This window comes from Aptenodytes patagonicus, chromosome 6 (genome assembly GCF_965638725.1).
Source record: "Aptenodytes patagonicus chromosome 6, bAptPat1.pri.cur, whole genome shotgun sequence".
Lineage (NCBI taxonomy): Eukaryota > Metazoa > Chordata > Aves > Sphenisciformes > Spheniscidae > Aptenodytes > Aptenodytes patagonicus.
Window position 1 is genome coordinate 26,250,596 of NC_134954.1, and position 288,358 is coordinate 26,538,953.

At 42.1% G+C, this 288,358-nt stretch overlaps 3 protein-coding genes across 7 annotated transcripts; 2 read left to right on the forward strand and 1 right to left on the reverse strand.

The window, feature by feature from the left end:
* The first annotated feature begins 7,270 nt into the window (after nt 1-7,270).
* ARHGEF4 (Rho guanine nucleotide exchange factor 4) lies at nt 7,271-186,124 on the forward strand. Of its 2 annotated transcripts, XM_076341624.1 has the most exons (14): nt 7,271-7,352; nt 57,203-61,636; nt 65,459-65,785; nt 71,726-71,855; nt 140,565-140,704; nt 173,412-173,591; nt 176,286-176,480; nt 177,514-177,693; nt 178,312-178,544; nt 179,926-180,055; nt 180,889-181,020; nt 182,100-182,343; nt 183,050-183,127; nt 184,465-186,124. In XM_076341624.1, exons 1-14 carry the CDS (start codon nt 7,314-7,316, stop codon nt 184,620-184,622), a joined length of 6,600 nt encoding a protein of 2,199 aa, XP_076197739.1. In that variant the 5' UTR covers nt 7,271-7,313; the 3' UTR covers nt 184,623-186,124. The 2 variants fall into 2 exon arrangements, with proteins under 2 accessions (XP_076197739.1, XP_076197740.1); XM_076341625.1 differs by lacking the exons at nt 7,271-7,352; nt 57,203-61,636; nt 65,459-65,785; nt 71,726-71,855; nt 140,565-140,704 and adding an exon at nt 156,629-156,691.
* An 8,472-nt stretch (nt 186,125-194,596) lies between these two features.
* Nucleotides 194,597-218,838, reverse strand: FAM168B (family with sequence similarity 168 member B). The gene is made up of 7 exons (XM_076341626.1): nt 218,746-218,838; nt 211,724-211,804; nt 208,029-208,112; nt 203,662-203,804; nt 202,516-202,693; nt 201,035-201,164; nt 194,597-199,778 (listed from the first exon to the last, which is right to left on the reverse strand). Exons 2-6 carry the CDS (start codon nt 211,791-211,793, stop codon nt 201,052-201,054), a joined length of 588 nt encoding a protein of 195 aa, XP_076197741.1. The 5' UTR covers nt 211,794-211,804; nt 218,746-218,838; the 3' UTR covers nt 194,597-199,778; nt 201,035-201,051.
* A 23,914-nt stretch (nt 218,839-242,752) lies between these two features.
* On the forward strand, nt 242,753-259,135 carry PLEKHB2 (pleckstrin homology domain containing B2). Of its 4 annotated transcripts, none has more exons than XM_076341629.1 (9): nt 242,768-242,810; nt 245,302-245,405; nt 246,382-246,429; nt 247,040-247,192; nt 247,972-248,074; nt 248,945-248,984; nt 251,472-251,561; nt 252,705-252,819; nt 254,906-259,135. In XM_076341629.1, the coding sequence occupies exons 3-9, from the start codon at nt 246,393-246,395 to the stop codon at nt 255,040-255,042; spliced, it is 675 nt and encodes a 224-aa protein (XP_076197744.1). In that variant the 5' UTR covers nt 242,768-242,810; nt 245,302-245,405; nt 246,382-246,392; the 3' UTR covers nt 255,043-259,135. The 4 variants fall into 4 exon arrangements, with proteins under 4 accessions (XP_076197743.1, XP_076197744.1, XP_076197745.1 ...); XM_076341630.1 differs by lacking the exon at nt 242,768-242,810 and adding an exon at nt 242,938-243,039; XM_076341628.1 differs by lacking the exon at nt 245,302-245,405 and having other exon boundaries at nt 242,753-242,810.
* The last annotated feature ends 29,223 nt before the right edge of the window (nt 259,136-288,358 follow it).

The following is a 288,358-nucleotide window of genomic DNA, read 5'->3' on the forward strand; positions in this document are numbered from 1 at the left end:
ATGTATGCCATGATTTCCTGGAAGAAGGAGTGCTGCCAGATCAACAAGGCAGGAAGCAAGAAAGCAAGTTCGTCATAATTCTGTATTAAAAATGCAGAGGAATATTGTTTCTTATGCCTGTATACACAACACTTGGGACTGTGTGCTTACAGGTGCAAAGGCTTGATCTACATTTAATATTTTCCACTGTAAAGTGTAGCAATATATGACAATAGTGGCATACTTTGTCCATGGCTGTACAATCTATTGTGTATTGTGTAGCTATTGTCTATGTATGCACAATCTAATTACTTATGCTACAAGTAAAAGCATACTATTGCTAACAACACCTTGACTGAAAACATGTTGGTTAACAAGAACAGCATTTATATGTTAATCTAAGGAATAATTGTACCAAGAGTACAAGTACTTTGTTTTTTTCTCAATTTTGAAGTAGTTCTTGACTGAAGAACTAGTCCCATCTCAAATAACTAACCTTGTGATGTCACCTGCTCGTGAAGAAAGCTCTAGACTTTCTTGCTCCCCAGTGATCAGCTGTGGGATCTCATCAGAGAGGGAGACAGCAGTTTGTGGGAATTTCTCTGTTGTGTGTGACAGTGTGCACCGTCTATTTGTGGAATGGTTTCCAAAGAGCTTTTCCTACAGACAAACCTCTCCATAAAGTACTCTGCCTCTGCCACACACATTAAACTTTCTGGATTAGAAATCTGAATGTCATGAGCCCTTGAACTAGTATCCTTGTCATAACCAGCATCTATCACCTAATTAAGGAGTATTGTCTTATTTTCTGTCCTATCAGATCTCCCCAGAGGCCTGCTTTGATAGGTTCCAGTAGAGTCAGGCCCTAAAAGTGGGACAAGGACTCTGACCTGAAAGCAATCTTTTCATAGCCTTGATATTGGCTGTTTTAATTTTCAGTCTTCCATCAGATTGATAATACGTAGTGCTGGTTTATGTCTCTTTCTGTCCATGCACCTAATGGCTTGACATTGTAGCATTAGCACTCCTGCTGGTATCACTGTGTCTCACCTTACTGTGGGTGCCAGAATTTTCTGTGTATCTGGGGCTGATGCAAAGACATGAAAGTGGATTTTATGTCCAATGTAGGGTACCTTGAGAGTGATGGCTTGGATTCTCATTTGCACCACAGTAATATTTCCAACTGGGCAGAGGAGGTTTTAACGGCAGACTTGAATCTGAGATAATGGTTATAACTATGAGACAGTTGTCATCAGTTTCTGAATAACCTTAAGAATGAAAATAGCAGAACTCTACTTCATTATACCCTGCCATTTTCATCATCTGCATGTGATAGCACCCCTCTGCCATCCACCTGGCCTGGAAATTGCAGAGAATAGTAGGTGGAGAAGCCAGTCATGCTGCTTCTAACTAGCTTACTACCAGCAGGACTTCTCTCCAGGCACAGGAAAAAATCACAGAAGCCTACTTCTGCACTGCATTCAAATTTCCATTTGTTTGAGTTGTACTGAGCATATTTGAGGGCAGAACTGTAATTTGGGACCTCAGTACTCCCACTCTGGACTTTCCCTGGACCCAGTAAATTCTTTCTAGAAATTCTGTTTGGAATTCATTTCACTGGCTTTATTAGGGTCAACAGGAACTATTACCCCGTTGTTTTTTAGCTCTTTACTGCAGGGGATTTTTAAATGAACATGAATAAGATTTTCTAAACCCATAGCAAGAGCTCCTTATTGGACTAGGCTACCAGGCATCTAATTCTGTGTTACCTATGCCTCTAGCTTAGAAGAGAACTTTGGAGATCTAACCAGCTCTGAATTAACCTTGCAAGACTCATGGCAAGGCTGCTGTGTCTCACAGTGGGCTCAGTCTTGAATGGAGCTGTCAAACTGGAGTAAAAATATCTTCATCTACCTCTGGGTAGGGGACTGAGCATGTGGTGACAGCAGTGACATTTCTTCTCCTTGTGGCAGCACCAGCAACTCCCCATAAACGCTTTGGCAGAAATCAATGCTGGTGCCATTACTGACCAAATTCCTCTCAGGGTTTGATCCATGGCTTTTACTGCTCAGATTTTCTTTATTATTTTTCTTTAGAAGCTCGTAATTAAAATGAGCTCTTAAACTGTCCTGTCATGTAAAGCATAGTCCGAGAAGTTCTAACTTAGCTGCTGTTTGCTGATGTCTGGAAGTAAGGGGATTTTGTTGGGGAATGGTGGCCAGTGTTGGTGCACAGAGATTTCTGGCTTAACAGCACAAATGTTTACCCAGCTGAGAGCTGAGGCTGTGGTAAAGCACAGAAATACCTGTCTCAGCTCCCAAAGGTGCAGTTTTGCATTATAAGCCCAGAATCTCCTACCTTCTATGAAAACAGAAAACTTAAATGCTTTGATTACAGGAGGGAAATTCAGACGGATTTGAAGAGTACTTGAACCAACATGTTAGGCTGCATCAAGAGGTATATTTTTATGATAATGGGAGTCAAATGAACTGCCTAAGGGCAAATAAACAATTACACCAGAGATGAAAGTGTCTGACATGATCATTCAGAAATTAGACCCGTTTGGTCACTTAAGTTATCTTGCTCAGGCAGTTAGTGATGGCTGCCTGCAGCATGTCCCTTACTGCCCAGGTCAGGGTGACAGCTTAAAGTCTTCATTGCTGGATCTTTTTGTTTCAAATTGCAATATTTCAAAATATAGAGTCTAGGGATATAAATTAAGGTTCCACTGAGCCATATTCAATGCCTTTTTTAATAGAGGATGGTTAAGTCTTTACTGATATGAAAACAATGAAAGCTCTAGGCTTTGTACTCTAAGGGGAAGACAACATAGGGCAAAAATTGTTCCTTGGAGGAATCTTACAGAAACATATGATGCTCTCAGAAGAGGCAAGGCGGCAGGTCCAGTCCCCATCCTCACTTTAAACTATGCAGTATGCACACAAGACCTCTCTTGTTTGACCTTTGCAGCCATAAAGCTGGAATGACATCAGCATACTTTCTAACGTTTAGTTGGTTGGGAAACCAACATGATACAATCTACATAATATCCAGCAATGTTAAACTAACCCTAGTGAATGGTACATGAAGTAGTCAAATAGCTGAATTCATGGGAAGAAAAACATTCCACTAGTACAGTAGTGGAGTTTCAGTGCCGCTTGTCTGCCTTTAGGGAATCCTAGTCTCAATGCTCTGCAAGGTTTTGGTAGCTAACTTTAGACATGTGTTTTTGGTTCAAGCACGCCATAGTGCCTGGTCTGCTGAAGGCAGTGTCAGTTTAAAAAGTAATTTTTGACTGTGGTGGCAAAAGGCAAAATGGATTTTTTGTTATATGATTCAGTGACAGTTTTCAGCTGCCGTTTCTAAAAAGCAGAAAAGGCATGTAGATTTAGGTAGTGTATCAGTAAGAAAAATGTAAACAGTGGCTGGCTTGGGCACTTGAGGATTAATAGTTCTATGCCTGTACCAAAGAGAATAAATCCTCATTGACCAAATGAAACCTCAGAATCATACACTGAAAAAATTATCACTACAGTTTTGCAAGTGAAGTTTATGTTAAGTGATAAACTCCTCACTCTGAAAACAGACTTGGTAGTAGTGAACCCCTGGGAACCCATTGTTTGCTTTTAAGGGGAGGGGGGAAAACTGTGAAAGGTTAGCTATGAAAAAAAACAGTCTATTGGCAGTAGGCTGATCTTCTAGAAAATGCAAAATTTTGGGCATCAGAAAGCTTTTTCTAGATTAACAAATCAAAGTTACTGTTAGGGACTTCTTCATTAGACATAGGATAAAGGGGGGAGATCTTTTAGATGTTTGCACATATCGTAACGCAAATTAATTCAGGTTGCAGATTCTCTTTAATGCTGTTAGGTTTGTTTGTAGTCATAGTGCACCTGTGTGGTGGGTTGACGTTGGACAGCTGCCAGATGCCCACCCCACCGCTCTCTCACTCCCCCTCCTTGACAGGGGGAGAAAATAAGATGAAAAAGCTCGTGGGTTGAGATAAAGACACTTACCAATTACTGTCATGGGCAAAACAGACTCAACTTTAGCAAAATTAATTTAATCTATTGCCAGTTAAAATAGAGTTGGATGGTGAGAAACAAAAACAAAAGCTGAAATGCCTTCCCCCCACCCCTCCTCTTTTCCCCCCAAGGTTGAAGTTCACTCCTTCATTCCTGACTCCTCCACGTCTCCCCTCACTGGTGGAAGGGGATTAGGAATGGGGAGCTGTGGTCAGCCGGTAACAGTCCCTCTCTGCCGTTCCTTCCTCCTCACACTCCTTCTCCCTGCTCCAGTGTGGGTCCTTCCCATGGGCTGCGGTTCCTTCAGGATAAACCTGCTCCAGCATGGGCTCTCCAGGGGCTGCAGTTCCTTCCAGGCGTATCCACCTGCTCCGGTGTGAGGTCCTCCACGGGCCACAGTGTGGATACCTGCTCCAGCGTGGGCTCCCCAGGCGCTGCTGGGAGTCTCTGCCCAGGTGCTGGCAGCACCTCCTGCTCCCACCCTGCTGCCCCCAGGGCTGGTTCTCACGCCTTGTCCCTCACCCCTCGCTGCCGGGCGGCGTTTGGCCCTTTCTTTAACACGCTGTCACCGGGGCGCCGCCGGCTCCTCTGATTGGCCCAGCTGTGCCCTGCCCTGGGGTGGCTGGAACCGGCTGGAACCGGCTGTGTCTGGCACGGGGCAGCCCTGGCCTCTCCTCACAGAGACGCCACAGCCCCGCTGCCACCACCTGGGCACGGGCACCCGATATGACGTGCATTTTTCAGGAATGTAAAAGGACTTATGTAGCTCTATAATGATATGTTAAGATGCAGGTTCACAACGGTCTGATTTCTAGAAAGTTTCTTGCAATTTTTCTGAAGTTTTGGACAGCAGAGTTCCACTAATAGTAGTGTTGTCTTTAAGGAATTGCAGGATTGAGGGAATACTGTGCAATTTGCACATCCTATGTGGTAAAGTAAACCAGTCCAAGAAACGTACCAGTCTGAGGGAACGATCTCAGCTAATTTACAGAAAAGGAACATCCTTATTTCCAGCCCACGAACAAGTAAAGTGTGGAAGAATAGAGTGAATGATGGGCAGTTGGTCTTTAATCTTAATTTCAGAAAAGATAAGCAACTGAAAGGAGAATCAAGTTGTTGGGGCAACCCCCCTGGCCAGTGGCAATGACCTGCTTCTGGCATCTTGTTTGCAACATGGGCAGTTCTGTAGAAAGTAGAAATACTTGTAGATAAAAATCAGGCAGCAAAAAACTGGCTTTTCACATGCATAGGTTGATTCTTATTAAAACCCCCTTAATTCATACGTGAATAAAGCTTTATTTTCCTTTTCATTTGTGAAAACTAAATGCCAAGGCACTGCAGAGCTGGACTCATCTTAGTGGGCATTTCCTTCTGCTCAAAGAGTCTGACGTCAGGGCTCCGGGCAAAGAATGCTTCAGCTGAGCCTTATGAGCATAGCCCATTTGAGGCAATACCGGGAGAGGGATGCAGGAAATATAAGTCTGCCTGCAATTTCTTTAATAAGCAGGGTGTAAAAGAATGACAGTAACTTCAGAATGAATCATGAAAAGTAATCCTTCAAAATAATTTAAACTTCAGAATTAACAAATAAAAGCATAGAAAACTCATGAGCCAGGCCCATTTCCCTCCAAGGAGATTTGTTTAAAGCTAACATTGGATTTGTAACTGTTTTGAGACATTATAGAATTTTTATCTGCAGTTTTCCTCCCAAGTTGTGGGCCAAAATTTTACTTAAAAAGATTGCTGTATGTATATAATATTGGCATATGTATGTCTTTTAGAACCAAGATTTAAGGGAAAACACTCTTTTTATCCATGAAATCGTAAGAAATGGCAGGACTGAACTTCATTGAAGCAGTATTGTCATTTGGCAAATCAAACGACAGACTATATTGCATTTGTGTCTTATGTCGCAATTTAGAAATTATTGGCCTGGTTTCTAACAAGTTAGGTGTGCCCTTCCTTATGACTGTGTATACTTAATTTATGCAGTTCCCACAATGGCAGAAAAATTGTGTACATGGTAAAAGATGGCTTCCTGCTGTAAAGTATTTGATTTATGCATAATGATTTATTTACATGTACTACCAAAACAATAATATTTCTATTTGAAATACACTAACAAGAAGAATGGCTGCTGGAAGCTAGAGAGAGGTTTGCAGTATTGCAAATCCAAGGCAAGTGGGGGATGTGCTTACTCGGGGGGTGATGACACAGAGATCCCCTATTGCACAGAGCGACTCAAAAAGTATGTTTCATGTCAGAGCTGGTGTTAGTCTTGGGCGAGTGCTGGGGCATCAGCCACGGTGAGGGATTATGTCCCTCCTCCCACGTTGCTGGGCTGGGTGCGCTGCACATCTGTCAGTTTTTCTCCCCTGTGGCCAGCAGCATGGAGCATCAGAAGCTACTCTGGAGCACCTCCCTAAAAGACCTCTTCCTGGTGTAAAGGTTTTAATAGCGGGTGGTTTGAATAGTTCAAATATAAGCCATAGTTAGATTAAAAAATAAATGAAAGCATGCAGTATCAGGCTGTGCCTGACAGTTGCTGTAATGCAGAGTGATCCCTCTCTGAGAATTTGCTTGCACTCTGTAGTTGTTGTCTTTAATTCTAAGTGCACTGTGAGCAGACTACCTGTAATTCTCAGTCCTGGCCACTAAATGTTGATAGATTCTTTACTATGTGACATAGGTTGCACCTCTGTGTTGCTGAATGTTACTGAAGCACATAATCTTTGCGGGACTTTAATGTTAAGTAAGAAAAAAGAAGAAACTGAATTTGCATTTACTCTTCTACACTTCAAAAGACTTGTTCTGCAATTTTTCCTTACCTTTAAAGATAGTAACTAGAAAGCTCATAGTGTGGGAGCCTTTGCTTTTAAATGCTGCAGCAAGCGTAATACTGATTGAACTTGCAGTTGGCAAAAGCAAAAGCTGGGGGGGATGTAAGGGAACATGTGCTGTCCTTTGTAGTTCCAGTTCTTTTAGAAGCACTCACAAATAGCTCTAGTTTCTTTAGCAAATACAATGGCATCATTCTGGGCATGCCTAGTAGAAGTGTTCTGGGGCTAGTAAACTGTGAACAAACCTGTTTGCATTGCTGTACTGTACAGCACAGCACAGATAAGCCCTAATTGTTATGCAACTCCTTAGCATAAGCTCCTGGCATGGCTCATATGCTTCCCTTGTACTAAGATCGTCCAAAATAGCAACAAGAAAGCATGTAACTAAAGACACAGCAGGAGTGTAGGAATTCACCCAGGCCTTGGATGTTCTAAAGACTGAACAATTCCTCATTTTAAACCTTCCAAAATGCTAAGCATAATGTATTTTCTTCGGAGCTTCTTCAAGGTAAGCAATTTCAAACTTTTCCTGAGTGTGGGAGTTTGTTTGGTTTAGTTTTGTTTTGACAAGAGAGGAACTTAGATTTGAAGTCTTTGTACAGGAATGTAGAAAGTAGTTTTCTTGAGAACTGATGCCCAGTAAGTGCACTCACCAGGTCTGCAATTTGTTTTGCTACGTTAACATTTGATTTGTAGAAAGTGGTTATTTTCTGCTACAATAAAAAGGAAACACTTGTTGTGGATTTCCGTTGAGACACCCTTATACGATGAAAACCATAGAATTTATGGTGTAAGCCACATCCATCAACAAGGAGTTGTTAGCAGTGAAAGATGCATTTTATGAGGAAAAAACAAATTATAACTCATTTTTATTATGTTTTCCTGAAGTGTTTGTTGTATTTTAAACATGCCAAATTGAGCAATTGAACACTACCATCATTGAAATGTTTTAGATATGAAATAAACTATAAAACGTTGCCAATAAGTATAAGTTTGTATTTCATATTATTAAAACAACCAGGCCAAAAATCTAATCTTCAGTGATTGGTATGTAACTCTCTGGGGACAGTTTCATTTTCTGTGAATCTAATAAATTCTACAGTTTTATGACTGAGCTCCTGCTACTGTCTGCTGTTGGACTGAAATAGTTGTTTAAGATCTGAGTTCCAGCTGTGGCTTTCACCCTGCTCAGAATTACGGCACAGTAGTGTTGCAGCTGGAGCGTGTGCTGCAGGTTTCATTAGAAGCGTGCACTGTCAAATGTGTAGATGATTTGGAGAAGTGTGGGTCAAAGGAAATGAAAGTTTAATCGGATTAGCGAATATTGGATTATTCCGTGATCTAAAATGTTAGAATTTGAAGTGCAATAGAGAATTATGCTAACTTAGAAGAAAAATACTTAAGGAATAGAATAACTGTAATCAGCTGAATTCCAGCTTCCCATTATGTGGTCACTTACTCACACATTTTCATGCCAAACTACTTCTTGGTAAAGTATGCTGCCGGATTGCAGCTGTAGTGTAAAGTCAGCAGTAAATCTGAACCCAGAGTTGCTCTGTGGAGACCAACTGCTGTTTGAAATAAGTGTGAGAAAAGGTTTACTTTTGGTCCTAAAACATGTAGCTACAATTAGCACCTGCAACCACCTGATGGTTCAGAGAAAACCAGCAGCACTTCTAAGTAGAAGGTGGGCCTCATTTTTGGCAGCCTTCCTTAGGGAGATTGTGTGGAGCTGGTCTTAAAAATTGCCTACATTTGGGTTGAAATATCTACTTAGCTTTTTCTGAATTACTTTGTTACTCTAAACACTGCATTCTTTGGGAGGTAAAAGCGAGGGACAGGAAAAATACAATAGGAAGGTTTTTCTCCGTTACTGGGATATGGCTGTTGACTCGTCATACATTCATTGCTGTTTTATCACAAGACAAGCTTTGAAATTTGAAAAATCTTAGCGTAAAACATGCTGCTAAAGTGTATGTTGGGAGAGTATATACTTCTCAGTACCTAAAAGAGTATTTTTTTTACATAAGGATCAGACCTCTAAAATAGTGTTAAGACACTAGCATTTGAGAAAAACAGGACTGAAAAACTGGTAGCTGTCATCTGTATTATGGTGATCACTGGATCCATTCTAAAGATGATCATTTTAGTTTTTAACAGCCTTGTGCCATCTCTGTTGGTTTCAGTTTGAGAGAGTGACAACGGTCAATTTATGGCTACAGGTTTCATTTGGCATTAATTGACTAAGTCTAACAGTCAGCTAAGTCAGTCAGACTTTGTCCAAAACGGAGGTAAAATTAAGACTGTTTTAATTACAGTTTCTTCATTGTTTTCTATGAAGTTTTCTTGAAATAGAAAGCTCTTAATTGAAAGCTGGCCAAAACACAGTATATCTAGAGCTGTATTTTACAGGTCCTGCGCACATGCTGCACTCTGACATTCTTGTGATTTGGGTTATGCTAGAATGACCCAAATAGCTTGAAATGCAGTCTGAGGTCTTAGCCATGTTTCTCAATAGGATTTTAGCTCCTAAGATCTCCATATCCACGGCTGGGAACTTTAAAAGTATCGCCCTCACCTGACTGGAAAGAAAAAGTAACCTGGGCCAAACAGCTAATAAACCTGCCCTCGGCTTTGGGATAAATGCTGCTAACCCTATGGGAGAGTTACTGTGGTGCCTCTTGTCCTCCTCTGGAAGTTGTAGCTGCTACTGCTGGTGGGAGAAGCAGGAGGAAGAAGGAGGAATAACATAAACCTGTCCCTGCATCTCTAGGAGGGAGCTAGAGCTGGGTGCAGGGCCGTGGGGCAGGATCGGTAGGGAAGAGCTCAGGACCCCCCGCCTGCCCTCATTTGTTTCTGGCTGGAAGGCTTTTGTAGCAGAGCGCTATGAGTTTGCCATGCATAACTGTGCAATGATATTATGATTTCTTTCACTGCCTGTTCAAAATAGACACAAAATTGCATGCACATCTGATCTTGTGAAGATGTGTCAGCAGAGATATCCTGTTATATCTTGGCTGATCAAAATTTTTATCTTCCGTAAGAATCCATTTAAAGGCTTAATATGTTTATCTTTGGTTCTGCCAAGAGAAATGGGAAGAGATATTGAGGTTGTTATAGATGCACTACTGAATTGGTTTTAGCTGCTGGTTTTTCTCACTAATTTAAATAATTCTCTAACTAAAATATTCTATATATCTGTTCACTTGACTTGTGTGAAAATACTTGGTTTTCACAGAAAATGTGCAGAAATCAGTGTAATTTTTCATTTATTAAATGAAAAATCATATAAATGGCTCAGATGAGCCATAGTTAGTCAGTTTTTGAGAAGTGCAACAGCGAGGTTTATGGAAGAATATTATTGTTTTCTTTATTTTCAAAACCAGAAAATGCTGATTAATAATGCTGTCTTTTATAATGATGGCCACAATAAGAATCACGTTTTCACTTATGGCATGGAGCATTTCAAAACAAGCAGCCTGTTGCAGTAATTTTCAATTTCTGTCTAATACCACTGGTACAGCAGTAAACAAGGCAGGATGCAGATTTGCCACTAATACCTTTAATGCCTCTAAAATAGTATGCCTATTGTTCTCTCTGAACCAAAGCTCCAGGCCACTAATACCAGCTAAACAATTCCTGGCCACTTTAAAAGGCCAGTGTACGCCTGAGCAGTGATTGCTGCAGTCACCAGTTGCAGGCAGAGCTTTTGGGAGCCCTGCTGCTGCTGTCATAGGAAACAATATTGCACAGCTGTAGAACATCCTAAATTTGTATCAGATTCAGTGTTCAGAGTGTCGTACATTTCTCTCTCTCATTGGCCACAACTGCTCAGAAATCTGTGTCATCTGCTTGGTTTTTGCAGCCCATCCAGTTTAGGCTTTGGATCTGAACCTAACTTTGCTGGTTTTCTCTTTGAACAATACGCCAAGCTTGCATTTATATGAATTGGACTGAAGAGTTTGTTCACAATGTTGTGTTTCTCTAAAGGATTTTTGTTCTGATTTGAGAAATCAAACACCACATTTGTAGTAGTTTTAGGTCTTGCATCTGTTTCACTAGATATTCACCTGTCCTGAAAGGTTAGGTTCCCCCCCAAACTGTGGTTTAGTTCCTTTTTTATCACCATCAGTCTTTTAGCTGGGCTAATCTTTGTTAGTCTCAGTCTTGGCACCTCTAAGATACCTGTGAAATGAGCACTAAAATAACATCTGGTTATTCTGCTCTGAGGGTCAGCTCCTTTTTCCCTTCTAGTGAAACTATAGCAGAGGTTTCTAAACAAAGTTCTGATTTCAGGTGGACCTGTGCCAGACATTTACATAGAGGCAGGGACACTGCTGAGTGGACATTCCCTTGGAAAGTCAGAATGTTGTCTCATTGAAAATGTACCTTGTTATCTGCAGAAGCATTGGTTCTGTTGCATGCAGCTGTAACATTGCTGTTGCATGGGGCCATGTCTTGAATGTACCGTGTTTAGCTAAATAATGACTGTGGATATTGCAGGTTTTGCCTAAAACTAAGGAATGACTGTAACATGCAGCTGTTTTAAAAATGTGTTTATCGGTTGTTCATCATCTAATCTAGATGATGTGATATACTAATGTGATCTTTAAGCACGCTCAACTGTCAGGCAAGCAGATACGATGCAGGTATCTTAACAGCGTATTGACCTTTGGCACCCTGTGAGTGTGTGGAATCTCGGGTTTCAATCTTCTAGATATCAAGGTCATCCTGTACAGTGGGATTTCTGTGCACTGATGCAGCAGCTTTCTAAATAGCAACAAAAGGTATAAAGAACAGTCAAACAGAACATTTCAGTGTTGGGTGGGAACTGCTTTCTTGCAAAACTGGCTGAAGACGACTGTCAGTGTTTAGCTAATGAACTTCTTGTAGCATGAATTAAACCAAGCCAATATTGAGCTGGAGCTAAAATGACAATCCTACAATGTCAGCTTAGATATTATAGTAACATCTATAGCAACTCATACTACCTGAGTAACAACTCTGCAAGTAATAGTAGAATACACACCTCTTCATTAAAAACTTAAAAAGGGCTGCTAGTGTCTCATTTAATATGCAAAACAACAAATTTGTATGATTGCACATATGGTTGCAAGAACCCCTGGGTTTTATATACATGTAGAATGGGTATTGTAGTCAATGCTGTGAATATTTGTTCTTGCAAAAATATAAAAAAAAATTTACTTGAGTTTTTAAATGGCTTTAAAAACACAGCTCTCTTAGGAGCATAAATTCACATAAAACACCTCTGTGAAGGTCTTGCTTTCAGGGGAACTGAAGTAGCTGTACACGAACACTTTTCAACTGAGGTAACCACGAACTCTTAAAGTAAAATGCTTTGTCTGAAGTGTGTTTTCCACTGAGACAGGGAGTACGATGGCCAGAGTTAAATATTCTAATAATAGCTTTGATACTAAGAAGAATGGAAATTCATATATTTTATTCCTGCAATGGCTTCCATCTAAAAAACATTAAATTGTTTCCTGATACTGAATTAAGCTGCAGAGTGTACGGCAAATCATCAGGATTGGGAATTTCTTATCCCAGACAATTACCTTGTAACTTCTTAAACCAAAAATGCCACATAGTGCATGGCAATGGGCAGTCTTCATGGAGAAAAAAGTGCTGCAATATGGGAAAGAACGTGATACCAGATGAAGGTACAGGAGCTATCCATTTCTGTATCAAAAGCAAGTAAGTTGGTGAGATTAAACTAAGAGCTAGTTCACATATCAGAAGATTAAAGAATTACCCTGAAAACACTATTAAATGAAAAATGGAATGAGGTTTGGACCATTCATAGCTATTGTGTCAGTGAAGATATGCTAATAAAGAAACAAAGCATCAGATGAACTCTCGCTGTTTTTAAGGAGGGAATGCATTTTGTCTGGAAGAGGCTTAAGGAGATATAAAGGGAAAGGTAGAACTGCTTAGTATGCAAAGTATCTGAATAATTAAAAGACATAGTCTCTGAAGCGTTAATGAGTCTTTGACAGTAAGGGAAACTGGAATTAATGGCAGCCAGATAATTCCTGATTAACCTGCCTGTATGTATGTAAATTAAAAGGGGCAATGCACACACACACAAACACACTCTCCATCTGAAATACTGCTGCGGGAGTTAAGTTGTCTCGTCTTCAATACAAGAGTGCTATTATCAGTCTAGGAGGATGGAAGCAAATTCTGCATCCAAATCATTAACATTTGTGATTAATACTTACTTCAGTATATAGTAATGCCTGTCACTTTTAAGGCAGGACAGACTGAACCGTGACTTACATTGCAGAGGATGTCCACTAAAATACAAGTGTAACAACAGGTACAATTATAATGCATCCACTGACAGGAATTAACAAATATATCCATTTGCTCAGACCTTTACCTGAGAGGAGATACTAAGTGAGACTACATTTGATGGAATCACTTTGACTTCTTGTCCACTAGGATTATTTACAAATAGCATCTCAATATGTGACAACATAAATTGTTTGTAGGCTCTAGATGTTCCAATAAAAGTAGTATCTTATGTTTCAGAAAAGAAAACTTGGCCCATTAAGAGAATACATGTGAAAAGTGACATCCAAGAGTGAAGAGTGGTTTGCTTACAGGTAAAAGTGTGGGAAAAGTCCTGAAGGTATTAGTCAGCTTTTGTGTAATCAAAGCTCATGTTATGTTGAGATCAAGATTTCCTGCAAAGTGGCCATTGGTACCTAGTCAACAGTTTCCCAAATCACCAGAATTGTGACATTGTTGGCTGTGCTCCAAAGAATTCAAGCTACTTAGGAGCCACAATTTTCTTTTGCCTTCAGAGATGGAATCCTGCACAGCTAGAATAGGGCTTGCTGCTGAGAAACTTCCAGTAACATTATTGAGGTCATACAGATGAGTATATAATTACTTAGATAAGCAGAGTTTCAATTCACATGATTGCAATCTAGTAGCACGTAAACAGTGTTCCTTAAGAAAAGGATTTCACCCTGTACACAACCTATAAATGAAGAATGAAAATCTGTATCATTAAACCACACCACAAAGTTAAAAATTACCAGGACCTATACATAGCCTCAGGTTCAACTTTTGACCCCACAAGAATTATTGCCTGAATAAAAATCCCAGGAGACAAGACAAAAATTTGCATCAGATTAATTGCCAATGACAATGTTTGTGTGGTTTTATGCAAAATGCAAGAAGATTAAAATAATGAACAGTTCCATATATGCAAGCACTCCTTCAATAGGACAGCCTTATTCCAGGCACCTCAACCAACCGGGGCTGGAGCCTATGGAGGCATTTTAAACAATTAGCTGAAATGCTTCAAAGCTGAAACAGCATCTTTCAAATCACACACATAAAAATAAAGGTGAAATACTGATATGCTCTTCAGAGGACAGGTCTTGCCAAGATTAAAGGTGGAAATTCAGGCAACGCTTGCTCCAGCAATGTATGACTCCTCCTCCTTCTGATTATAACACTTCTCTATCTCAAACGCCCTCTACTGAGCCAATTTTCTACAATGACGCTAAATAGGTGGGGGCTAATGAGCAATCTGTTACTCTTGGAAATCTCCCATGGTAGGCTTGCCACAGACATTCACTCAGTGCCCGCATGTGGCAAGTTGAGGACAGCGTTTAAATTTGAGTGAAATGCGACCTGATCATATATGTGACCTTTCTGAAAAAAACCAAGGCAAGGCTTTTCCTCTTCACTGGGGTCTCATAAGCATCTTTGCTTCTCTGGTACTAAAAAATTCTCCTTTTAAAAACAGTATTGTGGTCATGGAGGGTCTCGGCTAAACCTTGTTTGCAGAGCCTGGCTCTCTCTACTGGCTGAGATTTAACATTTCCAGGTAGACAACTTTCTGATCAAGCTTACAATATGACCTTTCCAGTTTTAAGTACAACTTCAATGAAGCTGTTTATAGCAGGTGAGCATTAAGCCCTGTGTATTCCCTGTGCTTATTAAAGAGGTCAAGTATAATAATTTAAGAAGAAAATAACCAGTTCTATGAAGAAACCAAAGTTTTAATAAACATCCTTTGAAAAGCAACAGCAACAACAATTTGGTGCATTATCAGGTGAGCATTCAAAAATTAGCAAATTGAGATTGGGTTAAAAAAGGGTATTTCTGCAGTTCTGAGAAGGGAATAAAGTCTTTCAGTTCACAGTATGTCCCTATTAATGGAGGTAAGCTTCTGTAGTTTACATAAGGAGTGAATTCTTGTCTGCTGTCTCAAATTCTAGCTTATATATATTCCAGTTTTTACTTTGACATTTAAATGGCAAATATATGTCATTAAATGGTATTTGGGATATTCTTTATATATTTTTCATGGGAATTAAGTTCCATGAGTTAAAAGTCTTAGGGACCTCTGTAATAGAAATTGTATAAAATGATGGAAAGGCAATTCATCATTAGAATAGTTTGAATCAAGTGTAAGGGAAATCATATCTTTTGAAAGTCAACCTTAACGCTGTCTAAAAAATGTGATCCTTCTGTCTTCAGTTGACACTCTCCCTTCTGTAGATTTATCTCAGAGCTTGTCTGCTAGATTGATTGCTCTGGGTGATTAGGTATAACGCAGACATATAGTGTGCAGGTAACTTTCAAGCAGCGAAAAGAACTGGAATGCAGTTGAAATCACCAGCAGGCTGAAATAATCATGACCAAATGGATAAGATGGGTATTTTTCATACTGTTCTTTCATCAGGCACAAAGTTATTCTGGAGTAATCATGGTTACTACAGGGTTTCAGCTGGTATCATATACCATATCGCTATTAATTATAACATTTTGTTATCACACAAAGTTTGTCTGTAGTGCATACTGGTAGGTGATCGCAGTTCCTGTAAGTGTGCATGAAGGTAATGTGTAAGTTCATTCAGCTCCATACACAACCCTCCCTATCAACGCCAATACATTTTTGTTTATTCTAGATTTCAGTTAAACAAGTGCCATAATGCCCTGGCAATTGAATCTTAACAGAAAATCCCATTCATGGAAAAAGATTCATTCCAGCTTCAGGAGACTGTTTTGAAACAGATGGCTTTAAATATTTCTCACCAATTACAATGAAGACCATTATTTCTTCAGAGGCAATGTCTATTCAGAAGTTGCAGATCATGCAGTAACACCTCAGCTAGCTTGCTTGCTGACAGTGAAGTAACATGGGACAACATGGGGATTGATGTCACAGCAAAATCTGTTTCAGTGTCTGGGTAAACAAGTGAACCGTCAGCTTGCATGGAGTCACTGCTGCCATGCCTGCGCTCTCACGCTGCTGCCAACTCCTGTTTTGGCTCGTGTCTGCAACTGTTGCAATAAAAGTTGGTCTGAATTTTGAAATTAACATCTCCCAAGTCAGCTGTAGGGGTGTTAGTTTATTTCATTTTATTTTATTTTATTTTGGAACAGCTAGCTGATTTATTTGAGGAGACATGTAAATGCTACCTTATTCTGATTTTGACCATCTTCAGAAGAATCAAACTATTTGATTACCCTTCATTTATTTATAAAATTAAATAGTTTTCTGATCCAGAATAAAACACTTAATAATCCTACAGGTAAAGTCATGTGCTTCCTGAATGAAAATGGAAATCACCTGTAAAATTCCCTTTAAAAATTCATAGCAAAGCTAGCCATTCTGCACTGCTGTAACAATATACATATAATAATATATGTATATATGTAATATACATAATGTACATCCTGCATTGCTGTAATCCACCATTTCAACAAAGAAAGTTCAAAGGACAAATTATATCTGTAAGTGGGAAAGCCAGAGATGTGGTGTTGCAGTACCGGAACAGAAGACTGTTAACCGCCAAGGTGTGCAGTTATAGTCACAGTGTACTCCACAGTTTTGGTTTGGTTTTTTTTTCTGAATTTACTCCCAGTGTAACATAGCTGATATCACCTAAAAATTTTTGTGCTTCTCCCTCTTCTCCTTTTTCCTTCGCTCAGTCCCCAAATGCAACAGAAAACAGACAAACCAGCTCCATGTAGAAATAAGATGATCTGCTTCCTCAGCTTTTTTTTATCTTGCTGGTGAGAGCTCAGCTCTGCCCATTGCATTCTGCCTGCTCGGCAGGTTCAGCTGGATACTGCAGTCTCTGTGCTGTCGCTCTGTTTTGTTCAGCTTTATTCTGCTGATGAGGTGTTGTGTCTCAGTGCTGGGGGAGATCAGTCTTGTGTCTTTTTTTTTCTCTTGGGTGTGAGGTTTAAACTCCTGGAAAAGTATGCTCTACACAGACAGTTCTGAAAAGAGGGAAAGAAGCAAAAGTGAGCTTGAATAATGTACTCCCAGAAGTCTTATTTTCTGTGAAGAAATAATTTAAGACTCTTGCTAAGATCCTTGGCCTTCTACCATCGCATTTCTGTTAAATGCATCATCCAGCAGACGGTAAGAGCATGGGCCTTCACACCCTGGTTTTGGAGTGCTGTTTCATACTTGCTATTGCTGGTTTGATATTTTCAGTTGTTCATCATTCAGGCACCATAAGCTAATATCACAGGTCTTTGCCAGAAAGCCTGCAAGAACTGGAATAATTGTTATTTTTAATATCTTAGACTTTTTCTAACTAATTTCTTTTATTTTTTTTCTTTTTGAACACCTGTGGCATTTGTTTCTCTGCAAGACTTCTGAAATAGGCCAACTTTTGCCTTGCTTACTGTTTGTTTATCCAAATCATGATGAAGGCATTTATTAAAAGCAATTTGTATGTGATCTTGGTGCACCATTCATAGCCATCCCAAGGCCAAGAGTTTCCATGACAACTAATTAATAAAGATTAGCTTTTCTTATGGAGCATAAGACTCTCAAGTACATCTTGTTTTGTGATGTAGATAATCTCTCGATCTGGTTTTGGAGACTGGGTCTTGTCAAAGAGATGCCACAGGCAATCTGTTCTGATTTATAGGCAGACTTGGAAGACCATTAGAGGTGAAATCTTTTGATAGCTTTTATTTTCCCAGTTCTTACATTTGTCCAATTGCTCGTTTGTTTACCTGTCCTTAGTAGGTGAGCATTTCTCAGCCACTTTTGGTTTGAAGGACATAGGAGGAAACCACACTCCTTTAAAATTAGCTGAAGAACAACCTAGGTCTACAGACAGCTAAATTGTGTTAAAACAAAGGTATTTAGGTGAAATGCATGATGTTATATTGCTAATAATATAAGAGGTATCATAACACAATATAACGTAATTCTTATATTTTCTTAACATCATTCTTATATTATATAACATACCTCTTATATTATTAAGAGGTACCACTGGAACTTACAAAACAAGCTGGATTTTGCCTGCCAAGTTACTTTCTGCACTAAGAAACAAATATTTGATTTCATACTTAACCTTTTATCAACTGTGAAGTTGCTAACAATGCTGTTATTTTCTATGCATGGGAAAAGGGAAGACAAGTAACAAAGCTCCCTTATTTTTAAGGACTTTTATGATCAGCTGTACTTGGGCAACATCTGCTGTATGTTTCAAACACACTGGGTGATACTTGCCTGAATGGGAGCCTATTTGTTTTTGTGTAAGGGTGAGCCAGGGACAATGTGATGGTTTACACTTGATTTTACTTGGATATCTGACCAACCTGAAACTAATTTTGTTTGCTAAAACAAAGGGTTTTAGAAGAGAAGGGGTTTAGATTGAATCAGAGATGGTGGCTTTCTATAACCTGAGAATATAAGCTTTACATCCATGCATTTCTTGTCTTTCTGTATCAAAAACCAGAAAAAATAAGAATGGTAGTCTGTCTTAAGTTTTGTTTTTGATCTCCCTTTCTATCTGTGCCTTACCTTTTTGAATCAGTGAAGTACTACTCGGCAGTTCTCGAGGTTACGTCAGTCCCATGTTAAGCTATGAGAAAATTCTCCCAGTAATAACAGTGTAGAGCTGTGTAAGAGTGGTAGCACTCTAGTGACTTCTCAAGAATTACAATTCAGCAAAATGCTTTGTTTTGCCTTGACTTTTGTACCTTCTTATTGTGCAAAGCATTTTTGCAAGTGAAATCCTTTTTACTGCTGACATTTAGTTATAGACTTCTTGGTTTAGGGGCATCTTTCAGCTAACCATCAGGTACCAGATGCTTTCTGATATGCTGTCAATAGATTGAGCTCCATTTTGTCCATCGTAAACCCTTTGACAAAAAGCTAGTCTTAATAAGATCTGAAAAAATATCTCCTGAATAGATTTATTTTAGCCTTCCTTTAGTACAGCAGTTCTCTCACTAGGCTTACATGCAATAAGCAAGGCTTAACTGACAGAACAATTTTCTACAAGGTGTCTCTGTAGCCATTCAGTGCTGCATCCCATTTGCATGACCTGTGCCAAGTGCTTTTGGTGCCCTGGGAATGAGGACCATGCTCTTGAAAGTTGAGACATAAGCCAAGATCACCCACATTTAGGAGGAAACATGCACTTGCAAACTGAAAATTAACTGATGCAGCATATAGCATCATGGCACAGTACATTGGGCAGAATGGCGGTAATGTGGAAGCTGGCCTGAAAGGCAATAAGGAATCGGACTGTCAGAAATCTGTCGAGAATCACGCCATTTACTGTAGCACAAAGGTCTGACTCTTGCCAAATTCTCAGCATCTGTTTTTCAATACATGAAATTTAGTCACTACTTTTTTGCATCAGTATTTAGAGTCAACCAGAGAGCAACTGAGTTGCCTTTCTGCAGATGTGCACAGCTGGATTGTGCCCTACAGGGCCATAAGTGGAGAAGCTTCCCTCTAGGAACTGTTCTGGCCCTGGGCTTTATTCTCTGTGCCAGCCACAGAGAGGGGGCTGATTCTAGTGGGATGTCATCTTGGTGTCTCTGAGCCAGCAGGGAGGATGCCGTGAAGAATAGCTGTGATACTAGTGAGAGAGCAGGGCGAATTTATGCCCCAACCTGTACCAACCCCAGGGCAGGGTAACAACAAAGGAGCTTTCACTTCCCAACTGCAACTTGGATGAGCTGTGGTCCAGCCTGTCTCATTCCTTGTTGTGCTCTTGTTGCCTGAGCAATACCTTTAAAATCCCTAACTAGCATGCTAAATTTTTATGTGTATTGCCAGGAGAATTAGATGTCAGTGTAGAACACAATTATCCTAGTGTCCCTAAACCCCTTATTTATCTTAAACCACACTTGTGGAACTCCACTGCAATTAGTGGCATATGGGTCTATGTCAATGAATCGTATTTGTTATGGGTTTATGGCACTAGATCTGGACTGATACTTTGTAAGGTGTCACTTGAAAATATATGAATTCTGCTTTTGCTTCACACTGCATGTGACTGTCATCCTCCTGTTCCTCCCTCTCATATTTTCTGTTTCTATTTTGACACATCTCTGCTGTTTTAAGAGCAAACTTTCCACATGTTTTTAACTCCAGGGGTTTGTTGTTTCAAAGGAAATGACACCGCTGCTTCATGCAAAGAACTGTGTGAGCTGGGATCTCTGTGCAAACGCAGAGATTAATGTAAATGCAGCTGACTTTCCAAGTAAGAAGCATATGCAGGAAATGTTTCTGTTGACAAGATTATTTCCACTACTGGACTGTAGAGATCATCCCCAATATTTTGTACTGAAAATTTTACAGGGTTAGAAGTTCTGTGTCAGATTATTTGGAAAAGAGGCTTTTCCTCATTTTGTAGATGGGTGAGAATACTTATTCTGCTTTTTCTTATGATGGGAGATAGATAACTGCCCCACCTTTAAGAATTTTTAGCCTGTTGGAATGTGTCCTGCTTCTTTTTACAGGGGTCTTTTTTCAATCAGATCAGTTTCTCAAACAAGAGTAAAGACATAGATTTGGGTATGAGGGGCTAATGCTAGGTTGAAGTAAATAAAGCATTTGTAGGCACGAGTCATTTTCTGGAGAGATTAATATGCTGGTATGAAATTTGGCCCAAAGCGTGTTAAGAAGGAACAATTTCTCCTGCTGATGTGTTTAGGCAATTTACATATGATTTTCAAAAGAGACTATATTCAGCAGTGGGGGGTTAATAGGCTTCATTTCTATGCTCAGTTCATTCTCAGCTTGAATTTATGGACGGTCTGGAAATTATTTAAACATGAAAAACTATGGCATTAACCATGACACAATAGAAAATATAAAAAAATCTGAACGTTAAGTATCAGCATGAATTATTATCATGTGTACGTCTGGCACCTCAGATACTATCTCAGCCTTCAGAATAACTTGTGCTTGAAAACAAGTCCTCAGGTAACCTGAATCGTCAGGTGATACCCTCCTCCCCTGAGGACACGGAGGACTTCGAGGCAGGGGCCTTTGGCAGTAGGCGGTGGTGTTCTGGGCACAGGGAGCAACTAAGGTCTGGGAGCAGAGAATGTGGGGATGTGGAACAGGGACTATTGGGCAAAAGTTCTTTGGAGTAAATCCTCTTCTTATTACCCACGCTTGCACAGCACTGCTAAATCTAGGCAATGTTTTTATCAACGTTTAAATATGTATTTATCATCTTCAAAATGACAAGATGTTTGCAGGTTTTCACAGGTAATATCTGTGGAAAAGTTTGACACAGACAACAAAATGTCTCACTGTTTTTTCTGAAAGAAACCTTTAATTGTGGAAGTAGAATAACCTTTGCTCTCTGAGAACAGTATTCATTCTATTCCAGTCATTCTCATAAATGAGGCTTTCAAGAAAGAAGAAATAAGACTTTTACTTCTGAATCAATAGGGACCTTTTTTGCCCCAAAAGTAAGGGGAACAGAACACAAGGCTGTATTCTTGCAAGCGGGATGTTATTAAACCCCACTGAAGCAAGAATTCAGTCTTGGAAATAAGTGAACCTTTTCAGATCTTGCTCTTAGTCAATCTCAGTCTTTGATACAGAGGTATAACATTATTTTTAAATTATTCCTAAATGTTTAGGGCTTGTTGTACAACTTACACATTGTACAACGTGTACATTGTCAATTTAAGCTGATGCCAGGGGAGCTATTTTTACCGTGATCTTGGAGAACAAGTCCCCAGACCCTGGGAAGGAAAAACTCAAAGCTGTAATAGTCTACAGGAAGAATTTGAAAATTGCATTTAACTGCTTAAAATTAGACAGAACTGTGTGTTTCCCTGTGCCGGGTTATGTGTGTATGTTGTACCGCTTTGTTATCAGTTTTATTGGTGTCTGTCTTTCCCTAAGGCAGAAGTCGCTCTGATAGAGAAAGTAAACTGTGATGTTGGTACTTTGCCCCTTTGGGATTTTCAGTTTATGCTTGCAAACATGAACTGAATGAGTTCACCCTCCTTGAACAGCTCTATCTCCTTGGCAACTCCAAAGGGAGAAAAGATGTTGGGAATGCCTTTACAAACAGAGAGCTACTCTACCTCTGCGCATACTCCTGCCAGTGAAGACTTTGGAGTGAGTCTGCCCCCTCTGTTCTTGCTGAATAATGGCACAGGCCTTGATACTTCAGCCAGCTTTTTCAGGCATGGATAGAAACCATTGTGCCAGTTTTGACTCTTGGCGATTACTGAAATGATTCTAAATAGTATAAATGTGAAATAGCCTCTCACATTTTGAGCAGCAGGGGACACTGAATCTACTTGTTGTCTCTGGAGAATATGAAGAAGGCTCTGACTACAGATGTTTCATAAACTGGATGTTTCAATAGCAGATCATGCTCTTCAGGTGCCTGGTTTTTAGATATTCCTTCTCTTCTCACTGCATAGCCAAACACAGATTTATATCAAAGATGTCTTTTGCATTCTGCTTGTTATTAAGCATATCCCTGCAGGTGATGCCAGTAAAGCATTTCATCTATGTGAAGTCCCTGTGGCTTAAAACATAGCAGGGCTGCTAAAAGGTTTCTGCTTGAAATGCAATAGTTGTATTTGTTTTATGTCTAGATCATTGCCCAAAGTGAGAAGATCCAATATGCTCCAATATGCCTTTTATTCTCTTGAAAAAATGTGTTGGGTTCCTCCCCTGACTTTCTGAGCCTCAGTTACTTCTTCCAAGAACAGTGTATTAAATTGAGGGCTCCTTATCCAAATAACTTAGAGACAGGTCCTTAGAGGACACAGTGCACATGTGCTGGAGTTTGATATGCCAGTTTGGATGTCTTGATTATGCTTTTCAGAGTTGTACAGACAAACTTGTGCTCAGTTTTCTGGATCTCTGAGCTGGAAGCATGTGACCCATTTCCATCAGAGAATCTTCACAACCCATTGCCTTGGTTTCTGCTGGGATAGAGTTAATTTTCTTCCTAGTAGCTGGTACAGTGCTGTGTTTTGGATTTAGTATGAGAATAATGTTGATAACACAATGTTTTACTTGTTGCTAAGTAGTGCTTACACTAGTCAAGGACTTTTCAGCCTCTTATGCCCTGCCAGTGAGAAGCTGGGAGGGGGCACAGCCAGGACAGCTGACCCAAACTGGCCAAAGGGATGTTCCATACCATATGACATCATGCTCAGTATATAAACTGGGGGGAGTTAGCCAGGAGAGGGGTGACCACTGCTCAGGAACTGGCTGGGCATTGGTTGGTGGGTGGTGAGCAATTGCATTGTGCATCACTTATTTTATATATTCTTTTATCATTATTACTATTATTATTTTTCCTTCCTTTTCTGTCCTATTAAACTGTCTGTATCTCAACCCACGAATTTTACTTTTTTTTCCCTGATTCTCGCCCCTATCCCACTGGGGGGACGGGGGGGAGTGAGCGAATGGCTCTGTGGTGTTTAGCTGCCTGCCGGGTTAAACCACAACACCCATAAAGCTGAGTCTGAACTAGTATGTCCTGACTCGTAATACAGATGAATGATGCACAACTATTGGCACCCACCCATATGGATATGAACTAATTTTCCTACAAAGTTGGTACCAGAAATGTAAGCTAACTAACAGGAAGCACTGATAAGACTTGTATCTGAAATCCCTCTTCCCTCCACTTTGAAGTTGAAGACAACAGTGGAATAATGTGATGTTTGGATTTTCGTTTTTGGATAACTTCTTGAACCATTTGGATTTTACAGTGAAAAACAAGACAGTAGCAGCCTGGCTGCCAGACGGAAACCTTCAGTGGGAGGTGGTAAACCATGTATAAGTGTATCAGCTGGATGTGTCCTTTGGGTAGAATTGTTAGTTTTACCCTTTTGCAGTCATCTTCCTTGCTCTATTCTTATTGTCAGGGATATTGTGGAGGTCTTTTAGCACAGGATATGGGAGCTTCACAGCAAGGTGTTCTCAGTGTGGCCCCTGCTGTTACGGACAGCTCCATATGTCTATTCTGTGTACTTTGTGAAGTGGGGGGGTAGGAGGGGGTGAGGTGGGCCCATGACCAGGTATAATGGAGTTTTAGCTGGTGGTGAATTGATTGGTCACAACAAAATTTAGCAATTTCAGTATTGGCATAGTAGTAAATATTGGATGGGGAGTGATTCTTGACGTTGCTCTGAAGAGCTGCTCCCATGACTCTTTGATTGATAAAAGTTGCAGGGTTATATTGGTATATTAAAGTGGCAGAGGCATATTGGAGTAATCTACAGACCGCAACAATTGAAACGTAATGGTCCCTGCTTGGAAAAGGAGCAGTCTGCCACTGAAACCGTATCTCAGATGTATGCAGGAAAATAGAAATGTTTATAGGGTTGTGGAAGTGTCTGACCTTTTGAGGAAGGACAGACTGGAGTCCAAATATAATCCTATGGGGTGTTTTTGTTTAGGCTATTCTTTTAAAAACACAATAGAGAAGACAGGCAGATACTGCCTTTCTACTTGGGTAAATATGGTAAAAACAGATACAGCAGGACCAGTGCAATAATAACAGGCTGGCATAGCTGTACTTCTAGGTCTCATTTCTGCATAGCAAAGCCACCAGCTGATAAACTTCATGGACATGCCCATTTCTGTTGGTCAACGCAATAGGCAGAAATCCTGCCTGAAATCCTCATGGAATAGTGTCCCACATGGCAGCTGTCCAGACACGGTTAATCAAATAGCTAAGTAGCACCATGATGGTGACCAAGCAGCTGATTTGAAGCAGAGCAATAGGCTTTTTTGGAGCAACAGGCTAAAACTTTGGGTTTGGTCTTGGAGCTTAGGGAAGCTGTGAAAAAGGAAAAAGGAGAATAGTTTAGAGGTGACCCAGGGGAGCAGCAATAGACATGAAGCATTGGCTTTAGCTGCTCTGGGTTGAATCCAGAGGAAGAGGTACTGTTACAGTGCCTCCCTTGTGAAAGAGGTAGCAGTGGTTTTAGAAGTGCTTGTGAGCCCATTTCTGAGAAAAGGGCTTGAGAGTTGTGTTTGAACTTTTCATTACTTGTGCAAGAAAAATGATGACTGACAAAAAAAGTTGGAGTGGCAAAAGTGGTGCTGAGCTGGCTTTGACTGCAGAGTTGTTCCTTGGGTTGTTATGGAGCCCTGCAACCCCAGCCACTGAGTGTGTGGTTTGCCTTGGAGCTCCTAAATCCCTCAGGATGCCCGAGGAAGTGTTTCTGTTACTTTATGACTTACTCCTGCCACCCACAGCCACACAGCTGGTAAAACGGGCCTAGTGCAAGAAAAGAACAAGGCTGCATTTGCCCATGAACATACTTTTGTTTTGTTTTTTTCTCTAATTATAGGGAAAGATATTCCTTCTGTTGATAAATGTCTGGAAACTAAGGACTATGTGGACTCCTCTTATTTGGGAGACCCACAAAAGAACTGAAACTATCAGGGAAATTGAGGAAGTGTTTTCTAGAGTACCGTTGCATAATATTGCATGTTTTTACATGCTGTATTTTGACTTACACTGTGCTTTAGAGGATTATTACCCCGTGTTGAATTTCAACTTCATGCCCAATGCACTTCACCTGGAGCTGAATGTTTGAGCAAGTGAAATATTGCCAAACCACTTGTGACTTGCACAGATCCAGTCCAAAGCTGTTTCCCTCCTGCCAAGCCCCATCCTATGCCTTCTAATATGTCAGAAAACCTGATATTTTTACTTTTGCCATGAGCCAAGGTTCAGAGGGAGAGTTATTTCATTAAAACAGCTGGTGTATTTGGGGAGAAAAACAGATACCCAACCCCTCTGTCAGCTCTGACTGAGGAACTCTGGCTGCCTGCCTTCCTTTGGCATCTGTCTGTTCCCCAAGATGCAATAATATGCATCGGGATTTGAGAGCAGTGGGACGCTGAAGATATGCCTCTGCCCTGAAAGGAAAGCTGTGCAGCGGCTGTTCTGGACAAGCTGGCTTCTGAAGCTGTACATGCTCATCACCTCTGCTAGGAGGCAGCTCTAATGTGGTGTAGCTTGGAGCTAATACACTTCTTGGGGACTGAGTTAGTATCTCCATGTTACAGTGCAGGTACAGTAGCCTGCTCAGGGCTTTCTAATCTGATGTCACACCATATGGGTCAGACATTCCCTGTGAAGAGCCCGACTAGGGACCTTTTTTGACTCTTCTTTCCCAGGACTGGAGGGTATTGGAGTCCTGTTTCATAAGGTTTGTAGATTTGTCAGCAGATATGTGAAATACTATGAGGTTACTGACTTCCTTCTTTACTATGAGGGTGGTGAGACACTGGAACAGGTTGCCCAGAGAAGCTGTGGATGGCCCATCCCTGGAAGTGTACAAGGTCTGGTTGGATGGGGCTTTGAGCAACCTAATCTAGTGGAAGATGTCCCTGCCCACAGCAGGGGTGTTGGAACTAGATGATCTTTAAAGGTCCCTTCCAAGCCAAACCATTCTGTGATTCTGTGATTCCTCCATCTAGTCTCCTTGGCCACCTGAACTGAGAGAATTTTGCCATTTGGGACAATCGTTCCCTTTCCCCACCGGGCTGATCTCATCCCACACTTACAGTGTGAGCCTTTCTGTGCATACTGGAAGATCCTACCTGCCCAGGTAGTGGGGGAACTATGCTTCTGTCTTTGCCCTCTGGAATCTATTGTGGGCTTCTCAAAAACAACTTGCTATGGCCAGGATTTTCACATTAGTTTGTCCTGTGGCTGTGTATGGATATGCGCTTGTACTGCTGATTGGTACTATTCTAACACTGACAAAACCTGTATCTAAATAGATGAAGCAAAATGTAGAACACAGTAAGTTCAAGTACCTAACTTCCCTGCAGGCCAGGAGCCCTAATGTCTCTGTAAGAGCCTTCCGGGGCTTCCAATTGTGATGAAAAGCTGACATTCCTCCTCAATGTGAAGAAAACTGGGAGAATACTAACCTGGAAAGGAAGCTCTTGTTCCTAGGAAAGGCAGCTGAGCATGGACTGAAAAGAAATTTGCTTCTCTGCAGAAGGGGAGCAAAGAGGCCTGAGATGGCCTAGTGTGAGACAGGCCAGGGATAAAGAAAATAGGGGTATTTGGGGATGGACAGGTGAGGCTAGGTCCAGAGAGCCTAGAGCAGCTACAAGGCTAAAAGGAAGCTGTATGGAGAGGAGGATAAAGAAAGGGTTGAGTGCTTGATGTGCCAGAAGGCGCCCTTTTCCTTCTGAGTATCTTCTCATACTCTGAAGATCTGTTCTGTCTCTGTGGGTGGAGGACATGTTTTAGAAAGCTTGTTCTTTCCCCTGAAAGGGAGAAAATATCAGGTTGAATAACACTTAATAGCCTAAGAAAACAGGCTTTCCACTCCGGAGGTTGAAGCTCAGCTTCACCTGGAGCAAGTCAGGGTAGGCTAAGGTAAGGCTGGCTCTTGAGCTTTTCCATGTGTCAGCATGCTTTGTCAGGTGAAAGAGCCGTCCAGTGCTGCAGCTTCTGTAGACACCCCAGCCTGGGCACATCTGGCTTCTTGGGTAGAGGGGGACACTCACTGGAGGCACCCAAGAGACCTGCCTGATCTAACTGAACTCTTGTTCAGCTGCTCAGTTTTTTTGCACTTTGGATTACAATTTTAATCTCCAGCATGATGGATGAAGCTCCAGAACAAGAGTCATCATCTCTCTGACAGACAAGCGAAGAGTCAGTGTACTCAGCTGTGCAGTATTGGAGGAAAACAAGGAGGCAGCAACATCAAACCCCTGATGAGCCCCAGTAATTTAACAGCTGAAACAGAATTGGACTCCTTAGTATTGCTCTTCATGCTCCAGACAATGCTTACTCATCAGTTTGCCTTCATCAGTTTGGCAAACTTTCTGGACAGACAGTGCTAGTAAAGGAAGGACTATCATCTTCACTGGAGGTATTCTCAAATAACAGGAGACTTTCAGGTGTAAAGGTCAGGCTTGGGCTGAGCTGTGCATGAGAGGTACAAGCCCTTTTCATATTAAATGTTGGCTTCCTTTTCCTCTTTTGTTGTAGAGCTCAGGTAGGGATGAGGAAGTGTCTCAGGAGGGAAATGCAGCGTGCATGATGTTAGGCCTGAAAGGTTCTCCAGAGATTTAGATTCTGGTCCTATAAATTCCAAATGTATATCTAGATGCTGGGAATTGCTTATCCAAGCAGTCTGAACCTCTTATGTCTAAATTTTTGGGCTGGAGTCCTTGCAAAATTGTTGAACATGGGAGTGAGATTTCTGGTATGTCTTTGGCTAGCTATACCAAAGTGGGGAGCCACATATCTCTGAAAACTGCAGTCGGTACATACTTCTCTGGTTTCCTTCAGGTCATCTGGGAAAGGAGTTTAGGAGTTTTGAAAACATTATGAATGTAGATGCTTTAAAAATGGCGGGGGGGGGGAGGATATTTTTTCTCTGTACTACACAGTTCTAGGACAAGTAAGTATAATTTTACTGTGTCAGAATAATCCAATTCTCAACTTCTGCTTGTCAAAGTCAGCTACAAGAACCATCAGGGAGTGCAGATGATGGAGAATAATTCCCTGAACTGAAGAGTATTGTGGCCGGGCTCCACCTGCTGCTGACTGGGACTCTCTGCACTGGGCTGCTGCCGCCATCCACAGCCATTGCTAGAGCTTGTGCAGAAACGCCAGCAGTCGGTGATCACACCCTTGTTTGTACCTGCTCTCTTGTGCAAAAATTAAAAATAATGGCAGAAAGGAAAATTGTGTCCTTCCTGTCCCCAAGCTGTAAATTTAACTTGTTTTAGGGTTCTTTCTTGTGTAGTTGATGTAAATGTGCAGCAGTTTCTACAGATCAGTTGTGACCTGTATGTATTAGTAAGATTTGTACATAGTACAGTATCTGCTCCTGGAAAATGCCTGAGCTTTCGTTGTTAACAGTCAGTCATCTGAATGAAATCTTGGGGTTTCTCCCACTGAGCATGGAAAGATTAACAAAGCTGAGTTCTGTATATTTTGCAGCATCAGTCAGTGCCTTTCATTAGTGCTGTTAAATAACTTTGGTCTTAATACTGCTGTAGTTAAATACATGTTTTCTTCAGAAGTGCTCATAGCGTACTTGGTGCTGCATAAGAAACACAGCAAAGGAGGAGAACAAGGAAAAATTCATAATTCTTGTGCTAGCATGATTTTGCCAAAAAGGAAAACTGTCCTTAAATGTTCACTAGTACTGTCATGTTGAATACATTCTTAGGAAACTTGATGAGCTGGCATTTGCTGCTTGCACTACCGTTCAGGCTTTGTGCCTTTTCACATGTGATGGAGTTTCCATTTTTGTTTCTTATTGATTCTTTCTTTTTCTGCTATCTCTGAATAGGGTGTCAGGACTCAGGCTGGATTATGAGAGTCTGGAGGCTGTGTAAACTAGATTGATGCACTGAGCAATAAATGCTGTTTCAAACCACAACGTGGCAGCATAAGCAGCTTAGTTCTCCCCCTCCCTCATTCAGTTTTCTTTATTATGCTACATTTTGCTTTTAATCATAAGCAGAGCACTTAATGGTAGCAGACTGTGCTGTATACATCACAGTCAGGTGCTGGCTGGACTGCCCACATACTGCTCAGGACTGAAACATTTTCAAAGCACCCATACTTGTTCTTCTAGTTCTAGGACTTGTTTGGGCAGAAATTTCTGCTTCAGTGCAGTTCTGGGTTGCTTTTTTGATGGCTACTAGTGAACAGGATGAAATGCCCACACTTACTTTTCTTTGAGATGGTCTTGGGCTTTGAATCCAGCTCTTAACAAAGGAAAAGCTAATACATTAAACTCTGAAGTACACAACATCCTCGAATATTGTTTTCAAAGAGGATCCCCCCCGAAACAGAGTAAATAGAGGAAATATAAAGAGGGAAAGGACAGACATGTCTGTCAATGGAGTTGACTTATGATCATTAAGAAGAGTGAGTGTCCTTTTTCCCTGGTCTTTTGTACCAGCCAAATAACACATACCAATGTTGAGAATTAGGATTTGAGAGGTATAATGGGAAACCATAAATGTTCTTGTTCTCTTACTACTGTCTGCTCCCAGTCCCTTTTTATGTTTTCTGCTTTCTAAAGTGTGAGCTACTTGTTCCTAGTTAAAGGACTTCATCTGTCACCTATGCTGTCACAGTGCTTTCCAGAGCCTGTCTCTGCAGTGGCCAGGTGCCACAGTGGAAGCTTCCACTGGAGGTGATGAGAATCTCAGGATGAATGAGTGTGAAGCTGATCACTCCCACCCCTAAGCTTTAGTCTTTATACTGTGTTAAGAATTTTCCTTTCTCTCTTTTCTCTTCTGATGGTTCAGCATATCCTCTTTAGACCTTCTCATCATCTCCTTAAGTCTTTCTGCATTGAGATAGATAATCTTATCCCTTGTCCCCCTTCGCAAATGAAAAGGATACTCTGGCCCAGCCCGAACACCACAGTACCCTGCTGGGAATGGTGGTGCAGCTCATCAAACAATTGCACAACAAAAATAATTCAGCTTTCTTTCCTGCTGCACTTATTTTGCATTTCCATTTCTTAACTTTGACCAATACCATTCATTTTATACTCTCCAGACTGATCAAATATTTCAAATTCAAGTGGCTTGACAATTTGTTTTTGTTCCCTCAATAAATGACTATGGGCAATTCATTATTATTATTTTTAAACAAACCATAGCTGGGGCTGGGATTGCTTTTTGTCCTTTTGACCAGCAAAGCTGTATTTCTACTAATTTTGAGCCCTTGCCAGTGTCATTCTGTCACCTAAGGAAACCTAACTTTTGGAAGCCTGGCTTTGCACAGAGAAGTTATGCAAACAGCAGCTTTGCAAAAAAACATGTTGGGAGTTTATTAACTGCAGGAATGATGAGCTATTGTTGTATTGGCATATAATCTTAAGCTTTTGAGGTTTCCAAAGAACTAGACAAATGTCTTTGGATACATACCTTCACCTCAGCTCAAAAGTAAAACCACAATTGCAGTGCCTCAGAGGAAGCCGAACATCTCTCAGGGGCTGGACGATGAGAGCTGAAGGATGGCTTCCAGATACCAGGCAGCTGCGCTTTGCTTTTGTTCAGTTTCTAACTCTGAACACAAAGGTGGCCAAAATAAAAGAGTAACAAGCAGAGTAGTCCTCTTAAATGTGGAGAGGACAGTGCCCTTCTTTTCACTAGCCTTGAGAACTTGCAAAAGCCCCATTTGGAGACAAGCTTTCCATGGAAACTGCTATTTTAAATAAAGCAGATTACTCTTCTGTTTCTTGAGGATGTGTATTTGCATTAAGCGTGCGTAAATCAAACTGTGCATGAATGTTAGCCTTACTTATTGAGTTGGATTAACGTAGATCTGGTCTGTGGGTACGGTTCTCCAGGGCAGTGAATAGTTCCTGGCAGGCCTCATTCCGTAGTGATGGGGAGTGGGAAGATCCCATGTGCAGTCGCTAAGGGTGTCAGCACACTGACAGGCCCTGCAGTGCAAACTAGGGGTGAGTTCAGAGCATGTCACCTCCTTCGCAGTGCCAAGTGATGAGTGTCTGTCTAAGTAGTTTCCTCTGATTCATCACTGCTTTTTGTTATAGGCTAAAGATAGTCCTTCCTATAGAAAGCTCAATTTGAAGAGTAAAAAGTTGTTTTTCTTTCTCCCTGGTTGCTTTTGAACTGCTGCTGTTCATCTTCTAGCAATCTTCACTAGCTGCTAGTTTCTCTCCTTTACCCACCCTTATCACTTTCCTCCTTGCCTTCTCTGAAGGGTTCACTTGTGAGGGACTCCCTTAATTTCCAAGTGCTGATTACACAGTGTTGCTCACTGAAAAACTGCGCCCAGTGAATCTTGTATGAGGTTTAAGATTACTATGGGGCAACCCCCCTGCATGTAAACATGAGGTATGTATGTAGGATTTTCTCTTTTAGCATAAAATCTTCCATTAATCACAAGTCCTCCTATGATGAATCCCTGGTTCAGAGGCTCTGTAGTTTTAGACTGAAAATTGCACACTGAAACTCCTGAAAGGCACTTCCCATGATTCAGGGCTACTTGCATGAGTGATTTAGAGGCAGAGCTTTGGGGAAAGAGTTTGTGGGCACCATGCATTTGTGTGTTGTTTGTAAGAAATGGGTGGGTTTGCATATGCAGTGTGGATAAAACTGCTTAAAGGCAATGGGCAGGGCACACTCCAGCTTTAGATGTTCAGAATTTCAGAGAAGCTGTGGTAATTTGTAGCAGCAAAAAATACAGCCTAGTGTGCCTTTATTTGAAGCAGTGGCAGCAAGAATGTAGAGGCACTTTTAAGAGTAGTATTGTCTGCCAGACAGATGCACTGCAAGTCTTCCACATTTGTGCTAAGGATCAAATTTTGTATCTGACATTTCTGGAAAGATATTTCTGTCTGACAACTTGATATTGTGTCTGAAGGGCCTTAAAAAACTGGTGTCTTATGCAGTAAGGGTAAGTCACTATTCTAGTAGAAGAGAAACCAAGATGTAATAAATGCACTCAGTGCTCATTGTTTGGTGATGCTATCAAGATAGGAAGCTGCATTCTGCATCACAGACATCATCCTGAAAAGGCTGAAATACAAGGACTTTACACAGAAAATCCAAGGAGAGCTAACAGAGTCTCATCAAGTGTCCTTTGAAAAGGAAAAAGTATTTCTGTTTCCTTCTTTGACAGGGATTTAAATGTTAGCATCCACCTTGGGATACAATGCTTTTGAGAGAGACTGAGGAATAACTGTGCAGTGCCAAAAAATTCATATTCCTGTAAACTAATTCTTAAGTAAATATATACATTGATTTAAGTAAATTTATGCAAGGGTATATGTCTAAATGTATAGTGTGGCATGATTTATAAAGTTCATGTTGTATTTGGTTAGTGTTGTGGATTCAGTATGGTAACTCATGTTGGATTATTATACAAGGGTTCCATAAATAAGACGTGCTTCCCTCAGTGAGCTGTCCTGATTAATTATTATGAGGGCACTAACTGATTTGGCAATGTTCCCTGTTATTGCTAAGTAGTATCCAAATTTTTCCTGTGTTTGCATTGTTGTGGCTTAAAATTTGTATGACACAACTAGATGCCAATTCAGCACATGTTTTCAGTCTATCTTTATAATGTGGTGCCAGGCTTTTTCTTCTTTTATAGGAGGCAAAAGAAATAATAGTTACACAGTTACTCACAGGGGTGGGAAGGCTTTCACATTCTTGATTCTCAAGGGCTTTTTTCCCAAGGAGTCACAGCTTAAAGCTCAGTGCTGTCTCACAATACTTAATTTGGTGGAGCTTTCAAGACTGCTTGAGAAAGGTAACTTCCTTCTGCTCACATAGTGTGAGGGTCAAATTCTCTCCTCTTCCTGAACCATGCCCTCCCCAGCAGCAGCAAACGTTCAGGCACTTACCAGTGGATTCACTAAAGTTTTCTGCAAAACACAATCTTGACCTTAGGCTTCTAAATACTCTGGAAATAGAGATGTTCTTGAAGCCTTTCTAGTCTTGCCCCAGCCAAAGAACTTAACTAGCTCCTCACATGTGGTTGTTGAAAGAGTGAGCCTTGCTCCCTGGGCTTATCACTACTGCACAATGGTACTGTTTGTCATGAAGATGGAAAGGAAAGGTATTGGTCTCTGATCACTTTGGAGACACAAATCCCCATGTACACATCAGTCATCAGCCTTTTCCAAGCCTGATGATTGCCTTTGGCCTCCGACTTCTGCTGTATTGGGAATAAAAGGAATGTACTTGGATTTGGTGCACTACAGGAAATGTGTTTCATCTCTCCAACCATTGGCTTGCTGCACAGTTAAGATTTTTTTCTCAAATGAAAAGAATAAACCCATACATTCAGTTATGTGAAACTTCTGATACTAGAGCTTTGAAATGAACTGTTGCAGGATACATTCCACATATCTTGTCATCTTCTTGGAGCTCTAGCAAGAATGTTATGGCCGCAGCCTTGTTCAAAAATACAACATCTGTGGAAATTAACACTTTCAAACTTTTAGTTTTATCTTAATTCCCCATACTTGTTTTACACCATAGCAGATAAAGTTGAAAGCACAAATTCTGCACCTGTATCTTAGTCTTCAGGTGGGAGCTAAATGTACACGTGATCACACTGATATCAGAACTGGTCCTGCACTAGTGGCCAACTGTGGTCAGGTGCATTAATCTTGGTATTGAAGGTGCGTTAATCTTGGTATTGATCTTGATAATCTTGGTATTAATCTTGAAATGAATAACATTATTTTTGAGTTTAACTGCTGTCTCTCACACTGTAACCTAGAGAATATCACATAGCTATCTACCTTTCCCTCTCCCTCCCTCCCTCCCTCCCTCCCTCCCTTCCTTCCTTCCTTCCTTCCTTCTTTCCTTCCTTCTTTCCTTCCTTCTTTCTTTCTTTCTCTTTTGATGCTGCAGTTTTTTTCCTGGGAAAACCTGAAGTAAATTGTTGGACTGCAGAGTGTGAAAGAAATATTAGTTTCTCTGTCTTTGCTTTTCTATAATGGAATCCCCATTAAGGATGAGAAATGAAGTTGTTCTATCTTTATTTTACCTCATGAAAATAACCAGGAAGAACTTCAGGTTTACGCCCAAACAATTGTCATTCATCAAAATACCAGCACAAGCACATCTTAGATGTTTCCCTCTATCAGCAGCTTTTGACAGTTGAATGTTAAAACATTATCCCTTAATATTTCAATATTACAGTCTCATTGCAGCTGCTATGAGGGTAGCACTACCATTGCTTCATGGTCAGATTTTTTTCTCAGCTTTTCAATACTTAAAGAGATATGGGAGAACCAATTACATACGTACAATGAAAAAAAGAGGCAAGGATACCCAGGAAATCCTGGGAACACATCCAGCAATGGTTAGGTCTTTTAAAAAAAACTTCTATCATCTCTTTTATCCTGTTCTATCAGATGACAGTGAATACCAGTGGATTCACACTCACCCTGTGTTCGTGTTACAGATAGAAGCATTATGGCATAACATGTAGCAAGCCAAGTTAATGCTGGAAATCTGGCCAAGTGCAACTGAATTCGAGTTCTTTAAATTGTCTTGAGTCCCAGAGGAGAGGTTAAATCAGAACATTTTTTATCTCAACTTGGTACACAGAGTTAAGCAGTGAAGCAGACAGAGCATTCTGCTTTGGAAAGAAGCCATATATTCCAGTGACTAATGAAAAGAAAAGAGGGTGGGGGTAAAAGGGGCAATTAAGACATGGGAAAATGTGCATCTCATTTCAGAGTGCAAGGCTTCACTCAACTGCACCTAGTTCAGTGCTGCAAACGGTGCAAATGCCACTGTATGGTAACAAATCTGAACATTTGCCTCACCTGAAGTTAAGTGATCCTATTCCTAACACCATATACATTTCAATTGGACATCTCCATAAAATTGTGCAAGGTTCACTGGTAAAAAGCGGCCCCAAGCAATTACCTCATCATTCTTTTTTCATTTTAAAGAAGTAAAAGAAGGGGCTTCTCCCAACCCAGGAGGTCTTTCAGCTATTCCAGGTACTGCTGATTCACACTTTTTGTAAGAAGTACTCACTTCAGAAACTGAAGTGCCTGATGAGTAATGAACAGGATTTTCTAAAAGCTTCTAGGTAAGACTGTTGGAGCCACAATCTGCCTGCCTCATCAGAGAGCCTTTCTAGTGAGCAGCGTGTTTATTGTGATAGCTCAGTGAAACACAGCTGGTGAAAAGAGTACTGTTTTGCTAGGGTAGTCATTTGCATCAAGCTTGCCATACTGTCTCTCTCTCTGAGGTGTTTAATGATCACTTGGCACACTGGGTCCAGCAGCCGCTGAAGAACTGGAACAATAATCTTCTTTATCTACAGAGATAGGTAGGAATTGGATTAATACAACTCTTTCTCAGCAGCAGTTACTGGCATGAGCTCTTATACTCCCTGGGCCTGACCCATTAATTGCTTACTCTTTATTAAGGGACAAGAGAAAGGTGGATTCCATGTGAAGGGTTGTTCCTGCCACCTTTGTTTGATGCAGTGATACCATACTGAGTAACTTCATTAAGTAGATAAGCTATTTAGCAGATACAGGTTTTTCATGGCAATATAACACTCCTGGGAGCCAGCCCCATGTATTTACAGTCTTGAAACTGATGGAATCCTTGCAATTGTAAAATAGTTGATACAGGTTTTCAGTTCAGACTGTTGAACTGATATGGTTATGTAACAGCTTGTGGATTTATAGTAATGCAGGAGTTTCTGGACTATAACCAACAGAACTGACCTCCTGTTATGCTGTCAGTGTGGGAATTGTTGTTTCCAGGAAGTTTAGGTCATTTATATTAAAGGCTTTGACATCTTATGTGACAAGCTTTGTGGGACTGCAGAAATGCATCATACTGTGGTGTCATGTTCTTCTTAGTGTTACTGCTTCTTTAGTGAATATCACAATCATCCTGTCTGTCCTGTAACCCTAGGGTTCATAGCTTTGTTAAGATGCACAACTTATGTTTTTAAATCATTTAAACTTACATTTTTAAACCCTAACCCTAACCCTATATATAATATATATATTACTCTCTATATGTATATGTATATCACTGTAGATCCTGCCAGTACCTTCTTCTTTAAATACCACTGCTTTCAGTAGGAGCTGATCATTGCCCCTAGTGAGCTGTAGTCACCACTACAAGGGATTTGTGAAATGCAAACTGGAGAGTCAGTCTCTATGAGCTTGACAGGTACTATTGCAGCTCCCAGTGTTTACCGAGATCCAGGTACAATGCCAGCCTTCTCCAAATCTGCTCTTGTTAATTTTATACAAACCTAAATTTATTTTTAATCTCATTGTCTTTATTTTATACACCAATATTGACATGTGGTTCTGCAGTGGAAGCTTTAATAGTATGTTTGCCTGTGCTGTAGATAATGCCATGTGCAATTTTCCCCCCTTTCCTAATGTTGGTGCTGAGTGAGGTATGTGATTAGAAAAAGTCCTTTTCAGTTGGTCCTACAGGACCTGTTTCAATGCTGTAGGGTGTCAACCACATCATCTTCCTTCACTTGAATGCACAGTGTATGTGCTGAGAGGGCAAATCAAGCTGCTTTGTGATATCTCACTTTCGATACACCACTCTGAAAGGCAAAGTTTAGGCTTTCTGGCCAAGCTAGACAATTCCCATTGGGGGAATTCTGTGAAGAAATTCTTGAAGCACCTGGTTCCTTTTATTTACTGAATACTTGCAGATACTCATTTCCTGCTCCATAGGGCCCCAGATGTCTTCCTTTTCTGTTTAATCCAGACATCCCCTCCTTTCTGCAAAATCTCAGTGTTGTTTCTTTAGGGAGACAGGCATCTCAGCTGTAGTAGAGATAGTGCTGTGGCAGAAGCAGCCTCCCTGCTCCAGTGTGTTCTTTCTATGCCTGGACACATTTTTGCCATGTGAAATTGAGGGTCCTGTTTTGGAGACCTTTCATGTAAGTACTCCTCCTAAACTTGCAGATACTTCCATGCTATAAGGCAAATCTGGGAAAGGGGAGCAGTTTTTTGTCTCCTAATGTCTTTAAATTCTATTCTGGATCAAGAAGTACATTGCTGAGCTCAGCAGGGTATATGGCAGAGTCGCACTCTTATCTCAAATTCTGATTTCTGGCCATGAGGCCTCCTTCCTTGCATGTGATGGAAAGGTAGGATGTCATAATGATGTGCTATGATATGTTCACTTCATGTTTTCCAATGTCTGTGTCTGGCTAGATTCAACCAAGGTGTTGTTAGCATGTGAACTGAGGGTTGCAACAACCTTCTGTTTAGTTTACTGTTTAGTTTACTCTCTGACAGCTGGTTTATTCATTTGTTTGTTTGTAGTGTGTTGTATGTCCTCCTCTCTTCCATGAAAAGGCTGTGGCTGAGCAGCAGGAGAGGAGCTCTACATTTTGGGTTAGGTAGACAGCTGGAGCAAAGAGTGTAGGAAAGTAACTGCATGTGTACAGCTGAGTGGAAGGATGGAGAATGCGAAGACAGAGATACAGGTAGTAGAAGTCTGTGGCATGGCAGGGACTGGGAGAGCAACTAGCAGACAAACTACTGTACCTAAGAGATGACAGAAAATACATAGTGGTTCCTAGAAAAACTTTGCATGAGTTTACTATAACCCTGGCAGCTGTTGCAGGTTGCTGGACTGAGAAGAAGCCCTAAAGAAAGGACTTGTCCTTCAAGGACACTGGGCATGGGAAACTTCATCTACAACCCCTTTGGTTTTGTCCATTTTGTCTGGCTGATCTGAGTTTTCTCTGCTTCTAAGTCATTGGTTTTTCTGGTTTATACTCCAATACCACTGACGTTTCACAGTTCACAGCCACTTGGGTGTCTGTCTGTCCTAAGGAAACCTGCAGGTAGATCTGTGTCATGGCTGGCTCAGGTAACCCAGATACCTCTGCGCCTGATTAAACCTGAAGGGACTGGATAAATGTTGCATTCTCAAAATACAGCAAGTACTTCACTCCTTGGCTGTTGAGTTCAGCCAAGCAATGAATGGGAAAAGCATCCATTGAAAACTTAGTCTATGCCATGAACAGAGGAATTACATATCTCAGAGATCTTTTTGGGTCAATTTTCTATTTAAAATGAGGAAAGCCTTGATATTAGTCTGTAGATACTGTATAATTGTTTCACCATAGAGATCGCAGCGCTTCTCAGAGAATTACGTACTTTGGAAGGACACATCTGCTTGCTGAGAACCTTGAAATGAGCATCTCTGAAAACCCACAGCTCTGTTTCTGAAGGCTTAAATCTGGGACGGGAATATTTGTAATAGTTTTGGTATGACATCCAAGAGAAGCCTCATGCATTTTTCTACATTCCACGAATAGAAGGGAGATGTTTGTCAAGCTTTGAAAGTAATCAATACAGAAACAAACTTTTGGCTGTACAGAACTTTTTGTTTGGTACTCACAAAGTATAACTGACCTCGAAGTTGCACTGATAGAAAAAGTTTGTCTAATTGTAGATCCTGGTATAAACTGATACAACAGGCTGCCCAGCTCTTTGCCATCTGGAACATTACCGGAAGCCACAATAAACTGCACGGTGGTAATTCTTTCAGCTAATGTCCAATAGAGGGGGAATTTGGCCTCACAGCAAATCAGACTCTTAATTATTACTGTCTAAGACTTCTTGACTGGGAAACATCTGTTGCTATTACAAGTCACATGGAATCCTGACACTATTTACAGTGATGATCTTTTTAATGCCTGAGCAGGGATACATAACATTAACAGTGTTGATTGGGAATGGATCCTAAAGGCAATGATCTCGCAAATACTACTCATGCACTGTGCCCTGGAACAAAAACTGACAGGAAAGAATGATCTTGTTCTCCATTGCTCTGAAACATATATGAGTGCTGGCTAGATGTGATGGCATTTGGTACTGAATCTGTCTTCCCTGAGGCTACCCAACACTGAGTGCAGAGGTGCAGAGACATTTGTTTTAAAATAGCAGGCTTAGCTGATGTGAAACCCATATACTGGCTTCTATAATTATTGAGTAGTTAATGCAGCAAGCTAAGATGGGCAATGTCTCAGAAAATTTGACGCCTCAGTGCTGTCCTGCAGAAGACAAAAGGCCAGGAGATGTGGTCAGGATTATTTCAGTGGTGTATTGCTAAGCCATTGAGATCCAAATGTCCTTCAATAGTTGTCAAAGTGAAGAGCATGCTCCACAGCCAACCTGCTTGAAGCAGACTTCTGTAGCAGTGAGGCTGCATAATATACCTAGGAGTACTGGGGCAGAACTGGAGAAATGCTGCTCACACTAAGGCCAGCCTGTGGAAATGTGCAGTTTACAAACACAGGGACTGAGGATACAATCTGTGACAAACTCCAAATGGCATTTAAATCCACCTCCCAAAATTAATTTGCTGAAATGAGGAAGGCAGGTGAAATAAAGAGGAGGATGAAAGAGGAGAGATGACATGAGTTTAAAAAGAAGTGCAGATTTCTTAGTGAAATATGCAGTGATAAACATATCCATGTGAAAATTTCCACGTCCATAAAGTCCTGTAGATGTACAAGCTAGTATGTGGTTTTCAGCCAATAGGACATCCAGAGACAATCTATATCACTTGCCCTTGCCTAATCATGTTATACTCATGAGCCTTGTTTAATATGGTCTGACACCATAGAATTTGAAATCTTTTAAAGAAAAGGTTTTGTTCTTCAATGTTCTATCACAAACTTATAGAATCCTAGCGCCTTATTTACAGGGAGGGCAAGAAACAGCAGTGTTCTTAGTTTTAATCAGTGACAGCAAGTATTAGAAGTAATGCACTTTTGTGTCTTTCTGGTATTTCTAGTTCAAGTGTGATGTCTCCTGGTACGTGAGCAAGTGTGCAGTCACTCCTCTGAACAGTAACACAGGCAGTCACTGAGAAGTGGGTGGGCAATGACAGAGAAAATGCCTCTTATGCATGGCAGCTGTAATTAGTGTTGAAAACTCATGTTCAGTCACACCAATGCAGAGCAAAGTAATAGTTACAGAAAGGAAGGACTTGACTAAAACGTCATGTTTGCCATTCAATCTGGGGTTTTTTTTCTTTGCAGTATAATAGGGTTGTTTATATTCCCAAGTCAGCGGAGTTTGGAGTGTTATGGAAAGCAGGAACATCTGATCTGCCTGCTCGGGTTTGTAGATGAGAAGTTTCAGAATGGTATTTGTGCATCATTTTTAATCTTACCCAAAGTTTTTTTCACATATTTCTGTCCCACCAGGGTTCTTATCATGATGGGGCATGATGTTGTTTAGTCATGTCTTAACAGTGCTGCACCTATGAAGGCAAACATAGGTCAGCCTTGACTTTCAGCACTATCTCATTGTCGCTGTGGTCCTCCTCACTTTCTACATATGCCTTGGTGGCATGCGGGGATTGTTTTGCTGGTGAAGATTGTGCTGTTAATTATTGTGAGCAATGTGTGTAAAACCATTAAACCTTTATTTTGCATTTGATTCCCGTTAAACATTTGACAAGCTTTACTTTAGGGTGTTAGGGCATGCAACAAAAACTTCCTAGCAGGGGAGACAGTCTTTCCATCTCATCTTCTTGTTTCCTTCCCATTCCATTTTCTCCTCTCATGCTCACATGCCCCCACCCTCACTGCCTGCATGGGAGGAGCACTGTATTTCCTGCCCAACCAGACAACCAGGGCTGGAAGGCAGGAGCCTTTTGGGTGACAAGAAATTGCTTCCTGTGACAAGAGGCAAAGCATTTGTGATGTGCCTCTATGCAGTGGCAGTGAAGACTGGGAAGTTCCAGTTGCATCTTGCTGCTGGTTTATGTCCTACGTATTGCTGGAACTGTGAAATCTCTCAGGCCCCTGGTGTCAGTGGCTGATTGTGAGATTTGGCTGATATAGATGAGTGAAACCTGAAGACTCCCTGAGGACTGTTCTCCAGTCTTTGGATGTGAAAGATCAGAGGACTTTTACAACCCTGGTTTCAGCTGCCTCCTTTGAAGAAACAATGAAGAAGCTTTCAGGGCACATTAAGCCCAGACAGAGCGTGGCATTACAGAGGTTCCAGTTCAGGCAGCAGGCACAACTGCCAGGTGAAACTTTTACAGACTTTGCTTTGGCACTACAAGAATTGGCATCAGCCTGTGCTTTTGGCTGTTGGCAGGAAGAGCTGATGCTGGATCAGCTAATTGACAAAGCAGCAGACTGGCGAATTCGGGAGAAGCTCTTGATGGAACTTGATACTTTGACTCTGGCCCAGGCAGTGGAGCTGGGATTGCAGATGGAGAGAGTGTTGCAGAAAACTTGCCCCGAGTTTATTTCAGTTCTGACAAAGCAGTGGGAGAACTGGAGCAACAGTAGTAAAATCTGGAAGATAAGAAATGATAATTGCTGTAATCAATGGTACTGCTGGAGACAGAAAAAGTCCCCTGCCCTCACAACAAAATATGACCAAAAGAAGCAAAATCAATTCATCCCATCTTGTCACAGCCCAGTGTCATCCATACCAGTTATGGTGAGGTAACACTTGGGCTGGCAACTGAGATGTCCTGCCACTTCAAATACAAAACATGGGAGAGTCAGGAACTTCCAGGTAGGCTGTTGATTGCAAAGTGACTGGGAAAGAGTGACAGAAAACTAAACAAGGGCACCTGGGACCAGACCATACAAACTGTGGGTCTGTTGCTTATACAGAATCCTAACTCTAGACTAAGTTGCAGTCCTCCAGGTTATACTGCAGTACTTGAACACTTAAACAAAAACCTTTTCTCTCTGGAATGAAGGTATTGGCTGCATGGTGTTACGTACTATGACTTTTGCTTTGTCTTTTGCAAGACTTAAATCTTGCATGAAGGCTTTTGGTGAGGTCTTAACGATTGTGAAAGCAGTGTCTGCACTGGTTCTGGTGTATTGATGTGTTGGCTGGAGGCTTCTACTGAAAAAGCTGGCAGAGAAATAATATTATTAATGGAGTTTTGAACTTGGTACTAAAGGAGGCTGTCTACTGCCTGAAAAAAATCTTCTTAACCCTTTATAACACATAGGAACAGAACTCATTTCTGTAAGAGCTAAGATTTGTGGAAACCTCCATCACTCCATAGCCATTGTGCTTTGGAATATAATGGTTGTGTGATGAAGCATCAGATTTATATAGATATCTGTAAATAAAGATCATAAATAATAATATATAAGGAGGGGACAGGCCAAAGGGATCATAGATTTGAGTCCATATCTGAGGTACCTGTGAAACAAGATTGAGTCATAGAAGTTCTGCTGTAATATATGTCTGTCCACAGTATTCTGTTCTATTTTAGTCTAAACTTCCTACTTCTATATAGTGGCAGAAGAAAGGAGGATCAGTTCCTCTCTTCTTTTTTCTTTCTTTTTTTTTGTGTGTTTTGTTTGGTTGGTTGGTTTTATTTCTTTCTTTTTCATTAAAAGACATATGATTTCAACAACATCTTTGATTCTGACAATCACCCTCTACTTGATTTCTGTCTGGCAGATCAGTGAAACTAGCCATTTGTGTAAGATAATAACAGGGTTGGGAAGAAAGGAAACAATGATAAGGAAACTTGATGGAGCCAGATCCAAGAAAAGGACAATTCTTAGCAGAAGTGATAGTAAAATAAGAGAACCTAAAGCACAATCTATGTGGAATCGGGCTCTTTTCAAACAAGGTGATCATCATGGGGCTGCACAGAAGCAAGCTGAAGTAGTCTCTCTCTAAAAGACTAAGAGGAAATAGGGTTTGTGAGTGGTTTTAAGATGTTTCTCCCTGTGTTGTTTGCTTTGTCCTTGCTGAATTCTGTGCCATGAGCTGAACAGGCAAGCTGCATCCCCTTGCAGCTGCCCTGTCTTCCCTAAGGCAATTATTTGTGGTTAGCTACCATAATGTAATTAAATGTTTAGGCTGTCCTGAACAATTGAATATTGTATCTCTAATGCCTGTTATTAGTGCTATTCCTGACAGGTAATGAAAAAAATTATTGAGGTTAAAAATGTCTGGTGCTCTTTGCTTATTCAGCATTGAAGCAAGTGAAAAGGCTGACTGAAGAGAAATGAACTGTGTTGAGAAGTACTCTGACCTGGAGCAATGCCAGCAGGATCTTCAAAGACTTGAAAATGTATGATTTGCATCTTTTTGTTTCCTTTTTAATGTCACTTGATCTTTATGGTTAAGAACAAAGTTGAGGTCTGTTTTATTAACTAAAGTTTACAGCTTTTTGGATGTTCATGCAGGTCTGTGTGCCATTTTTCTTGAACTGACCTTAAGATGGTATCAAATGAGACACAACTTTTGCAAGATTTTTTTTGACCTGGTGATGGTTCTAAGTTAGTGCTGTGCCAAGCAAAATCACTAGGTAGGAGGCTATAGTTACTGTATTCCTGATTCTACAGTGCTGAAAGCTGGATTTTGACTTAAAATGCACATCTCTGTTTGAACTGATAAGCTTCCAAATCTTTCTGTGTATTCAAGTTAGCACTGGCTAGGTGAGGAATTGTGGTATGGATCGAGTGACTGGATCTTGCTCACCTCTGACTCTGTATTCCCTACCACATGGAGTAATTTGCTAATACCTAGGTAGATACACAGGGCAGTTTGGAAGCCTGGGAACAGTTGAGGAATGAATGACTTGATATAACCACACCCACTCCTGCCTCCCTCTCACAATCCTGCTGCCCTGGATTTTCTTCTGCAAGACCTTTTCCTCCTTTCTGCACATTGCCAAGTTGGAGAAAATATGTGTGATGATTTATGGCAGCGTCTCTCACCTCCTCCAGTCCTCTCTCTAACCTTACAATATGGAAAGCCAGATCCTTCCCACTGCACTAATGAGGGACATGCTCTTGAAGTTAACACTTTTTTTGGGCAGCAGTTTCTTCTCCTGTTTTAAAAAAAATAATTACTGCTTCATTGCTAAAGTTTAGGGAAGCCAAAATGAACACTTCAGCTGCAATCCTAGAATCTCCCTTGGTATTAAATAGGTATGACAGACCAAGGAGCACTTCCTCCATCTGAAGAACTAAATGGATATAATTTGTGATCCTAGTTAGGGATATATAATGCTCTCTGCCAGTGAAGAATCTTCACTATGCTATCCATTTTACCATGAGATAGAGGCACATCTCAGATTGTAGGGCAGATGTGCCTAGATGGATTATGCCAAAGGACCTAGGATATGGACAATTTCTCTCCCTTTTGCTGTCTTCTTTATCATATTGCAGTTTTGAGACTTGAAATAAAAAACTTAAATTATAAGGACTGGGTGGTACCTGCCATTTTGCAGTGTGAGGTCTTTTCTAGGCTAAGCAATGTGTCTGGTTCTTCCAGTCTTTTCTTGTATGTCATGCTTTCTAGACCTCTCATCTCTAAAGTGGACATTCTTGGGCCCTTTCTGAGCTCTGCACCTAATATATGGTTGCCTGTAGTTGCAGAGAGCAACGTAGGTTGCTTGTAGATCTGGATTGCTACAGGAGTTCTTTGCTTATGACTGCCCTTCTGTGTCACCTCTGTTATAATGGCGTATCCCCCGGGTCTGTGTATCACAGTAAAATAACTGAGTGAACATCTACAAGTTAATAATTACTGAATTAGAGGGCTACAAGGAGCCAAAAAAGGTCTCATCTGTCCTTCCACTGGAGATCAGCTCTACCTGTGTCATTCCTGTCAGATGTGTATCTAATCTGTACTTAAAGACAGAAAGTGATGGTGACTCCATGCTATCCCCTAGGCAATCCGTCCCAGTTTTTCATTATCCATACTGTTGGTGGTTTATTGATTTTCTCTAACTTCAGTCTTCTCTGCTTCAATTTAAAGTGCTGAAGTCTTGTTTTATCTGTCATATATTTGGAGAGAAGACTACTACCTTGTATCAGTAGTTAAAGACTGTTTTCACATTGTATTCTCTCTCTGGACAACACACTGTACTTTCAATCTTTCCCTATAGCTTATTCATCCTAGATCATTCTTGTTCTTCTTTTGATTATTGCCACTTGCTCCATGTATCCCAATGTAGGGTGCACATCAAGCTTTCTTGAAGGTTCCAGCTGAGGCCTTACCTGTGCCAAGCTCAGGTTCCCCATGCCACTGTAACTGTACTGTATCTATTGTTTTAGACATGTGTAACGTTGGGAGTGTCAGAAAATCCCCAGAAGCCATTTACATGAATGAGGCAGGAGCCTTGTGGCAAAAGCACAGTTGGTAGTTATACTAACTCACCCATGTAGTGAGTTAGTATATCTAATCTAAATCAAATCAAGTGACATCAAATGAAGTCATCACTGGGATAAAAGGTTCCTGAGAATGGGCAGGATCTCAGAGAGAGAAGAGGGCATTTTGGTCACAGATTCATATGACCCTTGTGGATCTTGAAATATAAGGCAGGGATTATGTGACCTCAATTCATCTCATGAGTCGGGACTTTTCATTCCCCTGTGTCTAGAAACTTAATCTTGTATTTACAGTGCAGCTCTCAGGTTGGGAGGTGTTACCATTGTTTTACAGAGGAGGAACATTGGTGAAATCAGGTATCCAAGGTCAAAGGAGAAGTAGGGCATTAAGCTGGATACTGAGTAGCTACACCAAAAAAGGCACCTGAGTCACTTCCTAAGCCCCAGCAGCTGAATGGCTTGCACCCACATGTAATAGTATGCAGTACACTTCAGCTTCAGTCCAGATCTGAAACCCTGGGAGACACTCAACAAGAAAGGCTTGCTCTCCCTTGCAGTGTGCCATGTGGATATAGAAAGGGTTTGAGCTTTAGTAGGAGCAGCGCACCCTGATCACCCATGTTTCAGCTGCAGATCAGGCCTAGCGCTGATGCAGTTCTTATGCCTGTAGTGAAGGCATTAAAATACCTGTAAATAGCCCTTCTACTTTATGTTATGTGGGAAGAGAAGTGGAAACAGTGAGCAAAAAAGGTCTTTGTGAATGACACAACTTCAAGCAGCTGAATCCATGCTCTGCAACAGCGTTGCTAGCTAAGTTTTTCTTGAAAGTTGTTATTTTATACAAATTGGCATGTTATCTGATCTCTTCTGCTTTTAAAAGCTCATTGAGAAGATTTCTCTACCACTGCGGAGAGAGGAGGAAGGGAGTGAGCAGATTGTTGGCACTGGAATATCTCATGTCACCCAGCTAGGCTAAACTCAAATAAGGTGTGAGGATGCAAAGTTGTGTTGGATTCGATTAACTTCCTGAACTCGTGAGCAAGACCTAGCCTGTCCTTGTCCCATGTCTGAAAATCATCCTTCCCATGTCCCTCACTTTACTGCTGACTCCGGATCTGATGCAGTCTGCTTGTAAGAGCTGCCTTTGGCTGCAAAGCCTGTCAACTGTGTTTCTGTTTGTGTAACATTAGCAGGAGTTCAGAGGCCAGGTTACACCCTTCAGGGCAACTGTGTAAGAAACATATACTAAAGGTCAGTAGGGGCAGTTGGGGAGGGGAAGTCCTCATGTATTTTATGCATATGGAGTGATACGGACCAGGAGTTAACCTGAAGATGAAGGGCAATGACAAGAAAAGGAGGAAAAAAACTTGTCTGGCTATCAAAAGCCAGGCTGACTTTGTTAGCAAAGTTCTTACTTAAAGCTATCAGGAACATGCAGTTAGTAATGGCAAGTCAGACTGAGACATATGAAAGAATAATGCTTTTATTATTCATATCTCGTGATAGGGGTGCATGTTTAACTGAGTGTCTCATGGAGCCCCATTAAACTCGTCCCAGCGATGCAAAATAAAGTACTATACTTTTCCTCCATATTTGTTCTTTCTTCCTACTTATTTTCTTCCACTTGATGCCCATCTCACTTCTGCCTTCTCCTTGAGGCCATTCCTCCTTCAAATGCAGTAAGAAAGAGCCTACAAATGTGTTAGGTGCATTTCTGTTCTGTCAGCCCTGTGAGTCCCCAGCTGATGTATATACATACCTTTTAGTGATGTCTCTTTCCTTACTGCCATTGAGGTTTTCTCGTCTGTTTACACAGTAGTCTCTGTGAGGAGACCTCAAGAGAGGCATTAGACTCAATAGAGAAATGAAAAGATAAAAATAATGAGCAGGGGCTGAGATGGTTGAATTCCTGGCTCCGCTGCAGATGCACTGGTATGACTTGAGCGAGTAATTTACTGTGAATCTGTAAAATGAAGATAGTACTTCCTCCCTCTCCGATTCCCTCCCTTTATCTTACATAATTAGACTATAAACACTATGGGGCAGACACTCTCACCATGTTTATCCAGCACATAGCACAATTAGGTCATGGGCTTTGTAGCATCTAGGAACTCAGCAGTACGATGTGCCAGAGGGAGGGTGTTTGGAGTAATAATATTGCAACAGGGCTGATAAAAAGGAGCAGCATTACCACAGAAATATTAGTTCAAAAGCAAACAACATAATCAAGAGGGAGATGCAGTGGCTGAGTGTATTGGGCAATTTGTGATGATGTTTCCACCAAAGGTAGGAGGAGGTCAGGAAAGGCAGGATTTTGTATCAGTCACTGCCTTGTGTCTCCCAGGCTTCATATAGGCCCTTTCCTTCAAAGTGCTTTTTAATTAACAGTCTGAATTATAACTGTCTGCAGACTGATTTTCTTGATTAAACAAAGAAAGCCTATGGTTCTAAAAATGGGCTAAGTGATTAGATTGTAAGAAAAACAAGCCATATATCTCATGACTTTGCACTTGACTTCGAACTTCATTGCAGTCTCATACGTGAACACTGAATTGCTGATCACTAGGGGGAACATCAGTGGATGTCTTGTGGCTACATGTGCACACATACACTTAGGATTTCTTGGACCACTCTCTGTCTTTAATGGAGTCTTTTTTCCAATAGCTTTCTTCTTCAGAGGAGTTTGCCCCGTCTAAAGTATTTGCTGTCTTTCTACTCCTCCGATTCAGCATTCCTTCTCTAATTTCTCAATGGCACTCAAAAAAACAGAATGGCTTCTGAAAAAAAGAATTGAATTTAAAAAAGGTAAATATGTCTGTGCCAAAGTGTACTCAAAAAATGTGATTGCAGCAAGTTTACAGTGGAAGGACAAACCACCACAGCACTCTGCCTGGTCTTCTAGAGCGGAAGTCTCCACTTCTTTCACCAGGAATCCTAAAGGTTCCCACTCAGCAAAGTATTCAAGCATGTCCTTAAACACTCTGAAGGGAAACTAACTGTGAGTGCTGTGTTCATTTAGCAGAGAGCAGCAGGCCAAAATGATCTTTTAAAGAGTATACAAACTTCCACTGGTAGAAGGATGTTAGTACTTGAAGCCCCCTAGCTGCATAGCACAAGAGTTCAGCATGGGCCCTGCCTTTGGAGGAGGATTCACATAGTTTCTGGGTAGGATTTTTGGTGTGTGCAGAGCTGAGTGTTGCTTCTGCCAGACAGCTTGAACCTCATGTAAGTGGATCTTCCTTAGAGAAAGATTAATGGTAAAATTTAGACAGAGGCAGATGTACATTTGCCTCCATGACTCTGAGGCAAGAGCTTCCCTGTGGCCAAGCAAGTTGAATTTTCAGTTTAGAACAAAAAGTGTTTTCACTAAGGCTTAGTCACCTGTTTCATGAAGATACACTGTATCTTCAACATGAACATAGTAACTTCTGATTTTTTTTCTTCTGGGGCAGTCCTGAGCTTTTCTGTGTGAAAAAACATAGAGGAAAGGTGTGAGGGAAGGAGGAAGAGTATTGACTTGGTATTATTAGGCAAGCAAAATATATCCCTGTTTTCATGAAAAGATAATCAGAAATCTAACAATGTAAGCTTTCCATGTGTTGAAGGCAGAAGTACAATGAAGCAATATATTCCCTTTGAAATTTGCCAGCAGAGGGAGTATTGCAATGCAATGAACACAGATAGTTTCGAAGAGCAGGGAAATTGCTTGAGTCTGAATTTTAGCTTCGTGTTCCAAATTTTATTTGACATATTATACCGTTGTGTTTGCCAAAAAATTACCTTTTTCTATTTCAGAACAGTAACAATATTAATTATTGGATCAGTTTAAACTTTACATTTCAAGAGTGAACCTACATAGTTATAGCCTTGGCTAAAATGTAGGATTTCTTTTGGTACAAATAAGCTGTCAGTTTTTAATGTACTTGTGAGAATAAATCTACAAATATTTTCATAATAGTTGTGTCTGATATTGCTGTCTTAATAAAAATGTATTTCTGATGCAAACTGCAGTTTGTAAAGCTTAATGGAAGAAATAAACCACAAATACAAGATACAGGGAGCCATGAACTTTTCGGTTTTGTGCAATCATATTGTACAAATGACATATCTTGCGTATTTATCTTCTACTTAACACAATAAATCTTTATGCCTCTTCACTGCCTTGCCTCTTCATCTGCTGGGCAGTCCTTATCTGGCTAGAGCTAAGGCAGTACTGAGGAATTTGTTGGTGAGACGCTTGACCTGCAGCACAGTAAGAGACTGGAATGCAGCTTGTATTTATTAAAGGGAGTATGTATTTCTCTGTGCAAGCTGAGTCTGACCAGGCACCTCATCACAACCTCTAGATGGCACCCAGATTACGCATTGTTACTAGAAACTACTACACCTTGGCCAACACATTTTATCTTGGCCAACATTTCTGCTAAGCTGTATGTGCTGGTAGGAGTGTTAATGTCAAAGGAGGGAGACAATGTTTTGGCTTTGGGCTATAAAAGTGTTTTCATGTTGGAATTGACTTGTTGAAAGGAATCAGAGAAGCTGTGTGGAGTGCAGCAGGCCCTCTGCTTGTGGCATTTTTCTGCTGATGCAGTCCTGTACTTACCAAGTGTCATGAGACAACATCATGGTGGAGGCTCAGATTTACCTCTGGGGACAGGTTATTGGGCTGTCATGTCGAAGCGTTCACTGAACAGAAACAGAGCACGGTCACTCAAGCTCGCAGGAGGGGGAAACGCACTGAGGTTTTGGCGGTTATGATGCTGTTATGATGTTTAGATATTTCACTGATTCTGTGCATTGTTTTGCCATTGGTTCCAACCCCTTCTCCCTCTTGCCTTCATCTGGCACTACCACCTCAAGTGATGGTAGCTGCCATAGCCTTATGCAATTGCTCATGTAGTCCTGCTGATTTTGGAATTGCTTAACCATTTGGAGGCTTTCCAGTGAAGACACTAAATAGAACTAGAGCAAGACACTTATGCAGATTATGTCTGCATGTTGTTTCCTCATGCCACTAATTGTTAGTGTAGTGCAAGTTCTCACAAATCAACAGAACTGGCTTTGAGATCTTTTTCAGCAAAAAGTAACTAACTGCACTGTTTGGGAACAATAAAAAGCTCATCCATCTCTTGAGGAAAAGGGAGATATGTTGTTTTAGTGACTTTATATATGAATGGTTCTGTATATAAAAATGTTACAGCTTAAGGATGGACTGCCCTGCAAATAGTGCTATTGTTGTGTATAGACGATTAATGAAACAACTGTGTCCCCAAACTGCTAAAGGACTTAGTGCCAAAGTTGCTTTTGGGTGCCTGTACATATCTGCACTGACTGAAGCAAGAACCTCCTGGGAAAGTTCTGCTTTTCTCATCCATCTGTGAATTTTGTTTCCTCTTGTGCAGTTAAGATGCAAATGTTTGTGTCCTGCATCAAAAACTGAATATGTTTTGCAAGTAAAATGTCATCATTCAGTGACTATAGAGCACTTTCCTCACTATCTGCAGAGGGTTTCATTTCTAGTGTCTTTCAGAGTGCCTGTCAAACTGCATTTGTGCACAGAGCAGAATCAGTCTGAAGGTTCAGAACCACTGCTGACAACAGCGTCACTTCTCAGCAATCCTTATCAAGGTGCAGTGCTGCATCTGCTCTTATTCATACTGTTTTGCTCTTTATAAACATCTGTAACACCTATAATATCCACTGCAATGACAGCCATTCAGAAAAAAAGTGTTTTTCTGCTGACTGAGAAACCGAAGTTCTGTCTGAAGTTAATGTCTTTAAATCTACTTCTTACTCATTAAGTGTAACAAGGTTTGTTTTTACAAGGAAGTAGTAGAAAATGAAGGCTTTGCCAGTGTGCCCTCTTTTCCTTTTTCATTCCCTCCTTTCCATGACGAAGACAAGTTAAGAAAAGGGCTTGGATAGCTGGATTTGATCTAGAAGATAATTTGAGGCCTTGGGGACATTATGTGGCTATCTTACGTAATGTTTTCTTTATAGTTTCTGATCTGAATCTCTGCTGGGTTATTTTTCAAGCCCCAGTAGGTCAGTGCATAGGGATTCTGGGTAGGTTGCTGCTACTGCTCTGTACCCTACACTGTCACCTCCTGTCTGAAGTCCTTTCTCAATGGCAGCTTTTTTAAGGGTGGTTGTATCACCATTAATTTAAGAGCCTTTCCCAAGCTCTGGGCTTCTGTATTATGCGAACCCTGAAAAACACAACTCTGGGCATGTGGGAGGGCTCTCCCAAAGAATTTTATGTTTTCCCTTCAGAGAATAAGACTTTACATGCGAATTCATTTGCCACACAAAGTTCCCCTGAGCTAGGCCTCTGACTCTTTATGCCATGTATAATCCAACCTCTGACTGGCATCCAATTTGCTTTAAGGATTTCTGGACATGCTTTGCATTTATTTAAGTATGGAAGAGAGTAGGTAAGTTGAAACCATTAATTCTGAGTCTGTATCTTTTCCACAAATGTGTTTGAAGGGCTTTTTCTTTATAGCTCTGTGGTGACTGAGGTAGTGTGACTGGTTCCCCAGGATGGCAGCTGTGCTCCATCATTGCCATGAACCACTTTTGAACTCTGTGACAGAACTTTTTGTGAAGGGAACACTTTTTGTGTTGTGTTTGCCTTAAATCCAAGAGCATAATTTAGTTCATGAAAAGCCATTTCTATGACTGTTCTTCTGGAAAGAGTTGGTGGTCTTAGATTTTCCCAGGCATTTCCAACCTCGCAAACATCCAAGTTTCTAGAAGTACCATTACCTTAGGCAACCTTTGCCAGCCCAATTGGAGAGACCAAGGCTTAGTAGGACCTTGAGGCTGGACTCCTCTCTCTCGCTCCAAGACTGTCCCTTTCAGAGCAGCGGTGTATCAAAGGCGCAGAAGGAGAAGCTGGGTGTTTCAAATGCTGTTTCTGTCCTGTGACTGAACATACCTTTGGTTTTTACTCTGTGCCTTCAGTTCAGGATATCCATAATCACTATAACAGTTCTATGACCAGCATTTTTCAAACCTGTGTAGGCCACCTAAGTCCCTACTTGGATGTAGAAAAAGCTCAGCTTTTCACAGCTCTCATTACACAGAGGATGGATGAGTTTCATGCTACCGTGTTAGAGTGCCTCAAATATTTACTGTTTAGCTATCATGAAGATTTAAGACTTTCATACCCAGTCACTATCACTGGGAAGCCAAGGAGAATTGGCTGAAAGTACTGTGAGCCAGAGACTCACAGTCTTTTCAGTAATTCCATTCAGCTTATTATTGAAATATATAGGACACAAGTTAAACCAATACAAGTAACCCTAAATGACATTAGATGACATTACAGCTGAAGTCTGAAGCAGCAGTATTAACAATCCTATATTGCCAGTAAAATGGCCAGTTTCATCCACTAGTTTTGTCTATCTTTCTCTCTCCTCCCCCTTTTTAAAAGACTGTATTAGTGTTGCCCTTCTCAAAGACGGTAATGGAGAGAGAGAGCATGTAGATAATCCCAACACAGAGTACTGAAGTAGGCACAGCCGAATCCCGAGTGCCCTGAGCTCACCTATACTTGCATCAGCAGGAGTTGAAAGCATACAGCACTCTGCAGGATGAGACCTTTTGTAAATGATGCCCTTATGCCTACCCAGGGAATTGCACATTTCCTTTACCTGATAAGCAGGGCTGAGGCCCACTGAGCAGGGAGGACAGCTGGCTCGCTCTCACCTGTGTTAATGGAAGCTGCATTTTAGTCTCATCACATTGCGAGTCAAAGACACTGGCCTGTGCCTTTCAGTCAAACAAGGTGTAAAGGGAGATTTAGGAAATGTATATTAATAACAACTCAAGAGTTGTTGTTACCATCACCTATGGAGAAAACAGTTGTCTGAATCCTTTGAAATATCAATTGATAATGCTTTCACATTGTCTTGAGTTCAGGGAAAAACTGTGTTGATATTCCTTGAGCTGACAATGAGGTAGTAACTATGGTCAGGTGCAAGTTAGTGGGAATGCAAGTCAGGCTTGCTTAAAGAACTTGCATTCACAGTAAAGGCAAAGACCATATAAATGGTCAGATTCTTTTTTGTGGTTGTGAGATTTAAGAATAAATTCCTTCATTAAAAGACTAGTTGAAGTAATACGAATGTCTGTTTAACCTATCCTACCAATTGTTAGGCAGAGAAAATTAGGGAAATACAATATCTGAGAGGCTCACAATTGTTGCAATATAATATTGTAAGTGTGAGAAAATTATGCAAATATAGAATCTGATCTAGAGAAAAAATGACATGTGACTTCCCCACCAAATAAAAAATTTTCACAAGACAAGAGTGGCTGGGCAGATGTCACATATGAGCATTGTCAGTCCTCAGTCAGAGGGCAACTTGGATGGAAGGTATCTTATGTTATAGAGATAGAGGTCTTCACACATCAAAGTCACAAGTTTTGCTTTTCTGGTGACTTTAGGTTGACATGATTATTTATGACTGCATCCAATGATAGCAGGACAGATCATTAACTTCAATTTCATCCTATTTTCTTGGCACATTTCAGAGACAGTGAAAGAGACACAAGAGAAAAGCAGGCAGGGGGAGCTTTGCTTTGATTTGTCTATTGTCTGTGAAGTGCAAAAGCCTTATTTCAGAAGTAGTTTCTTTCATATTTATTCCAGGCTCTTGTCTTCCAACTGTTTATCTGCTTTGAGATTGAAGAGATGTATAAACACACTACTCTGTCCATGGGTGCCGAGGGTTTTCTCAAGAAACCTTCCCAGGAAAGGGCCATAATTTGACTTTTGAAATTCTCAGTGTAATCTCATGGAAATTAAAGACATGAGGACTGTTGTCTAATCAGCAGCCTAGCTGAGGATCAGTGCCACATGTCTACTCAGTTCTCAAGCCCATGACTGTCTGTGTTGGGAAGACAGGACTATATCAAAGGATCTGCCCATTGTAAATTTACCCCCTTCTGCTCCGACTGAGTCCTTTAGACTCAATTTTTACAAAAAAAAGCAGTAAAACACAAAGAGAAGTAGTCCCACAAATCCTAACAAAATACACACACTACAGGTTGGGAGGAAATTAAACTACATATGACAGGTGGTCAGAGCAAAGGCCTGGCCTCCCAGAGGCGCCGAGAAGTCAAAGGCCCATAGAAGAAGGTAAAAATGGCACCATCTGCATGTTGTTTGCTCTGCTAGGACTTCTTCCCTAGTTACCATGGGAAGTTCAGCGAGCTCATGAATTTCAGGTTTACTAGAGGTCAGCTCTAGGCCTCCCTTGTCTGTTAGGCACAGGGCTTTGATAGACATAGCAGGAACTGAAGCTTCTGTGTCCTCTCCCTCCTCAGGGGAACTCCACCCAGGGTACATCTGGTAGAGCAGGCCCCACCAGGCTGATTCTGATGCTGGCTCTTCCCCTTAGCAGCACTGGGGGCATGTGTTCAGTCCTGGGCCCGGTCCAGGAATGCTGGTTGACATTAATTGGTGCCCTTCATACCTAGAATTTGTTTCCTCATTTCCCAGAAGGTATGGAGGCAATTGTGGGGCCTCTGCTTCTGCCTTAATTGCATAATTTTGTATAATACCCATTAAAAACAAATAATGAATTTGGGAGGGGTCACAGTACAAATATCCTGACATAGCTATGTTTGGAATGATGGATGGACTGTAAGGGATCTCTGCCCTAATTTTTTTATAATTTAATTCATAATTATCCTTGGGGACAGTTGGGCATCTTCATTACTTTGTTCCTACTTGCCTGAACAGTTTTTATCTTAGTTTATTGCCATCTGTAAATTTGTGTTCAAAACAGTGTTGAAGAGGCAGTGCTGTCACTGCTGAACAGCTGCTGCTGTACTCACTGCTGTGTAAGCCAAATGCTCACAGTTTATGCTGCTCGATCACTATGTGAAATGCTAGTCTGTGCTGCTTTAATGCTGGTCATTTCTGTCCTGGTAATAGTGAGATTTGACATTATTAAAGGACCTCAATTACATGTGTCACTGATTGCACACAGTAAAGGACACGTTGCTCTGCTGGTTACGTGACTCATGTTGCCATTATAGTGCAATTTGGTCAGGTTTAATGGTGTGAAAGTGATTTTTGGACTTGGATTGAAGTCCACTGAATCCTCCCCCTCCCTCCTCCATTCAATTTTCCTTCTTCTGTCAAGAGAAAATACCAGTCTTCTTATTGAGACTCCCTTTTGGAAATAACCCTAGTGCCTTCCTTTTTTCAATTTACCCTCTATGTTTTGGAGTCTAGAATCAGAAACTCTGTGACATATCCTTTGATGTGATTTGGAATTTGGCTTTCTGATTGAGGACTCACACTGCCTCTGTAACAAAGCACCCTGGTGAAGGTGACATGCAACTCAGGCCGAGGGACCTCGTGTTCTAGTTTGATGGCTGCCATTCACTTGTGGGTCTTTTTTTAAGAAATGTCTTTCATTGTTTGTTATCTCAGTTTCAGATTTTGAAATGTGCTGATCATTCTTGTGATGACTGTTATCAAAACCTGGTTAAAGAGGCATGCAGCATTAGGGTTAAAGGCTGCCATTTATATTTATCTGGCTTCTCATTCTAGATATTAATGGACTGAGGCTGGAGTCAGCTAAATATCTTTGTTTGGTACATTTGTAGAACTTCTGACAATAGCTGTACCTGAAGCTGACAGACAGCAAGTACTATTTTTACCACAAGAAAGCTTGCTGTGATTTCATTTTCTACTTTAGACTGGAGAGACATCCAGACTTCTGTCTGATGGTTAAAGAAAAGAAGACTGAGACTCTCCCAGGGTAGCTGTCTGGGACAAAGACATTTCCTAATATTGACAGCGTGGTTTTGATCTTTCTGCTCTCAGCCACTGATTTGGATGTGCTCTGATAACTGATACATAACTGGTATAAGCCTTCTGGAAAATGAGATCAAAGACTTCTTCCACCTTTGGTTCACGCTTTGGTATGGGTAGTATCCAGTTATTCAGGTGCAAAACTGTTCTGCATATATTTATGTCACATTTCTGTAATTTGGACAGTAACAATTACTTCTCAGGTTTATCACATAAACCTCCTCCTCAGATTTGAAGATGGATTCATTACAGTTTTTAGATCTACCAGCAAGGGATGATTTCCATTTGACTTATTTGAATGTGAAATGTGTCTTGGTATTGGGCTATGAAAGATATGGCCAAAAGTAAAATTTTGGCCTCTGCATAATTACATATTAAAATGAAAAAAATATTAATTAAGAAACATTAAGAAACAAAAAGTAAGAAATAGAAAGACCTCAGGTCCACCAATAAGTATAATATCAAGTATAACTTCCAAAGACATCAGTTAAATACACATTTAATCAGTGTGTATTAAATTAATTGTGTTCCTAAGTGCATTTTCTAATAATAATTCATGCTACCCTGCTGCTGTGGGAAGTCATTGGTAAATCATTCTTTTCTGTTTATTCATAGACTCCAGAGCCAGTTGAAAACTACATCAGTGAAGGAGAGTTTGAAGATGATCTGAGTTCTTCTACCCCGAGCACGATAGAGCTGGAGATACGTGGATCCAGCCAAGAAACAGATGAAGATTATTTTGAGACCCTGTCACATCAGAGTGGATCTTTGTCAGATGTAAAAACTGAGCCTTATGAAAGTGCATCAGACACAGCATCTGTTTCCAGTGATGTAACTGGGGAAACTTGCTTGGATTCAAACTGCCTTTTTACTGAAAAAAAAAATCTGTGCTGTAGTCTTCCTAAAGCAAAGGCAGAAAGAACCCTCCATGAACTTAAGTGCTCAAGGCAACCAGAATTTACCCAGCAGGTATGGTTAGAAGTGTCTTCCAAAACAAAAGCAGCACCAAGCAAAACTGAATTTTGCATACAATCTGCGAAGTCAGAAGGTGAAGAATTGGGTGATGAAGAGTTAACATTAACTAATGATATTTCCAACACAGAGAACCAAGTCAGTGAAGAGGGCATTATATCACAGACAAATAGAAAGTTTGTAACGGTACTGCAAAATAAAGCAGAGTTTGAAAGCAGTAAAGTGCAGTCCTGTACGAACTCAGTACCTACGGAAGATTATGTTACAAGGCAGAAGGAACATCCTGCAGTATTAAGTGTTGCTTGTTTCAAAGCAAACTCAGAAAGTTGTTTGATTTTTCCTGAGGTACAGCAATTTTCCTTCCGGTCAGATGCAGCATCAAGCTGTAGTTTGCCTAATCTTCATTTTGAAACAAATGGACCTAGCTGTAAAAGTTACACTGAAACATCTGACTATAAGTGTGAATTAGATTTTATGTCCAGTATAAAATGCAGCAGGAGGAACTCAGCTGACAGTGAGGAAACTACAGGTAAAAGGATAAAACATGGTAGTACAGAGACCATGTTGACATCAGATTCATTCTTTTACCAGAGTTGCTTCAAACCAAAATCTCAGCCACCACTCACAAGGTCAGAGATTACAGAAAGTAAAACATGGCACAGTGTACCTGAAAATATCAGTGCTCAAAGCAAGCCGGAATATGTGGGGAACTGTATTCATCTGACAGACAAATTTAGATGGTCATGTTCCAGAATACATCTTCAAGGGCTGGATTTTGAATACACTTGGAAAAACTTAGGAAGAATACCTGTAAGCCCTGAAAAGGCAATAAAAATAGAGGGCAAATTTGGCATAAAAAGATCTCCTCTTAATACTGACATAGACTCAAGTGAGTGTCAGCTTTCTCAACCAGCAGGCTCTCCCCAGCGTGTTGATTATTATTTGCCCTCTAAATCAGAGACGTGTGGCCTTAGCCCAGAAGCAGTAGGTACATGTGCTGATAGCTTATCTTCTACACAGATTGATGCTTGTGAGTGTAATCTGAAACAAAAGGAGACTTCATCTGCCCTGGACTGTGAGGCAGTGATCATAAATGCTGAAGAACTTATAAAAAGTGACCAGTACAAAGCTGAAAGAGATCTGGAAGCAGGCAGATTCCCTAGTGATATTGATGTTGAATCTGGCATTGGTGACACTGAGAACCTAGCAGCTTGTCATGTAGGTTTTCCTGCTGTTGTGGAAAACAGAGATTGTGGTTGTTCTGTAAATTGTGTTTCCACTGGTAGAATAGAGCAGAAAAGTTTGAAGGAGAATGGTGTTGAACCTGAACTGTCAAGTATGAAGATTGTGGTAGGGGAAAGATGGGTAGATGATTCTTCTAACCTTGACTTCAGTTGGAAAGTCCTGGAAACCACATTGCAACCAGGTGGCAGTAACACTGGGGCAGAACACAAAGAGTTGATACAGCAAAATACAAGTTGCAAAACTGGTGCCTTAAGGAGTCACTCTGAGCTAGTAACAAATGAACATCCTACTCTTAAAGTAAAGGATGAAGACAGTGTCTTTGCTGTTGAAATGACTCCCAGATCAGATTATATAAGCCAGAGAAGGCATTTAATGACTCTTCCAGAGTTAAAGTCTGCCCTACTTATAGTATCTGTAGAGCAGAAAGGATTACAGTCCAAGACGCTGAATGATAACCTACCTATTGAAGTGGTAACTGGAACATTGAGAAATGTAGTGAGCAAGGATTTGATGTCTCCTCATACTGTCAGCAAAGCTCATGACGAGCCAGAGAGAGTTCTGAGTGAAAGCTGTAGCTATGAAGAACAAATCCTGGCCACCCACCTCATTCCTGGTAGTGCAGAGGTACTCCCTGGTAGGGATACAGCCGAATTTAAACCAGAAGTTTCACAAAAGAAAAGAGAGAAAACAGATGCAGTTTCATCCTTAGGGTTCACCTGTAGTAATTCCACAGTAACAAGTGCAAAAGTGGAATTCAGGAGTGTCACTGTACCACTGGGCAATGATATACTTATTGCAGAAAGTCAGGCAGATCAACGTGAAGAAGTGCTCTTAAAATCACATAGCAGAAGTGGTGTTATGATCTCTCAGAAAGAGCCTTGCAGAACAAAGACTGGTTTTGAATTAGAGACAGAACAGTTCGGAAAGTCACAAGCTGAAACAAGAGATGACCAGGTGTCTAAGGAAGAGGAATTCAAAGCACATCAAGGCAGAGAGGAAGGCTTATATATAACTAGTGCAGTAACACTGGAAACATGCAATGTAAGCAATTTGTGTCAGGAAGATGGTGCTGATGTTGACCTTCAAGGACCCAGCATCATCCCTGAACAAGCAGTAGGCAGGCAAGGAACTGAAGGCTGTAATGGTTCAAAGGAACAAACAGGTATTTGCGAAGAACCTTCTCCTAGCGAAGGAAAGGAGGGCTCTCCTGCAGAAGACACAGCTAGCCCTAGCAGAGACAATAGACTGAATCTCGATGTGTCTGATGTCTTTAACTATTCTGTGAAAAGGGAGACCCATAATGCTTGCATGCTGGGCCTAGATAATATAAGTACCTGCAGCGCTAACAGTGAGGAATTGGATGAGAACTCATTCCACATCCTGGGAAGTAACAGCAGTCTCTATAAAGCTGTGCAAAAGCCAACAAAGAATGGGAATAGTGGGAAAGCTTCCAGGTTTTTAGTATTCTCAAAAATGACATCTTTCAGGAAAACTAAGCCTGCCACAGCAGAAAATCAGGGAAGTAGTAGCTTCTTTGGCAGCAAGGCAAAGATGGAAGAACTGGATGCTGGGAAAGAGGATGAAGACACTGAAAGTTTACAGTCTTTCAAAAGTTGTTCGTCTGGTTCAGCCTTCCACAGAAAGGAAAGCTACGCCTCTGAGTACTCTGACGATGATGATTTATTCTATGAGAGACCTGCAGGACTATTCAACAGAATGAGCCTGAGGAAGGCTTCTGGCTCTGGTCGGATACTGATGGAAGATGTAGATACAAATTCAGCTTCTCCCACACTGGCTGCTGTCAAATATGCTGATCGACAGGTTTCAGGTTCATCTGAAAACAATGACAGTGAACCTGTGGAATACTCTGGGATTAGAAAATCATTCCCTGAAAATGAATACAAAAGAAACAAAAACCCCGAGGGTAAGAAGTTCAAGACAAGGTTGGCCTTGGCACACAAATCCCTCTCAAGCTTATTTGAATCCAAATCTCCAGAAAAGGAAAATAGTGAGCAAAGCTCAAGAGTATCACTGAAAAATGAAAAGGAAAAAGCCAAACTTCGCCAGAGCACCTGGAAAGCTTTTCTAAAAAGCAAGGAGGCAGATGGACTGAAAAGGCCTGTCTTAGCAAGTTTATCACCAACACAGGAGACTCTTAATGCAACTAGAGGCCATGTAATGAGAACAATGTCAGCAGAGCGACAGGATAGTTCCAACGGACACGCATTTTTTAGAACAGAAACACCTAATGGCTCCTCAACAGACACCAACTATTTTGACACCTTTGTGGAGCCTGTTGATGTCTCTTCACTTGCAGGTACGTGGAGAAAACGAATACAGTCCCATGACCTGGGCATCAGATACTCACAGACTTCAGACTGTGATGAACAACAGGAGGCTCTGAGCAACAGTTTAAATACTTCTCTAGAGGAATGCTGGATGAAATCTACATTTAGCCCCACTGATTTGCAGTTGCCATTTAGTCAGTCAAGTCCATCATGTCCCCAGCTCTCAAATTCTGATGGTAAAGACATGCCTTGTAGGCCCATGAGTCCTAAACCACAGAGTCCACGATCGACTTCTCAACACAAGAGCTTCCGTTATCCCGGAAGAATATGTGCCACTTCAATGATCTCTCTTGGGAACAGCTCTGTAGTTGAAAGCAATTTGGAGGCTCCTGAGAGACCAAAGACACTGAAACCCAGAGGTAGTCTCTTGCTTTCTGTACACTCGTTGGACAACGAATACCAGAGGGATGACAGTGGCATAAGCAGTCAATCCCAGATCAGCTTAAACACAGCTTCTTCCATTAGTGACATGCTCCGAGATGAGGTGAGTTGTTGTCTGGCAATGATCAGGTTGTGATTTGGTTTGCAGAGTCTTTTGTTTTAATATGGTTTAGGAATTCCAGTGAAACTCTTTAATGGCTTAGTGAACACATTGGTTAGATGGGTGCATAAATATTTCTCTTTGTCTAAGATAGGTAGCACTACTTAATCTTTCTGTTTCTGTTCAAGACTGTATGAATTGATGCACTCTTTAAGGGAGGATTTACCACAAAAATCTAAAGGAATGGAGTCATCACAACAGTGCTAATGCATAATATGCCTCAGACAGATTACACAGACACCACCCTGTGTTCAACTCCAGCTTTTACTGGGTCTTACGCCTCTTAAGATAAGGCAGAATTAAGCCTTGTAACTGGTGTATAGTAAATATGTTTCTTGAAGTGAAAGGCAACATAGAAATCAATTCCCACTGCTAGAAGTAATTTTTTAACAAGTAAAATCTTTTTCTTTAGACAATGAGTAGCTGTCTTTCAAAGTACCATGAGTATTTTGCAGTCACCATAACTACCCTTTGATTGCCACCGGGAGTCCTTTTCTGCATTTTCTACAGCAAACAGAAAAAAACCCATGGACTCAGGGTCTCCTTTTGATGTTGCACAAACCACCAGAGTGACTGAGACTGATCTGTTAGCTGAGATCCTAGAACCTGGCTTGATCATGCTACTTTTTCAGTATTGCTGCTGATGAATTTTGACATTAAGAAATAGGCACAATGGTTTTTGTTGAGCAGATTTTCAAAAATGGCCCTTGAGAGAGGGTATGAGATTCTGCATATCCCAAGCAGACATTTTTCAGAGTTCATGAATCTGGAACTGCTTGATCAATTCTGCAGCTGAGGGCTGGTTGTGTTCAACTCAAATGAGCCCTTACATAGCTTTTGCTGCTGCTGCTGCCACCTTTTGTCTCTCACATCCCAGGTTATATTAAAGTTTTAAGATACCCTCCAAAATGGTTTTAGCTTACCCTTTCTCCCTATTTTTTTAATAGAAACTCCCTATTTTTTGTATAGAAACAAAAAAAGGTTGGTTGGAACAGACCTTGGGAGGTCATCTAATCCCACCTCCTTCTTCAGACAGGACTAGTGGCAACACCAGATAGACAAAACCATGACTTTGTCTAACCAAGTCTTGAAAACCTCCATTGCTGGAGATTTTACCACCTCTCTGGGAAACATGTTCCTGAGGAAAATTTTTTTTCCTAATGCCGAACCAGAACTTTACAAGCTACGATTGTCTCGTGCCATTGTCTGGCACTACTGAGAAGAGTTTGGATCCATCATCCATGTAACTACAAAACTGTTGCAGAGTGCTCTTATATTGCCTTTAGTGCCCTCTTATCAGCTTGAATAAACCCAGTTCGCTCAACCTCTCCTCACATATTCCCAATGAAGTTTTTTCGGTTGATTGGTTTGGGGTTTTTTTAGCTAATGCTGTCTGGAATCTAAAGAAGCATGTGGGTTGCAGTTTGAGAAGTGAGGGATGTAGAACTGGAATTGCTGTGGGCCGAAGGGGAAGAGAATTTGCTTTATTCTCTTCTGTCCTCTGCTTTACTTAAAAATCTTTTGTTTTCATGGTCATCAACTTAACTTACAAACTTAATACTGGACACCACATTCCAAACAAGAGACTGCAGTGTTACACCAGCCTAGGAAAATGCAAGATACTTGGACTATACACACTGTCAACAGATGAAGTCTCTCAGAGGATGAATAAAATCATTGACCTGTAAATGATAACCCAAAAGAGCATCTAGAAAAGAGTGGAGAGATGAGGCATGTGTAAAGCCTTGAATAGGCAAGCCCACATCCTGTAACGTAACCATTAGGAGTAAATAAATAATTACTTAAATTGATTGCTAGATTAAATAATGTAAAGAAAACCATGAAAAACTTAAATGGTATCTAACCATATAAAAAGAGTTTAATTTTCCTGATTCTTCTGGAGGCTGCAGAATATGATATCTGAAATTGGATAAATGCAGCTGGAGCCTGGAAATTAGTGTAAATGTCCCAGCTTTCAGGACACAACATCTAATCTATTAAAGCAGATAGGGCTTTTATTTATTTCCATTTTCATGACATTGTGAAATGAAGTAGAACTCCTCCCTGGATTTTGTAAGTGAAGTTGTTTTTTCAGGAATCTCTGAAAATACAGCAGAGACATTGGGCAAAGTATATTTGCAGTGTTAAGTCTTTCCAACATGATTGTCATCTAAACACTAAGAATGGTCTTCCTTATATACGTTGCTAAGTAAAAAGGTCATAAAATTAAGTTTAACAGTGGATTTGAAGAAAAGCCCTTTTCTGTTCCACATCAATAAAGACATTATTGCAAAACAAATGCATAATGGTGAAGTTCCTTGAGCTCACTTCCCAGAGTGCCCTCCACTATGGGGATATGTATACATTCCCCAAGCCCCCAGCCAGGTATTTTTTCAGTGGTATCAGCTTAATCTGTGTTACAGTGCTGTACCAAACTGCAATGGATCAGCTTGCTGACACCTCTGGCTACCACACTGGTAAGTAACCCTTCTTAGCCTGATGGAGCACAGACTGGCCCCTCTCTCATTACCTGCTAATGGTTAACATTCTTCAGGTTATATCCGTGACAAAGATTTTATGCTGAAAACAGCAAGACAGAACAATTACTAGTTTGCCGATGTGGCAGGGCCCTCATTACGTATTTAATTAATCTGTTTGTGGCATGATTTTACTTACAGAATTGTGTTACCCAGCAGGCAAGAGCGAACTGTCCTAATATGTCCCATGTTTGGAATCTGCACAAGTTCTCCTTGGTCCTCTCCAATATGATGGGGTTAGGCACAGAATACCAGTAGAATACACTTTCCTTTTTCCATAGCATCTAGTAGATAAGGAGTGTTTCTAGACTGTAGAATCTCTTGCCAGTGGCAAAGAATTGATCTGGGATTGTTGGTTAATTGAGAGTAGATAGGAAGTGCCTCCAGCAGTTTAAGGGTTGTTGTGTTTGGGTTCTTCAAATTAACTGTGAGAAACTGGAGAGATACTATTGTCAGGACACAACATTTTCTTGGCATGAAAAGAGACTCCTGAGATCATTCATTCCTCGATGCTGTTATCTCCCACCTTAAATATTATTGATTCTAACACTGATGCTACCTGGAGTGGTAGTTAGATGCCTCAGGGCACGTTTAATTTCAAGTTGTTCCAGTATAAAAGCTGTAATTTTGTGCAACCACTCGTTAAAAGCAAATGAGAGTGAAGTGCAAAGCTGTGCAATTCCTCGCTCTCAGTCCAACATCAAGCAAATAAAATGGACAGCACAAAGAACACACCAGGAAGCACAGGGCTTAAATATATCAGACCTGCAGGCATCTAGGAAGCGTTTTCACATTGTATAACTGAAGTACAGTTGGAAAAGCACAGACAGACAAGACTGGCCATTATTCTATTTTCAGAGATGCTGTCTGTCTTTGTAAATAATATTATACAGACAGAGTGACCTAAATCCCAGTAGTAATGTTATTGTAATATGCCATCTAGAATGAGGGTGAAAAGGGCATTGTCCTGTGCAGAGGGAGTGTATATTACACTCTCAAAGGATAGCAGAGCTGCTGCTTCAGGGTGGAGTACCCCTAAGCCTATGGAGAAGGCTGAGTGAGTAGACAGGCTGGTTTCAGCCAGCCAGTACTCTTGGGAAAGCATTTTTTTCTGAATAGTTCTGGGGCTAGATAACTGAGCTTTACCATCTTCTGTTCAACCTGGTTTGAAGCAAACAAAATTTCCAGCCACCAAACCCTGTGTTTTCACCTGCTGTTTGTAAAACAGGAGTCTAAACAGCAATGTCAAACACCACCTGAAAAGAGGCCAAATGAGAAATGGGTTCCCCATCGCAAAAGAAGGCCCCCCCAGGTTCCACCATCCCCACGCCCTATCTCCACCCTTGAGAGCAAAGCCTGGAGGCTTTCCTTCCTTGCTCCAGATGAAAAAGCCAAGGAGATTCCAGAGAGGAGGAAGAAGAGACCTAAACCCCTCTATAAGTGCTTCAGCTTCGATGATGTTTGGATGGAGAGGAACCAAAAAAGGAAGCTAGAGAAGGAGACACAGCCAGAGAGAGGGATTCAATTGCGACACCTCCCAGAGGACCCATTAAAAGTAAGAAACTGTACACCGTCCTCCTCATTCTCTGGCACTGTCTTCCTCTCTGCTCCGGCTGCTTCTTTCTACTGTCATCATATTCCTGTTCTTGCACTTTGTCTGGTACCAGCTCTATCTGCTTTTCTTTGGGCCCGGTAGTCTGTGGAGACTGATTAAACACTAAACTGGTCCATAAGTGATGATCTCTAAAGGTAGTGAGTTTTTTAGTTGCTGTAAGTGAGCAGTTCCTGCCCCGTGCCATGTTGGACAATAGGATGCGAGAGCATCAGATTGCTCTGTAAGCTGAAAGATAGGGAGGGCAGGGAGCAAATCAAAGTTGCCTTAAATCAGTATAAATTAAACTGATGAAATCTCATTCTGTGCCCTGTGGTATTGCTGTATAACTTTAAAAACGGACTTCTAAATTAGATTTACCTTGTATCTGAGGCCAACTCCACACTTCCTACTGAGGCAAATTCCTGCTGTGAAGTGCTCAAGAGAACATTGCCATTGGAATTTTAGCTATTAGTATTCTCCTTTCCACCAGGGGAGACTTTTAGATCCATGTTATGATTGCTTGTGGCAAACTTTGTGGCTGTTGTGACTCACACCGATGGCATCTGTTACTCTTGGATCCAGAGTTAAGGTCTGTTCCCTTCAGGGAGAGCCGTGAATCTGTATCCAAGAGCCAAATTTAGCCTTCATACATAAAAAAGAACTTCTGAGGAAAAAGGACATGAGATAGAGGGACACTCCATGCAGCGTCTGATGATAATATGGAGGAAGCTTCTGAGCAAGCTTGAAATCAAGTAGCAGATACTCAAATAAAAGCTTTCCTCAGGGTTTTCTGTTTTGGTCTGTTATCTGCATTTGTCTCCCTTTCTCTCTGTTGTCCTGGTTGCCTGTTTCTGGTTGCTCTTGCATCAAAATGACAATGTTTGAGGGGAGCTGAGGCCCCAGTCCTGTCACCACTTCAGCACGTGCTTGAGCTTATGCGCATAAATAGTTCTGTGGATGGCGAGGTGGAAACTTTCACCTGACACAGGTCAGCTTGTCCACTATGGCTTCCCAGGAGTAAACCTGCTGCCTCATACCTGTCTGCCTGACAGAGCCTCCCATCGAAGCCGATGGACACCTGGTACAGAAAGCCAAGCCAACTCCAGAAAGAGTGTTTCTGAAAATCTGCCCACTCCTGTTCTCCTCTCCTCAAGAAAAGGGGCTAAAAATCTGTGGTATTTCGTATTTGTAGGGTTCTGAAACAAAATGTTGTCAATTGATGCTTGGATGAGTTCTGAGTATGGTTCTGTGATGCGTTGCCTACTCTCAGTTCAGTGAGGATGCTTCCCTGGCTCAGACCCACTACCACCTATGTGTTGAATACAATGAGTAATGCTCCTGAGGCATGTGTATACTAAATTAAAAAAAAAAAAAAAAAAAAAAGAAATTAATTGTGTTACTTTTTTACCTTGTTCACAGTTCTGAGTGTTTAGTGCTGTACGAGCATGAAACAAGCTAGGGAAAATGAATCCCTGGCTTGCATAGGCTCAGTGATAAACAGAAGCCAGTAAAACATGCTAAAAATATTTCTTACAATTCCTTGACAAGCATGGATAGTGATGGAAATCTAGCCCATGCTGCAGGGTATGTTGGCCAGCACTGAGACCGTTAGTGCTTCTAAGAGGAGCAACCCATCACCTCAATAGCTGCCCCTAGAGCCATCAGATTACACAGCTTGAATGCTGTCTGTTTTGCTGATTGACTACACATTTTGATGCTGCCAGAAAACAGCTTTTCCTTTAAGCATTTCCACAATTATTTTCTGGTGCAAACTTACCTCTAAATTGTGATCAGCTGTGTAATGATTTGCAGCTGCCCCTGTGCCCATTGAGGTACCCTCACTTAACATCACCTGCCTGTGGGGTTTATGGGCCTGAGGTAGTTTTCTTGTTCATTCTTCTTTGGGTAGTACAGGTGAGTAGAAGATATTTAGTAGCATGTAGGTAGATTTGTTTTTTACTGTTTCTGTTGATTTAAGTGTGTTATGCAGGTTATTGACACTTTTTGTCTTTGTGGGCAGGCTAGGAGGATGTAATGCTAAGTTTTATTGAGAGAACTGTTGGGATTCAAAGGCTGTTTCCTATATGCCCGTATAACTGCATTTCTTGGCCTGTATTTTTTTATTTGCAATAGCCATCACATAGTTTCTTTTTCCTATGGTGTTTTATTCTGTCTTTGCAATGCTCTATTCCTGTAATAATGCTGGCTTATTCATACTCCTAAGTTTGGTGGGAGTGTTGTCACAAGCTGCAGTGTTTGAGGGCAGTTTTAGAAGGATGCTAAATCCCTTTCTATAAGGAGAAATAAATTATCACAAAAGAAGCTTTGTAAGACGTTCATTGTCTGTTTTGGTTTTGTGACTGGAACGAGGCAACTGTATGGGGCTTTGGAGATCTGAAATTGCAAGTCTGATGTTTTCTGACACATGGCTGAGTTGGGATGTGTGGCTTCAGTTATGACAAGTCGTATTGTGTTAAGTCAAGATCAGGTCAGCATACAAGGTGATGTAATGCTGCAATACTGTGGCAACAACTTAATAGGTCAGATGAGGGAGGAATTCTTGAGGTTTTTTTTTTTTTCAAGTGCTGATTTCTGATACTACTCTATCATTCAGATCAACATACACAAATTAGTATAGTGGTAATAAGAAGCTATTCTGAAGGCTGGCAGTTGGGATTCAGAGGGAGATGGACAAACAGTCAAGAAACTACCTTTAAACTAAAAAAATAACCACTTGAAATACCAGTCCTAAACAGTTCTGTACACTGGTCTTTGTTTTGCTTAGGTCCAGTAAGCTGCTCATCTGCTTTAAATGGGAACAGTGTGTCTAAATCCCTAGAGTCAAACTCAAAGCTTGACCCAGCTGTCCCTTATAATGAAATGCTACCAGTAACAAGCTGAGCAGCTTCTGATCTTGTACCCTAAAATGTTAACATTTAAGTGGTCATGGCAAGCCTTTGAAAGTAGCACCCCCCCGAAGTGGAAGAAGAGAAAATGACATGGCTGTGGAGGAGTCTACTTTCTTTTGCTTGGCCATAGGATTTGCCCTTCACATGGTGATGGGTTTCACAGTGTAGCCTGGGGTCCTCTTGCTTATTTTTAATGCAGTATAAATTCCCTAGCTGGAGCAGAGACAATGCCCCAAACCACTGATACATGTAATGCTGTAACGGCAATAGGCTCTGTTTTGGGAATTATTTTTGCAAATACTGTTTTAGTGATGTCTCTGAACTGCCTGTCTGCTCTCATCCCACTCTTTCCTATTTTGACAAAAAGTTAAAACCCGACTGTTAAGCTTGATGCCTCTCCAGTGCACAGCAATAGAAGCACAGACATGGCTCCTACATGCATTTGTTACAGCACAGTTTCTGCACTGCCCGATTAGAGAGATTCCTAAAAGGCCCATCAGGGGACTATACCCAGAGGGGGTATAGTGCAGAAAAAGCTCTCTCTCTTATTTTGAAAGAGAAATGAGAAGCAGTGAAAAATAGATCTTCAGCTTATTGTCCTGAATATGACTCCTGGAAATCTGATTTTACCCCATCTGAAATAAGAGAAAATTAAGTTTTGCTGTGTGCTACCATGGTTATAAGCACTGTGGGCACCTCAGATACGCTTCAAGAGGGTAATGAACACACTTTGGAGAGGGGATTGAATGAGATAAGTCTCCCCCTGTTGTGCACCTGACAAGGCACAGACACACGACAGGGGTAAATGCCTCTCCCAGGAACTGAACTGCTGTGTGTAAGAGCATAGAAATAACCCCCTTAAACCTATAGCAGGAAATGTAGAAGAGAAGGTCTTTGCTATGCTCTGGTCCCTCGTTTCCCCTCCCCTCCCTTGTAGGTTGGGGAAAACCCTGCCCACATATTACTAATGTCTCTGAAAATGCTGCTGCTCCTGCCTTTGGGTTGTACAGGCCTGGCTTCTCTGCTATAGAAATCAAATGATGCCTGTACCTGAAATTTGCTCTGATGTCCTGGAGATAAATAAGAATGAATCCTGCAATTTTTACTGTAACAGCCCTAAGGCAGTAGTCTCCTTGCTAGTCTTAAACAGAACAATAATGCTTTCTATCACCTTTCATGTAAATAACCTAGACTTTACCCTTGGCATTTTCAGAGCTGTAGCTCAGTAAGTTGCCTGTTTTGCTTGATTTCATTGTCACTGGAAAAGCATGTGCTCCCACTGCGGTTTTGCTATGACTTTTCTAGACAAACAGGCACTGCTCAGGTTAATTTAAAGAGGGTTCATGCTATCCTGCAGGAGATGGTGATTTGTGCCAAAGTATTGGCTGTGTTCTCTTTGTTTTAGGAAAGTAAGTCCAGGAAGAATAAAGCAAACCAGGCACAGAGCAGCAGCACTCTCAGCTGCTTGGGCAATTTGTGTCTATTCAGTGGGCTCAGTTTGCCGTTTAGTTTTAGAAGGATGTTTTGACTAATTGCCATCTTCTAAGGAAGAGGCTTCAGCATCAAGGCTAGTCAGCAGCCTTTAGGCTCATGGGACATAGTGTGGGCTGGTAGGGAGAAGGAAAGATCCTAGATAAACTACTGGACCTCAATATCCCAAATTCTTGGTTGAGTGAAAGATGGATACATTGTAACTGAATGTCACAGCAGCAAAAGGAAGGGGCAGTAGTGATACAGAGATGAAAAATGGCTACGTTCATGGGACCAGTGCTCACTGACGGGTTGATCTCCCAGTTATCTGAAGTCACTGATGTTTTCTGTGTGTGCCAGCCATAGGAGGTATGGGATGGAGAAAAGAGAGAGAAGGAAAAAGGAATAAAAGCATATCTGCGCTATGCCTTAAGTACTACAAGTTTCAGTGACTTTGACAACAATCTGTATTGCTCATTGTCAGATGATCTATATTCTTGTGGTATCTTGCCCAGTATCTTGTGATTCCCTGATGAAGGTTTCATTTCCCTATATCAAGCAGACTTTATTTCTGTTTCAGGGTGGATGAGAGGAGACAGAAAACATTGAAAGTTTCTTGGTGTGGCAAGATTGGCAGAAAATATTAGTTTTGACACAGAAAAGTAGAACAACCTTGTTTACATTTTGGATTTTGTTGATAGGTGTTTTTTTTTAATTTAAGTGAATGTCTGCATGAGAGTGGGTTAGTCTGTGGGTGCAGGGAGTATCTGTATGACAGTGGTTTGTGTGATTTCTTAAACAAACAAAAAACCCCATGTATTTTTGTTTAAGTCTGACTTACTGAGGCATTAGAGGTCATGAGCTATGTGTATGTATCTATATGTTTTCCCCCTTAAACCAGCAAAACTTATTAATTCAATGAGATCTGGCAATGGTATAGAGTTTTCAAAGTTTCATAAAGTTCTGTAAATTTTGTAAAATCAAGCAGCCAGGTGGAGGAGAGAGCAAGAGATCCTATTTGTACCTTTAACTGAAGAGAATAATGTTGTGTTATCCATGTCCTATATGGTTGGGGACGGGTACCAATAAATCTCTGAAGGGAAAAGCTTTATTTACATGTTAAATACCAGAACAGGAATTATTAGTCATAAAGTTGTAGGAAACAGTTCTGTAGCTGAGGGAATGACTTGTTGGGATGATATGCTTCCCCCTCCCACTAGATACACTTCATAGGAAGGAGTGAAACTTTCTGTGAATGTAGGTATGTGTGGTAGTATGTGAAGTATGAGTCCAGTACCTGGTTATCCACTTCTGTTCTTATTACCCTGCAGTTTTCCCCACCTTCTCACTCTTTTCTAACCTCTCTAGCCATAATCATCCACATGTGTCTGCTAACGTACTACTTACTTACATGAGCAGGCATCAGAGGTAGAAAGAGGTGCTCTGTGATGAATGCTGTATTTTGTCCTCCAGGGCATCTAAGTTTAATGTTTGTTGTCTTTGTTTTCCCTCTCTTTTGCAGGCTGGAATAAGTCCATTCATCACATCTGCTGTTGCCTTTGACATCCTACCGCTGAAACTGCATCCATTTTCCCAGAGCACTCCGACAGGCTTAGACTGCGTGGGCTGGAAACGACGTGTCTCCTCTTCTGGTGTGTACACTAGTCTTAGCTGGACATGAAATATGAGAGAATTAAGCTCTGGTTTATTGAGTATATGGAAACCATGTGATAAGCATTCTAACCTGTTTATGTGGAATGCTGCAGCCACACCTGAGCAGAAATCTGCTTTAGAGTTAATTCCTTCATGTGCTTTTCGTATTCTGGTTTGTTTTCTCCCTGAGCGAATAACCAGGGTGCTGTTTAAAGGCAGTGGTCAGCTTTTTAGTGAAGAAAAGATCACTAATGGCAACGATAGCGTGCTTGGTGTAGAAACATTGTATTGTCTCATGAGAACTCTTTCCCACCTAGGATGATGTCATATATATCACACTCTTGATTTAGGTTTCTGCAGATGAAACAGATGCTCTGCCTTGTGTTTGCTGGAGAGCACTACGGTAGGTATGGTGGGGTTCCTCTCAAGTTGCTAATTAGGCACTAAAGCAACTAAATGAGCTCTAGAGGTAGAAGTTTCCTGTACTTTAAATAAATCATCTTAAAGAACAAGTGTGCTGTATTTTCATGAGGAATGTGCATGAAGTTTTGTGTCTGCTTCATTTCCAATGACTGACACTTTCTCAGAATTAACATGTAAGTCACATAGATTATTAAACAGTGAAATGTATCTTTGCCAGGTTTTTAAATTCTCCATCTGACACTGCCTGCCCGAACATTGCAGATATCTCTATCATAGCACTTTGGGGTGGGACAAGAAAAGCAGACTGCAGAGGAGTTGTTTGGTGGTTAGGAATCTAGCCAGGAAAAGCCAACCACGGTTGGGTGTCAAGCTGCCATTTCTGCCTCAGAAAGTCTCTTTATACCATCAGTTAAACACTGCTGGAATTACCTAATTAAGGGACCATAAGACTGTGCTAATTACATCAGAGTTGAGTTGTCAAGCAAAACTAGTTTGCTTTCTGACACTTTGTACAACTCATGCACAGAGTCATGAGGCTTCATCTGGAAACAAGAAAACAAACTACTTATTATCATGGTGTCAAGAGCCCATCCTCTGCTCTCTTAGCACTGAGGGCTTTGATCACTTGCTGTCACAAGCATCTGGTGTTGCCCTAATGCTTAGGACCAGCTCCCTGGCTGAATTAAAAAAGCTGCAGCTTTACTCCTTGGAAATCCCAGATGGAAACCCACCATTGTCAAGTTGTCTGTGCATCTCTGACATTAGCTGAAATCCCTAAGCACCACTGTCATAGAAGTAAATCCTGAGTCACAGCTGATACAAATTTCATGTTAGTTCCCAATTGGGACCTGAGGGAGTTAAAAAATATTTATGAATTTTGGAGGGTAAATAAGGGGGAGTAAATGTAGATTGACCAGTTGGTAGTGCTGTAGGTGTTTATATGCTATCTGGAAATGGGGCATGAAACCTGAATCATCTATGATTCACACAATATTCCTGAGGTAGGTACAAGTGAATTTCATACTATGACCTAAGCCTGGACCTCAGGAATTTTTGTGTAAATGTAGCAAAACAAATGAAATGCAGCAGAACCCTTTTTCCACCACCAAAAACTTGCTAGTGGGGGAGAAAACTGATGAACAGAGGAAGCGCTGTAATGTTTCTACCACAGCCATCTCTATTACCTGCTGCTTGTAGGCTTCATGTGAAGCATTTTGGGGGTGATGAGTATGTGCACGTGTCCTTCCTGTGGTAGGATGTGGCTGGGAAGAAAACTGCTAATTACTGAAGCAATACGCTTAAGTTGTTAGATCAGTTTTAGGATTGGGAATGTCCTTGAGGCAGCAGTAGTGCAGCAGAATGCTCTCTTTGATTCTTGCACAGCTTTGTTGTGATACCTGTTGCTTTTGACAGAGCTGTAGGTCATTTAAAATAAATATAAAATTAAATGATGAATCCATTTAATCTAATTTTAAGGTTCCTAACTCTGAAGTTGCAACTACCTGTATTAATTATCCTAGCATATGCTTTAGTCATAAAAGACACTGGATATGAAAGTACTGTGCAATATGCAGTGGTACTATATGCTTCCATGTTGAAAATATGGATAAAATTCTCACTCCCAAAGTCTGCACCTGGCCACCTTGTGCAGAGAATGCTGCAGCGACTGTGGGGGATGGGGTATTTTGGAGCCCTCTTTAGTTCTTCAGGTATGAAAAGATGGCTGTCATGGTCCCAGCCCAAAATGTGCCATGCACAGCTATGAGGCTTCTGTTGTGCACCTACCCATTACCTGAGGACAAAAGCTTAGCTGGGCACAAACTTACTATTTTAGGTGAGGCTGCCTGTTCCCAACTAGAACATACCACGAGTGCTGGGAGAAGAGCTTAATTTTAATGCTGTATCTGCTGTGCTTGATAGCTTCCTCTGACCAGTCACTGGCACTAGAGCACTGAGACATTGTTCTCTCCGCCTTTATGTCATGCGGGTCGGTCTTCACCGGCAAGTGCTTGAGCCTCACCGCCCAAGCCACAGAAGGCAAAGGCGGGGACTGGGAGAATGAAGAGCCGCCCACTGTGGGAGAACATCAGGTTCGAGACCATCTAAGGCACCTGAAGGTGCACAAGTCCATGGGACCCGATGAGATCCATCCGCAGGTCCTGAAGGAACTGGCGGATGAAGTTGCTAAGCCACTATCCATCATATTTGAGAAGTCGTGGCAGTCCGGTGAAGTTCCCACTGACTGGAAAAGGGGAAACATAACCCCCATTTTTAAAAAGGGAAAGAAGGAAGACCCGGGGAACTACAGGCCAGTCAGTCTCACCTCTGTGCCTGGGAACATCATGGAACAGATCCTCCTGGAAGCTATGCTAAGGTACGTGGAGGACAGGGAGGAGATTTGAGACAGCCAGCATGGCTTCACCAAGGGCAAGTCCTGCCTGACTAACCTAGTGGCCTTCTATGATGGAGTGACTACATCAGTGGACACGGGAAGGGCTACGGATGTCATCTATCTGGACCTCTGTAAGGCCTTTGACACGGTCCCCCACAACATCCTTTTCTCTCAACTGGAGAGGTATGGATTTGATGGGTGGACTGTCTGGTGGGTGAGGAATTGGTTAGATGGTCACATCCAGAGGGTAGTGGTCAACGGCTCAATGTCCAGATGGAGATTGGTGACAAGGGGTGTCCCCGAGGGGTCCATATTGGGACCAGGACTGTTTAATATCTTCATCAATGACATACACAGTGGGATCGAGTGCACCCCCAGCAAGTTTGCAGATGACACCAAGCTGAGTGGTGCGGTTGACATGCCAGAGGGACAGGATGCCATCCAGAGGGACCTGGACAAGCTTGAGAAGTGGGCCCGTGTGAACCTCATGAGGTTTAACAAGGCCAAGTGCAAGGTCCTGCACCTGGGTCAGGGCAACCCCCAGTATCAATACAGGCTGGGGGATGAAGGGATTGAGAGCAGCCCTGCCGAGAAGGACTTGGGGGTACTGGTGGATGAAAAGCTGCACATGAGCCAGCAATGTGCGCTCGCAGCCCAGAAGGCCAATCGTATCCTGGGCTGCATCAAAAGAAGCGTGGCCAGCAGGTCGAGGGAGGTGATTCTGCCCCTCTGCTCTGCTCTGGTGAGACCCCACCTGGAGTACTCCAGTCCAGCTCTGGAGCCCTCAGCATCAGAAAGGCACGGACCTGTTGGAGCGGGTCCAGAAGAGGGCCACGAAAATGATCAGGGGGATGGAACACCTCTGCTATGAAGAAAGGCTGAGAGAGTTGGGGTTGTTCAGCCTCGAGAAGAGAAGGCTTCGGGGAGACCTTATTGCAGCCTATTGGTACTTAAAGGGGGCTTATAAGAAAGATGGTGGCAAACTTTTTAGCAGGGCCTGTTGAAACAGGACAAGGGGGAATGGCTTTAAGCTAGAGGGGGCTATATTTAGACTAGATATAAGGAAGACATTTTTTGTTCTGAGGGTGGTGAAACACTGGCACAGGTTGCCCAGAGAGGTGGTGGATGCCCCATCCCTGGAAACATTCAAGGTCAGGCTGGACGGGGCTCTGAGCAACCTGATCTAGTTGAAGATGTCCCTGCCCATGGCAGGCGGGTTGGATTAGATGACCTTTAGAGGTCCCTTCCAACCCAAACTATTCTATGATTCTAAATGGGGCAGGCTCAAACCTGTCATTTGGATATCCCAGCAGTTGGGATCAGGCATACTGTAGTGCTCTTGGTCACTGATCAAGTTTTGCAGACTGCCTTCCTATCACCTCTTGTGTCCAGACCAACCACTTGAGAAAATTGTAAGGAACCAGTAGATGGCTCTAACATCTGTGAAATAAAAAGCAGCTGAGGTGGTGCTAATCTATATTCAGCAAAGATTGAATGAGTCTTGAGCCTCCTCCAGAGAAGTATAGAGCACCTGGACACTTGCGCACACACACAATCACACGCACCCCTGAGGTTAGCAAAGTTAACTGTCCAGTTCAAACATCAGGAATGTTTGAACACTTTGGAAGGACCTTCTTGGCTGCACCACACACTTTGGCAGGTAGTATTGATGAATATCAAGTGTCTTTCCCCTTTAGTTGTCTGGTTATGCCCATGTCTTCATTTGTACCTTGCAGTATGTATCTGTTGCTTACTGCCTGGTTTACTGCAGTGTTTGAATAGGCTGAGCTAGAGTGAAAGACCAGCGTAGGAACCAAGCCACTTCCTAATGTAGATATGGGAATGCTTTTCTGCTTTTTGGCAGCCTCTGAAGATCTTGAGAGATCATGTGACCCAGGAATCACCCAGGAAAGGGGTGAGAGGGACAGGCCCAAAACGTACTGGAGAGAGCAGTGGTAGGATAACAAGGTTTTGGGTTAAAGCAGTGGACCAGCATGTTTGTCTTTAGGCTATCTTACTTATCCTCTCCTTCCTTTTCTCTCTCCTGAGTCTGATATCTCTTTATTTGTAACCTGAAGACGTTGCTTAAAATTGGGGATGTTGCTGGGAAGCTGTTTGATGGACAGTGGATGCAGCTGTGAGAATGTAGCTATGACTGGGCTGAAGCTAGGAGATGAGCAGTTCTGGGCATGGGAACTACTAGCCCACAAATCTAGAGCAGAGGGAACTTTCTGGGGAGGTGCTGCCATCTCTGAGCTTTTCCGTAGGGACTTTTCAGCAGGAGACAATCACAAGGTAACACAGTGACAGACAGACACGGGTAATTGAGAGTTGGAGGTGTAGTTCCTTGAAGTCCCTGCTCTCGGTGCTTTCTGTGCTTCTCAGCTGTAGACTTTTCTCCTCTTATGCCTGCTCTCATTACCTTCTCCCAGATGTTTCCCCCATGCTACCTTTCAGAGAATCTGTAAACTTTTGGATAGGGTCACACATATGACTGTAAACCTCCAGGGTTTGTCATATCCTCATAGAGGGAGAAACTTGTAACTAGTGTATTACAAGATCAGGTCTGTAGCTGTGCTATAACAAATCTTAAACCTGTATTATTTAAAATCATTATTTAAATGCAGACTGAATCTTTTTGGCAATTTTCCCTGTGTTTTGTCAGATTTTAAACAGCCTAAGATTTTTACATTTCCTGCTGTCAGATATCTACAAGAGATGCCCAGGAGTTCCACCACAGTGCTGGTGTTGGTTATGCCAACCAAAGAGGCATGAATTCATTCTGACTGATGTGTACTGACGGTGAACATACTGGTGGCCTTGGAAATCTTGCATAAGCAATAAGAATAGGCAAGCCAAATTCTCAAAGTCTGAATCTTTTGTGGATAGTCTGGAAAACAGTGACCACTTAGTGATACTGAGCTATCCTCTGGCCTCACTGGTATAGCGGAAAGTATTTCTCAGAAGCAAAGGGACTGTTTGTTTACTCAACATCATGTGGCCAACTTTCATCTTCTTTTCCCAGCTATAGATGGGCTGTTAAGCTCACACTTGGCAACAGTTAATGTGAAGATGTTTGACAGCCACTGGAGAAATCTATTCAAGAGAGAAAATATTAGCTTAATAACAGGACTTCATTATGTCTTATAAATATTTAGCAGTCCTGTAGTTCAGCAAAATAACAAGCTGAGCTATTTATTCCATTTTTGTCATTTTAGTTCTTGAAGGGATACAGAAAAAAGCGGTATGCGAGTCCTCAGAAGTGTATCATTGTAGCTGTAGCATGAAATGTCCATTCCATCCTCATTAAACCATGGAAGTACCATTGAATTTAAATGGCTAAAAAGCAATCATGTTGCCTACTGTATTTTTCACTTTGTCTCTGAATCACAGAAAGATTAGACCTGCTATGTCAATCTTGATTCTGTTTAACCACAGCCACAAATGTTTGCGCTCTGTGAGGTCTCTGATAACATGTGATCACTCAAAGATTTTCATCCATCCTTAGAAGCTGGGCCAAGTGATGGCTGAGTTCCTGAAAAATTGCCTTAGCAGGTTGAGTGGGATTGTATATTAGCTACTGAGGTGAAAGATTTAGCATACCAATAAAAACTTTCCATGGGGCAAAGAGTGAAAAAGAAGATCCTAACAAATCCTGAATGATTCTGGCAATCACTGTTCAAAGCTACGAGACTACAGGAGAACCCAATAGAGACTAAAAAATCCAGTGGATATTTAGGATCAGGCTGTCCAAGGCTTAGGTTAACTTGACTACCTTGATCAGGCTGTGCAGTGAGATCCTTAATCTGTAGTTGGAGTCAGTTACCGCTATAGCAACTAATTTCTCTCTCTAGTGTCACAGAAGAAAATCGCTATGTAGATTTAACAAAGAAAAAAGAAGAAAAAAAAATCTGTAGTCAGGTGGAATCCCTATGTGATGGGTTGCAGTTTTGAACTCTGATATAATATTGTGCTTTCCACAACCTGGCTTTGTAGTATTTTTCCTCTCTTTCCATTCTATTCGAAAATGCCTATCCAGTACATACATATAATATGCATACCTCTGTAGCACCTTTAGCTAGGATTACAGCACTGTTGTCTCTGGCACTGAATAAACATCTTTTGGTATTTGCCAAGAGTATTCAGTCCAGAGAGCAGGAGGGTTAGCAGAGGAACAGATGGAGTGATTTAAGCAGGTTGAGGGCAGAGATCTCCCAAGCAAGGGCAGTTGCTACAGAGCTTCTGTAAATAATGTCGGGTTTAGTAGTTCAGTCAAGGAGAGATACAGGTACATGGAGTTTCCTCACTTCTCATGTACCAAGCATGGATTTCAAGAAGCAGGGGTAGGTTAATTAGGACTGAATTGTAGCCTCTCCTTAGCACCTTTCGTGTCTGAAGAGCTACACTGTCCCTTCCTCTTCTCAGTGCCCTGTGCTCCATATCCACAGAACAGCTGCATTCATCTTTGTTGTTAATGCTTAACTTGCCTTCTCCCCCATTATTATGATCAAGAAGTGTTTCTCTCCATTTGTACTTTAATGCAGGCAGTTCTAGGAGGTCCTGGAAGGACCAGATCAATGCAGAAGAGTGGTTCTGCTGCAGTCAAATCGAGAATACATTCCCATTTCTGTACTGGGAGGCATTAGAGGAAGATATTTTGGTCTAAGTAGCTACATTCAGAAGATAATTGAAGGATTTTTTTTTGTTATGGGCCACTGTAGAAATGTTATTTTTGCTACTACTGCAGAGACCTTTCTTGTAAAGAATAGCTGAAATATTTAAGGACTCAAAAGTTGGTTCAGCATTGTTGGATGCTTTGTAGTAGCCTGCAGCAATGGAGGGCAAAGGTTTTTTCTTTTAGGAAATACTCAGAAAAATAGAAGTCTTACTGAAATAAAATAACCCTGCTACTGCACAGATAGTGAGGCAAAGCCAAAGGGGTCTCTCTGTCAGGGCAGGCTGTGATGGCCATATAATAACATGGCTTTATTTACTTTGGACAGAATTACCTTACACAGAAATAGTAAAACAAGCATTTTCAATTCTTGTGTGAAATTAGGCTCCTAGTTTTGGGTTTGGGTGTCTAGACACACTTTCATTTTGTAAATGGTAGGAGCAGGTTGATATTTCCCAGCATGCTCCTTTGTGTCCCACCTGTGGGCGGCTGTCACCCTCCCACCTGTGCTAGTGGAGCTGAACTCCTCATTTACTTCAGTCCAAACCCCTAGCTACAGAGTCTCACCTGGCTAACTTTGAGCTGACCTGGATAATCTCACACTGAGGCAATCTAGTTCTGGTCTTACACTTATTCTGGTAACTAGCATAAGAAGTTTTATAATGTTTTCTGCTGCACACGGTACAAACCATGTGGCTACTCTTAAATTATTTTGATAATTTGACAATCTGCCATTGTAAGGCAGGTGTGTTAGCAGAGTGGCAGTCTGGAAACGTCCTTTATCATAAAACCTCTGTGGTGTCTCAAAGCTGCTGTTAAACAGTACAGGAATTCCTGCGTTTTCAGGAAACTAGTATTCTTTTAGAATTCTTTTTATAGGGGCACAATGAATCGCATGTTAGGTAATGAGAATATAAAACTTTTAAATTAGAAAGTAGTTAGTGATGCTGTTTCACTTGGGACTGAGGTCTCTTGCAAAGGTCACACACTGAAATAGGGACCATCCCAGGTCTACAGTCTGGGAATGGATGCTAAATGATTTTTCAAAGCTCCCAGCTGCAACCTCCCCAAATCTCAATCCATGTTTTTCTGGCTTTGATTTCATTTTGAATTCTTTTTCTGACGACTTACAAAAATAGTTTTTAATAGCAGCAGCCACAGCCAGTTCTAAACATGATTAGTTTATATGTTAAGTCCTTTCTGAGTTCTCTGGGGAAGCAGATAACACAAGGTCTTTCTCACTTGGGCATTTTTAAAATGCATGAAATTCTACTATTCCCACTTACTTATTTTTTAATCTAACAGTTCTGCTAAATTAGGAGGGAAGATCTCTGTCCCACCCTTGCTTTTTTAATGCCTTGAAATCAGCTTTAATAAAAATCAGCTGCTAGAAGCTGCAGCTGAGAGCAATTGAGCTGCCACAGAGGGAGCCTCCTTAGTGGACCCCTATGATGTCAGGATGCATCGAGACAAGCAGAGAGGAGGACAGGAATCCAGCTCAGTCCTCAGACAGCACTGCCAGGTACCACTACCCTGGGAGCAGCTACAGAGCGCTTTGCCCATTTCCTCCCGCAGCAGAGCAGAGCCCCTGGCTCTCCCTCTTACCTGCCTGCATGAGGACCCAGCAGTGCCCCAGTGAGTCCAGTGGGGCACACAGTGGAGAAAACTGCAGTAGCAGTGGAAGCTCCGGGCTCTCACCGGGTTCGGATTCAGACAGCAGTGGGGTGGTGTGTGGTGGTGGTGGGATGAGAGGCGTCCTGTCCAGATACTGGAGCTTGGAGAGTCTTCACTCTGCCACAGGTAAGGGACTTGTTGGGGGTGGTGGGGGGGTGGGGGGTGTTAGGTGTGGGGTTTTTTTCTTTTTTTTAATTTAAACTGCTCTGTGATATTGCACTGACCTTCAGAAACCAAATCAAACCTTCTGGAAAAAGTATATAATTTGGAAATGCAGTCTCTTGATCATGAGAAATAACCAAAATATTCAGTGTTTGCTAGTTGTCCCCCCTGCAGACTTACAGCTAAAACAAAACAGCATAGACCCTTAATATACTACTTAAGTCAGAAGGCAAGAAATATGTTCTTAATGGCTTTGGAAACAGTGCTTAGGCTTCTACCTGATTAACACTGTCCTATCCTTTTGGAACACTGTTTCTTATATCAGCTTTATTATATAGAGCCCAACGTTAGAGCTGGCATTTCTCTGTGTAAATGCCAGCGTAGAGTATTGCTGCCTTTAGAAAATGTCCAAGTGAGGTGCTGTGCAGCAGATGAGGGCTAGGTAGGTTTGCACTGCTGTGTACTGAAAGAGGGAAAGGCAGTTCCCTGAGCCAGCTGCTCAAGTTCGGTTTCTGTTTTCCCATCCTTCATTTAATTCCTTTTTGAACCAGAGATTTTGGAGGCATGTTCACATAGTCTGGATCTGTTCTCACTCAGCCTGCCTGGATCTGGCATTCTAGTTTTTAATCACTGATGTGCCTATTTAGGCTTTGGATGTTTGAACTGCAAGCATAGGAAGGAAGCTTTCTTATTCGCAATTGGTACTAGCAAAGGAACCTGGCAATGATTTTAATGGCCAGCGATTGCTGAGCTGTTCAGTTTGTTTCTTGACTGTTGCTGTTTAGAGAGATTTTTAGTAGATCTGCAGCAAATTAGTTCCTTTCTTAGATTCAAACAAGTGCCTTCAGGGCCACCAGTGACTGCCATTTCCTTAGCAAAAATACTCAGTGCTACCAGCTAACGGCAAGACTTGGGAAGAATTTTAGGTGTAGTTCTGTGTAATCTGCTTTAGTTGCTTATACTTTTAATTATTGAAAGGTCTTGTAATTCCATCTACTACTGTAGATTTGGGACTGTCTAATAAAATCTCCATTGCTGCTCTGGAGTCTTCTGCTGAAGTGAGAGTAACTGTGCTATCATATGGGGAAGGACTACAGCAGGGTGGCCAGCCTATCTGACTTTCCAACACACACACCAGATCTTCTAGGTGGCCAAGAAACACTGAACACCTACAGTGTGTCCTGAGAGTCCAGGGGCAGGAAAAAAGGCTCAGGGTGAGATCAGGCCATTTGTGCTCTGTTTTGGGGAAAGATCTGGGCTGCAAATGCAAGGGGATTGAATTCTGCATCTCAGTAGGATCTGCTGGTTCATTTTCCCCTGTAACTGGGAATGCAAATAATCCCCAGCATAGCTCTGACATTGGCATAAAGTAACCCTGGCACAGGATCCTTTCTCAAACTACTACTCAGAGAGTCGCACATGGGGCAGTAGCGGTAGCTCGGTCCCCTCTGTCTTAGAGGATTTGCTGTCAGCTGTCCTCCATGGATGCATTCTTGGGCTCAATCAGGTCAGTTGATACAAATGATGTACAGTGATTTAAAAGAAGTAAGGCTGATAGCAAAAGCAAACTTAGAAGCTAAGTCTCTTTTTCTAAATGCTCTTTCATTTCCACAATATTCTTGTTCCAAAGGCTGTGAGGCATGGTGTCATTTTGTGGAGGCTGCATGCATTTAACAGGAAATGCAGAGATGAGAGGAAATAGAATAGAATAGAAAATGGTATGGAGACAGACTGAGGACAGGGAGAAACCAAATTAAGTTTCATAATTACAGTATTGATATATCAATACAATAATAAAAGCAGATCACTGCACTTCAGGCTCCTTGCTGCCTCAAAATACTATGGTTTGTAAGTGTCTTCTCATGTGCAAAAGATGTCTGAGCAGTTTGCCTCCAACTACTAACAAAATGCAGGTCAGAACTGGGATTAAACCTTGAGAGCAATGCACCTCCCAAAAGAATTTATTTTGCTTTGATTCTGCACTATCGGTATTCTTCTCTGGATTAAACTAAGGCAGCTGTGGTAGGAGAACTGCTCCTTGCCATCAACACCAATTGGCTGTCAGAGGAGTGAGGCAGGATTTCTTTAAAGCATGTGCTAAATAATATTTTTGAATGGTAAAATTTAATTAAAACAAACAAAAAAACCCAGCAGGAGCAACAGCAGCTGGCAGTGCATGAGAGTAGTGGTAACTAGAATGCATGGAGATGTCCTCACCTCAGAGGAGCAGGGAGTCCCCAGCATCTTGGCATGTGTCCCATCAAGAAGCTGGGGGAAAAAAAAGCATGAACTGTGTGGAAACACTATGAACTGCCCGATGGCGCATTAAAAAAGGGCTGGAAGATGAGTCAGTCTCTTTCTCTGGTTTAAAGGGATTCTGCATGTCCAGTAGTGGCTTTAAAGCTGGATAGGTGGACTTGGCAGACAGGGTTTTGCTTTTCTTCTCTCAGTGCGTGCATAAACTTGTCTATAGGGATCTATAGGGATCTTCATACTGAGTCTGTTGCTGTCTAAGACTTCAGAGAAGATTAGAAAGAAATCAGATTTAAGTGACTGAAAAGTGGAGGTGAAAGGAAGGTGAGAGGTCTTCAGTACAATTGGAATGCAGCCATTTGAGTTTCTCTTTTACATAATTTAGATTTCAAGAGAGTGAAAAGACAGATGTGTATGTATGTTTACACATGTATATATTTGACAACGTATGATTTCAGAAATACAAATTGATATTCCCTATGTAGAAAAGACAGGTAGCGTTTTCCCAGGTTCACAAGGGGAAAAAGCTATCTTTGGTTAATAATCTTTCTCTGCAATCAGTAATGAAGTATAATTCCATTTGTTTTGGAGTTGACTTTCTTGTAATACATTGATCAAGAGGGGAAGTTAAATGTGGTACAGAACTGAAAGAGAAAAGACCCGTTGTTACAGCACAAAGTTCTGTGCAAATGCCATTTGAAAACATTATGCAAAAAACATATTTCAGACTTGTATGAAGTGAAAAATTCTACTGTTTTTTAATATCGGTCCATGGCATTTTTGGTCTAAATGTCAATATACATTACATTACATGAGGAGGCCCTTCTCCCTGAGGCTAAATATAAACATGAAAAGAGGGAATGTTTTGCAGTTCTACCAGGCTCTCCATTTGAGGATGCCAGAGGACTTCATAAGCATCAATAATCCTCAAAAAGGGCCCGAGAGGCTTTCTAAGTTTGATTTAGGATAGAAAAAGAGGTACATGTAGTTTGATACTTGGATAGTAGCCTTGCTATTTTTAAATACTTACGAGCAATTTCCAAATGTTTGGTCAGTGCAGTATTCCAGTGAGAAAATGACTGGGAACTGGGGTTGCTCAGCAGTTCTGAAAATTAGGCCTTAAGTATCTCAGCTGGACAAAAAGACGTGAGGCATCCAAATTAAAGGTCAGTTGTGACAGTGCTCCAGCAAATGATTCAATGGCACTGTGGGCACTCTAACCCCGGTTTCCTAGGCAAGACTTCGTATCCCGGGCTCATGCTGCCTATATCCCATTCATCACTGTTATACAGCTCTACTGAAAAGTTTATTTCCTTTAGAATATTTCCAGATTCAAGCTTGTGAGTAGGTCTCTTTGCTTTTCCAGCTTCTTTGTTGCACATCCAATCCCGACCTCATTAATACTTCTGTTTATTCTTTTGCTTGTCCAAGCCGGGAAGGACTAGAAGAGCAAAGAAAGGTAGGGACAAAGGGGGAATTGCAACTTGGTGGACTAGTGGTTGCCATAGTTTCCCAAAGAGGTCCTCTGTGTATTTGTGCATATGTAGCAATTCCAATTGTACAGACTACATTTCAGTGCGCCTCTGCACAGTTTTGTGGCTCCTGATATGCAGATATGCTCATCTACAAACCTTGGGAATATGGCCTTTAAACAAACAAGAAAACATAAAGTACAGGTGGGGAGTTTATTTTTTTTTTCATTCAGAGCTTAAAAAAAAAAAGGGGGTATTTTAGAAAGGTTTTTCAAGTCATTCATTTCATTATTGTGGCTGATGAGGGAGGCAGTAATAGAGCTGTAGCAAATGCTTTGCATCTTTCTTGTTTGGCAAGAGATTTTTTTTTGAGCTCTTTCTTTTTCCTCCCCCCCCCCCCCCCCCGCCCTGCCTTTTTGGTACTGATGTCTACAGCTGTGTTCATGGACTGCAGTGCATAATTCCACTGACCCTTCTTTCTCTAGGGTCAGGTAGTCAGCAGGAGTTAAAGAGGTCACACAATGGGAGTTTGATTTAAGGTTCAAAGTGTTTCAGAATGCTTCCAAAGGAGAGCGGGGGGGGGGGGAGAAGTTAGTGCCTCAAAGCATACACTACAGCATGTTGATGTTATGTTTTGCCCTTGACTTGGCAAATTGTGAGCTAGGATGTTTCAGCTGGATTCATGATTGCATTGTGGCATGTCCTATGTGTTTTCCCTCCCCCCCCCCCCCCATATTTGCTGTGTCACCTGCCAGAATAACTTCCACTCATCTTCTGAACAATTAATCAATGAATTAAAAAAAAAAAAAAGAGATACAACAACCCATGCTAAATTAACTTGGATTTTTCTCTTTATGTGGATTCATTTGTAATGGTGACTGTTACAGTTGGGTAAACCTAAGGGAGATCCTGAACTTTTGAGGAAGAATTACAAGATTAACATTTCTTGGCTGAACTAATGAGCTGCCCTAACGCTTAAGCAAAGATTTCTTATTTGAAAATACATCTTCCAAATAATGTGTTGAGTGTTGCTGAACTGTGACTTGGCATCATACTCAAATAATGAGGGCATCTACATTAATAGTGGTTGAGTTCATTCTAGTAAATGCTAAGTGTATGTAAACTTGGCCACCTAACACATTTAGTACATTTAAAGAAATGTGTTTTCAGTGCAAAATGTCCTCTAGTATTATGCTTTTCCATAAAAAGGAATAGAAAATAGTGTTAATGTAGGTAGAAAAGTCTAATCATGTTTCTGTACCTCTGTTTGCAGCAGAACCAGTTTTTGTAAGTTCAGCTAGTTTGTAGTTCTAATTACATTTTAATGTATTGGGGGGGCTGTGTTAGTTGACTTTCCCCTGAGACTTTTTCGTTTTGTTTTAAAAGGAGTAAATGCTTATTCTCATCATGTCCCCATGAGGCACAGATTACCATCTGTGCCTGCCAAGAGATAAACATTCCCATCTTTGCTGATGCTGTGTTTGCAGGGGGGAAAAGGTAAATTTTTGGGAGCATTGCCTGTGACACTTCCCCAGGTGTACACCCTGTTCAGGTATACCATCTTCATTCTTTTCCTTCTCTGCTTTCAAAACAACTCCAATGAAGAACATTTAGGTTGTGATTACTATTCCCTTTGCTGAGGAAGATGACATCTTCTAAGGCTATATTTCCTCAAAGATTCAGTTACCTTTAAAATAGCCTTTCAGACCAACACTTCTTTTGTGTATATCCATGCTTCAGTTGCTGTTATTTTTCTAGATGGAAGTGAAACAGCTTTAAGCCACCTGATTTGGATACTACCAGCATCACAGCTCTTGCAGCAGGAAACTTGCATGGTCCAAGCAAGTAAACGGAAGGGGGAATGAGGTGGTACCATGAAGCCTACCTGACCCTTCCTTTCTCTACCTTTGGGTAGCCATGCAAAGGCTTAGAGTAACTGTTGAATGTGCCTGTTCATTTGGGTTATCTGGACCTACTTCATGTAGGTAAAAAAAGCAGTGAAAAAATAGGTTATGACATGTGCTGGCCAATAGTGTGTATGCCCAATGGTCATGAAGAATGTGTATAATTGTTGCCTACACATGATGAATCTTCACTATTACTGCTTAGCAGTTAGTTAGTTTAAACAGTATAGGTAACAATCATGCCTTTTCTTTGCAATGGGGATGTATTCTTTAACTTGCTAAGCTTGTCTGTAACTAAGCTTATTCCCTATTAAGATCTTGTTCTCCAATTCATCTGAACCATGAGAAGTATCTTTGAAGGATTAGAGAAATACAGCCCTCTTCTGAGGGTCAGTAATTATCTGTGGAGGTTTCTAATTTAATTAGAATCCTGCCTCATCTCAAAATCCTTCGTAGTCTGAGGTTTGTTTAAACCAACTAACTAGTTCAGTAGTTTGCTTAAAAGTGCTAGGGACAAGCTGGGCGCACTAGACTGCGCAGGGTACTGTTCTGAGCAAGCCCAAAGTCCGAAGGTGAGCTGTCTTCCCAAGTACTGAATGCCTTCAGTAGCTGTGCCATTCAAACAAAGCTCTTGTTAAAAGTGGTGTGTCTGCACATGAAAGCAAGACATTAGCTTGGGTGTAAGCTGATAGGACCATAGTTTGCACCTGGCTAACTATCTTGGATTACAGTGTGTGAACATACAAGTGTTGGCAGCTGTCGCTACAAATATACCTCAAGGTATATTTGCCTAAACAGGTATAGAGCTTTGTTTGTTATTATTATCAATCCCTTCTAATCAAGGAGCAAGAGATTCCCTGGACTATGGTGTTGGCTCATAAGAGGTCAAGTAACTTTGGTTTTGCCATGGAGTACAGACAAAGAGTAAGTAATTGCTTTGCTAGAGTAATTGAGCCATTTCCAAGTTGTGCTGTATCCCAAGGAGTGCTTATGGAAGCTCTGGTGCATCAGTCCCACGTGCAGGCGGATTTCTGTATTCTGTGGCCTCCCAGCGTGATGTAGGCTGGCAGTGGTAGTGGAACAGGAAGCAATTCATGTGTCAAAGGCAACTGAGTACGCAAAGAAATAAAATCCATATCAGTTGTTTTGAACATCCAGTTCTCTTTTTATCTCATATTTGAGTGTGTGTGTATACATACAGTTGTTCACTGGTTAAGCTTAGAATATTCCACGTACTTATTATCAAAACTGACTGTGAGGTTTCTCAAAAACAAGCATTTCTAGATTTGGGCTCTAAATTTGTTTATCTACCGATGGATACTGATAAGGTTTCTTTCAAATCCATTCTTAAGGGATCTAATAAATGCCTAAATAATAATTTGAAATCCATTTCACATGTACTGTTAAGATATTTGGTACCATCCTGTTGTACTGGAAGGTAAATTACATGTGAGTATTTATAAAATAACTTGAAAAAGAAGGTTTTGTTTCAGGAACATCAGGAAAACGCAGAGCTTTGATTTTAATTTTTTTTTTAAATCAAAAAACATTATAACATCACTGTAATGTTTCATGTTGAGAATAAATATAGGTAAGACTGGCTATATTTTCATAATAGCTGGCAGAGATGTATTTCTACATGGGATTGAAACAGTGAGAAGTTTCCCTTTTGGCTAACGGAAATAGTTTCCATGAGGTAGTTTTGAATTAGCCTCTTGTATTATTGAAGTCTGTCCTTAAAAAGGTAGGTAAAAAGATGATGTGCTAGGAGGCCCAATATTAACACCAAATGATCTGTTTTAATGGGTAGGATTAAGCTATCTGTGTTCTCCCTCTGCCAATGAAATCTTTCCATGCCAGGTGTTAAAAGCCCTCAGCTAAGCATGAACCAAGATGACTACTCAAATGCACATGCAAAAAGACATACTTGGCATTTAGAAACTGCAGTTCATAGATTCTTTTAAGAAGCAAAGGAAGACTACAAACAGCGCGTATGCACTAATTGGACATGGCTCCCTATTCTTGGAGCTGTCACTGAGGTTATTCCTTGCAGTGAACTTTAGAAAAATCAAGGCATATACAAGTTTGGAGGAGGAAAAGCTGTCTACATAATTATTGAATCAAAAAAAAAATTGCTGTGTGGAAACTAAAGGTTCAGCTGTAGCAATAAGGCGCAGCATGCAGTAAGAATCAGTCTCATCGGCTGAAAAGGTGCACCCCAAGGGCTGCTGGAGCTTCTTCTGCCGTGTGACTTCCGTTGCTGTCTCTCGGGTAATGCACCATTCTATTCGGTTGTATAGTCTGGGACACAGTGTGGCTGTAAGGCTTAAGAGAATCACACAAGTCAGCAACCCTGTTCAGCGCTGTGTGCTGAAGCGGTCAATTCGGAGTTCATCTGAAAAATATACGCCTGCAGTGTTCAGACCTGACCTTGGTTTCGGTTGTGAAGTATCTGCAATTGGAAGATTACAGCAGGATGCTGAAGGCAGGAGTATGGTCCAAGAGTAAGGCACTCTGAGCTCCAGGCCTGGGTTGTTTTGTTTGTTTGCCTGCCTACAGCAGGCAAAACTGCTCATGTGGTTATTGTGCAGATTTTTTTGTATGGATATGTTCAAAGTGTCTCAATTTCTGATGATACAAAGCGACCTGGAAAAGAAAATAATAGCATGAATTCTGGAGCTTTTGTTTGAAGCACTAAGTAGCTTCTCAGTTGGCTCAGCTCGTGCTGACTCGACTGGTGCTCTGGCAGGAGGGCACTCTCCCTGAGCAGAGCTGCATGTCAGCTTGAGGTCACTGATGGTACATCCTGCTCAAGGCAAAAACCTACCCTGCGTGCCTGAAAGAAGCTTTGACAATAAGCCTTTTAAGAGAGTTTATTATGAAAACACAGCATTACTAATACCCTGAAATAGTGGATTTGGATCAATTTGAAATGTGGCATTCTTATCAGCCTTAAAAGCCTGAATAAATTAAAAATATGCAAAAACCATCTGTACTGAAACTTGTTGATTGAATCTGTCAGCTTTCTTTAGAAAAAGCAAAATAAATTATTTCGAGCTATTTCTGGTCCCAATTCTAAGCTTCACCAGAATTGCTATACTGCTGTAAATGTAGGGCCTGGCAGACCTATTTCAAGCTAGCTTAATGCCAGTACTCTCCATAGGCGGAATTCTGGGTGTTCGGTCAAGCCTTCTCCTGTGCATCTATGGTCACAGTTGGTGGTATAATGCTCACCTGTAAAGCATTATAATGTTTCATGCGGCTTTTTCTGGCTCACGTGAGAGCATGCACTAGGCAGCTGGGACTTCCACTTGGCCCCCAGGTACCACTCGACCATCATCTCTAAGCCACTGGAGGAAGTCTCCGAAGTGATTGTATGTAGGACAGCTTACGCATCTTTTAGGCATCCGCTTGTGATGGTCTGCTCTAGATAACTCCTCTGATCTGGAGAACTTGGCTTTCTGAAGAAAAACAATGTACTTCCAAGGGTAAGATAAAGAAATGTCACAGCTTTTCAACCCTGTGACTTGATACTTGAACAGAATTATATAAAATTCCACTGAATTAATAATAGCCAGATCATTAGTTTTGACTTATCTAAATCATTCTTGATGTCTCTGGAATCATAAATGTAGATGAGTGTGAGCACTGCTGGGTCAATTCCTGAAAGACTGTGTGGCCAAATACAAGGTTTTTTCTGAATAAAGATGGGGACTGCAGCCTGGCATTCTGCCTTCCTCTCAGGCGCTGCCTTTCCTTTTCTCAGCTTTCATTTTTGAGAAAGGCATCTTGATTGCAAAGATTTTTCCAGTTGTAATAAAAATAAAAGATGAGGATGACTTCTGTTTTTTACGGGAATATAGTGCCAATACAGGGAAGAGTAGGATCATTCTGTCCACTTCTCAGAGAATTTGTCACCTATTATTATGCTTAACACTTCTATTAGGGCATTCACTGATGTGCAGTGGCACCAGTGCTTTAACTTTGCAGCTGACTGTGACCCAATTCCTTTATCATACTGAGCAAAGAAGAGGCAGTTCAGCGAGTTCTTAGTGCTAAGAGGAAAATGAGTCTTGGCTAAGTGCAAACTGTATGCAGATAAGGGCAGAAGTAATTTCTTCCAGTTACTTCCCAGCCTTTACATATGACAAAGGTTTTTAATGGCACCTTGACTTGTGTGGTTCACTCTGCTGGCTGGAGTATTGATCCTCTTCTCTGATAAGGCAGCAGTGGGGGATGGAAGCTTCCCCCTGCACCACTGTATTTGGCAAGGAGGCTAACTTGTGTTATTGATACCAATTTTCATTAATCATGCTCATGTTTCCAGAGTCCTGGAGAACTGAAGCATCCTCTTCAGTGGGCTGCTCCTGAAAGCTTTGCCTACTGTAGAAGTTCTAGTTTTGCTTCAGGGCTTCTAAAGCAGGTCTTCCTCCTAACCTGAATCTCAGAATGGTTTAGGCACTTCTGGAGACCCTCTTGTCCAAACCCCTGCTTAAAACAGGGTTACCTAGAGCAGGTGGCCAGCTGAGTTTTGAATATCTCCAGGAATGGAGACTCCATAACTTCTCTGGGCAACCCCTTCCAGGCTGTGACCACCCTTACAGTAAAAAAAAATTTTAGGTTTTAATAGAATTTACTGTATTTCAGTTTGTGTCCATTTTTTCTTGTCCTTTTATCAGCCACCACTGAGCAGAGTCCGGCTCTGTCTTCTGCGTGCGCCCCCGCCCCAATCAGGTATGTATGCACATTGTTAAGATCCCCCTGAGCCTTCTCTTCTCCAGGCTGAACAATCCCAGCTTGCTCAGCCTCTCCATGTATGTCAGGTGCTCCAATGCCTTAATCATGTGTGGCCTTCTGCTAGACCCACTCCAGTACATCCATATTTTCCTTGCAGTCTCATTTGCACTGGTTGTCAGCTGAGTCCTGACTGAGTTTAGTATGCTGGTTTTTTTGAGTCCTAACCACCTTAATGATCATCCCTCTCCCTGTGGGTAGCAGAGCAACTGGTATCACATCTGAAGCTTTATCTGGCAAGTGCTTTCTTTGGCAAAGGAAGTCAGCAGATGAAATGTTCTGAAAACAGAAGCAAATCTTTCCTGCCTTGGTCCTGAGGGCCAGGGTTTGCTGACTGTTGGATCGCTGTGGGCCTCATAAGTTGCTTCCTATTGATCAGGTGAGCGCATAGTTGGAGAGAGAGCTTTGTGGAAACAAGACAGGATGGAGTTGCTTAATTGCAGCAGATCTTGTAGTTGATGGTTCATTGGTGACATGTGCCTGTACAGACAGTGTTTGATGCCTAAAGCTCTGAAATAGCGTTTGGTGTTTTGTTTTGCTTTGGTTTTTTTTTTCCTAGGCTATGAATTGCATGGTGTGAGGTATTTTGTTTGTGGTTTTTTTCGTGGGGTTTTTCCGTGGCCTTTTGCTGCACGTTTCTGCACTTGCTAAGCATGCCAGTGGGAAGTGGGAGAGTTAACATCTGGTCAGTGCTGGTTTTGCTTTTCTGAGAGTAATGTCTGATATTAGCTGTATCATGGCCTCAGATATATGCCAGACCAGACCTTGGTGTGTATGTGAAAGGGATCTCTGGTTGCACAAATAGTTTATGCAAAGGTGAAGACTTGTCTGATGTATCTCTCGAAAGCACTGAGGCTATGTGCTCTTCAATCAAGCCTTATGCGTGGTTTCTGTACTATATATACTGACTCATTCAGCCTCTCTATTTATAGCACTTAATAAGTAACAAGTTGTGGCACAGAAGGGACCTATGATATTGGACACAACAGCCTACTGTTTCACTGCTGCAATACTGTAATTATTAATCCCAGAAACCTATGTGAGAGGCCAGTGTGCTTGTTAGAATGAGCACTTGTGAGTAAATTCCATGGACCACCCAGTTTAAACACAGCATCCCTTGACTGTGAATGTATTCCCTTGTCGGCCAGCCTGTGGTGCACAAAGGGTGTCGATCTAGCAATTGTTCTTACGCAGTTTGAAGCATTACAGTTAAAACAGGGCTTTCTCCTGTGAACACTGATCCAGGCTACCTGCTTCTTGTCAAAGCACCTGAGGTAGCAAGACTTTGGGAAGTTCTTGGGAGAGACTCTGGACGTAGACAGGAATGCTGGGGGAAAAGGCGTTTTGGCGATTACTAACTCTGTGTGCTCTTGGTGGCAGGCAGGCACATTAGCTTCATTCCTGCTCTGTTTGCCTCTTCTACAAAGCCTAAATACAAGGGACAAGCTTGTGTGGGTTGCTAAGCACTGTCTGTAAGATAATCAAAAGGAAAACAGAGCTGGGCCATAGACCAAAAACATTGCTTCAAGTACCCTACAAGGGCCTTAGAAAGAGCTCTGACTCTGCTGCAGGTTGGAATTTCCTGGCTCCCTGCATAGCACTGATCCTCAGAGCCACATGAGTGGGAGTGTCTTAGTGGATTTTCAGAGTTTAACAGTAGCTGTATGTACCCATTCACTATTTTAAATGGATTGATGTTAAAAGCCCAAGCAATTCACACATTGTGGAGCTCTGGTTGTGCCGGAATGATATTTACTACTTAGGAGCCTGCAGTACGGCAAGAGCAGCAAGGCACTTATGTTTTGCCTTATAACATGCGATGTATTATGCTAAGGCGGCAGCTGGCAATAAGGGCCTCGGGTCAGGTCCTGCACTGTAATGGGGTGATACTGTTTGCGGTACTCTGCAGGAGGCCTTACTGCTGGGTGCACCTCACTTGGCTATGAGAAGGAGGAAAATGCTGGCAAGTCCTTCTGATGTGACTTAAGAAGCTGTCTGTTCTTTGTTTCTGCCAGTCTTCTACCTTCAAAGCAGAGCTGGTGAAATGAAATGAGTGTATAAGCCTTAGCTCTTTCAAAATAAGGGTGGGAAAATAAATTTAAACCTTCTTTCATCAGCAGTTAATGCTCAGCTGTTTGACTCTGTACTGGAGAACTTTGGGTGAAGCTAGGCAGCTGGTTCCCTCCCCTCTGCAGCAGGAGAGAGCACGGGTGGCAGAAATGTGGTGATCAACAACTGACAGCACTAGTATCTCAAAGGGCCACCATTAATTCTTCTCCGAGTGTTTGCCCGTGGCCATAAGGAAGGAACTGGGTTTAAATGCAGTGCAGCAGAACGCCCTCTAGTCATGTGTCTCTTCCTTCTCTGTTTGTTGAAGTCAAATGTCTATATCTGGCACCTCCTAGACTGTTGTCATGGAAATGGTTGTATTGACACATCCATAGCAGAGCAGCTTTGTTCTGTACAGAAGGATCAGAAAGATGATGGGTGAGAAGGGAAGAGGCCTGTTCTCAGCATTCAGGCATTCATATTTGTTCTTCAGCTTCTTAGCTCCAGTTGGAAGGCATACAGCTGTTGGATTAGTTGTGTTGAGCCAGTATTGAAAGAATTATGTAGAACAATACCCAACATTTGAATTTAACACAGAACATTACTGAACATCACACAAGATAGGATCCCCAGTTACAATAGCTGCCTCCTACACAACTAGTATGCTACTGATTAGCACCATTGCAGAGCAGGAACATCTCTGCTCAGTCCCTTTTACCCTGTATTTCTATTTCATGTGAGATCTTGCATGTTCCTACAAAGTGAAAATGCACCTACTATTCTGAAAATGGTAGGAAAAAACACTTACCCTTTGTGCTCTCCATTTGAACATTGTAGCTGGAAACATCAGGGACTGTAGCCAGATATTTCCTCCTGAACACATGGAAAAGAGTAATATTGAAGAGTTAATGAAGGTGAACTTAGAGGGTAGAAGTTAGTAATTTTGGCAGATTTCATGCCTAGTGTGCTTTCTGCTGCTGCCAGGCCACCCTGCACTTCCCCCAAGACAGGTCATCAGCTGTGAGAATGGGAAGGAATAGAAGAATGAAAGTTGAATCTATTTGCCTCATGTCAGAGTATTTTCACAGCCTGTTGCTACAGGGAGCTTCTCAGCTTCACGCCAAGAAGAGTCAGAAGATAAGAAACTTCAGAAGCAGTGAGGGAAGCCTCATCCTGCAACTCAAAACTGAGCTCTGCAGGGTTCTTTCCTCTAGCGCCTGGATCTGTGGGAGAAGTTCCTCCCCCTTCCTGTGCATCCTGAACATGGTGGGAGCATGTTTCAATGCTTTTAATTAGATATTTGTTGTTTGGTTGGGTTTTTTTCCTCTGTTAAACATGTAAACAGAGGCTGGTACATGCTTCGTACAAGTCATGCTGCTTCTAATGCAGTTTGGTTATGTATCCATCATGATCCAAAAATAATCATACCTAGACTGCAGATAAGGATGGCCTTTTCTGGTTCCGTGTCAAAAATCTTCACTCATCATGATGGCCCCTGCAGATTGGACAGAATGCAAGTAAAGCTAGTTCCTGTCCCTGCATGACAACTGTCCCATGCACTCCAGATCCCCCTGTAAGAAGGAAGGGCAGGACTTATACAGAATCCACCTCTGCTGTGCTCCCAACCACTTTTAAGTGCTTTAATGGATTTTGTCTTTTCAGATTTCAGGAATGTTTATTCGTTAATCAACTTTCCAGATTCTGTCATATATGAGCAATCCATTATTAGGGTGGTAAAAGGTATTTGTAATTAGAGCTTCCCAAAACCTAAGTTTTCAAATTTTGCATTGCATATTTGATTTAAAAAAAAAAAAAGCTTTATTGTTTTGATGCAATAGTCTGTTTCCTGGTGCTTTTATCGTGTATGTATATGAAGGGAACCAGATTTGAAGGATTTTCAGTTTGTGTAGAAATTTGCAAGATTAAGAACATCATCTCAATTTTTTAGCTGCCTATCTGTTCCTCCTGTTCTGCCTGAGAAAGCTTCTGCTTGCTTCAGGGTTCTGTGGTCCTAGCACAAACTGGTCACCCTATAAATGGTGGTGAAACACTGGAACAGGTTGCCAAGAGAGGTGGTGGATGCCCCATCCCTGGAAAACATTCAAGGTCAGGTTGGACGGGGCTCTGAGAAACCTGATTTGGTTGAGGATGTCCCTGCCCACGGCAGGGGGGTTGGACTAGATGACCTTTAAAGGTCCCTTCCAACCCAAACTGTTCTGATTCTATGATTCTATAAATACTGGCAGATTAGGGTTACAGAACCAATACTATTGCTGTTCAAAAAAGAAGCATCAATAGCTGCAACCTGGAACTTACTGTTTATCTTTTGATAAAGCCAAATACTGAAAAATATTCTGTAAACTTGGCCCTTAATTTTCATGACAAGTGAAATGAAAGATGGTCAATACTTATTATTAGATGCCATTATCTATTTATTATTAGATACCATTTATTAAAGTGCATCTTTATTTCTCCTCCTCCTTTCTAGGAAGATGGTTCTCTTGATTAGTGATAGCACATCTACATTGCTGCCCTGGGCACAGATGATGACTGCCTTGTGTGGTTGAATAATGGAATGAACAAAATATGAAGTATAATCAGAACAAGTTCCCAGGTAGTTTTTCATGTTAGAAATTGGGGAAGACCTTAAGAAGAAATATTTTCCTTTAGAAAGTCATTTTTATATACATTTTCTTGGAGCAAAGGGTCTTTCGCAGATATTCTGAACCTTATGAAGTAATCTTTCCAGATCAAGGAACCTCACCCAGGGAAGGAGGGCTGGTTGGCTGCTTTCAGTTCATCTCTCTGGTGAACTCTTTCTTTTTGTATCTCACAAGGGCAGCATAGAACACTTTTTTTTGTTTTCTTTTTTTGACGGGGACCACCTCTGAGGCAAATGTCAAGCAACTATTGTAAGTATGCTCACTGTTTTGGTAGTATAGTGGAAAAGGTGAAGAAATCGCTGGGAACTTGGATATAGGTTCTGTTGAGCTGTACATTGGCTTTGCTGGAACATGAAGACCGTTTGCAAACTAACCTTTATAAAAAGATAACACAGGCATAGAACTGCTGTCCTTATCTGGCTTCTTTAAGCGGAAGTAGGTAGAAATCTCTCCTGACGCTGCAGTGGAAAATTTTATATAGTGCAGAAGCAGAAAATGCCAAATGCAAAAATGTCATCATCCTTATTGTAGGATGCCAACTTTGCTTATACAGAAGGTCCAACTCTATTATATAACAGCATGAGGCATTTGACACACAAGCTACTTTGCCCGGCCAAAGCCCGCTCATTTACACATTGCAACTCTCGCCAGTTTCACACAGACAGTGTTTTCATCCAGTTATCTGGTGTATCCAGTTTGTGTGTGTTTGATGGCTGCAGTTATGGCAGGCATCTTGAGTTGTCCAGAAACACTTAGCAATCAGAATTTAAGGGTTGGGAGGCCTATTCACAAGGACCAATATAAAGCTTTGTAATCAGATTCACATAGGCAACTAGTTATGGTTAAAAGAGCCAAGTGTTTTACTGTCTTGTTTTGTTGTCACATCCCTGCACCTGGCTTCTGAGTAATTAATTGATATATTCTGTGAAGCCTGTGACTTTTGTGACATCAGTGAGGAAATGGGATTTGGTGGCTGCTTAGGAACTTCTGATTGAGAAGTTAAATGTGCAGAAGATGGTAATAGAAACACTGAATATATTGATGTTTTCAGGCGGATGACCTCTTGGCTGTCCTTAGCATTTCTGAGTAACGTGCCCTGGATCTCTGTCAGTGTCATGTTCTCCCCTATACCTTTTCTGCTTGCACAGTCACACACCAGTCTGCCTACTGTGGATTCACAGGCTCCTACAGTTTCTGGGGATCCATCTTCAGTTCTTCTCAGACGTGCTGATTTCCTCTTCCTGTCATCCATATATGACCAGCTTCAATAAGCTCTCTTCACCTCCCAAACTTTCTCTGTTATCATTTTCCCACTGTGAAACACCAATGTCATGTGCTCCTAATACAACCTGTCAATTTGATTAGTTAACAGTATGTGGGAAGAGACTGTTGAATTTTACTTGTGCTCCATGAAAGCTTTTGACATACATATCTATTCTCTCTGTTCTCCAGACACCTCCACCTCTGTTGGAGGCACCTTAAACTCTTTATAGGTCATCCTGTAATAAACCTATGGCTTTACTGCAGGAGTTTGACTCGGGTCACCTTCCAACACTGTGCCACTGGCCTCTAGTGCTGTAAACAGCACTAGGTTGTATCCTCTGCTGTCACATGGGTGTAGCTTCTTCAGTTTCAGGTCTAGATAAACTATCAAGAGGGTAGAATTGAGCTTTGCTGTCTGGAGGGCATCAGACCTTTGTCAGTATAGAGCTGTTGTGTGCTCAAAGTGGATCCAATCCTTGTGTCTTACAACTTTCAGAGTAACCTGTAGCTATTGCCAGCTGACTTCAATTAGCTTTTACTTTTCCAAAAGTAAATCTTAGAAGTGTGCCTGGAATTAAAATTTAGGCTTTCCAGTGGGTCTTATTCTGCTTGTATTGCCATGAACTGAAATAACTTCCTGCAAGAAAGAATAGTATGCAGGTGAGAAGATGCTATCTTAGGGAAAGTTTCCAAAACAGTTGCATAATATAAAGTGACATGGAAAATTAAAAGCTAATTTACCTGAGAAGTTAGCTCTGACTCACTAAATCTTGCTCTGCTCAACTCTTAAAACTATCTAAAATAGTGATTTTCATATCAGGTGTCTCACTTGCATTCTGAGATCCTCATGCTCTGGAAGGTGATTCTGATTAGCTCTCCTTATGACTGATTAAATTAGTTTTCCTCCTTCAGCAGCTGAATACAGTTGTAGATAAGTAGCAATTATGATACATACATTGGGAGTGTCTGTTTTACCTGTACTTGCTTTCTTCTCTATGCAGTAGTACTTTGCATAAAACTATTCGTGCTAGTCTTTGACGTTCCACTTTGAATCTAATTTTAATGGCTTTTCCTTTATATAGACTTATGTAGACTTATATAGACGTATAACTACATGAAGTAAAATCCATTTAGCTGTTTAATTAGAAAGCCAGCTCCTATTGCTGGCCTTCAAGGAAATGCATTTATAATTGGTGACTTGCTCTGTAAACAAGTAATTAGCATGAGGTATCAGAAAAATTAATTTGCTGCATTTGAGCACACAAAAGTGAAGACTTTCTGTGGCATCAACAGGAAATACCAATGGTTTACAGTGGGAAAATTCTCACTGTTATTATAATGCAAATACGCATGAGTTAATTGGTTAGGAGTAGAGAAAGCTCTTTAATTGGAATGTAAAAAAAGAGGCAAACATGCAGAAAAGTTGCAGGTAGAGCACTTAGCGCTAGAGAGAAAAGTACTCTGCAGTATTAATTAGACTATGCCTGTAGCATAGTTTTGGTCTGCATCCAGTGAAGAATTTTGTAATACATAGACCTGATGGTCAGTCAGCTTATTTGCAGTCAATGCTAATTTATGACTTAAAATAATCTTACCTCTGCTTTGTGACAGTTGTTGCTTGGGAGACTGGATGAAGTAAGGACAAAACAAGACAAACGAGATTTGTGTCATACAGCATGGGTTTTGTGACTAAGATTGGAATATCTCTCTATCAGTGGACCTTTCTGGTGAATATCTTGTGCCTCAGGTTAAGAGTGGATATGCTCACTGTCAGGCTGGCGTAGCTGGTTGTATCCCCTCCCACAGACTCACAGGCAGAGGCACTTAACCTCTGGCATTGCTCATGCAGAAAGGAATTCAAGGACTGGTCGGCATCTATTTCAGACACATTTTCACACTTGATGAGGCAATAAATACAGAAGCTAGCATACAAAGCTGTAAGTTTCTGTGGAGGGAGGACTGTGCTTTATTTATATTGATGCTATTTTTTTGATGTCAGACAAAGACAGTAACTCATTTCTAAAATGAAGCATCCATTTATGGGTGGAATTATTGGAGGTTTATTAGTGATAGCAGGAGACAGATTGATGCCTCAGGAATTCAGTTCTGCCCAGATGTCTCATATTCCTGTGCTGGACTTCCAAATTTTGTGCATTCTCTCTCCGCAGCAGAGACTCTGAGGTAGTGAAAAATACTGGGTTTTGTTTTGGGGCTTTTCTGTGTCTGAAAAGTGAAGGCTTTTAATGTTGTGTTTAATGTAATTTCCTCAAGGTTTCCAACTAGCCCTTACAAATCAAGGAATTAGCTACTTGTTAGCTTTTCATGTTAGAACACTTGCCAGAGGAAGTATGTAGTTCAGCCCCTGGAGCGACAAGCCAGTGGGTGGATGTCTCGTGCACTTTAGCTAGATCACAAAGACCACCACTTACCATGGAAAATCCTCTGGTATTTCCTGGCAGCTGGCCATTCATGAAGGCCTTGAGCTAGATAGCTTAGAAACCCAGAGCATGGGAACTTGAGCGGAATTAAGTTGGATGAATCTGGGCCCTAATCCCCATTTACCTCAGTGTTCTCATCTGTGGTTTAGCAGTATTAGTTACTGTACATGCTAAGGCTGAGGTCTTGGTCATTAATGCTGAAAGAGATTGAAGACACTATTATTTTCCATGCATGGGCTTCCAGAAGTTCTGTGCTATCTGGAGACGTATAGCCAAAAGACTTTAAGTGCTCTTGGTAGGGTGGTGGATCTCTGTGTTGGGTTCAGTCTGAGCTGGAAGGAGGTTCTGTCACTCTTACTGGTTGTGTTGTGTGACCTTGGTTGGTGGGACATGTAAACCCACCTAAGTTTGTGTAACCTTTCCTGTGACACTTACCATGAACAAAAGTAGGACTGTAATTGCTTAGTGAAGCCCATATTCAGAGTGAAATCTATTTCATCTTTGACTAAGAACATATGGATTGCCTTGTCTTCTGAGTATACTCACCACATACAGACATCTTTTCTGGGAGACAAAGGAACACCTGTTTGTGTTCACACTCTTACTTTGTTTGACCTGATGGGCTGCCTAGGCTTAGCCCTGGGATGAGAGAGGGACAGACAGAAAGTCCCTGTAAAGGGCACTGTCATTTTTAAATGGGCATCAGAACTTTTGTTGCAAATGGGATTTTTGTCTAAAACTAACAATCTTTGGTGCCTCTTTTTACAGATGCCAGCTGAACTCTTGAATAATTCTGTGCAGTTTTGCTTTCAGAGGAATAGGAATGTTTAATGATAATAACTCTTACCTGAGGAACTGAACTTAGAGCATCTCTAAAATCTTAGCTTGACACCTAAAATGGAATATAGAAAAGGGCTATCATTCCTAAACCCACAGCAGAGATGAAAGAAGCTGAAAGCACTAGCCTCCTAAGCCAGTGTGACAGCTTTTTTTTCCTATTTTATTAATGTTTACTTTAGAAACAAAGATGTACTTGCTCAGTGTGTTCATTTTCTGAGACTAATTTATGTTCTGAGTTCAGCCACACTATTTTTCTTAGTGCTATGGAATTTGGTTATACTAACAATGAAAGAAAAATCCAGAGGGTTGATCTAGAGACAGGCATAATTTATTATGGAAGGAGGAAACCCAGTGGCATATCTTGTCGCTCCAGTTTTCAGTAATAGAAGGAAACTATTCAGCTCTTTTTGTCCAGATGTTATGGCAGACAGAACTCCAGAACTTTGGCTGCAACAGTTGCAGAAAACAGAGTTAATCACTTTGGCACCTGGGAAGCTAATTTACTACTTGGCTCTGAAAAATGAGGAGCCTGGGAATCTTTATGCAAAATATATTTGGGAAGAAATAACTATAATGAAGTAAAAATTAATCAGCTAGCCCAAAGCCTTAACTAAATGAATGCTTTTGAGAAAATACTACAGACCAAATGCATTGTTCAAAGATTTCAGGAGGTGTATTATAAATCCAAGGCTCTTACTCTGAGGAAATTTTATTACTGCGTACAAAACCCATGTAACCCAAGATGACAAATACCACTTTGGCTTTCCCCACTCCTTTGAAGAAACTATTCACTATGAAAGCACTAAATTTTTTGTTACATGTTGTACTGTGAGCTGTGAAGAGTAAGGGCACAAGAACATGAGAAGTTCAGGATCCAGTTTGTACATTGCAGAGGGAGTTGCTTTAAATTTAGAAACTGGACAAGCTGTGTAAACTTCTTCTGCATTTTTGGGTTTGGTTATTTGGTAGGTTTGCTTGGATTGCACAAAAACTATTCCAAGTTCTGTCCTGCTCCCAGCTGTTCTTGGCTCTGGTCAACTTCACTGGGAGCAGTGAAATGTGCAGTTAGATTTCACTTGTGCAGAACACATCACCACAGTAAGTTGAAGGTTGTTTCCAAATTCAAATGTCTTTTTATTAAAAGACAAGATTCTCCTGTTTTGTATTTTACCCAAGAATCTCTATCTTTATGCTTCCAGCACCTCTTAGTGCCATGTTTCAGGATAGAGGACAATGTCTTGCTGTCTTGGGTCAGTGACCATCTAGTTTTTATTCCTGACAAAGACAGCTAACTGGAAAAAGAAAGCACTACACTTGACTTTAGGTCAATATACTATCTTAGTTGATTGCATTTTACAATCACAGAGCATAACTGTATAACTTCTGATATATCAGGGCGTTATAATGTTATCGCTGACCAAAATTAACAGAAACCTGACCTGAATTAAGATTGGGGGAATTCAGAGCTTGTAACTGTGGTTTTACAGCAAGGTTTCAAAACATGATTGAAAAAAGATACCTCCAATGTTTGAGGTAGCAATAAAGATTTGGAATGTGATCGTCAGTTGAAGAGATTAGTGGATTTCTCGGTGTGTAATAAGTATTAATCAGCAACTTATCACCTTCCCATGGTTGTATTAGGTCTGTAAAATTAACAGTAAAGGAGAATATTATCTTTTAATTAAAATAGATAGGTCTGATCAAATGAGCTTACCAGACCTTTCAATAAGAATGATTCCTACTTTAAGATCATACTTCCACTCTTAATTTAAAAATGCAACTCAAGGTTTTAAATAATCGAGCTACAAGGATGCAGCTCTTACTCACAGGAAGAGCAAGAGCAGGTTTTTTTTGTTCTCTGTGACTACTGTAGCATCACAGAGTTAGGTCTGGTACCGTTTATGGAAGAGCTCAGTTGGGTCAGCTTTTCGGGTAGATAAGAAAACTTTATTTAGCCATGTTATGCAGAGCATGTTCTCTGTCTCAGCCCTATCCTCAGGAACAAGTGTCCACATCATGATAAACACAAATGGGGGTTTCTTGTTGTCAGGCTCTGGAGTAGGTTCATGAATTCATCCCAAGAGGTTCCTTCCTAAATAGTACTAAAGAACTGTGAGCTCCTGTGGACAGCTCAGACAGCCTCTGCCTTTGCTCCACCTGCTTTCCAAACAGATGATGAACACTTTAAAGGGTTTGGCAGCCTACTAATGCTTCTGAAGTGCTTACTTCCCATCAGAGCTGAAGGTGCTATTTGGGGACATGCCCTTGCTAACCTTGAAATGAAGTGATCACAGCAGGAACATGAACTAATTCCTTTTATTTCTTAGTGCTCTGTATAGCTTCCCTGTGCCCACAGCTAGGCAGCAGCTTGTTGGCTCTGTTTCCTGTCTTGTCATCTTCCTTTTAATCCAGATTCACCCTCTTTCATTTTTAGGTATTTAGGTTCTGATTTCTGAAAGAGAAAGAAAGGAACTTCTGATGAAAGAGGTAGGCATGACTCTTCTTTTAAGAAAGGAGAGAAAGAAAAAGTGAAGTATTGTGTAGTGTGTTTGCTGAAGAACAGACTATTCAGTGACACAGACTATTCATGGTTTTATTGTGAAGCAGAATGAAATTCCCAGTGGTCAGAGTTCAGACCCAGAGGAATTGGCTCTAGCAACAGGCAATAGCAGCCCTGCTAGGAAAGGTTTACCCCCCCGAGATTTTTCTACATGAATAAATTCAGTTTGCATAATGGAGTGAGGAATACCTCTTTTTTTAGCTGACCTCTTTTTGGCTTCTCAGCTTCTTTCACTGTCTAATAGCCAGAGACAATCTCTATCTGAAATTCCCACAGTTCTTTGCCCCTTTCATTCTCTGGCCACCTGGAAACCACTTTCTATTTCTGGATTAGTGCTGGGAAAAAGTTATCTGGGGAACTTGAGAGTAAGAGGGTGCATTTCAAACTAATCTCAGGATTACTGTAGCTGGATGATGAGGTATATCTGTGTATGGTCTGAAACTACCAAAATCTGTTCCCATATCCCAGGTAATATGCAGAGAGTGGAAGCAGCGTTGGTGATATAGTATAACCAAGATATTCTCAGACTTATGGCACTTCTACTGCAGTTCTGGGGTAGAATCAGAATTTTTATTTTACTATCTGTAGATGCAGTAGAATGTGTGTTTCAGAAAGAAAACAACCAGCCACTGTAAGCTGGATTCTGATTCCTGCACTAATTCCTGAAGCCTTCAAGAATCATACTCGATCTCTTTAAATGATGAGGGAGAAGAAAATGATAGAGCTATGTTGTGACCCCTTCTCTACTACTGTTTCTCCCCCCACCCCCCGCCTTGATTTTTGGTGAAGCAAAGAACAGGGAGGAGGGAGAATATGGTATTTGCAGCTATATCTTATTTTCTGAGCATTAAGCATAAATGCTTAATTATCTTGCTTTGTGCCATCAGAACAACTGGCTTTTTTCCTACAGAAAGCTGGTTAGTTGATCATGTTTGAGCCTGTTTGCCAAGACCAATTCTTTCGCACATTTCAGATGCACTGAAGAAAAAGACATTGTTTGATCAGTCTTTGCTTAGTAGGCATGTTATTTAATGGTGCCATTAAATCTGGGGAGCAGCCTTTTACTCTAGTATTTTCCACGAGATTATAATTTACCTCGAGTCATTTATTTTTTTTTAGAATGTATGCCTTGGGCTCTTTTCTTTGACAGTTTCAATCTACAATGTTGATCTGCAGCCAGAATGTTTTCATCCTGTTCTGGGTGACTGGTGGTTCTTCTAGAGAGTTTCTTGAGGGAAGTGCATTTGAACCCATGTCCAACACTGCATGTCTAAACCCAGGCACCTTCTGTGCCTTATGCTCCAAGCTGGTCAGCAAGTACAGTACAAATTTATACTGCTTCTTAGCATGTTTTCCTTTGGATTTGCCAGATGAGGTGACTCTGTAAGGTACAGAATTAGATCTCGGAAAGATTTATATTGAGGTTTTCAGGTATTTTTATTACTCTGGAAATTACACATAGAATATAGGTCATGATTTCACAGGGAAAAATGGGTCAAAAATCTTACTGAAACAGTGAGGGTCCCCTGATACTGTAGGTATGCAGAACTGATATATCCCGTACACATTTAGTATACCTGCCTATCATGGGATCTGCACCTGTCATCTGCAGAAAGTGTGAGTAGATCTGGGTTTACAATTGGAAGCCCTAACCCTGTGCTGTCCATATCCAACATATTTGATGGCCTTAGGGGAAGTCTGTGATGCACAAGGAATGTGGGTTTGCTGCCAAGTGTTATAAAATGTGGAGATAACTGCTCTGTTCCACAGAGCACAGTCTAGAAAGATGCACAGACATCTTTTACATGATGCTGGTGTCCTTCTTCTTTTGAGCAAAAAGACAACACAGACTAGGAAATCCAGTGGTAAAGGTGGCTGAAGGGTTTTATTGTCTTAAATATAAACTTGTATCTTGCCTAGAGAAAAAAAAAAGGTAATTTTGGAGGGTTTCTACAGTTTTTCTGATGGTTTGTTTCTGTCTTGGTGACTGAGACTTTTTGCTAAATGGCATTTTTGACTTTAATTTATCAAAAGCCTATTAACATGATGCATGAGTTTTATAGCTCCCATCCCTTACCTACGAGCACTCACTGTTTTTAGTCAGAAGTAATGTGTGCTTCTGAACGTAGATCTAGTCAAACTGATTAGGCTGTTAATCAGTGAAGTGGTTTTGAGTTGCAATAATTTAAACCAGTTTCACAGACATATTACTTTATCATCAAGTCTTGGCCAAATATCCATTAATATCATAGCCTCTGGTAAAGCAAGTACAATGTCCTTCCTTGCAAATTCTTTCTTACTAGAAAGAAAGAGAGCTTGATGCTCTCAACGATGGGTTGTCAGTGGTAAATAAAATAGTGAGAGGCATCTCACAAAACAGAGTGAGATTTCAGATGGCTGTTGTAGGCTGTTGAAACCAGTGCTGACTTTCAGCTGAAACACAGTTCTTGGAAACATTGGGGCTAAAGTCACTCTGGTTTGTCTTGGAAGAGAGGTTGCTGGGGAATAACTTTCAGGTCTGTCCAGATACTTGTGAACTTTGAGTACTGGATTTCTTAGTGACTACTGAAGCAGCATATACAGTTTTCCAGAGGGCCTACTCTGCAAAACCAAGCTTGGGTCTGGTATCCATCTTTTCAGCAAGGTCATCCTTCCAGTGGTGTAAGCACTTCCGCTCACAGTTGTCACGAACACCATGAGCAATTCCAGTTGGAGACTGGATTTTGAACAGGCAGATTTAGTGCTGCTTTTGGTAAAGTGTGTGTATGTATATACATATACATCCTTCTCTCCATCACCAGCAGAATCAGCCTAAGCCAGTATGTCAAGTGTTTTTCCTGCACACATCACTAACAATGCAGTTCCAGAAGCTGACTGCACATCCCTTGTTTGCCTGTCAGACGCTACAGGGAATTTGTGGAGTATGAGCTTCCTTTGGGACAGACCTTCAGGCAGAGCATGCTAATTAGTACTGCAGAAAAGGGAAGTCTGAAGGGAACTGCTCAGAAGGAGACTTTTGAACTAGGCTGGCTTTTTGTTTTGTTTCCCTGGGAAAGAACAGCTTTTCCATTTTGTAGTAGAGTTAGTAAAGAGAAGTCATGCTTGTGCAAACGGCTGCTGTGATGCTGTTAGCAATGATGCCTCTGCACTACTTCAAACAAATCCACTTTTTTGAAAGTGGTGTCTGACCCACTGCAGCACGCTAATAAGTCTGAAGATGGGAATGGGAAATGTTCTGTTGCCTATACAGGCTAAAATATGGGAAGGGTCTGAAGTCAAAACTGACCCTGTCTTTCCATTAGAGAATACACCAACTTCACTAGCTCATTCCCACACATTGGCCGTCATTCTGTAGTTTGCTGTGCTGACCTTAGTACAAAAAATCGGTTTGGGGCTGCCTTTGAAGTTAAAAGTTAATTTAAACTTTTTCAAGTAAGTATTCTTGTGGCTGCTCTCCCATACCTTTGCCTGCATCACAGCAACAGACCTCTTTAGTAATAGGTGAAATTCTTCACTTTTTGAAAGTGAAATGCTATTCCAGGTTGATCTCTTTTGCCAGGTGATGCATGTGTATGAATAACTGGCAATTAGAAAAAGTTCTGCATCATTGCTTTGCTGGCTTCATGACATTTCTTTGTGTCACTCCAGCAGTATACAATCCAGAATCTCTTTGAAAGACTATACAACAGTTGATGAGGTGGATGGGAGAAGTATCCCTCTTCTGTTTCAGAATACCTCTGTGCTGATTGTTTTATTTCAGGGAACTAACAGTTCTCCTGACATAAATCTGAAAACGTGTTAACAGCCTTTCAGCCAAATTTGAGCATCTGTTATCTTAAAAAAGAAAGGAAAAAAAAAAAAAGAGAAGGCATTAAAACAAGAGATGATGTCAAACTCTACAAGACAATGTCAAGTCTTGCCTCATGAAAACAGCTATGAAGATTGGGACTCTTAAGAGCTTTTTTCCTGTCTCTATTTGAACTTTAAAAAAAAAAAAGGAAACTTTATTTGAGGTATTAGTAGTTAGTAGTCGAGAAGCAAGTCATAATGTAAAGACAAGTCCTGTGCCAGACAGCTAAATTCAGGCTTTGTTCTTTTAACAAGTCACAGATACCTCACCCTGGTATTCATCATCTGAAAAGGGAAGCTGGACATGGTCTGGCACTGGACAGCTGAATTACTCTTCTTCCTCAACTAATCAAGGATCTTTATGCTATATAAGTCAGACCTTGGTTTACTGTTTTAATACTGGCATATCTTTGTTTCCTGAATTATGGATCCAACACAAAATATGTTGGTTTTGTCAAGAGTAGGATAGTACCCAACAGAGCATATCAGTGCAATAGCTAGTGGGGAGATAAATGCTTATCACTGTCAAACATTTGTGAATCAAACTTATTTCCTTTTCCCCTAGATGGTGGTATCCAAGATGTCCAGAGGGAACAATTTAGTAGTTCGTCTGTAATTGACATGAACATTTTGTGCAAATAAGATGCCTAATCTGATAGCAGGTTGGCAAACAAACTGAAAGCAGGTTGGTCGGCAGGCAGAAATGAATACTAAATATTTTCCTTGCTGCCTCCCGTACTTTTGGAAACTGTTTGGAAGCCAGAAATGTTCATTGGCAACGTTCATTAAAATGATCCCCAAAGTGGATTAGTCAGCTAGTTCTGGAAGAACACTGCAAATTCTTTTCTGTTGTGCTGTTGGCCTCCTTGCATCACTATTAATTATGAAACTTAGCTCTTTAGCAGACTGCTAATTAAATTGGGCTGCAGTGATATGGACAAGTAGAGTACCTCTTTCTATTCTCTGCCAAGATAGTCATATATCCTGGGGTTGTCATGAGGGAAAACCAGCCAAGCTGCCAGTTACCCTTCCTCTAGGGATGACGTGTCACGTTTCATTTGACTACTTGTCTGTTACAGTGAATCTCTCCTTTTCTTTTAATTTTAGAATTGTTTATCTCATCCTTTTTCAAGGCGAGAGTTCAGCCTGACAGTGCCTTTTTGACTTGGTTTGAGGGCTCTTAATCAGTCAACTATGTGATTCAATTCTGTCCTGAAGGCGGTGTTGGCCATAGTGTGGAAACTGAAGGCAAGGACAAGAAGTTACTAGTAGTAGCATCTCTATAATCATAAATACTGTCGCAGTTCTATAAATCTGCTGAACTCTGACGTTTTTCTCTTGTGAAACTTACTTAAGCTACAGGTGCCTTACAAACAGTGTTTCACTCTCCCTAGACACAGCCTGATTTCTCTGACTTCACTGGGGAGAGATGATGGTTTACTTCATCATATCACCTGATTTGTCGTCTGCTCTTAGCTAAAGTAACATGATGATGGAGACGGAGTTTTGTTCTGTAATTTCACTCTAATTTTTTTGATGACAAAAGGATGCTGAAGGAGAAGATAGTGCCAGAAGTAGAGTTTTGTGTCATCTCTGTAAAGTAAGCTACTAACTGCTGGCTGATGCCTAGTGGGCTAGGGCTTGCATCCTCTTGTACAGCTCTTTGTACCTTTCAGTTGGGAAGTCCCTTCCATATTCCTTGCTGACCTCTTGCTGGAAAGCTATAGCGTGATATTTGTATAGTACTGCTTTTTCAATCTATTCTGTGTATGAAAGAGACTGTTTGAACCAGACACACATCAATTTTTCTCAAAAAGAGTAAGGCTTTCGTTCTGTGATATGTGGCTGCTATACCCTTCTTCTGAGCACCAGTGGAAGACTGTTTTGGAGAAGTGAGAAGACAAATGCAATGCCATAGTAAGCAATGAGTTAACTTTAATTTCCCGCTTTCTGAGTGTTGAATTTCAAAGCCCTGTTGAACAGAAACTGCAACACCATTATATTTTTTACTAGCTATGCCATTCAGATATTGATCAAAATCTGCCTTTGCATTCACCATTTTACCTAAAAAGCTGATGTGTTATCTCCGAGATAGTAATCTTTTCTACCAAAAAAAAAAAAAAATCCCTTAACTTTTCACATTCTCTTGTTTTGATCTAAATATATTCTTCTTGGAAATTTAAAGCTCGTCTAGCAAGTTTTGTGGGTAGGATTTTACAGCTGAAGAATATCAGGGGCACTGTGTATGTGTAACCTCCTAGTCCAAATTACAATTTAAAGCAGATCAGAGGAATCTGGAATTTGCTTAGTATAAAAGGATTCTCATAGATTTGTAGCCTACACTGTTATCACCATTACATTTGCATCATATTTACCATCAGTATATGAGAAGCATATATATTGATATTGGGTTTTGTTAAAAATTAAGATTAAATATAATTCCATCTTTTCTGTCCCAAATTCCTTATTTGAGTTTTCTTGTAATATTTTTCTTTTAACTTGGGAAAACATTGGAGTTTTCTGTTGGATTTTCTTGTTTGGTTTTCAGTTTCTGAGACGTATTGGTATCTTTCCTTGCCAGACTGAAATACACAACTGAGATTTGTTATAAATAGCTAGTCAAACACTGGAATTCTTCATAGTATAAAAAGCCATGGTCACAACACTGGTTTGTGCATTCCTGTTACAAGATTTACTGTGATATGAAAATGCCTACAATGGGTTATTGAAACTAAAAGTAGTGTGGATTAAGAATAGTGTGAGTTAAAATCCCCTGTTAAGACCTTTTTCTTTTTTTTTAAATACTTAACCAAGAAAACTGCATAGTTGTGTTTACAGAAATGCATACCTTCAGTGAGTTTATTATACTGAAATCACAAGGTTAGCCAGTGTTGTACACATATGCACATATGAATAAAGAACAAGCTGACTGAAGAAAATTCAACATAGGGTTTGCAATTCAATAAACTCAAATTTGCCAGCTTAAAAAACTGTGAACTTTACTGCAAATTTGGGACAAAAAATTCCCTGCAAACAAGGGGACTGATTAATTGGGGCTATATAACATACCTAAAGAAGTAATGTGTAGTAATACTTTTTCCAAACAAGTTTCAAGTCTTTTCAGGCAAAACTTTATTGTCTTCCATTAACTGCTGTGGAGAATTCAGTAGATGCTCACCCTATTCAAATAGGGAAATCTCAGCTCCACTGAAAAATAGGTTAATGTTTCCAATCTAGTCTTTATCATGAAGCTATCACGGATGCTTTGTTCTAAAGAAAGGATTCTAGCCTCAAAAACCTCTTTACATTTCCTATGCATGAGACATTTTTGCAAAGCATCTTCTCACCAGCCTTGTTCCACACTATGAGTCCATTCATGAGTGTAACAGGATGATCCTGGCAAATAGGTAATGATTTTCCTGAGACAGGAAGGGAAGCAAGAAGCTGTTTCACAGGACTAACCTAAAGATGCTCAGAGGGATTTTTCTTCTGGTACCAGAGCTGGGCTGTTTATCATAATATTGATGGGGTAGAAAGAAGATCTCTTCACCTATGTTTCCTAACAATATCTGTGTAACTCTGTAGGTTCAATTGCAACAGGGGAAATTCTGAATAGAAATTAATTTTTTTCACAATTCAGTCATCTCGCTGCCTACTGCTTTCACACTAGTCGGGGGAGAAAGGTGACATTAGCCTTACAGACATTAAATCTGTAGTAGCCACTTTGTGTGTCTGGCCCTCCTGCTCACTTCTGTCACCTTGTTTGTTGTTGAAATGACAGAGTGGTGTCTACTGCCTACTGGCTGTAGTTGGCTGCTCTAAAGTCCTGGAGATCATGGTTTATTTAGCCTTGTGCACCTCCAAAGCTCAGTGTAACACAGGTTTCCTATTCAAGGTAGCATGGTGCATAGAAAGATAACACTGTACTCTTGGCCAAATGATGCATAGCGAAACCCTTCAGTTCAGTGGCCCAAATCTGTTTTGACTTTCTATTACATGTATATTGTCAGTTTCTTATCTAGTGTTTCTTTCTATTTCTTCCTATAACTATCACCTTCTGCTGTGCATTTCTGAACTGGTTATTTATGTATAGGTGAAGCTCCAGTCTATAGCTGTGACTGACTCTGTTCTGTCTGTGTTGTACATTTTTGAATACCACATTGGGATGCTTTTCAGCCTGCATGTATTATGTTGGGTGTATTTGGTATGGACCTTGGTTAGCTCTTTGACAGACTACAGATGGTCTGTTCATCAGTCTGTTATCTAGCTGCTTATCAGTCATGCTCTCAAACTCCAGTCCTTGTTTCAGTTGCACAGCTGCAGTAATTAAGACTCCATTGTTTCTATGCTTGCATAGCATTGCTTCAGCCCACAAGTGGGAGTCCTGCAGCAGCCCAAGTGTGCTTCTGTCTGCCAGTGCCTCCCACCCAGAGTTTGAAGAGGTGGCAAGGAAGCAAGTCATGCCTCTTCTGTAGTTTGGGAAAAGTCTCTTTTTCTGCTTTCTGCTCTGCTCACTAGGGTAAGCTCTGATCTTCAGCCAGGAGTCTTACAGTGAAAGACCACCTACCAGAAAGAGGAGTCCTCAACCAGTAGTATTCAGGGAGAGTTGGGAAAGCCTTGCATGAGGGACAAGGCAATGGGAGGAGGACAGAGAGAGATTAATAGAAGATGGGAACTCTTTCCCCTCCTGCCCTCATCCTTTACAAGGTGGAATTCATCAGTTTCTTTGAAGGAAGCAAGAAAGAACTCCTGGGTTTGAATCAAACCGGGAAATGGCTGCGGCAAAACCACCTTGAACAAAATTTTGTAGTGCAGGCAGTGCCTCACAGACTTACATGAAAAGCTGAAAAAGATTCCAGTCATATCCCCTAGTCAGCCAGAAATATTGCACCCTGAGGCGTGTTAAAGGATAGAGCTGTACAGGCAAGAGTTATAGCTCTTCCTGTAACTTCTCCTTGGATGGATGAAGAGGTCTACAGAAAGGAAATTTGATCAATTCAATTTAGACTAGAGAAATAAAATGACAAGAAGATCTTATTTCTTTCATCTTTATTAAATTCTAGGGTACATTTCCTTACAAGACTTATGTGATTGTAACATTTTATTGATTTAGCATGGTATGCAAAGTAGTTAAAAATACTAGTTTTAAAGAAGTTGGAGCCATACCCTGGCATATTGACATATCCAGATTCCCTTACAGTTTAATGAACCTTTCCTGTACACTGTCCAGTAACACTTGATTGATAAGGGACTTTATGTGCCTGTTATTTGAGGGTGCCAAGACAGGGATTTGAATGTCTTATATGCAGTCAGAAAGGTAGCCCAGGGTACAGCTGAGCACAAAGTGCTTGATAGAATACTCTATCGACTCCCCTGCCTATACACTTGGCTCCCCTACACTTCTTCCTACGCATGTGGAGTTACCATCCTGACAGGTATATGGAATGGTTTGTAACATGCAGCAAAGCAGAACCAATCTCCTTACAGGTAGTAGTGTTGGGCACAGGTATCTGACTTGGGTGCCTTGTTTATGAGATTTTTTTGGTTTTGTTCTGGTTTTTTTTTTCAGTGCTGACTGATCCTTAATTTGTCATCTTTAGCTTATTTTAAAAGAAAATACAGGACCATCAGGGACTTGCTGAGTCACTGTCTTACAATCTCAAATAAGAATAGTCCTTTTTCTCTTGCAGCCAACTCTGTTCTGGGATACCTGTGTAGCTTATTTTCCAGAATGTGTCTTTAAATCAACTAGATTGTCCTGCCCTCGTCACTGTTGTTTAGGAGGCTGTTCCATGACCTTACTGCTTGGAGAGTTACAAGCCCTCTGCAACTAAAATGTCTTCATAGTCTTAAATTTCCTTACAGCAAGTTTGTACACATTTGTCCTTGTGCCAGCGTTGTCCTTCCAGTTGAATAGCTTCTCCCCACCCTCAAGTTATGTAGGCATTTCTCTTCTGAGAAGCCCCTATTGCTCTGCTTGTCACAGGGGGCCTTCTCTGTGCCAGGAGAACTGGGCTTTGGCATTAAAGATTATTTTCTCAAACAAGGATACTTTGTGCTTTGTGAATTTTATGCCAACAGTTGAAAAGATCCTCAGCTTCCTCTGACCTGTGGGAGTTCTCCTCACAGAATATGCCCTTCTTAAATAAAAATCCCCCATGTGGGAATTTTCAGACTCCTGTTAGCTTTTGTGATCAAGTAGCAAAGAGAATCCTCAGGTAACCCGTGAGGAAGAAGTTTCTGAGCAAAAAAGGCTTGAGTGCCAGGGACTTGGGGATGTCAAAGTCAAGCAATAATTAAAACTACCATCATTTAGTGGTCCTTTTGCACTGAAGAGACTCTTACCATTGCACTCGCATCATAAGGGCAAATTTCTTCCAGAAATACTGAGCAAATAAGATGTTTGGGTTAAAGCATCTGGCAGCCTCTATCTTGCATGCTTCTCTGACAGTTATAGCTAATGTCAAATTGAAGATTTGGAGCTTTTAGGTCCTGTATTAATGGCCCTGTCTAATTCTTTACATTCCTTGAGATTTGTTTATGTCTATGGAGGCTAAACAGATTTGATGACGGAAGAGGCTGTATGTTACATTAAGCTGTGCAGGGAGAGAACTGAATTCCAGACTTCCTAGCATGTCTTTGGTTACTTGTGCTGAGATCAGCATGGGACTAACCTTGTCCAGGGAGTCAATTTAAAAAAAGTAATTCTTACTCAATGTTCAAGATTTTAGTTACTGGTCTGTCAGCCATCATGTTTAGGTGATTTCTTTGAACACTTGGATATAATTTTTGCTTTGATTTCCTAAAAAGAATAGAATTCATTTGTGTATTGTGGTTTAAGCAAGAAATCCCCAATAGCAAGAATGGGAGATTGGACTAATAGTTGGCTGATATGTTTGCATTCATATCCTATACCAGCCAGGTTACAAGGTCACAGATTCTGTGGACAGATTCCTCTCTGGTTGAGACACAAACTGTGACTTGCAGTTTACTAATCAACTTGAGTTTTTAGCAATAGTTCATGTTCAGCTGAAATTTAAAGCAAGTCTTCCATCTGCCAAGATAACATGACATTAACTGTGGCATAAATGTTATAGGCTCTATAATGTAATAGGGTTTGAGGTCCTTTTGCTTTGGATTTCCTTATTGTGTGTATGCTATTGAAGGAGACCTCTCTCTTTGTTCTCACTCCTGTGCTACTCCCAAGAGGAATGTTTTTATAGCCAGGATACTGAAAATCTGAAGCAATGTCAGAAAAACAGAAAGCACAGGCTAAGAATCATCTTCACCTCAGTAATGGCCTCAGCCTGGAGCTATCTGCCACTGCTTGTTCTCAAATGCTCTCTTCTGTTTCTGTTTTTAAGGCTTTTTCCTGGACCCTTGGTCTGTAGGAGAGGCGCTCATCCTTTCAGTAGCAAAGATAGGGTGGTGCCTCCTAATGTGTGCAATAGAGATATATATCCACAACAGGTATAAGGTTTGTTTTACATACACCACAGATTGCCACAGGAAAAATGTTTTGTTAAATTGCCTTGGAAACTTCAGTTGCGAGCCCAAATCTTTGCACATCTAGAGCAAGGCAGCTTTAAGACCAGGCTTTCTAAGATAGATTGTGGGTTTCTTTTGTTGCCCTCCCCTTCCCAAAAAGCCATAGATGAGACTTGCAATCTGTTTTAAACTATTTCTTCTGGGTGAGGATAATGAAGTCTTTTAAAGTAAAAGCTCCACGCTTTTCTCTTATTCCCAACTTGAATATTTCCACAGTCTCTTGATGCATTTACTGTAAGCCTAGAAAAAGCTTCTTCAGAACTATTTTTTCTCTTTTATGTTTTGTTTTCCTGATTCATCCAAAGTTGCCTAAATAGTGGGGAATGGGCACAGCAGAAACCCAGGGGCACTGAAAGCATTTTGAATTCCAACACAAGCAAGATGTAGCTAAGCACAGGATCACCAGGCCACAGAGTGCCATGTTGCAGTTTGTGCAAGTCTGATGCTTGTTCAGCATCTGTGATGTGTCTAGGATGGAGGGATCTGAAAACTGGGAAGTATGAGATTCTAACTCAGAGAGGTTTTTTTGTGGGTTTGGGTGGAGGGGGGACTTCTTGCCAGCATGAGTCCATGAGAACAATAACATCCTGGCCTGCTGCTAGTGAAACAGCATGCTTGTGTGCATTAGGAAGCTTGTGATACACATCCCAAATGTGACTGTTGGCAAGGTGCTCGTATTCCCAAGCAAAATCAGAGGAGTATCCTCATATGAGTATGGATAATGTGCAGACTGAATTACAGAAAGCTGATTCCATGGGTATTTTGAAGCACAAAAGTGTGCAGTTCTGGCATCCCACCACTTGATTCTGGGTATTGTCTTTTTCCCTGCTATTTTCTTTCTCCATTGTAATTACTTCTGGGTATGTGACCCAGCTTGCTGGCTTTGGTGTCATGCCTATTTTCTGTGCATATAGTGGAGTAGACAGGCATTTTGGGTGTCTGCTGCTGCCTAATAAGAAAGCAAAGCTGAGGTATGCACAGCAATGGAAGGACCACCAAATGCTGCAAACCCCAGCTTTTGCTTCCTTTTTTCAAAGCCTAAGTTCAGTGGTTTGCTGCACTTTTTCCTTCAGGCAAACCACATATTGGCCATTCCCCCGTCTGGGCTTCCTCCTGCAGCTTGAAAAAGTGCAGCCAAAATAGCAAATTTTAGTCCATCACAATTGTTGTATTGCAGTAGCAGTGGAGTCCTGCCAATCCACAGCCTCATTCCAGTCTATGCGGTACAAGCAGGCCGTGGAGGTGAGTCTGTCTTACGAGGGCAAATCTTCTCTAAATGGTTGGGCTGTATAGCATGAATGTGAGTCTTGCTGCTGACCTGATCAGACAATAACCAGATCAATAAAAATGTAATCTTTCTGGCCAGACTTCTTGCAAAGTTGCCTTTCATTTAATCTATACCAATAAAGTCAAGCCCTTGCTTAGGTATTTTTATTAATATTTTTACAAGTGGTAGAAGAGTAGCCTTAGGCAAGTCTTTCCTATCTGCATGTCTCAGGACATTATAATCTGAAAGGATGCTGTCATGGCTGATAGCAGTTATATAAGATGATTACAAAAACAAGTGAGCTTTCAGGCCTGTTTACAAAAGCCATGATATAGAATAGAATAGACTATTTCAGTTGGAAGGGACCTACAATGATCATCTAGTCCAACTGCCTGACCACTTCAGGGCTGACCAAGCTAAAGCATGTTATTAAGGGCATTGTCCAAATGCCTCTTAAACACTGACAGGCTTGGGGCATCAACTACCTCTCTAGGAAGCCTGTTCCAGTGTTCTGCGAGTCTTTCTCCCAATGGCAAGAGCTCCAGGAGCTATTTTACTCTGGAGTGCAGCAGGGGAATTGACAGAAATTAATATTTAGACCTGAGTGTGATTGCAGGTAATGACACACGTGAGTTAGTGGTGCAGGAAAACCTACAAAAGTAAGAATGAGGAGATCTTCCTTCAGTTTCAGTACTGTCACCAGCAAATTGCTTTGTCTGTCTCTGCTTTCTACTGTCAGCCTTGTATCACAGTTTGTCCCCTTTTGTAGTCCCACCTAGCAGAGGGTCTGTGTCCTTAAATTGCCTGGCAGAGTGGTGTTGTGATCCACTCTGAAGTCTCTTTGCATGCTAGTAACACAAGGAGCTATTCAAAGCTTTTTTTTGGAAAAAAACCTCCTGTTACAGTTTTAGAACTTGCTCATACTGAGCACCTTGTGCAGCAAAAGTAATTGTATTCTTGGAGTAAATGGGCAGCAAAATGGTTTCCAAGGGGAGATTATAGACCATGACTAAGATGTGACTTCTGCGGAGCTTTGTTTTAATGACAACATATTGCTGTATATAAAACACGTACATTGAGGTAAATTCATATTCTTTGGCACTGGCATCTGAGAGGTTATTGCATGTTCATTGTAACCAGGCAGGCACAACAACAATTTTATTTTGAGTTGGCCTGTAAGCAGCTTTAGGATATTGCAAAAAGCTCTGCAGTGCCTGGATTTTATGCATTTGCATTAAACCCCAACAATTCCAGGAAGCGTCTGAGTTCTTGTGCTGCTGATCACTTGTCTTTCTCCTCACTAAAGACTATGTGGAAGAGAGCAAGACTAAGGCTGCAGTTATGGCCTAAATCATATGAACAAATAGAGGAATGTCTTCCTCAATTATTTTTGAAATTAGTCTGCAGCTTGAGTTCCCTTTTCTGGCACATAACTCCCAGTTCTTTCAAAACCCTGCTTGCTTAAGCAAGATCAGAAAACTGTAAACTACCACATCTTCCGAGCTCACAGTCCCCGCTTGCTGTGCTTGATTACAAGGCTATACTGAAAGTGGGAGTAAGGTTCAAGACATAGGGCAAAAGAGGGCAGCTGAGGTCATGTTTCCAGGACCTGGGGCTGGGAGGCAGGCCAGATTCTGCTCCAGGCTGTGCTGTGGCACACTATGAATTGGGATCCACTTACTCAGACTGCTGAGCTCTTGCTCACTTATGACATGGCAGTGGTTTACAAGGCACAACTGCAGAGAGGATTTATATACTAAAGTGAGCAAAGGATTCACAGTTTAGCCTGTGACATTCAATTTTGGTTTGTTGTGTGCCCTGTTTTACCAGAACTTTAAATGGAATTCGGTATTTCTTTCCTGGCAAGATCTGTAGATAGAAAGCTTTAAAGTTAGCTTCCACCTCCAAAACAGAGCACTGTTAAAGACTTCCAAGGTAGTTATGCATGAGCAGATATGTCTGTGTGAGTTAGATCTTGGTAGCCAGGTTGTGACAGTGATTAACAGCCTGGTTAATCAACCTGGCTGAAACAGTGAACTGATGTATTCATGCTCCTTCTGGAGCCAGGTCATCGTGGGCTAACTTGGGTATTGATCCTTCCAGTCTTGAATTAAAACTTTAAAATCACCTTGCGCTTCCTGATGCGTGTGCTGTGACTGTAAGCTGAGATGCTCTCTTTAATTAATAGCTTCAGTCCCAACCCTGGCACAGCCTTGCTGTTCTGGTGGCCACAATATACTAGATGTGATACAACCCAAAAAGCTATTGTTTGCTGCCCTGGTGCACTGCCTGTCCTAGGATTGAGGAGAGCAGTAGAATTTTGGTGCAAGCCTAACTGAACTCTTAGCTGTCCTAACTATCAGCATGAGCTAAGTGGCCTGTACTGCAGAGTGGCTTCAGGCCCTTGGGTTCCCTGGTCTGCACACCACAGCGTAGGCATGGTGCTGCATCAGAGCAAAATCAACAGGCAGATTTATTAAGAGAATAGAATGCAAACTGCAACTTGGCCAGAGCAATTTCTTAATGGTGCTTGAAGTGAGGCTAGAAGTCATACTCCAACTGCAAACTGCTGTTCTCGGGACAGCAGAGAACTAGTGTTCTCACTAGTCGACTAGTGAGCAGCCATGAGCTAATTGGAGCAAGATAGCATTATCCAGTGCAGCTGTTCTGTCATTGTTTGCACAGGTGAATATCACTCAGAGCAAACCTTGCTGGCCAAAATCTTTCAAAATCCAGTGGGAGCTGTAGGCTGAGAGAGTTGTTCTGTCCCCTCTGACTGAGCTGCTCCCTGTTCCCCTTGGCTGGAGACGAGGCTGAGTGGGAGTATTCTGCTCAGCATGAATTCCTGCCCTAAGCATTCCTCCCTCCCCGCTGTGCCCCAGTGACTGCTTGATCTGCTGTGCTGCATTAGATTGTCCTAATCCCCTGCTTCCTATGTCCTCTTCCCTTTGGGAGCTGGGGAAGCCAGTGTGTACCAAGCCTTTGCTGTGAGTGCAGCCCAGCTAAGACCTGTGGACTGCTTGGGCAGCTCCCCCTGACCTCAGCCTCTGCTGTAGCAGGAGTCAAGTAGCAGCTTCTTAACCCAGTGCACTAGTGCTCCTGCAATGGCATTTGACAGGGCCCGTGTTTTATCTAGAGGGGGACCTTTAACCAACACAATAATATCTGAAAATTTTTTGCTGGTGACTGAGTGCAATTAAAAGCTAAATGTCACACAGCAGTGTCAGCTGCACTTTTCTAGTGAAAATGTTACATGGTGATTTGGTGGCAGCAGTTAATTAGTTTGGGCAAATGATCTCTTGCTGTGGGTGTTTATCAGTGCAGTAACATTTATAGTCAAGCTAACTGGGTAGAAAAAAAGGGAGGGGAATACTCTCTCTGACCTTTTGCATTAGGGAGGGCAGATCATCAAGCTATGTGACTCTTTGTAAGACAGGGACCTGGCTCTGTGCTTTTTTCCCCTCAGTTCTTTGCTAAACAAAATGCTCAGCGGCAAGAGTGTCTCCTGAAGGTCACTGAGCTGCACACAACAAGAACTGACAGGTCTCTTTCCAGGATCTGACTGAGCTGCAGTAAATAAGAGAAAATGAGAGACATCCAGGTTCAGCAGAGCTCTCTGAAGGAGTGTGTGGGAAGGTCAGGCCAAAGTGGGTACCAGTAACTGTGCTTTGTGTGCTCAGTGCAGATCAAGAGAGGCCCAGTGAGTAAGAGAACTTCCAAATTATAGAGCATGATTGTGCTAGAACATGTTGCACTGGGTTTATAGAGCAGGCGTGTGACTGTCTGGCACCTTTCCCAAGGAATAGTGCTGAACTTCCGTGAAGAGAGCAACGCCTATTGGTGCCCAGAAACATAGTGCCCTTAATTTAACTAAGTTTGAGTGAGTTCATGGCGAATACATCCTTGTTGACCAGTCTAGTCTAAAATGCACTACATAAATCTTCTCTATAATTTAAAATAAAGCTGACTTGAACTCATAACATTATAATTTGAATATGCTTAGCTTTAAGTGTGAAACAGTGTGTAGGCTGACTTGTTAAGTGTATGTATCGTTTAAAGGATATATAGTGCATATTTTTGGGCACCACAATAAGAATGCTGTGGGATGAGTTGGAGAGGATCCAGAAGAAAGTAATGAGAGTAATCTGGGGAATGTGATCTAGAGGAGAAGTTCGGATGATTTTAGGGGTATGCAGTAGAGGAGAATGGGGGAAGAAGACATCAATCTTGAAATACCTAAAAAAGCTGTTGTGAAGGGAATAATTTGTTTCTTGTTCATGGGATGGGGAGAGTTGGGGGGTACAGGGGGCAGGGAAATCTGTAGCAAAGACGACTCAGATTGGATGCTAGGTGAAGCACTGGGAAAAGATTATCTGGAGAGACTATGAAGTCTCAATCATTGAAGATCTTGAGAAGGAGGTTGGGGAAACCTCTTTCAAAAGCTACTATGGCTGTTGATTCAGCTTTGGATCAGATGGAATGGCAAGAAGACTTTGTGAGGTTCCGTTCCAGTCTTGCCTTTTGTAGACAAGGTCAGAATGAACACTGGGCCACTACCTATGCTTTGAGGTGCAATTCAAGCAAATGGTTTCATTGATCTTTTTTATTACTGCACAGTAAATAACTTTGGTTCCATTCCAATATTCTTTACTCTGGAAAAAGTTGGATTAAATCCTTTTTGCACAGTTAGGAGCACAGCTATGGCTTCAAGATATTTCCTGATAACTTGTTATGTTATTTAAAAGCATTTTATGTATTTGTAAAGGATGAAGATGACTTTACAGGCTCCCCTTTCCACTTTCAGTGACATGTGTAGATGTTTGAGTTGTGACTATTGTAGAAATCAGTAGGGTATTTGGATGGCCCCATAGATAATTCAAGCTGAGACATGTAGGGAGGAAGTACTAGATAAAGTTTGGGCTTCTAGATATCTTAGTACCCCATCTTGGAGAACTTATCTGTGGTGAGTCTCCATTCTGTTCAAAAAATGAACAAAAACATGTCTCGTGACTACTTTAGACAGGATAGCATTTAACCTTTTTATTGACATCATCAGTTCCTGGTGTGTCAGAGACAGAATCCAGATGCCAAATGTTATCAGGGAAAGTTTTCAGCAGCAAAGCGCTGCTCAGTAGTTAATAGTACATGCAATTTTTGGTGGTTTGTCTCGTGCACTGACCGTCTTCCAGCAGTGCTACGTCTGCATTTTCTTGCCTTCCTGACCCCATTCTTTCTCTAACATGGGTCAGCAACTACTAAAAATGGTATTGTATACCCACTGGGAGTGAGGGCTCCAGATTCTGCAGTGATGCCTGTGGGGCCATCTCTGTGTTGTTATTATCTATAAGTAGCTGCATTCAGCTGCAGACTTGGTCATCTTACAGCAGGGAGATAACTGGGGAAGGATTGAAGGAGATGTAAATCAACTGCTGGACCAAGAGAAAATTGAAGCAGGCTTTCAACATCTTTCTCATTAGAATCCACCATAAGTTGTTCATGGGGCCTGGGGAATACAATTTACAAGTTGTTCTCTTTAGCCAAAATTTGCCTGTTGCTTCTCACTGGATAAATGCAATCCTTAGTCAGAGACTGAAGGCGCTTGTTCCAGTAATTGAATTGTTTCAAACTGGTTTCTGGAACAAATTTATGTGGCTTCATATGTTGTTTCCAAGGCCCAAATCCTTTCTTCTTGCTACAGTGGAGATTGATAGTAGTCACGTTGAATGGTAGCAAGAGGGAATCTGCGCCTTCTACAGAATACTAATTGTGGCTATGAGGCTGGGGGACATGCTCTCCTTCCAGGGGTGAGGGTAGGAAAACAAGCAGAGTATCTTGCTGGCATCACCTTGTAAAAGCCTATGGATGATGCGAGGGTAAAGAGTATGTTGATTTAGTCAAAGATCCTCTGTTCCCTGCAGTGTTTACCTGGTGATTCCGAGAAAGCAAACTGGTGGATTAGGAGGAATTCTAGAACATCCCAAGTTCAGATATAGTGTTTGTAGTTTTAGGGGTTGGGGTTTTTTTCTTAATAAATTGAATAAATGCAATAGAAAACTGAGGAGTGGCATACTCTTATAGGTTTATGCTGTAGCTGCACAGCACTAATGATGTATTCAGAAAACATTCTGCCCTGATAGTATGTTGGGAAATGGATCCTTCCTCATCAGAGGAAAAAGAACTTTGAACCATGGGGGTATTAGGGAGAAGGGTATAGGCTGAGTACGAATTTTAAAGTTCCTTTCTTAAAAGCAGAAGAGAATTTTCTGTTTGTAGATGTGCCTTTAGTGTGGGAAAGGAAAATTATATAATTGTAGTGATTTGGAGTAAAACAGTACTGTGATGCTCAGGACTCTCTGGTTGCTTGTCCTCCTATTCAGCAGCATGCTTGGTCTTGCTCTGCTTTTTCCACATCACACAGAGGAAAGCGAGAATTTACTTGAGTATGGGTAATAATAGCCTCACTCACTGATGTTGGAAGTATAAAATAATAACCAGGGGAAAAATGTTTTGCATCATGGGTCCTTTTTGGGCAAGGTAGATCTGTTCACAGTATGATTGAGCCTGCACCCTTCCTCCCCTTTGTTTGCTAATACTAGATAAAGCTGCTGCTGCTGCTTGCTTTCTAATGGAAGACAAGGTGGTCAGCTGTGAGTCCACTGAGCAGTCCTGCATGCTTGCTTCTCTTGCTGCTAACTCCTGGTGTGATCTTGCCTTTAATAGTGGCTTGGGGATAGTGTCTGCTCTGGACTGTCTTTGCACATTGTATAATTTTGGGTTTTGTTGTCTTCTCAACTGTGGAAATATCTGGAATTTTAATGTGAGATTTTTCTGCCTGAAACTCCTATTTCCAGGTAATTAATTCTGTGACTGTGCTGCAGATGTTGCTTTCTGTGCCTAGGAAAATATTGACAGGAGGCTGAATTAGATGCAAGTGTAAAAAACAAACAAACAAACAAAAACCCCCCAAAACACCAACAAAAAAACAAACCAAAAAAACCCACAAAAACAAACAAAAAACCCTAAACAAAACCAACAAAACCAAAAAAACCCCACCACAATGCAAAACAAAACAAAACAAAAAAAAACCAAACCACAAACCATAGCAAACTTCTCTTTCTGCAGTTGTATTTCAATTTGTTTTTAAAAGGGAGATCTAATTGTGATTATTCTAAGGAACAAGGTGGATGCTCAGTTGAGGAAGTAGCATCAATTGTGGTGAGATGGGATTCACACTATTTCCATTCCCCAACAGGGAGAGCAAAATAGTAGTCAAGTCAGGAAGCCATCCTCACACAGACCAAACTCAGTTCTCGCTTGGGTTTGACTGATTTCACAGGTCAGGTTTTCACGTGTTCTAGCAATAGCTAGGGCCAGGAGAATCAAATGTATTTGTACAGTCATGCCCATAGCGTTGTCACTGGGAGCATAGAAGCCTTATCCTCAATTTCCAGGTCAGTTCTTCAGTTGTCATCATTTTGGAACTGAAAAAACCTACCGATTTCTTCATCAACCCCAATCTTTGTTATCAGTCCCAGAACCCATTGCTCAGAAGAGTAACATTCTGATAACAAGTGTATCTGCCTCCTAAAAGGCTGGATTAAACTGGAGTTGGCTAAAAAGTGAAGTTGTAAATTTAGTGGTGGAGTCATTGGAACTGTGGTGATCCATGACCATAGTATCTGAGTGCCAAACGTTCCTGGATTTCAGTTGTCAGTAGGCAAGCCCATTCCTAAGTGACAACTCATACCTTTGCTGATCCCAACCACTGCAGAATGTGGTACAAGTAAATGTACCACAATGTACAAATGATGGGTATAAGTAAAAAATTCATGTATTGTGCCTACAATATTGCTTTCACCTCAGCCAAAATCTGGGAAGGCTAACATCAAAGGACGCTATTTTGTTGCTTTGGACTGAGAGTACTAATTATAATGGGAGTACTGATTATAATCCTTTTCATAATCTCTTTGTTAATACCTTGTTTAGTTGTGAATTCATCTTTTCTTTTTGTCCTTCCCATCTAGTTTCTGTTCACCATTAAAAGAGATACGTGTACATGGAGAGTATTTTTCTTTCACCTCTGAGAGAGCTTTCTAACCTTTATCAGACTGGAAATGCCATGCTCTATTGAAACAAGGCAAGCACAGTTGTGCCTGTTTTGATTGTTTTGCTGTTGACATTTTTGAGATTATGCAACCAGGGATCTGTGCAGTTTGGTGAAGAGAATGAGCTCAAACCTCTAAGGTTACTGTGAGGTTAATAATGAAAACTCATACAGCTCGGAAAATGTGTCCTCGAATCGATTGGAGACAGTACTGGGTACAGAGCAATTATTCCCAAGAACAACAATTTCCAGTTCAAACAAGCTCAGATTGTATTTACAGCAAAGGGATACTGGGGTCAAGGGGATTGTTTAAGTTCTGATACGCTTTGATGACATCCGCTACATTTTCAGCAGAAAAGATAAGCAGACGCCAGGAACATAGTCTAGAAATGGTAGTTTCCTGCCTTCAGTAGAATTGCACCTGCTGAGTTCAGAAAGGGACTCAAGAGGGGAAAAAAGTCCCATTTTCAGAGCCTGTCCTTTGCATTTGTGTTTGAAAGAAAAGGCAGACAGAAATGTAATTAATCAAGGTGCGAGGAAACAGGATTGTAAAGAGATTTATGTACATCATCTGCATGTATAATGGCTCTGTCAGCTGCATGACAGCCGCTATGAAGGGGCTGCTGTCTAACATGGTGGAATTTAGAGCTCTGCAAGGCTGAGGCAGGTGAAGGTGGGGAGGTTGCTACCGGGTGATGTGGGTCCCTATTTTCCTCATCCTTTGGTTTTGTTCTGATCACCACAGAACTGGGACAAAGAAGGGGAGAACGGAGGGTCAACACAGTTTGTTGATATAAACAAAAAGCTAACTTGTAAAGATTTGGGAGTTTACTTTGGGCTACTTTGTGAGCAGAAGGGGCATACGTGAATGGCTAAAGAGTATTCTCTTTGCATTTGTCTGTCATTGTTCTCTATAGCACTGCAGTTGCTAGCAGTGCTGGCTATCTCCAGCAAGAGTAAGGGATGAGGTCTGTTAATCATTTTGCTTTTCTAGGCTATCACAAAGGCGCTGCATTGCGGCATCGCCCCCTAAGTCAGGCTGATACTGTGTGCTGCAGCTTAGCCATACGCTCTGAATGCAGTATGCCAAATACCAAATGTATGTGCATGGAATAGCTGTCATTGCTGCACCCACATGGCCTTGTGGACTTAAAAAGCATCCTGAATTTTTTTCATGAATTTTACAGCATGCTAAACTTCCATGATCCCCAGTACGTGCTACGTGCCTCACTCACTGATTTTAATCACTAGAATAATACTCTTTTAAAGATCCTTTAGAATATATCAGCAATATTCTCACTATTCTCTTCTGTTCCTGAACTCTGGATTTTGCAGAAACTGAAAAGCAGTAGACCAGTAGCTCCCACAATTGCTTCTGGGGAAAAATCTGGAGAAGTTAAGGAGAGCCACTTCAGACCTGCCATGGCGTGCATGGCAGTACAGCATGCAATATGCACCTTGCCCTGCTGTTTTTTTCCTCCTGTCGGTCTCTTCAGGTCACTCTTTACACACTCCATTCTTGTCAAATAAAGCAAATGTTTTTGGTGCTGGGAGCACTGGTCACTGTCAAAGCAAAGATAGATGGCTTTCCAGGCAGGAAGGACATCTTCTGGGAATTTGTTTTAGAGGGGTTTTTTTTTGTTTGTTTGTTTCATATTGGAGGAAGAAATTTATGTCTTTTGACAGTAGTGTCCTGGGGGAATCTTTTCTTTATTGATACTTCAGTGTTGTCCTTTGATGTAATAATCCTGCAATGCATAGTCTGTCACTCAGAAATGAAGAAGTTGGGCTTCTGGTGCAAGGGAATACCACCAAAGCTGAAAATAAAAATAATTATTTAAATCTACAAGACAGAGACAACAGTTATGCCTTAACTTAAAGGACGATACTACTGCACAGAACCATTCATGATGAATATGAAAATAAACCAGCAGCTTGATTTCATAGAAATATAATCTAAACTGACAGATTTTGTATTTGCACTTTGTCCAGGGTATGTCATCAGCCAACTTAAAATACACAGATACTTACAAGTAGCTCTTTCATTGCATAAACTTTTTAAATATACCTCAACCACGTCCTGCTCTGTAGCAGTTTTCTCTTTGGGGAAAATAATCTGTTTGTAAATATGGGGGATTGTTTTTGTTTTCCTCGGAACTCCATTTGAAAATGTAATAAGGTACTAAGACTACCAGTCCATAGGATTTGAGACTGAAGAATTTGTGTTGCTCTGTTCAAAAGATCAAATTTTGATATATGAGAGTAAAGCTCATAGGTAAAATATGGGCTGCAAAGATAGAGAAATCAGCTTGGTTAAATTGTCAGGGAAAGGAGAAACTGGACACTTAGATTCATCATCCTAAGTGAACGTGCATCAGGTATAAGACCTTTGGAAAATAAGGTTAATATAAATTTCACTTTTAAATTGGCAGGTTGTTACTGGAAGAATTCCCTCGCCATTTGCTTTAGTTCTGAGGAACTGATTTTTAGACACTGAAGGACCAAATCATTGTGTAACTAGTAAACTACAGCACATCCTTCAGTGTATTTGAGGATAAAGGTAACTTTATACATTGAGCACTTTTGAAAGCTAGGTGGCATGGGGCTTGGGTTAATTGTTTCTTTTCCCTGCCCCTCAGTCGGATACAGTGTAGCTGGAGAGATGTTTGGAAAACTAGAATGTGTTTCTGGAATTGCAAGCCTGGCATCTGGAGCAGAGTCTGGAGCAAGTTATTTGTATTTTTTTAGCTGCTTAGGAAAAGCTAAGGGTTGGGAAATAGTAAATGTACAGTTTCTTTTCAGAAACAAAGCATTTTCCTATTCTCATTGGTGGCGTATGGGGTCTAAATAAGAATCAATTCATAAATGGAAACAATAACAGTGGTACTGTGGGATTAAATGTTTCAAATTTTGGCTAATCACAGGAAAGGTCAAATTCGACATATCTGCCTTTCAGTGGAAGGATTATTATGTTTGTTTTATAAGTTCAAACAACTGATAAAGAATTGCAGGTTTGTTGACCAGTGCTGTGCACTAGAACACGCAGAGTTACTCTGGAAGCCACTGTCCTTGTTTTAGCCTGTTTTGATTTTGCAAGTTACACCACTAATGTCAAATTTGCAAAGATTATTTTGACTGCTTCATCTGTCTCTCTAGAAGAATGTCCCTTTTCTGACATGTGACTTAGGTAGAGCTGCATTTGACTGTACGCTGTAGGTACTGGACAAAAGAAGGATAGGCTTGCTTCAGGTAATGTGACTTCTGAAAAGGCTTCATCTTCTCTTACCTTTTTAAGAGACTTTGTTCAGTTTGGTCACTGCTAATCAGCAATGCTCTTTTACTAGTTAGTACTGAGATTACATTGCTGCCTGTGTTAATATACTTTTGCCACTTAATTTTACCATCTCCAGCTGGGGGTGGGTTCAACTTTTAAATCAGTCTCCAAAGCTTCCAAAATATTCTGGTTGCATCCAATGATCTGTAAGTGGTGATGTGTCATTTTGAATTCATAGTTCAAAATGCACACTTAGCATCTCAGGCTCATGATTTGCTGAAATGCTGGTCTTACCAATTCTGCTACTCTTATTTCCTTGTTGAAGCCCACAGTAAACATCCTAAGTAATGAATTTAACTATTAAAGGCACACTGACCAATGTGACCTTGCCAGAATGCTTCCTCCTGTTAAAGGGATGATTAATAATGGCTTTGAATTGAATACTTGATGTATTCCAAGAAGAATAATGTTTTCCTTGGAAGAGTTTTCTTGCTGTAGGGTGAGATTGCATCTGACACGTTCACCTATAATTCGGACCTAGAGCTGAATATTGTGAAAACACTCTGAAATAAGGTACCTTCTCACACCAGTGTCCTAGGAAACCTAAAATTATTGAATGCGAAGTCTCTTTTTCCTATGATACTTGAAAATTTATTGAGATGCATCAGTCAACAGGTTCAGTATCTTGAGCTTAATTCTTTAAATTTGATTTGCAGTAATATACCATATCTGCACCCTCAGATTTCCAGGAAGCAAATGCTTCACAGTCGGCAGCTCTTGTTCCTACTACAGTATGAACAGTATCGAATGGATAAGGCTGTAAGGCCTGTCCTTGAGTTCTTAAATATATTTCATAAGAATATTGCTGTCCATGTACAGTTTGAAATTATTTTGGTGCAGTCTCTTTCACTTTCATATAAGTCACTGGCAGGAAAGTCTGGAGGCCCTGGGGAGGAGAGGTAATGAGGGCTGACTGGTGTGGGGACTACTGTTGGAGCTGGCATGAAGCAGACTCCCAGCCATGCAGCGAGGGCAAGAGACTGCACCATCCTCTCATCCAGGTCACCTCTATGCTCCAACCTTCTTCTTCCATCGGTTTGTAGAGCTGGTCTTCAACACAGGTGACATAGCAGTACTGGATATTAAAACCAGTCAGTCCTAGACTCTGGCAGTGAAGTTTACGCTCACAGAACTGTAAATATGCAATGTCTGAGTGAGTTTGAAATTTCCACCTTGTCTCTGTCCATGAGGTCCCTCTAAACTAAGCTAATGTGGCACCCTCCTATTCTGCACTCATCTTCTAGTGGAGATGCTCTTGTGTCTTTTTCTACTCAGAATATAAAGACTGGATTACACTTGGCCATGTTTAGCATCTCTCCTATAGCTTGCTCAGAGCTGATCTCCCAAATCTGTTCTGAATAACACCAAAGAAGAATCACCCTGATTAACTCAGAGCCTGACTTTGCCTCCTTTGTTTGTGTAGTGTTATGTGATTCAAACATGTATGCTGCAAAGAGCCTGATCCCTTAGCTATCATGGCAGTTGTAGTTAAATAATATTAATCCTTGATTTCCTGTTTTCCCTTCAGAAATATTTGGTAGCTTGATCTCGGGGATTTTCTTAGAACTCAGATTAAAATATAAACAGGGACAGAGGGATTTCCTAAAGGTAAAGCAGTTTTACCAGTATTTTTAATGAAAAGACTGTAGCCCCAGTGTGAAACCAGATCATCTGTTGTGTGTTACATGAAGACTGGTCATTCAAAATAGTGTCAACAAAACAGTCTTGCTGCCCCTTGAGACTTATACTTGATAATGCACAAGAGCAATTGAAAGTCTTCTCATGGCATTCATTTTTAATTACTTCTGTGGTACAAGGTCATGAGCATAAGCCACTTGTCAGCCTGGACAGCTTCACAAAGATAAAGACTAGATTTATAGCATTATGCAGAATTCTGGGAAAAAACAAAGGTCACATTTTTCAAATTTAAGTGTTCAAAGTTAGCCTCTTAAATCTGTCTTCAGACACTTATATAAACAGCCTGCTTTTCAGAAGTGCCACGCAGTGGCTCTTTGTGCTGACTTTGCTGGAAACAGTATGTGCCCAGCACATCTATGTTATTCATTGTATTGGTTAGCTAGCTATAGGCTTGCAGGCCTCATTTCAGGTTCTGAAATGTCTTAACCAAAGGTGGCTGCATTGTCAAAGGTTTTAAATCATTATCAAGACAATTCTTCACTCTCAATCGTTCAAGTTATAATGAGGATTACTCCATTGTAAGAAGACCCCATATCTTTTTTTTTCTTTCTTTTTCTTTTCCTGCTCCAGGTTTGACTGTCATGAAAATAGCGTAAGGAAGTTGATGTTTCCATGCAAAGTTGGCATGACTGGGTGCAACATTTTAAAGACTTTTGTGATACGAATTGTTTTACTTCCTAGTGACAATTCTTCATAAAAATTACCTTAACCATTCTTTACAGTGTGGTCTTTTCCAGGCCAGTAGTTAAAGCTTAGTGTATAGTGGAATTTCCTTGTTTCTAGACTGTGACTTAAGACTAAAGAAGACTGTATGCTTTTTGGCAACAAAAACTTTAGCAAAGACTTAGCTTCCGAGCTTTTCATCTTCTGAGGGTGTACTTGATGTAAAGACCTAATAGAAGCGTGCAATCTTTGGAAATATAAATCAAAGGTATTTTCTACAGCATGTTTACATTCTTTCCTTTGTTTAATAAAGTAATAGGTACAAGAAAGGAGGCACTACGAGAGCCTGTGATAACTTGGGTTTCTAACACTCTCCTGTGAGTGCTCTTAAGAAGTTGTTTCAGAGGTGAAGCAAACATCACAGCTAAATCAATATAATTAAAACAGACAAGGGCAGCATGAGATTTGGGAGATAACAGCACTTGCATTAAGGAAAAAACTCCAATTAAGTCCCTGGGAAGTAGCTGCAGAGGTAGGAGGAATAACAATTCCTGAAAGAATATGGAGGAACATTTTTCAACTCAAGGTCTTCATTTGAGGACTGGTGATGACTAGAAGCATTATTTATGTCCAAATTGTTTGAGGCTTTTTTGTTTGCTTTCTGGAGGAGAAAAAAAAAAAGGTTAAAACACAGAGTTTGAGTATAAACCAGGGCTTAGATTCAGGTGAACTCAGATTAAATAATGGCAGAGCAGTAAGACTCGGTAGCAGTAAGATAGTGTGGCTCCTTTTGTTTGCATGTTCCCACAGGCAAGATTCATATACTTGTGCAAGCAAAAGATGAGAGAAGCCCAAAGGTGACCTTTAGGAGTGATGCCACATGTAACTCTGCACTGAAGTACTGGCAGGTGTTGAGATCGTATAGGGGAATCCATGGGAATAATCTTTTAAGAAAACAGTGTGTCTTTTTTTTGCCAGATTGCTGATCTTCCAACTTGTGGGATGTGCCTATAAGGTTTTGAAAATCTGGAGCAGATGCTCTCCTAAATAAACAAAACAAACAAAAAAAAGCCTGAAATCTTATTGACAAAGCCCTTTCAAATTCATGTTTGTCAGGCTTGTCAGCTGCACTAACACTCTTTGATGTTGCTTTTACCTCCTATGTTTGCTGAAGTAGGTGTTGTCCACTGTAAATAACTATTGTTCTGATTTCCTGGCTCATTTGCTCGAATTTCCTCAGTTGTTACACTTTTGGGTAAGAATGGGTGGATGTGGAGACACGGACATGGTGTTTTCATCTTTGCAGATGAGCTGAAAGCTCATCCGAGGTTACTGCTGATCTGAATTGACTCTGATCATGCTCTACTAGACAGTGTCAGATACGTTGTTTCCCAACCAGCAGCCTGTCAGTATTTTGGGAGGCAGTTGTCTGATGAAGGGGCAGCTTTGTGTTGTTGTTTTTCACTTCAAGGGAGGGGAGTGTGGTCTGGGTTTGATTTTTACTTCAAGGCATAGCAGGCACAGGGCTAAGCAGCAGAGTTAAATGGACAGGTAAAAATTCAGCATGAGTTTGGAATGTCAGTGTTTGTTTCCTGTTAGAAACAAGAAATGCAACCATTTTAGTCTTCCACAGAGGAAACTTTTGAAAAATTATAATGGATGGTTTCATCTACCACCCCCCCACCCCCCCAACTCCTTTAAATAGCAGCTATGTCAATGAATAAGACTTGTTGTTGGGGCAGTAAATGACATGTCAGATATTCCAACCAGTACATCCTACCGAGACTACGGTAAAGAATGTACCTGGATACTAGAAGGGATTTGTCTGCTAGTTTTGATTGCTACGATTGATTTAATGTTTAGATTGTGATAGGGCTTAAAGGACTGAACTAGAATTCGCCCCATCATGTTCAACATTGTCCAGACATAAAGTAAATATCACTTCCAAAAATGTTCATCTGAATAATGAAAACAAACGTGTCTGTATGGATGAGTAATCAGACCTGAGCAAATAAACAACAAATACGTAGAGTAGGAGGACATGCCTGCTTCTTTCCAAGTCAGTAGCTGTGACGGGAATGAGGCCAGTCAATTAATAGTTTGTTTGGAGTACAACAGAGGGGCTTTTCAACAAAAGATCAGGCTTTGGGTCAAGAAAGTACATTTATGTGATTTCCTATCTGTTTTTCCCATTGTTTCCACTCTTCTTCAAATCTAATTAAACTGCTCCCCCTCTTCTCTCCCACCCGTAACATCACTCAACAAGCAAGGAAGGTACTGGGGGGCAGTATGTCTTGGCATGTCTGCCAAGGCAAAATGGACCAAGTTGCAAGCGCGTAGCAAGTGGTAATGTGGGAGTCAGAGCTGCAGAGCCATTCATAATCCGCATCTCTCTTCCCCATAATTATCTCCGCTACCCGAGAGAGCTGAGAACTCCCTTAAGCCTCCCTGCAAGTCATTTAGATTCTAATTGGGATTTAAAAACTCTTGAAACCTGAGTGGGTGGCTCAGTGCATTATTGCTGATGAATGTTACCCTGGGTGATGTGCCCAGCAGACCCACAGAGGACCTGCGCTCAGCTTTCCATTGAAGAACTATGTCCTTTTTGTTTTTGAGCACAGATTTGCTCTTTGCCTCAGCTAATTAGGAACTGGTTTCATTCACAACAGCAATTCCATTTGTGGCATTATACCAAAATGTTAATTTAATTTTGTTATGTTGAATCCTTTCCCTTCTTAACATTCCTTTAAAATGGAGGTGATGAAACTTGCTTTTTTCACTTAAATATTTTCTGCCTCTCCTCCCCATTCTGTGTTCTTTTTTTTCCTCAATGATTCACTGAACACAGTTTCATTACCTGCTCAGAAATGTCATCATGAGGACCTTAGCTCTCTAAGGCTTGGCTTTGTAGGCCCATGTCCTTGGTTGGTTTGTTTTGTGGGTTTCCCCCCACCCCCCCGAAGCTCATACTAACTGGTCATTGTTCCGTTGTTGCTAATTCCCTGCCAGACTTCCCTCTTCCTGTTAAACTGTCCCACAACCATAAGCAGAATGATGTGAGAGGGTCCATCAGCACAGTAAAGAGCTGGAGAATTGCACTGCTGGGGCAGAAGGGGGATGACATCACTCTGATGGATTTTACTGTGGCAGCTGCATAGGGACCTCCATATATCAAGCAACTGATAAAAGAAGCCCGTAATTTAGAACAGGACTGATGGAGGCTGCAGCACTACTGTGGCAGTTATTTCTAAGGGAGATGAGGGTTTAGCAATTCAGAGTGGGTGAAGAGGAGGATGGAGGGGCTCTTTTCACCTGGGCAATCTAGTCTGGGTTTGGTTTCCCCACCCCACGCACCCCTTTCCTTTGTTTATCATCTTAAATCTCTAGAACTACTCTCTTCATCAGTTGCAGTGCACTTTCTTGTGGGCACTGCACACAACCACAGCAATCTCTGCTCAGTGAGGCAGAGGGAATGATGTTGTTAGCTCTGAATTAATTTGCTCTGAGTGTAAATCAGACTCCCACTGTATTTCAGTGAATTATTTTCAATGTAAATGCTACAGAGACAAATGTGTGGATGTGGTACTGAAAAAGCATACTTGAAAGAGAGATACTTCAAGTCCACAAAAGTTGTTCCCTTTGTCATTAATATAATGTGCTTTTAATAAACTATGGATGCTCTTGGCTTTCAAAGCTGTTTGTAGTCATCATGGATTCCTGTCCCAGCCTTACCCCTAAAAGCTGTAGGCTGTAAGTCAAGTGAAAACAGATAACCAAAATTTTTTAGGAAACTGCCTCTAGCCCATTTTCCTTCAGTCCTGGGTCATTGTTCAGGCTTCTGACCCAGGCACACATCTGAAGCTCCTCGCCAACAGGGAGCTACTGGGGTTTATTCCAGCTGAGACATAAACCTATGTGACTTTGAGAGATACCTGTTAAGAGGCTGTGCTAGATTTGGGGCTGCAGTACCCAGCTGCTCTGAGGAAACTGTTCTAGAAACTTATTCTGTGTTTCTCCAGTGAGAGGGTGGGTGGTTTGGGGGTTTTTTTTGGGTGGTTTTTTTTTTTTGGGTGGTGGTAGTATTTATTTTTGGCCAACAGCAACTTGTGTTCACTAATTCCTGGCACTTAGAATGTATGAAGCAGGTGCATCCTTTGAGAGAGGAGAGGAGCTCAGACATGGTGAACAGTGTCACCTGTACTAGGTGACACTAGTCTTAACTGAACTCTGGACTATGGTTAGTATTCGTTTTCAGTCTGTGACCTTCAGTAGATCATCTAATCCCAACTTCTTTTGGTTTCCCACCAGTTAGATGAACAACACAAGGCTTCTCTCATTTTTCCCTCCCCGCCATCTTCTGTTGGTTATTAAGATCAAGGCTGTCCCAGTGTAGCCCAGCTGTTTTGTTCTCCAGTGTCAGATAGGCTTGATCGTGGCTCCCAAGAGTAAACATCCTACCATAGAGGCAGCTGCCTGTATGCATTTCAAATTATCCAAACTTACCTATAAGTCGGATGCAGCTGGCAGGCCACTAGCTGGGGTGGCTAAGAGTTCTACAGCTGTGGTTTATACTGCGGCTATTGCATGGCTTGTCTCTCACTGCGAGCACAGAGTGCTCTTCTGTGTGAAACCACAGAGCTGATAACAGCTCCAATGGCTTTCTGATGAGATGGAGAGCTCTGTAACTGTGTAGGAGAAGTACCTCTCAGGGTTGCTTGGTGTCAACCTTTTACATGCTCCCCTTCAGCAAGGTGGGGGCACAAGCAGAGCCCAGCCAGGACCCTTCCCACTGTTGACTGCTTATGCCTGCATCCCAAAGACTGTAGGAAGGGGTAAAGGTGAACCCATGTACCTTCTTCCTCTGGACCATTTTGATCAAGCTTTATTTGATTTTTATAGAATTCTTCCCTTTTGTTTTTTTGACTGTTCTTGAATGTAGCCTGTCTCAGTGCTGTCTGCTCAAACACTTGAACGCAGACCACCTGTGCTGGTAGCCGTTTTCAGTGCCACTTTTTGTATAACTTTTGCTGTTCATGTCATCAAGATATTTCTTTGTGGAGTCAGGCTCTTGACACCTTATCCTCTATTCAGATGCATAAAAAAGGGTTTGTGCTGCATTCTTTCATGAGCTACTATTGCTAGAATTATCCATCTGCTTTTGTACTTTAATGGCGTAAAACCCGAGCTTGGGCTTGGACTAACAACAGTATAAAGCAGAGTTTTAATACTTGCACAGAAGGTTGTAGTACTAAATGTTGGCGACAACCTCTCCCTGTGTTCCTATGTATGGGATTTGTTGCCATATTTAGTGAAATTTATCAGGACAGCCATATAAAATATGGAGAAATCTGCTTGAGCTAATTAGATGCTTGGCGTTATTTTTTGACAGAACATTGTTCTTTAGTGTTGCCTGATTGCCAGGGACAGGTCAGATCAGTGGTTTGAGAGAGAGACAGAAAGGCCAGCTGTGACTGTACCAGTAGATTTCAGTGTTAAACAGAGATGAGCATTTGGGGGGGGGTGGGAATGAGGCATCCGAGTCAACTACCATGCAGCTTAATAGCTGCCTGTCCAACTAGTACTGTCCTGTTGAGGAAGCTGACAGACTATTTCAGCAATCTCTGCTAACTTGTCTTTAAAGATTTTTTTTATATAGTTCTTGCTTCTTTTCCTACTTGACCTAGTTTATGCTGTGCATGTTGAGTCACTATCTACATTAAAAATCTTCGTTCTTCTACTTCCTTGATGGATTTCTAGTGTGTTGGGTCACCATTCCAGACTACTGTTTTATTTATTTATTTTTAATCATGTCTCCCATGTAAGCTGCTTCAGAGCAAATTCTCATTTTTTCATTAGTTTTATTCTTCCCTGGAATATTAGCTAGTTTGGGAAAATGTATAATGGCTATCTTGGGCCACTCTTCCTCAAGGATTGAGAACTTTCGTATGACTGAGCTGCGTGTTTTGGTGAAATATGTCCATGAGGACTTTTCTGCCAGGAAAACTAATCCAAAATGCAGTAGCAGGTTTTGAGACTGCAGAAAATTGATGAGCTTGGTAAGATCAGAGAAGAAAAACAGATCTCTAGTAAAAGCAAACACAGCTTTCAAGGCACTTAGCAGAGGTATAGAGCATTTTAAGTAATACAGATAAATATCTCCCTGGAGCTTTTGCTTTTTCATCTAAGCACAGATCACAGAACAAATAGGAAAATGTGGGGGGGAAAACACAAAAGCTTTAAAGATGTCAATGAACATTTTTCAAGCTGAAAATTACTTTTAGCAGTGAAAATAGCAGATGTATAAGGCAAAAGCAATGAAGCCATGCATAAAATAAGGGAAAAGAATGAGATCAGAGGGATGCAAAGAAAGTTTTGAATTAAGTGACTGCTAACTCCCTTCTTATAAATGATTTATTTTTATTTGATCTTGAAAAAGATTTCTAATTTGTTTTTGTTGCTGTACTAATACACTGAAAGTTGTTCATTACTATCAGACAAATGTTTTTCAGACAGTGTATGAGCAAAAAGCGATACTTTAATGCTCTTTTAAAAAAATAAATTTAAGTGCAAACCATGGTAATTCTGCATAAAATGATATCATCAGTAACATTCCAGCTGTTTTTGAGTTTTATATTAATGGGCTAGGTCTTAGTCCCAGAACTGCTTTATATGCAATTTATACTACTAGCACGTATCCATAGAATCATAGAATAGTTTGGGTTGGAAGGGACCTCTAAAGGTCATCTAATCCAACCCGCCTGCCATGGGCAGGGACATCTTCAACTAGATCAGGTTGCTCAGAGCCCCGTCCAGCCTGACCTTGAATGTTTCCAGGGATGGAGCGTCCACCACCTCTCTGGGCAACCTCTTCCAGTGTTTCACCACCCTCAGAACAAAAAATTTCTTCCTTATATCTAGTCTAAATATAGCCCCCTCTAGCTTAAAGCCATTCCCCCTTGTCCTGTCGCAACAGGCCCTGCTAAAAAGTTTGCTGCCACCTTTTTTATAAGCCCCCTTTAAGTACTGATAGGCTGCAATAAGGTCTCCCGAAGCCTTCTCTTCTCGAGGCTGAACAACCCCAACTCTCTCAGCCTTTCTTCATAGCAGAGGTGTTCCATCCCCCTGATCATTTTCGTGGCCCTCTTCTGGACCCGCTCCAACAGGTCCGTGCCTTTCTGATGCTGAGGGCTCCAGAGCTGGACTGGAGTACTCCAGGTGGGGTCTCACCAGAGCAGAGCAGAGGGGCAGAATCACCTCCCTCGACCTGCTGGCCACGCTTCTTTTGATGCAGCCCAGGATACGATTGGCCTTCTGGGCTGCGAGCGCACATTGCTGGCTCATGTGCAGCTTTTCATCCACCAGTACCCCCAAGTGCTTCTCGGCAGGGCTGCTCTCAATCCCTTCATCCCCCAGCCTGTATTGATACTGGGGGTTGCCCTGACCCAGGTGCAGGACCTTGCACTTGGCCTTGTTAAACCTCATGAGGTTCACACGGGCCCACTTCTCAAGCTTGTCCAGGTCCCTCTGGATGGCATCCTGTCCCTCTGGCATGTCAACCGCACCACTCAGCTTGGTGTCATCTGCAAACTTGCTGGGGGTGCATTCGATCCCACTGTCTATGTCGTTGATGAAGATATTAAACAGTCCCGGTCCCAATATGGACCCCTGGGGGACACCCCTTGTCACCAATCTCCATCTGGACATTGAGCCGTTGACCACTACCCTCTGGATGCGACCATCTAACCAATTCCTCACCCACCAGACAGTCCACCCATCAAATCCATACCTCTCCAGTTGAGAGAGAAGGATGTTGTGGGGGACCGTGTCAAAGGCCTTACAGAGGTCCAGATAGACGACATCTGTTAGCCTTTCCCGTGTCCACTGATGTAGTCACTCCATCATAGAAGGCCACTAGGTTAGTCAGGCAGGACTTGCCCTTGGTGAAGCCATGCTGGCTGTCTCAAATCTCCTCCCTGTCCTCCACGTGCCTTAGCATAGCTTCCAGGAGGATCTGTTCCATGATGTTCCCAGGCACAGAGGTGAGACTGACTGGCCTGTAGTTCCCCGGGTCTTCCTTTTTTCCCTTTTTAAAAATGGGGGTTATGTTTCCCCTTTTCCAGTCAGTGGGAACTTCACCGGACTGCCACGACTTCTCAAATATGATGGATAGTGGCTTAGCAACTTCATCCGCCAGTTCCTTCAGGACCTGCGGATGGATCTCATCGGGTCCCATGGACTTGTGCACCTTCAGGTGCCTTAGATGGTCTCGAACCTGATCTTCTCCCACAGTGGGTGGCTCTTCGTTCTCCCAGTCCCCGCCTTTGCCTTCTGTGGCTTGGGCAGTGAGGCTCAAGCACTTGCCGGTGAAGACCAAGGCAAAAAGTGATTGAGTACCTCCGCCTTCTCTGTGTCCCGGGTAACCAGGTCTCCCATTTCATTCTGGAGAGGGCCCACGTTTTCCCTTGTCTTCCTTTTATTCCTGACGTACCTATAGAATCTTTTTTTGTTGCCCTTGATGTCCCTGGCCAGATTCAATTCGATCAGGGCTTTAGCTTTCCTAACCTGGTCCCTGGCTGCTCAGACAATTTCTCTGTATTCTTCCCAGGCTACCTGTCCTTGCTTCCACCCTCTGTAGGCTTCCTTTTTGTGTTGGAGTTTGTCCAGGAGCTCCTTGTTCATCCATGCAGGCCTCCTGGTGTTTTTGCCTGACTTCTCTTTGTTGGGATGTATCGCTCCTGAGCTTGAAGGAGGTGATCCTTGAATATTACCCAGCTTTCTTGGGCCCCTCTTCCCTCCAGGGCTTTGTTCAGTGCAGAACTTCTGTATAATGATATGATGTGTCAGAGCAAAGCTATGAGAATGCTTGATTTTTTTGTGAAATGTCACTTGAAGTTGAATGGTTCGGTAGTTACAGACTTCCACAGAAAATTCTGCTTTAATCATAAGCTCATATGCACCTCCATGTCCTGAACTGCCATCGATATTGAGTGGAGTTCCAGGTTTAGACAATGAATGTGTCTTTGCTATGTTCTGTGTATTTACTGAATTCAGAGCATAAACAATCAAGTATTTAGTTCAAAAATAGCTCATACTCCAGTCATTTTGATGTCAAGTTACTGCACTGAACTGATAGCTGCTGCACTGAATTTACACCTCACCATGTTATTAGAAGTAATCAAGTGATGTGGCCTTAACAAAACATCACGTGTAATGAAAGCATTGATGAGGATGATCTTTGCAGGTCTTTCTGTAACCTCTGACAGCACTTTATTTTGTATTACTGGGGAGCTTTGCTTTCAGGTAATAATAAGCTAATGAACCCTGAGGCACTTTTTTTTGGTCCATTGACACAGTTAGGTTCATAAGATGCACTTGCATTATGGAGTGAAATGAGGGCTCAAGAACAGGTTTATGTGTCCCCAGGCTCTGACCGGTGCTTTTCCTATTCAAACCGTACAAGATCAAGCTCAAAGATTTTATTTTACCTGTTCTGCAAAAACTTTGAGTGTGACATCATATGTAACTTGGACAGCCAAGATTGTCAACAGGAGTGCTGATAGCAATATCTGTGTTTTCACTTCATTCAGTTCTACTAGCGTAGCCATGTCAAGTCCTTTGAACTAAAATGACTAGTTATATCAGCTGTTGTTCTCTGCATCATGTTTGTGTTAGCTACTTACTTTATGCATAGAAATCTTTGTGAAGCCCACCTCTTTGTCATGGAAACTGTTGTCCTAGCAGGTGCTAATCCAGATGAATATGGCAGTAAATGTTTTCTTTAATCATTGACATTTTTCACAGATTTTGAGAACAGAAAGTTTATGCTCAGTAGCCTATACAGGTATGGGATGAATGAATGATTGGTCAACATGCCACTAAAGGGTATCTGCTAATACCTTGAGGAGACCATAGGAGAAGGTTTCTGTCTATGAAACAGATGAAGTGCTATTTTCTTCTGTGCAAGGAGTATAAATGCCATATTTTGATTTCTCTCAGGCTTATGCTTATATCTTGAGACTTCAATGCTTATTCCAGCTACAGACCGTTAACTGTCCGTTATCCGTAGCTTATTCGGGGCTGTGCTGAGAAGAATGGCCCTCCTGTGGTAATAATGGATACTTCTGTAGCAAACACCCTTTTAGGCAACAAAAACAGTTCTCAAATTAAATAAATGTGTGGACAAAGAGGAAGGTGAATGTTTTTCCCAAAGGCTGAGAGTTTCCTTGGTCTGATAGTATTTGGTAAATCATAATCATCAAGGTATGAATTGGCAGGCATGAGCTTGTTACCTAGTCAAGTTTCCTGTCAACACGGCAATGTCATAATGAAATCATGTTTGCATCATCCCTGCCCCGTGCCTTTTTTCAGAGTCTGTTTTCTTATTCTTACTTGATCTTTTCTTTGCAACATGCAGCATTTGTTGAATTTTTTTAAATCATACTTTCCAGTCCAGAAAAAGACACAATCATTTATGGTAACGAAACATGAATGGAGAAAAATTCTCTGAAAAATGGGCATGCACCAGGCTGGAATTGCGTCCTGAAATTGCCTATATAGTTTCCTTGTCTTTTTTTCCTTTATGCTGTGTTATAGTGTCCCTCATCCCAGCCAAGCTTGTATAATTGATGTAGTGCTGCTGAGGATCTTGTGTTCTATACCAATTTGTTCTTTTTATTATTACAGTGATCGCTGATGGGGCACTGGATAAGACAGCTCTAACAGATGATGTGGGAAGTGAGGAGGACCTGTATGAGGACTTCCGGAGCTCCAACCACCGCTATGGCCACCCTGGGGGAGGCGGAGAGCAGCTTGCCATCAATGAGGTATTGTGGTGGTTGGTTTCTGACAGGCAGGATAAGGAAGGATGCTGCTTCTTGTTGTGAACCGTAAGAGAGGTCAACAACCAAACTGATAATGGCAAAGTGGACGGGGCTTCAAATGTCATTTACTGTGGGTACCACTTACAACTGGGTAATAACAGGGTTTGGGCCTTCCATCAGGGTGCTGTCCCTAGGAGTAGAGGACAATGATGTAAGGTAATGCAGAGCCACAGGTCCTGAGCAGGTACTCTCCTCTTAGGTGTTTTTGGATGGGAAGTTTAAAACCACTAACGAGCAGCCTGGTCAGGGCTGGTGTGAGATTTGAAATGTGGTGTACTGAAGGCATAAAGGAAATGTTGGGGAAAAAAAAACAAAACAAAACTGGTCTGCATACTTCTTTATTGGTAGATGAGAAGGGTGCAAAGTTTAATGTAGGCTTGGTCTTCACTGCTTCTTCCTGTTCCCCAGTAAATTCACTCTAGGGATGTGAAAGACATGCCTTTTTAGTCAGTGCTTTTAGCTATTTTCTTTTATAGTGCTGACACTGATTAACTTGAGATCAGCAATTTAAAAATGTACGACTTAGTTTAACTGATGCGATGAGCAATGTATTAACAGGATTCAAGATGTTTTTTCTGCAAAAATACAATGGCTTTGTCTAACGCATTAGAACTGCCATCCTGTTACACACAGAATGCTTTTCCGGTGCGGTGAACTAATAAGCTTTTTTATTGGAATAGTGGAGCATGTTCACCATGTGAATGATCTCTTGCACTCTTACACCTTCTTTCTCTCTTCCCTATACTCTGTTACCTTTACATGACCTTCACAAGATGAGAAGGCAAGGATAAAAGATGTATTATATTTTCTTGTGGCTAAGCTATAACTGAAACTATGTTGACTGAGGCTCTGTGCCTGTGTGTTCGATATATGCAGCGATGGTGCTTCTGGCATCTGTAAAAGCTCCAGAAAGCTGCACAGCGAGGATAAGAGTTTTTCTTCAAAAGCAACAGCAGCAAATGCTTTTCTAGCAGTTTTCCTGATCCTAGTGCTCAGAATCCCTGACTACAGACCTGGGTGCCTGGGGTAAGGAAGACACTTGCTGTATTTTCTTCCCCTATTTCTTACATCCAGGTGTTATCAAACCATGGCCAGAGCTTTTTGATTTAACCTCAGCTGTTTTGGGCTGTTGTCACTGGCAAGCAAACATTAGTAGAAAACTAGAAAATCTTGAGTTGCGTTCTCCCACATTTACCTGGTGTCCTTGTGAGAGAGTCCCAGGCACCACAGGAGTCAGTCCCACAGTGTGCACTGAGAGTGTGGGAGAAGGATTCTGCCACCCTCCCATTCAGGTGCTTGCCTTGCTAAGTCGTCTTAGTGTGTCTTATCAAACAGAACATCCTCTGGATTTTTGTTTCCCTTTTTTAAAGGAAAAGGCAAAATATTTTACTTTTTTAAAGGAAATCTTTACAACTCTTTAAAATCAGGAAAAAAATTAACTTGGCAGTGGGTCTGTATATCCATCATGCATGTTGTGGTTTTCTCTTTCATCTTTCATTATTATTGAGAACAATTGTTTTTCTTTCTTTTCTTAAGAGTTCATTTTATTAGAGTAAAATTCCATCATTTAACTTCTAATCACAAAAGCAAATGGATGTGTCCAAAGCAGGTGTAATTTGTATAATGTTTGAAGCATATGTGGGGTTTTGTTGGCCAGTTGACTGGAAGAAAAAAGATTATTTTTGGCTTGTTCCCTTGAAGCTTGCCTGTTCAGGGGCCAACAAAACTGTAAGAACAGGCAGTACATTATTTACTTCGTGAACTCGTTCCTACGGGTAATTAATCCATCACTTAGCTTCACTGAACCTTAGCAAAGTGCTTTCCTACACAGTCACTTCCTGGAACAAAAGAGTACGATAAAATACAAAATCTCTGAGGTGAAATACTAAATCCGTGAGGTAGGGATTTTACATGAACAGACATCTTAAGTATTGGAATTGAAATATCTCAAAAAGTTGGCATTTGGTCAGGCTTCTCTTCATCTTCCCTGCTGGACCAAAAGCTGGATATTGATTAGTCTTGAGTATTTTCCATAGGAGTGATGTAGGGTGAAGATATCAATGACCAATCATTTAGTCATATTTTGTAAGTAGGCTTGTCTTTCTTTTGTTTTATTCCAAATTGCGTTTTATTGGTCATGGATAAGGAAACTATGGTAACCACGTTATTCTTAGCCTTCTTGGAAGAAGCAGCTTTCAAATAAACAGAGAAGGTTGAAATACATTTTTAAGGCATTTGGCAGACCAAGTTTTGCATTAAAAAACAAAACACCCAACCACCGAGTTTTAGCTCATTCTGGATCAAGAGAAAATGGTTATGAAATAAAAAAGAAACCTTTCATAAAAGTAGAATAATTTATTGGCAAGAAGACTAGAGGGATAAAAGAAAGCTGGGAAGGTTGTATAGAGCCCACCTAAGAAGATCAACATAAGAGTGTGTAAGAGCCAAGAAAAATCAATCAAAAAGTAATAATAAGGGTTTGGGATGAGAAAAGAGGCAGGGGAAGTCATTTTCTTGGGGCATCTGTTTGACATTCTTTCAAATGCATTCTTGATGCTCATGAAAAGAGATTTTTGTGTTTAGATTGTACTTGGAGTTTACTTTGTGTCTGTTCCAAATAAAGACCCTATCCTTGTATTTTTTTGCTTCCACAGTATAATTATGTAAAATGTGGCAAGAGAAAAATCTGTACTGCAAATGCATTATGGTTCTGTCCTTCCAGTGCAGAAATATTACGTAGAGGACAGACATAGCTTCAAACTTCATGAAATGTGTTATGTGTAGACTGAAGTCGAGAACATGAAGGATTAAGCATATAAAAAGCCTGCCTGCCCAGCTCTTGAGTGATCATGGTGATAATGAGGAAAACTCTACTGCTTATCAAGTAATTGGCCTGGGCGAGTAGGCTTAGGCCTGTTTGCTGCTTGGAAATATCTGACGTGTACAAAGGGTTTGTTCTGTCCTGCTGTGCGAAGGTTCCATATGGCTCTGTGCTTTGGCAGAAATGCTATTGCGGTTCAACATGTGGAGTGTTTAGTCCCTTGCAGCACTAGATGAACAGTACTGTCCCCATCTTGTGAAAGCAAAACACTAAATGTTTGGAAAATAACAGCAAGACTCCCTATTTTTTCCTTATCTCTTATGGCTCTATGTTTGATAAGTTTGGAATTTGGTATGTGAAGTCTTGTTCCTGAGGAAATGCACGACTTACTGGGTTCAGCAGGCCAGGATTTTATCCAAGACGTATTAACATGATTGCCTTATGTCTTAAAGTGACAATATTGTAGTATGTTACAGATGTTTGTGCTAACCAGTGCTTGTTTACAAGATGCAATTAAGCTAATTGGTTCCAACATATATGTTTCTGATTTAACAAAGTGATTCATACAGGAAAATGTTCAGGAAGTGGCACAAACAATACATCTGCCATGTACTGAAGGCAGCAGATATTGTAGCAGTCCTCTCTTTGTCTTGCTGAGCAGTGTACAACCAAGGCTGTTGAGTCTCTAAAGCATTATTCTTGTGCTAAACTCTTTGATCACTCACTGGGAAGTTGTTCTAGGCTCACCCAGCGTTCCTCCAAGCACAGCCAATTTTAAACAAGATAGACATGTAAACTGTTTCGGGTGGTTTTTTTGTTCCTTTAAAAAAAAAAACCAACAAATACCCCCAAAACAAAACCCAAAACTTATAAAATGTTAATGCAGATGAAATCAGAACAGCATATTTTAATTTTGTTAAACGTGAGTAATATCCTTAATAGCATTTTTCACATTATTTATCTATATCCCAATTAATAGAAATCTCTTGTGTACTATATGAGAACAAATTTCAAAAGACAAAAAAAATTAAAATAGTGCTGCAAAATGTTATCATCCCCTTTTCTTGAAAGAGTACAGAATAGGCTGAAAAAACTATGGTCACAACAAATTTCCAGACTGAAAACAAAATTAGAATTATTGATCATATGGAAGCAATATATAACACTCCTGTGTAATCTGGGAGAGGAGATTCATTACCATTTTTATATCTTAATGTGAGTATATTGCTTTCCCAACTGATAGTAAAGCAAATAGAAACCAGTTAACAAATACCCCCCCCCCTTTTTTTTTTTTCTAGAGGGCTTAATTCCTGCTTTTGTGTCTCGTGTATTTCTGCAGCCAAGGTTGCCAACCGTGGTCCAGAGCAGCAATTATGATTTATTTGCAGAGTACTGTATAAAGATCAGTGCTGTCAAGGACAAGAAATAATGTTCCCTGATGGACATAAATCTTTACTGGATCCGAGCTTTTGGTCCCAAGTGCTTGTGTAACTTTGCATAGGACTCAGATGTGAATGTTCAGAGTATGGAGTCAGAATTGTAACTTCTTTTACTGCCTGATGGATTTAGTTTCTACAGTTCTCAGGTCTGCAAACTTCTAAGTTCATTTCAGAGGGCTTTTTACTATGGATTTAAAGCAAATCAGTATATTCAAATACTCTATAGCAGTTATGTCTCATCAAACATCAGGATTAGGAGCTAAGAGGTCCCAGGGGTCGCCAGAGCCATATTTCTGCTTTCTACCATGGGCAGCTGTGGCTACTCTGAGCTGCTTTCTCATGCCCTCATCAGCATTAGGATTTGGTCATCCCCTGCGCAAGGGATCCTCCCCCGTCAGGCTGAAGGTGAAGAGAGGGTGATGGAAGCCAGTGTAGCTCACTCAGCACTGTGTATTATGCTCATGTGAGGAAAGACTATGTTGCAAGTGGATGTTGGGGGTTTTTTGGAAAGGTGGGAGAAATGGGATAAGCTTTCACACTTGCAGTCATGCAGTGAGCCCTTAGCAATTCAAATGCTTGTTCCCACACATACATGTGAGGTGTGGGTAGGTAGCTCCCATACCAGGTATGCTGTGGTCTGTAGCATACACACAGACCACCAGCAGGAATTCAATCCACACATAAGCATTTCTATAAAATATATACTTTTTTGCTAGACCCATGCTTTCTCAAAATAGCCCTATTAATCTGGTACTCATTAGACCCATGCTTTCTCAAAATAGCCCTATTAATCTGGTACTCATTAGGACCAAACAAAAAAGCCCCAGGCTTAGCTTAGTTCTTGGGGCAAGAATAGCACATGGGGGTCTGTCACAGTTTTAACTCCTAAACAAAAATGCTGAGGTGTTGCTGTGGAAGGGGCCCTGCACATGCATAAGGGAATGACTGGGTTATGGGGTCGGTCTCTGAATGGACCTAACTCCTCCTTCCAGGAGCCAAACTGAAGAAGCAGAACAGGAGAGGTAGCCTCCGTGTTTCACCTCTTTGTGGGCACGGGTGTCTCCCCACACACATTTCGACATGTTTAAGGAGGGGAAGGTACTGCCCAAAATTTCATCTGTGGCTATAAAACAGACGTAAATACATTAGTCAAAGGAAATAACTGGAGACAGCATGATGGCTTTGGAGTTCTTACATCAGCCAGCTATTAAATTGTAAAGACTCTAACAGCTTCTGTTAATGCTTGTTAATGATAGCTTGTGAGTATTAGGGGACTCTTAATAATGTCTGTGTCCTGTTGGCATTAAACGTGTTCCCAGTTACTGGGGTGTAGAGAGAGGCTTGGCTCCACAAACAGTTTTCCCCTTGGAGAAAAAATGATCCAACAATGTTTTAACTCCTGAAGTTACTTGTGCCAAATAATCTCAAAGTCTGCCTGTGTTTTATCCAGTGTATCCGTGGGTTCCTAGAACTCTGTCTGATGCTCCCCACTGCTTAAAGAAAACATGGTGTGTCTACTGATGCTAATCACAAGAGGTGGTTGTCTCTTTATGGCGAAGGCTGCAACCAATTTCCAATACTTTGGCATCCTGTTAAAAGAGCTCTTTTAATCCGTACCAGTGGCGTTGTATCCTGTAGAGCTAAGGGTCACATTTGCAGAAGGTCTTGGCTTCCTGCCTGCCACTTCTAGCATGTGAGGGCCATCTACCATGGTGCCACTGAGATCTTCAAATCCTTGCTCTGCTGCATTTTAGTGTGGCAGGCAGGCACTAACCCTCTGAGGTCCTGATGGTCCCTACCTGCTGAGGGCTCTCATATGCACCTAATCACAGGCTTTCTAATCTGCCATCCTTCAACCAGTGTTGCCTGCAGGACCTGATTGTGGAGTGCACACTCTTGATCAGGCCCTGTGCAATGAGAGCCAAGGATAACCTGTGAGCAGGTGAAGATGAGTGATTTCACCATTCATGTGTGAAGTGGGAGCCTTGCTTTCAAACCTGCCCTCTGTCTGATACAGAGAAGGAACTTGCCCCTGTCCTTGATGTATCTCACTAGCTATCCTTGGGACCTCCTTGTTTGTCTTTCAGGGATCCTTGGTTTGGTACCTAACTCTCCACCACTATTTTATGGGAGGAAGAACTGCAGTATTTGCACCCCTTCTAAGATTTGGCTTCAGAAGTGTAGCATAAATTAAACTGCAGTTATTCCTGCTTGAAATGGTAGCCTGATGGTGTGCAAAGACAAGTCTGTTTTGCAGAATCTTGCTGTTACAATTCACTCTGCCAATGTCTTTATTTTAAAAATAGTTTTTGGGATGTCCATGCCCCAGTTCACTAGTTCAAGAAACACCTGTGTTATTGTGCTGTTATCCATCAAAGTGGATATTGGAGTACAAAGATTTGCTGAGAGAAGGGGATAAAGAAGGAATGTCACAGAGTAGGAATGCTGGGTAAAGGTTAATGTAGAGGTTATGCCAGGTTTAAGTGTTTGCATAGAGACAGAGGAGTGAATATATCTGGTTTTATACCATACTTGTGCCCCAGGTTCCTCTCAGCATGATTTTGATATCAGGACATTTCTTGAATTCGTTCTCCTCTCTCCAAATCCTGATTTAGAGCAGCTCCTCTCTGCAAAGTTTTTTCTTTTTTTTCCTAATCCCCAGAAAACATTTGAACCCCATGGTGGAAAAATAAAACCCCTCCTGACTCTTCTGGCCCTTCAGAGAGCACTGTTAATACCTCAAAAGATCTTCCCTGTCAGATTCAGCCCTGTCCTGTGACCAAGGCCCTTTGCCCTACACTCAGCTCAGTAAACTGGGGGCAGAGTTAGCAGCAAGTTCAACCATGTTTTAATGCAGTGAAGGCATTGGCATATTCCTTGCAGTTTTATATTACCGCTCTGATAAAAGCAGCAAAACTGCGGAGCTGTGGAGGGAAGAAAGATCAGCGAGAACAACCAAGCTGCTGAAGTGCCAGTGCTGCTTTTCCTGAGGCTCATGGAAAGGTTCCCCCTCCTTTTGGGGCACTTGGGACCAGCCCTTGCTCAGTGCCCTCGACATGCCCTGGGAGAGCCACTGTTCCAGTGCAGGTCAGTCATACGCCTGCTCCTTGCAGCCAAATGAGGAAATGTTACTTGCATTAACCCCACTACTCCCACACTCGAACACACGTGCGCTCCATAGGCAGGCAAACAGAACGGCCTTTGTCCCTAGCAGTATGGGACTGACTGGCACACCTCCATGCGGCACATTCTTGTCGGGCAGATTTGCATGGAGTTGTGGAGTGTGATCAGGGCCTCAGAGGACAGGAGTAGAGCTGTGCTGCTTTACAGCAGTTGAACATCAAGTCCAGCTTCTTTCTTGAAGTTTTGGATTGAGGGGCAGGTGCGATCTTAGGGAACAGTGACCTAGAAAGGTGTTGATGGGGGTTATTTTTTTCAGTCCTACTTCTAGCTGGTTTTATCTGTAATATTTAGAGAGGATCCTGCTTCTGGCTATTCCACTGACTTGCCACTGGCAAGCCTTCATGTCAACGGGTTTTGTGAAAAGAAAGCAGGCTGCTTGAGCTATCCAGTATGGACTGAATGTCCTGTTTTTTCATGTTCCTCTGTCCCTAATGGATGCTTTGCTAGTAAAGCAGAGGGGCACCTTGTTCATTTACTGTTGGGGCTATCAATTTCCCATCCTTGCCTTGCTGATCATCTTGACAGCCACTTACCTAGTTTGCTTCTAAGCTGTATATTAGTTCGTTACTAATTTCTTGGTTGATGGGGCAGGCTCTTGGAGAACACCCCATCAAGACTCGTTCTTCAGGGTGTGTTGTTCTTCTGCATTTTTTCCGGCCTGCTGGCTAAAACAGAGGTATCAGGAAAAGGTGGCCGTGGAAAGCTGCTTGACCATGTAAAATTTCTGCCCTGCTTTTCTGTTGTGTAGGACAAAAATGTCTAGCCTGTTTCTTATACACAGCTTATGTATGTCTTTTACCCTCTCATAGCTTTTCTCATTCTCATACTCCACGGAGCTTGTTGTTCTCCCCAGCCCTCCTATGGCTCCTTTAATTGCATCAGAAGACAATGAAGGAGGATCCTCAAATTAACATTATTACATGCCAGCTTGGAAGAACTTTACAGAGATGCTACTTGTAAGCAGTTTTCCTGTTTTCTACATCCATAAGACTAGTATATTCTGTAAGAGGTGAGGAGGCTGAGCAGTCAGAGAAGTGTCATAATACTGCTCTGCAACCAAACGCGTTTTTATACAGATGACAGCTGAAGAACGCTGTACTCGTATTTTATAATGTGTGGGCTCAACAGATTATGCCAGGCAGCCCAAAACTACATGACTTTCTTGAAAACTTCAGTATAGTCAGAAAGAAAGGAGTCTTATGGTCTAGAAACAACCAAAAAATAAAGCTTGCCCCTGTTTCCTCCCCTCTCCAGACACCTCTCTTAAAAACTCTTACAGGGATTATCTTTCGGTGTTTTTTCAGCTCTGTACATTATGCATCTTCCTCTACCCCTGTTAGTCACCATATCCATCTTGTCATTCACCTTGCACTGTTATTCATCCCCTTCTCACCTACTTTATCTATTTTCACTGGCTTCATTGCAGTTTCCTCTGACCTCACCTGCTTCAGGTCCCACAACTCTACCCATGCCTGTTCCATCTCTCCTTTCCCTGAGTCTTCACAGAGTATTTCTCTGCCTTTGTTTCTCCCTTATTTCTCTGTTCCAGCTCATGTAGTGCCAAAATGAAGACCATTCCTTGTCTTTCTGTGTTATTCATGGCTGTCAAATTTTCAGCTCAAAAACAGGATAGCGGGGGAAAAAAAAAAGCAATAAAATAATTTCTAGGACCTTCTGAACACCTCCTCCCTCGGTCACTAAGGATGTCATTGCCACCCTGTCTGTTCCTCAGCTCTGTAAACAAGAGTGTCATCATCTATTCTGACCCCTTTCTAGCTATTGCATTCAAGCTGTTAATCTTGCCAGATCTCTAAGATGCGGCATTTCCTTTCCTATCCATCTGTCTTACTGTATGTCCCATTCAGCCTGTCTTTATTTCTGAGCATCATTAATACAGCATCCTTTGTTCTGCCTGTGTCCAATCTTGTATTGAAAAGATCCATTTTCCTAGGCTATTGCATGGACTGTGCCAGCCTGTCTTTGCTTCTCTCTGCTTGTTCCTTATTCCACCACACCTATCATAATATGCTTTGTTTTGTTTCCCAGGCCATTCCTGTCTGTATCCCTTGCCTGTAATCTGTCATTCAGTATTGAGAGAGAATTTTCCACCTTCAGTCAAACCCAAATGCATGCCCAGCACTAGCCCAACCCACCCTGGAAATGTGTCATCTTCAGTGTGTGATGCTGGAAGCTCCCTTGCCTCAGCTCACAGAAGTGCGTGGGATGCGTTGTGTCGGTATGTGGCTCACAGCAGCAACGCGGTTCCTCTGACACCAGAGCTCTAGGCCACAACAATAATTCCCAGATGCTTCAAACAGGTTAATAGTTATTGTTGCTGTTCTTGAAAATAAAACTTGCTTTAGGAAAACTTGGAAGATTTTCTAGCTTTAGTAGAGTCTGAAAGCAAAAGACTGGTTGCTAAGCAGATTCTGTCTTTTTTTTTTTTCTTTTTTAATTGTTGTTGGGGTGGCCCATCTGAATAGCTGCTTTTCTTGCAGTGTACCAATGTGGCCATGCCTTAATCTATGCACTACACAAAGAAACTGTCAGGCCAATTTTCTTTCCATTGATAATTATCTCATGAATCTTAGTACTCAAGCAGGAGAACAACTTGTAACGTTTTGGCAGTATTACATGAGTAAACTGTCCAGGGAAGTACTGGCTGTAAAAGCTGTGTGGGCTTAAACCATGCAGTACTAGCTAGAGAAACATGCAGTGGGAGTAACTGTGCTCTAGTAACACAGTGTTACACACTGTAAAATTCAGAGCAAATTGTGGGCCTTCAACAGACTGTTTTCCATTTTAGAAATATATGATTATATGCAGTTTAAGAAGCTGTACTTGTTCTGATGTTTTCTGGCCATAGCTTAATAGTGAATGACATACTTTTGGGAGGTGTTCACTGCAGTTGTTACTGAGGGCTAATTCAATGCATAACAGCGTTGATAGTTGCTTAGTTTGGATGCTGGGCAAAGTGTGACAGTGGGATATTTGGGAGTTAAGGAAACTTGATTTTCATGGATTGATTTGCAGGCAGCAATGCTTGCCCCTCTCACAATTTCTTTCTCAGTCCTTGTTTTCAATTGCTGAACTGAAAACTGAATAGAAATTTGTCCATTCAGCGTTCACTCAGAGCCTGGATTCTTTCTTGAAAGATGCATTTGAAATGGTTTGATCACCCTGGTGTTATTAGGTGGAAGTATTTTTTATCACCCAATTAAAAAAATAAATATTAATAGAAGCTTCTTCCTCAAGAAGCTCTTCAACAGCTCTGTGTCACGAAAAGGGCAGTAATAATTTGGTGATTTTTATGTCAAATAAAGGTAAAAGGGGGGAAAAAACAGTCATATGGATTCAGGTGAAATTTGTTACTTTGGCTGTTGAACTGTTGAAGGTTTCTGCGTGTGCTGAACATGTTCTCTTCCTCTGTAGTTCTGTATACACAGCACCCAAACAGCCAGTGATGCCAACTAGAGGGTCAGGAAAGTGCGTATTTGTGTCTGTGGCTTCATTGGTGTAAAAGAGAGAGGGGAAAGGTGCTGATGGCAGGGCTGGTCCCCCTCTGCACCGCTGCCCTCAGGGACCTCACTCTGGGGCATGTGCTCTTTGCTTTCCCAGTGCACTGGGTATAACTTCACTGCTTGTGTCCTCAGTTATTTATTTGCCTGTTCTTCTGAAGGACCTGTCCTGCTTATTACAGTTATTTTTCAGGTTTATTTATATGTGCCTTTCAGTTCCCAGTTCAGCTGCTACAATATTGAAATGCTCTTTTCGTCTGGCAGACAAGTGAGTTTGTACACTCCTGGCCTCCTAAAACTGACACCTAAAACAGTCTTCAAAAGCTTAGGCCCCATTTGCTGCACGTACGAGCAAGGTGACGAGTAAGAGCTGGACAATAATTAGTATCATTTTGATGAAAAGTAAAGGGGTGTCTTTCTGTCTCTGCTTTATCTAATATTAGACTGGGGTTCTTGAATAATTTACTTTCTGAAGGCTCGGTCACTGACCAACTTCTGTGACTGCAGCATGGCTTTGGGTGCGATCAGGCCTTCGAGGCTGCTCTGCACTCACCACTTGCACTGTTTGAGTGGCAGTGTTATTCCCTCGGTGCAGTCCTGGCTGAGGATGGCTCTTAGAGGAAGGATTGGAAGTAAATTATTACAATTGCAAATTAGATTCCAATGAAGATTGTGCAACGCTTACATGAAATATGCTCCCTCAGTGATAGTTATACAAACTAAATCCCACTCTACTGCAAGCCACAAGGTAAAACCTCCAGTTATTTCATCTGTTACCGATGCCACCTACCACAGAAGCATGTCTGATTAGTGAGGAATAAGAATGAGGCTTTATTTCGGTTCTAGAAAAATGCTACATGGTGTTTAGCGGCATGTAGCAGGAGCTGAAAAGCCCCCTCACTGCAAACACTTTGAGTTACCGTGGAAGTAAGTCCCCCATGCACAGACTCTGCGAAGGACTGTGTGAGGGGATTCACTGCACGGGGGTGAAAACAAAAGCCAGGTCACAGCTAGAGTCGCTCTGCAGTTTTTGTCCCTGTTAAGACCAGTTTCTACTCATGCTTGCTTATTCACTGTGGGGTCAGAAGGGTGACTGCAACTTAACATTAATTGTGTAATGCTCCAAGATGTACACAAGGTAAACATGTTATATGTACCCAGACAATGTAGTGCAGGAGGGCACTTAAATCTGCACATCAGAGAAGCAAAGGAACATAGCTGTGGCTTAGGATGTTTCTTAGACACAGCTCCAACAAAGTTAAGGGAAAATGCGCCCTCTGTTACAAATTTGCATCTTTTTTTTCCTGCACTTTCATCTCGGTATCAGTTTTCCCCCAACTTCTCCTTCCAGGTGGTCTCAGAGCAGTGTCCAAGAAGCAAACTACTTTCCCCTTTAAGGTGTCTTTATAGATATTCAGTCAAACTTTCTATGCTTTCACCTTGAAATGCTTGAGCATGTTCATGAGTGGCAAAGGTTTCAGGAGATTACTGGAGAAATACATCACCCTGGATTTTAGAAATTGCCTGGTATCCTGTGGCACCAACAGTATACCTCTGCCAGCTTGACTCACCAGTGTGCATCTTGGTGGGTCACTGGAGTGTATCTATTTCTTTTCAGTGTAATTAAGTGACTAGAGAAGATCGTAGTTGCTGTGCAGGTTTCAAAGAAGCATGTGCAATCATGCTTCCCATTCACCATGAACAGCTTCTTCTGAAGATCCACATCCCTCCCAAATACTGCTCGGTGGCTGTCCTGGTTTCGGCTGGGATAGAGTTAATTTTCTTCCTAGTAGCTGGTACAGTGCTGTGTTTTGGATTTAGCATGAGAATAATGTGATAGCAACAACTAAAACATCGGTGTGTTAAGTGGTGTTTATACGAACTCAAGGACTTTTCAGCTTCCCATACTTTGCCAACAAGGAGGTGCACAAGAAGCTGGGAGGGGGCCCAGCCAGGACAGCTGACCTAAACTGGCCAAAGGGATATTCCATACCATATGATGTCATGCTCAGTATATAAACTGGGGGGAGCTGGCCATGGGGCAGCAACCGCTGCTCGGGGAACTGGCTGGGCATCGGTCGGAGGGTGGTGAGCAGTTGCATCAATTTTTTTTTCTTTCCCTGTTTTTGTTTGTTTTTTTTTCCTCTATTTCTCATTGTTTTACTTTCCATTACAATTTATTATTTTTATTCTTCTATTATTTCAAGTATTAAACTGTTCTTATCTCAACGAACAAGTTTTCTTACTTTTGCTCTTCTGATTCTCTCCCCCATCCCACGGGGGGGGCGGGGGGGGGGGGGAAGGGTGAGCAAGTGGCTGTGTGGTGCTCAGTTGCCAACTGGGGTTAAACCACGGCAGTCCATTTAGCATGGATAGTATGGGCAAGTACCTAGGACAGTGGCTTATGCCCAAACTCAGTCAGTTCATGAAAAGCCTTCAAAACCAGACAAGATTTGCAGAATGCCCAGGAGTTGAACAATGCAATGATGAGATTCAGCTGTGGACTTGAAGAACTTTCATTAAATTGAAGTCTGCAAGCTTAGGGATCAAAGTATTGTGCTGTGGGTGCATATGGCAGGGAGAATTGATTTTTTCAAAGTCATTAAGCGAATGCAGGCCAAAAACTGGGAGCTTGGGCAGCCTGTGAATCCCAGTAGTTTGCTCCGTATGTGAAGTTCTGCTTCTTCATCAGGTCTTGAAGCTGCACTGAGAGCACAAGCCCTCGTTCTATGCATTATTCCCCTTGTTCTATATTTAGGCTAGAGACAAGATTTGCAGGATCTTTAAGTTCAGAAACCAGCAAACTGAAATAATTCTAGAGTTTATTTTATAATGCCTAAAAAAGACAGATCTCTTAAATGTTACAGAAGCATAAGGAGACAGTGGAAGTTGTTTAACTGCTTAGCACTTTCTATATAACCCCTGCTGAGATTAGCACAATTTGGGAAAAAAACAAAATGAAAGAAAAGTACCCAGCCAGACCATAACTCTTAAACATTTTCCCTTTTAAATCTCCCACCTGCTGTGTTCCAGGATACATACAGGAGCTATACAGATCTTCAAGAAACATTATGGGCATTGATGTGCTAACACCTGAAAAAAGACAGCTTTTTTTATATGCATTCTCTCAATCGTGAGAGCAGCTGAGTGCATTCTATTCATACCCACATCATGTGGCAGCCCCTCCCAGAGATGGATGCTACTATAGGTGTTTAGCAGTTAGTATGTTTAAGGGGGGAGCCATGACTTCTGGTTCCTGCTCCTAGGAATGTGTGTGCGTAGTGTGTGTGTGTGTGTGTATACACACACACACACATGTTGGGTTTTTGGATTTTTTTTTTTCATGTTTGAAACTATTGGGTAAAGTGCAGAGTCATCCTCTTTGTACCCAGCTCCGTGCACTAGCTACTGTATCATCTAGCCGTAGCTCCAGGGGCTGTATTGCTGGATTCCTATTTCTCAGTTTCACAAGGGAGTGTGTGGGGTGAGCACGTGAGAACTGGAAGATGTGGAATTACCTCCTGTCAATGAAGGTCCTGAATACTGGGTCCTCCTCTTCCCTTCCTGGGGAGCGCTATTACTGCCTGTTGTTGAGTAAAAGGTGGGCTCCGCTTTGCTGGCTAGAGGAAAGAAAAGGCCTGTAACTGTAGTCAGAGCCTGTCTGTGATGGGTGCTCTCCAAGAACCATCCCTGACCTTTCCAAGGAGGAGTGCCTTTTCATCCTGATCAGATATTGGTGGGAGCTATGCTTAGGCTGGGGCATCTGTGAGTGTACCCCATGCAGCTTGACACTTGGTGAACTTCACAGTCCAGCAGCAAAATGTTAAGGTCATAAAAGCACGTTTAGGGCTCTGCAGAGCTGACTAGAGCTTTTCTGGTTGCAGAGATTTGGGTTTTAAGTGCCTCAGTCCCATGAAGCTGTTGGCAGAGGTAGCCAAGTCCTTTAGATATTCTGGCTCCAGAATCCTGCCAGGAAGTGGATGGCAGAGTCCAACAGGAGACGCTTCTCCTGGACCCCCAGTCAGACGGCTGCATCTCCCACCATCCTCCTTGCAAACACCCAGCAGCTTGTTGCACACTCAGGTGTGAGGGAACCCATGTGTGCCCTCGCTGTGCCCTTGCACTGTTGCATGGCCAGCTTTCCTCAGCCCCACCCGGAGCAGTGGGATTTGCCTTCTGGCAGGGCTTGTCTCTATGGCTGGCATGCTCTTAGTGCAGGTGGAAGGATTTAAAAAAGCAGCCACCTAATCCACTCCTGACCCTCCTTAAAAGCCTCTCCTGCACACCACCACGTCGGGCTGGCGCTTGCTGCGTTGCTAAGGCCTGCATGTATCCTGGAGACGGCGCCCAGCAAATAGCTGAGCCGCTCTCTGGAAAGCCAATATCGCAGCCCGGATTGCAGTGCTCCGGCACACTCGGGCTTTCTGCAAGAAGGAATTCAATGTCTTCCTTCTGCTAAAGCGATGGCACCGGTTCCTTCGGCAAAGATGACGTGGAAACCCACGGGTGTGCTGATAAGCATCCCCCTGAGATAAGGGGGTGGGAGGGGGCGTTTTGGTACATGTGCTGTGCGGGACCAGCAATGGCTGTGTTGAACCATTTAGACTTCTGTTTTTGAGAGCTGCAAAACAGCTTTTGTTCGCAGCCCTCTGCCCCCATCCGTGCCCCTGCTGTGGGCTGTACAGCAGTCATTAAGAAGCCTGCTTTTTTTTCTTTTTTTTTTTTTTTTCCGGGGGCTGAAGCCATGGCAAAGGTCCCCGACCGAAGCAGGCACAAATGGAGTGCACTTCACACTTTCCTCCGCTGCAACATGAACCCGGAGACCCAGCGGGTAGTGGTCTTTGTCATCCTGCTCTTCCTCATCATCGTCAACGTGGTGCTGATGTTTCTTTTGGCGTTCCACTGAAGGAGGACTGCCGGTAGTGGTGTGGTGGATGGGGGTTTCCAGGACTGGGCAACAAATCAGCAGGTCAGCATGTCGTTGTCTGCCTCTGGTCTGCCTGTCTGCCGTTACGGTAACTGTGTGTCTCAGAGTATCCCTCCTTTGTTTTTTAATCATCACCTCCTTCCCCACCCTGCTCCCCTCACTCTCCTGTCATCACCTGTGCCTTGCGGTTTGGATCACCATTAAACCAGAGAAAGGGAAAGAGGTAACAGAGTCAACCTGCTTAATTGTAACCGCTCTTCGTGGCACTAATCAGCCTCGATTCCTAACGATGATGATACTGTGCCTATATGTTACACTTCTCAGCCCTGGAGAAGCCCAAAGTGCTGCTGCTTTGTTTGCAGAGGGACAGTCATCCTATAATGAGCCCTTACACAAGGACCTGCTACATGTAAACACCTGCTGTAAAAACCTGAACCCCGTAATGCCTCTGTTACTCTGCCATTGTGATTGTGAGGGCTGTGAACATTGTGCTGTGCGGTGGCATGAGTAATGCCCAATTAGCCAAAGTGATTGATCAATAGAGTGCATCAGGAATTCGGGTTGAATAAACGCTGCAGCAGTGTGGAAGGAGTATTTTGTTGGCTTTTATCCTGTTTCCTTTGTTAAATCTCAGTGCTTATCTGCTACGTGTATTAAATTAGCTGGCAGAACAACAGCACAGGACACTGCTTGCAGGCCACGTTTCTTGCTGGCCAGCAGTAGCCATGCACAGCGGGGAAGTGATTCAAGCAGCACTCCTGTAGACCCATTAGGAGGGAAGGGCAGCAAAGCAGCATGCTTGCTCCAGGCCTGTTCACCTTGATGATGTTTTATCGGCAGCCCTGTACATCACAGCACTTCCAGGCTTGGGCATTGGCACCTCAATGGAGCAACCCTCTACTTGATGGCATTGATGGAGACCGATTCCTGGAGGAAGACAGACTGGAAAGGAAGCCATGGTGCACTGTTCTTAATGACACTGCTTGCATTTGCGCTGGAGACTGTGCAAAATATCCAAGCCCTTAAAATTCAGCAGGATCCTTCATTTTGTATGTTAGGGAATCTGCGCTTGAAGTACAGCTTTCACGAGGGCAGTGCATTTTCTGACACTAATGGTTGAAGTTACTGCAGTCCTTTCAGACCTGAATGCTTAAGGCTCCTAGAGTCTGATCTGATGTTGAGAAAGGCCGGATGGTGATATTGTCTCTGTCATCATGAGTGATGTACTCTGTACCAGTTATTTATGTGATTGTGTGTAATACATTAGTGTTGTACAAAACCACATCACTTTAGCACACTAAGAAATGAAATTTGTACTTGCTGAGCTCCTTTCTGTTACATCTGAGTATAGAATATCCTTTTCCCTGAGAGAGGAGAGTCTCCTGTAGTGCTGGGTGTGGGGCAGCAGCAGGCCTGAGCTCTCTGCACTTTTCTGGGAATCTCTTATGTACATGAACAGTTTTGAATTATTAAAAGTCTCAAATTTAGGCTATTAACTCTATTAGCTAGACATTGTGATAAATAGCCACTGGAACCATCCAGTATATGTTGTTTTCTGAAGTTACCATTAAAAAAAAAAAAAACAACCCAAACCTCAGCACACAACACTGGCTTTCAAAAAAATCTGTTTTCTCTCCCCTCTAAACTTTACCTGTGCTCTTAGTTACAGCTGGAATCAGAACTTTATGGCATAAGGTGGAAAAAAGATTGCTTATTGAAAAGGACAAGTGAAAGATGTGAAAGCATAGCTCGGTCTTCAAATGGGGGACCAAAGTATGGCTTTGGAGTCATAGGTGTCAGTGACAGAAAGCTTTTGACAGCTGCTCGTGAGGGCAGATCATGCGCAAGGTTTGAGCAGGCTCTGAAAGTGCTTGAGCATTCAGAAGCTCTCACCCCTCATCTAGTGAGTGACTGTTTTGCTCTCGACAGCAGTAACAGGCCTCAGCATCATGGCAGCCCCTGCAATGTGTTTGGACTGTCAGTTATTGCTGTCTTGCCTGCTCTGTATCTTGAAATAGTGCAAAACACATCTGATGTTCGATGAGAACTGCGGTTATTCACAGGGCCTGCACATACACATGTAGCTCTGGAGAGTACCCAGCAGGTCAACTCTATTCGTAATACGAATGTTTGACTCAACATGTAGAAGCCATGTGGGGCAGCTGGTAAACTGAGCACAAACGTCTGCCAGCCAAGACTGATCCCAGATTCACGAAGTGACTCGTGCTCTTGTTTAGCTTGGTGTCACATCACTGAAATTTTCCTTGGGTGACTTTTGTCACTGAACTGGAGATTATAGCTGCCTGTTACACTCTGCCTAGGAAGGTGCTTCAGGGAAGTTTTCCAAGAACTTCTTTTTATTTAGTGTCCCACAAAATTGATTAGGTAGCTGGAGCTAGTCTTGTGGTGATGAAGTAATTCACCCTCTGCTAGCTGCTGCTTACTCAGTTTGGGGATGCCCTATTCCCACTGCTCACTAAAGGACTTTGCTGGGTTTGGAAGGGATAGAATACCAAACCTGGTAATGGTGGGCTCCCGCAGCAGGCACAGCCCTGCTGTGCGCAGGCAAATGCTCCCACAATGCTGCGACCTCCTCCTCCCCTCCTGTCTCTGGCGCACTTTTACCATGCCTATACCACACCTGATACGATGTCCTTATTTCCAGAAAGTTCCCTTTGCTCTGTCCAGCTACAGTGGCTGTGGCTGTGAGAGCCAAAGCCATCTGCCTTTGCTGCTTTAACACATCAAAGCATGTGCAAAAGCAGCCAGTACATGTAATGGGAGGTGGAGGAGTGTCTTGCTAACAGCTGATCCAGTGCCCCAAAATGCTCACTGCTGATACTAAAGAGAAAATGTAAGTCTGAGGAATAACATGAGTTTGGGTAGTTAATGCCTCTGTGAGGTACAGAGCTGCCACATTGCCTTCTCCAGGCAGCTCTCCTCTCTGGGAAATGTTGCAGTTTTTGACACAAAGGACATGAGATTTCCCCAGTGGGAGAAGACCTGCCCGCTGCTGGAGAAATAAAGCAAAGAACTGTTTTCTTGAAGGGCTGTGGGGAGTCCAGGACAGTGAGGGACAACCTGGAAAAAAAGTACATTATAGAAAAAGGTAATGCAACCCCTGGTGAAATTGCCTCCCCCTTCCCTGTATGGGGCAATTTGCATTACCCCTGTATAGGGTAATTTCACCTGATTGTTGGTACCAGAATAGTTGGGAGCAAAAAAAAGTAGAATTGTTCTTGCATTTAAAAATCCTGATAAGACAAATCGCAAGATTACAGAGTACTTATTGGAGATATGTGTTATAACACTGCCTGCCGCAGGTGTTAACACTGGTTGCCAAGAGCCTGGGAACACTTCTCCTATTAATATTTAATGTTAGGTAATTTTAATATTCTCTTTCCACTGCTTATCTAGGTGCTTGATACCTGACTAGTCCTGAAGTATCTCTGTCGAGTTTTGTTATGGGGAACCCAGTGTTTTTCTTCTTCCTCAACTTCACCTACAGCCATATACATTCAGCTGGAAGCTGCGGTTGACATATAAGCATTAATCAGTCTGATACTAGTTGTGACTTATTCAAGCCTGCCTCAGATCTTGGCTGAAGAAGCTGCAATGGCCAATAAAGCCCAGGAAAAATAAAGCTGGTGAAGGATCCCTGAATCATGTGCAGGAGCTGTAGATGGTGATAGCAGGATTGTGGGGGAGAAGCCTTTGGCATTTCAGTCAACAAAGTTGGCTTTTTTTCTTTGCTCTCAGTGCACTTATTTGACACAAGAGACGTGTGCTCTGCAGGAAAGCTGTGATTGTGTTCCTTGCAGTCATTTGAACGTCAGGCTCTGCCGTGGCATTTGGGCCACAGCCCCAGGGAAGGGGGAGCCAATGCAGTCACTGCCCCTCTGCAAAGCACTTGGGGTGCCTGGTGCCCACTGTGCTCTCCACTCCTGCTGCGGACCAGGTCACGCCAGCCGGGCCCTTTTGTGGCTGCTGGACTCCTCCTTCTCCTCCCCGGGATGCAGAGTAAGAGCTGTGCCTCCACTCTTTTCCCCGTGCTGCCACTGCAGTGCTGGTGTACTTCAGCTGCATGGCAAAGCAGTGTGCAGGGATGGGGCAGGGTGCTGCTTCCCTGAGCCCTCCATGGGTAGTTCGTGTTGCCCCTGCGTGGGGCAAGGTCACCAGAACATTTAACAGGCAAGAGCTTTGCTCTGCTACTGCTTTACCTTGAGCCTCGCAAGTGCAAAGAGTGTCTATGAACAGGAATGAGACCAAGGCATCATTTCCAAAGGGAGATCTGGGCTTTAGATTGTATCTTTTCTTAATTTGTTCTCCCAGGCTAAACTCATTTCTGTTGTGATATGTGGTATCTGCTGTCTTTGTGATTTATTCTTGGAATCTAAGGCATGAGCTGGCCAGATAAGAAACACAGTAAGCATTTAGGATGATACCATCAACAATTACTTTTAATTAATGCTTCCAGTGTTTTGATTTAAAGAAAAAAAAACCAACAAAAGAAGTCCCATTACGCAGGTTAAAGAAAGATTTTAAGAGGGGGAGTACTTGTTATTTATGCTATGTCACTGGGCTTGTTACCTACAGAATGTGCTGGAAACTCTGGAATAAAATGGTGTCTTATTTGAATCTTTGTATCTGTTCTTTGGCTGGTACTACTTCAGGCAGGACTGTGGTTGTCACATATAGTGCACCCACTCTGTGTCTGCATTGGGCAGTGGTGGAAATGTGACTCAAAGTGGTAGCATGGACCTGCTGAAGGCCCACAATGGCGTTCTCTATCCTGCTGCACGCATGCAAGCCTTCTGCATTTGTAATTGATAAAAGTGATATCAGCTCAGCTATGCTGGTAATGCAGGTAAAGAAAAACATCTCCCCAAGTACCAAGAGGATGTTGTTGAATCTTTCAGCAGAGAAGCCAGTCAGATGTGAAGGATTGTGGAGAGTGAGATTTGGGAGTTTGCTCTCCCTTGCTGATCAGAAGGACCAGCTGATCTGGTCCTTCTGGAACAAGAGCCTGGTGCAGGACTCTGGTCCCATGCATCCCATTGCAGCACTGACATCCCACATCTTCCCCTTCTCCCTCCAGGGAGGGAGACCCTAGCATAGTCCCTTCCAGCATGCTTTTCCCTCCAGAGAGCACCTCCAGAGAGCACCAGTTTCACATTGGGCACCTGAATCTCTGCTGCCCCTTGGTGGGGGAACAGGGGCTGCCTTCACCCCCCTCCTTTCTTCCTGCAGCAGCTCCTACCCAGAGCAGGCTGGTGGGCAAAGCCAAGGTGACACAGGGCATGGAGCAAACCACCATAGCATCCACACTAAAAAAATCTTGTGCTTGTTCGGTGTTGCATCCCTTTAGGATATCAACACAAGAATGAAATTAGTATGTTGTCTTCTACTAAGCTGTGCTGCTTTGTAATGACCACTGCTGGGCAGTACATGGATGTTATTTATAGGCCTAGTGTCTATAGCCTTTGTGGTAATGTGGCTCAGAACGGCATCATAGAGCTGGGTTTGACTGCTTGTGGTTGTTCTGAATCATGACGTTGTCCAGTCTTGGCATGTTGAGTGTCTGCAGAGTTGTGGCAAACTTTGTGTGGAAATACAAACACTGTGTATAGGCATCACATGTGAATCTAAAGAGCTACACCAGGATCTCTCAGCAGCAGCCTAACAGCTTTCCTCATCTCACCAAACGAAATAGTTCCAGCAGGAGATTAAGAAAAGATGGGCTGCTAAGGAGTCATGACTTAGTATTTTTAGTATCCTAATTCACACCTGTAGTGTCCAGGAGTCAGGACTTGTTAAACTAAGCACTATCTAATTACATAGTGAGAAGATTTCCACTAGACACCAAAAGAGGAGAGCCAGGGATTGCAGTATCCCATTGCTGCCTGATTTACCAGAATGTGCTCTGCATCGAGCTGCTTTTGCAAAACTACTTTGTCGTACTGAAAAGCCTGTGGCCACTATGGGAGGGTTGTGCAGGGAGCCAAGGCGACTAAAATAAGAACCTGTGGGGAACAGGAGATATGTTGATATTTTCCTGTTTGGACTAAAGAAGCCATGTTCTGCAGGAGGAACAGCAGGTGCTTCAGTCTCCCGTAGTTAGAGGGCTTGTTTGCAGTGTGGTCTTGGAAACAGGAATGTGGTTCTGGTTTTGAGGCTTTAGCTTTGTTTAGGTCATTAGATCTATTCATCCAGATGATGCGGACTTGAGACAAGTGAATAAAATGGATATATTCCAAAGCATATTAGTACAGGGTCTCAGAAGATCCCAGGAACCTGCTTCTTCTTGAATCAATCTTCTTCACCTAGCACAGGACATTTGCAATATGAAAAGGTTAGTGGTTTGTTTTGGTGGGGGTTTTTTTTTGAGTGTACTTAGCTTGAAGAACCTTCTGTAGGGACTACAAAAGAAATGACTCATTTTTATGTTTACAGATACTAACCAAAAACAAAGGCTAGGCAGCCTCCTTTGCCTGACAGCGAGACATTATCAAGGTTTTTTCTTCTTTTCCTTCTATCTGATATTCAGATTTTCCTCTGCCCCATTTTCAAAGAAAAGGGCAGACAGCAATTAGTTCAGTGAAGAAAGGATCTAAAACAGCGTGTGTGCATTGGGAGAGAGATCACAAGAAAGGTGGGGCTGGGGGGGGCAGAAATAATATGTTTTGGGTCACCAGAAACCTGTAGGGTTTCTCTCTCAGGAGAAGGTGAAGAAAGGAAACGGATACTAGAGTGTGCATGGTTCTTTTGAGGCAGGGAGACCATCTTTGAGAGCTAGGTCACGGAAATTGCTAAACAATCTCTGTTGGCCCAGCATGTCTGCCAGCACCTACCAGTGCTGTACAGACTTTGGCACAGTACTGTTAATCCAAGGGAGATGTTTTCACAGGAGATACAAGCAATAAAAATCATTTCAGTGTGTTCCATTAAAATTAAATCATGTACACACATGAAAAGGAAAGCCATGTGCTGTTTCTGGCTTATTGCCCACTGTGAGCCCGAAGAGATGCTGACCTTTTGATGATTCAGAGCGGTTTGCTAGCAATGCAGTTTGTATCTGCTTTAAAATGTTTTCTTTAACCTTATTTGTAAAACAAATTTAGATTAATTTGCCTTCAAGCTATAACTGATTCTGTAACTTGCTGTATCTTTTGGGGGAAGGGAATAGCAACAGTCACCAACAGGCAGAGAGCTCTGGGAACTGCATGGTTTCCTTTCCTTTTCTTCTGCAAAGAGCCAGGATGCAACATTTATCCTCAATAAATCCCTGTGTCGGATGAGCTGCAGCTGAACTGTTTTGAATACGTTGTCCTTGGGGGATCTGTACCGTATATTCCTCACATGTCCAAAGAAATAATGGTGAAAGCAGAAGCAAAAAAGGAGGTAGAAAGGAAAAATCTCAAATTAAGTCATGGGAGAGGCAGTGGGATCGGGAGCTGTCCTGCAGAGAGGGGAAAGGACGGGAAATATCCCAAGGGGATGTGCTGGTGGGAGTGCACAGCAGCAAGAGGGGAATGGGGTGAGTTTGTAGCATTAGTGACATAAAAATGTGTTAATGTAACATTAAGTAAAATTTTCTAAAGAAAATAGTTTCTATTTGGGTGCCTGAGAAATGGTAGTGTAAAAAAGATGCAACAGCAGTCACTTGTAAATGTGAGAACAACCAAACAGAAACATCCTGGGCTATTTCCATTCCCAGGTTGTACAATTAAAATCAGGGCATCAGAAGATGTAAAAATTGCATTAACCAGGTATGCTTCATATTCTTCAGTAAATGTAGACTTCAAAACTGTTGGTGAGGTGAAGAGGGGAGTCAGTCAGTCTGACAGGGTTTTCATCTACAGCCAAACCAGAAACTAGAAACTTTGTAGATGTCTGAGCCCCTAGATCAAAGTCTTGTTCAAACCTGAGAGTTCAAGCCCAGGCCTCACTCCTTTCCAGTTTTTGAAACCAAAGAAAATAGAAGAGTGTGTGGCTGATTTCCAGGTGCTGTTACGGCACCTGCCCAGTAAACCCTGTTACAAACCCCCGAGTAGTTGTGTGCACCCACCTCCAGCCGCTGCAGTTAGAGCTGTCAGCCGCGGGATGTGGGGCCTGTGCTGAGCCAGGAGAGAGGGGCTCAGCGCTCCCCAAAGCACTCCAGAGTAGCTGGAAAGAGGGGTAAAAAGAATGATTCTGTCAGATCTGGACTGTTTGCGGTAAATGGGACTGTGGCACTTGGATCCTACCTTAACCTGGAGTGACGGCTGCCGTGCAATTGGGAGAGGTATGAGGAGTGGGTTAGCCAAAAGTTAAAGACACTTAAACCACTTTTAAGCCTTAGAGTATTTCAAGCTCCTTAAGCCACTTTAAGGCTTTAGATGGGTTTAAAATGCTTAAAACACTTTAAAACCTTAGATGAATTTAAGCTGTTTAAGCTGATTTAGAGCTTTAGAATGACTTAAGTTCTCTGGCTTTAAGTGCTTAAGGAGGTTTTGAGGTCCTTCGAGCTCGTAATTGTAAAGGCCTTTCTGAACATTTTGAGGATGCGACACATACTGACTCCTGTAACCTGCGCTCAGGGACTCCTTCTCCCTGAATGCCTCCCAGGCAATGTCTGAACAGCCGTTTCCCTGGGTACACTTACATCCTCCTTTTTTTGGGGGAAAAAAAAAAAAGGCCAAGAGTTGGACATGCATGTGGTAGGGACAAATGGCTACTCCAGGTGTGTGGACTGACCTTCCTCCATGCGCCTGGCAAGTGTTGCATGGGTAGGATAAACAGTGTGTGGGATGTTATGTCGAAGCCATGTGGAAGAGCTGCACTTACCTCTGCCTGAGAAGTCCCAGCCAGGAGGATGACAGCTCTACCCCAGAGGACATCCTAACGTCCTTGTAATTACTGTGTTGGCAATCGCTAATTTTCCACCTGAACGAGAGTGTTGCTGTACCTCAGGGAACATATCTGTCCCTGTCAAGTTAACATTTTCAGGGCTTACCATTTTCAAGAGGTGTTTGTGGGTAATATGAATAGTCAACGTTTCTTTTCTTCTGTGTTTTTTTGCTACCCTGATGTCCTAAGACCAGCTCTGTAGGGCCACCCGGTAACAATTTTAGCTGTGACTTGGGGTAACTGCTCAGGAAGAGATGCAAGTATAGCCTGGCTCTTTCCCATGTGTGCCTTTCCAGGTGTGTTTAAGATCCTTGATGGGTTGTATCCAGATAGGATGTGTTTAAATGGCCTTGAAGGACATACATTTGCTTAACCGCTTTTTAAATCATTTATGTGTTTGGCTCTGTGGCATGCTGTGGCACAGCTCAATTACACACCACAGGGAAAAAGTACTGCTTTTGTACTAAACTTCTCGCCTGGCGATTTCACTGGGCACCCACCGGCCTTGCATTACGAATAACCATTTTGTAAGCCTTCATCTCCTGGTCACCCTCCATCCACCTTTCTCTATTGCTGCTTCAAGGTCTGTTTAGCTTGTACTGGCCTAGAAACTCTTCCCACCTTCGATTTGTGGTGCTCTTTGTGTCTTGTCTAGTTCTCCTCTTCCCTCTTTCTTTCTGAGTCATTCCTGACGTTCAGACTTTCTGACCCTGATGGAACAGGCCTGATGTTTTCTTAAATCTCTCTGCAGAGACATTCCTGAGGAGACGCTCATTTAGTTAGTCATTTCTGTTGGATATTGCTTGTGTTACGTTTGTCAGCATAGAATTTCATTTGCCATTTTGTCACCCTGTCACTCAGCATTCTATCTGCTTGTTTGGAAAGAGTTTGAAAATATATTTCACTTACACCAGAAAATGTCTTATAGACATAAGTTTAAATAAGTATCCTCTGGAAACTTGTATGGAAGGTTAAAATGGAAGCTGTTTTATAGTTTTACTTACTGTAATCACTACCAGCAACTGCAACATTCAACTACAAAATGTGATACAAAGACAACCTTTTGCAGAGTACTAGGAGGTTTGAGAAGGGCTTTGCTCCTGTTTCCTTATGCCAAAGCTTAAGGATGTTAGCTCCCAAAATTAGCACACTCCCTTGATATACAGGTCATAGGAGAGTGATGGTTGGGGTACTGAGGGCACTGACAGGATCTAGATGAGTATGTGTCCTCCTCAGCTACAGGTAACTATTCCCACTCTTTCCTAAGAACTTTCCTGGCCTATTTCAGCCAAAACGGTCTAAAGCAATTTCAGTTGATTTGTTTTGCATTATAATAATCAGCTCCCATATCTTAGGTGAGGAACTGAGAACTTCTTGCACCACTCTGGAGTTTGAAAAATCATATTTAACTGGACTCAGATGGACATGCACCTGGCATGCTTTTTCACCCTGTACTCTTCACATGCAGGCTGAAATAACATGGAGCACAACTCTGCCTCTTCCACTTTCTACAAGGGTTGCTTCCCTCCTCCTGTAGCACTTGATAAAGGGAGCTTTCAAAGCTTCTCCTTGCCTGCTGCGGGGGGACCCTCCTCTTCTTCCCATCTGTTTAAACCACTTCTGAGGGGGAATCAGGACTCAGATGATATAAATAAAAGGGAATAATGTAATTAATGCCAGTCAGAATGGTTTTGTGGAAAATAGTTCTTACCAAATAAATGTGATGACAAATTTTGAATGCTTGGTAAATGGAAGCAGCTGTACAAGATGTCACATGAAGAGTTTGACTACAGGCACTGATTAAAAAAGCAGCACTATAGAATATCAGTGTAGCACACTTAACTGGATTAAGATCTTGGCTGACTGACATCTCAGTTTTGTTAAGGAGAATCACTGTCAAATTAAAATATTTTGAATGGGGATCTGCAGTGTTTGGTAAATGCCTGACAGTCCTCCACTATCCTTAATCAGTACTCTAAAATCTGTGCTGAAGAAATATGCAGCTGACACAGTAGGCAAAAGGGCAACGAATGCCGAGGGCATGGCTTGACTGGGGGCATGGTATGCAGGTCTTTGCTTTTGAAGCAATGAATGCAACCCACTGCCCATGTGGGGACACGTGTCTAGTGTAACGTTGTGGCAAGGCAGGCTTGTGTTATCCTGAAACATGTAGACAGAGGAGCAGCAAGAAGCAATGAAGTGTTTGCTGTGGCTGTGGAGTTGCGTCAGTGGTTCTGGCACCCTGCAGCCAGGCAGCAAGTCTTAGCTAGCCCAAATTCCTCCCTGGCAGTGAAGGGAGACAGGACGCCCAGGGGCTTGGTTAATTCATCATGCTAAGATAGATGCCTAAGATGAACCCTTCTCCCTTGGGTGCCCATGTCTCTCCACAAAGGGGAGATACTCCGTAAAGACAATCAAGATAACTCGTTCAGACTAGATGTCTGCTGTTCATATGACAGAAGCTCTATGAGATAAATTTCATCTCTCTTGTCCATCATTAAACAGTGAAGCTAAAAGTTTTGAGAGGAAGCAAGCGCAAGCTATCAGGATGATTTGAAAACTATCCCGTGTGTTCAGTTCAAGGGAGAGGCTAGCTGGCTTCTACCCACGTTCAGAAAAAATAAGTATTTGTGTGAAGCACTACCTTTGGGGCAAGAGTGGAAGTAAAATTTTTCTTTAACTCATCTGCTGCACTTTGCATGAAAGAAGGCAGAAGAGAAGCTCTGGAAGCAAAGTGACTAGTGAAGGAACTGGAGCGGGGAGGGGGTTTTGCCTCTGGGGTCAGGACTGCTGCAGGGTTTAAATGTTTGATGTGCTGATGCAGTTCAGCTTCAGTCTGTAACGCACAAGTCCTGGGGGCGCTGAGCAAAGAATGCAGGCTTCACAGCAACTATTTTAGTTCATCAGGAAGGGCTTAGGTTCAGGTGCTCTTCATGGAAGGTGTCTGTTTTAGGGTCACAGAGCTGAAGAGTAAATTCCATTTTATTGGCACCTTCTCCCTGAACTGCCCTGTATCTTCTGATGCTCCTGGGTTCATTTTTTAGCTCTATATGATCCAGTGTACTTGGCATTATCAAGAGAAAGCTATTCAAATTTTATTCAGTTAGAACCAAGTAGCTCAAAGATAAATATTTCCTAAAGGAGTCTTCATCCCTCCTTCTGTAAGTTGTCAAGATCTTTTATCTCTGTTAATATTGCCTGGAGCTCCTGTCAGAACAAGACCAGGACATACACGGTAATTATGTCAAGGTGTCCAGCCCGAGACAAACAGGGACCGAGTAGCTGGAATGCAAACAAGCCCATAGACGTGGGCCTTGGCATGCCCAATCTCTTTGCCCATGTGTAATGGACTTCTTTTGAGGCAGCAATGTGCAATAGCCCTGGCTGAGTCTCCTCTTGGGCAGCCTGTGCATAGGCATTGCTTGGAGGAGTAATGCAGCAATCCTCCCCCCTCCATCTTTCTGTGATACACTGAGCAACCTGCACGAGCACTGCTTTACCGGCGCCTTCCCTTAGCATCTGCTGTGTTTGTAAATGAGCAGCGAGGCTGTAGCTGCATGGGCAGTAGGGAAAGCAGCTGCAGCTGCACAGAAATGCCAATGCAATATTAGAGCTGCAGTCGATTTTCAGTTTCAAAGTATCAGTGTTAGTACTGCCTTTGGGTTGCAAACACTGCTGTCTACAAACTTAAATGTTGCTATAAACAACAAAAATAGCCAATTTTTGTTTGTTTTCACTGCTGCCAGCTGCAGTAGCTAGAGCAGCAGTAGGGTGGCTGGGTTTGCATTCTCTGTCTTCTAATGTTTCTCTTCTAGAGCCTGGTTTGGGGCCACTTCAGAACATGTACTGAGTTGTCCTTGATATTACAAAGCCAGCACATAAATGTTGTTTCATATGGAATTTAATAGTTGTTTTTCAAACCTTGCTTTAATTGCAAAGATCAAAACCTGTGGTAAGATGAGTCTTTTGAGCCTGGGAGCTGCCATGCTTGGAAATGGTGAGCATTCCCTTTAACACATGCTTCTCTGGAAGGTAAGCAGCTCTCACAATATAGCTGGTTTATTGTGCCATGCTCCAACACATTTTGCAGAAAACCTTTTTATCTGCTGGTGTGATTTATCATTCCTGGGATAGGGAGTAGGAGTCCTAACCCTTTTTTCCCCAGTAACAGTATGCTCCTCGGAGAGGACACTGCAGCATGCTCTGTCCCAGCTGGAGCAGCTCTGCTTGCTGCAGTGACATGCAGTACCGTAGGTGCTTCTGTGCCATGGAAATGTCAGCCCTGGCTCAGGAGCTACCCTTTAGTATTTGCTCCGGGAAAGGGACTGTTACACTGGGTATATTTGGTATTTCTGTATCAGCCTAGGAATCGGACTGGATACAACTGAAAAAAATAGTAAAGGTACAGACTGGTACAGATTGAGGGCTAACAGAAAAATGAGCACTGAGCATGGTGATCATTAAACACTTTTCAGTGTTTGTGCCTGCTCCCCTGCCTGCCCCCCCAGAATACAAGCACAGACTGAAGCAGTGCAGGAAGACCGTGCAGAGCCTGTCAGCCTGCAGTCATGGAGGTGTTTCAAGTGCTGCTGTACTAAACTGAGACAATCCAATGCACATATAAAGCATTTTTTTCCTCTTTATTTCTTGCTTTATTCCACATTGATCATTCCTCCCTACAAACATGGTGTTCGGTGTCAGTTAATCAAATCCTGGCCTGTATTTTGGGCATCTTTTTAGTCACACCTTTGATCGAGAACTGTCTGTGGTAGTGGCTTGTCTGCTTGCCTGTGCCTATTTGGCCAGGCTGGTGATGGGTCAGTTGTGACTTTCTGTATTTGACAAATCACATTCACAGTATGGTTGTTGTTGAATAGAGAAAATTTAAGATATTAATATTAGTGGATGGATTAAAATACCAGCTGAGGATTCACTAGTCCATCACATGGCTTTCGGTGACTCTGAGAAGAACCATGTGGCTCTGTCCCCTTGTGAGCTGGGTGTATCAACCCTAACATGCTGTTAATGCTAGGTCAGGCTTGGTCTCGTCTTCTCATCAAGACACGGAGACCTGACAGCTTGGTACTGTAAGGTATTAACGTCTTCACATCATCAGTGCTCTGCTTGTGTGATCAAAATGCTACAGAGGAAGTCCATTTGTAGCCTCCCTCTGGTCACGGTCATGGCATGTGTGCCGCTGCCATACTCAGAGCACTGATTCAGAGTGACATATTTAAGCACACAGCAAAGGTATTTTATCTCAGAAATAACCATGTTCTTTAAGTGCTGGTCACAATTTGCATGTTGAAAAGCCTGCTGAATGCCACTCTTTCTAAAGATTTATTAGCATATGCCAGTTTCCTGAGCAACAGCCAGCCCTTACCCACAGGGATACATAACTCAGCGTGGTATGGCAGCAGCTCCGGCACGACCTGGTGGTCGGGCTTACCTAAGTGCAGGTGACTTCCCAACAGCGTGTGTGAGATCAGCATTAACCGGCTCCTCTGTATAGAGGTGGCCAGACGCTCAGCTCCAGCCACCCCATCACCCTGTTAAATGCTCTTCTCTTCCTGCAGAAGGGAACTGCTAGGCTCCGCTTGTGGTCCACACAGTCACTAGTCACTGAAGTTGGACTGCTAAAGCAAATGGATGGGTTGCGCACAAGTGGATTGCTCAAAGCAGCAGCAGAGCTCTTTTCTGAGAGTAGCTAACATCCACCATCATCCACAGCCCAGCTGTTCTGTAACTGAAGTCTGCTAGCTGATTTTTGGAAAAATACACACTTTTACATCCGCTCTCTTCCCTACTCCAGTCATCACTACTTTATGTTAGAAAGATAAAACCTCTAAGTTTCTAGAAGCCTGACAAGACCTACAAGTGTTTCAAAAATATGAATAAAGGGTTTATTCATAACGCTGAGTACGCTTCAAGCTTGTTAAACTATACGCAATATGCCTGTTAAGTGAACTATGCATAAAAAGCATCACGCATAGCTCTAACAGCTGTATGCATTAACTGTCAAGCCCAAAAATCTTTTCCCTCCACAGCTCATTTGGACAAATACCTGCCACTTGACTGGGCATAGCTGCCTCTGCTGTATGGTGCATACATCACTATCTCCTGATGTTTGGTTTTCTGAGACTAATGATACTACTTCTGTACTTGCCTTGTGATCAAAGCCTGTCCTTGCTATAGGAGCTTAGACTAGTGAGACACCATTTAAGACTCTTGGATTATTTTCATCGTGCCACTGGCCGGCTGCATGACAGCAGCATGACCCTTATGTTCCCTGCCTGCTGGGCCTCTCTAGAGCGACTGCTCGCCTCTGTGAAGAGCGGAAACCTGCAGTAAAGATGCACTGATCCCTGTGGTGGTGCAGCGGAGGGCAGCTAAGCAAAGGCAGCGTGGGGATTGCCGACATACTGGCTATGTAGATAAGTGGGAACCTCTCATCCTCTCCTTCCCCATCATCCTGTTATTTTTGTCACAATGGAAATACTGCGTTAAGCTGTTTCTGGTTCAGTGAAGGGGCATTTGCTATCCAAAGGCAGATTGTATTTGAATTTTCTTTCAAATGCCTCGTTAACTCTCTCCTGATTCACTGCATGCGCGATTATCCTGACATTCTTTTACAACATTCATCTTTCTTCTTGGGGGAGGGGCAGAAATAGTAACCCAGAGCAGTAGATAACTAACTCTGTGACCGAGCAACCTAAAGTGCCCAGCATGGACGACATGTGCATCATGTGGCTCTGGTGATACTGCTGCAATGTTGTGAGATATACCATGGACAGTGGGTTTTGTACAGGTTCTCTTTCTCCCCTGTGCCTCACAGACTGGTCCTCCTGTTGTCTTTCCAGAATTTATCATTGCACCATTTTTCTGCAGAAAAATAGGGCTTCACTGCCACTCCAGAATGGCTAAGTCCTTTTTAGCAAGACTCCAGTATACGCTCTGCCTTCTTGGGGAAATCCTTGGTGTTCAGACAGTCCCAGTCATGCTCAGGCCCTGAGAAGCCCGTGTGTGTAACTCTGGTTGTTGAAATTCAAAGGAGACTGTGACATGATAAACCTGTGGGCATTGGGCAGGCACTACTGTTGTAGTGGCCAGCAGGACCAGGTTACAAATACACCACTGCAACAGGTCCCAAGTGTTACCTAGCTACACCATAGCTAAAGTGTGAGTGGTTGAGAATGGCATCAGGCAGGTATAGACACATCATCACTGTTCAAGAGCCCCCTCACAGCCTCTAGCCATGTGGGATGTTTTTTTGGTTTTGGTTTTTTAATTGCTGGGGGTCCTTTTTTTCCTAGAGTAGGCCCTCTATGGGACATGTAGTAAATAACCATTGTCCCTCAGCATAATTACTTGAATTCTTCAGAAGACTTAAGCAGCTTAAGTGCTAAGTTTAACCACCTTAAAGACTTAAGGCTCTATCCATCCTAGACTAGCTCTGAGGCCTCAGAATACTTTCTGCTCTGAAGTATGTCTCTAAACATTGATGCTCAAGGTTTTATTTCAAGGCAGGGCTGCACTGGCAGCACAAGAGCATCCTCCACCAACAACGTACCACCGAGTCCTGTTTGCCAGCTGAGGCAAAGTCACCAGTAAGAAATTCCAAAGCATCAAATTTATGTTCTTTATGGTAGTAAACAAACTGTGTTCAAGCGATTCTGAATAAATGCTATTGAGAGCAAGGTCAGTCAAAGCAACTGCCAGACTAGCACCAACTCCTTCTCACATTGCTCACGGGGAGTAAACAGTTATCAACGCTTGTTTGGCTCAGCAGCAATGGTGCCAAAGCTGCAGCCACGTTGGCAGACTGTGTTGCTTTCTTAGGTGGAGCTGACAGTTTGACTTGCTTTGTGCACAGCTCATCAGTGATGGCAGCGTGGTGTATGCAGAAGCCCTCTGGGACCATGTCACGATGGATGACCAAGAGCTGGGATTCAAGGCCGGCGATGTCATTGAAGTAATGGATGCTACCAACAAGGAGTGGTGGTGGGGGAGGATTCTGGACAGCGAAGGCTGGTTTCCAGCCAGCTTTGTACGGGTAAGAGCTTGATGTCTCTTTATGCCTCTCCATTAGCACCAAGTGTTCTTTTTCTCCAGGTTTAGTGTTCTGTAGTGACTCCTGAGCACTTTCACTGCTAGAGATAGTTGGTTCAACACGTCTTCTTACTATTCCTCTACACATGGCCCTGGCATATAGGGCCCTCCTGGCTGAGCTGCCACCGGTGTGGAGAAGTCCCTCTTTACATGAGTAAATCAGGGCAAGGGTGGTTCAGTTCCAGACTCCGGAGCTCAGCTGAGCTGCTCCAGCTGGGGAGCTGCCCTGCATGGTGGTTTGCAGCCTGGGCTCCTGCTTACCTATATGTATATTGGCTAGTTTGTGCCCAAGCACACAGCATCCCCTTCAGGAGCAAGCAACAAATACTCTCCTAGAGGAATCACAGATGCAGCTGGCAGAGGTCTTCACTCTCGTGTCCACTTCAGACAGTATGGATAAGCATGGCACCAAATTTAGCTTCCTCCATCTGGTGCTGGGTCCAGTGTAATGCTATATCCCAAAGTATGCAACCACCTGAATCATGCACACACCTTCTTTTAGCCCTGGAGTTTTAAAAACATCAGGCTGCTGGGCTACCCCACAGCACTGTATTCCAGGCATTTAAAAATGGAGGAGAAAACCACAAAAAAAGTCTTGGAGGTCATGTGGGACAACTGATGAGGGGGGAGATATGAAACACTTGACACTTTTGGGCCAAGACTTGTGGGCCAAGGCTCTCCCCCAGTGCCAGCTACAAAGACCATATAGAAATAGCTATACAGAACAGCCCAGACAGTCCCAGCTGTATACTGCAGAGGTTGGATTAATTTCCAACAGCGCATTCTGAAACACATCTGAATTCTCTGTGCAAGTAGGGGGTAAAAAAAGAGTGTGGGTAACTCCTGTGCACTCCTTTCCTGCTGTGAGGAGAAAGGGGTTTTTTCCTTTCTTTGGGCTGTCACTGTTGGTGTGGATGCCTGACTCTGGTTTCACCACTTCAGGGCAGGCTCCTCAGTACTGCAAAGGCAATTAGGTGTACCTAAGGGCAAAGATTCTCAGTCCTTTAGCTCTTTATCCAGGTCACTTCAGATCACAAGTGACCCAAAACCAGGTGAAGCATGGAAGGAGGTGATCTGGTGTCTGGTGTCTGTAGCAAAAGTTCTTGGAGAAATGGGGCAGATAGTGCTATAAAAGTTTTGAAATGCTTTGTTATAGGTTGCAGGAGAGTCTTAGCTGGGTAACTATTATGAATAGTGGATGTTTTTGCAAGTAAGATAACTAAGACCAAACTCTCAGCACTGGTGAGGACGGAACTGCTTTTTTCACAGTCAAAACATAGGCCTTTTTTTCTTTCATGTTACTGCTAAGTTGAATTGTTGTCCTGGCTGGCAAAAACCTGTGATAGTGTTTCAGGGGAAAGCAGACTAGTGCTAGCCTTTAGGGATGCAGAGTAACAAGTTCTTTTAGCAGACCAATTACAGCACTTGCTCAAGCATCTGAGTGAAGATTTCCTGCTAATTATCACTGGGTCTCAAGCTTACTGCTGGGAAGGCTGGTATGTTTGGGAACTTAGATAAATCTCCAGGTCTCTCAGTTACTCCACACAAGTTTCAGGCCAAGGTCTGAGTTTAAGACTAGCCAATGTTACTCTGCTCACAGCGAAGGAAAACCAGGATTGCACATCTTGAGGGCTTCACCAGCTATTATGCCTATGCTGACAAGGGATGGGTATGCACTATGTTTATATGTAGATACACGTGTATCAAGTGGTACGTAATCCTGCCTAGAACAAACTACATTAAAAGTTTAAAGCAGTTCTGTGTCATTGTACTAAAAGTGCCTATAGTTACGCATGTTCCTACTTCAGTGTTTTTCACTTCTTCTCTGTGCTGAGTTGTGTACAAAATATTCCCATGGGCACTCTAAGAGCTACAATACTACTATGTGAAAGAAAGCTCGTAAATGAAACGCACTGATAATTGCCTGCTATAAACTAAGGTACTTTGCTATTGTTGACAATATAGCCTCTGTAGGACAACGTGCCTACAAAATGCTATTTTTCTCTGCTCGTGGTGTGCTGCCATCTGATGGGCACTATGAAGGAATCATGAGTTTCACACACAGCCCTGTAATGTAATGCCATTCCTTACCATATTATATGCCCACTGGCATCTGTATTGGCTTTATATTAACAATAAATTATCTTTAAATAATCTTGGGGAAGCAGACACCGAGAAGGCCATCTGTTATTTACAGTATGAGAACAACAATAAAGCTATATAAAAAAGCAACTATTTACTGGTTTTCCCCCCTCCCTCCCTAAGCACCCCCTCACAAGTACCTAAGCAGATTTCACTTGATAAACCATTTCCTGTCCTGACTTTGTATGTATTCTTCCTGGAGGACTCTGTATCATTCCTGTGACTTCTGTCCACAAGAGATGCCTGCTTAAAACCACCCACGTTACACAGTAGGAGCAGCTGTCATGTGGCTTGAAAGTACCCTCCCAAAGCTATCTAGCCTTAGCTTCCCTAAGGGGAAAATATGTTTGCAAGTAATATACATGTAGCAGCCCTCTTTGCTCCTTATCCTAGCTCAATCTTTGTCTGCCATTCAGTCAACTTTCCCAAACTTCTTTTCCTTGGAAGAGTTGCGTTTAGCAATACAAACGATGAACATCTTGTGTGTCTGGCACAGCTGCGAGTAAACCAGGATGAACCCATGGACGATTATCCCCTGAAGGTAGAGGGTGGCAAAGAGGACGACTCCAGCAGTGGCACCCGCCGCTTTGGGATGGGGCAGACCACCAAAGATCAAATGAGGACCAACGTCATCAATGAGATCATAAGCACAGAGAGAGACTACATCAAGCATCTGAAGGACATTTGTGAGGTAATGGAATAAAGGGGGAAGTGAATGTCAGAACTTGTCTGAAGGATAATAGAGTATGTCCCATTCTCGCCCAGAGAGTTACCCTAAGCGGGTAACTTTACTTTTCTGAAAATGAGACTGTATTTCCATCAGAGCCTGCTCTGCTAAATGGCGTTGCATGTTCAGAAAACAGGAGACAATTCATTACAGCAATATCCCAAATGCCTCTGATTTTGGAGCACCCACTTGGGCGCATTCCATTAAATGTAATTAATTGAGTTTCCCAAGCCAGAGAAAAGTAAATGTCTAGCACTGCTGTCCTCTTTAATATACGTTCTGAGGTAATAAAATCACCAGCCTTCAGGCAAGTCATGCTCAGATTAAAACAACTGGGGGATGTTGAGCCAATTAGGTCTTTCACTTGCAAATACGCTGAGTATTGCGACACCCCTTCCAGAAGAGACATGCCGTCATATACACTGGGGTAAATGAAGGTAATTGAAAAAGAGTTTTGCAGGAACATAGTTCTTCACTGAAATGACACAAAAATGTAGTGCCTTCCAGGAGAGCCAGCTGGGGCAAAGCAGCACACACTTACCAAACAAGCCTTTCCTCTTGCAGTGTCCCCCCATGTCCTTTGTGCCCCCCTTCTTCCTTGAGTCAACCAGGCATTTCCTAACACAAGCATCCAAACCAGATCTGCAACTGGATTTAATTGGCCTAAATCTGTCAGTGGATCAGTGCTGGGGTCAGAACACCCTGTAGCCTGCAGACAGATAAAGGTGTTTTTAACAGGAGAGTGCAGCTCTGGGACTCCTTCAAGTGTGGATTACAGTATTGTTTAAGGCAGTGATGTAACTGTGGCTTGGTTTCTATTTCTACCATGTTTTGGGTGGTATTAGAGGAAATAATAGCTAAAACATGGATGCACCTATACAGGAAGGGGGTACAGGAACCAGGTGTACAACTGACTACAGTCCATGGGGTTTTCTGTTGATAACCAAAAGCCACAGAGCAAATGCCCAGGAAGCTTTCCAATTTGGTTTCCTCCTAGGGTTACATTAAGCAGTGCCGTAAAAGAGCTGACATGTTTACAGAAGAACAGCTGAAGACAATCTTTGGGAATATTGAGGACATCTACAGGTGCCAGAAGAAATTTGTTAAAGCACTAGAGAAGAAATTCAACAAAGACCACCCACATTTGAGTGAGGTCGGCTCATGCTTCTTGGAATATGTAAGTAAACTTGACTTCATGGGAAAGGGGTAGCTGAGCATGGATTAAGCCAGAGGATTTAGAAATTGATCAGACAGAACTGAAGCTCTGTTTAAAAAAATCCACCCAACCAAACTGAACACCACCACCCTCCTCCTGTTCAAACCCCTAACCACCTCCCAGCCAAACATCTCCTACCTCTTGTGGCTGTGGAAAGATTTTCAAGTGCCTCAGCTTCTGAGCACTACACTCCCTGCCAGACCATGCTACTTTACACAAAAATGTAGGAAGATTCCAAAATCTCGAGCTGGACCCGAGTTTACAGCTATGGTATTTTCAGGTCAGTGCAGGATCAGCAACTGCCGATCCCATCATTAAAAACATGCAGCTGAGCACAGGCCAGAATACACGGAAATGTCTTGGTCTCTCAGATAAGCTGCACATGCTGTAACTTGTAATATACCCTGCCCATCCCCAACTTTAGGTCTCCGGGCTTCAAAGTCTGGGGAGGATACAAATTGACAAACAGCCCCATGTGATAAAGGAGTAGGACCTACACAGGGAACTCACATACAGAAGTTTGAGCCAGGCCATCACCCTGAAGAACGTGGACAGTAAATCCCTTCATTTCCCTTGCAGCAAACAGAGTTTCAGATATACTCTGAATACTGCAACAACCACCCCAATGCCTGCATGGAGCTGTCCCGCCTCACCAAAGTTAACAAGTACGTCTACTTCTTCGAAGCCTGCCGCCTGCTGCAGAAGATGATCGACATCTCTCTGGATGGGTTTCTGCTGACTCCCGTGCAGAAAATCTGCAAATATCCACTGCAACTGGCTGAACTGCTTAAATACACCAACCCCCAACACAGGTAGGTCAGCATGGTGGGGAGGGAAGGAGTGAGACTGGTCTCATGGAAATGGACTAATGCAGAATCATGTGTTGAGGGCAGCTTGCCAAGAGCAGCTGATACTATGATTCTTCTGGGTTACCTTGTAGAAACCAGGAAAAAAAAGTATTTTTCTATCAAATACATCATTTTCCGTTACAGTAGCACTAGGCTTTCCTGTTTGTTACAGACCTGGAGTTGCAAGGTCCACCTTCTTAATGGTACTTTTCTATTTTATTTGGCCCACATATCTGTGATACCAGCACATACATACTTTGGAGTTAAATGTTTCCGGTGGTGGTGTTGAAAACTTTGCCTCCAAAAGCACTGGTTGAATATACCCAAAAATGCCCACGTAACTAGACCACAGCACGTCAGGGCTGCGTGGTAGTCATGAATTTTGCCCAGCGCTTCCCCAGTGGGAAGCTGCAGCCTATAGCAGTCAAGCCATGCACACTCGGTGCTTCTTCAGCACAGCTCAAAAGCCTCCAAATCCATTGCTCCGTTTCAGGGTGAAGGCACTGTCCTCGGCTGAAAATAACTGTGTCACTTAATCAAGCATCTGAAATAATTAGCTACAGAAATTAAAACATGAAAAATCTGTATTAAAGGAAAGTGTTAAGAGTGGTCCATTGTGGCTTAATTTTACCTTCCTACTTACAGCACTGCTACTTCTCAGAACAGTTTTAAACATGGCTTATTAAATCTATAAGCATGTTGTTCTGAAGCTAACCTCTTAACAGAAAGCTCCTTAATGCAGTACGCAGATGTTTTGAAAATAGCGTTAGAGACAAGTTCTGCAGAACAGCTCCTTCCCAGCTACTCTAAACTCGGCAGAAGTAGCTGATGGCAGCAGATGGTGAGTGGGGGAGGGTAGATCAGCTTCTGTCCTACCCTTCCAGATAAACCATTGGCTCCTATTTGAAATGAAGCCAGTTATTGCTGAACTGCCTTACCTATGCATGACAGAATCAGTCCCTGTATGAAAACAGTGGCATTATGAATATATTGTATTATGTTGCCGGGGAAAAAACGAGGCTTGGAAAGCCCTGGAGATTCTTCCAGCAACTCGTATTTACACCTCTGCGGCTGAATTTGATTGCTTACCCCCTTCCCTTCCACAAATTGGGCCTGGATTTGTTACAAGACTATAACCTGTGCCTGAAAACCAGCATGCATCTGAAAAGCTGCCCACAGAAACATGTACCTCCGACTTCCAGTATAAAACAGCTGGGATAACTGCAAGTGGAACTCATGTTTTCTGCTCTCCAGCCCTAGATCATGGTAGGCTGCACTCCTTTGGGGTGTAGGTACAATAAGCATGTGTCATTTTGTCATGCCTAACACCTCTGCCCTACCCTAGGGATTTTAAAGATGTCGAAGCTGCCTTAAATGCCATGAAGAATGTTGCTCGGCTCATCAATGAGAGAAAGCGGCGGCTGGAGAACATTGACAAAATTGCTCAGTGGCAGAGTTCAATAGAAGACTGGGAGGTAAGAGACTTACTTTCCCCATGAATGGAATAGTCTGTGTTGCTTGTCTCCCCCCCACCCTCCAACAGCTTCTGCCTACAGCAAGATCTTAATGAGGATTACTATCTAGCCCTGCCTCAGTTCTGCTGCCCCTCTTTGTGTGTGTTTTTTTTATTTAAACAGATATGATCTTTTAGTACAACTGAAAAGGTCTTTGCATGTTCCCTGGGATTTTTGCTTCACCACTTTCCTTGCAGAACAAAATCAGCATGTAGGTTGGTGAAATCGTGTTATTTTCCTCTTGCCCCCCATTTTATCTTGAGTGATTTCAAACTCTCAAGATGGGCAGAATTGCCCCTTAACGCTTAATAAGCCATGTTATTCTTGCAGAAAGGCAAGCTCTGATAGAGCGGCAAAGGAAGCCAAAGTTCCCTGCAGACTCATTAAAAAAAATTGCTACATAAAAGAAACAAAACTACTAGTTTTCTAAATCTTAGACTTAATAAAACCAGACCGTCTCCCTCTCCAAGGATGTCAGGCTAAATTCGCAGCTCTCTGCTTATGTGCCTCCTTTTATGTCAGGGATGGATCAGCTGCCCTGAGCAGACTTCCTGGAACAGGAGATCTTTTCATTTAACACACTGTTGTTAAGGGCACAGCGTCTCCCTGATGTGACAAGGGCTGTCCTCCAGCACAGAAGCTCCCTCTCATTCCCAGAGGAGAGTTTCATCAGCAAGAATTGAGGCCCCACAGGCCCCCTCAGCTTGGCTGAGGTTCTCTTACGAGACTACGGGCTTATTTCTTCTCCCGTTTTCAGATGGCTGAGACCAACCTGTTCTTTATGCTGTTCTCAGGGTGAAGATGTCCTAGTCAGAAGCTCAGAACTCATCTATTCTGGGGAATTAACCAAAATCTCCCACCCTCAAGCCAAGAGCCAACAGAGGATGTTCTTCCTCTTCGATCACCAGCTTGTCTGCTGCAAGAAGGTAACCTCACTAGCCAGGCACAAATGCTCTTTCTTACAAGGCTAAAGAATTTGAGTCAACTCCTCTACCCCTTTGTTGCCTTAATGCTTACTGGCATCATATGTGCTTCTGGCACAGAGACTTTTATGTGCATTCGTCGCAGTCTTTTCTCTGACGTCCTGGTGTGTCCCGTGCACCTGACCACAGCAATAAGCTACAGGAACTAATTACTGGCCTAATTCTTATAGCAGGAGAGGATAGCATTACACTGCTTCTAGGGTTAGTGTATGGGTTTGTTTTATACAACTCAAGTATGAGCATTGTCACCCATTTTATTTTAAATAGGTTGGGTTTTTTTTTCAACTGTACTGCCACTTGAGATTAATATCATATTCAGAAGGTAACTGCAGCTTTGACAAAGAGCTGTGGGCCTTGACAGTCAGTAAGACCATATTAACACCATATGTAAGTCTGTAAGTACAGCCCATGCTATTTTTCGTAACCTAAGTAATAAAAGAGATCTTCCTTCATAGAGCAAATGGAAAGTATCTTCCATTGGAATTTCAGAACTGAACACATTTTTTTTGCGTTCTCCATGGCATACAGGTAGCTCCAGGTAACTTAGGCATGAGACCCTCGCTGTTTTATCACTGCTCTCAAATTTACTTTTCATTGTCAATACAAAAAAACCTAAAGCTAATTAGCATTTTTTTGGCTTTCTAACTGGGACAGTAGGATTCAAATACTATTTTCTGACACTGGCTTAATGAGGATTTGGGATCACGTGTAAGAACACAAGCTTGCTTCTCATTCAGAGCTCTTCAGGGCAGCTGATGTCCCACAACGGTAGATGGCAGCCTATCCTGACCCCACCACTCTTAAGAAACCACACGATTCCCCTCACTGCTAACAGCGTCAACAGGAGCTTAGCACTCTGCAATTCCATAGATTCAAATCCAGTATCAAATTTTTTCTTACAGGACTGTAATGACTGCCAAGAAGATTAAATTACTCCATCATCTCAAAGAAAATAAATGTTTAAGGAAGGGACAGGACAGGAACAGTAATGTCTGTATGAGTCTGTGCGATCTCTCTTACAGGACCTTCTGCGCCGGGACATCTTGTATTATAAGAGTAGGATCAACATGGATGATATGGAAATACTGGATGTAGAAGATGGGAAGGACAAGGACTTCAATATCAGCGTGAAAAATGCATTTAAGTTGCACTGCCGAGGCACAGAGGAAGTCCACTTATTCTGTGCAAAAAAGCCTGAGCAGAAACAGCGCTGGCTGAAGGCATTTGAGAATGAAAGGAGACAGGTTCAGCTCGACCAGGAGACGGGTATGGAAAGAGCAATGCTGTGAGGCAGTGGTTTTTTGTGGGGGTTTTTTTGTTTGTTTGTTTTCTTCTTTTTTTTAACCACCAGCCAATGCATAGGAGTGAAAGGGGGGAAGCCAGTCCATGCTCCAGTCCAGCTCTGGGCTGCTGAACTGCACATTTTGAATGAACCTGTGCAATTTAAAAAAAAAAACAAAAAAACAAACCACTGTAAGCAGACACTGCAGTATGTCCTCAGGGAGGCTGACATGTCTTTAATGAGTTCAGGCAGGGCTGACAAAATAGTCAATACATTACATACAGCTTCCATTATTTTGCAGCATAGTGTGAGCGCCCAACTTGGCAATATCTATACAAAACATGTTCAGTCGAGGGTTTTCATTGTCTTGTCCAAATGCTGCTTAATTCTGACACGTGTGATCCAATGAGATTTGAACCACAACTGGTCTGGACTGGCTTCTTCACCCAGTAAAGCATGGGGTGAAGCGCAGGCAGTAAACCTTGCATGAGAGGCAGGGAGAGTTGTGCAGTACAGCACAGGCTGGAGCAGGGGGCAGTACATGCCCCTTCCAGCTTTGGGAGTAATTTTAGCTTGTGACCTCTCACCTCAGGTTTTCCTACCCCTGTATTTCCCTTACTGTCTATGCCAGTGTCTTCCCACGAGATACAAAATGACGACCTGCTGCTGACAAACTATTTTATCTTCAAGGTTTTTCAATCACAGAGGTGCAGAAAAAGCAGGCAATGCTGAATGCCAGCAAGCAGCACCATACTGGGAAGCCGAAGGGTGAGTCACACTGAACATACAAATGCTGCTAAAACTGGGGGTGGGGGGTGGTTGTACATTTACTATATGGGAATAGTTTCAGTGAAGTGGCATTAACAAACTCTTGAGAAGGCCAGATGGTGAGCTCTGATGTGACAATCTGCAGAATCGTTCCTGGCAGATTCAGACAGCTGGAGTCAGGAAACTATTCCTAACTACAGGAGAGCTGCTTTGCACCTCATCGCTGAGCGCTGTGCCAGAAATCAGTTACGTACAAGCAGGCAGCTTCTATTCAAAAGCTAGTTCACAGCCTTGCCCTAGAAGCCAGGCTCTCCAAGCAGTATGGCATTCCCTTTGTGAAAAGACAAGATGAAGTTTTGCAGTAATCCCCCCAATGGGGGAACTGGACTCGATGATCTTAAAGGTCTTTTCCATCCTAAATGATTCTATGATTCTACAACGCAAAGAGGGTCCATAAAGGTCACTGCAGCAGGGACTATTCCTGCCTGGGCAGTTGTGCCTGTGGAAGATGCTTTGAAACCTGTGATTTTGGCAGAATGCCATGGGTAGGTACTGGGCTCATTGACACAAGCTGTTTGTTAAAACTTTAAGAGACAAGGAAGATTTAGCAGCAGCCAGGGGAGCGTGAACTCAAGCAACAGAAAGGAAGGTTCCTGTGCCCACAGCACTGGCAGCTGAAGATTCCCACTACCCGACTTTGTGATGTCACCACCCCTCTTTATAGCCAGAGGAAGAGATGTCACTTGCTTTCCTCTGGACCCACAGAGAGGCAACCACTTCCTCTTGGCGGTACCAGCCAGCAGTTAAATCCTAGCCAAATCTCCAGTAAGAAAGCTTGGCTAAATTTCAAAACAAGTCAGAAGTAAGATCTGGCTGCAAACAGAGGGAAGTTTGGAAGGAGGCCAGACCTCTCTAACAGAGCAAAGCCCTAGGGGTGAAGCACTAGAGGAGACCCCACAAGCCAGCCCTGTCTGCAGCCTAGGTACTGGCTATTACGACTCAGAAATCCAGTGCAGGAAGTTGTAACAGGCAACAGAGGCACATGCACATCAGCTGCTTCTCCCAAAACAACCAAAGTCACCAGTTAAGTTGGCCACTAATGATAAGCTACAGCTATTTAGCCCTGCTGCAGTGGTGACAGAACAGGTGTCAGTTATGCTTCACATTTCTGGGACTTCCACAGCATCAACTTTAATCCTCAAAAGCAGTGCTGAAACTAACAGTAATACTAAGACAAACCCAATTCACTCCCCTGCAGCTTTAACAGGGACTGGACAGGGGGTGGGGAAGGGAGCTGTGCTCAACTAACATGCTTCCCCATCTCCTCCTCCTCACAGCTGTCACCAGGCCATACTATGACTTTCTGATGCGTCAAAAGCATCCCACCCTGCCTACTACACTCCCTCAGCAGCAAGTCTTCATGCTGGCAGAGCCCAAGCGCAAGCCCTCGAACTTCTGGCAGAACATCAGCAGGCTGACGCCCTTCCGGAAATAAGGGCAGCACCGTGTTTGTGCCTGAACCCCTTCTGAGAAAGCACTTTATCCGTCAGTCCTGGGAGGTGGAGCACAGGTTCTTCCAATCCTTTGTTTACAGAGGATGGCACATGTGGCTCCTGCCTTCCCTATTTATTTTGCAGACCGACTGACCGCACTGGCTCTGAGGTGAGACACTGCGTGTGTGCTTGCACACATGTGTGCATTTGTGCCAGTCCCATCGAGCCAGCCTTGCACAGCCCCCAAGAGGCAAACTTCCAGGAAGAGATCACAGGAGGGAGCCTGACACGTTTTGTCTGAAAAGATTTTGCCTGTCAGCTGTACTTTGACTCACTCCTTCCTGCTGTGAACACTACTGCTGTCTGGCAGCTGTCAGAGAGGGGATGGCAGCTGATAACACCTGCCAGCTCTGTGTCCACTGATATGCTCAGAACAACAGTTCAGAGTCACTGACATTATACGTTTCCCATGGAGGGATAAACCCTTCTGCTCTCTGCCCACCCCCGCTCCCCACGTTTCTCAGAGACATGATCCTCCTACACACTTCTAACTAATCCAGTTAGCCTTTGCAGGCACTCAGACAAGACAACAGTGAGTATTGCACTGTGACCTTTTTCCTTCCTTTAGTTCAACACCACTGATGAACTATGTAGTACATTAAACTGTGCCAATCAACCTGCAGCATGAGTAAAGTTCAAGAATCTCTCTAGTGGGTTTGAGTTACGTAAGTTAGAAAAATGTGCCTAATCAATACCGTACTCAATTCCTTAGATTCTCGTCTCTCCATCAGTCTGCCATATTTCCTGGCCAATGAAAATGCTCATTGTTTGTAATGTGTTTATTTATGGTAAAAATCAGAACTGTGTATTTTGTAAGTCTGTAATTGTTCTTGTCAGATGTTGTTAACTTGATGCCTGTTTTGTCTGGTTTTTGTTTGTTTTTTTAAGAAAGGTCAATATTTGCAAACCTAGCTCCCGGAAGTCAGAGTCTACAGTTCAACTCTGAAAGACTAAAACCATGGTTGTTATGCAAACTCCCACAGACCCTCAATTCAAGGGGTATTATTACAGGTTTTTGACACCTTTAAAAAAAATGGAAAGACACTTTAAAAAGGCCTAAATTTGGCACTAAGAGCCCCACTTTAAGTACCCAAGTTTCAAACTGTGGCCAAAAAGAATTCATCTAAACCTTGGTTAGCAAAAGGAAAGATTTGCCTTACCATAGCGAGAGTTAGAAGCCATACTGACTGAGTTCCCTAGCTTAGGAGACATCCTGTGACATTGGAAGGAAGACACCTGCCCCTTCCAACATGATGCTAGTGTGAATGAGCACTAACTGTCTGCAGAGCTCAGAAGTCCAGTGTTTGTTGATGCTGTAGCTGACCAAAGTCTGGTCATCCAGGGATATCTGAATTCAGTAGCATGTACAAAGTTATTCTTGCACTATATCTCCCCCCCAGACCAGGGGCAACATTTAATTTCATAAAGAAACTTGTAAAAGTGACTCTCAGTCTGTGTTTGTCTCCAGCATGTCTATCTGTGTGAACTTGTTTCTCTTCAAAGTCACTGTAGAGATCCTGCTCTTGCAGCTTAAGAAAACCTGACCACTCATCACTAGACCACTGAGCACTAATCAGTAGAAACCATGCCAGAAGGTTACCCTCAACAAAGCCACCCTTCAGATGGAAGGCTGGTGAAGCAGAGACCGTATCGGAGATGTGCCGGTCACTTAGAACACTGATCAAGCTTAGCAAGTCACCAGCTCCCAAATTCCTGCTAGTTAGTTACTTAAATGGAAAACATGTCTAGGAAACATCAAAGAAGCTGCAGGGGATGCTCAAGCCCACTTTGAGCAATATGGAATTAAAGAGGAACAGCAAAGGCCGAGAAGTAAGAAACATACTTGAAAGACAACCCACCTGCCCCACCTGCAGCCTGCTCCCTTGCCCTTCTTCTTGGGAAAACACAACTCCATGCCTGTCTCCTAGGCAGAACCAGGTGTGACATCACCATTCAATACAGTCCTACAGACAGTGGTGACTAAAAACCCCAAAAAGCTCCCTCTCATGCAGAAGCGCAAGAGATGTCTGCCCATGGAAGGTTTAGCACTTCCCCGCCCCCCCCCATCACCCCATACAACAGAGGAAAATGGGGCTTACCAAACTGGAAGCAGAGGCTGGAGATGCTGTCTGTCTGCCTCACAGTGACCTGAACCAGCATAAACATTTACAGGTCTGGTCTGTCATTTGTCAAAAAAAAGTGCATCTCTAATGGCAGGCAGCAGTTGGGAAAACAAGCCAGTGGGACATTGCAGGAATGGCCTTCAAACACTGCACAAGCAAGTGCAGTTCACTAAGACCGGGAAAGGGAAAAAACAACTAAAAAAAAAAAAATCAGCCCTTATTTGTGCGTTATCAGCCCTACAGCGCTCAGCAGTGCCTGTCCTCACCCTCTTGTCCCTTCAACCCACCCCCCGCCTTCCATGAGCCCTGGCTAAGCTCCCCTCATGGTCCAGAGCATAGTGGCAGCCTAAGCTTTAGCAGCCAACATGAAGATCTTTTGACAGTTGGGCCTCTCAACCTGAACTAAGAAACAGAACATTTGTTCTCTACACTTGAGAGGACAGTGTGCCAATACTGCGGGGGGGGGATGGGGGACTAGGAAAAAACATAAAGAGTAATTTAGACTCTGTAAGAAGCCACTGAGATCAGGCTCCACTACTCACTTCTTGCCAAGTACCAAAATTAACAGTGACACCTCCCAGACCCATGCCAGGTTACTGAGTGCTCTGCATGCCATGAGCATTACATGGTTTGGACATTTGCTCCCCCGCTCTAAATGCTAGGAAGAGCTGCCTGTCCATAGTACAGCCTCTGCTAAGTCCCATAGGCTGCAGACAGAGTCTGCCCCTGACCCCCTGGCAGGGGGAGGGCAGCAGCTCTGCTGGGCTAACCCAGACACAGCAAATGGTGCTCCTCAACGCTGGGGGCTTTACCTGCGGCCCCCTGTTCCCACAGCTACACCAGTATTAGCATAATGCCCTCTTACAACAAACATTCACCCCAACAAGCTTAAGCCTTTGCACACGCACACACCCACCCCCCTCCTTCTGCCTTTCAGGGGTACAACCCCATGCTTGCTGCCTGACTCTGTGCTGCCTGCTCTGCACTCGCCCTAAGCAGAGCAACACGCCAGTGGGACAGCACAGCATCCATAGGGCTGAATGACCCTTGCTGCATTGCCACAGCCAGAACAGGGTCAGACAGTCACAGCCAGCACCCCTCAGTAAGAGGGGTAAACACTTTTGTGTTTACCCTAAGTGTCTGCACTCTCCTTTCCTTATCCATGGCGTGTTTGTTTTGATTGGCCAGGAAGAAAATCTGTTGGCACGGAAGTGATCAGTTTTCTGAGCTTACCAGCTTTGTAGTAGGTGGGGGGAGGAATGCTGGATTGGAGCAGTGACCACAGGCTGGAAGGGACAATGCCCCCCACAACACACGCTCACACCCTCAACGCAAGACCAACCGTGAAGCTGCATCAGGGTGCTCATGGTCTTGTCCAGTTGCTATCTGAGTGTGCTCAAGGACGGAGATTCCCCTGACACCTCTTTGGGTCCCTGTTCAATACCTCACTGTCCACATTATGAAAAAAAGTTCTTACATCTATTCAAAGTTTCCCTTGCTGCAACTTCTGATCTGTTTTTAATTTGTATGTTGCTTTATACACTCAGCTTTACATCTACATTGAAGTCACTCCGGTACAAATCCCGACCTATTCTACTGAATGAAACGGGGTGACAGTGGCACAGTACCCTAAAGCACAGCAGCTTTGAAGGGTAATAAAAAATGCCCCTGCCCTCCCCTCGCTAAAAGACATGTAAGAATTGGCTACTATTAGTTATCTGTGTAGCAATACTCTGACCAGTAAATATGCATCAAGTTGTTTAAATTATCAGCTTATTTACCATCTCTTCCAGAACTTACTCCATATCTGACCAGTGCACACAAATGATTTATGGAGAGAACCTTTCTATAGAAATCTTTCTAAGTGCCAAAACAGACTCCTCTGGCCAAACAGAATACCAGCTGATGAAAAGTTATTTATTTCTAGTAGAGAGAAATACATTCTCTACTTGACTGCCTATCGGTACTCTTCCTAAAACGTGTCTTCAGTTGGGATTCTAGTCTTGTAAGAAACATTTGGAGCTAGGATCCGATCCCCTATGCAAGACTGAAATCAGGTATAAAAGCTGATCACACTGAAAGAGATGGAAACCCTGTAACACAGTAGGTGGAGTTACAGCAACTGACATTGATAAACAGGTAAGAATCAAACTCACTTTTCTCAATATACCTACCCACGCACCGGCATGTCAATAGACCACTTTGTAAATCTGAAGAGGATTTCATCAAGAAATGCCATCCTTTATTTTCTACCCAGCACTACTTCCTGAATCTCTAACCACAAAACCTATTATTTCCTGAACAAACTGTGTAATCAGATCATGTGTAACCTCCCCTGGTTTTAAATGATTAGACACTCAAAAGTCATCTCATCTCCTAAGTTACTGATTAAATGGTAAAACGTACGTATGTTAGACAGTGGTAACAGACTAACCAACAGTGCATTTCCCTCCTCTTCACCCTGGCATCTGGATTTTGAATGGAGTTACTCACATTGTGCTGTCAATTAGAAGTATCAGGGAGAATGCGTGTGTAGGACAGAAAGCGTTCGTGTACACGTTACGTAGGTTCACAAGGTCATGTAAACTGGTAATAAAGGGGTTTTCTGGCATATGAACAACAGGTCAAACACAGCTTCTGTCAAGCTTTCCGGGCTTACCGGACAACACAATCTTACCAGATTCACAAGAGTCGTCCATTTGAAGCATGAATAAGCAGAGACGTTGAGACTTCAGTACCCACTTCTCTGGAGATGAACCTTCTACATGGCCAGAAATGCAGATTTTCATGCAGAACAAACTGAAGCTCCTGACATGAGTCTGAACAGCACCAATCATTCCGGATTTCAGGGTAGAACCTACCTAACTACTCAGAAAAATACTTCTGCATTGAGTTACATAAGGAGGACAAGATGACTTGATCCAGGGGTGGTTTGGGGGGATTTTTTAGGGGTTTGGGCTCTATCTGTTCCCCTCCTTCTGTAGCTATCCATTTAGGAAGCTTCTTTTGAAAAACAGCCATGGTTCTTAATGAGTAAAATCTGCCCGGATTTCACTTGGACAAGTAAAATACAGACTTACGTAAAGCACGTGAACCAATCAGAAGAATGATTTGCTGAAGCTACCAATAAAATGAAAAGAATCAGTGACTGCTAAATAATCCAGTTTCTGCTCTGACAAAAAAAAAATCTCTAATTTGAACTATTAGTTTGGAATAACCAAGTCAGAAAAGGTGGGTGTACACACTAGAAAAATGCCTATGCTTCAAGTTTTGATAGCATTAAAAGCAGTACAAACTGTCTTTGTACTAAAACAAAACAACAAATAGATCAACTCCCATGGAGCTGAAAGTTCCCATGAAGCAGCCTTTAAGATCTTTTCCGTTTTGTCCGTTACCTGAGGAACAGCAGGCTGTAGGGTGGGGAGGAATCCTGTTCCTGTCTGGCCTATTGCCTCGCTGCTATACACCACAGGTAGTTCCAGCTGTCCAGGACATTGCTCCGCAAAACCAGCACTTCAGTCTGTCATCCAGAAGCCTACGATCTGCAGACCACCTGCATCTGGGTGTCCAAACAGCTTCCTGAAAACATCAGAAAGCCAGGCCTCTCTGTCATTGATCGGGACAACTGAAAGTTGAGGCATCTACGAGCAACAGACGTTCCAAGAGAATCTCAGCATGAGGCTGAAAATGCTACATTTCTCAGGATGCCAGAATGACAGACATTAGCTTTTCTTAATAAAAAGGCCTTCCATCTTTTGCAACGTATGTCAAAATATCAGGCTGTGCTCCTCCAGATTTACTGTAGTGGAAGCATAGCTTCATGTAACAGCAGAATTAAATATAACAATCTCACCACTGATTTTTAAATATCAGTCTTTCAAACAAGTATTGTACCACTTGCTACCCAGACAGCTTAAGAACTTTGTCAGCATCTGTGAGGTGGTACAGCTTCCAGCAAGTGCTAATTTCTTATTTTACTGTTATTACTACAACTGTTTTCAATTCTCATGTCAAGTTTCGCCGTGTACCTGCTAATGAAGATTATGGCATTGCAATACCTGTTTGGACAGTGCATAGGGTACTACAGTAATTGCTAAAGCTTTAAGAATGGAGCTGTTTACACTTCATTCAACTGCTGGAGCCTCAGCCTGCACCTGCTGCTACTCAAGTTTTCTACTAAAGTTAGCAGGACTTGCCGCTGCTATTGCCAAGTAGCAGTACCACATCGGTATGATCGTAAGGTCTCAAGTATGATGTCCTCTACCAGCCCACCAGTAGAAAGTCCCTGTCCCCAGAGCTCCCAGCCTAAGCAAAGCTGTAGGACCAGGTCTTCAGGTAAGTAATGGGTTAAAGAATAAGAGCTTTGGTAATGGATAGAAATTAATTGAAAAAATTTGAAGCCCCTGAAGGTGCAGTGTTGTTCATTTAGTTTGATAGTGCCGGGGAGGGAATCAATCTTCAGCAGAGACAAATCAACACAACTCATTTCAGAGCTAAGCTAGTGCAAGAATGCAGTCAAAAATACGACACATCAGAAGCCAGAACACACCCCTGCGTTTTCTGCCAAGTGCTACACAGATCAGGGTGGGGTATCGGAGGACGGCCTACTGCATGCTCAAGAACAGCAGCAACCTGGATTTCACTTGCCTTTATATTCACAGCCGCATAGCTTCAGGCTCATGAGAGGCCAAAGGGCACTCCTTCCCGGCCACGCAGCAATCGCAGCTTGCCCTGCCTTGGGATTAACACCTCACACCACACCTCATTTCTCACCATGTCTCCCACAGGTTTCCTTAACAAGGTACATTACTAGAATCCCTTGGCTTTGGCAGTGCTGGTGGTTTTAGGAAAAATACAGGCTGCTTGTTCTTTTTGTGTAACGTTCCTGCCATTTTCCTCCCTGCAACTATGCCACTCTTCTCTGCACGTAGCGAGCTTTTCTTTTGCACAACTTTGCTACCAAAGCAGCTCCCTGTTTGTTTTACAGCCTGTGCAAATGAAATACCTGTGATACTTAACCCAGACTTGTGTACCTTTGTGTGTGACTGTTTACATATACATTTGTGAGATGGGAAATAAACAAGCTATCAACTTCACTCTTGTCTAATTCTGTAATCCTCCCATAAAACATTAACTGCTGAGTATACAAAATAAGCCTTTACATCTGCCATATTCAAATGTAGCTATGTAGTAGTATTCTGCTTAAAAGCTCCTTCTCTCTTTCCACACCTGCTTCTTCCCCCTTTTCTGAGAAGTAGCAGCCTGCCTGCACATCCATTACCTAGGCTTGATAATGATTTTTTTTCTTTAACCTCCAGCAACCTGAAAAAATATACTTGCTATCTAAATCACACCATCAAGAAAAACCTTACCCCCAGCTTCAGCCATCTTAGCATTCATGCACTGAAAGAGGGTACAGCATTTGATCTCAACTGTGAAGTTCACGTGATCACAATTCGTACAATAAGGCTGGTAAAAGCAAAACTGTGGAAAGGTGTGTTCCCCTCCTTCTTTCTGAAGCATTAATTTGTCCAAGTATTTTACCTTTCTTGCCCAGAAAAGAACAAGCTATTGTAAAACACTACAAAATAGATTAATACAGCCCCAAAATGAAGGTCCAGCTGCACTAATTTAAGCCGACAGTTGGGCTGCTTGGTGCCAAGTTTTCTCTGTCGAGTTTGTGTCTGAAGTATCTTTTAGTCCACCAAGGTCTATAGCTATGGGTTACTTGTACTCATGAGGCTCAGTCTTCCCTGTAGGTCTGCCATTCTCTCCGTAACACAAACAATACAACTTCCTGTAGCTACCAGAGACCTCTTACTGCTGTACAATTTTTTATTTTTTTGAAGTAGTCATGTGGACCCTATACTATTCTGGATGGTTAAGATAAGATAGCTAATAGCCTGATAGATTTTGAAATAAAATTTAAATAAATAAATCTAATAAAATTTAGCCTTCCCCACACAAATCAGACGTTTTATCCATGTAATGCAGCAACACCTTCTACCCCAGCACTATGACTGACATTTCCTACGAAGGAAAATTCCCAGCTAAATAATAATCACTACATCACTCCTGACTCTAGGGGAGCTCACCAGCAAAACTATTTCTGTTACCTGAATTTGTCTACAGCGAGCCATGGAGTTCAGAATCTAAAGCAAGATGTTAGAAAAAGCAAACTTTCTTTTTGTCCATAATTAGTTACAGGAAAACTTGAAACTCAAAACTTCTTGCCTTATTTCTGACAATCGCTAACTGAGCAGTTATTTTTCTGGAAGGGGCTCTGGCTGTTACCAAGTGTTCAAAGCTGCCTCTAAAATGAGGAGAGTTCTTATCAATTCATCTAACCTTCATAGCAAATAACTAACAGCCACTCATCAGCAAGTAAGTGGGAGAGTAATATGCATCACAACATCATTGCAAAATGCATCTGGGAAGAGGGAAAAATCAAACCATTACTGACACACCATTTTGGTAGTTCATGGATACATTTAAAACAAACAAGCAAGAAACCCCATATACAGACTTAGAAGTTCAGTACCACGTTCTTATGAGCATCAGATACAGTATAAGTAATTCTTCCCAACAATAGACCACCACAAGAACAGCTAGACCAGAATCCCTCTAACCCAAGAATGATCAGCATCATTCTAAAGAACAGTATTGCCCCTTTATATCCTCCCAGATTCCAGCAACCCACCGGTTAGGGATTATGAGTTTTCATCGGTTCCAATGATCCTGGGGGGGAGAAACACACCAAAAAAAACCCCAAAACCCCAAAGGAAAAAAAAAAAAAAAAAAAAAAAAACCACAAACCAAAACACCACCAAAAAAAAATATCAAACCACCAAACAAAAAAAAAAAAAAAACCAACAAAAACCACAAAACCCAAACCTATCTCCCTGTAAAATATGTGATCCCAGGATAACTGACCAGCAATTAGCTTGAGGTAAAACGCACTGAAAAAAAAAAAAAAAGAATGTTCCCAGGATTCATAGTGCTTGGCTACTATTTTAGAAGCCAAAGTACTTGACTGAACAACAAAAAAACCCCTGTAGCAATGATCTCAAAAACCAAACGCTATTTCTGCAGTTCGATGCAGTTATTGGCGTTGTACCTTCCTCTTCCACAAGCGTTGGTTTTCACAGGAACATTACCAGGTAAGTTATTGTTATTTTTGGAGACCTACAATAAATGAAAATAACCGGTTAGTTCAAGCAGTATAATCCTGTCCCCCACAAAACATACATACTTCCATTTTAACATTAGTGTCATTTACAGCCACCCACACTCTGAAGAAACAGGATAATTACCCACACCTCACACCTACTCAATTCTTTTCCTTCTGGGGAACATTCAAGACACTGATTTATAACAGCTTTCTGCTCAAGACCTGTCACCTCTGAATCAGCACTGATTCGGTATTAAGTAAATGCTAAAGCATTGTGAAATTTTACATCTGTTCCATTTTCTTTGTTTTAAGCTATAAAATAAACTCAAACCCCAGGAAACGCCTCAAAAGGAAACGGAGCAGGGTTGCACCATCTTTACCATACTCTCAGGCAGGGCAACTTAGGGCACCTTATTCCCCAAGGGAATTAAGGGAAGCCTTTACTACTGTGTTTTGTTAGCCATTAAGAAACCTTATCGAGAAAAGTCACTTCACCAATTTAAATGTTTTGCTCTGATCAGTCACCAGATTTCATTACAGAGTTTCAACATACCGTACTACTATTCAGCAACAGAATCTTTTTTAAAAGGATGTCACCAAAGACAGTAGGAAAAACACACAATAAGCAACACAAGTCAATCTTTATTGAAAACTGAAGTATTAATACATAACAATTCTTGTTACAATAAACGTGCTTTTAAGAATTTAAATCTGAGCTCATCTACTCATTGAATTGCATAAAAAATAAAAAAGTATGAATTTTCACAATTGAACTGGCTCAGAATGGAATCTCCACTCTTTGTGTTGATGCAATAGTTCAATGCAGGAGTGAGTGATGCCTTAAAACTTATTCTGGAAGACAACATTGACCTAAACTTAAAAAAAGTACCAATACAACTGTTCGTAAGACAGTTTTAAAAAAAGTCATAAAAAGGAAACCTGTGTCTATTTCATAACAAACATGGAGAACTATTACTGGGGCCTCTTGTACTTCCATTGCATGCACTCACTTTTTCAAATCTTAGGCATGAGGGCAGCCAATAATAGCATTACAATAAAAAAAACCCACTAACAAATCCATTCTACTTAAAACAAGTCTGTACAGCAGTCAGCTAAAAAAGCTTTCCCAGTTTGCCTGCTAAGTGCCCAAAAGTCACAACAGTTTAGAAAAGTCATGCTCACTTTCTTGATGTTGAAACTTCAGAGCCCATAAATTCTTCAGAATATTTTTTTTAATCACAAATGGACCCTTACTACCTGTGGGATTCAGATGTTTCAGCATTATATTCAACCCACACAAGAAAAGGTTTCCTTGTCCCCAGATAAGCATTGTTCCTCTTCCCTCTCTTCTGCCTACAAAACACGCCTTAGTTTCTCCCAACACCCCCCCAAACAGAGGTGTACACAGCCTGTTGAAAGAGTCCTCACTACTTCAGAGATCTCAGAATGAACTCGAATCTTGGTGAGGCTTGATGCACAAAACTATCCTAACTTTGCTGCAGTTGTTCCTGTTAATTGACATTCTACCTCGTCAAATCTGAGGGTCTCTGCAGGAAGCTTAGAGTTGATAAAATACAAGATTAGAAAGCTGACACTTATTAATGAGAACAATCTGAATGAACTTAAATCTTTATGTCTTTTGAACAGGTGTTCACAAACACTTCAACATGAGGATTAACGGATTGCTTCTGACCCTCTGCACATGCGAAGGTCGGCCAGTGACACCTGCTGGAGAAGGCTGGATACGGATCATGCCTATTTCCTACCGACTACTGCACAAACCACAGCCTGGGCAACTGCAAATTACCATTCAACCACCACAGCATCTGTTCTCTTTCTCCACAAGTTCCAGCTGAAGCATCGCTACTGTTCATGTTCCTAAGATGGGAGGTTTCACATACATGGTATTTACTACTCTCTGGTATGAGTTTAAGCCTAGAGTTAAGTGGTGGTATCGGATCGCTGTGCTTACCTATTCAAGCAAAAGTATATTCTAAACCCAAATGAATGGTGGGTGTATAATACTGTGCTTAAGCACTGGGGAGTGATTCCAAGTAAATTCTGACCATCTCTTGCTCAGATACCTTAAGTGGCCTTACTACCCCAAGGAGCAGTGAAGCCAGAATGCTCCGTGAAGAGTAGTCAACGTTGAGTACCCTGGTATACAACTCTGTACCATGAACTATTCTCAGACAACACTAAGACATGGTGGTACTTACAGGTGGCGGTGGTGGGATTTTTTTTTTTTTTTTCAGTGGATGAAGCCATACAAGGAAGGACTTCAACTAAAATGAAGGATTTTTTTCATCCACCACTGCATCTAAGCATTTAACTTGCATAGTACACTCAAAAAGAAGCTTTCTTGAACAGCATTCCTGCACGTCTCCTAGAAACTTCAAACAGGAGATGGTTACAATAAGCATAAGCAAGATCTAGTAGTAGGTTCTCTGTTTTCCTTCCTAGTGTTTCATTAATCACCACCACGCCACTGACTAGGGCTACACGGTTTTGGTGCCAATTATTAGCCATTTTTCTTTTGCTGCTGCTACATTTAAAAGACATTTTCATCAGTTGTTAATGACATAGGGAATACCTCAGTTTTTAAAAAATACTTTATCTAAACTCAACACCTGAAATTTGAATAAAAAAAAAATTCTTTCTTGGACTTCTCTTTGTTATTGCTGCAACAGTTATTTTCAGTTCCAGGTTTAAAGTAGTACTTTTTTTTAATCATATAAAGCTGCCATAAAAGGTTTTTTTTTTGTTTGGTTTTTTTTTTTTTTTTAAAGAGAAGCTTGATCTGAAATGTCTCTACTGCACTAGCTCTTTTCATTTGCTGAGGAGCTCTAGTGCAAACACATACTGCGTATTTATTTATAAAGGAATTCTAAATAGGGAATGTTATATAAAAAGCAGGAGAGAATGTTTCATAAGACCCTCACTGTGTAAACGCCTATTTAATGATGTACAGTTTCCCCCGCCGCAGTTTTATATCCATGCTTTCTACTATTTGCAACAAAATACCATTAAGATAGTTATATATACACATATTCCCCCCGTCCCCCTGCACTGTGCTTTTGGTTACTTTCCATATCAACTACTGGAGACATGCTCCACCCTCCCAGCAGATTATAATCGATCAAAACTGGAAGGTGTAAGTACCTTTTAAAAAAGGTACAGTTTCCCCCTCGTGGATGAATCCCATAATGCAACTTAGAAAAAAAAGTGCTCAAGTGAGACTGCCTAAATGTTACGGAATATTATATAGAGACCAATTCCAAGATGACATTTAGGAATCTGAAGTTAGAGCAAATATATAGGAAGTTATATTCATTCCTTAACTATTTATCTATTGCAGCATTCACAAAAGTTCTCTCCTATGATTTTCAAAGCTTTAGTTTATTAGGTGATGAGACAGGAGACAGCAAAGCTTTGAGCTTGTTCTTTATAGCTTCTCCCCAATATAGCACTGTTTCATACCTCACAGCTCTTTGTTAAAATCACGCTAAGACAACAAAATGTCACTCTCTACTCGCTAAAATGGACAAATGGCCTGGATTAATGTTCACTGTACTCTCTGGCACACCTGACTAATCAAAGCTGCAAATCTACTACACAAATGGAATTGTTAAACAGACTTGAACGAAGCACTACAGATTCAAATTGTTTGTCTGGGGTTAATTTTCTGCTCCATATAAAAACATATGGAAATCCCTAAGCTGCAGTAAGTGCTCTGAGTAAGGTTTAAAGTACTTATTCCAACAACACAGTTATGTTCAAGGCATTAGAAATAAGGGGGCCGTCCACTGACAGTGATTCATGCAAAATAAACCTGAACATTATTAAACAAAAAAAAAAAGGGGGGGGGGGGGGGAGTAAAATATATGGACAGTGCTTACTGTAAAAAAATAAAGTTGCTGAAGGCTCTAACCACCAATGGGTTATGAAGGAACATAAGCCTCCTGCCAGGGCAGAGTACTGGAATGGCAGCATTAAATCAGCACTGATGCTACCCTGAAGTAGCTGCCAAATCTGTATAGAAGCAGAACACCCCAAAACAAAGCGTAACTAGATATACAACTTAAAAAAATTTACTTCTGAATGGAAATTAACCTACAAGAACAATACAGCCTGATATACCTCTGTGTAAACACTTAAAAGGGAACAACATTTTATAACCATTTACTGCATAATTTATTGCAGGCAGAATGTATCAAAAAAAAAAAAAAGAAAATCGCATCTTTCTGGAGTCGTAAGTCAAGCAGGTTTAAGAAAAACCTTGATTTTATGTGCAATATTCAAATTTAAAAATTTAAAATCTCCCCCATAACAATTTTGGTATACAAATGGGTTCTAAGGCTAGCCCTTTATCCCCACAGCATTTGCTTTGAGGTACTTTTTAAAAATTGAAGTTGCAAGAAAGAATATCAGAAATGACTCATTGCAATGAAATGCTAATCTGCAGTCAGTCTTATTTTATGTGATTCCAAGTGCAATTTAGGAAGTAAAAAAAGAAAATACTAAGAAAACACATCAAAATGCTGTAACCAACAAATGGCTCCTACTTCAATTACAAATATTTTCAGGAAAAAAAAAAACAACTATTTGAAACCTCTATATTCTGGCAGCCCTACTACAGCATATCCATAGTTCATACTGCAAGTAGCTAATAAGGAAATTGTGTTAAAATGATTTGTTCCCCTTTAACATACTTATCAGGCACACAAGCTTTCCTCAGAATAACATGCAGCTGAACTCCTCCTGTTTGTTGTAGAAAGCCCTAGCATTTCTTAAGTTTCAGGAAAGCAAGTTGGATCAACTGCACATAACATTTTCAACTGACTACAACATTCTTTAGGAAAAACAGCACGGATTTCCTGAACTGAGAACTAAAAGAAAGTGTTTTTTCGATCAGTCTGTGTGGCAGTCTCACTTTGACACATCTTGCATCATATGAAAGATAGTACTGGATATGTATTTCCCCAGGACATGCAATTCATTTTGCAGGTGATGTCACCTCCTACTATTCCTAAGAGCCAGTTTTGCCTCAAGGAAGTTTGCTTTATTTACTGGCACACACAGCATTACCTTTGCCATTTCATTCTGATCCTTAAGAACATCTGTATAACACTGAATCCATATAATGAAAACGAAAAGGTATGAAGTAAACTAATTGTGTGCGGGATTTCTACAGCTTGTCTGACTCATTTTCCAGTCACTCCAATTTAGTAGTTGAATTTGAAAAGAATACATCACTTAAATAAAAATATGCCCCTTTTAAACTGGCAACTCCATCAACCTGAAAAAGGCTGAAGCACTTATCTAATGTATATTATGGTATTTTATAAAGAAACTCACTTTCATGATTCTACCTTTTAAGACCCTGCATACATTACAGCAGTGCATTAGTGATACAAGTTGTAAAATACTTTTCTGTTCCTTTGGATTTGCATATGATGGTTTTTGCATCAGTCACTGCAGGTAGATTGAGCAAGCTTTGTTTTTGTGTTTTAACATGCATTCCACTAGATATGGATCAGAATAAATTTATACTCCCTTTTTATCATTATAATTAGCTAAAAAATTGCAAGACAGTCCACAAAACAGGATTTGCTTTAAGACTAACTGCTGGAGTTCCAAGATGTAAGATATGCAGCACTGGAAAATCTTCAGTGATCAGGAATTAGTAGTGTTTAGCCAAGTGTTGAAAGCATTCAGAAGAAAAGTCCTGGTTGGAGGCATGAGGGCTTCAGCACCAACTTTTAAACCTCAATTTCTTGATTGCATATCTCCCATCTTCAAACCTATGTTAAGGGGGGGGGGGGGGGAGGGGGGGAAAGTAGGAAATATTCTCAATTATGTGAAATACTATTTGAGTGTGGCAGAACATTCTAACATTGCATGCACCACACTGATATGCACACACAACAGATATTAAGTATTATATAATGCTACCCTAGCACTTATCCAGTCAACTGAAATCTATAGGCTTCTAGGCTAAGAATTTGCTACATTGATTTTCTCCTGTCATGTCTATTCCAGCTTTCTGTCCTCACTAGTAGTTTTGTCTTAAGTAGAAGATGCAATATTAAAAAGGTATTTTATGCTAAATTTAATTATCAGCAGTCATGAGTTTAGTCACAGCAAAACTCTCACTTTTTATACTCATGTAATATGACATTCTTGGATGAAATATTAACTGCTGAAACAGAAATCCAAAGAGAGTTAAAATAAAGTTAACTTTGTCATAAACTAAATGGACCAGAAGTGAAAATGCCTAGTTCAGTTGGTCTGACAAGTCCTTATTTCAAATGAAGCTGTTCTCAATGTATGCTAAAAACCACAGAAGCAGAAGTGAGGTTCCCAAAAACATTAGGCTTTGTGTCAGTTTGACACACATTACGCCCCCAAAATCCATCCCACCTCATAGCAGACTTCAAATTTAAACACCTTTTCTTGAAACCCATGATCTAAATTTTGGTCCACGCTAGAAACGATCTTCCCATGCTGACTGCAAGAAGTATGAACTGAGACTTACCTGAAACAGAGTGAATATATGAAATTAACTCAAGGTTGTGTATTTGTTTCAGCAGCTTGTGAGAAAGATTCACCTTCAGAGCAAGGCAAGACACTTAGCTTGCCTACATATTTAGCCAATCAAAAATAAAACTACAAAGTTACACACATTGCTTCATTCACAAATCACAGTACTGCTGAATTCAACAATTACCAATGAATCCAAAATACTGAATACATTTAGTCCCAGATGTATTTTAATAAGGCAAACTTGAGGCTCATTCTTTCATATTCGACAATCATGAACCATGAAAACGTTTCATGATTTCTGAAGATACAGACCACTGAAGAAGTCCCACTAGGCTTCCCTCCTTTGCAGGGAACAGCTATTACATAAGCAATAATTTTTGTGTATTCTGACTCAATTAGAATACTGTAGGAATACCCCAGACTGCTTACCTTCTGAAAAATCTCCCCAAAAGAACCTGCAATGCTGTCATTTATAAGAAAGATTAACTGCTTTCAATCTAAATCGGTAACTTACACTGACTGCCAGGATGATCACCACTGTGGGGGCACATAACTATAGGTTGGTGTTCCTGGAGCCCGATATGTGGGCATAGTAACTGGATGAGGGGCTACTGGAGTTGGGGAATGAGTTGTCAACAAAGTACCTAGGATGAAGAGAACATTTTTTTTTCAGTAAGCACAAATTCTAGTACAGGAAAAAAAAAAAAGGAGAAAAAAAGAGTTAATTTTAAAAACAATTACAGCTTGCTCATCTTCCAATTTAAAATTACCAGTATCATTTTGCACTCCAGCCCCAATCTTCCTTCAACCATTTATGCAAGAGGATCATTTTGATGTTTAGTCCAATGCACACAAAGATACTCATTACTCAAAAATAGCTCTAGCAGAAACCCTGCAACATAAGCATTATTCACAGCAAAACTTTTTCCCACAGCAGGCTTTACATGCCATAAGAATATTGGATGGTAGAGATAACTAATTTATTCTGATTTATCAGCCAAGTTCTTGTTTGCATTATTCCAGATAGGTTTTTACAGACTAAGGGGCTTCAGAAAGAAAGAGGCTGAGGTGGCAGGATCTTAGCAGTCTTACTCTACAGCACTTTGTAGAAACAGTAACAAACACCTGGGATAAGCTTGCCCACATACAAAACTCCAATGTTAGCTCAGTTTGTGACGCATAACTTCTCTAGTTTTAAATAATATTAATGATATCCTCAAATTAAATGATAAATTTGACAAGATAAAAAAACAGAATCTGAAAACAAGCTCATGGCTCTCATTTTTTAGATTACTGAATTGAGTGTCCTTTGAGTGAACATGGACATTTCTTCGTGAGCTAACACCCACTCAGTAACAAAGCATGACACCCCCTCAAGTAAACACTCATAGATGAGTCTAGATATTGGTTAAACAACATTTTCTCCAAAACACTACCACTAAAAGAGCGTGGCATTAGGAAGTAGACATCTCTAACCATTGCCTATGACACAGAAGACCTGCAGGTAATGCACACACATAAAATGTTACATCTCAACATACAAAGGTCAGCAATATGAGGGGTGGGCTGAGAACACTGCATTTTCCTCAGTCTTAAGAAGTTGCTGTTTTCAGCTAGGCATAGAGAAATGTATTGAGAAGAGGAAGTCAGACTCTTGACACTGATAAGATGAGAAGCAAAGGATGCAAGAGTAAGTGAAATTCCATACAGATAAAAAGAACTTTTATCATAATACTAATATCTGAAAAAAGGATGCGATATCTCCATCCTTAGAGATGATCAAAATATCACTGAACAAGTATGCAACCTGATCTAGCTGGACCCGCTTTGAAGACGCTGGACTAGATGACCTACAAAAGTCCCTTCTAATCTAAACAATTTTACGATTCTGTCAAGTACACCTCTGGCATCACATTTTTGTAACACAGCTGTGTTCTGTCTTGACCTGAAAGGAGAGCTTCATCAAGAAAACATAAGGGTTATAAGTTCACATACCTGCTGACATTGCCATAGTAGTCCCAGCCACCATCCCCATAGTCACACCGTTCCCTCTTGGTGGCGGAATTGGAGCAGGATACATAGTTGCTGGCATGCCGTTAGGCTGCACAACTGTGGTGTGGTGAATTACGTGGGGTGGTGCTGCATATAAAGGCTGTGTGTAATAAGTGCCTTGCTGTTACAGAAAAAAAGTAAGTTAAGTAATTATAGTATATCTGGTGGAGAAGATAAATGATGTCTTCTTTCATGAATGTATCATAAAATAAAAGCATTATTCTAAAGATGCAATGTGTTTACAGAGCAGAAGCCAAAACATTCATTTCAACTATTCCAACTGCATTTCACTGGCAAACTTTTTAACATTTATCCCCTTTCTAAGGCATTTAGGATAACACTCAAAAGCAGGAACCTTTGTAGAACTCCAATGCCGACTACACCTTTGGCAATAAGGGCTCATTCATCATTCAGTCCCTTTGTTTCATATCTTTTCATATATTAATCCATGACAGAACTTCCCTCATTCTTTCACAACTTTTTATTCAGCTGCTTTTAGTTAAAGAGCCAAAGGGTTTTGACCAAATACGCTAAGCAGATTCGATAAACCTTGTTATGTGCTTATTAATTCCCTTCAGCTACTGCATACACACCCGGCAAGTTTCCTCTATGCAAAAAGAGGGCCAACTTTTCCCCAAAATATCATGTTTACTGAAGTGTCTTCATTCTATCCTTTCTAATAGTTTTCAACAGTTTGCCTAGTATGAGACTTGGTAACTCCCTGAATCACAACAGAGGCTTCCTTAAAAAAAAAAATTAATGCAAGTTATGACAATTTTTGACAAAATGAAATCAGGATATGGTAGTTATAGCATCCAGCACACATTTTTAAAATTAAACTGAATCTAGTGTCTCTTCAAAGACTGAACATGTTATTAGTAAGTGCAGAGTAACTGTCATGTGAGAGAATGTAAAAGTGCACTTACACACACTGTAAATCACTCTATTAAGAATTCTTACTGTAGGCAGCTAAAAATTCTCTCCATCCACGAAGAAATAAATGTGATGTAAAGTTAAGAGTTCAAGCAGATACTACAAGGTAAACAAAATAGTATCCAAACAGACAGTTTTTTGGTTTTGTTCATTTACCTGTGCATATGGATTCTGCTGTGGATAGGCACTTCGAACTGGGTACACAGCAGTCTGATAGGGATTTGGTGATGAAGAATATGGTGGCACTGCACCACTAGTGGGTGAACAAGATACTTTATATGGGGTGCCTGGTGTATAACCTGAAACAAAGGTAAATCTGCATTAAAAACATGAAAAACAAGTGTCAGTACACTGTTTTCTAAAGTCAGAGGTAACAATTTTCTTAATTTCCAAATTCCTTCATCTTCATGTGAGTACTTAGTAGGCTAGTGTCAATAGCCAAGCACAAGTTCTATCATTTACATAATACTGATAACAGTGAAAATAATACTTGACTGTGTCAATTAAGCATGAAAAGTTAACTGTATTTTTGCACAATTTGCTTTTCAAATTTATGTATATAGGATAAAAAAGTGGATTTGGATTTTTGTAGTAATATCATTAAATACCTGGATTTGGCATATTAGGCAGCATTCCCACATAGGAAGATTTGGTACATGTTAGCATCAGCCCAGTTCTCAACGCACCCCAAATTGTACTGGCAAAACATAGTTAACTGACCCGCAGTTACCTTCTGTAGAAGATGATACAGCACAAGAATAACTTAATTTCAAAAGTCAGAATCATGTAAAGAGCTCAAGATGGATTTCCAGAGAGACATAATCTGCAACCTCCATTTCAACTTATGTTTATTCATATTTGTTTTCTGGCATTTTCTGAACTGGCTAAAATAAATATGAAAAGGCCATACCTTTGAAACACAAGCACTGTAGAGTTCATTGCAACTGCAAATCAGACTTCGAAGGCACTTTAGTATCTTTAAATCTCCTTTTTGTGTATTACATACATAGACATACCCTTAGTCATCACTTAAGAATTCTTTTTATACATTACAATAAGACTTCAGATGCCATTAGAAAGAATTTTTCATTCCTATTACAAGGCCCCCAAAATCAGTCTGCCTTGTAAATGGTGGGAACTGTTCAATTTTTACAGGGATAAGTAGCAACTGCTGGCTCAGACCCTGCCTAAAGACAGTTCTTCCGTAATTTCTCCAGCCCTCATCAGACAAGGTCTCAGGATAACAGAACAAGGGCTTGATGAGGCATGGAGGAGATCTATGAAAAGCACCACTGCTGCTGCACGCTACACTCCCAAGATTATATTATGGTTTAATGGCCAGAGTGGGAATACAAATACCTTAGCAGCAGCATCCACCAGTAATGGCATTTAGGGTAGTAAACAACAGGCATGACCTATTCTGGAGAAAGCATCAAAGCCCTAGCCTGTGCTGAACAGATCTTGGGTGTCATGCAGGTCCACCACAGTAGGAGACCAAACATCCACAGATACGATTTCTATTTAGTTGGAATTGTACAAACCAGTACTAGAGCAACACAAGGAAGAAAAAACACCTGGTAATTATAGAAAAAAAAAAATGAGACTATCAGAATAGAGATTAGGTTGACTTTAAAAACTGTCTAGAATGTGCTGACTTCAATACAGAGAACAGATCTGAAGCCATATACCAGAGAGAACACTGGCATTTGTGTTGTGAAAAATCAGTCTGTGCAGACAGCATGATGACAGATAACCATTCTTTTTGTAGAAGTCTGAGCTTCTTTCCAATTTCATTCCACCCTTCAAATTGAAAATTGTTAACGAAGAAATTTTTCTTTTTTTTTTTCTTTCTTTAAATAGAATTTATTACCTTTAGAGACACTAAAGAAAGCTACCACAGCACTTACGCTGAACTCTTGTTTTTAGAGATCCTAAGTATTTGAAGAATAGAGCATGCTGAGGAAGTAACTTCTATTTCTAGTATGGGGAGCTATTTGTGTTGAAAGACTCAGCTACAAAATGCTGAACATGAAGCATTACTACTGAACTACAACTATGTCGTCAGTCAAGCCCACTCTCATTCTAAAAACCCACTGATACAGCTGCACAAGCAATTTAACTTTCATTCTTGCAAAGTAGTACATCTGTACAAGAGGTATTCTGCCTTCCCATTTAATTTTTTTCTCCTTTACAGGGAGCAAAGACCTTAAAAGTAAACCACACGGTTATTCAAAAACACGGAAATTTGAGAAAGATACCTGTAAAAAGGTACCCTTTCTGAACAGCAGTGGCACAGCACATTCAAATACTGCTGCGTGATATAAATTTACAAAAGCTTTGATTCTACAAACAAGCAGTTACATCAGAAAAGTTAAAAAGAAATAAATAAAATAAATCCTGGCTGTTAGGACAAAGTACTTCAAGTTGTTATCTGCCTGAATTAGACATGGGCATTTTGCACTTTAGTTCATAGCTTAAAGAGCAGCTAAAAATTAAAGCTATTCTTAGTTCCGAAATAAAAGCTTATTTTCTATTCAACAGCAATAAAGACTCTAATAGTACTAGCTTTAAAAAAAATTAAGGACATTTGAAGATGTTATATGACTTCTATACGTCTTTATTCCTTTTCCACATAAAAGTGAAACATTTCTTACTCTAACTTTGTTATATAGCATGAGATATATTCCAAGATTTATCAATACAAACTAATCTTACAACATGATTAAGTCTAACAAGTAAAGAAACTTCCCCAAAACCCATAACCTTCTGTTACAACATAACTGACACGGAGGAAGAAAACCCAATCAACTGGATAAAAACCATCAGTCTCGTGATTTGGTAAATTGATTACATGCAGCTTATCTTCACCTTCCTGCAGTAGGCTCTGGAAACTGCAACCAGTAATAAGATGAACTACCTTTCAGTTATCTGATCCTAGGATCAAAAGTTACAGCTATTCCTCAGCACAGCTGCAGGAATCCTGATGATATATACAATGGAGCACAGTGATGGGTCTGCCTTCTAAGGTAATCTCAACCATGAAACTGAATGGCCTATTAGTAATACAAGCCGATAATAAAAGCCCACATAGGGTTTTGATTCCCATGCTAAGAGTTATACCCCTGATGGGAACTGCTCTCCCTTGAACATCACGCTCAAAAAAGTTCTTAAGCAATCCAGTGCAAATGCAAGCTGGTACCCCTAGATATGATACTTGCACAGAGGCAATACCCTATCCAAAGGATAGATTTTTTTTTTTTTTTAAATTACTGGAACTTATAGTATCTATCCGCTTCCCTACCTTCAAGACCGAAGCCAAGCCAAAATCAGTTCTGCACTCTCTATGCCTCTAAGCGGAAAACTGAACGCAGACACAGGTTGTACCAACTAGAATACTCCAGAGTTCCAAGGAAAGCTACACAGCTACACACTTTTAACAGGTTCTGCAGGGAAACATTTTAGATGACTTACTCCCTTGCCTCAGTAATTGCTGCCACACCCTTTTACGAGTCTCCTGGTAATTAACAAAATGCTGTATGTTACAAACATTGAACTTCAATATTGCAAGCAGGCTTCCACAACATAAGCTTCCCCATTTCATGGAGCATCCTTTCCTATCCCCAGAAGTTGCACAAGGGCATTCAGGGACAAATTTAGTTATGTGCCATGTGTATCTCTGAAAAACTGGCATAATACATGCAAGTGAAAGAGCTCCTGAAGATGGCCCAGATCTACATTAACAAAGCAACGTAAGGAATTCCTTAGTATGCAAAATAACCCCAGGGAGAATACTGTTCTATCAGATGTATGTTGCTGGTTCAAGTGGAAATTAAATGCTACCAGTTTCTGTTTTGTTTCAAGCATTAGTGCATCAAAATCATCTTCTATTAGTGAAAGCAGAACTACATAAAAACAACTTAGGTGAGTGCTTTGGTTTCTCGTGTCTGTTTTTCCATCTCCCTTTTCCTAGGCTCATCACATTCCCTTTCTCTTAAATAACAAACATGCAAGTGTAGTGACCTAAATCCTCCCCTAATATCCACTATGGACAAAACAGTTTTACCCAGACAATTAGTTCATGGAAGACAATTTTAAGGGCAGAAAGAAGGCAGCAAGCTGAACTTGGAAAGAGATATCATTTAAGAAAAGGATGAAAAAGAAGAATTTTGAAGATGACAGAAGAAAAAACAGAAATCTGGAAACAACCAGTAGGATGCAAAGCAAGCAGAATCGAGAAGGAAGTAGTCAAGGGAAATGTGACACAATCCTCAAGTATCAGCCTGAAATATAGAAGCAACAGCTAAAAACTCAGCTTCTCCCTTCTCTGAAGGTGAAATCAGTAGGACTTAAGACAAGATTATACTCATTTTAATTTACGAGATGATTCCTTGTGAGTCATATTCAAAGTAATGTAAAACTTATCCCACAGTATGAGTTATCGTAAGCCCCTACAGCTTTTCCTTTCTTGGTTCTAACAACTTCCAAACTTCAGGTTACTGCTTTGACATACCTATTACACATACCTGTTTGGAAGGTAGGATTTGCTCCAGGATACATATTAGGGGAATAGGCAGGAGCAGCTGCTGCATAGCCCATTGGGAAGCCAGCTAGAAGAAAGCATATGTCAAAGTTATTTTCTAGACTGACTGCACAGTCTAACTAGACTTTACTCTCAAAGATTCTCGCTGTACATCTTTTAATTGAGATGAGCTAACAGATGGCCTTCAATCACACCTCCTCAACTAAAACACCGGGCTCCTCTTCTCTCAAGCCACCTGAAGCTGAATGCTAGATGTAGGGAACAGCTAAGGAGTCACAAGTGCCATTCTCCCTTACATGCCTGTTTCAGCAAGTCTCAAAGTTGGCCAAGTAACTCTTAAGTTAGTTGGACAACAAAGTTTTGTGCAACTATCCAACCCTCCTCCCCCGCAAGTTTTAAGACCTGATGTACATAAAATATTTATCTGAAGGGACTTTTTCACAGAAATAAATCCCTAGAAGTCAGAGTGACTCTGACTCTCCAGATCAGAGATATCACAAGTAGAGAGTACAAAGCAACCTTAGGTAGTCTAAAACGCTTCTTGCATTTGACAAAGATTTGTTATTACACTCAGGTATCAAACAAGCTCACCAGTTTCGGGCATGTACTATGACAGTTAACAGTAACAAGTGATTCACCGAGGTATCGGCAAAGTGGTAGGTAAACACTTCTACACCAGAATACGAGAACCACTATGGCTGAACTAACATCGCAATATACTGGCCTCCAACACAAGGCAAAAACCAGCATTAGCAGAAGCTACAGTTACTTAAAAGATACAAAGTTTGTTTAGATTGTAGTAAGTGAAATTGCTGAATTAATCATAGCTATTAATTTTTCCAGGAGCTTATTTACATTATTCCAAACTTTAAAACTGAGTAATGTCTGTATTTAGAAAGACAGAGTTACTACCACATTTTGTTATCAAGATATAAAGATTTCAACTTCTCCAGATATAAGTCAATTACCATTTGCATATTCACTGTCAGGCTTAAAGCTGCTAGTTTTAAATGGCTATTCATATTTGAAGGGTTTCTATTTTGCTATAAATCCCAGAGTCCTTAGCAATTACTCCTAACAATAACAATTCCTTAGCTCAGGACTATATATGCTAACCTAGTTTTGTAAAGCACTCTGTAAACATATCAAGTGACATACACTTGGCACTACTATTAGGTGGTCAGCATGGCTAAGACTAAGAAAAGCATTAGGCTTAAAAATCAAAGGTAAAAATAACATATCCAATTCATAACAACTTTTCAGAGTGTAAATAGCTCTTAAGATTTCAAATTCACAAGCTGCTAGTGAAAAGCTTTAGTACAGCTTTACACGTTACTCAAACTGACTACACATCTGCAACATTATTTATGTTGTATACATTTTCAGTCCTCTGTTCTTTCTTCACAGGTTTAGCTCAACAGTAGAGCATTCTGAGCTGCTCAAGAATCAAGTCGTTTGTGAAAAATGCAACTACGACAAGCAGCAGTTTTAACTTCTACACAGAACTTTCATCCACGTGAGAACATTTGGATATTGATTCCTTGCTACGGTAAACCCATCCAACAACCTTAAAATAGGTGTAGTATAATATAAACAGCTATTAAATATGCAACAGCTTTAGAAACATGGTGCCTTTAAATAATACATTCCACATAGCGGTAAGTTCATTACTTTCTATTACCATGTAACCAATGTAAATTCAATGATTGTGAATGGAGAATCTGTAGCTTTTAAATTAGGAGAGGCAAAGAAGGGAGACTTAGTCATGAAACAATTTAAAAAAAAAAAAATCCTAAAATGCAAGTCTACTTTTTGTTTTAGAGAATGTGTTTCATGTTTATCCCATGATCTTTTAAGCACGAACCAGGCAGCTCAGCAAACTATCTGTAACAGTGTAACACTGTAGAACTTACGGACCAAGCTGAATTCAAGGGTCACAGTTGTGTAAACTGACTGACTGACTGCTGTAAGGAAGAATTTTGAGCGATCAACTTGTAGCATGACATTTAAGGCACTTCTATAACAATTCTACTTCAATTCCACATATTTTAGTTATGCTAATTTACAACCAAGTAAAGACTGGCAAATATACCGTACCTATATATATATTAGACTACATATTGAATTATAACAGTAGAATAAAAGATTAGAAGTTGTAATGTTGTTTAAACTGCTATTTATGAATCTACAGTAGTATATCTTACTAAGTAAATTAAGGTACCACTTAGATTAGTATAAACAAGAGCTTCAATGCAATGTGTAAATGGTTGTAAGTACATTTTCTAAACACAGATTTATATTAACCAGGGTTTCATTTGAATAGAGATAAAAATACAAAGTTATATTTAAATAATTCATAATAAACTTTATCTAAAGCAAAAGAAAGCCTTGAAAAAGCAATCTATTATGAATATAGAAATAATTCTACTGTAACTGATATTAATTAGTAAACCACTGCTGCTTGCCTTATAGTAAAATTGCTGCAGTCCATATAACTAAGACAGTTACAGAGAATAAAACCATCCTGCGGGACTTATGGTTACACATCATCAGCTTTACAATTTATTACCGCACCATTTCAGTCACTCAATAGACTTAAAAACATTGCAACACGGTCTGTGTTTTCCCCTTGTAATTACTGTACGAATCAAGAAAGGTACACTAGATTGAGGAAAAAATTAAAAGTACCTGAAAAGCAAAAATAAAAATTAAAAGGTTTGAGATGATCAAGTCAACAGTAAAGAAAGTTCATTTATGCACCAGTATTTAGAAGAAGGAACAGAGAAAAGTAGAACAGGAAAACAGGAACTCCAGTACACTACCTAAGCCAAAAAACAAATTTAAAAACTGTAAATACTAGTAGGAAAATACAGTACAGTGGCACATAATGATTTCTAGCTCCCAGCACAGACATCAACTGAATCACAAAACAGCCTCCCTGTAAAAGCTACAAAAGTTTAATTGGTTATGATACATAAAATCCGAGCTGAAAGACCCTCCAGCCTCTCCCAGGATGGAGTAATTCCCTTACCCCGCAGATACCGGGGAAAAAAAAGACTGCATCAAGACATACTGCTTGAAATGCCTCACAGAGGCACACAGCCCTTCTCTTCGGCCTTCCTGGAAAATGCTGTCCAAATCTAATTATTGCCTTATCCAACTTCTGAACTATGGGGACATCAGAAATGAAGCCTGCTCACACGCACACATTAGGAGATGAGGGGGAAAAAACTCTAGTGAGAAACTTGGAAGCCAAATGAGAAGCAGAGAAAGCAAGAAATACATTTAATTTCTGTTTTTAAAACATTTTTTGGCCATTTTCTTGGTCCCACCTTTGATGCTATGCTTCGGGCAGTCATAAAACAGCATGAACAAGAATTAGAGGATAGAAAGGTTAACAGTGCCAGCCAACTAGCAGCAGAAATAGACTGACTCCTCTTCTTGCAGGGCGTAATTATTAGAGCTCCTGAAATAAGCTGCTTTGGAAGAGATACTGAAGTTAGAAATATAACAGAACAACTAACATCACTATTGAAATGTCACTTTTTACATTTAAAAAACCCCACCCAAATCCCAAAACAGATTACCATACATGAAGCCATTCATAAGTGACTATTTCTTCTTGATTACAAAGATTAGTGTAACTGAAACTCATTAAAAAAAAACAGAGTTCCTTACCTGGATAACCAATTCCTTTGGCATTTGCATAGGGAACCCCAGAAGATCCAGGGCTATACACAGGATTCATGATTTCAGTAACTGAATCCAGGAGGGGAAAAAAAAAAAAAAAAGTATTTACTCAAGTATAGGGAAAGCTTTAAATCTCAGCAACTAAAGTGGAACTGGAAATGGGGGAAAGCATATCAGAAGAAAAAGTAACAGAGGAAAAAGCAGCAATTCCACTACTCACCAACATTAAAAATGTAGCTACAAGCAAGAGAGAGCCACTACAGAAGTAAGTTTCAAAGCATCACAGCGCTCAATCGGCTACAGAATGTCTCAGGGATGAAACACTCCCTGTTGCAGAGCATGCTTTCAAAACATTTCCATCCCTAAGAGCTCCCCCATGGCATGCAAATCTATAACCCACTGCAGGAGTTCACATGTGTTGGACTTCTCCCCCCATGTCATCTATCATCTGTCAATCACTTACCTATCTACCATCTAGCAATCTTGGTTTCTTCCCATTTCTTTCCTAAAGCATCTAGCCAAGGGATGCAAATACTTATGGTCTATTACCACTGCCATTTCAAGCCTGGGATTCCAGTCCCTTACCAGCACCAAATTCATCCACTGTCAACAGCCCAAGTATTACAGAAGTAAGTGGCAAAAGATTTTCTGTATTAGACAGCTAGCTCACATTTATTTATTTGTTTACTTGCTGCTAAGTTCTTCAGAGCCTATGACAAGCTGACAGTTGGGTCCAGTCATTTCTGAATTGTGTACTCATGCACCAAAAAGGCACCTACAGCTAGCATCACTGGCAGGAATAAAACGAAATCCCCAGTTCTAAAAAGGAACACCAAGGAAAATAAAATGGCATTGAAGATGCTTCTCAAATTTTTCTAGTACACCTATGTACTTCTAGGAATATAAATCACTGCAGCACAGCTCACAAGCAAGCCCACCAGGTGCCTCTTATAAGAGTACTGTTTGCACCTACTTTTCTAATATTTTAGAAAAAAAATCCCTGTATTTTAACCCCAATACTGTCAATCATCTGGTTTTCTGTATATGTTTACATTTACCACTTCTCTTCCTGCAAGTGCACACTTTTCACTACAAATAGCCTCCGACAGCAAGACAGGAGGGCACACTATGAAACCAGACTTTCTTATTAACTGTTAGTATCTGATACTTGAGTCACTTCCTCTTCTACATCTTGAGATGCTGTCTTACTTAAATGAACATTGTGTTAAGCAGTTTAACATAGTTTAACAGAATTTTGTAAATAAAGTTTATGAAGCAAGAAAAAGTCATAATTATGCATGCACTACTTTAGTTACAGAATACGTTATGGCAGGAATCTGAGTTAAGTTTATCAGTATAGCTGCACTGATAAACTTATGTTAAGTGACTGTATAAAGCATAAATAGTTTGCTTTTTAAAGCAACACTAAAAACAGCTCTGTGCCAAGAGTTTTAGCAGCACCTAGTACACAACAGAAGTAAGAGAAACATTTGTGCAAAATTAGGAAATCAGAAAGTAAACACTGTGAGAAAGTTTATCATGTTTCACAAAACACTCAAAACTCGCTCTAAGAGAATTACAAGATTCACCAGTTTCTTGGACTCCCTCCCCCCCACACCCCCTTAGCAATAATACTAACTTAAATAGAATTGCTTTTACTTTTTCCAGCTTCATACTTGATTGCATATCAACACAACAGAATCCATTAAGAATGAGTTAAAAAACAAACAACCTGCCATTTACATCGCTTAGTACGAGAAAGTTCCCCAGAGCAGCATGTTTTAATCACCTGACGAACATCAAAAAAAGAGTTTGACACAAATCTCTTTGGAAATGTTCTACAGCAAACTAGTCGTCTTCAAGTATAAAGCATTATATTCCACTGAAGCCCCGTGGAGTTTTAATAGCATTAACTCTTCTGCACCATAACCAACAAGCATATTTTGCTGGACTAATATTTCACTGTAGCAAGACTGTTCTTTTTTCCCCATACTTTCTTTTATGTATCCTCCTTTCTAAATAAGAACTCTCATTTACATGAAAACTTTCAGTCTGTTCCCTTAATATTTCCCTGCATTTCCTTCTCATTCACATCTCTGCTCCTCTTTCAATGTTGATTTTGTCACATTTTGTCTCTAAACTTACAAAATCCGTAAGAGGTTCAAGCTTCACTTCAGTTTCAGCATTTCTGAGTTGTGGGGTAAAAGTCTTAAGGGAGGTGGATATATCCTTCCACTCAAATATAAACAGGACTCTCCCATACCCCCATATCCCTACAAATATGCTGCTCCTCCTTGCAGTCTCTACAGCAATTAGGAGGAAAGAAGACCCTGTAACCCTCTCACCATTCTGAATGGCAATGAGAAGAAAGAAAGAAAGAGGACTGGAAAACCAGCCAGAGCATTCTGCGAATATTTGGGTAAAATATAAGAACACCACCCAACTATTAGAAGTAGCCGGTGACTGCAGAAGAACACAAGGACGTACATTCTGAGGGATTACTTAAACAGAAGCCATACAAAGCTGAAAAGGTACAGAAAATGAATAGAAAAGGTCAGACAACTCATCAGACTTGATCTCAAAGAAAGTGCAGATTAAGAGAAAGGAATTCCACTTAAGTAAGGGGGAAAAAACCTATGGCACTGGGAGCCTGCAAGCTGCCTCTTACTGGAAACAATGTCAACTTCCACTTAAAATGCATCCATACTTCAAAATTTGTGTGTGTACACACACACACATTAATTCAACTTTGGTTGAACAGGTACGTACTTTCACCACTTTTGCTTTCACACTCTAGCTTTCACCACTGAAATCCAAGTAGAGCTCCACCAGCCTACAAACAGTGCTTAACAGCTTTTGTAATGCAGACAAAACTTCAGATCACTTCTAATTAAAAATAATTATTTTCAGGTCTTCTCTGAAGGACCCAACATGTGTAAGTATAATTATATAGTATTACCCAGTGGTTGCAATCATCCCACTCTTACCGTAATTTCACTTGGAAGGGCATCTGTTATATTGAAATACAGAACCTTGCAGTCCGCTTCCCTGTAACGCTTAAAGTCCACATCAAACGCTAGGGAAACTAGTATAAAGTGAACCCAAAGAATCGTGGCTCTCAACCTTTTTGCTGGCATCCCCTCCAAAGCATTCTCATGTTAATGTATATGCAAATAAGTGTCTGCTGTGCATCATCTGTATATAAATTGCACAGAGTCAACTGTATATAAATTTCAGCTGAAAGAATTAGTTGACTGTAATGAAGGTAATCATACTTATTAAAGATGCTCCGATTAAAGACTATGCAAGCATGCTTGGGAAGCACAAATGCTTCACCTTTCATTCTTGCCAAAGCCTAACAATCAAACTCAGTTTTGATCAAGCCTGTTAAATCTCATCTTGGGACAGATACCAGGACAACTGTCCTCCTCTTAAATCCATGTTTCAGGAAGCTGAGCACAAAGGCCAACCGCTGTTGATGGTGAAGCTCCAGCACTCCGAATTAGATACGCTTTTGCATGTAGCTTTTCCTGCTACACTGAGAATGAGCACGTTTCTAGGAAATTCTGCTTTTAAAAATCATTTTACAGAGATGCATGCAAAAAGAACACAGATCAATGCAAATACTGCAAAACAAACTGCATATTCCTTTCTAACAGATTTATTTTCTTACTATTTATTTTCAAAGTTGTGCAGAAACACTATCAGAACAAGATCTTCTGAATGCCACTTTGTGCTCATTTTATGACAATTCTATCAAATTCTATCAAATATCAAATTCTATGGGGAAGAATCTCCCTTAAGTACCTTGCCTAAAGCACACTATTGTGGTTCACTAATGCTTTCATTCTTGGAACTTAAGCAGACTCACACTAAGTCATTATAGCATTTAACATCTATCCATCCTGGAATACTTTTAGAATGCTGTTCACTATGAAACTGTACAAACAACCCAGTTTCCGCTTACATACAATTCCTTAACAAAGTAATTACCATCTTAATGTTCTACATTTTACCCATTTGATTTCCAGTCAAAGCTTAATATAAGTAAAATGCAATTCCTAAAAGTCTGGTAGTTTGTAATGTAAAAAAAGTCATTTCCACTGCTAAGTAACAAAGAAAATAGTTCAGGAGACTTCTTCTCTTCAAGTAACTGACAATGATTGAAGTCTCAGTTGCACTATGTTCTGTTAAAACTTCAGCCACCAAAATAGGCCCTTTGATGCAAATCCTAGGCCAAAGAACAAGCACTTTTGTCACAATTACTTTAAAAAAAGAGGGCTCATATCAGCAGGCATTCAAGACTTCGTAAAGTCTAAAACAACACTTCCCACGCTGCACTGGTATTTGCAGGTAGCGCGTGCTTCATTTCTTCCATTCATCCAAGACCTCAAAAAAGGTCACTGAATTTTACCAGGAAGCAAGCATGAGCCCTGTTCAGAACAGGGCATGGGTTTATGGTAGTCCACGATTGAAGCCAGCTGGAATCAATGCTTACACAGAACTGCCATGCTTCTGGCAAGCAATCCCGCTCCCAGCACTGGCACTCTAACCCCTCAGTAAGTTACATCAGCTAAGTCGGTTGGCAGAATTCTGGGTTTTGCTGGGAGTTTTTTGGGCAGAGGGTTGCTATGTTTTCTTTCTACCAGCTTGAGAGAGCTGAGACACATTACCAAATGGCTAAGACAGCACCAGTTCCAATGCAAGGAAGGGAGCAGGACTGGATAGTGAAGTTGACTGAAGTTGTAGAACCACAGCCTAGAAAAGGACAATTAACAACTTTGCCCAAAGTTCACACAAAGTAAAATACAAAGCTGGAAACATCATTCACATGCAAGTCTTCCTTCCCTGCTCGAGTTACAAGATGTTCTTGTCATAAAAGAGAAAGAATGAGACACCTGCAATCACCCTTCTATGTTTTCTGTGTGCAATTTTTTTTTTTTTTTTTAAAGACTACAAAGGAATAGAGCAGTTTAGACTTTTTAATCCTTTCTAATGAATACAATTCTCATCCATAAGCCTATTCTACTAGTGGTTTGTTGTTACCTTTTTTTTTTTTGTTGAGTAACAGATTTGAAATTCACATACATTAACACCAATGCTACTTGTACCCAGTATCAGTAAGGACAGAGACAATATGATTATATATTAAAGATTCAACAGAATTAGTTCTATATGTCATTCACAAAAAGAAAACCTATACCAAAAATTTAATACTAAGATCCTGCTCGTGAACCAACTTCATTTGTACATTAGTGGCATTGTTCTATTCTTCCAAAAAAACAGAACATTACCAAAACCTTTTTTCTTCAAAAAACCCACTACCTATGGAAAGATTAAACAAATGGCCCAGCATTTCTCAAAGCCTACAGTTTCTGTTGTTGATACTGCACAAGGGGATAAAAGTTGTCAGTTCCAGTCCTTGGATCTCCTGCATAACTTTGAGATCGTACATTCTTATTTCAAAGAAGTGGAGTAGTGCTGCGAAATCGTCGGTTCCCCACAGTAAGAATCTTAGAAGCCTGTCTATTGCCAAATTTAGGGGAAGTTAATCCCCTTAATAAGAAACAGGGAAAAAAAAAAATCAAATTGGAAGAATAAAAAACTTCACTACATGAAGGAATCATATTCACAACTTTTTGGTTAAATCCTGAAGCTCTGCTTCTTGGTAAATTTTTATCCTACAAAGCATTTTTTCAGGAAGTTCATTTTCAATTTATTCCATATTCCTTTCTGCAATAAGATGAAACTGTCACAAGTTGCAAACTCAGATAGAATCTCCAAAAGCCTCTTAATTCCTCCTACTTTTTAACCTGAAAGTTGAAGTGCGTAATTACTACCACAAAAAGTACAGGTTAGGAAGTGTGCGTTATAGGAGCATGGAAGTTTTGTGACACTAATAATTATACATCTTACAGTGAAATCACATTAGAGCAGACAGAAAGTCTAGTCAAATTAGGTAACACGTACACTACTACTGAACATTTAAGAACAAATTAAATCCAGTTCTTCTCATGCTGAGAGTTGTATACCACCTCCTACATAAACCCCAGCTTTTTACATTTCTCAGAGCACAGATTTCATCATTTGACCAGTGTTTATGGTTTGGTTCCAAACGTTCTAGAGAAGCACCGAAAGCACGGTTTGCACCAGGCATTTTTTCTTTTTGTCTCACAACTCTTCCTAGAAGCTACAGATGACTAAAATTTTATTCCTTCCTCCAGCTCACAGATACAAAGGTAACTTGGCAGATACAGCAGGCAAGCTGCACGCAGCCTTTCGCATGCAGCTGAAGCTTACTGATACTATTCATTTGAAAATCCAACCGACTGATCCCCTCGTGACGCCATACTGAATTTTTATGAAGTCATCAACTGGACGATCTTCAGCCTACACCAATAAACCAGCATTAAAGACGTCCCCTGCATTCAAAAACAACCTACCCCACAAAGGTAACCTGAGCTCCCGGCAGCGACAGAAAAGCAAAAGGGGACGAGACCCAGGGCGGCCGCGGGCCCTGCCTGCACCGGTGCCGCGAGGCGGTTGGTAACGGGCTCCCTCCTCAATTAGCCCATCACCGCCACCATTTAAAGGCCATTTTGGACACCTGTTACGGAGAGCTCTCCAACCCCCGAGCGACGCTGAAGGTTACTCGCTGCCCCGCCTGGCGGAGAGCGGCGCGCAGCTGCCCGCCGGGCCGCAGCGCTCTCCCCGGCATCACCCGCACCGCTGCCCGCGCCACAGCGGCGGTGCTGGGGCCCGCCCCCCGCCCCTGCGCCGGGACCCGGGACGGCGGCGCCGCCGCCGCGGCCCCGCCGCCGAAAGGGTCGCCCGGATGGCTGAGGGGGAGCCGCGAAGCGGCGCGGCCCGCCCGAGAGGCCGGCGGCGTAGGCCGCGGAGGAGGCGCCGGGCCCGGGCTCCCTTACATAACGGGCCCGGCGCGGCGGGGAGGAAGGAGCGGCTCCGGAAGCCGGCGCCACCCGCGGCGGGCCTCGGCGCCTCGCACTCACCGGGCTGCGGCGCTTCGTGGTGGCGGCCCGGCCGTCGCTGGCTGTCCCGGTGCGTGCGTGCGTGCGTCCGTCCGTCCGTACGTACGCGGGTGAGGGGGGAGGAGGCGGCGGCGGGGCGGGGCGGCGGGCGGAGCCGGGCGGGCGCTGCCTGCGCGGGGCGGGGGGGGGGGGGGGGGGGGGCAGTGGTCGCCGGGCGACTCCGGCTCCTCCGCGCCGGCCGCACCGAACAACTGCGCACCGACCCAGCCGCCGACGTCACTTCCGCGGGGGAGGGGGCGCGCGCACCTAGCCAAGGGGGCGGAAGCCGCCGTCACGTGCACGGAAGCCCCCGGGTGCCCCCCCTCCGCAGCACGTGACCCCGCCTCCCCGCCCCCGCCGTTAGCGGTGGCGCTGGGCGAGGCGCGCGGGGCTCGCGGCGCCTCCGGGCCCGTCAGCGCCGGTCCGCGGGGCTGCGGTCGAGCAGCGGCGGGACTCGCGGAAGGGCAAAGGGAGTTAAAGCGGGTCTCAACTCCAGAGACTATCAACTCCACAACTCTCTCTCCCAGAGAGTTGTGGTGAATGGAGTTCAATCCAGTTGGCGGCCGGTCACGAGCGGTGTTCCCCAGGGCTCAGTTTTGGGGCCGGTCTTGTTCAATATCTTTATCGATGATCTGGACGAGGGGATCGAGTGCACCCTCAGTAAGTTTGCAGACGACACCAAGTTGGGCGGGAGTGTTGATCTGCTTGAGGGTAGGAAGGCTCTGCAGAGGGACCTGGACAGGCTGGATCGATGGGCCCAGGCCAACTGTATGAGGTTCAACAAGGCCAAGTGCCGGGTCCTGCACTTTGGCCACAACAACCCCATGCAGCGCTACAGGCTTGGGGAAGAGTGGCTGGAAAGCTGCCTGGCAGAAAAGGACGTGGGGGTGCTGGTTGACAGCCGGCTGAACGTGAGCCGGCAGTGTGCCCAGGTGGCCAAGAAGGCCAATGGCATCCTGGCCTGTATCAGCAGTAGTGTGGCCAGCAGGAGTAGGGAAGTGATTGTGCCCCTGTACTTGGCACTGGTGAGGCCGCACCTCGAATACTGTGTTCAGTTTTGGGCCCCTCACTACAAGAAAGACGTTGAGGTGCTGGAGCGTGTCCAGAGAAGGGCGACGAGGCTGGTGAAGGGTCTGGAGAACAAGTCTTATAAGGAGCAGCTGAGGGAACTGGGGTTGTTTAGCCTGGAGAAGAGGATGCTCAGGGGAGACCTTACAACACTCTACAACTACCTGAAAGGAGGTTGTAGCGAGGTGGGTGTCGGTCTCTTCTCCCAAGTAACAAGCGATAGGACAAGAGGAAATGGCCTCAAGTTGCGCCAGGGGAGGTTTAGATTGGACGTGAGGAAAAATTTCTTTACTGAAAGAGTGGTTAAACATTGGAAGAGGCTGCCCAGGGAAGTGGTTGAGTCCCCATCCCTGGAGGTATTTCAAAGATGTGTAGATGAGGCGCTTAGGGACATGGTTTAGTGGGCATGTTGGTGTTGGGTTGACGGTTGGACTCGATGATCTTAGAGGTCTTTTCCAACCTTTATGATTCACCTCCCTCCTTGGGGGGGGAAGCCCCCGGCCGGGGCTGCCCCGCGGTGCTCGTCTTTTCTGGGCGCCGCAGCTCCCGGCCCAGGGGATGGAGCGCTTCGCACCTGCTGGCCCTGACAACGCTGTTCCTGCCCTGCAGCCTTGAATACTTCCTCCTTCGGAACGGGCTTTGCCTGTGGCGAGCGCTCCCGGCTGCTCGGGGTCTGGCACTGTACGAACCCAGTGGAAGGGCCTGGCCGAGCACCCGCACAGCCCCAGTCCCTGCTGGAAAAGGGGTCCTGTGGGGTTTGGCCACCTTCAAGCCACGTAGCGTGCTCTGCCCGCAAAACTGCTGAGAACTAACCACTGTTGGGTCTACCTGGGTGCGCGGGGGAAGGATGACATACTGGGCGTGACAGTCTCCACTGTGCCACTCCAGTCTCCACTGATGGTGTGGGGAGATGGGCTTTGGGGAGGAGCTGGGCCAAGTCCGTACAGAACAGTTGCTGTGTAGTGAGAAAGGTCACGTCAGATATGCTGAGCTCAGACAATGAATAAAGACGACCTCTGTCAGGCTGCCTGGCACATGTGCTGAACCGCGCTGCAAAAACAAGTGAGTGGCGGAACGGAGAGGTTGAAGATCTGTCTGAACTGAAACTTGGGAGGAAAAAGATAGATGGCTTAAACAGCACGTCCAAGAGTGCCAGTAACTAAGTAGGGCATCTGGACAGTAGTTCTGTGAATGCAGTAACTCCTCATGAAAATTTTTACTTTTTCAGTAGTTTTTGTTTGCTCAGAGCAGGCAAACCCATGAAACTTTACTAGAAATCTGAACTGTACTGAACTCAGTACAGAACTGAAACAGATGAGCAAGGCAAGCTTAAACAGATTTTATGATTTTAGCTCAGGGAGCTTTTTAACTCACTCTCCATCCTCCAACTGATGGGTAGAAGCCAACCTTGCAACTCTTAGACCTAACCACACCTGTCAAGGTCATGATTTCATCCTCGGACAAAGCACTCAGACTTCTCATCTTAAAAGATCTAGAATTAATCTTTTCATCCCATCCCATGCTGAGGATGGGACAAGATAGCAATGTATAGTAGATGAATTTTGCCCAGAGACTGTGGCCGTTGAACATGCAGCAAGAGACCAAAGTGACACCCATGCAGAATTCATATTGCTGGTCCTTAAAAAAATGACACATGAAGCTGCATGCACTTGTGGTAAAGGCCCAAGCCAAGACAATACCCAGCACTGTTCAACAACTGTTAAGGAAACATAACTTTGCGAGCATCTGGAGGCGGCCTGAACAGAGAGGATTTGTCCAGGAAAAGTCTGTACGAACAGTGCCATTAGTTCAGAGGTGTTCTTGACGGGCACCGTGACTATTACTACAAGAGTGAACTGCCAGCATGACAGCACATACATTATTAATGGATCCTAGGTTGCACATGAATACATAAGCCAGCGTGCTGCTGGAGAGAGTGATACTGGCATCAAAAGCAAACAAACTGCAACAGGTAAGAGGCAAATGGCCAAGCGTCGTATTTCTGGTGAGAACTGGTGATCGCACACTGCAGGGCTATTCTGAGCAGCAGCCCTGCTGCTGTAACAAACTGCCAGTCTGGATAGACAAATGTTACGGATAAACCAACAACTCCTTAAATCCCAAAGGGACGACAATAAAAGATACCAGATCAGCTTTTTCTTAAAGAAGGCCTCCAGTACAACAGGTTGAGCCCTGGCCAATACACAGCCTGCAGAAATGGGCCTGGCATCCATAGGCTTACCTGACGTTACAGGGCACCTCAGAAACCTGCTGAACTCAGGTAACTAGTTTCACTAAAATTTCCCTTGCTTAGGGATATGCAATACAATTAACACCCTTTTCTGTTATTCCACCGTGCATTATTATTAAAAACCATTATGCTAGGTGGCATTCTGCAAACTATGCCTAAATTGTAAGTTTAAACTTGTCTCATGGTGTAGCACCATACACCATGGTGGAAAATATTCCATCCAAACCAAAAACCTGATACCAAAGAGATGACAAAGCAACAATCTGAACTCTTAACATGCTGGGAGCACATCTAATAAGCCAATCGCTGTCTGGTTTGTACAATTACTAGTCTCATCTATTAACTATATATCGGTTGTATGGTGTGCAACCCCTGTCAACCAGTAAAATACAAACATGTAAATGTGGTTGGAAAAAAATTACAAAAAGATGGAAATTATTTTTAAAAAATAATAAAGCTGAAGACCTTCTGATATTTCTCTTGTACAATGTCATAGTTTCAGTAGTAAAATGTAGAAGTGATAATGTTCTCTGTAGCAGAATTGCAAATTGATTCACAGCTTGCTGACGTTTATGACAGGTAGGACAGCTTGCTCTTTTCTAATTATCCTCAGATGTCTCCCTCTTACTGTAATATGCTTTCCAGAAATGTGAACTGACATTCATCAATCATGCTGGTCAGTCGCAGAGGAATACTACAATAAACGGAGAGTTGGTGGATTGACTCTAGCTGCATTACAAAAAGAATGGTACCATTAATATCTAGACAGGAAAGTGTATAATGGTGACTCAGAAATACTGTCTCCAGCACTGCAATGCAATACTTTTCCTCCGAGTGTGGTTTGGGTAAGAGGAGAGAGGCCTACCTGGGGGATGAGAGGTCGTAACTGCTGTAACCACACTAATGATACAAAAAAATTGCTTGAGAAGATGTAGTCTTAGACACTTCAATATATCTGTTGGAGGGGACTCAATTTTCAGTAATGAGGAAGTGACGGTAAAGGCACTACAGGGAAAGATACTATCTACAGTGAGATGATATTTGCTCCAAAATTAATTCTTATGTTTTGTGGAACATTCCATAATATTTGAAACACCCAACACCCCACCCCCCACTATTCTGCACTGCTGAGAATTTCCTCTGCTATCATCTGTCTCTGGAATTGCTTGAACTGTTCTGGAAATCTGTGCATCCACAATACCTAGGGACTTGCCCTGAAGAGGCAGATACCTGACTTGGATAGCCACCACCCAGTGGCAATTGGAAGATACTGCAACAGCGCGACAATTATTTTGATCTGGGTAACTGCTTTCCAGTTTTGTACAAACAGATGGATAGTCATTTACTGTCTTCTTAATACTTTGTTTCGTGTTTTTTGGTGGTTTTGAACTGTGTTGTCTGTGTATCTCAAACCCATAATACACATTCTAAAGGAAGCAAAACTTACTGGCATGCAAGTAAGAGCATACAACGGAGATGCGTGGAGGGTCACGTTAATTCAGGGTACATTTTAATAGCTTGTCTATATTGTTCAGCAGTCTCAAATGAGCCTGTAATTAAAAAATACCTGTAAGAGTTGGTATCTTGAGTGAAAAGTAGATTTTAGGCAGTTTTGATTGCCCTCAGTAAGACTGGTAAATGCTATAAAAATATTCACAAGCATTTCTCATTTTTGGCTTCTTCCATTTCTACCCCTTTCTTCACCATTCAGAAGCAATTCTCATGCTTCTCCTTCTTATTTTTTTCCACAAGATCAAAATGCCATCTCTGTAGGCCTTATCACTCTCTCCCATCATGAAAAGTCTTCAAAAGTGTATTTTTTTGATCAAACACTTTGAGTGACAAAGACAATTCAAAAGGTGTTAAGCGGATGAAGAAATGTGCAAATGTGTTCTGATTTTCTGAGGGCATCTGACAGAACCCTGCTGACACATCAACCATATGAAAATATCTCAGAATGCTATTTTCCCTGACTCTTTCCCTTTCTCAATAGCGGACACATTCCCTTTTTATGAGAGTTTAATTCCTTGCGGATTTCTGTATGGGACACATGCTTTTCTATAATGACAAGTCCATCACAGGTACCTTCACCAGGTACACAAAAGCCTCTGAGAAAAATAGTCCATGTGGACACCAGCTGTAGCACAGATCTAACTCAAATTCAGACATGAAAGATTTATTATTCAGTAGAACCATTACTTTTGATTCTGTTTTATGGGCATCAAAAGTATTTTCACTCAGTGCATACCTACTTTATGCATAGCTAATGTAAGGAAAGTATGCTATGCTGCAGCATATCCTTCTCCATGATATACATGGGTTTTTTACAGGCAGTCAACTTGGCTCTTAATTCCGAAGCACAATATGGTAACAGTAATTAATATATGTAGTTAAATAATGAGACAAAATACTATTTCCATCATAGTGGGGATTGAAAATGTGCGACAGAAAACATGATAAGAACTTCATAATGATCCCAAACAAACATCTGAAAGTTAGGAATTACAAAATTAAAGACAGACATGAAATTAAAACAGAATTTGGAATGTATGTAAATATCAAGGTCTCATAAATCAGCTCAACTCTACTCTGTTATTACACAGATAAATATAAACCTACAAGGTAAAATCCTTAATCTACTGGTTAGATTTCTTTTCCACTAAATGGAGGCAGATTTCAAGCCACTGTGTCCTATTGATAAACATGTGGACAGCTTTTGTAGACTAGGTATATAGTTGCTCAAAGGTAGAGCAAATAATAAGGAAACACATATTTCCTATGTTTCTATTAGTAAGAGCTTACAACATGGACCACTGCATTGTGGCATTTAGTGGGGCTTTACAAATGTTTGTTACTGTTGTGACTTATTTTAATGTAGCAAATCATCAGCTACAGTTTTGCTGAATACTGTCGAAAGCACTGTAATAATAATCTTCAGTTTCAAAAGCAGAGGAGAGAGACTTCCCAGACCTATAGGCCATTAGCAGTTGTTCTGGCAGAGTGAACACCTGCTCTGTTTTTATAGTGCTGTAAGTCGCCATCAGCCTCTACAAATAAAACTGACAAATTCTTTTGTTAGAATTTAACAACAAAAATTCTACATAGAACTAGTTAGAATCCCCCCCCAACTTCAAGATAAGTAAACTGCTACAGATAAATGTTTAACATCATTCAAACTGGTATCAGTAGAATATTTTACAATTCCCAGAGAGTGTTATGGAATACTATATTCAATTTTGTCCTATATTTGCCAGAATCAAGAGTAAGAATAATAGCACTTGGAAAAGGAAGCCAATTTGTATTCCCTGTCACTGACCTGTTGCTTTTTATTTGATGCCAGTGTTTTGCAGAAGAAAGAGAAGTAGGGTTAATTCAGTGTTGTGAAGAAGGAAAGAAAAAGAATGTTACCACTTTGATATATTAAAAATATCTATTAATTTATGCACCCTTTTTCATTTGTTCATTACTAAAGTGAAAGAGTATATTTGATCTTATTTATTATTAAGGTCATCAATTCCTGATTCTGTTTATTTCTCCAGACACTACAACAAAGAATGACTTAAATCAAGCAGCAAGAAGTTAAGAGCTTGAGTCTACAGAGACTTTTGCAGACAGACACGAGCTTGTGTTGCCCATGTTCCAGCCAACCGGAAACTAGGTAACAGTACTAGTGCAGAAATCACCAAAAGGTATTTGTTTCAGTTCAAAAGTCTGTCTGAAAAAATTAGGATTATTTCCTAGAATCTGGAAGGAAGAAAAGAGAAGACATGAATATTTTTCTGGTATTCCTAAGTTTTAAGCATGTTTCAAATATACCTTATGCTGGTAATTCTTGTTAACAGTACATGAATGCATTTTTGCACAATGTAATTGTTTAACTTTGGTGTACCTGCAAGGATTTTTCTGTTGCTATTTTTTCTTTTTCTTAAAAATTATTTGCTGTTGTGAGTGAGGGCTATGTTCTGGAATTCATGGGTATAAACAGTTGTCTTTTATGCAGGATAAATATAGGAAACATGCATTTCTTTATGGAACAGACCATGGAAACATTAAGTGCCACCACCCAAAATACAGACTGCATACAGGAGCGCTCAGCAATCCCAAGCTGTGCGGGTGAAGTGATTTCACTGACAGCAGTATGCAAGTGCAGCAGTAGGCAGGCTGATACAGTTTGATAGCATTGTGTGTGCCTGTCCAGGACAGTTACAACACCAGAGGATTTGGCAGAGGAGCCAGAGAAAGGTAAAGTGGCTGTAAGGACTAGCTTTAGGATCATGAACAGAATGAACTTGTCTGGCCAGCTGCTAACTGGAAGAGACTAGATACTATGAGTAAAGAAACTGTCTTTGCTTAATTCCTCCTGTGCCCAAGGAAATGGACCTTCGTATATTCTTTGGAAAAAAAAAAGGGCTACGTGAAAGTAATACCCTACTTCATTCTCAGTTTCTCCTAATGGAAAACAACTGACAAGACTCCAATACAGACCGCTTACTCAGGTCAAAACCAAAAGCTATATTCTTGATTTTTAATTCCAGATGAAGCGGTGTTCTGGGGATGTAAGGTAGATAGGGTGGAAATGGGAAAGAGACTAAGTTGGCAAGGGATGCTATTTGAGAGATTCGGGAAATGGCTTTGTTAAAAACATGCACTGCATCCGTACTCTGCAAAGCCTTTAAGTACCTGTTTAATGTTAACCATATGTGCGGGTCTCACAGAAGAGTCCTTCTCCCTTTCCCTTTCTCTTTCCCTCTGTTTCTGCTTTCACTTCTTGTCCTCAGTCTACACTGAACCCAAGCAAAAGCAGTTAGAGATCAAGTGTCATTCAGCCCTGGAGCAGTAGACCGGTGCACGCTCAGTCAATTGGGGATGGCGCACATGCAGCCAGTTAGCACGTAGGAGTTCTCAGGGACTAAATTGTGCTTTATGCACATAGAAACTTTGGCAAATTCAAGCTATGAATTTTAGGAAGGCAAGATTGCCTATATGAGAGATGAAATTTTTCAGAGGATTAAAACTTGGCCAAATTTGGGTTAATTCTTAGTAGGACAGCAAAAAGCTGTGTCTGTGACAGCAAGGCATCATCCACATGCTCTACAGCCCTGTTTCAGGGCTTGCCGAAAAAGCAGTAAGGATCTTCTCCATGAAGGCAAAATGTTTTCTTCCATAGCCACAGTCTTGGCTACAGTTGAAAAAAGTCAGCTGAAACTTCAAATTATCAGCACAAAAGAAATCTCTGGAATGTAAATTGGGCTGAATGGCATTCAACCTGAGTGGCCTCAACTTGACAAAATTATAAGAAGTTGAAAAATAAAGGTTTATAATGGGATGTGCCATTGCCAGACAATGTTCATCATAAATATATGTGTCTGTGCGGCAAGCCTATACACACACACCCCACACACTTATACATATTACAGTGCTACCACATCACTGAAGATTTCATAAACAGAAATATGCCAAATAATTATATATACTGGCAGTAAAATTGTAAGAAGACAGAGTTGGACATTTCAAGGATGTTAAAACTGTGGCAAAAAATGTTCAAAGTAGCTGTGAAGTTAAATGGGTAGTTGCTATTTACAAATACGATGATTACATGCTGTTACCATGGAAACTTGGCATGGAAAATGAAAAGCCAGTTTAGCTTCATCTTGAAACTGCCCTGATTGGGAGGAAAACAATATCTGACATTTCTCCAGTAGAAGACTAATTGCCCCTCTTAAAGAATCTACAGTATGTTTCTCCGTATTTTTAGCTACTATGCGAAGTCTTAAAACTGCAACCAAATGAAGATAAGGCTAGGATAATAGATACATATATTGTTAAGAATCACAGCACGGTATGATTTATTATTTTTCCTATGCTATTTACTAAGATGGTAACTATTAAATGTTTTCTCTTCTAAGTCTGCTTCGAGGGATTTTGTGTCACATCTAAGTATATGGCCTGGTAACTCTCCCCAAGTACATTTTTTCCTTATCTGTGTTTCTGCTTTGACAATGTAGTGAGTGAAGCATGCTCTAAGGATGTGACTCATTTCCATCAAAACAAGCTTCCTGAGAACCACAAAAGAGGCAGGGAGATGATCACTGGCCCTGGAAATTTTTAGGACAATTCTAAATGTGAATCAGTTGGCAGCATAAACAGAACAAGTTATTCCTAACTAAAAGATGTACCCAGTGAGATTGCAGCAAGCACTAAGGCTAGGAATCAGACGACTACACAGATGGTACCATCTGTCTGTCTTCCGGGAATCATTCTGGTGCTGAAAAAACCCTTCTGAGACAGATGCTCAGAGCCACAGAAGTGTTTGCTAACAGACACAGATGCTACACCTGGCAGTGTTGTGTTGGATCCCCAGTGTTCGCCAGGTATCCGTGCACAAATGGAGCTGGCATATTCAATGCGCCGAGGCTAGACAATCAGTGAGTGAAAGGTCTTGTTACCATAGGTTGGAAGTTCCATTAAAGATGTGATTAAAATCCTGATTCCAGCCTGAGTTTTAATGCAGTAAAAATTGCATCTGTTTGACTTCTACTCCCATCCCCATCTCAGGGGGTGAAAGTTGATGACCAGCTCCACTTGTCCCACAAAGTCTTTCATTCAAAGAAGGGCAGCAGGCCAAGAGCTGCAGGCATGTGGATGTATGCTGAAACTTTAAGATGAGTCTTTAAATTTCTAGTTATTACTTTTTCTTCTTTTATACAAGAACTTTTTTCCTTTTGTTATATACACCAACTTACAAGCCAGTAGTTCATTTTCTATGGACACACAGAGTCCAATTTACATCAGCTGCAATTCTTACCTATTTCATTGGGAAGAAGTGTAGTTATTGCTATATGGAAAGAAATACCATTTGCAAAACTCCTGAACTTGTTATTTTTCTTCTTTTGGGGGACAAACTCCTTTCCAAAAGCTGTGCTATTTGACAGCTGAATGCCCTTCGGCTTTGTCACTTTTCACAGTGTTTTTAAAGTTATTCCAAATTATTAAAATTAACAACAGTGAGACACTGCACTGAGACACTTTCAGATGGTAATGATTCTACACTTCTGCTCTGTTAGATACCTGTCTCACTCAAATACACATTTGAAGCACTTTAAAGCAGAAACATCCACTAAGATTAATAAACTCAGCTTGACAGTTCCTAGTCCAAGTGCTTATAATGGCAGAGACAAAAGTCTTGAGTAGTTATTGTAGAAAAGCAAATTATAATTATCTGCCAGACATTTCCATGACATTCTAAAGAAAAAGTGAACATTCGGTGCTCTTTGCACCTTCTCTGTGATAATGCTCACCAGTGATTTCCATGTGCCTATCAATATATTCTGCTTGGGAAGTTCAAGTAATCCAGCCAAATGTTGACACTTCTGTGACAATAATAAGGCCCTACAGAGAACTGGTTTCTTCAAGAACTACTGTCGGAATTTTATTAGAATTAGGAGAACTTGATATTCACTAAAAATGGTTAAATAGTTCTTCCTTGCATTCAGTCTCTGTCAAGGCTGTACCTAAAACTTTCTTTAGTCCGCTATACTGCCAGGCCTCATGGCATGCACGGCCTGCCTATGACAAGCCCTGCTTACAACAAGCCTCTGTTCTTGTAACCCCAGTACCAACAGCAAGAGTCAATTATTTAATTGTTAATTAGACATTAGCCACAAGACTGACCACAGCCGTGAAGATGTGAGTAAGCACAGGGAAATGGAGTTTAGCTATGTCTAGTTTGGATAATATTGAATACATTTCACTTTTCAGTGCAAAGCCTGACCCACCAAATTGGTGGCCTCCCCCTCATTCTTAATTACCGATCTCATGCTATCTGATCTAGACACAACCTTTATCAGGTAAGCATACTCCCCTCATACCACGTTCTGCATTGCTTTTTTCTTACCGTTGAGTAATATCCAGGGAAGTACTATATATTGAAACTCCATTCAATAGGGATATTTTTCATTATTCTGATGCTGCAAATTGTGAAATCCCATTGTGGCTAACTCTCTCATTACACAAATATTTGTGCAGGTCTGGAAGACATTTTTATGATGAAGATAGGCTACATTTAATGAAATAGCTCATGTTTCATAGCCCTCTACCACAGGAAAATACAGTTCTCAGTTGATGTCTTCATTTACAATATGCTATTTTGCATTGTGGCTCTGTTTAGTGAATAAGCAAAGAGTGACACTTCACTGAGACTGATCCATAAGACATTAATTAAATAAAAATACCGTATTGCTTATCTCGATATAAGCAGTGTTTTCAACTGCGTTCTCTGATACTTGATGTTAAACTACCACATAAAATTAAGACTATTTCAAATCTTCATGGTACTTTGGATTTTACAGTTCAATTTCTGAATTTGCTAGCAGATATGTTAAAAATCTCAAGCAGAAACTCTTCCTACAGCTATGGATCTAAGAAGTGCCTAGAATACAATTCATTCTACCAAGTAAAATATGTCACATTTTCAAGGTAAGAACAGAACATTACTGCTTTTCCAGAGGCTTCATGTGAATAACTAATGTGTCAAGTCTGCAAGTAGCAACAAGGCTTGTATATCAACCAAAATTTTTTATGCTTTTTTAAACCGCTGGAGTATGTAATGCTGTTATCATTCTTTTCTTTTTTCTTTTCTTTTCTCTTCTTTTCTTTTTTTTTTCCCCAGGCTAGGTACACACTGCTGTTTTTACCAAACTTCTGCAAAAAGATGTAATCCTTCACACTTGTTTGCAAATGTTGGGTGCTCTCATAGCTTGCACAGCTTAACACAAAGTGTGTTTATTAGCAAGTGCTGCTTTCTGTGGGGACCTTGACTTTGAATTCTTTATGACTTTCTGATGCTTGTTTCTTTTTCTGAAGTATTTGGATTTTGTAAATTGGTCTTGGTATGAAAGTAGTACCTGACTTCCATAAATTGAATTCTGGACTAGGTGACTCTTTGTTTGCTGTATCGTAATTGCCTTGCTGGTGGGTTAATGGTAGGGTGTTCAACCCTGCCTGTCTCTAATAAAATTTTACTTTTCAGCATAGGTAGTTTACAGAATTTAAGAGCCGATCTCTTACTACAAAGTCAACTTTCTAAAATTATAAGGTTGAACTTTAGATAAACCTATTTCACTTTGTTTTCCTACTGTCAGTTTAAGAAGGTATCATCTAGTCACAAAAAAATGTTACAAATACCAATTTCATCACACAACAGTAAGACTTAAAGTTCTTTTGATAGGCAGCAACATAATGCAAATAAAGACAATTCTGTAGCACCACATAGTGATGGAAGTGTGGCTCATAATCATCATTAAACTTCTGTAAACAGTTTACTAAGAAATTGAAGGCAATAAATCCAATGAAAATAAGTAATGCATAGGAATGCATACAATGTGCTATTCACAGCTTTCTGTATTGCCTTGCCCTTCAGAGTCCTGCATTTGGGCATAGGGACAACGCTTGTTGCGGAATCTGTGTTATTTTATGTTTCTTAATGACTACATAAAGCTCTTCTAAACTGGATTGTGTCTGGTATTCTTTCTAACATCGTTCTTCCCTCATGTAACCTATACCATAGAGGAAACATAGGACAAAGCTATGAAACATGACTGATAAATTTCAATTTTGTTCAAAAAAAAAAACCAACCCACTCAAATAAATTAATAATTCTGAGTATCATGAGCTCACTGCATTTCTGTAAGTATCCAGAAAATGCCAGATACACCCTATCTAAACAACCTCTTGGTACGTGACCTTGTGGTACAAGTCTGATCAGTTCCATGGAATTTCCCCTGCGCTTTCCTCCCAATTCAGCTGGCTGACCTGAGTCACAGATTTTTTCTCTGCCTATGCAGAAGCTTTCAGCAGCAAAGATTAAGAACAAAACAAAACCCTCAAAAGTGAGATCCTCATGACAGACATAGTGGCTACAGCCACACTGTTCTCGGTTCATGCTTCAATTCAGCTCCTGTTCCTGGAGCCACATGACCACAGCCAGCTGCACTCCCACTGCCCGTGCCCGCATCTGCATGCCCTGCGAGCCAGCTGGCTCTCTCCAGACTACAGCCAGGGTACAAACTGATGTAGACACTGAGGGGTGTAGGATGAAGACAGAATGCAAACTACCCTGATGTTACAGACACAGGGCACCTTGCTGGGCTTTGATGAACCAGAGCCTAAAGCGGGTACACGTTTTAAAGTGAACCAAAATACAGAAACAAAATAGTCAATTAACCCCCCTAAACAATTACTTTCAAACAAGTCCAAAGCAAACATGGACAAGCTACTGATGAGCATGTATTGGTAGACTGCATATCCTCTGAGACTTGTATCTCCACAAGTTTTCTATTTAGATAGGCAGTCAGGCATTTTTGAAGTATTGCTAGCTCGTAACAACTGTATCTCACCATAATAACGGCTCCTAGAGTGCGAACCTTTCGCTGCGCAAGTGAGTCATGATGGGCTTTGTTACACTGGATCTATTCTTCCTGTGAAACTGAGTTTTTAAAGAAACCAGTAATGTCTTCTCAGCTGCAATAAGCATCTTCCATATACATGCTGCTTTCATAGCACTTATGCATGTGACAAGAGTGCCGGAAGATGTAAATCAAAAGAGTATTCTCCTCAGCTGTCCCCATCCCCTTGAAAGCTCTGTTTATTCCCTGGTAAACTGAGTGCACTCAGTGTATCACTGACATGAAAATAATTAGGCTACTGTCTCCATCCCTTCAGTGTGTACCTCACTCCTTGCCAGTCCCCTCAGCTGAGGCTGGCAGAGATGATTCCAGCAGTGATGATTTTTTCTTCAGCTTCATGGTATAAAGAGTGATACCAGGAACCAGATACCCTCTTCTTCCCTAGCTGGCAGTCTTTTGACGCAAGTACAAAATGGGAGTCCTATTTCAACTTGGCATCATTTTTGTCTCCATTTTGTATGAAAGCAAAGGGCTCCCAGGAGGTCAAGGAAAGTTTTGATGAGGGCAAGTGCATGGAGGTAAACGGGAAAAAATCCATTTGCAAAATCTGACGTCTGTGTTGTATTTCTGTTATGGTTGTATGAGATGTGGAGATGATGTGTTTTATTCCCACACATGCTCCATGAATGAAGTATAAAAGAAAACTGACAAGTTCCTAAGTAAATTGTTGGAGATGCTTTTTACTGTCTCATAAGGAAAGGGCATTGCTGTAGGTCATCTAATTTACAGATCTTTCTGTCATTATCTGCTCTTGAATTCAAAGCACAAAGGCCGGGGGTGAGAGCATTAATGACATACAAAGGTGAGAGAATTAGTGACATACAGAGATTCAACGGATAAAAACAAAGGGGAAGCATGCAAGTCAATTAGCAGCACAACTTGGTCATGACAGCAGCCAGCCCTCAAAGACAGACGTTTCCAAGAATGATTATTATAGTGTACAAGTGCTAGGGATTTCAACTCAGCAAAAGGAAAGCATACTAGACTCAGACAAAGAAAGAGAACGTGCTGTCATCACCTGCTTATATGCATTTTAAGGGTAATACAGATTTTTTTAATGTACCTATGCTTTTTAATGGGACAAGTGTTATTTAGGTATGGGGCGGAGCTCAGTACTATTGCAGGGCAATGCAATATTAATGAGAGTACTATATATAGTTCTAAGCCCTTCCCTCTTCCCCAAGAAAAGAGCTAACAGATCTTTATGTAAGCTTTGGAGAAATGACTACTCCTATGCAGTGCAACCGCCTCAAGTGAGCAATAGTGAGCGTTAGAACCACTATTTAAGTTGAAGCCAATTTTCTCTTTGAGTCAAAGTGAATGCATGAACCCCCGTGCTCTGTGCTTCTCAAGGAAGAAATCATCTTGGACCACATTTTCAGAACACTTCAAGATACAGTGAGAAACCCTAGATCCACGTTTTTTCTAATTAGTGGTAGGCCCCTGATACACCTAAATTAGGAGAAGGATCACTCTAGGGTTTCTGTTTATTCAATGGAGAGATAATGGCACCCTTAAGGAGTGACTGAAATCAAGATGGGTAGAAGCACTCCCTGGAGAGGCCTTTCTGTCTTCTGGAGATTACAGAGGGAATCTAAAGCAACTACATCACTGTCCCAGTACCTAAATGAAGTGTCTGAAGTTTGATGGGATGAATTGGTACCACAGAAATATTTGAAAAGCGCCTCAGAAAGTTAAGAAGCAAGATGATGCACCTCCTTAGATTATTTATAAAATTGATTCCTAACTGCTTCTTTAGGCACCTAATAAGTTGGCAAATCTGGACTTCTAGCTATACAAATGGGGACAGCCTGAGGAAGCTTCCAGGAAATCCTATTACGCATTAAAACTTGGCTGGCTTCATTTAGGCTTTGTCAGCAGTGGAATTATCGTATTACAGTGACTCAGTGGCAGGCAAAAAAAAGGGCACCATGAAGGGACTCAGAAATGAAATGTCTCCAGATTAGCAGTTATCTTTATTGACTCATTGAGCTTGAAGCCAAAAGCACATTCAGTTAATCTGAACTTCCACACACTGAGTCTACTACATGTTCACCCATGTATGCAGCACGTTTTCCTTCACCTTTACAGCACATCTTCCAGAAAGCTGTCCCACTTTGAATTTAAAACTTTAAAGAATGACCAGTGAGCAATAAGCAGTTACTTTCAGGAATTATTCACTATGCCACTGCATCAAAACCACCAGTTAAAATACTTTCTCTGCAATGCAAGAATCTCAACACCAACTTAAGGGCTTTCAGGTTCTGTCATGCCAGGAGTTTTATTTAGAGGTAGAATATTACCATTTTAAAGCTCGATCTGGTTAGATACAAACACCTTAGAGCTCCAGAACAGTTAGGGCAGATGTATAGATGATATACTGATGTGTTTGTTGTAAATGCTGTGGAAAGAACATGAGTAAATGGATACTTGGATTTTCTATACGGAGATCCCTTGTCGGCTACAAGTCTCTGAGGTGTTGTCAAATGCCAGTCGACAGGAGCCAATCCTTGCTGGACATGACAGCTGGGGATATTTTTTTTTACTGCACTGGCCTAATACTTTGATTCAGCACAGATGCCTATCAATATGAACAGTCTCAGGGAAGGCAATGCCTGAAGTAGACACGTTTTATACACTCAGTTAGGACTACTAGATCTCAAACTGTGCTAATTCTGAGGGAACATGAACTCTCTTGATATGCTTTAAACTTTATAAGTGCCTGTTCTGCAATAATTTTTTCTCTTACTTATATTACAGTAGGGCCTGGCTGAGACCAAAACCTATTGTGTAGGGTACCACACAAAACATAGCAGGAAGAATTCACGTTCCACAGATCTTACATTTTTCTGAAGGTTTGTAGTTTTTTCAGAGTCGAGTGACACTTGAACAAAGAATGTTTGAAATACTGCCTTAACTCTTATGTCTTTGGCTGAAATAATTTCTTTGAAGACATGGATGTTGGCTGAATGTTATTGCAGAGTTGCAAACCAGACAGTGCACCTTGAAATACAGACACAGCTGGCAATAAAACTACAGTGAAACCACAATCCCTGAAATCACTCTATCTGCTTTTCTTGCTTGAATGGTTCTGGAAAACAGCTTTCTGCTTTGGAGCCAACTTATCAACCTGTTCAAAATAAGTAAACAGCACCTTATCTGGTGAGTTGGTCTCAGAGATGGGTTGTATTAACCCTTTTTGTACTATGTCTGTTAAATGGTAAGTTACTGGAGGAAGGGCTGCCTCTTTGCATACATACAGAGCACAGAGATGCCCAAGCCTCTGTAATTACTGTGATACAAACGACGACAGAACTTTCCATTTCTCTTGTTGTTAGATCATGGGTCAAATCATGTAAAGAGCTTTTAGTGTGCACTCAGAAGCCTTTTTCATATAGATGAGGTTTTCAGCAATTGATCCACACACTGTAAAAATCAGTTGCATATTGGCTCCATGCCTGGAGCTTGATTGTTCCCATCACTGGTTTCTGGTGAATGCTTTCTGCAAGGTACATAGAAATTGTCAAGTAATTGTCTCTTAAGCTTTTGTATATGCAAAGAATGTACAATATGGAGAGCATTATCCTTTCTAGATGTATCAACTACTGCACAAATAGGCATTGTCTGTAGTATTTTTCACTACATTGTAATTAAGGGCTGTCTCTTCCAGTGCTGGTCCAACACATTAACATAGGTAAAATACCTTCAGTGCTTCAAATAGAAATCTTTACAATTTTCATTTTGATGGCATTTTATAGCAACCTGCAAACACTTCCAGACCTGACACAGTAAGGAAACAAAAGGTGGTAACATTTCTGCTCTAACTCAAGTCCAATATGATTATCTTAGCAAAGTTTAGGCTGCCAGACTCCGTAGCACTGTTGTGCTATCATGTTAGTGGCGAGGGAGAGAAGGGATGTTTCTTAGTTCAACCTAGGCATATACTTCCATCCTTTGCTGCCTTTCTACAAGAGAGAAACCTAGTGCAGTGCAGGCTGGAAGGGAACTACTCTGCATGCCAGTCAGATTCATATCTGGAACATTTCAGCTTGATATGCAATCTATAGTTTTGCTTAGACAGAGTAGCTTTTCCTGCATATTTCCCCGGGTGCTCACCCCTTTCTACGAACTCTGCAAGTTGAATGCTGATGCTAGGTGCTAGGTTCTCTGTTGCTCCTCTTGCAGCCCACAGGCCTAAAACATTTCTGCTTCAATGTCCGTGTATGTGCAAGATAAATATCCAGTCTCAGAAGTGATAGAGTGGAGGTTTGAAAAGAAAGAGAATTAAGTGAGAATGATCATTCAGGACACCTAAATACAAAGGAGTAGATGAAGAGAGACACTTCTGAGGCAAACTTCCACACTGGCCTTTTCCTTGTTCTGATGGGAGATAATTTGCTTCTGGCTTGTCTTAGCAACAACAAATAGCACTACGCTGTGTGGCGGCCCCAGTACTGCAACTTGGTCAGAGGATCTCAGTGGGAATACATAGCTTGGCAGAAATTATTCTTAGCAAAGAATTCAGAGTACCTGGGTTTGGGGGTGTAGAATGCGCTGGCCCTCTTTCAGGACTGTTTCTGAACAGTAGCTGTCAGATTTTCTATTTTCACTTGGAGAAAACCAGAACACCTCAGGACTGTATAGCAGAGTTCAGCTGTAGACATAAAACACTGTCAGTCAAGAAGCTCTACCCTTAGCCAGAGCTCCTGCTGCTTAATCAAAAGGCATGCAGAGGCTTCTGGGAGATGCAGATATTGGAGTCTGTCCCTATAAAAAGCAGAAGTCAAACACAAACACTTCCTACACATTTCAGTGTAGCTACTACACAGCACAATAACTCCCAAGAAACAATGGATAGTCACCCTCCACTTTGTGACAAGGTGTTTTAATGTCTGACTGCTGGAAGAGAAGGGAAAAAATACAGGGCCTAATGCAAAACCTTCTGAAGACATGATGATTTCCACTGATTCCAGTGTTTGGCAGGCTGGGTTTAAGAGGGCAGGCTCAATATGCATTTGAAGACAACACAGCGCGGGGTCTTCAGAGCAAGATGAGGGAATTTACTTTTAACTAACCAGTTCCAATGAGCTTCAAGAATGAAATTAGGCAAAACAGATGCCCCCTCAACAGTTCTTCCAAAGTCAGCTCCTGCCCTAAGTCCAGATTTTCAGTAACAAGCAGCATGTAACTGAAGCTTTCTTACCTAGGTTCAAATGTAATGATAGACTAGAGTATAGATCAGGAGCTTCTATGGTGGTGGCCACTGAGCTATGGCAGTCTGATGAGGGAACGCAGATATATGGTGGCTTGGCAATGGGAGGTGTAGATCTATTTCACCACATTGGCACGGATTTTCTAAGTGACTGTGTCTAAGTCTTACTGTCCCTGTGCTTTAGTCCCTTCAATGAAAATGGAGTGCAACTACTCTTTCGATCTCTCCCTCTTCCCTTGCCATGTCTTTCTTTTGGCTATGAGTGTAAATCCTCTCCTTTGTGCACGTAGCACTGTCTTTAAATGCTAATGAAATAGTACACCCAACGTAAAGTAAGGGTGAGAGTCAGAGCCCAGATAATTCAGAGGAAACACTCCCACTGATGATGGCTGGCTGTCAGGCCCAAACACAGTTATTAGTGGAAAACAGAGATGTGTTGTACAAGGTTTTGTTTTTCCTCTTCCTCTTCAGAATGGCTGTGATGAGACAGGAACTTTTCTGCAAGTTGCAAAGGACCTAGCCCATCCCTGATAATCCTGTGCTTTTCAAAACTGCCTACAAATAAAAGTGAAATCCAAAACTCTGTTCCTGCCAAAAAGGACACATTGCTAACAGTGAAATGGCTTTCTAGTGGTGTGACCTGCAGGGATGTCTGATAAGCACGTGGTCTTTCTCCTGCCAGTTTGTTTTTAATCAGATCTGAACAATACAAGCTGACAATGAAATCCCAGAGTCTCACCCAGAAAGTTCCTCAGCTTTTGGTTGGACTTTTTGTTTTCTGTTGTTCTGGGTGTACTCTGCAATTTGCTGCCTGGAGGGCTACACTGGCCTCACACCAGGAAGCTGCAGGCAGCATCTTATTTGCATATAACTCTCCATACTGTTTCCTCTGCAGTAAGCGTCTGAAGAGATCATTTCATTGCAGAAGCATACTGAGGTGTCTGGAGTGCTCCACAAACCACTGGCCAGAAGAAGGCAAATGAGAGGAAGCATGGTTTCAGTTATAGGTCAAGAAGAAGCATCCTCCACCTCTGCCATAGCCTTCTCATGCACTTGGGCAAGTCTCTCAGTCTTGCTGTCAGTATGCTAGAGCTAATCAGGCATTGTTCTGCTTAAAGGCAAGTCCGATTTTCAAAAGCAATTTAGGCTCTTCTCAACTCTGAAGCCTTAGCCCACAGACTTTCCTAAGACACAGATGTCTAAGTTCTTGAATTGCTGCGAAAATGCTTATCTGTTCTGTCAACGCAGTAGACCGTTGTTCATATCACCTTTAGCAAAATCCAGCTCTCAAGGCTGACGAGAGCTGGGAAGACCAAGTGACACAGCCCTTCCTGTGTGTCTGCAATCACAATATGCCTGCACCACCCCTGGGAGCTTGGCTGCTAGCTCATGCTACAGTCTGCACTGCTGGGGTCTTATTACCAGCTACGTTCAGCTGGAGCAGAATCTTTCTGCAGTCTGCAAGCAAACTTGGTCTTCCAGATATGTTATACAGATATGCTATGTTTTGCAATTACATGTTATGTTTTGCTATATGGATACGTTATGTTTTGCAAATTTGAGTGGAACAAAATCCAAAGCGATTTAAAAATCTGGGCCCTTCACTTCAGCTCCTCACATGTAAGACAATACTCCTGTTAGGAGACCTGTCTGGACTGTAGTTCTTCAGAGGGAAGGCTGTCCTGTACCGCCTGCATACTGCAGTCCTGTTCAGGACTTCTGTACGACACCACAAGAATGCCCTTCCGTTGCTAAGTAGACAGTAATCTCACGTGACAATGTGACAAAAGCTGATCACACAGATTCATTTTTGCAGGTAAAACGTGCCAAGGAATTTTAATCCTGGGTGCAGGTCAATTACCCACAGGAACGGTAGGAGCTAAGAGCTCCTCCTTAGCTAAGAGTCTTTTCCACTGGAGAGAAGGAAGTATGTTAAGGCAGCCTGGATAAATATTTTTGTCCAAGTCTATGATTTGCCTTTCTGTTTGGGACTATTATATACATGGCTAAGACAATACAACCTTCTGGAAAACTAGAAATATGTTTTTTTTCCATCTCCCTCTCATCAGGGAAACTTTATAGGCTATGTACAAACTATTGCAGAGTTGGTTATTTTCACAAACACTTAATCAAGCTTGCTTTATTTTTGGACCTATCTTCTGCTCTGCTATTCTCACCTAATGCCTAAATACTTTCAAGTTGCCCATAACCTTCATATTTAAGCTTTGAAAAACTAATAAATACAGTAATAACCATATAACAAATTTGGAGTCCTAGTTCTTTTAATTCCTTATTCAGGTGTTCTCCAGCAGCAGCTCTCCTGATCCTTCTGTTGCAACCGCGGTTGTTTGGTCAGTTTATTAATATTTTTCTTGATTTTAATATTTTTCATTTCATTAACTTGCAAGCAAAGCTGATTCTTCATATGATTTTTTTAGCCTGGTTGAGCACTGTATTAGTTGCAGTAGTATTAACAGCATTAATTATAGTACTTAATAATGCTGGCATGTATTTTGTTTGAAATAATTTGTTTACCCTTAATGAAAATGTGTATTCTGCTTGGTTTAGAGTTGAATTATATTTTACGAACCAAAGTAGGAAACTTAAATTTCAGCAGCATACAAAGAATCTATGAAGATCCTCAAATGACTGTGAAAATTCAAACGCTTATGTTGGTGGCACACAGAGATGTGTTATGTCAGCTGTGTTATGACAAAGAATTAGAAGTCACCATATGGCTCAATTTTTCCAAATACATTTTTCCAAATAGCAATTTCTTAGGCATTTAGAGATTTAATTTTCCAATTGAATTTTAACTGGTATGTTCTAACTACAACTGGCAAGTTGAACTCAGCCTTGTCTTCTTTGATTCAGGAGAAGAATGGGAGTAAAAAAAAAGGTGGTTTGGTAACTCTGAAACATTCCAAACTTTTTTTTTAAGTTATTAGCGAGGGATGAATCTTACACCATGCTTTGAATGTGACCAAACTGAAGGTGCAATTATGAACAGGCTTAAAATTTCAACAAAAGCCTTCACTTCCACGCTTCACTGGCAAACAATTTGAAAACAATCCACATTTGTAATAGTATTCATCTAAATATTCTAGTTCTTTTGCTCAGGGTACTAAGACTCAGGCCTTCAGCTCCGCAGCACAGCTAGTTAGAAACTTCCTGATGAAAGTTTCATCAGCAAATGCAGAGCCAAATATATTTAATTCAAAAGACTTTGGAATTTAATGAGATGATAAGCCTAATATATGTTTGCATGGGTTTCCAGCATATGCTTAAGTTTCTGGCAGACTGAAGATCTGGTGTTTCCTGGATCTGTGCCTCTATTATGCACCCTCAGATAGGACCTGTGTGGCACAGAACTTCCATGACAATGGCCCTGACTCTGGGTTCACAGCCCTAACTGAGTTTCCCAGGTCAACATAGTATAGGACATGGTCCCAAACAGCTACTTAACAAAATCTTGATGTTCTGTGCCCATGGAGGTGATTCATTCAGGAAACACCATGACAGTTTCTCAATCCATTTTAAAATGGTTTTAAACCTAATCTGAAGACTGAAGTTTTAGATGAACCCACACAGCCAGCGCTGAACATATGCCGAAAAAGTAGCTGTCCCCTAGTGACTGCTTGCCAAGGATAGGATCTGCTGAGGCTCCCAAATCCTCAAGAGGAGTATTTTTCGTTCCAGATGAAAACTGCTCCCTCTCCCAGTCTAAAGATTGTCTTACTTTCCACCTCTAACCCAAAACATCCAAGTTTCTGAAAATACTTTTTCAGCAATGAAAGGTGAACAGTTTTAGCCTCAGAGAAAGGACTCCTAAACAAACAGGAATGACTTTACTGTAGAATTTGATCTACACAAATCTCATTTACTGGTTGTTTCTGAAACCTGCAGTTCTATTCACAGATAGATGATCTCTCTTTATCCCTCCTGTTCTGCCTTCACCACTTCTATGGTACTTCAAAGATATATCAAAGCATGCACTACACTACAGCCATGGACTACACTATCCCAGGCTTTCTGGGTAATTTCTAGTTAGAATTGCTGTTGTGTTCAAGAAGAGAGAATAGATGGGTAGGAGGAAGTCTAGGAGCTTGTTGACAGATTAAGTGAAATTGTAACTGTGATGAATACTATTTCCGTATTGTCCAGTCTTAAAACAAAAAGAGATTGGCTGAAGACAACCAATTAATGATTTTTTTACCTTCTTTTTACTAACTGTCATGATAGGAGTCATACTCCCTCCTATGTTACCAGGATGAGCGTGGGAAAAGTTCTAATAGGAAGTTCCATCATCCAGGGGAAATATTACATGTCCCTAAGAGGCTTTCCTCATTTTAAACTGTAACTATCTCATATATTTTGGGTTAGAAGTGGAAAACACAATTTGAATCGTGAAGATAATTAACTAGTGGCACAGTGCATTCTCCATCAGTTCAGATTTTGCAGTGTGCGGGCAGCACTGACCCAAACAGAGTTTAGAGCTGTCGTGCAAGAATCACCGAGATGCAGTTTCTGGCTGTTTTATGTAAGAGGTCACAGACTAGCTGGCCTTTTCTGGGCTTGAATACTTGTGTGACTGCTTGAACAAAGTGAGTCTGCCACGCTCTGTTGCAGTTCCACGGCATGAGATCAGAAAATGTCCCTTTCATGATCATAAATAGGATAGGAAGAAAAGAAAAATGTCTAAGTGTCTTAGGGTGATGGGGCTGACGCTGTGCCAAGTGCTAACCTGTGCAGAAGGGGATGCATTTAAAATACTGAGGAACTGCGCGTCTTGGGGAAAGACATTAACCTCAACCGGGTCACTGTTCCGCACCACACCTTCCCCCACGGACGGATCCGAACAGGGACAGACACGTTCCCACCAAACGCCGCGGGGTCCCACGGAAAACACGGCGCGCCCCGCAAGGCCCCGGGGGCAGCCCGGGTCCTGCGGCCGCCGGCGCCGGGGCCGGCGCCGGGGGCGGCGCAGCGCGGCGGGCTGACGTCAGGACGGGGCTGGCGCTGGCCGCTGGCGCAGCGGGGCCGGCAGTCGCAGGTAGGTGCGGCGGCACCCCGCCACCGGCTGGGCACGGCGGCGGGGGGCGGCGAGGGGCACGGCTCTGTGCGGCTGCCCGGCCCGACTCGGCCCGGCGGCCGCGCGGAGGTCAGCGGGGCCGCGGAGCAGGCCGGGGCCGACGCGGTCGGCGGGCCCGGAGCTGCCGGAGCCGGAAGGGGCTGCCCTGGGGGAGTGCTGGCAGGATCCCTTCTGTCGGCCCGGCTGCCGGGTACGCGGAGGGTGAGACGGAGCTTTCAGGGCAGGGCTCGGCGGCCCCTGCGGGGCGAGCCAGCCGCGCCGCCGCGCCCCGCCCGCTGCCCGGCGGCGGGTGACGGGGAGGCGGCGTGGGAGCGCCCGGGGTGGGGGGGGGGGGGGGCGCGGGGAGCGGAGCCTTGGCCAGGCGGAGCTTTGGACAGCCGCCTGCCGTCACGGCGGGGCAGGAGAGGAGGGAGCGAGTCCGGGCCCGGGCCTGCCCCCAGGAGGCCTGTTGGGGGGAGCTGTCCCCGGTGGGAGAGGGAAGAGGTGGGATGGTGCCTCTGCAAACCGCCTGTTCCTGAACACTGACTCGCTCACGAATGAACAGGTTTTGAACCGAGAGCCACATCTCTCAGGCATTGGCTAAAGTGAACACAACTTAATGGAAAAAAGGCCTGCGTGTAGCTAGCCGCAGAGTCAGAAAGTTCCAGAAATAGAAAACTTGCTTTGTTTTAAGGGAGAGGGGGGCAAATAGGGTTACATTTGAACACTCCTCTGAGCTTTGTATAGTTCTCTACCTGAAGTCTTGGGAATAAAGTAACAGTGAGGTGTCAGTGGGCACCGCTGGTCGCCTGGGACTGAGCTCTGTAGTTAGGTCTGTGTGGCTAAGCCTCTTCCATCTACGTAGATTGCAGAATTGCGTCCATTGCTAGTTTGACTGCATTAATCAAAATCGCTCTAGTAATTACAAGCTGCAGGTAGAAACACTTGATTTGTTTTGACATTTGCTTTTCCTACCAGCCAACTGGGTTTGAGAGCAAGAAGTGAACTGGAATAGACTGTTGGATATTCCACATTATATTCTGTGCAAAAAAGGAAAACTGCTATTCTAGGGAGCGGGAAGGAATAGCCCCACTTAACTTGTGTTCAGTTTAGGGGGCTACTACTTTTAGATTTCAGTCACCGAAGGAACTTCTGTTGAGTTTGGTGATAAATTGATCCTCGATATCTTTGTTTAAATCCCATTTTCCATGTTGGTTTGCAGTGAGCTAGTTTAACAAGCAAATAATACTCAGTTGCAACTGATCTTGCCAGGCTATCTTCTAGCTCTGCAAATAACTCTTTTAAACATAATGTGGGTTGATTGTGAATACTGCATTGGACTTCACGTGAGTGCTTGTGCTTAAAAAGGGCCAGAGAAGAATACCTAATTGTTTTTGCACCTCTTACTTCAGTGCTGACATTGTTCTGTGTGATTCCTTGCTCTCTATCCAGAGCTGAAGTTTTGGGCACTTAAATTCTGTGTGGGGAAAATGTAGTTGTTGTTTCTGAGATTACATGCAAGGTGCTGTACAGCTGCTGAAGCCTCTCTTGCTGTTGTAGCCCTAGATAGCTGTGAGGCATTCTGTAATGTGAGACGTTGATTGTGAGGCATTCTGTAATGACAGGCAAAGCTTAATTTGTCAAGAGAAATGTTTTCTTCCTCATTTCTTCCCCTTTATGTATCTAAGTTAAATCTAATTATGCTGTTGCGTAACAGAGTAGGTTTAAAGGCAGCAACAAACAGTCAATGGCCTAATCTAGCACTTGCAACAGAACTGAAGTTCATGCAAGTTCTTTATTGGCTCTTAGACTATTAAAAGGCCTCTGGAAATATACAGTGATTTCACCTAGTGGGTAAACTGGAAGACATGGAAGCATCATTGGAGAGAGCCATTCCTGTGAAAACTAAGAACAAGAAGACTATTTTGTTGTAAAGGAGAATCTAGGGGGAGAGGAGCATATCTGGGATGGTGGGAGAATGAGGCTTAGGTCCTTTGTACCGCTTTGTTGCTTTGGAAGAATAAATTGGCCTCTATTTCTGAAGCTCTCCCTCTTAGGTAACAACAGCATGCTTAGACCTCAGAGCAGGACCTGGTGACCAGGATTAAAGCAGGATAGGAGTTTGACACTCCCTTTCAATGGGCTGTCAGCTAAATGTTTGTTTTCCCAGCGAGCTGGTACAAAAGATAAGAGTAAGAGGTTTATCTTGGAGTTTAAACTTTACCTGCAGGTGGTTTTCACCATCACACCCAAGCCTGTGCTGGATGTGGTATTCCTTCAGTATGAAATCCTGCTGGCTATAGTCTTTACTTGTGTGTTACAGAATTTGCCCAGTACTGTGAAGAGGACACAGATACAAGTAATATCTAATAGATGGCATATATACATCTATCAGAAAATAAGTGGATGCTTACTAATTTTATATTTTACTAGAAGATAACAAAACTCTTTTTTCTTCCTCTCTCCTCCCCAGCTTTAAACACATTCCTTGTCTGGGAGGAGTTCCTCTGTCTATCAAATCTACTATGCTACCTTCCCCCCCCTCTTCTTATGCTGCTACAAGTAGAATGTTATCTGGTAGGTTTAAGTATCTCTCTCTCATATTGGCTTACAAGCCCCACAAATAATTTCTAAAAAAAGCAGCCTTCTCAACGGAGGCTTAAAATGTTTCTGTTCTTGCTTTTCTAGTTCAACTGCATCCAGATAGTTATGTTTTTATTAATCCATTTTAGAACAATAGTCAGAACACCATTATGCTATAAAATAAAAACTCATCCTCCAACATATCCTATGCTTGATCTCTTTTCTTTAGCGTGCTCATAAACCAGACTGCAGTGGCCGAGTGCTTAATGTCATGTGTGATAACTTGAATTTAATGCAGGGTCCTTCCCATGCCATTTCAAGCTTCATTTAAAAGTTGAGGAGAAATGAGAATCTCAGTTTATGGGCTTAGCTTACTTCAATTCATCTTGGAGGGAGCTAGTGACGATTTGGAAGAAATACAAGTCATAAAAACAGCTTTGTCCTTCCTGTTTAAGATTAAACTGTTTCAGCTTTTGTTTTGGCTGGACTTTGAGCCAGTGAATGAAAAAAACAGAAGAGGAAGTACAGAAAAAGGGAGCTAGGGAAGAAGTGAGGGTGCTTAGTAACTTGAGCCTGCAGAATACAGGAAGCACATGTATGTCAAGAGAACAACTTTGAAAGGAACCAGTGGTGAGTCAGGAAGCAGTCACTCCAGTCTGTCTCTTCCCCATGTTGCAAGAGTGGTAGCTGTAAGCTTGTGCGTTTTCCAGTTAAACTTAAAAGTGGTCTGTGATAGTCACGTTGCATTGCTACAACTGCACATTTGTTCCATTTGTTAAGTCCTAGAATACTTAAGTTGTGCCTTACTGAGTATCTTCAGCTGAGATCTACCTTGTCTCTCTGCAATACTAGCTGGGTACATGCAGCTATAATGCATGATATTATACCTTGAGATGCCTCTTTCTAATGTGTTATTGTGAAATACTGAAGACTGCTTTTCTCCCCCTCACCTTCCTCTTCCGTCCACTAGATTAAGCAACAATGGCATTTGTGAAGAGCGGATGGCTGCTCCGGCAAAGTAAGTCATGGGCCTTTTACCTCCTTTTCTCCTCACTGTGTCTAACTCTTCAAAAAACATCAGAGCAACTTAGTAATTCCCAGGTCTTTCTTCAAACAAGTCTCTAGCTCTGTGGGTTGTTTTGTGTTGGGTTTTTTTTTTTACCTTTAGGACACTTCACAAAATGACCTGTCATGACAGCATTTCCATGTGACCTTTTGGGTATACCAGTGAGAAACAGGATATACCATATCTGAGGTGTCTGACTGGCATTCAGCTTCAGATGCTGCTCTGTAATTAGTGCTGTATAAGTGGAGACTTGGAAACTTTACCTGACACCTTAACTTAATGTCTTCAATTAGTCATGCCCTCTGCTTGTTCTTGCAGCAAGTTAGAACTAAAGTGACAGGTTATGCACTTAAAATAAACTCAGTTTGACTTTGAATACTAGATAAAATATGGAACCCAATTCTGTAATGTTCTGAAGTGGGGATGTTGTAGTACAGGATTTTGCTTGGCACCTCAGAATGTCTGGAGCAACTGTGAAGGATTTCTGTGTTCATGTTTTATTAACTTTATGATGCAAATACTTCCGAATATGTGCCCTCAAAAGTGACTGTCTGATTTTAAGGTACTATTTTACGGCGTTGGAAGAAGAACTGGTTTGACCTGTGGTCTGATGGCCGCTTAATATTCTATGATGATCAAAATCGCCATGATATAGAAGATAAAATCCACATGCGAATCCATTGCATCAATCTCAGAGTGGGGAATGAATGTCGAGGTAATAATGAAACCTTCAGGATTTGTGTATTCAGAGATTCTTTACAACTTCAGTGCCTGCCCAGCATACCGTTTACAACACTACTGCAGAAGTAAACATGTCCAAGAAGTGTGCAACTTCATTGTTGTTAAAAAAAACCCCACCCCCCATCCCCCTCCCCCAGAAAAACAACCCCAACCCAACCAACTACTAAATTCCCTTATAGATACCCAGGGCATGGTATCACCATGTGATAGATTAGGTTAGGGTTTGATACTTCCTTTTAAAACTCAGTGAGGACAGTGTACCATTTATGCAGGTGGCAGGCATGCACATGAGAATGGGATGTTCACAGTAGACTTGTGTGTCTGATTATAGAGTGTTACTGGTGTAATTATAGTGCTGGCTGGAGTGAGAGGCAGGACTAGAAATGAGAAACCTCAGCAGATTTTTTTCAAGTTCAATTCTAGCATTTGTTAGTACTCCACTTGATGCTGACACAAGTGAAGGACACAAGTGTTGGAGAGTACTTATTGCTAAGTATGGATTGGTTCTGCTGTAAGACACTTGCATTTCTTAGGAATGATGTTCAGAGCTACTTACTTTCAGGACACTCTAAAGAGCGAGAACAGGCTGGCTATTTCCTTCTGTAATTTGTTCTGATGCCATGGAAAGCAGCTACAACTGGCCCTAGTTTGTTTTGTCCAGACTTTTGCATAAACTGTCTCCCTTCTTGTAAATGCGATCATGAAATTGTGGTTATAGATATTTCATAACTTGTCTCTTTTTTTCTGACTCAGATTTCCAGCCTCCAGAGGGGAAGCAAAGAGACTGTTTACTGCAGATTGTTTGCCGTGATGGGAAGACAGTCAACCTCTGTGCAGAGAGTGCAGATGACTGTCTGTAAGTCTGCCAGAGAATATTGGTTTTGCTGCCTCTTCCTCTTCTATCTTTCTTTTTCTCTCTCTCCCTAATTATTTTCCTTCCTTCAGACTTTCAGAGACACATTTTGAGAAAGTTCTGAAGCAAGTAAAAGCCAGCTTTCAGTGACAAAAAATATAGTTCTCCTATAAGAAGTTGTCTAGCTCATGCAAACTAACTGCAAGTTAAGTCACTGAAAACACCGAAGGGTGAGGAGGAGTAAAAGAGTCTTATTAATATGGTTAATGCAAGACTGGATAGCCCAAGGACATCCCAATCAGTAGTGAAAGGAGTAATACTCCATTATTGTGAACTCTCAACTGAGCTTGGCTAGTTAGATAACTTCTGTCATCGGTGTTTGCCAAGTATGCGTGGTGCGTCAAGCATGCTCCCAGCCATATCGCATGGGAGTATCTGTGTGAAGTATACGTACCTTCTGTTCAAACTGTAATAGCGTCAAGACCCACACTCTCTAGTCAGCACAGATGCAACTGTTCGGGCAGGAGATACAACTTCCCTGGTGTATCTCTTCCTATTTCCTTATCCTGAGCATGGCTGCAGATTACCTGGCTGTTGTGCTTGCAGCGAGGACCTTCAACCGCATCTGTTCCTTCTGATGTTCCTCCTCATTCCTTCTCAGCTCTGCAAAGAAAGTAATTATTTCTCAATCTTGGTGTAACACCTTTGTGCATTCATCTTAGTTTATCATTAGGCTTTGACATATGCAGTATCTTAAACTCTGCTCCTGCAGTACCTCTAGTTGCTAACCTTGGTTTTTTCATAGTCCTAAAAAGAAAAAGTGGTGTTAATTTTTATCAGTGTTCCACTAAACAATGGGTGGTTTTTTTGCAGGGCATGGAAAATTGCTCTCCAGGACGCCAGAACAAACACAGTGAGTGTACTACCTAGACTTTATACTGATAGAGAAGCAGCACATCAGTGTTATGTGTGGTCCAGCAGTTTACTTCTGAAATCATGTTCCATCCTTCTCTGCTAGAGAAAAACAGGGTCATGAGCATGATGGTAAGGCTTGTGGGTGGGGAGAAGAATGATCCACTGGATCACAAGCACATGTCATCCTTGCAGCCAAGTCCAGGCAAGTACATGCTGGGTGGAAGCAAATGATTTCAGGGAATGATTTCTGTGGGTGGAAGTGAATGTTTGGGAAGCTGGTCTGTAAGGGAAGTGGGCACTGAGACTGTGGACAAAAAGTAAATCTTCTGCAACCAGTAAAAATGCATTTTGCACTCCTAGTGTTTGTTGCCTACCAGGTGCAGCGCTAAAGGAAGCTTACTGCAAAGAACATGTTTGTTAATGTAGATCCATTACATTGTGGGATGCTTCTTGGCGGAGACTAGGGGAGGAGCAAGAGGTGCTTGGAGGGGAGTGCAGGCATGCCAAGAAGGAGTATATTACCTCTACATTGGCATGCTAGCTGTGGAGAGTGAAGAGGAATCACAAAAGTCTCTCTGAGAGTCTTGGAGTTCTCTAGAGAACCGTATCTCTGGGGAACCACATCCATCCACTTGTGGGTATTGTTAATTTGTTTTTCCTCCAGACTGCCTTCCAGAGTACTCTTCAGCACTAGCTCTCCTTAGATGGCTAGACTGAACCAACCTGAAATGTTTCCCTTTCATGGGGAAATGCTGCATTTTGTAGAAGCTTATCTCAGTTTTTGATGGGTCACATTAACATTGCCACTGTACTGAGGCATCTGTCATATGATATAACTTAGATCTGTAGATACCCAAAGCAAACACTTGTCATAGCAAAACTGCCCTGGACACGATTGCCTCTGACTGCAGCTATGCTATGCTGCTTCATGGTGTTAAATGAGAAGTGAAGGAATTGTCCTTACACAGAGGACATAATGCTCATGGTCTGTCTGCTCTAGTTTTAGGGGCTTTATCTTGCTTATGTGTGAGATGGTGGCTCCTGGTTTCAGGAGTTAGGAGCTGCTGCTTTTCATGTCTCTCACACTCAGCTGCCAGCCCTGCTAGATGGCATTCAGAACTTGCCAGTGCATCACCTTTGTCAGCCAAGGCAGACCCCTGCTACTGAATGTAGGGCTGGTAGCTCTCTGCACAAGTAGTATCATAAATTAGCACTTTCCAAAGCTATTAAAGGTCTCCAACAAGGACTTGAGCTAACCGGGTAACTGGGCTTGAGTCCATCTGTAGGTGTCTGACACAGCTTTCAAAAATACTGAGCATCCAGCAGTGCCTCATAACTTTACTGGAATAGCAGGGTGATCACGCTAGCTTTGAGAACTGTCATTTACAGATGTTTGCAGGCTTGTGTCATATGCCTGTACAGAGTTCCCTGTAGCAGGACAGAATACATTTATTGCTAAGATGTGAGCATTTGCTGGACTTTTTCTCAAGTGGTGGAAATACTTGCCTCTTCATACAGTGCTTTCAACAGTGTGTTTCAAGCAATCCTTAGAATCTCCGCCACAAATTTGACCTGGGATCCGGCCACAGCATGCCCTCAAAAGTCTTTCTGCAGTCCAGGTACAAGAGACAATAGGAGCATTCTCTATTGAGCTATTAAAGTGTTTACTTGTAAATTAAAAAAAGGGAGCTGTTTTTTTTCTTGGGATAGGGCACTGACTAAGAACATCACTGCAGATTTCTGATATTAGGGGCAAGACTACAAGGCTACTGTAACAAATCTTAATTATCTTTGAGAGCTCCTTGTAGGTGGATTCAAGTAAGATAACTTTATCACCTTTGCCTCATGGCTGCCTTCAAAAAGGACCAGAATTACAGGTGGCATTTGCAAAGCAATTCCCTAAAAACAACCAAGCCCCTCAAATCCCTACACATTTAAACCTTTCTTACTGCATTTTTTTTAAGTCTCCTCACAGCCAGAAAGTGAGGTGGCGAAGAACTGTGACAGTGTTCTGCTAAAATGTTCAGGTGCCACTTTTGGCTACTGCATTTGTTTCCTTTATCTGCTCATGCAGAACTTGGTGATACCACTCTAGGGTGCCAGGAAGCAGCTAGCTTAGTTGTGAAGACTTTTTTATCTGAAAACAGAGGACGAACAAGAGGGTAATTTCTAAAACTGAGGCTATGAAATGAGGGAAGGAGTCAGTGTGCTTGCATGCACACATATGCACGTGTGTGTACACAGACACAGAGGTAAGAAATTTTATGGCTCCTTCCTGTGGTTGATCAGGCATTTGTGTTCTCCCAGGTCTGCTCTCCAAATAGTTTCTTTTTGCAGTGCTTTATAAGGTATTCACTGCTTTCTTAATATGCAGCACATCTAAAGGTTACTCTTTCTTTGGGGTCATTAAGTTTTAATCCTTGCGCTACTCAAACTGGCTATCTGTAGGAAAAGGTGATAACTGCTACCTTTCCATGGTGTTTAGGGCTACATGGGATCTGACGTGATGCATGACGAGACAGCCATTTCCTCAGCCCCTCCTCCCTACACAGCTTATGCCACACCATCACCTGAGGTAAGAGTTGCAGTCAGGAAGCATTAAAATAAGTGAGGTAGCAGAAGCGGCCATCCTTCAAGCACCCAAACTGTTCTCCCAAAGCGCTGCATTTCACAGTCAGATCCAGCTTTAGGGTTTGCACAGAATGAGCGTGAGAGTAAGGCACTAACAATCTACTGTCACTCCTATTTGAGATGGATTTCCTTTGAAAGGGATGAGGCAGATTTGGTTGGGAGGTATATAAAGGGATGGCTGCTCAGTGAACTTTAAAGACAGGGCAGAAGTTACTTGGCTAATCTTGAAAAATTTTGGCCATGCAGCTTTTAACATAAGGAGGTGTGACTACACTTTCACATTGTGTAAGCACTGGAAGGGTATAAAATCAGGAGTTTTAAAAATAGGATTTAATGACTGGAGCTGTCACTTTTAACACATAAGGATTTTGTTGTATCCAGGATGTCATAGCAACACAATAACTCTAGCTTCTGGATGCACAGTTCTTCTGCAGTGGAGGAGGAGCAGCACTGGGGCCGAACAAGTATACATTGGGGATTTCTGGATGTTGTGACTCACGTGCAGTGACACACAAAGGGATAGTTTGGGGTAGTATTACTTGTTGCACTATAGGTGCTCTGCTCCAGCCCCTTGCTGTTAGAAATAGTTGTCAAGAACTAAATGTGGTACTGGGAGCTATATCAGGGCTAGCAGCGGGCCTCCTCTTTTGGAGAGCAAAATTGCTTCCAAAACATATGGCTACAGGGTATTTGTCCTGAATCTGACATTTACTTGTGGTGTGCTAGAGGAAAGTTGGTTGGAGTTTCTTGGGATCAGCTGCTGCCTACCTGGCACTTCTGAGCTCTCCAGAGAGCTGCTGTTGTCATGAGGGCAGAGAGAAGCAGCTGGTAAGGCTGCTGTGGCTCTGCCTGATGATCCAGGCCCTGCCTCTGTCACTCACCATCCAGGAAGGGTGGACAGTGAACGCTGCTTAGGAACACTTATTCAAGCAGCTGTTCTAAATGCTTTCTAGGAGACTGTATCAGTACAGACTGCATATTTTACTGAAATTTTAACTGCATTAGAAATGAGGGACAATTGAACAAAGTGCATAATTGGATACATAGCAAAGAATGCTTTTGTAATGGACATTTTTAATTTCACCAGGTTTATAGCTATGGCTATGATCAGTACCATGGTGTATATCCCCCTACTGGTCCTCAGGTCTTCTATGCCTCCAGCGGACAAGCTTATGCTGTTCCCTCTCAGTATGCATACCAAGGTAATCAGTATCAACCATATCCTTCACCTTCCTGTAGAAGCTATTTGAGTCAGTCTTTCTGGCTTTAATTCTATTAATCACCATCCTTTACCACCCACCACTCCTGCACAACAGAGTGATAGAAAGAAACCTGACTTTTGTAACTGGAACCAAGTCCCCTTACCCTTTCACAACAAAGCGCGTGCAGTGAAATTTGTATTAAGTGATTTAACCTTCCCAATGTGATCCCAACATATTTAAATTACTTTATAAACTCTTGTTGAAGCACACAAAACTCTCTTAACTACAGTAGGCAGCATGTTTTCTAAGGAAAGATAGAAGAGCCAGAACAAGATTGATTCAGTGCTCCGTATTGGGCATTGATAGAGCTTTTGACTCATCTGTTGCTCTTACACCTAGCTTAATTATTTCAACACTGATGTTCAGCTGTGACCTCAGAATTAAATGCAAGTTTCAAAGGTAAATCCACTCCCAAAGCATGGTGGTAACTGGTTCCTTCCCTGCATGCTGGAATTGCTGTAAGGCAGTACATTCAGCCTTGTGAAGTCTTCTATTGCTCTGTTCAGGTTTGTATAGCTTTCAGTCCTAATAAAAGAGGAAAGAGACTAAAATTTTTGGGTGTGCTTTTAAGCTTAGTCACCTTAATTTAGGATTAGCTTTGCACAGAGAGCCCCGGTCCTACAGAATTGGGGCTTTAAAGTAGTATGGGTAATACAAATCAGAAGATTTAACTTAGTAATTGTTTATGATCTGGCTCTGCAAACAAGAATATTCAGAATTTTTTTCAGTTTTGAGGGAATTTTTTTTTTTCCATTTGACATTTGTCAGGATATTTCATTTGCCTTTTCCATTTTTTGTTACAAGGGAGGTGCATCAGCATAAAGCTTTTAAAGCTTTCCTCATCTAAGTTAGTGAAATCCTAAGATACAGATCATATATATACAAACACAGAGGAAGATGGGTTTTGTTGGTTCTCAGCAGCTGAAAAGCAGCAGCTTGTTGAAAGTCCCAAGAACCTTTTCTAAAAACTACCAGCAGGCCTTGGCAATCAAGCCTCAGAAACCTGTATGATAATGCAGCATTAAACAGTAACTCTCCTAAACAGTTTGCAAGTCCAGTGTGTTAAGATACTAGTTACAGGTTGGGCATAGTAACCAAGCCTCGATGTTTTCCTTCACTAGGGTTACTGCAACTAAATCTTAGGGGTCAAGTTCACCCCTAGCAACTAACTTAACTCCTGTACGTTCAGCTTCATTACTCATGCTTTGAATTGACAGAGTCCTTCTCATGAGGTTCCCAGTCATGCATCACTGAGAGTCAGTGAGAGCCTTTTCCAGTTGTATTAGTTGGATTACTTCAGTATCTGTTACAAAAAACATTGCAATATCTTCAAGAATACTTAATCTTCCTGAAATGTCTGGAAGGGAAAGCAACATCATAATGTTTGCTTTGCAGGTAGGAGCTAAGTCACAAAACATGACAGGTGGAGCTTGAGTGGTTTCTTGAGTCTTAGGTTAATTCCTTACTACTGGGCCAATCTTCACCTGAAAAGAAACATAGCAGCTGTCACCACACAACAGATCAGCCCACACTGTGAAGGCTGAATTGAAATAGTAGGCAGTAATTGTAGAGTAAATAACTGATACACAGTTTCTAACAAACCACTGGCTTAAGAGCTGCCAAAGATTTTTTGGGGGGGGAACTATTTGCCTTAACTTCAAGGTTGAATCAATTTTTAGACCCATTTCTTGCATTAAATCCACTGTTTGATAGAATGATACAAATAATTCATAGATTCTTTGCTAATATAAATGCAGAACAATGTTCAGTTTTACATTTGTGATGAGCTTTTATCCCAGATATTAAACTCTTATGAGGCTAGAAGTGTTGCTAGGCCTCTGGATTTATTTAATCAATGTGGAGGCTGAATCCAAAGCAGAGGTGTATTCTACCTTTGTAGCTGACATCATCTTAGCATTCAGTGGAAGGAAGAGGGTGAAAGAATGGGCATGTTTTGAAATCTCAATGCATGGTATTAAGATAAAAATTTCTTTTGCCCTCCTCCTAACAATTTCTTAATACCTAGGACCTTATGGCCAACCCCCTGCAAACCATGTCATCATTCGAGAGCGTTACCGTGACAGCGATGGAGACCTTGCACTGGGCATGCTTGCTGGAGCAGCGACTGGAATGGCTTTGGGATCATTATTCTGGGTCTTCTAGATTACCCGCTCCTTATCTTTGTAGTTCCAAAAACCTTTATTGTGTGCAATAATATATTGGCAATGTTGTTTACTGTTAAACTTTAAGAAATGCAATAGTTATTTCTCAGTAGTGACATCTTAATAACTGATTCTTAACTGTCCTAAGGAGAGTTTAAAGGCACCGTTTAGTTAAGTGGTTGGAGACAGCATGTGCTGCTTTTGAATTCTGTTCTCATGTTTGGAGTTACAAAGATTTGTACTGATAAGGATCAACATGAGCACCAATGTAACATGGTAGCAGTCACTAGCTTTATGAACAGGCTGTTACTGTAAACACCGTAGAAAAAATGGATTTTGGGGGGGGTCTAAAATCTGGTCCAAATAGGAGGTTTACAGGAGCCCTGCATTAGTATATATGTACTACTGGCTTCTGAACATTCCCTGGACAAACACACAGCTCAGCAGAAACTCCTTGGCATTAGGTACTCTGCCATGCTTGAGGATTTTTTTGTTTTCAAACTTGCCTGCAGATGATAGTGTATTTTCTTAGATGGAGTCCTATACCTGCCTCTCACACCATCCAGGTGACGTTGTGTTTGAGAACGTATAAGCAAACCGCTAAGAAGCGGCAGCACTCCTCAGTTCTTTTATTCTCCCAGAAATGTGAATGACCAGTGGCAAGGAAGACCAATGTTTGTTGTTCCACCTCCCTCTTTATCCTGAATCTCTCTTCTCTGGTCAGATGGAAGTAATGGATCTTTAGCTTTGCACGTGGTCTTCCTTGTCTGTAGAACAGTCACCTCAGACACTGTACCAACTGCATTGCTGACGAAAAGGCCATTGTCTAGTGTCTCTGCTCATTACTGCTATCGCTCTGCGGAGTCTGCAGGAGGAGAACTAGCTTGAACAACCCTTGCCCTGTTGGGCCTACCAGAACCCCTCTGCAGGCAGTAATAGTCAGGAGTGGAGAGACAAACAGCACAAGTAGACCTTGCACACAGGCACTTTAATATCAGCTGCCTTGCCATGGCTAGGGTAGAATGTCTGTCTCATAGCCTCCAAGGTTTCCTGAACCAGGTTCATTATTTGCAACTAGTTTTGAGCACAGCCAAGCCTGGGTTTGTTCTATGCACGCTTCCCTCTCACATTCAGCAGGTCTCTTCTTCCCTCCATGATTTGTTAAGGAAAACACTCCAAGGAACCTGGTTGGCTTTGCTTGTATGTCTGGTTCCTTATACAATGTGCTCCTGCAGGCTGCTGTGCTATGGACTGTAACCTGGAGTGCAACTGTTATGTGGCCTATTACCTTACCCTGTTATAATCCATGCTGAGCTGTGCTTGGCAGGGGAAACTCTGAAGAAATGCACATGCTTTGTTATTCAGGTAAAAGAGGCAGGGTGCCTAAGTTGAGTTCTTTATAGTAAGAGGACTTATTTTTATACTTCCACTTTCAGCTTCCTGTATTCATACTGTTTTAATATGTTAAGTTTTTCTTATGCTTTCATTCAGAAGTAGGTTAATTTCCTTAAGGTTCACGGGGTTTCAGGTATGTCAGGAAAGATGAAAATAGATGAGAACTTGCACCCACATAAATTTAGATCAAGCCCCAAACTTTTTCATTTAATCGTAAAGCTGTCTTAGCTATATCCTACATATTTAAGCAATAGAGGTCTTGGACAAGAGTTTGGGTAGCAGCCAGGGGAAGCACTAAGCTTTCATGACTCTTAGGACCAACTCAACAAACTGAAATCATCGGAAGGAAACAGACCGATGTAATTTTGGATGCATTACTAAGAGCGGGCCTAATCCAGGGAACGTAAACTTCTTTCAAGAAACTTTGGCTTGGAGCTGTACACCAATGTGCATGTGTGTCCTTTCACAGGTTAATACAAGCTGCATATGTTCTGCCAGTGGTATGTACTGAAAGGACTTGTTGGAGGTTCAAAAGGGGACTGAAGCGAAAGTTTCCTATTGCTAGTCCAAACCAAAAGAAATTGGAGTACACTACTGAAGTTCTCTTAGAGGCCTGGTACTCCTGAGGTCAGAAAGAGATGGTGACTGCCTAGAACTTAAGTGAACAAACATTTGTACCCTTTTTAAGCCTTGAGATAACCTTGAAGCTTATTACAGGTCTACACACTGCTGTTTAGTTTGTGCTTTGCAATGTAACTAGTTCTGCAGAATGCCTCCATCTCCTCTTCTCCCTGTGTGATATTTAGCTTGTAAGGGGTGGGGGAGAATAAAACAATTGAACATCATTGTGATTTCTTTTGAATTTCATAATGATTGTGAAAGAATAGCACAAAGTGAATCAGCTAGTAATTTATTCTAAGTTCAGAGTTTTATTGTGTGGGTTTTTTTTTTTTAAGAGCTGTTGATCACAGCAGGGGAACATGTCTCTTGCTCTCAGGAGGTAACTGTATCGAGGTCCCCAGTTTCTTCAAGTGAGGTATATAAGGTGAAGACTGTTGATTGCAAAACATTCCTGGGTTGAATTCAAAGCAAGAAATGATCTTTTTGAAAGTTCAAATTGAAGTAAGTGACCATTAAAAAAATAACCTTACCCCTTCTCAAGGGAAAAAAAATTTACAAATTGAAGCTGAAAATTCTAGTTCCATCTTGGTAACAATAGGCTGCTTTTATACAAAAATCATGAGCTACTTTTCTATCCTGGTAGCATAGGCATTTAGAAGCTAGAAAGCAAATGTATAAAACTGTGCTAGAACATAAAATTGAGACTAGTTATCTTATTGCAGGTGCTTGTAGCCTTTCTGATCTCATTGCAGAAACAGAAGTGGAAGTGTCTTGGTGCACAAAGCAGCAGCGTGGGGATAGCCACTTGAATTCACTGGTTGTTAAAGCTCATAGACTTGCTTCCTGAAGACATGGCCGTACCTCCTGTTGCTCAGAAACAGAGTGGAGGTTTGGTTGTATCGATGATAATGTCCAGCTGGACACTGAGTCAGGACTCAATAGCCTTTTTCTGCCCAGTCCAGTACTTCATGTGTCTGCAGTTTGTGTAGATGCTGGTGTGAGCTGAAGGAGCAGGGCCAGAGTGGATTTCGGGGCTTGGAGGGACTGCCATGCCAGCTTCTGCAGATGGGTGATACCACAGTGATGGGAAGAGGCAGTGGGTGCGGCAAGATCATTTTCAAAACAGATTGAAATGATAGTCCTAAACAGGAGTTCGTTTCTGAATGGTGCTATTCGTGATGCTGTGATTCCAGTTATACCTGCATAGCACCCACGCACATGCTTTCCTACATGGGGCCCAATACTTGACCTCCCTAAAGCTATGGGAGATCCACAGCCACTACAGTGCCACTGCTTTTTGCAGCGTACACTATCAGTTAAGGATAACTAAATCTGTTGTATAGCAGTTACAGTCCGTTCAGAATTAAATGGCAGTGCTTACAGAGGTCACGACTCTGTATGTTCATCTCCGACTAGTTACTTCTGGATTCTCAGTTACAGACAGCTGGACAGAGCCAGGCTTCCAGAGGGTGGGGTGGAAATGGTCAGCCTTCTGGTAAGTCTGACCACATTAAAGAGGTGAACCAGGACCCTCTCCCAAATTTTTAGTTACATGTGAAAACATAGCTGTTTGCTTCTTGTGCTTATATATAGGGGGCTAGGGAGCCAGCCTCTTCTAGTGAGTGGGTAAAGGCTTATGAACTAGAGAGGAAGGGTTGGAAAGTGTTTATGTACAGAGCAAGTGCACTGGCTTTTGACAAAGACATCTTTTCTAGTGCTGAAGCACATTCTGAGCTGCGTCTAGATGGAGCTACCCTAAATGTCACACAACGCTGGCCTCATTTTGTTTGTTTTTCAGTGGAGAGTCAATAGGTGATGGAACCAGCTAAGCAAGCTGGGTAAAGGAGAAAATTCAAACCTGTGGCCCTCAAATGTGTTTGTGGCTTTTTCTCCTCATGATATGGCTAAGATAGATATGTGTAAGTCATGGAGGGTAGCATGCAGCAAATGTTTCCCCCCTAGATCCTTCATGTTCTTGTGCACTCTCTATCTTAATTGCTGTTTTACTGTATGTCCTCATTCTCATTATTAATTTATAGCAAAATACTCTTAGCAATAAAATTCATATATAACTGTAATTGTTTTGTCTTGACATGTTTACTAGCCTTTGTTCAACATTTCTCATTTAGTCAGTAGATGGGTATATGTTTTTCAAACATAGTCAGCTTACAGGAGGTTTCCTTTCCAAGGGGACAGCACCATGATGAATTCTGTGCACCTCCAGTCTTTCCTAAGCGATTACAAGGCTGACTTGACTTGGTAGAAAAATGAACTAAGGCAGCTGTGGCTGTTAGAGTTCGAGCTCAGGCTGACATACCTCAGTCATCTCAGTTACCATTTAATAAAGATGATGTAACGTCTGTGAAATCAGCAAAGTAACTCTGCACTAACACCACTATACCAAGATTAGAATTTAGGCCTGTTCTTTTTTTAATGGAGTTGAAGGCTTTTACTCAGAAATGCTTAATCTTGGATATATACAATGCTGATCCAGATTTACCATTTGACATTGTGTCATCAAATCAACAGATTTGTACTGTTTAGTATTACAGTAAGCAGCTTGAAGCACAGATGTTGCTCTGGGCAAAATGCTACTGGTTGCTGTATTGGTATTTCCTGTTTATGAATTGCTTCAGTGAAGTTGGGTACAATCAATAAATTTGCTTAGACAAAGACACTAAATGACCACAACTAGCTCCACCACCTAAAGGCATACTATCTTGTACGTTTGCTGAGAATTAAACTATTTGTCAGAAGTACCACAGTACATTTTGTAAGCCATTATCCTTGCTTTATGCACAGTTTGTTTTTACTGTTGAGGGGTGGTTGTTTTTTTAGCCAATCTGGGGGAGGAATGAAAACAAAACTGCTATTTCAACCAATCAGTTAATGTAGAAGTACACGTCATTCTTCTCCCCAGCATGCTATGCTGGCTATGCTTATTTTATCAGTCATCAGTTCCATACGATGAATTTACTAGGCTAAGCAAATCGTTATGTACACTTAACTCTGCCCACCAGAGAGCCCACCCTTACCAAAATTTCTGCACCAGAACAAGTTAGGGAACTAAATTTGCTGTGCAAGGCTTAGCAGCTCCATACCTTCCTGAACTGCCATGCTCCTGAACTGGCAACAGCTTAGAGAATGGGCTTTGTCTCTATTACTGCTTCCCTTCTCCTACTGCATTCCCTGTCCTGTTTGTGGTCACTAAATGCAACCACAGTAATTAACTTGGGTTGTATTCCTAAAAGTACCTTTATTTGTCCCTCCCTCCTGTTGCAGTTCCACTACAATGCATTGAAGCGAGTGTGGAGCATTTGCTGTTCCCTCCATTTCAGTGGAACTGAAAGTTTCCCCCAGTATGTTGTGAGCACTTACTAACTACAAATAGGAGCTTGGAACAACGGACTGACACTAATGCACCGGTTTGGGAGTCTTCTGATTACCACAGGTTATCTCATTAGGCTTCAGAGTTTTTGAAGCATCTCTAAAAGGCTCCAAGACTCACAGGGCAAATAAAAACTCCAAATATATCTGCATTAATAATTTAAAGCTTAAGATCCATTTGATGACGATTTTTAAGGCGCAGGTTGTGAAAGTGTCAGACTGACAATACTGGGCTTAATCTGACCGAATATGGTGGATGCAATACTGATACCGCCTAATTCTCCAGGTACTTTAGGTACCAAAGTTAACTACGCATTTTGCAAAGTAGTAAGCCTTTAGGTATGACAGATAAAGTCGAGAAGAGAGTCACCCAAAGTGACAAGCACCCAAAGCTTTCAGCTGCCAGGTGCATGTGGGGGCTAAGATGAACTTAGCCTGCTCAGGGTGCTCCCTGAGCAGCGGGCCGCACAGCGCCCCAGCGCCCTGCCTCTTGCTGTAAATCGACCAGCACCTCCGGGCACTCCCGGCCGGGAAGGCGGAGGCCACCTCCAGGTTTTCGACGGACAGCGAGATTTTCTGTAACTAAACCGTCTGTCCAGCTGCTTCACACGGTCCCTCCCTGCCCGTGCCCGGTCACCGCCCGTGCTCCTGCCCGGCGGGCCCGGCTCTCGTCACGCCCTGCTTGGCCCCCAGCTGCCCCGGCCCCGGCCGTTTGAACTCGCCGTTCAAACTCGCCGTTTGAAACCAACGGCTGCCCTCGCGCCCAACAGTCGCCCTCGCGCTCGCCCGGCCGGGCAGAGCCCCGCCGCCGCCCGCTAGATGGCGGCCCGACACCGGCGGTGGCGGAGCGGCGGCGAGGCGAGCCAAGCCCGGCGGCGGCCTGGCCGGGCCCGGGCCCCGCTGCTGCTGGCCGCGGCCCGGGCACGGCCCCGCATCCTCCCCGCTTCCCATCCACGGTCACCCGGGCAGCCGCACCCACCTGCCCTCCTCCGTTCCTGCGGGAGCACCAACGGACGCTGACAGACTCGGATTATTAAAACAACCCCAAGACACAGATTTCTTTTTTCAGTTATAAAACTTTGATGGCCGACGCAGGGAACCCCACTAGCAGCCACCACTGGCGGCAGGGCAAGACTGGCCCACAGCCTCCTGCGCTGGGATGCAGCCCCACGCAGCCGGCACCAGCACAACCCAGACGGCCCACGGGGAAGGGCCCCTGGGAAGCCAATTTCAAATTTCACCAGGAAACAAAGGCTTCCTTGGAAATCCTGCCAGTACGCAGCTGCCCCCACCGACGCACCTCCCCTCCATCCCGCTAGAGTCTGCCCTTCACTCCCCCCTCAGCAGCACAGCTGCACAATCCTGCAGGGAAGCCGCAGCATTTCTCTTCCCCGTTTATAAATGGGTGTATCAGTGTTGTCTCAGGCCTCACAGGAGCTCTGAAGCACTCCTGCCCTGCAAATAATAGTCTGGGATAATGATAACGATCATATTCATGGGTAGCAAAAAAACCCTGCAGGTTTGCAATTTGCAGGCAGGGTTGCAATCTCTACAAGGCAATACTTTCCAAGTCTGCTGCTGATCAAAACCAGTTTTTCACGGGAATGCTCAGAGACATGGTTGTAATGAAAGGCTATTTCCATGCCAAATTTCCATGCTCAAATCCCTAGCTGCTTCAGCTGAAGAGCTGTTTATGATAAAGTCACAGGATTTTTCTTTTGCTGAAAGTGGAGGGGGTATTTTGGTTCTCCTCCTTGTTCTGCCAAGCTAGCAGATGAACTGGCTTTGCACTAACCAAAGTCTAACTTCCGGGCAGCTACCACGCTTGGAAAGCTTCAGCCCCCCAAACAGGAGTGTTCCTACTATGCTGGAAAGAGACTGGCTTCAGTCTTATACAGCCTTGCAGGGGTTGCTAGCTGAGTGCGTAAGATGAATGAAAGCCGGCGATACACTTAGCGGGGCTCTGGAATCTGGGTTTTCCCAGCCTGCGCTTTAACGCAGGAGGATGGGCCAACAGCCCTGGCCTAGGACCGGGGTGTTCTGGGTCAGTTTTCCCAGTTCTGTCACAGGCAGTTTGTGCAGTATTGGAAAAAGCCACTTTACATTGTCACATCTCACTTCTCTCATTCCCAAAAGAGAGATAGTGACATGAAAGAAACGGACAAGTTCATGAAAAGCTGTAAGCTGTTCTGCTCTGTGCGTGCACTGAGGGTACAGGGATATCAGTCTCGGTTGACTTTTTCAGAGACCTTTGATATGATCATAAACAACAACAATTAACAGTGTTTAAATAAGAAACAGCCTAGAATACAGAGAGTAAGGCCTGGTAATCCAAGAACAGCATCATGTTTCTTTACACACAGAATATAGGACTGTCATGGTTTAACCTCAGCCAGCAACTGAGCACCACACAGCCGCTTGCTCACTCTCCCCCTCACAGTGGGATGGGAGAGAGAATCAGAAGAGTAAAAGTGAGAAAACTTGTGGGTTGAGATAAGAACAGTTTAATAATTGAAATAAAATAAAACAGTAATAACAATAATAATAAAGGATTACACAAAGCAAGTGATGCACAATGCAATTGCTCACCACCCGCCGACTGATGCCCAGCCAGTCCCCGAGCAGCGGCCCCCCCGGCCAGCTTTCCACAGTTTATGTACTGAGCATGACGTCACATGGTATGGAATATCCCTTTGGCCAGTTTGGGTCAGCTGTCCTGGCTGTGCCCTCTCCCAGCTCCTTGTGCACCTCCAGCCTTCTCAGTCGGTAGAGCATGGGAAGCTGAAAAGTCCTTGACTAGTGTAAGCACTACTTAGCAACAACTAAAACATCAGTGTGTCATCAACATTATTCTCATCCTAAATCCAAAACACAGCACTATGCCAGCTACTAGGAAGAACATCCCAGCCAAAACCAGGACAACGACATAATGGCTGGAAGATATTTTAACCCTCTCTTATCCAAAGGAAGCTCAGCTCAGCCACCTTGCATGCACACAGCAAACCCAGCCCTCCCCAGAAGCCCCAGCCCTAGGAAGACCCACTGTATGCAACCTCTGCCTGATGCAGGCAAACAAAGACTGTACATTATTCCAAAGTGGGGAAAGGAAAGGGAAGGAAACACAATTCTCTTTGGATGGAGATTTTTAAAAGGAAATGTTAAATTTCGGTTTCCCCATTTCAAGCTCATTCTAGCTATACAGACAGGAGAGATCAGTTTAGAAACTGTCTATCTTCAATTCATAGCAACATAAACATCATCAACATATAACTTCTGTTACCATCTTTCAAACAACTGCCTAGTTCAGCAGATGGAAACACAACTGTGTCGTGCATATCAGACCATGCATGATAACAGACGGACTCTGAATACATTAATTTAATGTCTGGATCCTGACTCTTTACAGATTGTACTTTAAATTTGGGTTTTTTTGCCATGACTGGCTGACAAAGAAGGGGAAAACAGAGAGAGACATTTGTTCTTTAACTACTCAGAAAAATACTGAAGTCAACCATTTCACTACCTGAAACGTCTCCTGATGTGGAGGTTCAGTGTAACGCCATGTGCCATCCCTCTGTGCAGGCATGAGTTAAGGCAGATAATCAGAGGTCTGAAGAAAACACATCCAGGTAAAATCCGTCCCATCAGCATAGGACTGTTTGCCTAGTTCTAGAACAAATCCTAGTACTGATTTCTCAATCAGCTCAAACCACTTTCAATTTCCACGTTCCTCAGTTTGCAAATATGACTTAGCTATCTCCTAGTCCCAGGAAAGTTCCTATTCCCAGGAAAGTGATGTGCATATGGACTTTCCAGACAGATTCTGAACAATGGCCCTTTTTACATCTTCCTGATTAAATCAAGGTAATGTTTTCAATCTCAGATTTGGATGGCTGAGAAATAATCAGGACAATAACTCTGGCGTCCTATACTCCTCCATAATTTGCTCTGAAAGATGTTCAGTCACCCCTGCTGCATTTTTTCTTAAAACTTTCTTTAAAGATTATTCTCAAAGTTCACACCATAGCATCCTGCTGAGTTAAGAAAGCAAAATGGTACACTTACAGGCCAGAAGAATCCCCTTCAGTCAATCAATAGCTGTATTTCTGACTGTTTTAAAACCAATTGTTTCAGATGTCAGTATTCCAAACAGCTTTTTTCCTGATCAATATCTCTGGCAGCTGTTCAGATAACCTATCAGTGGAACTAATTGCTGTTAAAACTATACACCTATGATTAGCCAGGCTAGGATGTGTTTTCCTTATGTAATTGCAATAGAAAACATCACCTAAATTCAACCCATGCAAAGCACTACTTTCTGGGATAGGCAAACATATGTCAATTTAGCAGAGCAAACATTTTTGGTGCTTTCTTTGTCCTCACCACAAAGAAATCCAGAAATATTTCCATTATTCCAGCTCTGTCAGTGTGCTGGCCCAAGCAGTCGGTGTGCTTAATTTTAGGCATGGAAATAACTGCATTGACCTGAATGGCGTGCACACTGTGCATCTTCAAGTGCTTGTGTTGTTGGACAGGCCAGCAGTTTTGTAAAAACACAAAGCTCCCAACAATGTATTAGTCATTTGGGAGGGAAGTGGGGGAATCCTCCAAACTTGCTGGATTTGCCTATACATGGTGCAAGAAAACAGGCCAAAATCTGCGCCAGTGTAAATGAGCAGAACACTAATGAATCCACATGCCAGCTTGCACCCTGGTTTTACAGCTAATAAAGGCTCTCAAAGATCCATTTTAAGTAAAGGAAATGCCTGTGCTGTAAACAAAAGTCTGCTTCTCCCTTCAACAGAAGTATTACCAAATGCTTCAGAAGTGACCCCAGTCTAGTATTTTGCAGAGGCATCAATATACTCCTTCGTGCATGGAATCACCTACAGATGTTGCAGCACACTGCACTATATTTTGGTGGTGCATGGGGAAAATGAGAAGCTCAGAGCTGCATTTGATTGTTTCTATTAAAGACAGTAAGGCACTGTGGGCAGGAAGGTGAGATTATGGTTTGATCAAATCCCAGTAAACCTGAGTTAATGAGACGTGGTGAGGCAATTCCTGGGAAGGGAAGTGTCCTGTCCCTGTGCTGAACTGATGGTGAGGTCCTAAACACCACTGGTATAAACAGTTGCAAGTGCACTTTAGTTGGGACCTCACTGCAGATGAAAGAGTACTTTGTTTACTAAAGCTGACTGAGTTAGTATTCAGACCAGAGCTAATCCCTGTTTTCTGTGGAAAGTTTTCAAAGGACAGCTCTCATGAGGACCTCGCCTGCATTTTCAAGCAGGAGCTTTCACTCTTGTGCTGACCACTTACAATGAAGTACAGCAATTTCTTTCCTCTTCCCCCACCCCAAAACTGGAAACAAGTGTCCAGTACAAAGTAGACAAAGATGAGAATTTTACGAGTATTTCTTGCAGGAAAACTCCTATTCTGACCAACTCTTCTGAAAGTGTTATTCAGACATGCAGGTGTTTCAGAGATGATCCTCGCTCTCCCAGCTAAGCTTACTTTCCCATTATCCAGCAAGCTTTTTGCCTCGCAGCTTAAGGGAATAACTAACACCAAGTGGCAAATCCACAGGCATCAGTTCACTCCCCCACTGTCATGCCTGGTGCCTCCACTGCATCTTCAGTTCTGCTCATGTCTGTGCAGTAGGAGGCCAGGTGGCAGGCAGGGGTTCTCAGAGGACACAATAAAAACAAAAAAGTAAGTAACGTTTGAGTTTGATCAGCTCCTGAGGCAAGGTTGAATGAACTGGTGGATGAAGTTGCTAAGCCACTATCCATCATATTTGAGAAGTCGTGGCAGTCCGGTGAAGTTCCCACTGACTGGAAAAGGGGAAACATAACCCCCATTTTTAAAAAGGGAAAAAAGGAAGACCCGGGGAACTACAGGCCAGTCAGTCTCACTTCTGTGCCTGGGAACATCATGGAACAGATCCTCCTGGAAGCTATGCTAAGGCACGTGGAGGACAGGGAGGAGATTTGAGACAGTCAGCATGGCTTCACCAAGGGCAAGTCCTGCCTGACTAACCTAGTGGCCTTCTATGATGGAGTGACTACATCAGTGGACATGGGAAGGGCTACAGATGTCGTCTATCTGGACCTCTGTAAGGCCTTTGACACGGTCCCCCACAACATCCTTTTCTCTCAACTGGAGAGGTATGGATTTGATGGGTGGACTGTCTGGTGGGTGAGGAATTGGTTAGATGGTCACATCCAGAGGGTAGTGGTCAACGGCTCAATGTCCAGATGGAGATTGGTGACGAGTGGTGTCCCCCAGGGGTCCATATTGGGACCGGGACTGTTTAATATCTTCATCAATGACATAGTGGGATCGAGTGCACCCCCAGCAAGTTTGCAGATGACACCAAGCTGAGTGGTGCGGTTGACATGCCAGAGGGACAGGATGCCATCCAGAGGGACCTGGACAAGCTTGAGAAGTGGGCCCGTGTGAACCTCATGAGGTTCAACAAGGCCAAGTGCAAGGTCCTGCACCTGGGTCAGGGCAACCCCCAGTATCAATACAGGCTGGGGGATGAAGGGATGGAGAGCAGCCCTGCCGAGAAGGACTTGGGGGTACTGGTGGATGAAAAACTGGACATGAGCCAGCAATGTGCGCTCGCAGCCCAGAAGGCCAATCGTATCCTGGGCTGCATCAAAAGAAGCGTGGCCAGCAGGTCGAGGGAGGGGATTCCGCCCCTCTACTCTGCTCTGGTGAGACCCCACCTGGAGTACTGTGTCCAGCTCTAGAGCCCTCAGCATAAGAAAGGCACGAACCTGTTGGAGCAGGTCCAGAAGAGGGCCACGAAAATGATCAGGGGGATGGAACACCTCTGCTATGAAGAAAGGCTGAGAGAGTTGGGGTTGTTCAGCCTAGAGAAGAGAAGGCTTCGGGGAGACCTTATTGCAGCCTATCAGTACCTAAAGGGGGCTTATAAAAAAGGTGGCGGCAAACTTTTTAGCAGGGCCTGTTGCGACAGGACAAGGGGGAATGGCTTTAAACTAAAGGGTGTAGATTTAGACTAGATATAAGGAAGACATTTTTTGTTCTGAGGGTGGTGAAACACTGGCACAGGTTGCCCAGAGAGGTGGTGGATGCCCCATCCCTGGAAACATTCAAGGTCAGGTTGGACAGGGCTCTGAGCAACCTGATTTAGTTGAAGATGTCCCTGCCCACGGCAGGCGGGTTGGACTAGATGACCTTTAGAGGTCCCTTCCAACCCAAACTATTCTATGATTCTATGAAAACCTTCATTTCCATCCTACATCTCATCTTCTTTTCTATGATATTCTTCTAATGAAGCAGTTGTCATTAAGCCATTTGAACACAGCTTCAGACTGAGTTTATGATCATCCCATTCATATCCAAAAGTCACCTAGTGAGTGACCTGCCAAGGCTAACTGTATATGATGTGGTGGGCACATATGCCAAACACAGCAAATGACACTGCAACCAGCTAGGCACTACAGCCAGGACTACTGAAGAGGGAGCAATTTTAATTCTCTAGCAGGGTCAGTATTAATCAGATCACTATTTATATAAAGTAGCTCATTTTCCGCTCTGAATAAAGCAGACAGGAGCAGCCCCAAAGCTTGGTGGAGCTCATATCTGAATCAGTTATTACACAGGTGAGCATGTTCAGTGAAACCAGATAATCCCAACAAGCTCTGCAACTGTAGCTGAAGTGCTGTCTCAAACACCAGACACACGCACCTTGCAGCAGTTGTGAATTTTCAAACTAATACATTTTATAACTTTTCTGCATCCCACTATCTGCAGAGTTTCTCTTTATAGTGGAATTTTCTTCCTATCTGATATGAAAATTCAGGTAGTTTGGTTAATACTGCAGCAATTTCTGTACCTGAAATAAAAAACATAATTCATGTAGAAAAAGATTTATTTTTTTTTTTAAGTATTATGGGTTTCTTTCTCAAAGACTGTCTTAGTATTTGTTCCTTTCGTGATACCAAACAAGTCATCTGCATCCACAATTTGGTCCTATTTCTGTGATCGTCTGAGTCTTACACTGACATATCGTGAATAGTGCCAAGTACTTTACTTGATACAGAAGCAACTGCATTGGTATGCTACCACAGTTTGCAAAACTGCAATTACATCAACGATTAAAACTGAGAAGGGAAATGGAGAACAACGCTTTACATTAAGTGATACCAATTACAGAGTAAGTACCTGATGCTAAGAAAAGTGACTGTTATATTTATGTGGTTATATAACTAACAGATTGAGCAAGCTCTTGCCCTTTGCTTATCTGTTGGGCTCTTATCATTTCAGGAAATGAAAGTCTACCTCCATGGGTGATCTCATAAGCCAGGAAATGCAGATTTTGAAGTTAGATTGCTGATAGGCCTCTTGGAATAAGAGCAGAGCATTGAGTTATGTTGTTATGTTAAAGATAGTGCTCTAACTACTGTGCCTGCACTGAACCACTGCCTTTTCAGGGAATCACAGAAGGGCTGAGATTGGGAGGCACCTCTGGAGATCATCCAGTCCAACGCCCCACTCAAAGCAGGGTCACCTAGAGCAGGTTCCTCTGGACTGTGGCCAGTCAGGTTTTCAATCTCTCTGAGGATGGAGACTCCATAACCTCTCTGGGCAACCTGTTCCAGGATTTGACCACCTTCACAGTAAGAGTTCTCTTACATTTAAAGAGAACTTTCTGAATTTCAGTTTGTGTCCATTGCCTCTTGCCCTTTCACTGGGAACAACTGAGAAGCATCTGGCTCAATCTTCTTTACTCATCCCATCAGGGGTCTAAACACATTGATTAAGACCTTTCCTGAGCCTTCTTTTCCACAAGCTGAGCAATCTGAGCTCTCTCAGCCTCTTCTTATACAAGAGATGCTCCAAGCCCTTAATCATCTTTATGTCCCTTTGCCGAACTTGCTCCTGTAAGTCCATGTCTTTCATGTAATGGGAAGCCCAGCACTGTACCCAGCACTCCAGGTGTGGCCTCACCAGTGCTGAGTAGAGGGGAAGGATCGTTTTCCCAGCCTGCTGGCAGCATTCCTCCTAATGCAGCCCACGATGCTGTTGGCCTTCTTTGCCACTAGGGTACACTGATGGCTCCCACTCAACTTGGTGTCCACCAAGACACCCAGGATCTTTTCTGCAGAACTGCTTTCCAGCCAGTCAGCTCCCTGAGTGTACTGGTAGGTGGAGTTATTCCTCCTCATGGGCAGGACTTAGCATTTCACTTTGCTTAACACCATGAAGTTCATGTTGTCCCATTGCTCCAGCCCATCAAGGTCCCTGTGAATGGCAGAACAACCTTCTGGTGTATCAACCACTCCTCCCAGTTTGGCATAATTTGCAAACTTGCTGAGGGTGTGTGCTCTGTCCTATCAGCCACAACATTAATGAAAACATTAAACAGTACTGTCCCCAGCAGCAACCCCTGGGATACTCTACTAGTGACTGTCCTCCAGCTGGAGTCAGTGTGCTGATCACACCCTCTGAGCTTAGTAGTTCAGCCAGTTTTCAGTCCACTTCATTGCCCATTTTTTAAGCCCATACTTCATCACTTTGTCTATGAAGATGTTATGGAAGACAGTGTCAAGAGGTCATGATAAACAACATCCACTGCTCTCCCCTTGTCCACCAAGCTAGTCATCTCATTGTAGCAGGCTATCAAGTTGGTCAGCATGATTTCCCCTTTGTAAATCCATGCTGACTTCTCCCAGACATGTTCCAGTTAATTCGTATGTTTGGAAATGGCTTCCATTATTATTCACTCTATCAGCTTCCCAGGGATTGAGGTAAGGCTGGCTGACCTGTATTGCCCTAGATCCTCCTTCTTGCCTTTCTTGAAGACAGGAGTAACATTTGATTTCTTCCAGCCCTCAGGAACCTCCCCCAGTTGCAGTGACCTTTCAAAGATTGAGAGTGGCTTCACAATGATATGGGCCTCCTCAGCACTCACAGGTGTATCCCATCAGGTCTCAGGGACTTGCACCAGTCCAGTTCATTTAAATGTATTCTAGCTTCATCCTCCTCTACCAAGGATACATCTTCCTTGCTCCAGAAGCTCTCTTCAGCACATTAGGGACTACTTGGTTGTTAGGAATTAAATTCTCCATAAGAGACAGAATTTAGGTACAGATCCTACCGATTAAATGATTGTATTCATCCAGCACACACTGGGACTGCTTAACCATTCACCTGCTTACACTCTCTTTTTTAAAAAAGTTTCCATGAGGACAGTTATATAAGCTCTTCTTAGTTTAAGTCTCCCCTTCTGTAGAACAGAGATATTATCCTTTTTTTAGCTTTACAGTGCAATTTAAAATGAAAGACACTAAGCTTCTCAGCTAGTGGTACTGGTGATGCTGAGCATCACAGCAAATTGCTAGCTATAACATCGGAACCTTACACCAGAGCAGGACTGGGCTGCTAAAGAGAAGTAGTCTGTTGCAGGAGGACACTTCACAGTTAAGTGCTCATTTGCTCACCACATGCACTAAGTCTCTTCCTTCTGATTACACGTTTGGTTTTTGAACAGACTACTCAAACACAAGAGACAGGCAGTGCCCCAGAAGCAGGCTGCAAGGCACAGGAAGCCTCTCCGCCACCTTTTTATCTACCTCCTCCCTCCAAGGCCTGTCACAAGAACCCTCCCTATGCATCCCTTCCTTAAATCCTCTGCCAAGCTAGGTCTAAACATCCCTTTCCATAAGACCCAAGCACCTATGCTCTGACACCAAACTGGAGAAGCTAGCTGAGCTGCTTGTGTTATATCAGTGACAATGGCACTTATAAGTGGCAATGGCATTTACCAGTACAACAGAATTACAGCCCTGGCACAGACTTGAGCTGTTTGTAACCCTGGGCCTGTTTTACTTTGTGTGCAGTAAATGAAAACAAATGGCTTTCAGAGACAAGAAATGCATTCTAGTAATATTTTAGGCCAATGGTAATTCAGCACAGCTATAAAGGCCTCCAGACTATACAGAGTTCTCAGATTTTTAAGTACTGGTGGTCAGCTATCAAACCTCCAGAGCTTTAACCCATCCTTCTTTCCAAATGATACTGCAGGGGCTGGATTACTCCCTCACAGCAGGGTTTGCAGCAGTACAGAAGCAACTGATGTTGTAAAAGCTGATCAGGCATAGCTAGAGGGTAGGGACCTTAAAATACTACTATGCTTGACATGTATCAGCTCAGTGCCACTTTCCCAAGCCCTACTCCATTCTAAGAGCGTGTCAAGCAACACAAGAGCAACAGCACTCACTCCCTCCCCTCAGCCTTGCTACAAACCAGATCTTGTTTATTCTGCAGTCCTTCATGACAACTGGGTATAGGACTTTGATACGGAGGTTTTGAATCCTTTTCTTTGAAGATTATTTGAAGCAGAAAGATGGTTCAAAGAGAGAAACAGAAGCTTACATGCTCTGTTGGTTGCATGCCCAGAGTTGGAATATTCCTGTGCACAGGCCAGCAAGTGTTTGTGTTATTGTCAGCAAGCTTTCTGCAAATTGCCGTGCAACTAGTCAAAGTTACAAGGAACATGAAGCACAAAAAACAGCTTGGCATTCAGGTTTGCAGTCATGATTATGCTAGTTCTTTGTAAGACAGAGCAGACTTTCAAAACAGAGCAGTAGTCCTGCTCTGCAAGCCCCTGCCTCAAATATGGCATGGGCTGAGAGGATCCAAACACCACCAGGTAAGAACTTCTGAACATCAGTGTGATACCCACAGATCACCCCCACTGTCAGGACATTCTGATTGATCTACACCTATTCTGGGAGCGCTCTGCTGGATGAAGGAGGCACAATGCTGGCAGAAGACAAGGTACAAAAGCACAGTGCTCCAGTGCAAGTGTGCCACTGAGCACAGATAAAGGGGCCCCCAGAGGTGGCAGGGCACATACATGCAGTATGTGTACTGTCATGGCTGGGGTACTCTGCTTGGACCAGTCTTTACAAAGGGACAGTATTTTCATTGTTGCTTTGTGTCCACTGGGCACAGCTTTTCCTCCCTGCATGACAAACAAGAGTTGTGTCAGATTGGGCACTAGTTTGTGTTTGGATTTCAGCTTGCTTGACTACAACATGCATCAAAGCCATGATCAGGCATCCTAGGTCAGAGCCCTAAGCCACATGTAGTTTTAAGAGGAGACATAAGGAGATGGGAAACATCCCTGAAGGATGGTAAAACCAAAATCAAAACAGAATAATAAAGAGCCCAGAAAACAGAAGAGCAAGAACAAAAGGAGACTAGAAAATGGGACAGAAGTCAGTGTTCTCAGAAACAAAAGTGTCAGGGACAAAGGCAACTGCCCTGTTGTTGGTCCGTTACCACGAACAGTCAAGGAAATGAGTCAGCCTTGCAGCTCCTCATTTCACACGGCTGTGAAAAATTTTCTTGGACCCTTGGTGATCTCACCCAGCTTCTCCATGCTGGAAGCAATCTAACAATCTCCCTCTGCTTTTTTTTTTTTGGCTTTCCACACACGTAACTCATTAAAAATAAGAAAATACTAGACTTGACTGTGGTGGGTGAAGGGAACAGCTGGAGTGCATGTGAAATGGCAGGTCTCTTCTGATCCAGAATGCTTGCACCGCAGGAGAGCAAGATAATGGAAGCTACTAATACAGTACTTTAATGAAGACAACCCCCATGCAACATCTGACTGCGTGAATATCCATACATGCTTTGGAAATTCTTGCTTATAATCCCACCTACAGCTGCCACTGTGCTGTTACTTTGGTTACAGATTGGAAAAAACCCAAACATAGTTTGAAATTAAAGGAAGACAATAATTACCTTGCATAACAAAATCATTCTACATTGAAGGGAAATCCACTCTACTCCTGGGCCCCGAATGACAGAAAAATTGCTAGGCCAGATAACACTACAGTAGGTGCTTAAAAGTAAAGCTCCTGCTGTCCTGCAGTCACCTGATACCTGAACTGCTAGGAGTCTCAAAGAAGTTGGAATACTCTATCACTAGAAACAAGTCATTAATGCTAGTTGTGAAAGTGCTCTTCAGCAAAATAATACAATCAAGAGATTCTCATAAGACAAAGTTATTTATCCTGTTAAGAAGAGCTGTCAGAACATGACTGTATTTCAGAATAAGGCAACTGATACACTTTTAAACTTATTCCATAAGTCTAGAGGCCCACTTGCAACTACTCTATTTGATACTCAACTATAAACAAGCTCAATGTGGACAGCGCAATAGCAATGAGGCAGAAATTTCAGAAGTTCAGGGTGGCAGACCAAAATAAGTTTCAATGCAAGTTCAAACAGTAAAGATACAGCAGTGATAAATGCTCTTTCCCCCCAGATTTGCTCTGAAGTGCTAGCCCATTCATAGCCCTAACAGGTTATTAGAAACAACAGTCTTTGCCCTGCAGTAACTCCATCTAACATGATGCGTGTTAAAACATTGAAATTAAAATACAGCTTTCAATAGAAGACAGTCTTTAGTGGTTTCCTTGTGTAAGAAGCTCACTTATCTATTCCTGAGGCTAGCTAATGGACTTGGGCCTTGTTAGCCTCAAGACTTCAATACTGATGATAGGGAGTTCAAATCCTGCATGGGTTAGCTGCAAAAAAGTTCCTATTAGGGCTACAGTAGGAAACGCAAAATAGCTTTGCACTAGAATCCAGTAGTGTGGGGAAAACTGGGTTCCTTCAAGTCTGTGCAGCGGGAAAGTCCTGATTCAGTATTTGAGTACACCATTGCCTTTCATGAGCATCGGTCACTGCTGTATGTTCTCTTGAAATACTGGCCCAGAAAACTATGCTTCCTGGTGTCTCACTCAAAACACAGATTGGTTGATGCTAACATCCCTGCTGGGACCCAGTGGTTGCCTCTGTAGGAATGATGAGAGAGCAAAGCTATTTGGCTTACTTCCCTTGGAAGGGATTTTGTAGGAACCTATTAACAGCAGGAATTTCAGTAACAACCCCTATATAAGTATATACACACACACACATATATATATGACTCATTTAGCATCCTATAGCATGAGCTATAGGATGTACCAGATTATCTAATTTTTATGGTTTGGATGAGAAGCAAGATGAAGATTTACACCCTCCATTACATTTGCCACATGAAGTTTAAATCAGCACCCAGGACTGCCTGCAGACAAATAGCAGAAATTCAGGCATGTCCAAAACAGTCCTGTGTATTTAGTCCAAGCTCAGACACTGCAAGCTCTGTTACGAAATAAATGAAGTAGAAAATCATTCACAGGATCGGTTATGCAAAAATGCACTGTGAGCATTCTCCTTTGCTTGCAGCAGTTCTCACTGTGAGGCTGAGATCAGCCATGTCAGCTGCATTCCCTGAAAGAAGGGGAAGTTTGAGTTGGTCCCACCTGGCTTTAGCAAGCTACAGACCTGTGCTGCTCAGTAGCTTTCCAACTGTTCACCCTATGCTATTCACAGCATAACTAGAAACCCACGTACACTCCCCAGGAAGGGAAGTTAATAACAGAAAACTCTTACGGTCACTGTTTTGCTTTTAAAGGATTTCAGGAAAAATCTCAATGTCCATTATTCACATTCATTAGAAGCTGTACTGCTGTTACACACCTGTTAGCAACAGAATATGCTCCAAAACTGTTTTTAGTAATTCTAGTGCCAATAACAGCCCGAGGAAGAGTCCGTTCCTGGTTCCTAGCCATAGTTTGCAATACACTGATTTTTATCAGTGAGCCCTTCTGTCTTCTTACAGCCCCACACCTATACCATCACATACATAACAGAGTTTGAACTGCCCCCATACCGTCTGGTGGAAATTTGTTATTGCCAGGAATTGTGGGGAGAGGAGAAGCAGCTCCTGTCACAATAAGAGTTTTTGCATATATGTAGAGTAAATCAATACAAGCAATTTCTTGCCTGCTAATTCAATTCCTGCAAGCTCTTTATTAATCACATTTCCAGAACATTTGACGTTGCAATAAAACATTTTGTTGTGAACACTTTACAAGTGAAAAGAAAAAAATTCTGTAAACTAAATCAACTAATATTTCAAAACACCTTATCCAATTGTGAGTGTTAGGCCCTGACATAGCACAGACTGCAAGTAAGCCACCGAAGTTGTTAGGCAATTGCTTAAATTAAACTCTTAAGTGCTGTGCTGAACCAAGGCTCACACTCTCTAATCACTCTCTCAAACATAAAGGTCACATTCTCAGCATCTATTCCAATGACATACAGTGTCTTTTACAAGAGATCATGCATTCTGAGCATATACAGGGGAAGAAAAAAAAAAAAAAAAGAAAAAACCCCAAGAGAGCTGCAAATAGGAGTCAATTTGTCTAAAAGGACTGTAGTCCTAAGAGCTATATCAGTACCCTGAAAATGATCTTTGGTTAATGGCTGTCTTTCCTCCTTTGCTTTTTCTGTATTTTAGACAGGATTAAAAGTAAAAATACTATGTTAACACTAGGGGACTGTTACTCCAAGCATCTCCAGCACAAATGGAATAAAAAAGACCTACAGAAAGATGCCTGATTTCACAGAGCAGCTTAAATAGCGATCCAAGGACTAGCACATGGACCTGTGTGCTCTGTCAACATTGCTGGGTAAGACCAATTCAGCAGAACAGCCTATTTAGCCTTTGGAAACCGTTTATTTATACTTCTGAGGCCTTAGCAAACAGCTGTTGAATACAATGCAATTCCTACATCATGCTCCAACACTATTAGAGGCACTGGTAACTGCAGTCACCCCATTTACACTTGCTATTGCAGCCTGCAATGTTTGGGACATAAAAGCACTACCTATTCTACATGCCATGGCAATAAACTTCATTTCAGTAACATGATGCAATGCTCTGCGATATGTGCACAGAATACAGATTTATTTGAATGTAACCCCAGTGTATAGGTCAAAACCTAAGGCTCTTCCCACTTCATGAAACCAGCTTGCCTTATATACCTAACTGCACCACGTTATGTATTTTTATTTAGTTTGAGTGCAAAGTGAGTTAACCAGTAGAAAGTTATAGCTACCTTGAGTCCTAAACATGTATCTTCAGCAGTACTTTTTCTTAAGTTTAATGAAGGGTAAATAAGTGTTAAGAACAAGATTAGGAAAATATTACCTTAATCAATACATTAGGTTCAGTCAAGTTCACAGCTCATTAGCAATCCAATACTACCTCTAAGCCATTTCCTGATTTAAAATTCTCAGCTAAGTTTTCCCAGTTTTCATTTAAAAAAAAAAAAAAAATCTTATTTTATTGGGAACAATGCCAGAATTTGCAATGCTGCCTCTCCCTCATCTTTATTGAGACATTTCCAATCAGTCACAGGCCCTATTCCAGTCATCCTTTCTTACGTTGGTTCAGCTATATCATACTTAAGGGGAAATCTCTCTCTCCTCTGACCATCTCAAAGTGCAGCTGGAAGGTGTAACCATAATAGAATACCTAGACATTGAAAGCAGGGTCTAGCTCACCAATTTTTTTCTCCCTGCTCACACAAATAAGCTTTATTGCTCTTCACATAACTCTGCAGAGACTAATTATTTGCTAAGGTATGCGGGCTGTGAATGTGTTGAGGTTCAGGTGCGGACGGTGCTACTTTGCTACTGCTTCAAATAACTGTCTCAAAAGACAATTTTCCATCTTCTAGTCTGGCTCTGCATTGTTATTTTGCATACAAAGGAGTTAGGGAGAGGCAGTGTCCTGGTTTCGGCAGGGATAGAGTTAATCTCCTTCCTAGTAGCTGGTACAGTGCTGTGTTTTGGATTTAGGGTGAGAACAATGTTGATAACACACCGATGTTTTAGTTGTTGCTAAGTAGTGCTTACACTAGTCAAGGACTTTTCAGCTTCCCATGCTCTACCGACTGAGAAGGCTGGAGGTGCACAAGGAGCTGGGAGGGGGCACAGCCAGGACAGCTGACCCAAACTGGCCAAAGGGACATTCCATACCATGTGACGTCATGCTCAGTACATAAACTGGGAAAGCTGGCCGGGGGGGCCGCTGCTCGGGGACTGGCTGGGCATCGGTCAGCGGGTGGTGAGCAATTGCATTGTGCATCACTTGCTTTGTGTAGTAGTAGTATTATTACTACATTATTATTCTTATTGTTATTATTATTCTATTTCAATTACTAAACTGTTTTTATCTCAACCCACGAGTTTTTCTCACTTCTACTTGTCCAATTCTCTCCCCCATCCCATTGGGGGGGGGGAGGAGCAAGCGGCTGTGTGGTACTCAATTGCCGACTGAGGTTAAAAACACAACAGGCAGCTTTGACAATTAACATATACTAAAAAAGAAAATCCCCTTTTTACCTTGCTCCTTGATATGAAAGCAAGATTTGTAAACAGTAGTTTGCAACATGCATTTACCTTCCTCATAAATACAGAGCAACATAGCCATTGATTACAACTTGATGCCACACAGAGCTAGAAGTCACATCCACTCTGGGCAAATATTCTGAAAGTCTTCACAGAAGAAAAGCATTTCCCACATGGAAGAGGCTCTAATCTGGGTGTTGAAACAATGGGAAACCCTAAAAGAGAAAAAAATATTTTAAGAACCCATACAGCAACCAAGGGAGTCAATTTAAAAGAGTTAGTCTTAAAATATGTTATTTCCTCACTAATATTTCTAATTGAATCATATAAAAACCCTCAAGAAAGATAAGACAAGGAGCCCAGGCAAAACAGTAGACTTCTGTAGGCATAGATGAAGGGTTTTTTTTTACCTTGGAGAAATTACTTTTAGCAGAGCAACTAGGAGAATAGGAACAAACACAACCTTTCCTTTCAGCAGCTGATGTTCACAGTAACCCACCTATCCTCCACTAGAAATAAATTCCATCTCAAAAAACTGAGAGTAATTACCAAAATCAGCACTTTTCACAGCTTCCTTCTGGAACAAGATAATAGCACTAAGAGACAATATGCAATACGATGCTGAAAATTCCTCTGAACAGAAACATTCAGTCAATGAAAATGGAGAATGCAGAAAGGAACCAATACCATAATAAATACAGAGTGAATTTTACCTTCTTTAGCATGACTTCTTATACACCACAAGGATTTTCTCCCACCCTATCCAGACAGTGGGATAGCGCACACAGCAACCAAACAAAGCTGACAGCCCCTAGTCTTTCCAGAGTGGAAATACAGCTGTTATAGAACTGACTCCCAGCTGAAGGCAATCAGAAAACTCAAGCCTAATCACCTGCTCCAATCTGATGGAGCCTCCTGCTTAGTTCATTATTCCCCTTTGCCTAATTTGTGGGGCCTGGCAACACAAAGGGCAAGGATCTGTTCCTTTCCCCAGGGCTGAGGCACCCGTGGCCCAGCTCAATTCAAGATGGCAGAATTCAGATTCAGAACCTGCGTGGGGAATGCTGTTACTCTCCTGCTTGCTACATCCTGAGCACCCCTCCCCTAATTGCCCCCCTTCTCCTTGCTCTGCCCCCTGTCCTGCTGGTGATGAAGGGATTCCCAGCTGCCAGGGGGAGGATGCAGGAGCCAACAGTTTCACAGCCTAACTTGGGGGTACAGCTGAATGTTGCCTGCAGTGGTGCGAAGGCCTGGGCACAGCAGAGAGCTGGAGGGGATGCTGTGACGAGGGCCTGCCCTGCCTGTGGAGGGTTAAAGGTTTGCAGCAAGGGGTGTGGTTAAACCAGGTGAAGGATTGAGGGAGCTGAGCAGGGGCCAGCCATCCAGGAAAGAAACACCTCGTTGCAGTGTAAGGCAGCAGCTGTGGGTCTGGCAGAGCAATGGACAGCAGGAGACAAATCTGAGGCCACGGGACAGTGTGGCATGAGCTGCCATGGCCAAAGAGTACCACCCAGAGAGGAAGGGTGGGACAGGTGTAACGTAGCCATCGGCTGTTACAGCCAAGCTGCCGACAGGCCACAGCAACCTTGTGCTGCCCCATAACATTGGCTACTGCTGGGCATTGAAGATGGCATCTTTAATTTGGCCTTACGGGCTATGGGGTATCAGGGGGCTACCTGTTCATTGTCTTCCACCGTGTGACTGAGGCAGTGTGTCCAAGGGGGTAGCAGGGGCACTGTGTTTCCCTGCTGTGCACCTGGGAGACACTGCTGGCAAACGTATGGGTGAGGATGGGCTGATATGCGGAGAAAGCCCCAGTTTAAAGATGGGCATCATAAATAACCAACCCTCAGGTAAGGATTGAAGAGAAGGAGAAAAATGGATCTGTGATTAGGTCTGATTGGTTTGAAAGTTTCCCTCTGCACATGCTCTTCAAAATAAAGCATTTCTGAATAGGCCTTTTATGTACTGGGGGTGAGGGAGGGAAGGGAGGAGGGAAACCAAGTGGAAGAGAAAAATGCTTCCGCTGACAATGACTGAGAGGGAGAGAATTGCACGGTAAAGTGCCATCCATCTACTGGGCAAGATTCATTATTCACGGCTCAGTCATTTGGTTCTAAATTTTAAATGTCATCTAAAGTGCTTTTTGAATTCATCAGTTTAAAAGATATTTACAAAGAAGCAAAACATTGTGTTATCACTCAGTGGCACTGAGGGCTGTGGGATGGCAGGCAGTGTCGTCGGGTGGCGGAGCAAGAAGCCAGCTAAACTGGAAATCGCTTATTTGCTATTCAGAGGTGGCCCTGCAGGTACAGTGCTTGTTGGCCCTTGAAGCTTCCCATGGCTACATCCCAACAAGGTGCTCATCCTTTCTAAAAAGTATCTCACAGATTTCAGTCAAGCATGAGCAAAGAAGGAACATACCTCGTTTGCTGCCTCACATCAACCTTTGTACCAGTCACCGCCAGGACCGCCAGTGCACTAACCTAAGCACCCAGCAAATCCCAAGAACATACCCTACCACACAGGGGTATACGTTTGATGATCAGATTTTTACATGACCCTGTGGCACTCTTAAACAATAATAAAATCTTAGCCACAGTATTTGATTAGCAGTTAGAAATCAGGCCTGAAGGAAGACACAATACTGTTCATATCCACCACAAATGGCGAGGCTGAGTCGCAGGGTGCTGAGGTTTCCAGGGACCTCAGCTTCCCCTGCTCCTCGCTTACAAGCCTGGCACAGTGCCATTAGCATAATCACTCCCGTACTAATGTCTTCTACTCACATAGTCATTTCTTTACTAGCAAAACCATGCATATCCTCAAGATATTTAAGCTACACATTGTGTGATGGTAATAGCTTTGTAATGGTGTTAATCTATCATCCATTTTAAATATCCTTGCTCTGCCCACTAACCCACCTCCAATGGCTCCACTTCTCATCAGACACAAACATTTCTGAGAAGTTTCAGAGAGGCACATTTGGAAAAAAAGGAGTGCAGGGGAAGAACCAAAATGAAAACTTCCTAGCCAGATCTTCATAGCCTATCGATGTGTCCAGGCCATATGACTGAGGTGAAATTTGAGCTACCTCAAACCTGAGATTTGATGCCTGGCTCAGAGGATAGCATCAGTAATTTTGTGGAAATTACTTTATTCCTTTCTTATGTCCATGGATATTGTCAAACATAAAAAATAGCAAGGAGCTTTAAAGAGATCTGGGGCATAGTGAACACCATATAGGAGAACTGGAAGTAGTATCATAGCGATTCTTTCTCCATTTTGTCTGGCTTACCTGTCTCTACTGCTCCCATTCAAAGCCCACTGGCATAAAGACAGACTCCCCCAGACTTTGGATGACTCATAAAAAACAAAGTTTGCTGTGGTTGAGCTTAATTTCTTCCACTACCTACAGATACAAAATTTCAGTTCTACTTTGGCTCTGGGCCTGCATAAAAGATTCTTCCAATTTTATTTGAATCACTTCACTCATGGAATAATAGAATTATAGGGATTATACAGAGCAATAATCCTCAGCAGTCCATGGGATCAAAGCAGTATTCAAATATTAAGCAATACTCAGAGAGGATAGCTCAAGTATTGTCATCTTCATTTTCCAGAGCAAGGATGGGAAGACATGACTTGAGAGCACAGGGCTTCTTCCCAGGAGGATTCATGTTGGGAATCACATGCTCCAGGCTGGCCTGGGGACTCCCTCCTTCCTGGTGCCCTGGACCAAATGCTGTGGTTAGAGCCCAGCCTCATGCCTGGCCCGATGCTCCCTCCTTACCTCCACCACTCCGCTTCTTAAAGCTCTTCCCTGCCAACTGCAGCATTTACCAGCACTACTGCATTTTTAAACAAGGAACAAAATATGAAATATCTGTATCACAAAGACTGTGGATCCTCTCTAAACTGGTGCCTCCAGGATGAACTTTACTCAGCAGTTAGAAGCCCAGCTAAGATTAGGGTCCCTGTGGCAGGCGCAGCAGATGTAATTACACAGCCTAAAGTGCCCTACAGTTGCTAATGCAAATAGGCAAAGGGTAGAAGACATCACCCTCCACTTTGTGATGCAAGGTCACAGAACAACCAGTAACATGCCCAAGGTGTGGAAGGGCCAGGAACTCAGCTGTCATCCTGTCACCAGGCCCAATGTGTTACCCCTAAGACCAAACCATTTGTCACTAGTTTAATAACTGGACATTTAGGCATACTAAGCAGCTTCCTTTTTAGTACATTATGTGTGCTTTAGGCACTGCCAGGTCACCTCCTTTAGAAGTAAGATACAGACACTGCTGCTCAGGAGTCGCAGGTAATGCTGGTGAAGTAAACAAATGATGATCGCAAGGAAGGAGGGAAAAAATAGAAGCTGGTCATACTGCTGTACTGTGTTTACTTAAATAGTACTCTTGAATAAACAAGTTCCAGAAACTAGAAAGCAGGGACTCCAATTTTCTGGACTGAACTGCACAAGATCATATACATTAAGGAAGATAAAGAAATATAGCTGAAAGCCAAATACAGGTTACAGTGGCTGGAGATCATCTTCAGGAGATGAAATATTCCTTAAATGATGAAGACAATAATTCACAAGAATGAGACTCTCCAGTGAATTATGGGATTCCTTTTCCAGTAAGTTAGCAGAAATATGATTCTAAAATTTAAATGCACTCATCCATCACCGATTCTGCTTAAATAGATTTATGGATATATACGTATTTTACCATTTTTATATTTTTATAAGCCTGACATTTTAGTTCACCTGTAGGTGACACTGGGACTTGAAATGCACCAAATGCTACAGAAGAGGGTAATTACACTCTGGCCCCAATTGCCTTCTCTCCCCCACTCATGTTTTATAGGCATAGAGAATATTTTTAAGCTCAAGGACCGAAACATAAAACAAGGTACAAAGGAAGCTTGAAGTTATTATGGCACTTTGGGGATGGGAGAAAAGAAAGATACTGGTAGGTAACCTTGGAGCCCCATAAAAACTTTCTATGACCAAATCCAAGCAACAGTCATTAAGAGAAGTTGATACAATGGGCTCTGATTGAGCAAGGTACCTGAAATCAAGTACCTAACTTTAAAAGCAGTATCATTAACTTCAGTGGTGAATATTCATGTGCATAAAGTTACAGAATCTTACTAGAGCACATTATAGACTAATGAACTTTTTTCTTATGTTGGATAAATCTCTAGCCTTTTAACAGTTTTCTCTGATATAAATACACATTAGATGTCCAAATATTCACTCTTTCACCCTAAATTGAGGGCACCTTTTCCATTATTTCTAGTGTTTTCTCTGATCCACTTCTTTATCTTATCCAGTGATTATATGTAATATCTTGTTTGCAAGGAAAAAGGAGGAAACAAACCAACCCTGGATCGATAGCCTGGTTCCCAGTGCACAGTCCTCTGTGTTTGCACATGCACCTGCACAGGAACTAACAAATTGTGAACCAGTGGCCAAGAACGGTATTTCACAGATGAGTAAAAAATCTCAGTACAATAATGTTTCTGTAAATTGAGGATGGGGAATTGGCTGGGGTAGAGAGACCATATTAATGAAGAAAAGGCTGCCACATGACTTCATGCTCCATTAGACACATGAGCGATATTCCCTTTTAAGGTTACGGCTTTCGATTTCATTACATCCAGTCTAGCTGCGGGCTCTTGTTGAAAAAAGTTGTCCTGTTCTCCCTTCTCTCCTGTTCCTGCCACATGCTTTGGCAGCCTCAGGTTGTACAACTGTGCAGTGCATGGATCCAGCTCATTGAGCTCACAGAAAAGTAACTCACCAAAATAAAAATGACATTTTCTTCCAGATCAGGAAGCTGATCCAGCTGCATGTGGTCACACAGCTACTGGACATGGCAGATGCAGAGCATGGAGTGGGAGGCTCAGACCTCTCTTCCACCCTCGCCTGCTGCAGCCTTCTTCAGTTAAATTTGGTTCAACACAACGAATGCCAAATGCCCCAACAGCGGGGAGACATTTGTCCAGAAGTCACACTGTCTAATACACAAAAGTCATATCTATAGGTCAGTTATAGAGCACTGAGCACATTCCTAATTTTTGAGTGCTTAAATTCATAGCCTTCCCTTTTTATGTACATATGCAGTATTTGTAAAGTTCTCTGGATTTCCTTTCCAATAGTTTACATATTGACACAAATACATACTCAGCGAACAGCACCGATACCTCTGTGGATTTTTGGGCATATGCTCATAAGCAGTTTTTCACACACATGTGCACACACATGCACACGCACAACTGACAAAAAGATAGTATGTCTTTTGATGTAGGCCAGCATCCATGCATACCCTTTCCCACCCAAACAGCTATCCCTAAACCATGCAAATATATGTGCAACTGCCCAAACTGTATCGACAGACAAATTAGAAAGCTATATCCATCACTGCTTTCTGTTGAAAACCTTTATTGCTAGATATATGGTCAGCTAGAGCTCACAATCAGCAAGAGGATTTGCTTGGCTGTATCTGTATTGATATTTATGAAGTTTGAGGCACATGCTAAAACAGACCAAATGTATGATTTTATTCTTTATTGAATAGTTACTGGTAACATAAGTTGGCAGGAGAATACACTGCCAAAACAAAAAAAATCTCCCAATGTTAAATCAATGATTCATTTACTCTCTTCATGATTAATTGCAAAGTATTTGGAACTCTAATGACTTTTGTGGATGCAATATTGTTTAATCAAAAGGAAAAAAGATCCAATCTGCATGGAGATACTGATTTTCCTCCTATGTCAGTAAAACAAGGAACTATTTGCTTCCACTATACCAGGTGCTTGGGAAAGCTGTCAGAATCAATATGGAAGCCTGGACACCTCAGTACGGGAAATTCAAAGCTGTTATTCTTTTGGAAAAGCGGGTCTGTCTTTTTGCTGCTGTACAAGTAACGCATGACCAAAACAATGGATTGATTAACACCAATGTGCTGGCCAGAGTTGGCCTCCGTCTGAAGCGTTCCAGATGCAAAGGGAATCCCAGATGCTCAGCTCTTGTAATAGCTAGTTAAAAAAAAGACCACAACCCAGCAGGTGCCCCCAGTAGTTTGCAGGCTGACATTGAACTTAGGCACCTCTCTAGCTTAGCATAAGCTACAGCTGCTATTGCCCTCCCTGTGGATCCTCCTTTCCAAGGGCTGGATTAGCACCGAGCCCAGGCAAAGCACCATCATGGCCAGACAAGGACTTTCAGTGCCAGGGGGCCCTTCCAGATGCAGAGAAATTTCTGAAGAAACTACCAGGCCACTGTATACACTTTAACTATACACTGGGCCATACTGATCCCTAGCATTGCTCACCCATGTTGGTGTCTATACAGCACTGGTTCACTTTCTTTCAATGTGTGAACCATGAGAGGTCACCAAGTCTGTTCTCCAGGAGCCCTGTGGTGCCAGGGCACCCAGACAGCCGGTGATATAACACAACATCCCCACTCCCACTGAGATCCACTTGGGATACATGGGATCCTCACTGCTCTTGCTGAACTGGTGAGAATCACGAAGGTAAGTCAGAGCAGCATGACCATGCCCCAGTCTGGCCGCCGTGCCCATCACGGGCAGTGTGCCAATGTCAGGCCATGGCAGCTGCGGGCTGTCAGCAGGCAGCCACGTGCTCCGTCCCTCCTATTCTGCCCTGTGCTGTACGCAGAGCTGGCAGCTTCACCCAGGCTTCTGGCCTCACAGCAGGGCAAAGCCCTGGCTATGCATCAAGGAGAAGAGGGGAAAGCAGGAAGCTTAAGGGATGCTTAAAGGACATTTAAACAGGCTTTTCGTGCCACATTTAACCCTTAACATGTAAATCACTGAGAAGCTAATCCATTAATGTACTCTTCTGCCCTTCCACAGTCTGATCGCACTACCATGAATTCAGAGTGTTTTTCCTAGCAGAGGGCTTTAGAAAGGAGGACACACGCAAAAAGCAACATGATGCTGCTTCTCATCATCTACAATGATTTTGCCTTGGGACAGATCCTCAGGATCTGCTCAGAGATGAGCTACTGGTCACAGCTGGTTCCTAGGGGACAGGCCTCTCGCGATGCTCACCAGTGGTGCAAGTGGCCAGCGACTAACTGGCACTTTTTTTCTTACACTGGATAAATCTCTAGCTTTTTAACAGTTTCTCTGATATAAATACACAGGGAGCGCAGAGCTGGAGAGGTGCTTGGAGACTGGGTCCACTGCCCAACTCTGGCAGCAGAAAAATTTCCACCCCTCCACAGAGATAGTTATGTGGCAGAAAGAGGCAAGCAGCATGTATCCAAGGAAATCTTTGCTAATGTAACATAACATGGAAAAAATTTGCTGGAAAACAAAACTAATACAGAAAGGTTGCTGGCATCAGCAGCAAGGGGTCTGACTGGCTCAGTCCAGTGCAGATGGAGAGTGGAATGAGTGGGAGAAGACACAAAGCACCTGGTAAACTGGGCAAAGCCTGAGACTGGGACAAGAGCTGCAGCCTTGGGTAACAGTCCCCTCACATTCAGTACTTGGCTTCTCCTCTCCTTGGCTTCCTTCCTTCTGGGATTTCCCTCCTGCGTTTCCAAAATTCAGAGCCCTGTTGTGCCTCTGCCCAGGGAGCCAAGCAGGGAGGAGGCGACAGGCCCAGCCAGAGTGCAGGAAGGAGGCTGAAAGCAGATTGCAGGGGGTACAGGGAGAGGCCAAGTGGTCTTAGCTGGCCAGAGAGAAGGTACATGCCACCTCTTTCCTCAGCCCTAAAGACTAGTTAGCCCCAAGCGAGAAACAGAGATCAGATCCCTCTCTTGCATGCAGAGCACCCTGCGCATGTCAGTCCCATGCCTGCACTGTGCATGCCACGCTGGTACTTCCACTTCAGGTAGGGCCTGCTGGGGACCTTTCATTACCTGCCCAGCTCCAGGATGGATCCTGTCCTGCTTGCTGCAGCAAGCACATGCTGGGGAAGCTGCCAGAGCCTCCACTGAGGCGTCAGACATCCCACCCAGGTTATGTGAGCGCAGGAGACCAAATTCTTTCTCAGCCTTACAGCCTCCTGAAGCTGCTGGGGCTCTCTGAGATGCAAGTCAGAGTGGTTGCCTGCTGTGCTTAAAAAGGAGTATAGTCCCAGCACATATTGCAGATTGCTTCGTAGAAGAAGGCATGAAAAGAACAATGTTCTGTTTTTAAATAGGTCTGTCCCATGTTTGCCCACTGCCAGCCCATGCTGGCAGGTGAGAGGAGGAACAAGCGAGAACTTCATCTACTGCTGGAGCCCTGAGCTGGGAGAGAGGAGTGTGAGGATGTCAGCTTGGCACTGCACCCTGTGGCAATGTGGTGCCACTTGCAAAAATGCAGCTGAAAAAATGTCAGACATCTCTGCCCTCACTGTGTGAACCAAAATAGAAAAGAACCAACTATTTTTCTTTCCACTGAGATTTATAAAAAGCCCCTGTGTGATCTAACTGACACACAAAACTACAATCTCCTATTGATTATTTTTAACCTAATTTAACTGATGCTAATTGTACTGGACCTCTATAATTATGCACAGAACTTGATAGCAGCAGTAGGATAGAATTATCATCAGCTTCATGGGGCTAATGTTATGCCAATATCATATTTGATCCATGTTTTCAACATAGTTCAATGTAACTGAATATCAGAATATCAGCATTTACCTTTCTTGGGAGTTAATTTTTCATTTCCTTTCACATTTCCTTCGACTTTAGATACGCCACACACAACTTAAAGTATTACAGGTTCTCCCTGCCCACCTCACAGCTCTTCACCAGCCTAGTCTCCCCATCAGCTTTGGTCAGCTGTCCCCCTAAGGTAAGATTCACCTCCATGCAGCTTGACCTAGGTCACCCCATCCCTTCTTTAGACATGTGCAAGAAAGGAAGAGTGTTTTCTTGTGCCAGGAAGGTCAAGACACTGAGGTTCTGATTTGAGAGGGGGAGAGAACCTTTTACTCCTCGTAGCACATTCACTGCAAAGGTCTCAGTAACTTTTGGAGCATGGCACTGATCTCTCATGTGCCTCTGCTGGATGATGATAGTACCACAAGGCAAGAAAGTCAAACATGGCCCAAGCCATTTAGGGCTTAATGAAGCAAGACTTAAATTCCATCTGGCAGCCAACAGTGGGAAAGCAGAGACCAGCGAGCCCAAGCGTAAAAGCACCACTTAATAAATGGACAGATACACTGTGCATTAACTGAAGTTTACAGATGGTGGTCCCAAGTTAGACTCCTTGTTAGGAGCCATATAATTGTCTAATGACTCCAAAAGCATCAAATGCACAGATAACAGTGCTGCCCCTGAACATTTTTGTACATTTTTCATTAGCGATAGATTAAAGAACTACCTTAGCTGTACCCGCTGTTTCCACAAATATTTTAGAGCCTAATATGTCTCTACATTGTAAAGTGGAATAATAAACACTATGTGTGCTTGCTCTTACCAAGCAGACAGATGTAATCTCCGCCACTTCTCCCAGCAGGCTCTCCCAGTTTACCGGTTCCACTCCCCTCCACGTCCACTTCAAAGAGAATCTTCTCCTTCCCCCATCAGCCTGAGTGAGCAGCCAGCTTTTTCAATTACAGCTGAGCTCAAA

What these genes read in the sequence shown, in the direction of transcription:
- ARHGEF4 (XM_076341624.1), top strand. Translation starts at nt 7,314, where the DNA reads ATGCTAAGCATAATGTATTTTCTTCGGAGCTTCTTCAAG. An exon ending in TTCCAGCCAGCTTTGTACGG is followed by an intron (nt 173,592 to 176,285) that starts GTAAGAGCTTGA and finishes TGTCTGGCACAG; the next exon opens with CTGCGAGTAAACCAGGATGA. An exon ending in CCATACTGGGAAGCCGAAGG is followed by an intron (nt 183,128 to 184,464) that starts GTGAGTCACACT and finishes TCCTCCTCACAG; the next exon opens with CTGTCACCAGGCCATACTAT.
- FAM168B (XM_076341626.1), bottom strand. Translation starts at nt 211,793, where the DNA reads ATGAATCCTGTGTATAGCCCTGGATCTTCTGGGGTTCCCTATGCAAAT. An exon ending in AGCAGAATCCATATGCACAG is followed by an intron (nt 202,694 to 203,661) that starts GTAAATGAACAA and finishes TTTCTGTAACAG; the next exon opens with CAAGGCACTTATTACACACA. An exon ending in TACTATGGCAATGTCAGCAG is followed by an intron (nt 201,165 to 202,515) that starts GTATGTGAACTT and finishes TCTTCATCCTAG; the next exon opens with GTACTTTGTTGACAACTCAT.
- PLEKHB2 (XM_076341628.1), top strand. Translation starts at nt 246,393, where the DNA reads ATGGCATTTGTGAAGAGCGGATGGCTGCTCCGGCAAA. An exon ending in GAGAGTGCAGATGACTGTCT is followed by an intron (nt 248,075 to 248,944) that starts GTAAGTCTGCCA and finishes GTTTTTTTGCAG; the next exon opens with GGCATGGAAAATTGCTCTCC. An exon ending in ATGCCACACCATCACCTGAG is followed by an intron (nt 251,562 to 252,704) that starts GTAAGAGTTGCA and finishes TAATTTCACCAG; the next exon opens with GTTTATAGCTATGGCTATGA.